This window comes from Corvus moneduloides, chromosome W, assembly GCF_009650955.1.
Source record: "Corvus moneduloides isolate bCorMon1 chromosome W, bCorMon1.pri, whole genome shotgun sequence".
Lineage (NCBI taxonomy): Eukaryota > Metazoa > Chordata > Aves > Passeriformes > Corvidae > Corvus > Corvus moneduloides.
In genome coordinates this window covers 799,984-1,088,341 of record NC_045510.1, presented here as the reverse complement: position 1 = coordinate 1,088,341, position 288,358 = coordinate 799,984, and the positions used below count along the sequence as shown (strand labels likewise).

The 288,358-nt window shown below is 44.8% G+C and overlaps 1 protein-coding gene and 1 long non-coding RNA gene across 2 annotated transcripts; both read left to right on the top strand.

Annotated features, from left to right (window-relative positions):
* The first annotated feature begins 125,696 nt into the window (after positions 1-125,696).
* On the top strand, positions 125,697-128,861 carry LOC116437409. Its single transcript, XR_004237284.1, has 3 exons — positions 125,697-125,784; positions 127,152-127,157; positions 128,848-128,861. It is a non-coding gene; the product is annotated as an uncharacterized LOC116437409 (long non-coding RNA).
* A 24,413-nt stretch (positions 128,862-153,274) lies between these two features.
* Positions 153,275-277,304, top strand: LOC116437453 (ras GTPase-activating protein 1-like). The gene is made up of 25 exons (XM_032095098.1): positions 153,275-153,732; positions 170,201-170,350; positions 173,847-173,982; positions 174,818-174,888; positions 182,109-182,226; positions 183,261-183,292; positions 187,654-187,706; positions 188,560-188,710; positions 227,557-227,635; positions 230,006-230,126; positions 231,075-231,231; positions 233,512-233,599; positions 235,744-235,821; positions 238,298-238,455; positions 238,740-238,816; positions 244,361-244,533; positions 244,671-244,830; positions 245,006-245,148; positions 245,886-246,001; positions 254,652-254,738; positions 258,775-258,842; positions 269,551-269,639; positions 272,877-272,954; positions 274,281-274,415; positions 277,221-277,304. Exons 1-25 carry the CDS (start codon positions 153,278-153,280, stop codon positions 277,302-277,304), a joined length of 3,057 nt encoding a protein of 1,018 aa, XP_031950989.1. The 5' UTR covers positions 153,275-153,277.
* The last annotated feature ends 11,054 nt before the right edge of the window (positions 277,305-288,358 follow it).

The following is a 288,358-nucleotide window of genomic DNA, read 5'->3' as shown; positions in this document are numbered from 1 at the left end:
GTTTTTTTCCCAGCTGGGGCAGGGGAGCGAGGAAGCACCCGGCTTGCGGCTTTTCCAGTCAGCTTTTGGCCAGTTTTTCCAGTTTCTTGTTTTCCAGAGAGAGACTGAGAGTTGAACTTTTCCTTCTCTGGAATTTCGGATTTTCTCCCTTTTCTACTGGACTGCTTGATTGCTGTAACATCAGAGCACATCGGGAGGACTTTCCACCGGGCACAGAGGGCCTGGCCCTGGGCCAAGGCCCAGCTCCGAGGAGACCAAAGGGAGGACTCGAACACTTTCCCAGGTTTTTCCTCTACAGCGAAAGATTTTACCATTTAACATTATTTTCCTTTCCCGTGTGTTTGTTAAATAAATAGTTTTATCTTCTTCACTTTCCTTCAAGGAAAATTTATTCTTTCCCGAACCTCGTGGGGGGAGGGGTGGTTGTGCCTTCTCTCAGAGGATATATATTTCTAAATTTGGCCAAACCAGAACAAATTTAGTGGCGCCCAACTGTGGCTCGAAGGAAAGTGAAAAAACTTGTGCTAATTACATTTTGGTTTGAATTTACTTATTCTGTGTTGGGGTAAAGTAGTCACCATGCTGGTTGAGTTCATAATGTCTCTCTGGCTCAATGTACTCATGTCTTTCTGGTCCTTAGGCTTCATTGAGGTACTAGTGCTTTTTTGGTCCCTAGGGTTGTTTGCCTATCCACAACTTGCTCCAATCTTGTCCCTGATATGTAAATTTTACAGAGAAGGGAGACGAATCAGGATTTCTATTTTGCTGTGCTCGGTGATAATGATTTATAAGAAGTTGATAGAGGTACAGGCAGCTGTTCGAAGCGTGTATGATAAATGGCTTCTCCGTCCTAACCCCAGTCCTTGCTTCAGTAGCCTGTTTTGGGAATTTATTAGTAATTGCACCCAGATTGTTAGAGGAGGAGGAGACGGGGTTTCCCTTCCCTTAAAATTTGATAGGTTATCTTTTGAGAATGTTCAGTCTCCCCTGGATGTTAAAGAGACCACCTTCCTGGTATTTTATCTGGTAATCTTCCTCTATGTGCTCTGTATGTCTCGCAGCTTGCCTAGAATAAGAGCTCAGATTTCCAGGGTGACTGCTGAGACACCTGACCCAGAGGTGGAAAATCCTGAGTGGTGTGGGGAATGGGAGGACATCGGCCAAACCCTAAAGAAATTCTCTGACCCGATAGTTTGGGATTTCCCATCTGAACAAATTCAGAAACCAGCTGAGGTGGGAAAATATCTGAAAGAGAGATACAATGACAATTCTAATGAGAACAAGCTCCTTGCAATATGTTGGGCTTTGGCATATGCCTATCGCACACTGCAGCAGGTAAAGGTAGAGAGGCAAGAAGATCAATCAGCAAAGCCTGCATATACCCCGGTCACTCAGACTGCAGATAAACCAGACAGCAAGCCCAAACCAGATGGAGAGTCTAAGCCACTGACAGTGGCTCCTGTCACGAGGAAAAAGCACACAACCAAAACTGATCGCCCAGTGAAAGATGATGATGATGCAGGGGAAGGAACCTCAAAGGATGCAGGGGAAGGAACCTCAAAACCACCAACTGACTCAGGCACAGAAACCATTACTGAGTCCATGTCCATAAAGGACCTTCACAGCCTAAGAAAGGATTACACCCAACGGTCCGATGAATCCATAATAAGTTGGATGGTCCGTATTTGGGATGCGGCAGGTGATGATGTGATGCTGGACGGTGCTGAAGCGAGGCATTTGGGATCCCTGGCACATGATCCAGTGATCGACCAAGAGATGAAAAGGGAGGCTGACTCTACCAGTCTCTGGAGACGAGTTTTGACAGGCATGACTGAAAGATATATATGTGCGGAGATGATCTCTACATGCAGCAAACCCCGTGGAAGACCATAGAACAAGGGATCCAACACCTGAGAGAACTAGGGGTGGTAGAGGTTGTCTTCACACATGACCCAGGATTGAGGAGTCCAGACCGGGCCAGAGTTATTCCATACATGTGGCGAAAACTCATACAGCTTGGGCCACCAGAATACGCTTCTGCTTTAGCAATAATGAAACCAGACTACGGTGCGAATGAGACTGTGAAGGATATGGCAGTGAAGCTCCGAGCATATGCAGACTCTGTGCATGGCCCAACACATGCAAGAATTGCAGCTGTGGAAACACGTATGCAGAAAATGGAAGATAAGATAGAAAAGAATCACCAGGAGATTAAAGAGTGCCTTGTCCGCGGACGTTCCCCAGAGAGAAGGTACATCCCACGAAGTGAGCTGTGGAATTTCCTGTGTGACAGTGGGGAAAACATGAGGAAGTGGGGTGGGCAACCCACTTCTGCTCTGGCAGCACGAGTGAGTGAATTGAAGGAACGCAAGTCTCAGAAAGGAGGATCTACCAAAAAGGAAGTAGCTCCAGTTGCCTGTAGCCAAACTGCCGGAAATGATGGAAAAGACGATGGCATGTCCAATTCCCATGAAGGAACCTCTAAGATACAGGCCCAGGGAAAGAAGGATAACCAGGCATAGAGGGGCCCTGCCTCTAGCCAGGTAGAGGTCAGGGAAAACCGTGTTTTTTGGACTGTGTGGATTCGTTGGCCTGGTACATCAGAACCACAAAAATATGATGCCTTGGTCGACACTGGTGCACAGTGTACAATAATTCCATCGCAGCATGTGGGGGTAGAATCTGTTTCTATTTCTGGTGTAACAGGTGGATCACAAAATTTGACCTTGGTGGAAGCTGAGGTGAGCCTGACTGGAAATGAGTGGAAGAAACATCTCATTGTGACTGGCCCAGAGGCCCCGTGCATTTTGGGCATAGACTTCCTCCGGAACGGGTATTTTAGAGACCCAAAGGGACTCAGGTGGGCTTTTGGAATAGCTGCTGTGGAGACAGAGGGCATTAAGCAATTGAACGCTTTGCCTGGGCTATCAGAGAACCCGTCTGCAGTCGGCCTTCTGAAGGTGGAAGAACAAAGAGTACCAATTGCTACCTCGACAGCGCATCACCAACAGTACCGGACAACTCGAGATGCTGCGATTCCCATCCACAAGATGATCCGTGAGCTGGAGAGCCAAGGGGTGGTCAGCAAGGCCCACTCACCCTTCAACAGCCCCATCTGGCCTGTGTGCAAATCTGAAGGAGAATGGAGATTGACTGTGGACTATCGTGCCTTGAATGAAGTGACTCCACCATTGAGCGCTGCTGTGCCGGACATGTTGGAGCTCCAGTATGAGCTGGAGTCCAAAGCAGCGAAGTGGTATGCCACTATTGACATTGCCAATGCATTTTTCTCCATTCCTCTGGCAGCAGAGTGCAGGCCTTAGTTTGCTTCCACCTGGAGGGGCGTGCAGTACACCTGGAACCGACTGCCCCAGGGGTGGAAGCACAGTCCTACCATCTGCCATGGACTGATCCAGACTGCACTAGAAAAGGGTGAGGCTCCAGAACATTTGCAGTACATTGATGACATCATTGTGTGGGGGAACACTGCAACAGAAGTGTTTGAGAAAGGAGAGAAAGTTATCTGGATTCTCCTGGAAGCTGGTTTCGCCATCAAGAAGAGCAAAGTCAAGGGACCTGCCCGAGAGATCCAGTTCCTGGGAGTGAAATGGCAAGATGGACGGCGTCAGATTCCCACTGAGGTCATCAATAAGATCACAGCAATGTCTCCACCAACCAACAAGAAGGAAACACAAGCTTTCCTAGGTGCCATAGGCTTTTGGAGGATGCATATTCCTGAGTACAGCCAGATAGTGAGTCCTCTCTACCTGGTTACCCGCAAGAAGAATGATTTCCATTGGGGCCCTGAACAGCAACAAGCTTTTGCCCAGATCAAGCAGGAAATTGCTCATGCGGTAGCCCTTGGCCCAGTCAGGACAGGACCAGAAGTGAAGAACATGCTCTATTCTGCAGCCGGAAGCCATGGCCTGTCCTGGAGCCTCTGGCAGAAGGTGCCTGGTGAGACTCGAGGTCGACCACTGGGATTCTGGAGCTACAGAGGGTCTGAAGCCAACTACACCCCAACAGAAAAGGAGATCTTGGCAGCCTATGAAGGAATCCAAGCCGTCTCAGAGGTAATTGGCACTGAGGCACAACTCCTCCTGGCACCCCGACTATCAGTGCTGGGGTGGATGTTCAAAGCAGAGGCTCTCTCTACCCACCATGCCACCAATGCCACATGGAGCAAATGGATTGCTCTCAGCACACAGCGCGCCCGAATCGGAAAACTGAATCGCCCTGGGATTTTGGAAATAATTACAAACTGGCCTGAAGGTGAAAACTTTGGTCTCGCTGATGAAGAACACGTGACACGCGCTGAAGAAGCTCCACCGTACAACCAACTGCCATCAGAAGACACACACTACGCTCTTTTTACCGACGGTTCTTGTCGCATCATAGGGATGAAACCAAAGTGGAAAGCAGCCGTATGGAGTCCCACACGACGGGTTGCAGAAGCTACTGAAGGAGAAGGTGGATCAAGCCAACTCGCTGAACTCAAAGCTGTTCAACTAGCCCTGGACATTGCTGAAAGGGAGAAGTGGCCAAAGCTCTACCTCTACACTGATTCATGGATGGTAGCCAATGCTCTGTGGGGATGGTTAGAAAAATGGGAAAAAGCGAATTGGCAGCGTAGGGGAAAACCAATCTGGGCTGCGGAAGAGTGGAAAAACATCGCTGTCCGAGTAAGAAAGCTGGTTGTCAGAGTCCGCCATGTAGATGCCCATGTCCCCAAGAGTAGGGCTAATGAAGAACATCGTAACAACAAACAGGTAGATCAGGCTGCAAAGATAGAAGTGTCACAGGTAGACTTGGACTGGAAACACAAGGGAGAGTTGTTCCTAGCTCGATGGGCCCATGATGCCTCAGGCCATCAGGGCAGAGATGCCACCTATAAGTGGGCACGAGATCGAGGGGTGGATCTGACCATGGACAGTATCTCCCAGGTGATCCATGACTGTGAGACATGCGCTGCGATCAAGCAGGCCAAGCGGGTGAAGCCCCTGTGGTACGGTGGGCGATGGTCCAAATACAAGTATGGGGAGGCCTGGCAGATTGATTACATCACACTGCCTCAAACCTGCCAAGGCAAGCGCTATGTGCTCACAATGGTAGAAGCCACCACAGGATGGCTGGAGACCTACCCTGTGCCTCACGCTACGGCCCGGAACACCATCCTGGGCCTTGAAAAGCAAGTCCTTTGGAGGCATGGCACCCCTGAGGGAATTGAATCTGACAATGGGACTCATTTTAAGAATAGCCTTATTAATACCTGGGCTAGAGAACATGGCATTGAGTGGGTGTACCACATCCCTTACCATGCACTAGCTGCAGGCAAAGTGGAACGGTGTAATGGACTTCTTGAAAACCACTTTGAAGGCACTGGGTGGGGGAACTTTCAAAAATTGGGAACAGAATCTAGCAAAGGCTACCTGGTTAGTTAACACCCAAGGTTCCACTAATAGAGCTGGTCCAGCCCAATCTGAATCCCTGCATACAACAGATGGAGATAAGGTCCCAGTAGTGCATGTCAGAGGTCTGTTAGGAAAATCTGTGTGGATAAATCCTGCCTCGAGTACAGACAAACCCATCCGTGGGGTTGTCTTTGCTCAGGGACCTGGTTGCACATGGTGGGTAATGCAGAAAGATGGAACAACACGTTGTGTACCACAGGGAGATCTGATTGTTGGGTGAAAACCACCTGTAGTGTGAAATGCCTGTATACCCCTGCTTGCTGATTGTCACTGTCACTGCTCGTATATAGCTGTATATATATATTTACATATGTATTAATTTTAGTGTAGAATTAGAATATTTTAGTTTGGGCATTGAGCCAACAATATGGGAAAAGGGGTGGAATGTCTTGGGGTGACCTTATGATGTGTATCCCATATCGCTGCCTATGCCCAGAAATTAATTATTGGCCTTTCTATGCCTCTGAACTGAGCCTGAGAGGGGGAAGAAAAAAACTGAGCAAAACTTTTTCAAAGCAGTTTGAAACTTGTTCAAGGTCACATAAAGATAGCAGGTTTTTTTCCCAGCTGGGGCAGGGGAGCAAGGAAGCACCCAGCTTGCCGCTTTTCCAGTCAGCTTTTGGCCAGTTTTTCCAGTTTCTTGTTTTCCAGAGAGAGACTGAGAGTTGAACTTTTCCTTCTCTGGAATTTCGGATTTTCTCCCTTTTCTACTGAACTGCTTGATTGCTGTAACATCAGAGCACATCGGGAGGACTTTCCACCGGGCACAGAGGGCCTGGCCCTGGGCCAAGGCCCAGCTCCGAGGAGACCAAAGGGAGGACTCGAACACTTTCCCAGGTTTTTCCTCTACAGCGAAAGATTTTACCATTGTACTAGTTTGAAAACAATCCAGTGGGAGGCACCAAGTCAGAATAACAATTTAATGGGGAAGTTAAAGAAAAGGAAAGAAAAAACTAAAAGAAAACACTGGTTCAAACTGACAGAGTCAAGATACAACCTGAGTCCCTGTTAGGCAGGGTGGTGGTAGCAGTCTGGTAGAATGGTGGCTGCAGTCCTCTGAAGCGGTGATCCTGTAGAAAAAAGGGTCTGCTCTTCCTCAGAAGGTCCAGTGGTGGCTGTGTAGCTCCTGTCCTCTGGAAATCCAGTGGAAAGGGTGAGTCTGGTGTTCAGCCTCAGCTTATATCCACGATGGGATGCTTGGTTCCTCCCTCTGGGTGGAGCATCTCACAATGGGGTAATGAGTCATGAGGCCAAGTGTTGATTAGGCTCATTAACAGAAGATAGTCCGGAGGGAGTTATCTCTGAGTCAGGCAGCAGGACAATGATGGGCCATTAACAGCAAGATAGTCTGGGGGGAGGAGGCAAGGAAACACTGCCCCACCTGATTTCAACACCTCATGAGGATGGTGATAGAATACACTGCAACCCAGGACAACCATTTAACATTATTTTCCTTTCCCGTGTGTTTGTTAAATAAATAGTTTTATCTTCTTCACTTTCCTTCGAGGAAAATTTATTTTTTCCCGAACCTCGTGGGGGGAGGGGTGGTTGTGCCTTCTCTCAGAGGATATATATTTCTAAATTTGGCCAAACCGGAACAAGCTGTTTAAGAAGTTTAAAACGTACAGCGCTTTATTCAAGCACATTTGAGGCGTAGCCTCTGCCTCCCCCCTTTTTTGTTTATCCAAAAGGGATTTTAAAGTGTGGTGTATTCTTTCAATGATTGCTTGCCCTGTAGGAGAATGAGGAATACCAAAGGAGTGACGTACACCCCAAGTCATTAAGAATTTATGTAGCTCTTTTGCTATGTAAGCTGGACCATTGTCTGTTTTTATTTCTTGGGGTACACCTAATGATGCAAATGCTTGCAGAAAATGCTGACGTGCATGTTTTGCTGTTTGTCCTGTGTGCAAGGAAGCAAAGACTGCACCTGAAAAGGTGTCTACTGATACATGAATATTCTTTAATTTTCCAAAAGATGGATATTTTGTGATATCAGTTTGCTATTTGAAATATGGAGAGCTTAAGCCACTGTCTTTAGTTGCTTGTCTCAAGTCTTTGATGATGTCGTGTGTCAGTGGAATCCATTTGGGAATTTGCATTTCTTCTACCATATCTTATTGGCATTGCAATGACTTTTGCTGTTGCCATATTAAAATCTCCTTCCTTCAGGGCATTTCTTCTAATCTCTGCCCAGTTGGTAAAGTTAGGCATATCTTCTGAAGAATTACCTGGATTGTTGTTTGAAAACATTGCTAACTCAGGAGGAAATATGGCTAATTCTCTATTTGCATTCTGTATATTGCTTGCATTTTGTATATTTGTGCCTTGTAAAGATGCTTTTTCCTCTGGCTTCGAAGCTGCATTCATATTTTCTTCCCTTGTGCAGAAATTCGATTGTTCTGATATTTGTCTGTTATATATATTTGAGGGTGTAATAATAGAAATGGCCGCAGGTGGCACTGTCGCTGGAGGATAAGCAGCTCTTTGATCACAACATGGCGGCGGTGGAAGTATGTAGGGATTGTTGATGGAAGTGTCTCGGGCGCCATTTTGTTGTACTGCAGTGTTACGCTGTGTGCCGCCGTCTTCTTGTACGGCAGGCAGAAGCTGCGTGCCGCCATTTTACCAGAGCACAAAGTCTCGTGCGTAGTCACGAATGTGCAATAGGAAGTCTCGGAACAAGTCCATAGGAAACACGTTAGCTTGAGCTATGCTGGAATTCAGCAAGGCTGCCGCGGGGCTTGCTACCATGGTGGGGGACCTCGCAGGACCCTGCACAAAAGCTGGCGGCCGAAAGGGATCCCGTGCCGCACCAATAGGTACTAAAGAGCTACAATTTATTTTTTCTGGGTCCATGTTTGAATCTGCCGTTCCGAAATCGTGCCCTGCTTTTGTTTTGCTCGTCTGTGGTGGCTCCCACTGCTCTGCCACCTCCCACTGCCCTGAGTTGGTCTGCTCCGCTGTTTGCGGACCAGGCAGGGGTGAGACCGCACTCCCCCCGCTCCTGGTGCTCCCCCCGCCTGTACTCCTGGGGTCTGCTGAGTTTATTTCTTCCTGGGGAGAAGCGGTGAGACCCCCTCCCTGCGCTCCCTCAGAGATCGGCTGTTTCGGTTTTACCACGGGTGCCGTGCCGGCCCATGTCTCGGCTGGCTCAGGATTTATTATAGATTCCTGCTGTTTCGTTTGATTCTGAGCTCCTGCTGCCTGAAAAACCTGAAAAGCAGGCGGGGCTCCCTCCCCCTTTACCGCAGGGAGCAATCCGGCGGTGCCGGTGTGAGAGGCTGCCGGCATTTCGCTACTTTGTGCTGTCTCAGTTTTATTTGCCATAACTTCATAAACAATCCTGCAAGTGGGTAAGAGTTTCACAGCTGGACCATTTCCTTTAGAGGCCTTATTATATAATCTGAGATGTATAGAGTCCCAGAGGAACGGTGTAAAAAGCAAATTTGGATCGGAATTTGGAAATTCCTGGTTAATCCAGATTACGAGGTCTATCAATTGTTCTTTTGGAACTGCAATAGGATGTTCCTTCACTATCAATTCTAGCTTATTAAATGCCTCTCTCTGCGATGTTGACATAACGCTTCCAATTTTTAAAATCTACAATTCTAGCATTGACCCTTGTCATAGGTTAGCAAGCATAGTCCCGGAAGTGATGTTCTTGCAAAGGGGTGCTTACAGCTTCCTCTGTGACCTGACAGAACCTATCAGATGGCCAGTTTGAATATGGACAATTCTTTAAGCCACTTAAAGTTGTGACCGCCTCTGTGATCCACACTTAAAAATAGAAAACCCCGAGACAGAGTCTCTGTCTCATTTCCGGTGCTGGGACAGGTGGCTGCGGGCCCCATGTGGGGGCCAGCGGGCCCGGCCCGGGCCCTGCTCAGCCCAGGTCGGGCCGGGACACAGCCATCCTGGAGCCGATGGGACCTGTTCCACCCGTGGACCCCCCCCCCCCCCCCCCCCCCCCCCCCCCCCCCCCCCCCCCCCCCCCCCCCCCCCCCCCCCAGCCCTGCTGTGGCCAGCTGGAGGGGTCCGGCTCCCCCTCTCCAGTGTAGCCAAGATTCAGCTGAAGCTGCACCACTGTCCGGCAAAAGAACATGTGACCAACAGCGATAAGCGACATTCCAGCTGCAAGGCCTAGGTGAGATTAACACTTTTAGTGCTGTGAAGAGCTGAAAACCTGAGGAAGAAGAAAGAGGAGATGCTTAAAGCTGAAATTCTGTTGTAAAGCTATGATGTATCAGAGTACCCATTGTAATTTCATGAAGGCATGGGGGGGTGGAGCGTTCAACTTGTACTTGTGAGCAAAAGCACCTCCGCTGAGATAGGCAGATGCTGACGCAGTTATAATTTGATGAGAAGTTTGAACCAGGAGAGATGGAAGCAATGAGGACTTTTGCTCCAAATGGAAAAGGAGAAAACCTCAGTTCCTAGAGATGCTCCCAGAGATAGTCCTAGAGATGAAGGTGAGGAGGACCCTTTGCTCCCAGGGAAGGAGAAGGGCCTCTGTTCTTAGAGATGAAATGCTCCCAGAGATGGGTGAAGAGAACTTTTGTTTCTGAATGGCTCAACCTTAAATTTATACCCCGATAATTCAAGAGTGGACCCTCGAAAGCAGTTGTGGGAAAAGCTGGAAGTCGGGAGAAGGGACTCAGATGTGAGCAGAGAACCAACCCGGGCGGCTGCCTCGTTGTGATAATGTTTTCATAGCATGGGCAAGAGAGACTCCTCTTCCTAAATGGACTGAACAAGGTTATTATGGAAGTGGTAGACTGAACATCTCAAGGGTTGTCTTTTTACATTGTCAGTGGGAGAAGGGAGGAAGGTGGGGGGAGGAGAAGAGTTCTGAAGGTGTGGTATAATTTTTTTTCTTCTTTTAGGTCTGTTAATAAACTTCTTTATATTCTTTCAAGTTTGGTGCCTGCTTTGCGTTTCTCCTAATTCTTATCTCACAGAAGGTAAACAGTAATGAGTATTTTAGACCAAACCACTATAACCCTGAAGAACAAAAATCATACCTGACTCACCGTCAGAAGCTTTCCTTAGGCACCTCTGTTCCGTGGCTGGCCAGCAGCTGCGGTTCTGGTTTTCTTTCACCAGTCTTTAGGGTCCTGAGCACCTGTTTCTTCTTTCCCCGGGGAATATATTTCTTCCTTTTCCTTTTCCAGCTCGAAGCTGCTTTCTCTTCTTTTCTCTCGTTTTCGTCAGGGAGGTTCAAACTCTGAGTTCCTCACATGCAGGCACCAAATATTACTTGTTCTTCTTTTACTTTTTACATCTCGAGTTCTTTTTACTCTGTTTGAATTGAGACGCAGAAGAGAGAGTATTCTTGTTCGGACTTAGTTGTTTATTATATCTTATCAGTAACACAGCTGCACAGAGTGTGCCTCTTTGTTGGAAGGGTGGAAAATGGCTGTGAGTTTTACTTTTCCAAGCTTTTTAAAGTCTAAACTAACCAATAATGAGATATGTTTTTACTTACAATCCAATTACTGACTTTTCATGTTCTTCAGTGTGGAACTTTTGACCCAATGACAGAACATTCAGGTTTGTGAAGAAGAAGGAGAAGGAAGAAGACACAAATCCACACCCCAAATCCTCCATGTTGTAACCTATTATTACTTATACGTTCTAAACCTAATTTTCTACATTTCGACATATTTCACCCAGTGACATAACTTTTAATTACACAGCAACAACCTCAGTGTTATCACACAATTTAGGAAACTTTTCCCAGGGTTTTGGATCGAATACAGTGTGTTTCTGAGGATCACTGCCTCTCAGCACTGAAAGGCTGAAACTCTCCAGGGTTCCAACACTTCGCCTAACAGCAAATCAGGGGAGAGAAAACTTCCACCACTGGGCTGCAAGGGGGAAAAATTTCCCTGACTAGCCAAAGGTCGATTGGACTATGGGAGGAGCCTTAGCACATAAAAGCAATTAACTGCCCCATAACTTGTTCCTGCCGTCTCGGTTTTTTTTTTTTTTTTTTTTGGGGGGGGGGGGGCGGAACTCGTCTGGAACTTCAGCTCGTTCGGCCCCCTGCTCGCTTTCTCCCTGCGGTCCTGTTTAGTCCTCGCCTGTCTTTCCTGTCCGCACCTGTTCCGTCTGCCCTGTTTCGCCGCTTCCCCGCAACAGCCTGATTTTCCCCCCACAGTCCCGCGGCGGCCTGCCCCGATCCTGCCCGGTGCCGCCTACAACAGCCTGTGACAGCCTGCACGCCGCCGGCAACAGCCCACCGCGCCTAGAGCCTGGCCCCCCGACGCTTTTCCTGCCGTTGCCCGGTAACAGCTCGTCGCCGCCTGCGATCCCGCCGCGACGCTGTCCACGGTTCTGACCGCCGCCGCGATTCCGCAGCCTGTCCTGCCTGCCGCTCCGCCCGAGCACCGACTCACGGGGCGTCCCGCCGACCGTCGATGCGGGAGATGCTGTCTGCCGACCATCGAAGCCGCGCCCTCGCGAGAGCCGCACAGGCTCCCCCAGACAGGGAGCGCACCTACGCCACCTGCCGAGCAGACGCCGACGGTGCACCCCGGGGTTCTGATGGTAACGTTCTGTCTCTTTCTGTTTCTCTCTCCATCTCTCTTCTCTCTCTACTTAATTTTCTATCCTTCTCCGGTCGGGACACATACCCTTCCTTATCAATAAACGGTTCTCACATATAATATTTGCCTCATTTGTGCTTTATTTCAACTTAGAAATCTGTTAAAACTAGAGGAACGCAACAGGAATTAAGGATCACTATCACTTCACTGATAGAAGGAAGTTTCTTTTTGCAAAAGTTTTCATCCACAACATTAAAAAATATATTTTACCTTATCAATCCCAGGTAAGAAAGAATCCTTGAAGAGCACAGACCTCTTTGTGACATCCAGACTAGAGATTCATGCTTTATACTTATATATATTTTTAACATTTTTAAATTCCTGCTATCACATCCCCTAAATATTTTTTAAATTATATTGATACAGATGAAATAAAAAGAAGTGGAAGTGTATCACAGTTATCTGTAACTTCAAAGTTGGATACTGTGTGGAGACAGGAAAGCTATGTTTGCACCTTTTCTAGAGTAACCTGTCTGTGCTTTATTCTTCATAAATGCTCAAAGTTTTTGGCTGCTGCATAAAACCAGCTCTGAGTGAGCCCTCTTCAACTTCTATAGAGACTTATAAGATACGGTCCTGCATTAAAGAACATATCTTCTAAATGAGTAAGACTCAAATCACAGGAAGAAATAGGATTAGAGGTGATGCCTTTTCCTGGTCTTAAAATCAAGAGTCATACACGGTTAGAAGGGGAAAAGGGATGTTACCTTGGTATTTAGAGATCCTTAGGTGCACACGTCCAGGTCATATGCACCGAAATGCACCCTGCAAAAGGCACACCCCAAAAGATCTGGTATAACATTATAGGTCTTAATAATTAGCATATCTATCAAAGATTCCCCAATGAGAGGCTCAAGTGAGCCCCCCTCCCCAAGGAGCCTTCTCCTGGATGGTTCTATCTCAGTTTACAGAATGTGTTCTGGAGAGGACCTTGGGGTCTAGGGCACACTGAACCTAGCTACAAAGCTTCTAAAATGTTTAGTCTCTCAGCTTGACAAACAAGTCCAAGAATGTAGGCAAAAAGCACTAAGAATACAGGAGTTGCAAAAAAGGTATAACGGGTATAAAAGAAAAGGCAAAAATCTTCACGGCATCATTTCCCCCCTTTTAGAGACTAACAAAACTCTACCTTGTCTAGTCTCTACTCTACTCTACTCTATTCTTTACCCGCAGAACCTGTTTACACAACTGGCTGCTCCACAGGCTATTACATAGATAATAACTACAATTACAGCTATTATGAATATTTCTTTTACCCAGGCCCAGTTTGGTAACCATGAGTTGAGGGTATCAAAAATATGATCAAATTTTAAGGTGTTATTTCTAGAAGCTACTTCATGTAGAATTTGAGTTCCCTTCCAAATTTCATCCAAATCTTTCTTAATTCTTCCATTTTGGTCCACATAAGAACAACAGGTGGTATTGACAATAGCACATACACCTCCTTGTGCAGCAAGTATGAAATTGAGAGGTATCCTGTTTTGCATAACTGCACAGGACAGACTGTCAACTTCTTCCTTTAAGGCAGAAATTGCATCTGCAGTATGCTGCTCAATACGTTCAATGACAACCGAGATGTTTACAATTGCTCTCTCCAGTTCAACCACTCCGTAAGAGGGTACGAGGGCTCTGATTATGCTATGGAAAATTGTGGGACGTTCAATGAGGGGATTAAGAGATCTTTTTCTCCTCTCATTTGGTTTTTCAAGATGGTCAAATATTGTTCTATTTGGGACCACAGCCCCAATAGCACAAGCCTGGTCCTTGTTCACGGGCACAACTTTCCAGGCCTTATCACCACATATCCAATACAACCCTGTCCCAAATGGCTGAGCCAGTCTCCACCCTGTCAATTTCATCTTTGCCGCAATTCGTGGGTCTATTATTTCCCTGAAATGGGTCTTAGGACAATATGAAGGAAGAACGGCTTTTCCTGTGGCGTTTACAATTGCACAAGGAACCTTATAGTTTGCACGCTCTACCAGGCCACTCAGGGTAATGGGGGGCAGAAGGGTGCTATTAATTGGTTCCCATGTTTCAGTGCGGTTCTCTTCCATTAAAATGCCAATCAATGGCCAGTGACCCCTCCCATCTAGGGGTGGTAACTGAGTACAGATCCAGCAATCGCTCTTATTAAGAACTTTGGACACATTTTGGACCACAGTCTTATGCAAATCATGGGGTCAACCCTGAACCATGGTTACCAGTTGGGCAAACAGCAAACATGTAAAAAACAATTTAGACTGCATCTTTCTGATTTGTATCAGTCTCTGTCTTCTTGGTAGTTTCGGGAGCAGAAGCTTTCTTCACCCTGGAGTAGTGAATCCACGGTCCCTTGCCAGCAACCTTGACTGCAGTAAAAGTGGTCAGCAAAACTTGGAATGGTCCCTTCCACTTGGCTTGCAAGGGGTCGCTGTCCCACCACTTGATGTAGACCCAGTCTCCAGGCTGGAATGGATGAGCAGGTGTGTCCAATCCTATTGGTTTGGATAGCAAAATGAATCTCTGGAGCTTCTTCAAAGTGGAACTCAAAGCCATTAAATATTTCTGCAAATCATTTTTACCTCCCATATGAATTTCCCCCAGGATATGTGGAACCTGGTATGGCCTGCCATATAATATTTCATAGGGACTGATGTTGCCCTGTTACAGTGCGGATACTGCAACACGTGTATCAAACAACGAGGCCCGTGGAAAAGAATATATATATGGACTGATTCTTGATAGATGTTTCAGAGAGATGTTTATTTCTCCAGCTGCATGGCCGGAGCTCTGCTGAGGAACTGCTCAATCACGGGACCAGAGGTTCCTTGCCCGTGCAGGGGAACACAAAATAACCAATCACGAACGAGGCTGACCAGGGGCTAGGGAAACCCTGTGCCTCCTCCCCAGGGCCCTTCTCCCAGGACCACATTGCCCCTTCGCCTTGGCTGTATGCATACTCTCAGCAAGGCTATAGTCAGGGCTTGAACCCATGTCATGGTGTCAGAGACTGAAATATTATATTTTATGACTTAAACATTTTCTTAAAGGACTTTTAAAACTGTATTACAAAAGCTGAAGAGAAGACTCCCACACCCTGAATGGGGCCCTGACTGAGGCCTGACACTGCTCGATGATGAAGATAAGATAAAGTAACAACTCAGGGCTGGGGACATTCACTGAGCACAGGCTTAACACCTCCAAGATGAGGACCACAGCCCCAGGGCTATCAGCTGCCAGGCTCGAACAGACCCTCACACCAAGGGGTGGAGGGAGGAGAGGCTCTGGGTATCTTGGAAAAGCCTCTGGTCAGAGGTGCAGTGACTGCCCATCCTCCAGCTGTGCAAAGGAGCCCAGCTGAGGGATCCTCACTGGGGGGAGAAGCTTATCCACAGCAGGAGGGGGTGACGTGGCCCATCACAGGGGCCCCCCTCAAAGCGGTCCCCAGACCCTGCACCACAGTGCCAGAGATGATGCAACAGACCCTCAGTGTTGCAAGGGACAGTGTCAAGCCAGCCCCTGCAAGAGAGGCACGTGGGCGTTCCCACCTGGCCCACAGTGTATATTAGTCCACGGAATTCTGTACTCTCCGGCGTGTGGCGGCGTGTGGCGGTGTGTGGCAGCATGTAGTGGCGTGGCCACAGCGGCAACGGGGGACCCTCACCACCAGCAGACCGGATGGAGGGGAGCAACGAGACGTCGTTGGGACCCTCGGATGGGTGATATGCTTCCATCTAACCCGTCACTTCTCCATGTTCCCCCACCCCCCACGCACACTTCTTTTTCTTTCTCTCTTTCTTTTTTCTTCCCTTCTCTTTGCCTCTTTTACTATTAAATAAAATACATCCATTTTTTTTGGCAACAACATCTAACCTTGTTTGGTTTTAATCTCATTCCTGAGGATACTTTGAACCTTCCTGGTTCTTTCCGGTTTATGCTCAGAAACTTAGCTTGCTTTGCTTTCCTGGGTCTAAACCGGATTGTAACACATGGATGTCTCTTGACAAATCTTGCAAATCTGGGTTTTGAGGGTCCCATTCATGCGTTCAACTTTGCCACTTGCCTGGGGCCTGTATGGTGTGTGCAGGTCCCAGGTAAGTCCCAGAATCCTGCTAACTTCCCCAACCACTGTTGCAACAAAATGTGGCCCCCTATCTGATGACATTCCCAAAGGAATCCCAAATCTTGGTATTATATGATTGACCAAAGCTTTCACTACTTCTTTTGCTGTGTTCGTGCGACAGGGGAAAGCCTCAGGCCATCCACTGAAGGTGTCAACCAGTACCAGTATATACCTGCATCCCTCTTTGCGTGGCATCTCAGCAAAATCTATTTACCAGTAATCTCCTGGGAGATCTCCTGTTTTTGTGACTCCTAACACAATTCTCTCGCTTCTGTCAGGGTTGTTTTTACAGCAGGTTTCACACTTGCTTGTTACAGATTGTACAGTATCCGTCACCCCTCTCCCTATCACTACTTTTCTCACGTTTTAAAAGATTTTCTGTTCCCCAGTGGGTACTTTCACACTCTCGTTGGGCTATTTCCCGAAGGATCAGGGGTGGAACTACGACTTGTCCTACCGGGGTAACAGCCCACCCATATACATTGATCTCAGCTTTAAGGAACTTAATTAATTTGTGATCCCTCTGATCATATTTTGGGGTAAATAATGACAAATCTATCTCTTTCTGTGGTACCACTGCAAAAATGCCTTTTTCTGCAATCCCCCTGGCTGTTTCGTCAGCAAAACAATTTCCCAGTTCGGGGGCTGTTTTCCCTTTTTGATGACCCTTGCACTGCATTATAGCCACTTTTGTAGGCTTCCAAATGCTCTGTAAAAGTGCAAGAATCTGTTTAGCATGCTTAACCTCATTACCTTGAGCAGTCAATAGGCCACATTCCTTCCAAATAGCTCCATGGCCATGAACAACACTGAAGGCATATTTGGAATCAGTCCATATGTTCACCTTCTTCCCCTCACTCAGTTCTAGAGCTCTCGTTAGTGCAATGAATTCAGCTTTCTGTGATGATACATCTGGAGGCAAGGCTTTTGCCTCAATGATTTTATCTGAGGTGGTTACGGTGTAACCGGTCATCTTCTTACCATTTCTCATGAAGCTGCTCCCATGAGTGTACAATTCCCAGTCCGGATCTTTCAAAGGAACATCTTTCAGGTCTGGTCTGCTGGAATAAGTTTCCTCTATTGTCTGCAAACAATCATGCTCAGGCACACTGTCAAGTAATGTGGATGATAAAAATATCGCAGGGTTTACCACAGAAGTTGTCTTTAGAGTAACATCATCCTGTTCTGACAACACAGATTGGTGTTTGTGCATCCTGCTGGGGTGTCATAGGTTAGCAAGCATAGTCCCGGAAGGGATGTCCTTGCTAAGGGGTGCTTACAGTTTCCTCTGGGAACTGATAGAACCTATCATCAGGCCAGTTTGAATATGGACAATTCTCTAAGCCACTTAAAGTTGTGACCACCTCTGTGATCCACATTTAAGAATAGGCAAACTCCCCTTCCAAGCTCTCTCTCGTTTCCGGTGCTGGGACAGGTGGCTGCGGGGCCCATGTAGGGGCCAGCGGGCCCGGCCGGGCCCTGCTCGGGCCAGGCCGGGCCAGGCCACGGCCATCCTGGAGCCAATGGACCTGTTCCAGCTGTGGATCCCCCCCCACTGCTTTGCCGTGGGCAGCTGGAGCAGCTCGGCTCTCCCCCCTCTCCACTGCAATAAGAAAAATTCAACATTCCAGCTGCAAAGCTGCAAGGCCGAGGTGAGATTAACCCTTTTTATTGCTGTGAAGAGCTGAAAACCTGAGGGAAGAGAGAGAGGAGATGCTTAAAGCTGAAATTCTGTTGTGAAGCTATGATATATCAGAGTATCCCGTTGTAATTTCATGAAGATATGGGGGGGGTGGAGTGTTCAGCTCGTAAACAAAAGCACCTGCACTGAGATAGGCAGATGCTGACGCAGCTGTGATTTCATGAGAAGTTTGGACAGGGAGAGATGGACCAGATGAGGACTTTTGCTCCAAATGGGAAAGGAGAAAACCTCAGTTCCTAGAGATCCTCCCAGAGATAGTCCTAACAATGAAGATGATGAAGACCCTTTGCTCCCAGGGAAGGAGAAGGGCCTCTGGTTTTGTTTCTGAACGGCTCAACCTTAAAATTGTACCCCAAAAAACTTCAAGAGTGCACCCTCGAAAGCAGTTGTGGGAAAAGCTGCAAGTCGGGGGAAGGGACTCACATGCAGGCAGAGAGACTCCTCTTCCTAAATGGACTGAACAATATTTGGAAGTGGGCGGCTGTCTCGTTGTGATACTGTTTTCATAGCATGAGCAAGAAGAGACTTCTCTTTCTAAATGGACTAAACAAGGTTATTATGGCAGTGGTAAACAGACCGAACATCTTAAGGGTTGTCTTTTCACATTGTCAGTGGGAAAAGGGAGGAAGGTGGGGGGAGGAGAAGTGTTCTGAAGGTGTGGTATAATTTTTTTCTTCTTTTAGGTCTGTTAATAAACTTCTTTATATTCTTTCAAGTTTGGTGCCTGCTTTGCATTTCTCCTAATTCTTATCTCACAGCAGATAAACAGTAATGAGTATTTTGGACCAAACCACTACATAGGGGAGAGCCAGTGTCCTCCCTTTTGCTCCAGCACATTTATCACTGCATGGGGTATATACACGACAATGTGCTGCCCAAGGGTGAATTTCCGGGCCTCCTGTATTAGACGGACAATTGCTGCCACAGCTTTCAAGCATCCTGGCCAACCCTGGGCTACATTGTCTAGTTGTTTTGAAAAATAGGCCACATCTCTTCGCTGGTCTCCAAGGTGCTGTGCCAGTACCCCCAGAGCAACATTCAGTCGCTCATGTGTAAAGAGTTCAAAAGGTTTAGTCAAGTCTGGAAGCCCAGAGCTGGGGCTGACATCAGGGAATGTTTCAGCTGTTTAAATGCAGCCCTGGCATTCTCTGTCCACATGATTGTCCCCTTTTCAGCTGCTTTAAGGACCTCATATAAAGGTCTCACCAGCAGACCGTAGTTTGATATCCATAGGCGACACCAGCCTACCATCCACAGGAAGGCCTGCATCTCCCTTACGGTATGGGGCTCTGGAAGTCGACAGATGGCTTCCTTCCGTTCTCTGCTGAGTTGGCGATGTCCATGGAAAATTTCCAGGCCCAGGCATACTACTGTTTCCCTGGCAACCTGTGCCTTCTCTTTCGAGACCCGATACCCACTTTGGCCTAAAAAGTTCAACAGACTTACAGTGAGCTTTATGCTGTCATCTTGCGTCTTGGCTGCTATCAAGATGTCATCAACATACTGGAGAACCGCTCCTCCTGGTTCTTGTTTCCTCCAGTCTTCAAGCTCCTTTGGCAGCTGGTTTCCGAATATGGTCGGGCTGGTTTTGAATCCTTGTGGTAAAACTGTCCAGGCGAGCTGGGTCTTTCTCCCTGTTTCAGGATTCTCCCACTCAAAAGCAAAGAGTTCTTGGCTATTCTTATGCACAGGAATGCAGAAAAAGGCATCCTTGAGATCTAAAACAGTGAACCACCCTAATTCATTTGTTAGTGTTGTCAAAAGTGTGTAAGGATTCGCTACCACTGGGTGTATGTCTTCTGTAGTCTTGTTAATTTCTCTCAAATCCTGCACCAACCTGTAGCTTTTACCATCAGCTTTCTTTACTGGCAAAATTGGTGTGTTGTACCTGGATTCACATTCCACTAACAACCCAAATTTGAGAAACTTTTCAATCACAGGTACTAATCCCTTGCGAGCTTCTAATTTCTGAGGATATTGTCTTTGCCTTACTGGTGTAGCCCCTGCTTTGAGTGTGATACTCACAGGTTCAGCTTTTTTGGATCTCCCAGGAGAATCATTGGCCCACACTATTTGAATGACAGCTTCTTCAACTTCTTTGGGAATTTTTCCATGGCATTCCTGTACAAGTATAGCTGCTGCTTTGATAATTTTAGAGTCTGGGATTATAACTTTCACTCCCCTCTCTTTGGAAAACTTAATTTCTGCTTCCAACTTTTCCAATAAATCTCTGCCTAACAATGGCATTGGGGAATTTGGCATATACAGGAACTGGTGAGTGACCCAGTGTTTTCCCAATTTAAATTTTAAAGGTTGGAAAAAAGGCCTTGTTTCACTTTCCCCTGTATCTCTGATCACATCCACAGTGTCTTGACTCAGTTTACCTTTTAAAGTATTTAACACAGAATACGTTGCCCCTGTATCAACCAGAAATTCAACATCATCATTCCCCAGCTTAGCTACAACCGAAGGCTCTGCTGGGGTAGTTACCTTCGGTCCCAGTCAGTCCGTATTTACGGTTAGTTCCAGAACTGGGGGCTTCTTTTCTCCTCGTGATGGACACTCATTTTTCCAGTGCCCCAGTTTTTTGGAAATTGCGCATTGGTCCTCAGCTAGGGGAAAAGGGGGACCCCTTTCTGATGTCTCAGATTACTTTCCCTTATCATACTTCTTCTTGTGATGGGGTTTATGATGTTTATCTTTGTCTGCTAAGTCTCTGTTCTGGTATACCTTCCAGGCTACATTCAACAATTTACTTATGTCCGGTGGCCCATCTACCTTTTGCGGCTCTTTCTTTATGTCATTAGCAGATTGGCCTATAAACAGGCAGGCCAGGTGGATCTGCTGCTCAGGTGAGTCAGGGTCTAAGGTAGTGTATTTTTGTGCAGCCTCTTTAAGCCTATTTAGAAACTCTGTGGGGGTCTCATTTGGATTTTGTTTGATCTCATATAACTTAGCCCAATTCACTGCTTTAGGAATGGCACATTTTAACCCAACAACCACCCATTTTTGGTATCGCTTCAGCTTTTCCATCTGTTCTGGGACATTGGGATCCCAGCCAGGGTTTGCTAGGGGATAGATGTCATTAACTGACCCTTGAAGACTCCCAGTTGCAATTTGAGTTTCTATAGCAGATATAGCAGCTTTGTTGACCATTTCTCTCTCTGTTTTATCCAATAATTCATCTAGCATAACATTTAGATCACCCCAATCTGGCTTTTGGGATTTTATGGCCATTTCTACACGCATAGCTACTCTCTCTGGGTTGTCCCTGTACTTCCCAATTGAGTTTTTTCACTGCTGTAGTTCTCCGCGGGAAAACGGTGTCTTTATATAAATGACTCCTTGATTTCCCACAGCCTGTCTCAGAGGTGCTTCTAATGCAAGTTCTTCCTCCCCCCCTTTACCTGCTTTGGACCTTGTGTGTTTGGCCATGGGACTGACTGCTTTCATAGCTTCTCGGGCTATCCTGCCCCTTCTTCTACCTCCCTCCCCGTGAGAACCATCTGTATCAAAATCATCCCATTTGCTTTTAATTGAAATTGGTTCATTGGTTTTAAAACTTGTTCCAGGCAAATGTTAATCAGGAACTGTCTCGCTTTTTGCGGCAGTGGAGGGGTAGGGAGGCAGGGGCTGCAAGCAGGTTCTCCCATCCCTAGCTCTGCAAGAGGCACCTGGGTCGGGGCCATCCTCTCTGCCCTCAGCTTTAACGTTGGCCACGCTGCAGGGTGGGGAGACCGAGCAGCTCCTCCTGTCTCTGGCTCGGAAACCTGCGGTTCTCCATACCGGGGAATGCCGCCACAATTGCCCGTGTGAAAAACGAGGTTCACTCTCCTGTTAGAATTTAAAGAGTTTAATATAAAGACAATAAGAGACACATAAAATAAAGCAAAGGGATAACGGCCGGGTGCCTTGGCGCTCTGCCAAGAGCACGCCTGATGCCCGAGGTGAGTCCTTTTTATACCATTTTTACTGTCTGTTCTCTATTCATATTAAAACTTTTCTAGGAATTGATCTGCATGGCCACTCCTTGGGTCCGCCTTTTTAGAACATGCGTAGTCTTCGGCCTTGTGGTTTTATTTCTTTTGATTCTTGGGGTTGGGCCCGCTAGGTAAGAGTCGATGGTAGGGTGGATCTCTTAATTCCTCAGACAGTCAGGGCTGATTGCAGCTTTGGGCCTCTTTGCCCCCCGGGCAGAGCGGTGATAAGGGCTCTCGGACCCGCCCGTTCTCCGGGCGGAGTAGCCTTTGGGCCCTTTTGTTCTCTGGACAAAGTGTTGATTAGCAGCTCCTTGGGCCTCATCTTCTGCTCGCTTGGAGGTTATCTTACTTGCTCACACTTGCTAACATTCTTGCTAAAACGAGAGAAAACTACATCCACACAGCAAAAAGCATTTCTAACATTATATAATATCTACCTTAATACTTTGCGAGAAGCCAATACTATAATACATGTTTATAACACCCGTGTCCATTTCTGCCTTCACTTTTGTGTTCGGGGTACTCGGGAAAAGGTGGCCAGCCCGCCCCTTCCCCTCCCCCTTCCCCGTCTCTGTCTCTGGAAAAGTCAGAGGGCAGTGGCCAGTCCACCCCTTCTCTGCCTCTGGGGCAGTCAGGGGGTGGTGGCATACCCGCATCTCTCCCACCTCCGTGCCCGCCCTCCACCCCTGACGAGGCTGGGGGGGGGGGAGGTGGGTAGGCTCCACGCCGCTCCTCTGGCTTGGAGCTGGCCGCTCGCTCCCTCCCCAGCCCCTGCTCGGAAAGTGGCGGAGGCGGCGGAGGCGGCGGCAGCGGCAGAGCCAACCCCCCCCCCCCCCCCCCCCCCCCCCCACTCCCCGCCCCCACCCCCACCTATGCAGGCTGCCCCATTCCTCTGTCCCGCACCTCCACCTGTGCGGACTACCCCAGCGGTTGAACAGGGTGGGGAGACCCCTCCCCAACGCACCCCACCATATCTAGATCTGTCATATCGATTTCTCTGTCCGTATTAGTATGTGAGCTATCTTGCTGCGGCTTTTTCTTTCCCTTTCTCCTCCTCAAAGTCATTTCCATATTACTTCTGTCTACTACATATGCTTCTTCCCTGTTCAGATACGTAGTAAAAAGTTCTGCATATCTTAGTTCATCAAACCTACGTAATGATCTGTAGTTGCTTGGTCCAAAATACTCATTACTGTTTACCTTCTGTGAGATAAGAATTAGGAAAAAAACAAAGCAGGCACAAAACTTGAAAGAATATAAAGAAGTTTATTAACAGACCTAAAAGAAGAAAGAGTGGAAAAAAAAATCATACCACACCTTCAGAACACTCCTCCTCCCCCCGATCTTTCTCCCTTCTCCCAGTGGCAATGTAAAAAGACAACCTTTGAGATGTTCAGTCTGTTTACCACTTCCATAATAACCTTGTCCAGTCCATTTAGGAAGAGGAGTCTTAACACAACCGGGGGCTTGTAACCACAAGCCCTGGCGTGCCCTCGGGCAGAGGGGACGCAGCGTTAGCCTCCACAAATCCTCGCTGGACGGCTCAGTGGAATCGGCGTGAGATGGGTGCGTGCGCTGGCTCCTCCTCAGAGGAAGCACGTCAGGCGGCCGATGGATTAGGCTCGGGTTAGCCCAGAGGCAAAGAAGGCGGGAGGGGCTTCTGGTGTGGGTTCCAACAGGTTTATTTGCAGGAGGGTCCAGGGACCAGAGAAGCCTCGAGGAAAAGCGGGCTCGCCCCTTTATGGAGGGGTGGAGCAAGGCAGGGAAAGAGAAAACAACCAATGGGGTACAAGCAGAGGGGAGGATACAATTTTTCAGAACAAATGGGGAAAACAGGGAGGCAGGAGTCATAACAGGGAACCAATTAATAACTAAAAAAGGGAGAACTTTCTGGAACAGGGGGAGGTAATTTAGGATTGGGAGCCACCCAGGGGGAGGTAACCTAGATCTCAGTGATCTCTTCTGGTGACTGACATTTGATGGTTTCAGCCCGAGAGCAGGCTGAGCCACCCCAACATCTCCCCCTTCTTTATTACATTGAAATGAGGGGAAAGGCTTAAGGGATTTCAAAACCAAACACTTAAAAATGGGAAGGGCTAATAAAATTAACAACTCCATAAAGAAACCCCATACAATGTCCTTGATAATGGAAGGAATCCGGCTACTGGAGCTCCCAGTGTACAGGAGGAGCTGCAGCAGCAGGTGGGACAGCAGCATGTAGGATGTCATCACGCAGTCATGGGAGATAACTTTCGGGACAGTGTAACATAAATAAAATTAATACAAATACAATTAACTTAAATAAAAATGGCTCCCTTGGACTGCCTCTCTTTCAAAACAAAGGGCCACTTTGGGGAAGGAAACACATTAGAGAAGGTGGGAAAGGGAATGTTTGTCTTTGCAGCCTGGGAGGAGAATTTCTTGTTTATTCAGGAGGTCTTGTTTCTCCTCCTTTTCCAGGCAGTTGCTACTGCGTTTTCAGGCTGTTTTGGTTTTGATGTCTTTATTAAAAAGGGTTTGATCCACTTTCCAGGGATCCATTTAGGTCCTTCTGGGGTTGATACACATCCATACCCCCTTCCCCAAGTGATTAAGGGGTATGGGCCGTGTATTTGCAGCGTGCCTGGGTCTTTTACCAAGACATCACGTCTTTCAGTTAGCTTAGCCTTGGTTGAATTTGTAAAGTGCCTTAAAATAGGGGGATTCGGTTCTTCATGGGAGCAGTTTAAAAAATTTAAAGTGAAGAGCACTTTGGCGAGTCTTAAAATGGGGGCATTAGTCTCATTGCCTTCTTTCTGCTGTTCAAGCAGTCTTTTTAATGTTTGGTGTTTGCGCTCAATGATTGACTGGCCTGTAGGAGAATGGGGGATGCCAGTGACATGTTCCACACCCCATTCATCAAAGAATCTTTTAAATTCTGCCAATGTATATGCTGGGCCATTGTCTGTTTTCATTTTTTTCAGTGTCCCCAGCACAGCAAAGGCTTGAACCAGGTGGTTGGTGACATCTTTTGCCCTTTCCCCACGATGGGCTGAGGCGAAGGTCGCACCAGAAAAGGTGTCTACTGATACATGTACATATTTTTGGCGACCGAATTGGGGGAAATGGGTAACATCCATCTGCCATACCTCACAACTGCCGAGGCCTCGAGGATTAACCCCTTGGCCTAATGATGGTAACTGGTATTTCTGGCAGCTAGGGCATGTCGCCACGATCGCCTTTGCCTGGTCTTTGGTGAGGTGGAACATCCAGACGAGGGCTGGAGCATTTTGATGGAATGTGGCATGGCTCAACTGGGCTTGCTGGACTCTATTAGACAAGTTTGCCACCTCAATAGGCATGGCTAGTGCATCAGCTCTCCGATTCCCCTCTGCGATGAACCCTGGCATGTCAGTGTGTGACCTCACATGCATGATGTAAAAGGATTGCTTTCGGTGGGAGACAATTTGGATTAGCTTCGAAAGCAATTTATAGATTTTTGGATTCGCCACCTGAGTGATGCTCTTTCTGCTCTGGACACCACTCCTGCTACATATGCAGAATCTGTTACCAAATTAAAAGGTTCGTTGAACCGCTCAAATGCTCTGACCACTGCGGCAAGCTCTGCAACCTGCGGTGATCCTTCGACCACCTGCACATCAGACTCCCACGTCTGAGTGCAAGGATTCCTCCAAGCGATGACAGACTTGTGAGATGCCCCAGAACCATCCGTAAAGATTGTCAGGGCATTGAGGGGTTCACGACTGTGAGAAATGAGACAACTCTTAAAAAGATTAATTTATTGAAAACAGAAAAATTGAAAAATTACAGAAATCAGAAAAATATAAAAATTTGGGATCCTATGGCTCAGTAGATGGTATGCCCCAGGAGCGCAGGGATTTGAGATCTTCTGGCTGAGACAGCACTAGACCTCAGGTAGAGAAAAAGAACTTGCAGTGCTGGGCTGACTTTAAAAAAATTACTAAAAGCCCCTTAAAAGGGGTAAGGCTTTGAATGCCCCAGCACCGATGTCTCCCACAGCTAGCCTGGAGAGAGCAAGAGGGGAAAAGAGAAGAGAGCCCGCCTCTCGGCTTCGTCCTTTTTATAGTTTTTGCTCCGCCCCCAGTCCGCCCACAGCCCGCCCACAGCCCGCCCCTTCGGTCCAAAGCGATTGGTGCTTTCCCTTTGATGGATCATCTCTGTCCACCAATGGCTCATCGTTGTCGGGGGGGGTGGTATCAGTTTGAGATAAGGGAATACAATTCTTTCATTAAAATTCAGGTATTCAGGTTGCCATGGAACTTGCCTGCAGAGTAATGGCTCTGTAGCTAAAAATAGCTGCTGGCTATTAAGACTGGGTGGGGGTTTTGGCCTTGGAATCAAAATGCAAGTGAAACACCTACAAAAAGTATTAAAATACATCCAACACACCTCAAAACACTTGTAAAAGTATACAGTAAACACAGGAAAGGTAACTCTTATGGTGTATAGGTGGTTTGAAGTTTGAGAAGGGGCAAGTTTGTGATTTTTAACTGGGAAAATTTTAACTGGGAAGGGTGCAACTCTATTAATAAACCACTTTAAACAAATGAAAACACTGATAATGGAACTGGATTTTTGTACCTGGGCTGATGGGTTAATTGTAACATTCAATTTAAAAATAATTAACTCAAAATTAATTAATTAAAGCACTTAATATGCAAAGACCAAGCACAAATAGGGATTTCATGTATGACAACGACTCTGAATTTCTTTTGGAATTAATTTAAAGGCCGAATTGAACAATTTGTGTTTCGGGTTGTGAGCCGATATTTGTCCCGAATAACTATCAAAGGCAAATTGGAGATGATTGTTGTTTTGAAGGAGATGGTCCAGTGCATTGGTTGTTAGTGGCAGGTAAACACATGTGAAATCACACCCTGCAAGGGTACGGAGGCGAGACCTAGCCTTTATCACCAACTGAGCCATGAGCTCCTGTGGCGTGGTAATACTTTTGGACGGCTGGTGCGAGAGGAAAACCCATTCAATAATCAGAAGGGGATCCCTCTGCACCTTGTCCCACTGGAAAACCAGCCCATGGAGGTATGGCATTTTCCCCAACACTATAAATTGAAAGGGCAGACCTGGGGCATAACGATGGGCTTGGCGAGATGACAGCGCCTCGTGGACTTTGATGAGGGAGTTTCTTGTCTCTTCTGTCAACTGCCTCGGGGATTTGAGATCCTCGTTCCCACAAAGCAGGTTGAACAGAGGGGAAAGGTCCTCAGATGTCAGTCCCAGGAGCTGCCTCACCCAGTTGATGGATCCGCAGAGTTGATGGAGTTCCTGCAGAGTCTTGGGGTTATCGTTGATTTTCAATGGTTGGGGCACCACCGTCTGCTCCTCTATTTTTAGTCCTAGATATTTAAAAGGTGAGGTCTTCTGGACCTTTTCGGGATGGATTTCAAATCCATCAGCCTCTAAAGCCCTGATTACCTCCCCCAGAGTCCAGTCCAGGTACTGCTGCGTGGGCGCACACACCAAAACATCGTCCATGTAGTGTAGGATCACAGTTCTAACTGCCTTTTTCTGGACAGGGGACAGAATGCAAGCGACGTACCACTGGCAGATGGTGGGCGAGTTTTTCATGCCTTGCGGCAGAACTCGCCAGTGGTAGCGCTGCATGGGAGCCTCTCGGTTGAGGGAAGGCACCGAGAAGGCAAACCGGGGCGCGTCGTCCGGATGCAGGGGGATCTGGAAGAAGCAGTCCTTGATGTCTATGACTGCTAGCTTCCACTGCCTAGGGAGCATAGAGGGTGATGGCATTCCGGGCTGCAGGGGTCCCATGTCCTCAATGACCTCATTAATTTTCCGCAGGTCGTGAAGGAGTCTCCACTTGTCTGTCCCCGGCTTCCGGATCGCAAAGACCGGGGAGTTCCAAGCGCTGTTGGAAGGCTCAATGTTCCCCTTCCCCAGCTGCTCCTCCACGAGTGCAGTGAGCGCTCTCAATTGGTGTGTTTTTAAAGGCCACTGATCCACCCAGACCCTTTTATCGGTGAGCCAATTCAATTTCTGGGTGGGGCGCTCCGCAGTGGCCCCTACTAAAAATCCCGGGGTTGAGATGGGATCTCAACCCGGGCTCCCCACTGGGACATGAGATCCCTGCCCCACAATGTAAACCCAGAGTCAATAACAAATGGACGGACTGTTGCAATCCGCCCCTCTGGACCCTCAATCTGGACAAGAGTCCTGCTTCTCTGGGCAGCCACGGATCCTCCCACACCCGTAACAATATCTTCTGCCGGTTGCAACCCCCAATGTGACGGCCAGTTGTTGGAGGCGATGACCATCATGTCTGCCCCTGTGTCCATCATCCCTGCTAGGCTGATGTCCGAGCCCTGGCATGAAATCTTGCAGCTTAGCATCGGCTTATCCTCCCCTACCACGTCAGCCCAGAAGACAGATGGGTTGTAGTTTTCTGGTGAACTTCTGGGCATGAGGATGGCCTGGGCGAGAACCTGGCCAGCTGCAAGGAAGAAAGGCAGGTTAATACACTGTATGTTTACTGTGGAGAGTCCTTGTGATCCTACTTGGACGATCTCTGGTGTTATTGAGATCTCTGGTGGTGTACACGTGGTGTCTCCTATTATAAACAAGCAGCAGTCTTTCGGTCCTTTGCAGCTCACGAGGACCCGTTGAGGTGTGATAGAGTCCATCGTGGTTGCAGTAGTGGTAGTCACAGTTTTTCTGGTTGCGGCTTCTTTATTTATGTCATCACGCGGGGCCGCAGATCCACGCTGGGTCCTCAGTTTCCCAGCTGTACCTCCACGGGAGTGGGCGATGATACTTGCCCTGGGGAAACAGCTTGGGAACTTTGATTAATTGGGGCTGGAGCTCTGCAGTTCCGGGCCACATGTCCTGGTTTGCCACATCTATGACAAGTCCAGGTTCTGTTTGTCATCCTCTTGTCCTGAGGTGCCGTTACCTCAGCGGCACCCGCACCTCCTACCACATTCCCCCTCGTTTTTAAATTTGGTTGGCCAATTGGAACTAAGGCTGTGCAGTGTCGAATCATCTGCTTTAACGTTGGTGGAGGATCAAGTGGAAGGGTCATAATCACTCTCTTACAAGGTTCATTTGCATTAGCTTTTGCTATTTGAGTGATTATGCTTTCTCTAATTCTTGTATCTTCCACTTGCTTCTCCACCACTAATTTTAATTTGTCAATAAAGTCAATAAATGGTTCATTTGGGAGTTGCCGAATTTCAGTAAAATTTAGTAGAGGCGCCGATTTAGGGGGCATCATTAAAAATGCTTGCTCTGCCGCATGTTTAACAGCATTTAAGACTGGCTCTGGGGTGTTTCGGGCCTGGTCTTGTGGCTTGGCAAGCAACCCCTCACCGGTAAGGTGGTCCATGGAAACTCCTGCATTATTAGGGTCTTGCAATAGGATTGGGAGGACCTCTCTTAGTTGCTTTCTCCACCTGTCATCCCACAACTTGAATTCGGCTGGAGAAAGCAAGCGGACTCTCCCTCCCAAACTCCTTCTGGGCTTTACAAAGTTCTTTGAGCCCAGCAGGGTCAAAGGGTTTCCAGGTGGGGTTGCCGCCAGCTCGGTTATAAGTAACCGGAGCGGCGAAGGGACCAGAGGAGGCTCCCGGTTCCAGGTTCAAGATGGCGTCGGTTCCGGTTTCCACAGCGTGGGAACTGGAAGACGAGGCGTGGGAACCAGAAGGCTCCTCCCGGTAGGCGGGGGCTGAGGACAAAGAGGAGTGGCCACGGGAAAGGCGGGGACTCCCGATGCAGGGGGAGGGACCCGGCGCAAAGGAGGGGCTCACAGATGTCACGTTAGGAGGGGGCGGGGCCAGGAAAGGGCAAGGAGGAGGGGGGAGAAGAGGATTTTGGGAAGAAGAAGGAAAAAAGGCGGGCTGTGCCATGCAGTCTCCTCCATTTTGGGGGAGTGCAGGAACAGCAGGGAAAGGGGCCAAAACGGTGGACGAAGAAAAGCCTTCGCCGTCATTTTCAGGGCAATAAAACTGGGAACTGCTTTTTGGGCGAACAACCGGGGAAGAGGGCATAGGAGAGAGGGTTTGGGCAGAAGCCGAAACAGCTTGGCCAGAACTACTTCAGCAGGGTGGCTGAGAGGATCGAGGAGAGTCAGGAGGACGGTGGCAGCCCTGTGCCTCTGGGCATTTTACACCTCCCGGTCTTCTCAGCGAAGGGGTAGTGGGATGAGGAATGCGAGGGGGGGAAGGAGGAACTTGGGAAGAACTGGGGAGAACTCGGGGCTTTTCTTTTATTTTCCGATTAGCTTTGTGTATATCTCTCAAAGCCCAGACCTTGTAGAGAAACCTCTCTCCAGAGGGATCTCCCCTTTGGTTTAATTCTAATATTTTGTCCCCCACAAATTGCCAAAACATGGCCGACTTCAAATTAACAAGGGACATCTGGGGAAAATAAAAGAACAGCCACTTAACAAACCTTTTCAAAAACCCCTTTGATAACTTTAACCCACAATTCTTCAGGGACTCCCCAACTTGGAGATAAACCTCCCGCTGAGGCTGGGAAAGCTTAGCTCCCATCTTAACCTCAGCCTCAACTTCACCCACCACCGGCAAAAAGGAGAAATTAAAAATAATTTCACAGGGGCCGGGAATCACAAGAATACTTACACACAAGAGAAGAAGACACAGGCATCCGGTCCTGGAAGCAAAAAGGCACGGTGGGGTCCTCCGGGACAGGCTGCTCTCCTGGCAGGAGTTGGCACCCTCCTCTCGGAGCGTGGCTTTTAAAACAGAGCGCACTGCCGCGAGAGGGGTCAGCGGCTCCGAATCACTCACACTCGCAGCCCCCTGGCAGCGAGGACGATGCAGGAATGCACGTGTGTGTCGTCCCTGTTCGGGGCGCCAACCTAACGCAACTAGGGGCTTGTAACCACAAGCCCCGGCGTGCCCTCGGGCAGAGGGGACGCAGCGTTAGCCTCCACAAATCCTCGCTGGACGGCTCAGTGGAATCGGCGTGAGATGGGTGCGTGCGCTGGCTCCTCCTCAGAGGAAGCACGTCAGGCGGCCGATGGATTAGGCTCGGGTTAGCCCAGAGGCAAAGAAGGCGGGAGGGGCTTCTGGTGTGAGTTCCAACAGGTTTATTTGCAGGAGGGTCCAGGGACCAGAGAAGCCTCGAGGAAAAGCGGGCTCGCCCCTTTATGGAGGGGTGGAGCAAGGCAGGGAAAGAGAAAACAACCAATGGGGTACAAGCAGAGGGGAGGATACAATTTTTCAGAACAAATGGGGAAAACAGGGAGGCAGGAGTCATAACAGGGAACCAATTAATAACTAAAAAAGGGAGAACTTTCTGGAACAGGGGGAGGTAATTTAGGATTGGAAGCCACCCAGGGGGAGGTAACCTAGATCTCAGTGATCTCTTCTGGTGACTGACATTTGATGGTTTCAGCCCAAGAGCACGCTGAGCCACCACAACAGAGTCTCTCTTGCCCATGCTATGAAAACATTATCACAACGAGACAGCCGCCTGGGTTGGTTCTCTGCTTGCATGTGAGTCCCTTCCCCCAACTTGCAGCTTTTCCCACAACTGCTTTCGAGGGTCCAATCTTGAAGTTTTGGAGTGCAATTTTAAGGTTGAGCAGTTCAGAAACAAAAGTTCTCTTCACCCATCTCTGGGAGCATTTCATCTCTAAGAACAGAGGCCCTTCTCCTTCCCTGGGAGCAAAGGGTCCTCCTCATCATCATCTCTAGGACTATCTCCGAGAGCATCTCGAGGAACAGAGGTCTTCCCCTTTCCATGTGGAGTAAGAGTCCTCATCGCTTCCATCACTCCCTGTTCAAACTTCTCATCAAATTACAGCTGCTTCAGCATCTGCCTATCTCAACGCAGGTGCTTTTGCTCACAAGTACAAGTTGAACGCTCCCCCCCCCATGCCTTCATGAAATTAAAACAGGTACTCTGATATATCATAGCTTCACAACAGAATTTCAGCTTTAAGCATCTCCTCTTTCTTCTTCCTCAGGTTTTCAGCTCTTCACAGCACTAAAAGGGTATATCTCACCCAGGCCTTGCAGCTGGAATGTCGCTTATCGCTGTTGGTCACATGATCTTTGCCGGGCAGCGGTGGACAGCTTTCGGTTGAATTTTGGTCGCACTGGAGAGGACGAGCCAGACTGCTCTGTCTGCACAGAGCAGGGCTGGAGGGGAGGGGGGGGCGCAGGTGGAACAGGGCCCATCGGCTGCAGGATGGTTGTGTCCCTGCCCAGCCTGGCCCGAGCAGGGCCTGGGCCAGGCCCGACGGCCCCCGCCCGGGGCCCACAGCCACCTGTCCCAGCGCCGGAAACTAGAGCGAGCTCTGCCCAGGGTTCGTCAGTTCTTAAATGTGGACCACAGAGGCGGTCACAAGTTTAAGTGGCTGAAAAAATTGTCCATATTCAAACTAGCCAGCTGATAGGTTCTGTCAGGTCATAGAGGTGCTGTAAGCACCCCTTTGCAAGAACATCACTTCCGGGACTATGCTTTGCTAACCCATGACATGATCTCAGTTCTACCATCAGGTCAGTAATGATGTTACTTTCCAAACTCCCATAGCGAGGCCAATTTCCTTGACTCACTTTTAAAGTCGGCCAAACTCGTGTGGTCAGTCTGATCAATCCTCGGGTGTCCAAAGTGAATCGTGCCACAACTGGGCCAGGAGACACTTCAGAGACAGAGTCAGAGAAGTGGGTATTTGCTTTATTCGGCGCGCCGGGTGTGTGGGGATTGCTCCTCCAAACACACACACCGGTGCTCTCTACAACACAGTATTAAGGGTTAAATTATGAATATTCGTCACATTCCTTGGGACAGGTGTGGTTATACAAATTATTTCTCGGAAGCCATTAGCATATGGGCCACGCATGCGCTGTGTGTCCTGGTGGTCGTGCTGAGGAAGACCTCTCCTCTTCCTCAGGCGTCTTTCTGATGAAGACCAGTAGTCATCCTCCCAGTGAACTTTTCACCTTTCTCCCTGGGCATGCATAGTCCTTTGAGGAATGATTCAACAGTCTCTGAGATGATCCTTGTCCCCTCTATCTTGACAAGATTAGGGTGAATTCGGCTTCTCAGGCTTTGTAATTAACATCTTCTGTCTGAACTAACATTTGCTGTCTCCCAATAGTTAACTTGTGCTTACATGAGTTAGTTATTGACTGCCCCTTCTTCAAAAGTAGTTTTTCGCCCTGTCAGCCATTTCCAGTGTTTTATTATCAATTCCAATGGGCTGTTAGGAGGGATTTTTTCATTTTCATCTGAAAAAGCACAACCCATGTTTGCTCACAGACAGAAAAACTCTGCCAGAGGGAAGCTTTTAACTCCAGAATTCAGCCTGCAATCTTGCCTCGGAATTCTGACTTCCCGGGCAGTTTATCTAGGTTACTACACAAACACTTCAAAACAGCACTTTAATATACTAAAAAGCAACTAGTTTTAGCAAGCAGTAAATGCAGAAGCACGCAAAATCTGGTCTCAACAGGATTCGAACCCACAGCCTCCCAACGACCCAACCAACCAACCTCTGAGCCACTCCTGCGGCTGCGTAGGTTGCAGCCTCTGGGCTCTTGTGGACTCCACGGAGGGCGTCACCTCCTTTCCACAGTTTGCAGGGAAAAGTTTAAGCTTTCCCCTTTTGTGGGCTTCTCTGCCCCCAACCTTTCCAACACCCTCGGAGATCTCCTTCCCTAGTGCTAGCACAGTCTCGGTAATATCGATCCCCTTTTCACTCACCTCCCTTTCCGTGCTTCTGCCTTTCTGTGCTGGGTCCTAAAGTCCTGGTCGCAGTCTTAGATTGTGTTTCCGGCCCCTCTGTAATTTGCCAGCAAAGAGAGAGGCAAAGCAAGGTGTGTTCCAACCCAAGACTGTGAGTTTCAAGGTCTTGAGGGTCTCTTCATGGTCGCCAGCAACTGATGCCTTTTCCTGGTCTTAAAATCAAGAGTCATACACGGTTAGAAGGGGAAAAGGGATTTTACCTTGGTATTTATTTTAAGGATCCTTAGGTACACACATCCAGGTCATATGCACCGAAATGCACCTCGCAAAATGCACACCCCAAAAGATCTGGTATAACATTATAGGTCTTACTAATTAGCATATCTATCAAAGATTCGCCAATGAGAAGCTCGAGTGAGCCCTCCTCCCCAAGGAACCTTCTCCTGGATGGTTCTATCTTAGTTTACAGAATGTGTTCTGGAGAGGACCTTCGGGTCTGGGGCACACTGATCCCTAGCTACGAAGCTTCTAAAATGTTTAGTCTCTCAGCTTGACAAACAAGTCCAAGAATGTAGGCAAAAAGCACTAAGAATACAGAAGTTGTAAAAAGGTATAACAGGGGAATAAAAGAAAAGGCAAAAAATCTACATGGCATCAGAGGAAGTCACTTAATGGGTCTCTTTTTGTGAATATCATGCTGAGATACACTTCTCTCAAGTCACTTCTTCGGAGCACCTGATTTAGGAATGTGGATTAAATTTCAGAAGTTATTAAAACAAAAGTTCAGTACAGCTGCTCAGAACACAGAGATTACAAAGTCCCTTTTGGATCTCAGCTTAGAAATATGTGAATAAAATAGACCATAGAAAAATTAGCTATAATTAATAGCAGTCCAATCATTAATAGCAGTCCATTTATTTATTTTATTTTATTCATTTGTATTGTACTAACTCAATTCTTTTAAACAAGCACGTGCTCAAATTCTGAAACTAATTTTGCCCCTTTAATTTAGTCCACCTTTCAGCCTGAGTCTAATTTATTCCAAGTAACCTTAAACTCGTAACTGAGATTTCCACTTGACTGAGATTCTTTACAGTGAGAAAAAAGTAGTATTATCTACCCTAAATAGTTAATGGATACAGGCTAAATACTGATTTTACTTAAGTGCAGTGAATATATACATCTGTTTTGTCCATTAACACTGAGAATAGAAAATGCTGACATTTACATGCAAACTCCTTCCCCATAAAAACAGTCCATCATGCTCTAAACTCTTTTTCCATCATAAAGATATGTAGATTCATGGATTTTAAGGTAAAAAGAATTCACAGAATCACATTAAAAGTTAGGCTTGAAGTAATCTGAGGACCATCCAACCATCTGCTGAACACAGAAAGATCTGCAAAGCTAGATATAGTTGCTCAGCTTCTTTTAGATGTTTTGAAGATGTCCAAGGATGAAGACCTTACTCATCTCTCTTAGCAACCTGTTCTAGTGCTTAACCGTTTTTATCATGATAGTTGGTTTTTTTCCCTATAGCAAATGAAAATTTCCCTTGCTGCATTTTAGGCCCATGGCCTCCTCTTTTTTCTCTGTATATCTCTCAGAGGAGTCTAGTTCTATCATCTCTATCATGGCTGTAGCTTAAGACTGGAATAATACTCCCCCTAAGCCTTGTTGTGGTTTAGGAATGGTACTCCCCAGCTCAGTGCCCCCACTGAGACACTCCAAGCCATATGCTACTCTCTCAATCTCCTGCTTCCCCCTTCCCCCCTGTGGCAGAATGGAGAGGAGAATTGGAGGCACAAAAGGCAAAGATCACAGGTTGAGATAAGAACAATTTAATGGAAACAGCAATGAGATAAGAAAACAAACAGTAACAGCAACAATACTAATGACAGGGTGCAAGGAAAGAAATTCACATGGAAAACCTCTCCAGACAATAGAGGATACCAGATGGGTCCCTCCTCCACATTTACTCTGGAACCCCTTCTCCTTGCAATGATGTCAGGTGGTATAGAATAACCTCTGTGTCCAAGCCATGCAGTCTCCTGGCTACTGCAAAAATTAACCCTGTCCTGGCCAGAACCAGTGCAGCCTTCTCTTTTCCAGACTAATGCACACATAATATACTCCAGCCTTCTGTTTTGGTCATCCTCTTCTGAATTTACTCTTTTTTTTGTACTGGAAGGCCAGAATTGGACACAAGATTCTAGAAGGCACACCATGAATTTGCCAGATAGAAGGTAATAGTCGCTTCCTAGAACTTGCTGGTTACAATTTTGTTAATGCAGCTCATTATGTGGTTAGCCTGGGTTGTCGAGAGGATACACTGCTAACTCGCATCAGCAAGAGTCTCGGTCCTTTTTCTGCAGAGCTGTTACCTAGGAAGCCATTCCCTACTGTGTACTGGTGCATGCAGTTATTTTGCTTTGATGAGGGGACTGCTTATATAGTGCAGACTGCTGACAAAGATGTTAAACTGTTGTCACGATCCGCTAATGCAAGCGGGGGTCATGATGGTTCGTTTATCGATCTCAGAGTGTAAAAGGACACAAGAGATTTCAGTTTTAATCAAAACAGTGCACCTTTATTAAGTGCCCACAACACAGTAATGCAATAGAAGAGAGTAAGAGAGAGAGAGAGAGAGAGAAACAAAGTAGAGAGGGGGAAAAAGAGGGGCAATAGCTACCAACGGATGAGACGAAGTCCTCGTGGTCTTCCGCCAATAGATTCGTCTTCTTTCCGTGGGGAGATCTCGGACTCGGTTATTTCAGAAGGTCCCTTTATAGTCCTTTTCAGAAGCGAGGGGCAACTGGCCAAGAGGTTGGGAAATCTACAGCCATTGTTATGGGGTCCGTTGCTTTGGGAAACAGGTACAGGACAGACGTACAAGACAGGTGTACCGGAGAGGTGTACAGGACAGGTCGTTCCTTTCCGCTTCAGCGCAGTCCTTCCCGCCTGGGCAGCAAGAACGGCACAGTCCATTGTGACCTGCACTAATTTTCCTCAGGAATGCGTACCAGTTCCCAGTGGGCACACCCGTAGGCAACACTTGGCAGACATCCCACCTCAGCAGGGCCAGGACTCCTGTGTTCAGTCTCTGTCCTCGGCGATGATCGTGAGGCAGATGAGGGATCTTCGGACCGTCTCTTACAACTGTCAATACCAATTCTAGAGAAAGCTCATCACTAGCCATCTCCCTTTCAGTCTTCAGACTACTGACTACCAGTCTTCGACTCCCATATCTCTGCCAGTTTTACACTCACTTTTTAATCAAGACATGCAACCCATATTTCTGTAATTTGGCTAGAAGGAAACTCTTTAAAAGGGAAATGTTATAAATAAAGTATGTAATTCGTGCTATTATGTATAAAACTGGAATGTAATCAGACCATGTAGAGACAGAGTTTCAAAATCCCTCCACCAGCCTGGCTGAGAGAAAAATTTCACAACACTAAAAGAAGTTCTCTCACAATAAGTGAGGATTCCACCTAGGTGGGGTTGGATCTTATCACCGGGACATTTGCACCATGATGACTTGATCACCAAACTCTGATATCTACATCTCATCTGATAAGGAATCGGACATTCCGGGAACTAAAAATAGCTGTTCCAGGAACCAGAGATGGCCCATCCATCATAAGAGATGGCCCTTCCATCACCAGAAATGGCCCACTCATCACCCAGGATGGACGATTCATCAGACCCAGGAAAGGCTTTGTGCAGCCCAACTCCGGGACAAGAAAACTTCATGAATATGCAAAAATTAGGAGAAGAATAGAATTAATTCGGACTCTACCCAAAAACTGTATAAAAAGGGACCAGCCGAAGCAGCATTCGTGAACTTGGGAGGTCTGGTGCGATAGAGATCAGATCTATGAGTGTTCACCCAGCTCCGACCCCGGGCTCGGTGCTGCTTTTCTCGATCGTGGCTTTTGAAACCGATATTTCAGTCCCATAATAAATGTTACTTCTTTATAAATTTTGATTGGGCAATGTTATTTATCCCAGAAACTATTTCAAAAGCCTTGTTATAAGGTAAATAGCATTCTCTGCTCTCCTCTTGACCAAGGAGACAGTAATTTCATCATAAAAAGCAATCAAGTTGGTCAAGCACAATTTGCACATCATAGATATGTGCTAGCTGTTCCCTCATCCTTCAAATGACTGGCAGTAGCTTCTGTGAGGGTTTAGCTCCATAATTTTCCCTCTGCTGGAGAAGAAGCTGTAGTTCCCTGAATCCCAGCCGAATCGGCTGCGCTCGCGGCTTGGCTAAGATCTCAGCTGCTTTTGCTCGCCGGACACCTGGGGCAGCCCCCTCAGTGCGGGCCGGGCTGACCAGGAGACAGCCACTCTGGAGCCGAGTGGCCTTGTTCCATCTACCGCCCTGCTCCGTGCAGGCCGGCCCCTCCCCCACCATAGCCCTGCTCCATGCAGGCGGGCCAGCAGCGCGGCTCGGCCAGGCCGGCCCTCACCCAGTGCAGCCGAAATTCATCTGAGGCCACTGCCTGGCAAAGACCATGTGACCAACAGTGATAAGCAAACTCCAGCTGCAAGGCCTGGGTGAGATTAACCCTTTTAGTGTTGTAAGTTTCCTCCAGAACAGATGAAGCCTGCAGACATCAATCCTCTCCCGAGTCAGAGGAAGAGGAAAGGTGAAGGCACATGAAGAAAACACCATAAAGACACCAAAGTCAGTGAAGAAGGAAGAGCTGAAACTCTGAGGGAGGAGAAAGAGGAGATGCTTCAAGCTTAGAAGCTGAAATTCTGTTGTAAAGCTATGGTGATGGACTATGATACATCAGAGTAGGCGTTGTAATTTCATGAAAGCATGGGGGGTGGAGCATTCAAACTGCAACTGTGAGCAAAAGTACCTGTGCTGAAATAAGCAAATGTTGAAGTAGCTGTGATTTGATGAGAAGCTTGAACAGAGAGAGATGAAAGTGATGAAGACCCTTGCTCCCAGTGAAGAAGATCTCTGTTCCTAGAGATGAAGATGCTCCCAGAGATAGGTGAAGAGAACCTTTGTTTCTGAACAGCTCAACCTTAAAATGGTACCCCAGTAGCTCAAGATTGGACCCTCAAAAACAGTTGTGGGAAAAGCTGTAAGATGAGGGAAGGGACTTTCACATGCGAGCAGAGAACCAACCTGGGCGGTAGTCTCGCTGTGACATTGAAGCCATGAGAGAACTGTTTCTTGTGGAGATGTCTCCATAGCATGAGCAAGAGAGACTCCTCTCCCTAAGTGAACTGAAAAAAAGATTATTATAGAGGTGGTAAACTGACTGAAAATCTCAGGGGTTGTCTTTTTTATGTTGTCAGTGGGAGAAGAGAGAAAGGTGGGGGGAGGAGAAGTGTTCTGAAGGTTTAGTCTGACTTTTTTTTCTTTCTTTCTTTTAGGTCTGTTAATAAACTTCTTTATATTCTTTTAAGTTTTGTGCCTGCTTTGCTTTCTCCTAATTCTTTTCTCACAGAAGGAAAATAAGTAAGTAATGGATATTTTGAACCAAACCACTACACTTAACTGGTGTTTCGGCCCGGTTTACGAACTGAACCCGCTACAGTCATTCTGGTTCTTTCAAGATTTTGTCCTTCAGGGCAGCCTCCTAGTGTTCCCACATACCAATTCCCCAAACAAGTCAAAATCTACTCCCATGAAGCACAGGATTTTTACATTGCCATTACCTTCTTTGTTTCCCTCAGTGCTACCTCATGGTCACTGCAGATGAGGCTGCTACTTTCAAGTTCCTGACCAGTTCTGCTTTATCTAAATAGTCTAATGTAGTGGTTTAGTCCAAAATACTCATTACTGTTTACCTTCTGTGAGATAAGAATTTGAAGAAAGCAAAGCAGGCACCAAACTTGAAAGAATATAAAGAAGTTTATTAACAGACCTAAAAGAAGAAAAAAAAATCATACCACACCTTCAGAACTCTTCTCCTCCCCCCACCTTTCCTCCTTCTCCCACTGTAAAAAGACAACCCTTGAGATGTTCAGTCTGTTTATCACTGCCATAATAACCTCGTTCAGTTCACTTAGGGAGAGGAGTCTCTCTTGCTCATGCTATGGAGACATCTCCACAAGAAACAGTTCTCTCATGGCTTCAATGTCACAGTGAGACAGACACTCAGGTTGGTTCTCTGCTCGCATGTGAAAGTCCCTTCCCTCATCTTACGGCTTTTCCCACAACTGTTTTTGAGGGTCCAATCTTGAGCTACTGGGGTACCATTTTAAGGTTGAGCTGTTCAGAAACAAAAGTTCTCTTCACCCATCTCTGGGAGCATCTTCATCTCTAAGAATAGAGGCCCTCCCCTTTTCCTGGGAGACAAGGGTCCTCATCATCTCTAGGACTATCTCTGGGAGTATATCTAGTGTGAAAACCGAGGTTCACTCTTAGTAAAATTTTAAGAAAAGATTAATAAAAGGGACAATTAGGAGACAATAGCAAAAAGGGTATTACGGCCGGGTGCTTTGGCAGAGATCCAAAGGCACACCTCTACATCCAAAAGATCATCTTTAAAAGTACATCTCTTATTGCATATTCATCACAGTAATGCATGATTCATAAATTCTTTGGAGTTCCTGTGTATGATCCCATCAGCCTTATCTTCCTCCTTGGCTCCATTCCATCTCTGCTCCCTCCATAAATTCTTCTCTCTCTGGTTTCTGGTTTTTCTTCTTCTCTGATAAGATACTCCAGGAATGTGAAGACTTTCTCTGCCTATCTTTTCTAAATTGACTACATAAACAATAGACATTCTATATCATGTATTACATTACAGAACCTAGGTAAAGTTTTTCTAACATTAAGGAACATGCAAAAAGCCAACATCACAATACATTCATAACAATTATGTAACATGCGAAAAGCCAACATCACAATACCATTTATAACAATACCTCCCTTTTCCTTTTTTTACAGATCATTTGGCTTGAGCAGTATCCCTTGTTTTCTAGCCTTTATTATTTGCTCGTTCTTTTCACAAATCAGTCTTGCTTCTTCAAAGGGGTCTTTGATACCATTTTGCTTCTTTAACATCATGATCTTTTGTGCCATTCCAGATGTAGCCAATTTTGGTTCCACAGGCATTGGTACTATTTGCATGCCTTGGACCACGGTAGATATTAATTGAATAAAACAGGGGATCAGGCAAGGGACAAATATCAAGCCTGCAGTGGCACATAAAAGGAAGAAACCTAGCTTCTTCTACCATTCTATTCCAAATACATTATCCCACCAGCTAAGTTTTAGTGTGGATTCCCACTTTTGGACCAGTACATGGGCTATTTTTCTGATTTTTTTTGCTATATCTAGGATGGCATCCCCATGGTCATCTATCTTCAAACAACAGTCTGATGTATTAAATTCTCCACAAACACTTCCTTCTTCAGCCAATAGATAGTCTAAAGCCAACCTATTCTGATACACCGCAGCTCTTGTTTGGCTTTGTTGGCTAGCTAGTAATTCCAATGCCTGACCGGTTTAGTTCGTTATTATTTCGACAACTGCTTGGAGTCTTGTATTCCGATTCAGCATGTAAATTGGAGTTCGATACCCCCAACTCCCATCTTGTGCCCAGGTGGCTGGCCCATATGTTTCAATTATGCGCTCAGCGGGCCATTCCTCATCTCTCCATTTTTGAGATCCTCCAATCAATTCTCTTTTATTTCTTTTCAGATCCTCATACACTGGTATTCCTAGTTGATCTCCATCTGGCTCTGGTAAAAGAAAGAATCCTGGGTGTATGATTCCCAGGGTACAACTCCCTTTCCACCAAGAGGGGAGCTTTGCATATGCATATGCCCTTTTCCCACATATTCAAAATAGGCCATCTGGTACCTTCCAGTAGTCAACTTTTTGTTGATTTATATTTTCCCAAAATTCTGAAATGTCTGGGATCCCAAAATAAGGATTTTTGTTTGTATCATTGCACTGAAAGAGTTTGACCTTATTATTGTACTTACAATTCTTTTCCTTTGTTTTTTCCTGAGTCCAATACAGAGCTGGTTTCTGGGGGACCCACCATGTAAAAGTTCTATTACTGACCTTACATCTCTTACAGGGAGTATTTCCGACTTCGTTGAGGAAATTGTTCCCGGTACGCTAGAGACACTCCTCTCCTATCACCGTTGAACTCAGTACCCACCCTTCTGGTCTGTTTTCTCCCCTTATCCTTGTCCGATTCCACTTAAGGAGTTCTATTGGGCTTAAGCTACTGCCTTTCCATGGCCATTCCTCTGCATTCAGAGGCCCTCCACAGACCCAACAGTTGGTTACATTAAGCTCTTTACCTATCCTTTCCCCTAATTCCACAAACAGATTTTTTCCAAATTTTGAGATTTCCTTTTCATTTTCTAATTGTTGTTTGAGTTTCACATACATGTCTTGAATTGGGGTCGATATAGAGTTAGATTGTTGTGCTGGCTTTGCCTTCTTATTTACCAGTTGTTCTTTTACTAAGTCTGAGACTTTACTCCCAACAATATATGTGAAACAATTCCATCTTTCTCCTTTTGGACATTTACTTCCCAACCTGCTACCACTTGTTCCTAGGTTTTCTGCAATCCAGTACTTTTTCCCATTTTGCATACAGTTTTCTACTTTGGACGGATTATAACAGAGACTGTTGACATGGGTATGCGCAATGAAAAAGGAACCTCGGTGTTTTTCCATATACAGCTTTCGGTAACACCTATGGCATGGCTTTGTCGGTATCCCCAGAGGGAAGAGACAAAAGAGGAGTGACAGATAAAGGAATAACAGAGGTCCGATATGGCTTATACTTCCACCTCCCATGCCTATGGGGTTGCTACCCACAGCAGGGGTATATGATCTTCTTGGTGGCAAGTACAGTGGTCAATTCAGTCTTGCCTTCTATTTCCTCATCACTTCCTCTTTGCTAATTTCCAGGCAAATTGCTTTTGACACTTCTTAATTGTAGCTTCCCACCGTTCCTCAGGTATCTCCCATTCAACAGGCACTAGTAATTCCTATTCACAAAGCAAGGTTACTATTTCAGCTGTTCTTTGCTCTACCTGGATGGGGAATAGATTTGGCGTTCGACACTTCATGCAATGAGAGTGTCGTTTTTGTGAACTACAATACCAATAATTTTTACAGTCTAGACATTTACATTTAACCCAGCTAGCATGTCCAGTATTGGGATGAATCAGACAGGGTATATGGTATGGCGCTGTTGGAAGTAGCAATCCCTCCTCCTTTTTGAATAAATCACAGGATAAGGCCAGAATATGAGAACCCTCAGCCCGAAATAGTCCTGATCCTCCTGTTTGGAGTGGAAGTATTCCTCCCCAAGGAGTGTATCGGAGGTGTCTCAGGACTTGTCCAGGCAATACTTGAAACCACTGATATAAGCTTGGCCTTATTTCCCAATCAGGTGTGATTCTTGGTGTATCTCTTGAATCATTTGGGTTTTCCCAGTGCATTACCCCCCAGTTCCCGCTTAAGAGTTAACTTGGTATCACCAGGTGTAGATGTTATAGTCCACTCTTTAGGTTCTTCCACGGGTCCTTTGATTCTGCTGGTGTGGATCCACCCTCGCTCCTTAGTCCAGATTGCTGCCTCAGTCGTCAGTAGCACCTGAAAAGGACCTTCCCATTGTGGAGCTAAAGATTGCTCTTTCCACGTTTTTACTAGTACTCACTCCCCTGGATGGATGTTATGGATTTTAAAGTCTAAAGGTGTGGTTTGAGGGATTATCCCTTTTAACCGCAAATCTTCAAGAGTCCTTACAATTGTGTTGACATATTCTTTAACACTCATTTCCCCTACTTCATAGGTAGCAGTTTCATGTTGGGTGGTCAGAAAGGGTAACCCAAACATCATTTCATAAGGTGACACTCCCAGGTCTGACCTGGGTTGCATCCGAACCCTCAATAAAGCCAGAGGTAGGCATTTTACCAACAACATTTGAGTTTCAATTATTAGTTTAGTTAAAGTTCTCTTTAAAGTTTGGTTCATTCTCTCTACCCATCCTGAACTCTGTGGGTGCCATGGGGTATGTAGTTCCCATTTTATTCCCAAGGCTTGAGTTAGTTGCTGCAGAACTTTTGACGTAAAGTGTGTCCCTCTATCTATCCTATTGATCATTCCATACCTAGGAATAATTTGTTCTAAGAGGGTTTTACATACTACGTTGGCTGTGGCTCTGACAGTGAGAACAGCTTTCACCCAATGGGTAAGATGGTCTGTTACTACTAACAAGAATTTCCACCTCTGCACTTAGGGGAGTTCAGTAAAGTCCACTTGGATACTTTGAAATGGTCGGAGAGCTAACTCACGACCTCCTGGAGTTGTTTTTCTCATCACCTTTTTATTTACTTTTTGGTAAACCATACATCTTTCAGTTATTTGTTTAGCCAACCCATAAATTCCAATGCACCCATAATTCCTTAGAAAGCGATCACACAAAGCCTTGGTACACCAATGAGTTTTTTGATGCATGTTTTCTAATATTTTCCTGGTGAGTGATTTATTAAGTAACTGCCTTCCATCCGGAAGTTTCCATTTTCCACATTGGTCTGGCTTTCCCCCTATCTTACTTAATTCTTTTTCCACTGTTTCACTGAATCTTGGAGTCTCCAATTTTTCGTTCTTTGAGGTCAAAATTAGCATAACTCTTTTGTCATAGGTTAGCAAGCATAGTCCCGGAAGGGATGTCCTTGCTAAGGGGTGCTTACAGTTTCCTCTGGGACCTGATAGAACCTATCAGATGGCCAGGTTTGAATATGGACAATTCTTTAAGCCACTTAAAGTTGTGACCGCCTCTGTGATACACACTTAAAAATAGACAAACTCCCCCCCCCCAAGCTCTCTCTCATTTCCGGTGCTGGGACAGGTGGCTGCGGGGCCCGAGTGGGGCCCAGTGGGCCAGGCCCAGGCCCTGCTCGGGCCAGGCCAGGCCGGGCCACGGCTCCAGGATGACCCCCCCCAGCAGGGCTGTGGGCAGCCAGAGCGGCTCGGAACCTCTCCCCTCCCCCCCCCCCCCCCCCCCCCACCCTCCACTGCAGCCAAGATTTCAGCAAAGCGGCACCTCTGTCCGGCAGAGGTGAGGTGACCAACAGCGATAAGCCACACAGCTGCAAGGCTGAGGTGAGATTAACCCTTTTATTGCTGTGAAGAGCTGAAAACCTGAGGGAAGAGAGAGAGGAGATGCTTAAAGCTGAAATTCTGTTGTGAAGCTATGATATATCAGAGTATCCCGTTGTAATTTCATGAAGATATGGGGGGTGGAGTGTTCAGCTCGTAAACAAAAGCACCTGCACTGAGATAGGCAGATGCTGACGCAGCTGTGATTTCATGAGAAGTTTGGACCGGGAGAGATGGACCAGATGAGGACTTTTGCTCCAAATGGGAAAGGAGAAAACCTCAGTCCCTAGAGATGAACCAGATGAGGACTTTTGCTCGAAATGGGAAAGGAGAAACCTCAGTCCCTAGAGATGCTCCCAGAGATAGTCCTAACAATGAAGATGAGGAAGACCCTTTGCTCCCAGGGAAGGAGAAGGGCCTCTGTTTTTTGTTTCTGAACGGCTCAACCTTAAAATTGTACCCCAAAAAACTTCAAGAGTGCACCCTCGAAAGCAGTTGTGGGAAAAGCTGCAAGTCGGGGGAAGGGACTCACATACAAACAGGGAGACCTCTTCCTATATGGACTGAACTATTACCGCAGGCCTGGTTCCTACGGTATATGACCGTGTCCCACAGCCATAGGGAGGATGAGGAGAGATGATCCAGCAGGCAGGAATTGTGCATCAAGATTGATTTATTTAATTATTTTACAAACTCTTTTATAGACTTTTTTCTTCATAGTCTAATTGGACAAAGGACCAGCCACCCCTTGGGGTGATTGGCTAAAATCCTAAAACATCCATTATCAAAATATTTTTCTACTATACCATAAACAAGACTTTTCAAGGTTGCAGGTGGCTTGGTTGTTTATATTCCCTGCTACCTCTTCTGTGAGAGAGAAAAGTCTCTCATGGACTTAGAAAATAGCAAGAAAATCCTCGCTAGCAGCATTTTTGTACCTACTTCTCTTTCTAAATGAACTGAACAAGGTTATTATGGAAGTGGTAAACAGACTGAACATTTGAAGGGTTGTCTTTTCACATTGTCAGTGGGAGAAGGGAGGAAGGTGGGGGGGAGGAGGAGAGTTCTGAAGGTGGTGTAATTTTTTTTCCTTCTTTTAGGTCGGTTAATAAACTTCTTTATATTCTTTCAAGTTTGGTGCCTGCTTTGCGTTTCTCCTAACTCTTATCTCACAGCAGATAAGCAGTAATGAGTATTTTGGACCAAACCACTGCACTAAATTGGTGTTTCCACCCGATTACAAACCCAACCCGCGACACCCTGTTACCTTTACAGTATCTTTACTTATACTACAACCTTTTGGAGTATTCACTAGGCAGGTTCTTTCAGCCCCTGTATCAACCACAAATTCTTACTCCTCCTCCTGGGGACCGACTTTTAACGTTATCACAGGCTCTAGATGGTATTTGTCCTCCAGAAAATAGAGCCAGTGGCATCCCCATTCCTCATCTGGATTTATTTCTTGGAAGATTTTTACATCCTTCTTTAAATGAAGGCATTCTCTTCTAAAATGCCCTTCCTCTCCACAGTAATAGCAAGCAGTTCTAGAATGCTCCTGAGTTTTTGTTTGTAATGAGTTCCCGTTTTTCCCTTTTTCCCCTTTTCTAAAGTCTGAATTCCTAGGAGTGGTATTCGGAGACCTCAGATTCCTTTGAAAGTTACTTTCTCTCATAGTGGCTACCATAATTTTGGCTTCTACTTTGGCTTTTTGTTCATCCCTCCTGACATAAACTTTCTGAACCTCTGTCTTGGGGTGACTTTATGATGTGTATCCCATATCGCTGCCCTATGCCTAGAGATTAAACCTTGTGCCTTTCTATGCCTCTAAACTGAGCCTGAGAGAGGGAAGGAAAAACTGAGCAAAACTTTCTCAAAGCAGTTTGCAGCTTGTTCAAGGTCACATAGAGATAGCGACTTTTTTTTCAGCTGCGGCAGGGAAGCGAGGAAGCACCCGGCTTGCTGCTTTCCAGTCAGCTTTTGGCCAGTTGTTCAGTTTCTTGTTCTCCGGAGAGAGACTGAGAGTTGAACTTTGTTTTTCCTTCCCTGGAATTTCAGATTTTCTCCCTTTTCTACTGGACTGCTTCAACATCAGAGCACATCAAGAGGATTTTCCACCGGGCACAGAGGGCCTGGCCCTGGGCCAAGCCCCAGCTCCGAGGAGACCAAAGGGAGGACTCTAACACTTTCCCAGGTTTTTCCTCCACAGCGAAAGATTTTATTATTTAGCATTATTTTCCTTTTCCTGTGTGTTTGTTAAATAAATAGTTTTTATCTCCTTCACTTTCCTTTGAGGAAAATTTATTTTCCCTGAACCTGGTGGGGGAGGGGTGGTGACCTGCCTTCTCTCAGAGGATATATTTCTAAATTTGGCCAAACCAGAACAGCCTCTTTTAATAAGTCGTTTAATGATCTTTCGTGCCAGTCTTCCAATTTTTCTAGTTTTTTCCTAATATCAGGCCAAGCATGAGTGACAAAATTGACTCTTAATAAAGCCTGCCCAGCTACTGTTTCGGTATCTATCCCAGAAAATTGTTTCATATTTCTCCTAAGTCTCTCTAACCATTCAGTTGGAGACTCTTCCTTTCCCTGTTGTCCTTCAAATGCCCTTTTTAAATTCTGCCCCTGAGGTGCTGCCTCTTTTATTCCTTTGATTATTAAATTACAGTAGTCATTCATATTCCTTCGCCCAACCTCTTCATTGTGATTCCAGGCAGGAGGTGTCAATGGCATCTTCTGGTCTTCTGGCAGTCCCTGTTGGTTCTCTCTTTCCCAAATTCTCATACCTGCAACTCTAATCATTTCTCGTTCCTCTTGAGAAAATAATATTTTCATTATTGCTTGCATCTCTTCCCAAGTGAAAATGTTTGGGCCTAAAAATTGATCTAATTGTTCAGCTGTTCCCATGGGATCATCTAATAATCCTTTAATCTCCTTTTAAAAATTTCTGACTTCTGAAGAAGTGAGGGGGAAGTTTACGAATCCTGTTCCCCCAGCTCCCATTGGAACTTCCCTTAAAGGGAACAAACGAACCTCCCCATCCCAGTTCTTGTGTCCTTTTTCTCTTATGATACTTCTTTCCTGTCTTGGGGGGGGTGTCGGGAGAGGGCTGTTCTGTAACTGAGCTCCCCGTACTTTGGTGTTTTGCTTCTCCTTTAAGATGAACAGCAGAAGCGGTCATTGCCAGGGGAACGGTGCAGGCGAGGGAGGGGGGGTAGGAGGTAGGAGTCCTCTCTGAGGCTGATTCCTCCAGGAGTGGGGGGGCATAGGCAGGGACTGCCACTGGAACCGACAAGGGGACAAGTTCTTCCAGCGGATACCAGAGTCTGGCGTGGACTCTCTGCACGCGGTCCACAGCAGCCACGGTGGCTGGACTCTGAGCTGCCGGCTGGCCCAGCGCAGCCCGTGGGGCCGAAGCCGGGTTCAATGGAGCCATGGCAGACAATGCAGTGGGGGCAGGGGCTGGTGGAACGGCCACAGACATCGGAACCGGGGCCGGAGCCAGGACTGGGGCCGCCACCAGGGCTGGGGCAGGGGCGGGGTGGGCCCCAAAAGCAGCAGGCTGGGCTGCCGCGGAGCAGATACCCAGGCTAGGCATGGGTGGGACACTGTAAGGGGGGGGCTGGAGAGGGTGGCGGGAATGCCAGGGCTACCGGCGGAGCCGTGGCAGGCAAAGCAGCGGTGGTAGGGGCTGATGGAACGGCCACGGACATCGGGACTGGGGTCGGAGCCGGGGTAGGGGCGGGAGCAACCCCAAAAGCGGTAGGCTGGGCTCCCACAGGGGCTGGAGGGGACGGTGGGAACACCGGGGCTACCAGCGCAACCGCCACCGCTGGGACAAGTGGTGGAGCCGTGGGTGGTGCCATGAGAGCCAGGACGGGTGGGACCTCGGGCTCCAGGACCAGCGGTGCAGCTGCAAGTGGCGCAACAGGAGCCTGGGCTTGGAGGGGGCAGGCAGGAATGGAGGGGGCAATGCTTCCAGGGGGTCCCAGCCCTTCTCTTTCTTGTTTTCCCTTTTCTCCTTTTCTTGGGTCTCTGACAACTTAAAAATTCTTATCCCCTTAGGCTCTATGTTTCCCACCCAGCATGAAGCATACTTGCCTTCTTCTGTGTTAAAGGGTTCTTTTGAATTTACAAATACTTGTAAAGCCTGACACATCCAAACTTCAAAAGAGCCATATCTGGGCCAGAAAACATGGTCGGATCTTATTTCCTTCTCGGCCCAATCAAACATACAAAACTGTATCATTTTGACTTTGCTCTTTTCCTTTGTACTTGGGTTAGTATTCCAGTTAGCTAACATAACTCCCAAAGGGCTTTCCTGGCCTCCATTGGCACGCCTCTATTCCCTTTTTTATTCCCTGACTCTTGCTTACTAGTTTTATATCCCATTTTCTCAGAATCTTATCTATCCTTCCCAGGCCTTTGTTTCCCACTTTTTAAATAAAAACCAACAAAACAAACAACTATTCGAACTCTACCACCTCTTTCCCCTTTCTTCTCCTAGAATACAAAAGTTCCCTCCTCTTAATAAAATATGCCTCCCTCCAGAAAATAAAGTTATATTTCAGGGTTTAACATTTCTATCACTGTAGTGGTTTGGCAAGAGAGAGCACTTCCCACGGTTTTTCCATTCTTAAATGTGGACCACGGAGGCGGTTAAAATTCTAAGTGGCTTAAAAAATTGTTAGTATTCAAACTAGCCAGTTGATTGGTTCTGTCAGGTCATAGAGGAAGCTGTAAGCACCTCTTTGCAAAAGACTCACTTCCAGGGCTATGCTTGCTAACCCATGACATCTACACAGATAAAATCTCTCTTAGTTGGCCCATTCAGCATCTGCAACAAAAAATAATTACAGCTGTCTAGCTGTTGGGGTTTTAGGAGTTCTTCTGTTTTCTTTTTCTCTTAAAGAATTTTCCCCATACATGTTGCCAGGGGACAAATTACTGGGTGCTTAAGAAAAACAAAAGACCTGGCGAAAGGGGGAGGGGTCCAACTGGGTACTCTCTTTCACCTGGGCTTGTGGGTGTTTGGACGGAGAGAGAGGCTGGAAGGAATTTTTCAGCATGGCAGGCTTCTGCTTTTTCAGCTGCCTTCCTTCTACCGGAGAAACCCCAGGATTCCCAAGCCCGCCTTTCCCTGCCCCGCTGGGAGCCGGGCTGCGGCCACTCTGCCCCCGCCGTTGCTTCGTGCCTTTGCTACTCTGTAGCCCCGCCACATGCCCTGCCTACTGAGACCTCCGGGGTTCCCACTGCAGCTCCGGAGTTTGGATACATCTCGTCTGCCACCCAGGATTTGTGCTCGTCCCTGCTGTTCTAGCCTGCTGTTCCTGAGGGCCCGGCCGGACAGCGAGATTGGCTGCCCAGGGGTGTTTGTGAAGCCTTTGTTCCATCTCTTCCCGGGATCCCAGGCCACCATTGCCGCATGCTCCCCTGCAGCCATGGGAGAACCATCGCACCTGCCCTGCTCACTGGGAGCTGCCAGCGCCCCTGCCGGCTGTGACAGTAACTGCACCCAAGGGGAAAGGGCCTGACAGCCGAGAAAGCTGTCACTGGGTTTGTGGTTCTGTTTGCTGTTACTGCCATAGTTATTGTTGTTTGTTTGACTTGTTATACACATATATATATATAATTGTAAAGAACTGTTATTCCTATTCCTCATATCTTTGCCTGAAAGCCTCTTGATTTCAAAATTATAATAATTCAGAGGGAAGGGGGTTGCATTTTTTTTTTCATTTCAAGGGAGACTCCTGCCTTCCTTGGCAGACACCTGTCTTTCAAACCAAGACACTAGCTTAACTTTCTCTGTAGCACCAGCCAGAGAATTTTGCCCTTGACTCCAGTGTTGAGCCTTGTAACTTGTCTTTGATTAGAGCATCTTTTTCAGAAAGGCATTCAGTATTGATCTGAGGGCCAAAAAGTGGTGAACAAGACCCTTTTGTACATAGCTTCCCTTTATTAAAAATATATGCTTATTTTTTATTTGAATTCACCTGACTTTTTCTTTCAAATTCAGATAATCTAGTCTTTTCTACTAAGCTAAAGAATCCTCTGGCATTTTTTCTTATGAAGGTGCTTACATAGAAAAATCACGATAGTGCAGAAATATATGGATGATCAAGTTTTCAAGCTGGGAGAACATCTTTAAGTATTTTCTACTTTCTGAAACTTGGAAATGTAAAAGTTTCAGTAAGGAGAAAGAGCATTGACTCACAATCTATCTAAAAGTTTCTCTAAAGGCTTGAGCTAGTTTATTCAGGTAAGCTGGATAGATCAGAGTGGCAGGGTATGGCGGATTGTATGGGCAAGTAGATAGGGCAGTGGGCACCTCCAGTGTGTTTGCACCTTACCCCCAAACAAGTGCAGAATCCAGAAAAACTAGTAAAATATTTTAAAAAGATGTGCTGGCACCCTGGCAATTCCAGAGGGACACAAATCCCTGCAATGTGCTCGGGCCTGGCCCAGGCCTATCGAGCCATGTATAACACAGCTCAGTGTTCCCACATGAAAAATCGTTTGCATCTGGTGTGCTAATACAATGCTTATTCTTCAAAGCCCACCAGCCCATGGACCTGCACAATCCTTATTCAGTAGGAAGATAAACTGGAAAGCAACCAGCCCAGTTATGCCAGTGTGGCGGTTTGACACCATGAAAGCTATTTATTTATTTCCCCCTGCTACAACTAAGCAGAGAAGGGGAAATTAAAACTTCATTTTTATGAGATGAAATAAGGATTATTTAGGAAAACAGAAAAACTTCAAGGCAAAACAGGCTCAAACTTACAGTAGAATAAAAAAAATTTATTACTAACAGAACTAAAAGTAAAAGGAATAATAAGAAACTGAAGCAAACTTCCAGAACACTTTTCTCTTCTAGTCCCTTCCTGTGGGAGACAGAGGAGTAAAAACTCCTGCAATTAAAGGAGGCTTTGATTTACAACCCTGGAAGAGACTAGGTCTGGCTTAATTGACAGAGATTTGTGGACTTTAAGCAAAAGGATTACAAACTTGTGTTCCTATCATTATAAGTAAAATAGTACACTGGGTGTTTTGGTGAAGGGTTTTAAAATATAATAGTGTGGTTTTATATAGTTTAAGTTAAGAATGTAGATGGTATAAGAGAGACATCTGTGTGTACGTGACATGAGAAGTTATTGGTCAAGACATAGCTGCATTGCAGTGAGAAGTGCCACAGGTGATAGGTCATTAATCTAAAACAAAGTGTCGTTTTAAGTATCTATTGGATTAGAAAGTTATAAATTACGATGTAACCCTAAATCTTGTGACTAGTCGCCATTACTCGGAGGCGTTGTAAAATCTCACGCCTCGACTGATGCGTTTGTTATTTTAAACAATAAATTCGCGTAATTGCATAGTCCCATCCCTTAAAGTTATTTTCCTCCGACACGTGAAGGGCGGGAAACGGACAAGTGGTGCCCAGTGTGGGGCGGATTTACAGCGCAGAGGTCGGAGTAGAATGAAGAGGATTCCCCCGGTCGACGTGAGTTAGCCGAACCCTGAAACGAAGGGTGATCCGGCGAGAGCTGAAGCTGAAAGGAAGCTTAAACGGAGGGTCGCGGGCCGATTTCTCAAAAGCACGCCGGTGGGAGAACTGTCTTCAACGTTGAGTGGAGGCAGGGGCCGGGGAGGTTAAGAGATGGGTGAGAATATTTCAAAAGAACAAAGGGATGTTTATAATAAGTTAGATGCCTTGCTGAAGTTACATTCTGAGCCTCTTCCCAGCAAAGAAGTGAAAGATTTATTGCTTTGTGTTTTCCGTAATTGCCCTGATGTTGATTTTGACCTTCTTCTTACTAAATCAGTTTGGGATGATATTGGAACTAGACTTTACGATCTCGCTTCAAAACGCGATAAGGCGGCGGCTATGTTAATCCCTGCTTGCCGGGTGGTGATAGAATTGTTGAACAGCTCAGTGATTAATGGCGGCTCTGAAATTTTAACTGCGCCACGGGCTCCCTTGCAGTCGCCCCCTCCGGCCGCTTGTGATATTGCACCCAAAAGGGGGGGTGGTGAAGAAAAGAGGGGGGAGCCCTCGGAAGTGACGTATGGTGCCGGAGGGCGGGAGGCCCCGGAAATTACATCTCAGGAAATGACATCTTCGGAAGTGATGAAAGCAAAGATGGATGCCCCCATGACAGCTCGGAGGGTTGCCGGTAGCACAGCAGATGTGCAAACTCAGGATGAGTGTTTACCATCAGTGGATGAATCTAATTTAAGCCTTCAAGATATGAATAGGCTTTCCTCTGCCAATAAGCAGAGAGAAATAAATCTAAGAGAAAAGCCTGTTTTAACAAATTGGAATGTTATACATCGGGAGGTATCTAAAGAGGATGATCTTGTCCCAGCTCATAAATCGTTGTTAGCATTGCCGGTGAGATATGAGAGAAGAGGAGCAAACCCGAGATGGAGGAAGCTCGTGACAGTGTTGTAACAGAGATTAAAAGGGCTGGACTTGAGATTTCTACGTCAAAAATACAGGAAACTCCACCGTGGAAATATTTGGGATGGAAAATGACTGAACAGTCAATAAGGCCAAAGAAAATACAGCTTCAAATTAAAGTTCATACTTTACAAGATTTGCAGCAGCTTTTGCGAGAGATAAATTGGATTAGAGTTACTTTAGGGATTACTAATGATGAACTTGCTCCAGTTTTTGATTTGTTAAAGGGAGATTGTGACATTACATCCCCAAGAACCCTCACACCTGAAGCTCTAAAGGCACTTGACAGAGTAACAGAGGCTTTTCAGAAAAGACAAGCACATCGTTGTGTAGATTCACAACCATTCTTCCTTGCAGTACTGGGGGAAAAAATGCAATTGTATGGTCTTATATTTCAATGGGATGCTTCTGCCAAGGATCCCTTATTGATAATAGAATGGGTCTTTTTGCCTTACAGATCTCCAAAAACAATCTTCACAACGATGGAAATGTTAGCTCAGATTATAATCAGAGGCAGGTCAAGGTTGTTAACTATGGCAGGCAAAGAGTTTGCAATAATTTATTTGCCTCTGAAGAAGCAATATTTTCATTGGGCATTATTAAATTCAGAAGAACTTCAGATAGCATTATTGAATTATCCAGGCACTTGTTCTATTCATTTCCCTAGTCATAAATTATTTCAGGTAAAATTAAGCTTTAGAGAAAGACCACTGTTAAGTCAAGTGCCTTTGGATGCTGTGACAATTTTTAGTGATGGATCAGGAAAGACACATCGTTCGGTGGTAACGCAGCAAGACCCAGAAACTAAAACATGGAAACAGAATATTCAAATAGTAGAGGGTTCAACCCAGGTAGTAGAACTTGCAGCAGTAGTTAGAGCATTTCAGCTTTTCCCGGAGCCTTTTAATTTGATTACAGATTCTGCTTATGTTGCTAATATAGTTAAGAGAATAGAAGGATCAGTTTTGAAGGATGTTAGCAATAATGCTCTGTATCGTTATCTTAAATGTCTTTATACACTCGTGCAAGATAGAACTAATCAATACTTTGTCTCCCATATTAGGGCTCATTCTTCACTCCCAGGATTCCTGGCAGAGGGCAACTCCAGGGCTGATAAGTTAACAGTTGCCATAGTGAACACCTTGCCAAATATTTTTGAACAAGCAAAGTTGAGTCATGCCTTTTTTCATCAGAATGCACAAGCTCTTATGAGAATGTTTCGTCTTTCCAGAGATCAGGCTAGAGCAATTGTAAATACCTGCCCAGATTGCCAACTGGTGCAGCCTCCTGTTTCCATGGGAGCAGTAAACCCTCGAGGGCTACAGAGTTTGCAATTGTGGCAAACGGATATAACTAAGTATCCGTGTTTTGGAAAATATAAAAATATCCATCTGTCAGTGGATACATTTTCCAATGCAGTTTTTGCTTCTGTACACACAGGAGAGACAGCAAATCATGTGTGTCAGCATTTTTTGCAAGCTTTCGCTTCCTTGGGGGTACCTCAAGAAATAAAAACAGATAATGGTCCTGCTTATACAGCCCAGAAGGTAGCCACATTTTTGATGAATTGGGGTGTTCGCCATACTTTTGGCATTCCTTATTCGCCCACGAGTCAGGCAATTGTAGAAAGGACACATCATTCCTTGAAGCGTATTTTAGATCAGCAAAAGGGAGATCTAGCACAAGCAACACCACAGATGCGATTAAGTAAAGCTTTGTATGTTTATAACTTTTTGAATAGTTCTTCTGCAGAGCCCGATCCTCCAATATTTAGGCATTTCTCTAATAGCACACATGCAAAATTGAGAGAAAATCCTTTGGTTCTGATTAGAAATCCAGAAACAGGACAAATAGAAGGTCCATTCCCATTAATAACCTGGGGCAAAGGGTTTGCTTGTGTTTCTACAGGTACGGGACCTAGGTGGCTTCCTGCGAAGAATGTGAAACCATATCACACGCAGAAAGAAGCTGACAACTCTACAAGTAGAGAAGAGAGTATGCAGACGTGAACTTTGCAGAGACTACAGCCCATACCTGCAATCTTTTGTTTTATTGTTAAAGCTGTAAATTTTAGGTTTTAGATTGATGTAAGAGTGCATAAGCAAATGTGTTGTAAAGATCTTTTGGCAAATAATCCTCATTTTTTATTTAAAGAAGGTATAAAATATTTTTGTGCTTCATCATTAGATGAAGTGAAAGTGAAATTGGGAAATACAAAAATATTCTTACAAATTAGTTTAGAGATTGAAATTTGAGAAGGAGTCTTTTGCCAAGAGAACTTTCAAGAAACATGAAATTTAATCAAATGTCAAGTTTGTTTTTTGCTTTGTTTGTCTTGTTTGTTTTCGGTGGGACAGCTTTGCCGGTTGATCAACCTAAGACCAATGTTTGGGTGACTTTAGCTAATGCTTCAGGGTTGGATACTCTATGTCTGTCTACCACAACTCCAGAAAATCCATTTTCAACTTGTCTAGTCAATGTTCCAATAGAGAATTGGCCAATCCCAGAGAAAATTGACAGGGCCTTATGAGGTACCTTTGCAGGATCAAAAGTTTGGGAACACTATACTCCAGTAAATACATGGGAATGGTGGACTCCCTATCTTCCTAAAAGCTCTGATGAACCTGAAGAATTGGAGATCCTTGGTTCTGTAAAAGTGAAATTCTGTGTTGAGTTCCATTCTACAAACACTAATCAATCACTGATGAGAGATGTTTCTCCATATCACCCTGTGTATAAGAACCACTCCTTTTGGTGTAATAGTACTTTTGTAGTTTCATCTGCATCTAGCTCTATTCCTCTGCAATTACCAAGAGGAATATTTTTTGTATGTGGAGACAGAGCATGGCCAGCTATCCCTTCAAACATTAAGGGTGGTCCGTGTACTTTGGGAGAGCTTACATTATTTACTCCTAATATGAAGACAATTGCCAATGTGAGACACAGACAAAAAAGATCTACTCCACATCAATATGGACCAGATTGCAAAGATGATTTTACCCCATGGGGCTATGGAAAAAGGCTTGTAACATCTCTTCTTATGCCACCAGTTGCCTCAGTAGTTGCGTTAAAGCAGCTGGATCGGTTGGGATGTTGGCTGAGTAAACAATCTAATGCCACATCCCTTGCATTAAGTGGCCTTTTAGCAGATGTCAAAAATGTGAGGCATGCAACTTTGCAAAATAGAGCAGCCATTGATTTTCTTTTACTAGCCCATGGACATGGATGCAAAGACTTTGAGAGGATGTGCTGTATGAATTTGTCTGACCACTCAGAGTCTATTTATAAGAGCATACAACAACTTAAAGAGGGTGTGTCAAAAATAAGAATCGATGATGGAACTTGGCTGGATAATTTGTTTAGTGGATGGGGTTTAGCATCGTGGGTAAAGAAATGTCTTACAACAGGCCTATACATTTTGGCAGTTATAGTAATAGTTCTCATAATGGTGCCATGTCTGTTTCAATGTGTACAGCGAATGATTGATAAATCCATCAAAGGAGTTTTTTTGGTGCAGAAAGGAGGGGGAGATGTGGGAGACAGAGGAGTAAAAACTCCTGCAATTAAAGGAGGCTTTGATTTACAACCCTGGAAGAGACTAGGTCTGGCTTAATTGACAGAGATTTGTGGACTTTAAGCAAAAGGATTACAAACTTGTGTTCCTATCATTATAAGTAAAATTGTACACTGGGTGTTTTGGCGAAGGGTTTTAAAATATAATAGTGTGGTTTTATATAGTTTAAGTTAAGAATGTAGATGGTATAAGAGAGACATCTGTGTGTACGTGACATGAGAAGTTATTGGTCAAGACATAGCTGCATTGCAGTGAGAAGTGCCACAGGTGATAGGTCATTAATCTAAAACAAAGTGTCGTTTTAAGTATCTATTGGATTAGAAAGTTATAAATTACGATGTAACCCTAAATCTTGTGACTAGTCGCCATTACTCGGAGGCGTTGTAAAATCTCACGCCTCGACTGATGCGTTTGTTATTTTAAACAATAAATTCGTGTAATTGCATAGTCCCATCCCTTAAAGTTATTTTCCTCCGACACGTGAAGCGCAGGAAACGGACACCTTCCTCTTTCCACTGAGATCTATTTTGGCTGCACGGTCCTGGCTCAGTTGGGGGTTTTCCAGACTCTCTGCTGCTCCTGGCTCCGCGGTGGCTTTCCCAGCTGCCCGGCCCTGTGCTGCCATGCTGGGGGGGGGGGGGGGGGGAGCCAAGGCCCCCTCCGTGACTGGGACCAGGGCCCTCTCTCCCACCCCCACTTGGCGGGGATGCAGGAACCAAAGGAACTTCTCTCGGTCTCTTCTTTCTTAAATATGTACCACATGGAGGCATTACCAGCTTGTTTTACTGGTTTAGCAACCTGTCTATCAACTATAAGCTCTGTGCCAGCCACAGAAGTCGAGCAGCTATTTTCCTTTCTGTCGGGGTCCCTTCCCCCCGCCATGTAGCCCTGGGAGAGGGGCCCTGGGAGAGAGACAGGGTTTCCCTGGCCCCTGGTAAGCCTCGTTCCCGACTGGTTGTTCTGTGTTCCCCTGCGCGGGCAAGGACCCTCGGGTCCCGTGATTGTAACAGTTCCTCAGCAGAGCCCGGCCATGCAGCTGAAGAAATAAACATCTCTGAAACATCTATCAAGAATCAGTCCATATATATTTCTTTCTACGGGCCTCGTTGTTTAATACACACATGTTACAGAATCCCCACTGCAACATAATGGTGGCGAATTGTGAGCAGAACGATTCCCGATCCCTAAGCGACTGATTTGTGAGTAAAGAAACTTTGGGTTCCTCTTCTTGTTTTTGTTTTGCTATTCCATATCTAAACTATGGAAGAACAGTGGGAAGACTCTTGGCTCTCAGAGCCGCATGGGGACATTTATCTTAAAAAGATACTTGAACAATGATTTATAAATTTTAGCTTAATTCAAGCTCGAAAGGAACTGAAACACTTCCTGGCATGGTTGTTTAAGAACTTTTTCTATGTTTCTTGGGATTTAATTCTTACCAAAGACTTTTGGAAGACCGTTTGGACACAGTTAATTTTTGAGTCAAAATATATGCTGATGGAAGAATATTTTCATGAATATTATTTAATTACCAAGACTGTTGAGCAATGTCAGCTGTGTCTTGGCGAAGGGAAGCCTGGCTCAGGGACCGTGCGACCCAGGCCATGTGGACCGAGCCCTCTGCGAGCAGCAGCGAGGCAATTCCCACGCGCCGGCGGAGCGATGTGAGCTGCAGTGTCAGCGGCGGAGCGAGGCGTGGCGGGAGCAGCGCGACCCAGCAGTGTCCGCCTGGCCCCGCGCAGCGCGTGGTGGAGCGAGCCCCGTGAGAGCCTGACAGAGAAGGGCGGCGTGCGGGCGGCGGCCGGCAGCAGTGGCAGTGGAGCGGAGCCGCGCCCAGCCGAAATGCGCGCTGGGGCAGGGCGCGGGTGGGTCATCGCTTCGGGGCCCGGCCGAGACGTGGATGCACCGCCTGGCAGCAGCAGTGAAGCTGCGACCAGAGGAGGGAACACACAGAGAAACAAGCGGCGTGGCCCGGCCCGGCCCGCACAGCCCCAAATGAGACCCCGGGAAGAGCGCGCAGGCACAAGCAGCTCCGGCAATTCCAACATGGGAGCGAGCGAAAGAGAAAGCAAGAACGCAGCGAGACAGAAAACAGCAGCCACTTGGAAAAAGGAAAAGATCACCGTAGCTAAGGTTTTAGGAATAGTAAAATGGTATCATGTTAAACAAAATTATGGTTTTATAACAAGATGTCACAACCAGCAAGACATATTAATTCATAGAACTGCTATTAAAAAGAACAACCCTGAAAAACGCATCCCAAGCTTGGGAGATGGAGACGTGGTGGAATTCAAAATTGTGCAAGGTAGGAAAGGGTTACAAGCAGCAGAGGTCACTGGGCCTGATGGTGTTCCTGTAAAAGGCAGTATATATGCTAAAAATCGTAGTCATGTTAGACAATATCTCCATTGTAAGCCCCCCCTACAGTCTCCCTTTCCTAATCCCACCTTTCCCTTTTACCTTATATCCTATTACCCCCAGTGTATTCCCAATCTGTTTTCCACCCATGGTTTCCTTCACAAAACCATGCCTTTGCCAATTGTTTCCCCAAAAATCCCTTTCCAATGACGAGTGGGGGATGAAAAGGGTTAGGGAAGAAATTAAACCCTCTCCTGCCTCAGTTTCCCCACAACGCATGGCCAGAGAGTCCTGTCTCCCTTCTGTCAGCCTTAAGATTTTCCAGAGAATCTGTTTGGACATTTAAAGACTCAGGAGGGTGGCTTGAATTGTTTTAAAACTGTTCTTGTTATGTTTATCCAGTTGTTTTCAATGTTAAATTTTAAATCTCTTTTTTTTAAAAATAAACGGCTGAAATGTCGGGGTCTCTTCCCCCCGCCATGTAGCGCTGGGAGATAGGCCCTGGGAGAGAGACGGGGTTTCCCTGGCCCCTGGTCAGCCTCGTTCCCCATTGGTTGTTTTGTGTTCCCCTGCGCAGGCAAAGACCCTCGGGTCCCGTGATTGTAACAGTTCCTCGGCAGAGCCCGGCCATGCGGCTGGAGAAATAAACATCTCTGAAACATCTATCAAGAATCGGTCCATATATATTTCTTTTTACTGGCTTCGTTGTTTAATACACGCATGTTACAGAATCCCCACTGCAACACCTTTCCTCTTTTTCTTTCCTCTCCCCTACAAACCAAGGTCCTAAGTTTTGCTAAACCACCACAGCCAGCTTTTACCAGTTCATCAAGCAGTCAGGTATGACTTTGGGGTCGCCAACCACCATGGACCACCAAAGACACCCCCAGGACAGAAGAACACGTGTAAAGGGGAGGGAACAAATGTTAATGATTTTGGGGAAATGAATATCATATGTATGTTTATTCTGGAAAATAGATGAATATGTATGCAAAATATAATATATAAACAGAAGCTTTTTCTGTACTCAGCATGCACAATATTTCAGAGAAGATATCCCCTCGTGCATCCAGCTGAATAAAGAATGCCTGCTTCTTAATGCTACATTAGTGTTAAGGAGTTTTTATTTTTACCATTTTTTGGTAACATCAGTAACCTCAGGAGAAAAAGAAGGTCTCTGAATATGACGATGACAGGCCCTGTGGCTGCTCCAACCCCAGTGACACTGATACTACTTCAACCCATCACAGGCTCTGCAACTACTCCAACCACCATGACAGACACTGTGGCTACTCTAATGCTGGCAGCAGGCACTGCCACTGAACCAGAGGATCAACATATGCCAGTGTCAGTTTCCCCTGTACACAAGCAGAAGAAATGTTCACAAAAGTTACCTTGGAAAAGAGCTTTAGCAAAGACGGTCAAGGAGGACAAGAGTCTTGGAGAAGGTGGAGAGGATGAAGAAGTAGGACAATCACAAGGGCCATTTAGGATATAGAAGGTGCACACCACAGGGTACCCTGTGGTTTTACCTGTGGGACTATAGAGATGACATGAGGAAGTGGGATGAAAAACCTACCTTGATCCTTGATGGACAGTGTGGAAATTGCAGGGAAAAAACAACCACAAATGGTTTTTTTCCAGGAAAGTTGTTGCTCTAGTCTCTAGTGGACAGTCCTCCAGACAAAATGAAAGGGTCGATCATACTATTGACTCTATGGAGAGAAATTCTAGTCCATTTCCACAAGAAGTTAGTGGAGAATCTTGTGATCAGTATTAGAGGGGCCTTGCCTCCAGCCAGGTGGAGGAGAGGGATAATTGGGTTTACTGGACTTTGTGGATTTGATGGCCTGGTACAGCAGCCTCACAGCAATACAAGTATCTAGTAGACACCAGTGCAGTGTACCCTAATGCCATTAAGCTATGCAGGGAGAGAATCCATGTAGCAGGGGGGGGGGTCCCGGGAGCAGGGGAATCCAGCCAGAGTCATGATACGAACACCGATACGATTTGAGCATCATGCTCCAGTTTTATTATTCGGTTACACCAAGTTATACTTTTTTCCCAAGTTCACGCCCCTTTCCCATGAGAAAGCCTCTAAGCAGCGGGGGAGCTGACCAGTGTATACCTTTTCCCAAGGCTGTTCAAGGCTGCCAGCTAGCAGGTGCCTTGCAAGCCTGTTTTCAGCCTGAGGCCCCGTCAGGGGTACTTCTGCAACAGCCCTGGGATGCCCAAGCCCTCCTGGGGTATCCTATATTCCACAAGGAATCCCTCTACACATCCCCCGTTTTCCTTTTGGGCAACCCAGGTCTGCTCGATGATTTTTCGCAGCCCTGCTTTAAGGCAAAAAAATACACCCAAGTACTATTAAACCTAATATAACTACAAATAGCAATCGGCAGCCTTCTACTACCAAGGTACACAGCCATCCGGTGATACCCAGACCCTTAAGCCAATCTCCAATAGGGTCGTTTGTCTCCTGAAAGATGTGTAGGCCCCTCTGGAGGTCAGAGAGGTGCTTGTGAATTGGGACAGAGTGGTCAGAAAGATTCATACAGCACATACTCTGGAACTCTTTGCAGCCGTGGCCGTGAGCTAGTAGTAGAAAATCAATGGCTGCTCGATTTTGTAATACTGTATGTCTAACACTAGTAACATCTGTGCTTCACTCATCAAGCATCTGCGAAGTTATGTTTAACTTATCCCTCTCCCAGCAAGCAAGTTTATGCAAAATAGCGTGAGCCCTGGCTGCTGAAACACCAGGTAAAAACATAGATGCTAGCCAAATTGACTGCCTTCACTCGATCTAAATGGGCAGACAGCTGATTGAAAATGTCCGCTAATGCTCCTGTCTCAAGACAGTCAAAAAACAATTTCTCACTTTACCTCTGTTTTTGGTGCTGTACCCAAAAATTTATGCAACTCGCCTTCTTGGTTTTGCCTTTGGAGAGGGTTCCCTGACACCCACCACAAGTCACTAGCAACCACCCAGGGCAGCTGTTAGATTCACCCCAGAGTCTCGCTATTTCTCCTGCTAGTGAGAGTGGTGGATCTGGCAAGTCCTCAGCTCCTTCACTCAACCACGTCTGCAGCCTCTCCCAAGGCTTCTCGGGACGGAGGTCCCAGAGTTCCAGCTGTTGAAGTAGTGGTGTCACTTTCCTCAGGAGCTGATGCTGACTGCGCCTTCTCTGTTGTAAAGATTGACTGCAAAATGCTTTGTGTAGATAAGTCAGCAAGCTTTTGATTACTTTTTGCATTATTTGTTGGTACTTCTCCTTCTTTTGGGGCTGCTTCCGGGCCGCCCCGGCCGGCTTTGGCTTTGCAGGAGACGAAACTGCAGAAGCCGCGCTGCTGCCGGACGTCCCGCTGTTCGGTGGGGGGGGGGTGGTTTACTCTCTGCCGCTTTTGGCCGGGTTTTAGGACCTCTGCGTTGCTCCACCGCTTTCGGCAGGACAGCAGGACTGCCTGTGTCTCCTTGGCCCGCCTGCGCCCCGCCCCCTGGGTCTGGTGTCTCTGCTTCCGCGTTTGCAGCCATTTCTCCCTCGGCCATCGGAGGGGTAACATCCGGCTCTGCCGAGTTTAGCAGCTCCTGCAGTGAGCGGACGGGTGCTGCTGTGTTCTTAATCGGTTTTCTCGCGGCCAGCCCGAAGGACCGCGCTACCCCGGACTCCGCTCCGGTCTCTGGCCGCCGCTCCATAAGACCCCTGTCTGTTCCTTTCCCGGAGCTGCTACTCTCTAAAGCCTCTATGGCAGCTACAGCAACTGTCTTTTCTGTTTTTATTTATGTGAGAGTGCTAGTTACTGCCCTCCAGGTTAAGCCGAGGGCTTTAACTTCTTTAGCTGCCTTTCCTCCCTCAATCATGGACAGCCACAATTTATATCCAACTTCCCCCCACGCTTCGGTTGAAAACAAAAGCGAAGTGTAACTCAATAATCCATGTTCCCGGGCCCACGTAACGAGGGCATTCAGATCTCGGTCTTTTACGATCTCGCCTCTCATAGAGAGAATATTAGCTAGGAGTCAAGGTCCTGCCTCGTAGTCCATAGCTTCTGTGCTGCGGGTATTCGCTCGGCCGCGCGAAAATACGGTCTCCGGCCACTCAGCTCTGAGGTTCAGCCCCCGGCTTTACTCGGCTTTGGGACTTATCCTCCGGCTTTCCATTCTGCTTTGAGACCGGGCCCCCGGCTTTACTCAGCTTTGGGGCCACCCGCTCTGGTTCCCCTGGCTCCGCCGCACCGATACGATGAAATACGGAGTCTTACCGCATTGAAGCGAACCTGCCTGAAGCAAAACTCACTCGGGTCCCTGCCATTCGGGCGCCACGTGTAGCAGGGGGGGGTCCCGGGAGCAGGGGAATCCAGCCAGAGTCACGATACGAACACCGATACGATTTGAGCATCGTGCTCCAGTTTTATTATTCGGTTACACCAAGTTATACTTTTTTCCCAAGTTCACACCCCTTTCCCATGAGAAAGCCTCTAAGCAGCGGGGGAGCTGACCAGTGTATACCTTTTCCCAAGGCTGTTCAAGGCTGCCAGCTAGCAGGTGCCTTGCAAGCCTGTTTTCAGCCTGAGGCCCCGTCAGGGGTACTTCTGCAATAGCCCTGGGATGCCCAAGCCCTCCTGGGGTATCCTATATTCCACAAGGAATTCCTCTACAAATCCATTTGTATTTCTGGAGTGACATGGGGATCCCAACAGCCGACTGTATTGGAGGCTGAGATTAGCATGACTGGGAATGAGTGGCAAAAGCACCCCATTGGGACTGGCCCAGAGGGTTTGTGTATCCTTGGCAAAGACTATCTCAAGAGAGGGTTTTTCAAGGACCCAAAAGGGTATCGGTGGGCTTTCGGTATAGCTGCCTTGGAGACAGAGGAAATTAAACAGTTGTCTACTTTCCCCGGTCTCTCAGGCGACTCTTTTGTTGTGGGGTTGCTGAAGGTTGAAGAACAACAGGTACCAATTGCTACCACAACAGTGCACCAGAGGCAATATTGCACCAACCAAGACTCCCTAATTCCCATCCATAAACTAATTCATTGACTGGAGAGCCAAGGAATAATCAGCAGGACCCTCTCACCCTTTAACAGTCCCGTATAGCCAGTGTAAAAATCTAATGGAGAATGGAGACTAACAATAGAATACTGTGGCCTAAATGAAGTTGTGCCGACTCTGACTGCTGCAGTACCAGACATGTTGGAAGTTCAGTAGGAGCTGGAGTCAAAGGCAGACAAGTGGTGCAACAATTGAAATTGCCAATTTGTTTTTCTCAATCCCTCTGGCAGCATAGTGCAAGCCACAGTTTGCTTTCACTTGGAGGGGTGTCCAGTATACCTGGAATCGACTGCCTCAGGGGTAAAAATATGGCCCTACCACCTGCCATGGACTGATCCAGACTGCACTGAAACAGGGTGAAACTCCAGAACACCTGCAATGCATTGTTGATATCATTGTGTGGGGAAATACAGCAGAAGTTGTTTTTGAGAGAGGAAAGAAAATAATCTGAATCCTTCTGAGAGCAGGTTTTGCCATAAAACAGAGTAAGGTAAAGGGACCTGCACAGGAAATCCAGTTTTAAGGAATAAAATGGCAAGATAGTGTTGGAGGTTAGGATTTTTCCTTTTTTTTTTTCCGTTTCTTTCTTTCAGGGAATTTTCTCCCATTTCTTGCCTAAGAGATGATAATTACGATACTTAAGAAACAAAAGATATTGCTGGGAGGAGGAGGAGGGGGAAGGGTGCAGCTGGCTGCACTCTCTTAGCTGGGGGTCTTTCTCATGGGAAGGGCAGAGATTTTGGCTGGGGGGTGAGGGGCTGGGTTCAGCTCCTCGCTCTTGCTCTTGGATGGGAGGTGAGACAGGCTGCGGTTACTGTGGGAAGAATTCGCAGCCACTGAAGAGTTCCGTCTCTTACTGCTTCTCCTACTGTGAGAGAGGCTTTGCTCATAAGAGCGGCCATTGAACTGGGACCTTATCAACACCCGACCTCACTGGAAAGGACCCTCACCACCTACTCAGGTACTTCAGGGAAAACCCAGCACCCCAACCCCCATCCCCCTCCAAGGGAGCGTCTCCTGTCTCTGTGGGAGCCCAGCTTCCACTGCCCAGCCCTGCTGTTTTTCTGCCGCTGCATCGGGTTTTTTTGCTACACTTTAACTCGACGCCTCGTGTCCGCCCAACCTCCCACAGCTCCTGCTACAGCTGTGGAGTTTCTGCTACACTTTGTTTGTCACCCCCGGTGTGCCTGCCTCTGCCGTTCCAGCTGCAGCTCTGAGGTTCCTGCTACAGTCCATTTTGCCATCTGGAGGGGCACTGGGACCTGCTACACCTGTGGGTTTATAAAGGAAGCCCCTTTTCTATCTCTTCTGCTGGCTCACCTGCCATTACCATGTGGAGAGAGGTGGCTGAGCTCGTGCCACAGCACCTCCTGCAGCCACGGGGGAATAATCGCAGCTGCCCTGCCCAGCCGGGAGCCACCAGCGCCCCCTTCTGGCTGTGACCATAACTACACCAAAGGGGAAAGTACTTGACAGCCGAGAGAAGGCTGTTATTGGGTTTGTGGTTTTGTTTGTTGTTGCTGCCGTTGTGGTTGTTTGCTTGTCTTGTTATACATATGTATATACTGATGCCTGATGATTTTTTGCCTTTTTTTATATATACCATTTTATATAGCTTTTATGTATCCCCAGTGCTTTTAGCATGCATATTTGTAATTCCTTAAGTCTGATAACTTAGCTTAGACCCAATATTCCGTTAAGCCAGGAGACCAAACATCCTGGAGGCCTCGCAGTTGGAGGCCAGGAAGCCCTATGCTATCCTGAGAAACGAAGGTGTTCCCTAGAACATCCTGTAAACTAAGATTAGGCCCATCTAGGGGGGGATTCCTCGGAATGGGGGGGGTTCATTCAAGCCTCTCTTTGGGGAATCTTTGATAGATATGCTAATTTGCAACGCCTATAAATTGTATATGCGATCTATTGTGTGTGTGCATTTTGGTGTGCATTTTGGCACATTTCACCTGGATGAAGTTGTGCACCTTAAGGATCCTTAAATAAATGCCGAGGTAAAAACCCTTTTTCCTTTAAACTGTGTTTGGCTCTTAATTTTAAGACCAGGGAAAGGCAACAATACTAGTAAGGAGCTGTTATTCCTTTTCCCATATCTTTGCCTGAAAGCCCCTTAATTTCAAAGTTTTAATAATTTGGAGGGAAGGGGACCATTCCAAGGGAGATTCCCGCCTTCCTTGGCAGGCACCTGTCCTTTAAACCAGGACAGATGGACATCATCAGATCCCAATGGATGTTATTAATAAGATAACAGCAACGTGTCCACCAACTAACAGGAAAGGAACACAAGCTTTTTCAGGTGCTGTGGGATTTTGGAGAATGCACATTCCAAATTACAGTCTGATTGCCAGCCCTTTCTTTCAAGTAACCCAGAAGAAGAATGATTTCAAAGGAAGCGACTTGTTGGGAAACTAAATATTAGTAGGATTATGGAAGACAGACCAAAATGTATTGTCAGTGCGATTTTTGCTAAGTTTATTTTGTCTTTTTACTGGAAAAAAAATGTTGTGGGAAAAGCTTTTACTTTTATCTTATAGATGTATAACTTTGTCTCACGCAATTAGAATATTTTGCATGAGAACTTTCTGTGCATAGAATAGCCTAGTTGAAGGTACAAGTAATCACACTAATTTTTGTTTGTAACTTTGTTAATATTAAGAAATGTGATTTTAACTATTCAGATCCTGTTAGATCCCATCAATTGTTTCAATCTAATCACACCCTTTGACTATTCACCTGATGCTTAATGTTTTACTTTTCATTTTGGTAATTGCATTGTATTGGATGATTTGTACTATCTCTCTTCTTCCTCTTCTTACTTTTATCCTTTTGACTTTGTAGCGGGTTGACCCTGGCTGGGTGCTAGGTGTCCACTAAGTTGCTCTATTACTCCCTTTCCCACTGGGACAGGGGAGAGAATAAGACGGAGCACAACCAGCAAGGTGAGATAAGGCAGTTTTATTACAGTAAAAGGAAGAAATAAGCAGAGATCTGCACGTGCAAAAGGTAAAGAGGAAAAAAAGGTCAGTCTCTACTTCCCATCAGCAGCAATGTTTGGACAGTTCCTGGGAAGCAGGGCTTCAGCACGCATAACGGTTCCTCCAGAAGGCAAACATTGAAAATTCACAAATGCCCTCCCTCCTCTCTCCCTTAGCTTATATATCTGAGCTGACGTCATATGGTATGGAATATCCCTTTGGCTAATTTGGGTCAGCTGGCCTGGTTGTGTCCCCTCCCAGGATCTTGCCCACTCCCATCCCCTTTGATGGGGGAAGGAATGTCAGAAGGACAGCGCTGCTTGGCAGTAGCCAAAACACTGGTCTGTTATCAACACCCTTCCAGCTACCAATGCAAAGCACAGCACTGTAAAGGCTGTGAACTTTACCTCGGTCAGACCCAATACACCGTTATGCGAACAATCACCACCATCAAAGAAGGTTTGAACTGAGCAGCAGAAGGAGAGAAATTATGGAATATTTGAGTCACGGGGTGGTGTAAGAAACTGAGATGTTAATGGTTAATGACTTAAACACTCAACCATTTGTAAAAACACCAGGGTGCTTTGCTGAAAATGTTCAAGGTAACCTCTCAGGTGCAGAGGTGGTGAGCACCCACCATCGGAAGGTATAGGTTGGGTTTTGAGCCACAAAAGGAGGAGGCCAATAAGAAGTAAATCCTGGGATAATGCTGGGATAATGCTTTTTATCATGCCAATGCCCTCCCTTACACACCTGGCTCAGGTGTGAAAACTCCCCTCTGGGAAATATGGGGACATCCACACATAAACCGGAAGATATTTATCCCTTCTGATGGGGCATAACTGGCTCAACTACGCTGACATGAGAGTCAGCTTTCATGTCCTAGAAGGTGTCATAAATCATCAAAGACCTTCAGAAGTGCCCCCAGACTAATTTCTAGGGCCTTCAACTAGAGGAGTGCACACGATCCACAATGTTACATCAGATAGCATAAAACTCCCCCCCACCCCCAGGGGAGGTACCTGGGCGTTCCCACCAGAACTGAAGTGTATATTAACCCACTGAACTTTGTGTTTCATGGGCTTCCCCCACCCTTGACAGATCAAGACTGCAACCATCACTTTGACCAATGGACATCTAATTTGCAACAACCAAGACTCATTGTTACAGTGGGGATTCTGTAACACGATGTATCAAACCAGGAGGCCCGTGGAAAAGAAATATATATGGACAGATTCTTGGTAGATGTTTCAGAGAGGTTTATTTCTCCAGCCGCATGGCTGGGGCTCTCCCGAGGAACCCCTACAGTCACGGGACCCGAGGGTCCTTGCCCGCGCAGTGAAACACAAATCAACCAATGGCGAACGAGGCTGACCAGGGGCTAGGAAACCCCGTGCCTCCCCTCAGGGCCCCTCTCCCAGGGCTACATGGTGGGGGGAGGAAACCCCAACATTTCACGCATTTATTTTTAACAAAAGAGATGGAAAACTTAACATTGAAAACAACAAGGACAGTTTTAAAACAATTCAAGCCACCCTCCTGAGTCTTTAAATGTCCAAACAGATTCTCTGGAACACCTTAAGGCTGACAGAAGGGAGACAGAACTCTCTGAGCATGCTTTGTGGGGAAACTGAGGCAGGAGAGGGTTTAATTTCTTCCCTAACCCTTTTCATCCCCCACTCGGCATTGCAAATGGATTTTTGGGGAAACAATTGGCAAAGGCATGGTTTTGTGAGGGAAACCATGGATGAAAAAACGGATTGGGAATACACTGGGGGTAATAGGATATAGGGTAAAAGGGAAAGGTGGGATTAGGAAAGGGAGACTGTAGGGGGGGCTTACAATGGAGATATTGTCTAACATGACTATGATTTTTAGCATATATACTGCCTTTTACAGAAACACCATCAGGCCCAGTGACCTGCGATGCTTGTAACCCTTTTCTACCTTGTATAATTTTGAATTCCACCACGTCTCCATCTCCCAAGCTTGGGAAGCATTTTTCAGGGTTATTCTTTTTAATAGAAGTTCTATGAACCAATATGTCTTGCTGGTTGTGACATCTTGTTATAAAACCATAATTTTGTTTAACATTATACCACTTTACTATTCCTAAAACCTTCTTCCTTTTTCAGAGTGGCTGCTGTTTTCTGTCTCGCTGCGTGTTGGAATTGCCGGAGCTGCTTGTGCCTGCGCGCTCTTCCCGGGGTCGCGCAGGCCGGGCCAGGCCACGGCACTCAGTTCTCGGTGCGTCGCCTCCTCTGGTCACAGCTTCACTGCCGATGCCAGGCGCTGCATCCACGTCTCGGCCGGGCTCCCGAGCGATGACTCCCCCGCGCACTGCTTCAGCACGGGTTTTGGCTGGGCGCGGCTCCTCTCCGCCACCACCAGCCGCCGCCCGCGCGCTGCCCCTCTCGGTCGGGTGTTCACGGGGCTCACTCCTCCACGCACTGCGCGGGGCCGGGCGGGAACCGCTGGGTCACACCGTTCCCACCGCGCCTCACTCCCCCACCGACACTGTGACTCGCGTGGCTCTGCCTGCGAGAGGGAACTGCCTCGCTGCTGCTCGCAGAGCACTCGGCGCACGTGGCCAAGGCCGCACGGTCCCTGAGCCAGGCTTCCCTTCGCCAGGACACAGCTGACATTGCTCAACAGTCTCGGTAATTAAATAATATTCACGAAAATATTCTTCCATCGGCATATATTTTGATTCAAAAATTAATTGTGTCCAAACGGTCTTCCAAAAGTCTTTGGTAAGAATTAAATCCCAAGAAACATAGAAAAAGTTCTTAAACAACCATGCCAGGAAGTGTTTCAGTTCTTTTTGAGCTTGAATTAAGCTAAAATTTACAAATCATTTTTCAAGAATCATTTTGAGTTTAAGATAAATGTCCCCATGCGGCTCTGAAAGCCAAGAGTCTTCCCACGGTTCCTCCATGGTTTAGATATGGAATAGCAAAACAAAACCAAGAAGAGGAATCCAAAGTTTCTAGGGTTTACTCACACAAATCAGTGGCTTAGGGATCGGGGATCATTCTGCTCACAATTCGCCATCATTTGTGGCAGTGGGGATACTGCAACACGTGTGTATCAAACCAGGAGGCCCGTGGAAAAGAAATATATATGGACAAATTCTTGGTAGATGTTTCAGAGAGGTTTATTTCTCCAGCCGCATGGCCGGGGCTCTCCCGAGGAACCCCTACAGGCACGGGACCGAGGGCCCTTGCCCGCTCAGTGAAACGCAAACCAACCAATGGCGAACGAGGCTGACCAGGGGCTAGGAAACCCCGTGCCTCCCCTCAGGGCCCCTCTCCCAGGGCTACATGGCGGGGGGAGGGACCCCGACAACTCATCACTGGATTCATGGGTGGTGATATCTTTCTACTCTTATCCTTTCTTTATCTTTCTTTCTTTTCCTTCTACATTTCCTTAAGTGTTATTTTTATGTTCTTGTAGTGGTTTGGTTCAAAATATCCATTACTTACTTATTTTCCTTCTGTGAGAAAAGAATTAGGAGAAAGCAAAGCAGGCACAAAACTTAAAAGAATATAAAGAAGTTTATTAACAGACCTAAAAGAAAGAAAGAAAAAAAAGTCAGACTAAACCTTCAGAACACTTCTCCTCCCCCCACCTTTCTCTCTTCTCCCACTGACAACATAAAAAAGACAACCCTCGAGATTTTCAGTTTACCACCTCTATAATAATCTTTTTTTCAGTTCACTTAGGGAGAGGAGTCTCTCTTGCTCATGCTATGGAGACATCTCCACAAGAAACAGTTCTCTCATGGCTTCAATGTCACAGCGAGACTACCGCCCAGGTTGGTTCTCTGCTCACATGTGAAAGTCCCTTCCCTCATCTTACAGCTTTTCCCACAACTGTTTTTGAGGGTCCAATCTTGAGCTACTGGGGTACCATTTTAAGGTTGAGCTGTTCAGAAACAAAGGTTCTCTTCACCTATCTCTGGGAGCATCTTCATCTCTAGGAACAGAGATCTTCTTCACTGGGAGCAAGGGTCTTCATCACTTTCATCTCTCTCTGTTCAAGCTTCTCATCAAATCACAGCTACTTCAACATTTGCTTATTTCAGCACAGGTACTTTTGCTCACAGTTGCAGTTTGAATGCTCCACCCCCCATGCTTTCATGAAATTACAACGCCTACTCTGATGTATCATAGTCCATCACCATAGCTTTACAACAGAATTTCAGCTTCTAAGCTTGAAGCATCTCCTCTTTCTCCTCCCTCAGAGTTTCAGCTCTTCCTTCTTCACTGACTTTGGTGTCTTTATGGTGTTTTCTTCATGTGCCTTCACCTTTCCTCTTCCTCTGACTCGGGAGAGGATTGATGTCTGCAGGCTTCATCTGTTCTGGAGGAAACTTACAACACTAAAAGGGTTAATCTCACCCAGGCCTTGCAGCTGGAGTTTGCTTATCACTGTTGGTCACATGGTCTTTGCCAGGCAGTGGCCTCAGATGAATTTCGGCTGCACTAGGTGAGGGCCGGCCTGGCCGAGCCACGCTGCTGGCCCGCCTGCATGGAGCAGGGCTGTGGGGGCCGGCCCACACGGAGCAGGGCTGCGCATGGAACGGGGCCACATGGCTCCGGGGTGGCAGTCTCCCGGATGGCCCGGCTCGCAATGAGGGGGCTCTGCCGGGTGTCCAACGAGCAGAAGCAGCTGAGATCTCAGCCAAACCGCACCACGGCCGACCTGGCCAGGCCACTCTGGCCCGGCCCTGAGTTACCTGTCCGAAAGCTGGAAGCCAGAGAGCTTTCCCAGGGTTTGTTAGTCCTTAAATGTGGATCACAGAGGCGTGTCAAGCTTTTTAAGTGGCTTTAAAAATTGCCAATATTCAAACTAGCCAGTTCATTGGTTCTATTGCGCCTAGAGAAAGCTGTAAGCACCTCTTTGCAAAGAATCACTTCTGTGGCTGATGGAGCCCTCTTTAACTAAAAACCCAAATTATGCTAAACCATGACAGCTCTTATATTGCTTTGAGGCCTTTTCCTGGTCAAAATCAAGAATCAAACACGGTTAGAAGAAAAAAAAGGATTTTACCTCTTTATTTATTTTAAGGATCCTCAGGTGCACTATGTCCTGGTCGAATGCACCCAAATGCACACTGCAATGCACACCCACAAAAGATCTGATATAACATTATAGGTCTTACTAATTAGCATATCTATCAAAGATTTCCAAATGAGAGGCTCGAGTGAGCCCCCCTCCCCAAGGAACCTTCCCCTGGATGGTTCTATCCGAGTTTACAAAATGCGTTCTGGAAAGGACATTGGTGTCTGGGGCATTCTGATCCCTAACTACGAAGCTTCTAAGATGTTTAGTCTCATAGCTTGAAAAATAAGTGGAAGAATGTAGGCTAAAAGCCACTAAGAATACAAAAGTTATTAAAAGGTATATAAAAGGGATATAAAAGAAAACGCAAAAAATCATCATGGCATCATTTCCCCCCTTTTAGAGACTAACAAATCTCTACCTTGTCTAGTCTCTACTCTACTCTACTCTACTCTACCCACAGAACCGGTTTACACAACTGGCTGCTCCACCGGCTATTACACAGATGATAACGACAATTACAGTTATTATAAATGCTTCTTTTACCCAGGCCTAATTTGATACCCAGGAGGTGAGGGTGTTAAAAATATGATCAAATTTTAAGGTATTATTTCAGGAAGCTACTTCATATAGAATTTGAGTTCCTTTCCAAATTTCATCCAAATCTTTCTTAATTCTTCCATTTTGGTCCACATAAGAACAACAGGTGTGTCATGGGTTAGCTAGCATAGTCTCAGAAGCGATGTTCTCGCAAAGGAGTGCTTACAGCTTCCCCCGTGACCTGACAGAACCTATCAGCTGGCCAGTTTGAATATGGACAATTCTTCAAGCCGCTTAAAATTGTGACTGCCTCTGTGATACACACTTAAGAATAGACAACCCCCCCCCCCCCCAGGTCTCTCTCGTTTCCGGTGCTGGGACAGGTGGCTGCGAGCCCCGTGTGGGGGCCAGCAGGCCCGGCCCAGGCCCTGCTCGGGCCAGGCCAGGCCGGGCTATGGCCATCCTGGAGCCTATGGGCCCTGTTCCACCCGCGGAACACCCCCCACAGCCTTGCTGTGGGCAGCCGGAGCAGCTCGGCTTCCCCCCCTCTCCACTGTGATAAGCCACATTCCAGCTGCAAGGCCTAGGTGAGATTAACCCTTTTAGTGCTGTGAAGAGCTGAAAACCTGAGGGAAGAGAAAGAGGAGATGCTTAAAGCTGAAATTCTGTTGTGAAGCTATGATATATCAGAGTACCCGTTGTAATTTCATGAAGATATGGGGGGTGGAGTGTTCAATTCAACTTGTAAGCAAAAGCACCTGTCCTGAGATAGGCAGATGCTGACGCAGCCATAATATCATGAGAAGTTTGGACAGGGAGAGATGGAAGCAATGAGGACTTTTGCTCCAAATGGGAAAGGAGAAAACCTCAGTTCCTAGTGATGCTCCCAGAGATAGTCCTAAAGACGAAGATGAGGAAGACCCTTTGCTCCCAGGGAAGGAGAAGGGCCTCTGTTCTTAGAAATGAAATGCTCTCAGAGATGGGTGAAGAGAACTTTTGTTTCTGAACGGCTCAACCTTAAAATTGTATCCCAAGAAACTTCAAGAGTGGACCCTCGAAAGCAGTTGTGGGAAAAGCTGCAAGTTGGGGGAAGGGACTCACATGTGAGCAGAGAGACTCCTCTTCCTAAATGGACTGAACAAAGTTATTTGGAAGTGGGCAGCTGTCTCGTTGTGATAATGTTTTCATAGCATGAGCAAGAAGAGACTTCTCTTCCTAAATGGACTGAACAAGGTTATTATGGAAGTGATAAACAGATTGAACATCTCAAGCGTTGTCTTTTTACATCGTCAGTGGGAGAAAGGAGGAAGGTGGGGGGAGGAGAAGTGTTCTGAATGTGTGGTATGATTTTATTTTTTTCTTCTTTCTTCTTGTAGGTCTGTTAATAACCTTCTTTATATTCTTTCAAGTTTGGTGCCTTCTTTGCGTTTCTCCTAATTCTTATCTCACAGAAGGTAAACAGTAATGAGTATCTTGGACCAAACCACTACAAGGTGGTATTGACAATAGCACATACACCGCCTTGTGTGGCAAGTATGAAATTGAGAGCTATCCTGTTTTGCATAACTGCACGGGACAGACTGTCAAATTCCCCCTGTAAGGCTGAAATTGCATCTGCAGTATGCTGCTCAATACGTTCAATGACAGCCGAGATGTTTACAATTGCTTTCTCTAGTTCAACTACTCCATAAGAGGGTACGAGGGCTCTGATTCTGCTATGGAAAAGTGTGGGACGTTCAATGAGGGGATTAAGAGATCGTTTCTTCCTCTCATTTGGTTTTTCAAGATGGTCAAATATTGTTATATTTGGGACCACAGCCCCAATAGCACAAGCCTGGTTTTTGTTCACGGGTATAACTTTCCAGGCCTTATCACCACATATCCAATACAACCCCGCCCCAAATAGCTGAGCCAGTCTCCACCCTGCCAATTTAATCTTTGCAGCAATTCTTGGGTCTATTATTTCCCTGAAATGAGTCTTATGACAATATGAAGGAAGAACAGCTTTTCTTGTGGCGTTTACAATTGCACAAGGAACCTTATAGTTAGCACGCTCTACCAGGCCACTCAGGCTAATGGGGGCCAGAAGGGTGCTATTAATTGGTTCTCACGTTTCAGTGCGGTTCTCTTCTATTAAAATGCCAATCAATGGCCAGTGACCCTTCCCATCTAGGGGTGGTAACTGAGTACAGATCCAGCAATCGCTCTTATTAAGAATTTTGGACACATTTTGGACCACAGTCTTATGCAAATCATGGGGTGAACCCTGAACCATGGTTACCAGTTGGGCAAACAGCAAACATGTAAAAAACAGTTTAGACTGCATCTTTTTGATTTGTATCAGTCTCTGTCTTCTTGGTAGTTTCGGGAGCAGAAGCTTTCTTCACCCTGGAGTAGTGAATCCACGGTCCCTTGCCAGCAACCTTGACGGAAGTAAAAGTGGTCAGCAAAACTTGGAACGGTCCCTTCCACTTGGCTTGCAAGGGGTCGCTGTCCCACCACTTGATGTAGACCCAGACTCCAGGCTGGAATGGATGAGCAGCTGTGTCCAATCCTATTGGTTTGGATGACACGACGAATCTCTGGAGCTTCTGCAAAGTGGAACTCAGAGCCATTAAATATTTCTGCAAATCATTTTTACCTCCCATATGAATTTCCCCTGGGATATGTGCGGAACCTGGTATGGCCTGCCATATAATATTTCATAGGGACTTATGTTGTCCCTTCTCTTTGGCTGTATGTGGACTCTCAGCAAGGCTATAGGAAGGGCTTGAACCCATGTCATGGATGTCTCTTGACAAATCTTGCAAATCTGGGTTTTGAGGGTCCCATTCATGCATTCAACTTTGCCACTTGCCTGGGGCCTGTATGGTGTGTGCAGGTCTGTTGGGGTTTTAGTTTAGTCCTAGTTTTTTTCCTGTTAAAGGAATTTTTTCCCATATGCATGTTGCTAGGGGACAAATGGCTGTACTTAAGAGAAGACAAAAGACCTGGCTACTCTTTTGTTTTCACCTGGGTGTGGAGTCAGTTCGCTCTCGGCGTTCTCGGGGAGAGGAGCCTGGTTCTTTTCGGCCATTTTTCTGTCTGCGGAGAAAGATCCCAGGACCCCCGGCCCACCTTCCCTGTCCAGCTGGAGGCCGGGCTATGGCTGCCCTGCCCCGCCGCTGATTGGAGCCTTCGCTGTGTTGTAGCCGTGCTCGCCCTGCCTGCCTGGACCTCCAGGGGGTTCCCCGCTTGGATACATCGCGTTTGCCACCCGGGATCTGTCCTCATCCCTGCCGCTTCAGCTTGCCGCTCCAGTCTGCCATTCCAGCCTGCCACTCCAGCCTGCTGTTCCCGAGGCTCCAGCCGGACACCGGGGCCAGCCGTCTGGGGTTTGTGAAGCCTTTGTTCCATCCCTTCCCGGGATCCCAGGGCACCAGTGCTGCGTGCTCCCCGAGCTCGCTCTGGAGCGCCCCCTGCAGCCGCGGGGAAACCATCGCACCTGCCCTGCTCACCGGGAGCCGCCAGCGCCCCTGCCGGCTGTGAGCGGAACTGCACCCGAGGGGAAAGGGCCTGACAGCCGAGAAGGCTGGGACTGGGTTTGTGATTGTTTGCTGTTACTGCCATAGTTATTGTTGTTTGTTTGACTGGTTATATATATATAATAGTAAAGAACTGTTATTCCTATTTCCCACATCTTTGCCTAAATACCCTTGATTTAAAAATTATAATAACTCGGAGGGAAAGGGGTTACATCTGCCACTTCAAGGGAGGCTTCTGCCTTCCTTAGCAGACACCTGTCTTTCAAACCAAGACAGATCTTGGTGCCCTACTGTGGGGCCTGAGGGCATTAAGAGAGAGAGGTGAAAAAGGAATAACAGTTCCTGGATAACTTAATTTTGTGTGCTAGCTATAGGAACCTTGCTAGGCAGCACTATGTGGTCTATTTTACCCCGGTTCGGGTGGTACACGGTCGTGGCTATATTCTTCCCCTTTGCAGCTCCTTACCTAAACATGGGTCCTCTGACTAAGGCTACCATTGCTGTTATCCAGCTTGTGCTATGGGTCGAGAAGGTGAGAAATTCATGGGTTTTTAATTTCCTCCGCAATGTGGGCACATGGATAAATGGCTATCACACACTGAGCGCATATTTTTGGGGTTATGTTAAAAATGGTACCTTCTGTGAGGACATGACACCAGGGGAAGTTTTCCCCCAACCCCTCAACCAGTTCTTTGGGCCCACCCCACCAATTTTCGAAGGGTTTAGATTCCCTCTGAATACTAACCACCTGCTGCTGGTAGGCCTACTCTATTTAGCACTCAAGGATAAGTTGAGATTGGCTTGGATAACTACCCAGACACCAGCCCCAGAGACTAGAGATCCTACCCCAGAGCCTGATCCTGCCCCAGAACCTGACATGTCCCCAGAGAGTAGAGTTCCTACCCCAGAGCCTGATCCTGCCCCAGAACCGGACACGGCCCCAGACACTAGAGATCCTACCCCAGAGCCTGATTCAGCCCCAGAGCCTGACACAGCCCCAGATACTAGAGACCCTGCCCCACAGCCTGATACCGCCCAACCGCCCACCTCAGAAATGGACTACCTGAACTGGGTGGGGGTACTGGTGAAGGGGATGCAGGAGATGCACCAGGAGATATGCCAGGAGATGGGTCAGGTGCGCCAGGGTATATGCCAGGAGATGGGCCAGGTGCGCCAGGGAATATGCCAATTGCTAAGGGAATACACCTCCTCAGCTAGTGAAAAACCCTCTCCCTGCCCCAAAGAGGGTGAGTCCGATGGTGCAGCAGTGGAACCCACAGATGTTACAACCGTCCAGGTTTCAGCTGAACCACAAGGACAACCACAGCCAGCAGCAGTCGCCCCTGTGCAGAGGAGGAAGTATAAGACCAAATCAGTATGACCAGTTAATGATGATGGGGAACTAGGGCCCTCAAACCAGCAGGAGAGCCAGAGCCAGAAATCATCACTGAGTCCCTGTCGTACGACAGTCTCTGTGGTATGCGAAAAGACATTGTGCGAAGGGGGCGAGAGCCTTATACAACCTGGCTGCTTCGGGTTTGGGACCTTATGGGCACAAGTGTGAAATTGGATAGTGGCGAGGCAAGGTATCTGGGATCGTTGACCCAGGACCCAGGTGTGGACCAGATATTTGTGAGGGAGCCAGGGCCGCTTTCTCTCTGGGAGCAGCTCTTAATGAGTGTGAGAGAAAGGTTCATTCACAAAGAAAGAATGCAGGAGTACCATCATAGAATGCAGTGGAAGACACTCAAGGAAGGGATCCAGCAGCTAAGAGAGGTGGCAGTATTAGAGGTACTCTTTGGGAAGGATGGACAACATGATAATGACCCCAATAAGGTCAAGTGCACAGGACAGATGATGTGGAACCTGGCAAAGCTAGGGCCACAGCAATACACCACCTTCATTGCAACGATTGATGCTGACAATAACCGAGAAACAGTGGGCTCTGTTGCCAACAAGCTCAGGAATTATGACAGTATGGTCAATGGCCCGCTGAAAGCTCATGTCTCTGCTGTGGTCCAGGACCTCAAAGAGGAGATGAAGGTGATCAGGGAGGAGATGAGGGAGGAGATGAGGAAGGAGATGAGGAAGGTCAGTGTGGCACCAGTGCGAGTCACTGGCCCCCAAGGCAGAGCCCGTCGTCCCCCAGCTAGAGAGAGAGGGTACACCCCACGAGCTGAGCTGTGTTTTTTCCTGTGTGAGCATGGGGAAGACATGAGAAGGTGAGATGGGAAACCCACTTCTGTCCTGTTATTCCTATTTCCCACATCTTTGCCTAAAGGCCCTTGATTTCAAAATTATAATAACTCGGAGGGAAAGGGGTTACATCTGCCACTTCAAGGGAGGCTTCTGCCTTCCTTAGCAGACACCTGTCTTTCAAAACAAGACAAGGTCCCAGTTAAGTCCCAGAATCCTGCTAACTTCCCCACCCATTGTTGCAACGAAATGTGGCCCCCTATCTGATGACATTCCCAAAGGAACCCTAAATCTTGGTATTATATGACTGAGCAAAGCTTTCACTACTTCTTTTGCTGTGTTGGTGCGACAGGGGAAAGCCTCAGGCCATCCACTGAAGGTGTCAACCAGTACCAGTATATACCTGCATCCTTCTTTGCATGGCATTTCAGCAAAATCTATTTGCCAATAATTTCCTGCGCGATCTCCTGGTTTTGTCACTCCTAACACAACTCTCTTGCTTGTGTCAGGGTTGATTTACAGCAGGTTTCACACTTGCTTGTTACAGATTGTACAATGTCAGTCATCCTTCTCCCTATCACTACTTTCCTCAGATGATTTAAAAGATTTTCTGTTCCCCAATGGGTACTTTCATGTTCTCGTTGGGCTATTTCCCAGAGGATATGGGGTGGAACTACCACTTGTCCTACTGGGGTAACAGCCCACCCACCTTCTTTGATCTCAGCTTTAAGGAACTTAATTAATTTGTGATCCCTCTGATCATATTTTGGGGTAAATGATGGCAAATCTATCTCTTTCTGTGGTACCACTGCAAAAATGCCTTTTTCTGCAATCCCCCTGGCTATTTCGTCAGCAAAGTGATTTCCCAGTTCAGGGGCTGTTTTCCTTTTTTGATGACCCTTGCACTGCATGATAGCCACTTCCGTAGGCTTCCAAATGCTCTGTAAAAGTGCAAGAATCTGTTTAGCATGCTCAACTGCATTACCTTGAGCAGTCAGCAGGCCATGTTCTGTGGTGATCTGTTTACCTATTGCTTTTTTGATCCCATATTGGTTCCCCCCCCCCCCGCCACTTTTCCTTGCTCCTAGCCCTGGCCACTCCCTCAGGTTCTCCCTATTGGTTCCTGTACCCCAACTCCGCCCACGTACCGCCACTGAGCCCCTGAGAAAAAGCCCCTGCGCCCAGATCACGAGGTCTCTCTGCCTCTGGGGGTCGCCGGGACAAGATGTAACCATTAAAGGCCCTCTGAAACCCCCGATGGGGAGACACTTCTTGCCTCTTTTGCCGTCAATGTGTTGTAGAGCTGATAGCTGTCGCAGCAAGTGTGCGGAGCCATCCGAAAAGGACTACGGGAGGACAGAATGGCTGTCCTGCCCTGCTGAGATCCCAGGGAAAGCTGCAGCTTGCTAAACTAAACCTAGCACTACAACAACGTTCCTTCCAAATAGTTCCGTGGGCATGAACAACACTGAAGGCATATTTGGAATCAGTCCATATGTTCACCTTCCTCCCCCCACTCAGTTCTAGAGCTCTCGTTAGTGCAATGAGTTCAGCTTTCTGTGATGATACATCTGGAGGCAAGGCTTTTGCCTCAATGATTTTATCTGAGGTGGTTACGGTGTAACCGGTCATCCTCCTACCATTTCTCATGAAGCTTCCTTCCGTTCTCTGCTGAGTTGTCGATATCCACGGAAAATTTCCAGGCCCAGGTATGCTACTGTTTCCTTGGAAACCTGTGTCTTCTCTTTCGAGACCTGATATCCACTTTGGCTTAAAAAGTTCCACAGACTTACAGTGAGCTTTATGTAGTCATCTCGCGTCTTGGCTGCTGTCCGTTTCTTGCGCTTTCACGTGTCGGAGGAAAGTAACTTTAAGGGATGGGACTATGCAATTACACGAATTTATTGTTTAAAATAACAAATGCATCAGTCAAGGCGTGAGATTTTACAATACCTCCGAATAATGGCAACTAGTCACAAGATTTAGGGTTACATCGTAATTTATAACTTTCTAATCCAATAGATACTTAAAACGACACTTTGTTTTAGATTTATGACCTATCACCTGTGGCACTTCTCACTGCAATGCAGCTATGTCTTGACCAATAACTTCTCATGTCACGTACACACAGATGTCTCTCTTATACCATCTACATTCTTAACTTAAACTATATAAAATCACACTATTATATTTTAAAACCCTCCACCAGAACACCCAGTGCACAATTTTGCTTATAATTATAGGAATACAAGCTTGTAATCCTTTTGCTTAAAGTCTATAAATCTCTGTCAATTAAGCCAGACCTAGTCTCTTCCAGGGTTGTAAATCAAAGCCTCCTTTAATTGCAGGAGTTTCTACTCCTCTGTCTCCCACAAGCTGCTATCAAGATGTAATCAACATACTGGAGAACCGCTCCTCCTGGTTCTTGTTTCCTCCAGTCCTCAAGCTCCTTTGCCAGCTGGTTTCTGAATATGGTCGGGCTGTTTTTGAATCCTTGTGGTAAAACTGCCCAGGTGAGCTGGGTCTTTCTCCCTGTTTCTGGATTCTCCCACTCAAAAGCAAAGAGTTCTTGGCTAATCTTATGCACAGGACTGCAGAAAAAGGCATCCTTGAGATCTAAAACAGTGAACCACCCTAATTCATTTGTTAGCGTTGTCAAGAGTGTGTAGGGATTCGCTACCACTGGGTGTATGTCCTCTGTTTTCTTGTTGATTTCCCTCAAATCCTGTACCAACCTGTAGCTTTTACCATCAGCTTTCTTCACTGGCAAGATTGGTGTGTTGTACCTGGATTCATATTCCACTAACAACCCAAATTTGAGAAACTTTTCAATCACAGGTACTAATCCCTTGCGAGCTTCTAATTTCAGAGGATATTGTCTTTGCCTTACTGGTGCAGCCCCTGCTTTGAGTGTGATACTCACAGGTTCAGCTTTTTTGGATCTCCCAGGAGAATCATTGGCCCACACAATTTGAATGACAGACTCTTCAACTTCTTTGGGAATTTTTCCATGGCATTCTTGTACGAGTATAGCAGCTGCTTCGATAATTTTAGATTCTGGGATTATAACTTTCACTCCCCTCTCTTTGGAAAACTTAATTTCTGCTTCCAATTTTTCCAATAAATCTCTGCCCAATAATGGCATTGGGGAATTTGGCATATACAGGAACTGGTGAGTGACCCAGTGTTTTCCCAATTTAAATTTTAATGGTTGGAGAAAAGGCCTTGTTTCACTTACCCCTGTATCTCTGATCACATCCACAGTGTCTTGACTCAGTTTACCTTTTAAAGTATTTAACACAGAATATGTTATTAACTCCACAACCGCACATTTCTGGTATCGCTTCAGCTTTTCCATGTGTTCTGGGACATTGGGATCCCAGCCAGGGTTTACTAGGGGATAGATGTCATTAACTGACCCTTGGAGACTCCCAGTTGCAATTTGAGTTTCTATAGCAGATATAGCAACTTTGTTGACTATTTTTTTCTCTGTGTTATCTACTCCAATCAAGTTTTTTCACTGCTGTAGTTCTCTGAGGGAGAATGGTGTCTATATAAATCACTCCCTGATTTCCCACAGCCTGTCTCAGAGTCACTTCTAATACAGGTCTTTCCCTTTCCCCTTTATCTGCTTTTGACCTTGTGTGTTTAGCGATGGGACTGACTGCTTTCATGGCTTTTTGGGCTATCTTCTCCCTTTTTCTACCACCCTCTCCGCGGGAACCATCTGTATCGGAATCATCCCATTTGCTTTTAATTGAAACTGCTTCATTGGTATTAGAGATTGTCTCAGCCAAATACTGATCAGGGACTGCCTTGATTTTTACGGTGCTGGAGGCGCAGGGAGGCTGGGGCTGTAAGCAGCTTATTCCATCCCTAGCTACGCAAGAGGCACCTGGGTCGGGGCTATTCCGTCCGCCCCCAGCTTTAACACTGGCTTTGCCGCAGAGTGGGGAATGTGAGCGGCAATGACTATCTTTAGCTCTGAAGCTTGTGGTTTGCTGTACTGGGGAACCTGGCCGAAACCGCCCGTGTCCATTTCCACCTTCACTTTCGTGTTCAGGGAACTCAGGGAGCAGCGGCCAGCCCGCCCCTTCCCCGCCTTCGTGCCCGCCTATGGAAAGATCAGGGGGCAGTGGCTCGTCCGCCCCTTCTCTGCCTCTGGAGCGATCGGGGGGCAGTGGCAAGCTCGTCTCCACTCCAGACAAGGAAGAGGGAGGCAGGGAGGCTCGGTGCCGAGCCCCCGGCTAGCTGCATCTGGCTTTGAAACCACTGCCCGCTTGTCACTTTTCTTGGACTGCGGGGGCGGCGGCAGCAGCGGTGGCGGTGCTGCTTTTCCAACCCCTACTCCCCACCCCCACTGGTGGTCTCGCTCCTCTATCCCCTACCCCCACCTGTGCGGGTGATGCCATGAAGATTTTTTGCCTTTTCTTTTATACCCGTTATACTTTTTTACAACTTCTGTATTCCTAGTGCTTTTTGCCTAGATTCTTGGACTTGTTTGTCAAGCTAGAGACTAAACATTTTAGAAGCTTCGTATCTATGTGCTACAGCGGGGATTACTGTAACACGCATATATCAAACCAGGAGTCCCGTGGAAAGGAAATATATATGGACAGATTCTTGGTAGATGTTTCAGAGATGTTTATTTCTCCAGCCGCATGGCCGGGGCTCTGCCGAGGAACTGTTACAGTCACGGGACCCGAGGGTCCTTGCCCACACAGGGGAACACAAACCAACCAATGGGGAATGAGGCTGACCAGGGGCAGGGAAACCCCGTGCCTCCCCTCAGGGCCCCTCTCCCAGGGCTACATGGCAGGGGGAGGAGACCCCAACATCTAGGGATCCGTGTGCCCCCGACCCCAAGGTCCTCTCCAGAACACATTCTGTAAACCAAGATAGAACCATCCAGGGGAAGGTTCCTTGGGGAGGGGGGCTCACTTGAGCCTCTCATTGGGGAATCCTTGATAGATATGCTAATTAGTAAAACCTATAATGTTATACCCGATCTTCGGGGATATACTCTCTCCGTGGGGTGCATCTCGATGCATATGACCTGGACGTGTGTACCTAAGGATCCTTAAAATAAATACCAAGGTAAAATCCCTTTTCCCCTTCTAACCGTGTATGACTCTTGATTTTAAGACCAGGAAAAGGCATCAGTTGCTGGTGACCCAGATGGGACCCTAAAGACCTTGAAACTCTCAGTCTTGGGTTGGAACACATCTTGCTTTGCCCTTCTCTTTGCCGGCAAATTATAGAGGGGCCAGAGCAACAGTCTAAGACTGTGACCAGGACTTTAAGACCCAGCACGGGAAGGCAGAAGCACGGAAAGAGGTGAGTGAAAAGGGGATCGATATTACCGAGACTGTGCTAGCACTAGGGAAGGAGATCTCCGAGGGGGTTGGAAAGGTTGGGGGCAGAGAAGCCCACAAAACGGGAAAGCTTAAACTTTTCCCTGCAAACTGTGGAAAGGAGGTGACGCCCTCCGTGGAGTCCCCAGGAGCCCAGGGGCTGCACCCTACGCAGCCGCAGGAGTGGCTCAGAGGTTGGTTGGTTGGTTGGTTGGGACGTCGGGAAGTTGAGGGTTCGAATCCTTTTGAGACCAGATTTTTGCGTCCGCGCATTTACTGCTTGCTAAAACTAGTTGCTTTTTAGTATTTTAAAGTGCTGTTTTGAAGTGTTTGTGTAGTAACCTAGATAAACTGCCTGGGAAATCGGAATTCCGAGGCAAGATTGCAGGCTGAATTCCAGAGTTAAAAGCTTCCCTCTGGCAGAGTTTTTCTGTCTGTGAGCAAACATGGGTAGTGTGAATGAAAAAATCCCTCCTAACAGCCCATTAGAGCTGATAATAAAACACTGGAAATGGCTGACAGGGCGAAAAACTACTTTGGACACCCCAGAATTGATCAGACTGTCCACACGGGTTTGGCCGACTTTAAAATTAAGTCAAGGAAATTGGCCTCACTATGGGAGTTTGGAAAGTAACATCATTACTGACCTGATGGTAGAATTGAGATCATTACATAGGTTTGATGAACTAAGATATGCAGAACTTTTTACTATGTATTTGAATAAGGAAGAAGCATATGTGTAGACAAAAGTAATATGGAAATGACTTTGAGGAAGAGAAAGGGAAAGAAAAAGCCGCAGCAAGCTAGCTCGTATAGTAATACGGACAGAGAAATCGATATGACAGATATGGTAGCGCCAGCTTTGCGCAATGGGGGGGGGGGGGGGGGGGGGGTCTCCCCACCCCGTTCAACCGCCAGGGCGGCCCACACAGGTGGGGGCGGGGGATGGGGGAGCAGTGGCTCCGCCGCCGCCTCTGCCGCCGCAGCCACCGGGGCAGTCTGCACAAGTGGGGGTGGCTCCGCCGCCGCTGCTGCCGCCGTCGCCGCCACCGCCGCTGTCCGAGTTTCTCAAATTTGGGTTGTTAGTGGAATATGAATCCAGGTACAACACACCAATCTTGCCAGTGAAGAAAGCTGATGGTAAAAGCTACAGGTTGGTACAGGATTTGAGGGAAATCAACAAGAAAACAGAGGACATACACCCAGTGGTAGCGAATCCCTACACACTCTTGACAACGCTAACAAATGAATTAGGGTGGTTCACTGTTTTAGATCTCAAGGATGCCTTTTTCTGCAGTCCTGTGCATAAGATTAGCCAAGAACTCTTTGCTTTTGAGTGGGAGAATCCTGAAACAGGGAGAAAGACCCAGCTCACCTGGACAGTTTTACCACAAGGATTCAAAAACAGCCCGACCATATTCGGAAACCAGCTGGCAAAGGAGCTTGAGGACAGGAGGAAACAAGAACCAGGAGGAGCGGTTCTCCAGTATGTTGATGACATCTTGATAGCAGCCAAGACACGAGATGACTGCATAAAGCTCACTGTAAGTCTGTTGAACTTTTTAGGCCAAAGTGGGTATCGGGTCTAGAAAGAGAAGGCACAGGTTGCCAGGGAAACAGTATGTCCTGGGTTGCAGTGTATTCTATTACCATCCTCATGAGCTGTTGAAATCAGGTGGGGGCAGTGTTTTCCTTGTCTCCTCCCCCAGACTATCTTGCTGTTTATGGCCCATGATGTCCTGCTGCATGACTCATAGATAACTCCCTCCGGACTATCTTCTGTTAATGAGCCTAATCAACACTTGGCCTCAAGACTCATTACCCCATTGTGAGATGCTCCACCCAGAGGGAGGAACCAAGCATTCCTTCCTGGATATAATCTGAGAGTCTGAACACCAGACTCACCCTTTCCACTGGATTTCCAGAGGACAGGAGCTACACAGCCACCACTGGACTTTCTGAGGAAGAGAACACCCTTTTTTCTACAGGATCACCGCTTCTGAGGACTGCAGCCACCATTCTACCATACTGCTACCACCACCCTGCTTTATAGGGACTCAGATTCTCAGGTTGTATCTTGACTCTGTCAGCTTGAAACAGTGTTTTCTTTTATGTTTTTTTTTTCCTTTTCTTTAATTTCCCCATTAAATTGTTATTCTGACTTGGTGCCTCCCACTGGTTTGTTTTCAAACTAGTACACAGTAGTATACCTGGGCATGGAAATTTTCTGTGGACATCGACAACTCAGCAGAGAGCTGAAGGAACCCATCTGTCGAATTCCAGAGCCCCATACCGTAAGGGAGATGCAGGCCTTCCTGGGAATGGTAGGTTGGTGTTGCCTGTGGATATCAAACTACGGTCTACTGGTGAGACCTTTATATGAGGTCCTTAAAGCAGCTGAAAAGGGGACAATTATATGGACAGAGGATGCCAGGGCTGCATTTAAACAGCTGAAACATTCCTTGATGTCAGCCCCAGCTCTGGGGCTTCCGGACTTGACTAAACCTTTTGAACTCTTTACACATGAGTGACTGAATGTTGCTCTGGGGGTACTGGCACAGCACCTTGGAGACCAGCGAAGAGATGTGGCCTATTTTTCAAAACAACTAGACAATGTAGCCCAGGGTTGGCCAGGATGCTTGAAAGCTGTGGCAGCAACAGTCCTTCGGATACAGGAGGCCTGGAAATTCACCCTTGGGCAGCACATTGTCGTATATTTACCCCATGCAGTGATAAATGTGCTGGAGCAAAAGGGAGGACACTGGCTCTCCCCTAGCAGAATGCTCAAATACCAATCTGTGTTGTTAGAACAGGATGATGTTACTCTAAAGACAACTTCTGTGGTAAACCCTGCAATGCTTTTATCATCTACCTTACTTGACAGTGTGCCTGTTCATGATTGTTTGCAGACAATAGAGGAAACTTATTCCAGCAGACCAGACCTGAAAGATGTTCCTTTGAAGGATCCAGACTGGGAATTGTACACTGATGGAAGCAGCTTCATGAGAAATGGTAAGAAGATGACTGGTTATGCCGTAACCACCTCAGATAAAATCATTGAGGCAAAAGCCTTGCCTCCAGATGTATCAATACAGAAAGCTGAACTCATTGCACTAACGAGAGCTCTAGAACTGAGCGAGGGGAAGAAGGTGAACATATGGACTGATTCCAAATATGCCTTCAGTGTTGTTCATGCCCACGGAGCTATTTGGAAGGAACGTGGCCTGCTGACTGCTCAAGGTAATGAGGTTAAGCATGCTAAACAGATTCTTGCACTTTTACAGAGCATTTGGAAGCCTACAAAAGTGGCTATTATGCATTGCAAGAGTCATCAAAAAGGGAAAACAGCCCCCGATCTGGGAAATCGTTTTGCTGACAAAACAGCCAGGGGGATTGCAGAAAAAGGCATTTTTGCAGTGGTACCACAGAAAGAGATAGATTTGTCATCATTTACCCCAAAATACGATCAGAGGGATCACAAATTAATTAAGGTCCTTAAGGCTGAAATCAAAGAAGGTGGGTGGGCCGTTACCCCAGTAGGAAAAGTCGTAGTTCCACCCCTGATTCTTCGGGAAATAGTGCAACGAGAACATGAAAGTACCCATTGGGGAACAGAAAATCTTTTAAAACATTTGAGGAAAGTAGTGATAGGGAGAGGAGTGACTGATATTGTACAATCTGTAACAAGCAAGTGTGAAACCTGCTGTAAAAACAACCCTGACACAAGCAAGAGAGAATTGTGTTAGGAGTGACAAAACCAGGAAATCTCCCGGGAGATTATTGACAGATAGATTTTGCTGAGATGCCACGCAAAGAGGGATGCAGGTATATACTGGTACTGGTTGACACCTCCAGTGGATGGCCTGAGGCTTTCCCCTGTCGCACGAACACAGCAAAAGAAGTAGTGAAAGCTTTGCTCAATCATATAATACCAAGATTTGGGGTTCCTTTTGGACCACATTTCGTTGCAACAGTGGTTGGGGAAGTTAGCAGGATTCTGGGACTTACCTGGGACCTGCACACACCATACAGGCCCCAGGCAAGTGGCAAAGTTGAACGCATGAACGGGACTCTCAAAACGCAGATTTGCAAGATTTGTCAAGAGACATCCATGACATGGGTTCAAACCCTGCCTATAGCCTTGCTGAGAGTCCACATACAGCCAAAGAGAAGGGACAACATAAGTCCCTATGAAATATTATATGGCAGGCCATACCAGGTTCTGCACATATCCCAGGGGAAATTCATATGAGAGGTAAAAATGATTTGCAGAAGTATTTAATGGCTCTGAGTTCCACTTTGCAGAAGCTCCAGAGATTCGTCGTGTCATCCAAACCAATAGGATTGGACACGCCTGCTCATCCATTCCAGCCTGGAGACTGGGTCTGCATCAAGTGGTGGGACAGCGACCCCTTGCAAGCCAAGTGGAAGGGACCATTCCAAGTTTTGCTGACCACTTTTACTTCCGTCAAGGTTGCTGGCAAGGGACCGTGGATTCACTACTCCAGGGTGAAGAAAGCTTCTGCTCCCGAAAGTACCAAGAAGAGAGAGACTGATACAAATCAAAAAGATGCAGTCTAAACTGTTTTTTACATGTTTGCTGTTTGCCCAACTGGTAACCATGGTTCAGGGTTGACCCCATGATTTGCATAAGACTGTGGTCCAAAATGTGTCCAAAGTTCTTAATAAGAGCGATTGCTGGATCTGTACTCAGTTACCACCCCTAGATGGGAAGGGTCACTGGCCATTGATTGGCATTTTAATGGAAGAATTATGAAAGATTTGGATGAAATTCAGTAAAGAACTCAAATTCTACATTAAGTAGCTTCTAGAAATAACACCTTAAAATTTGATCATATTTTTGATACCCTCACTTCATGGTTACCAAACTGGGCCCGTGTAAAAGAAATATTCATAATATCTGTAATTGTAATTATTATCTGTGTAATTGCCTGTGGAGCAGCTGGTTGTGTAAACCGGTTCTGTGGGTAAAGAATAGAGTAGAGACTAGACAAGATAGAGTTTTGTTAGTCTCTAAAAGGGGGGAAATGATGCCATGAAGATTTTTGCCTTTTCTTTTATACCCCTGTTATACCTTTTTACAACTTCTGTATTCCTAGTGCTTTTTGCCTACATTCTTGGACTTGTTTTTCAAGCTAAGAGACTAAACATTTTAGAAGCTTCGTTTCTAGGGATCAGTGTGCTCTAGACCCCAAGGTCCTTTCCAGAACACATTCTGTAAACCAAGATAGAACCATCCAGGGGAAGGTTCCTTGGGGAGGGGGGCTCACTTGAGCCTCTCATCGGGGAATCTTTGATAGATATGCTAATTAGTAAAACCTGAAATGTCATACCCGAGCTTTGGGGATATACTCTCTCAGTGGGATGCATCTCGATGCATATGACCTGGACGTGTGCACCTAAGGATCCTTAAAATAAATACCAAGGTAAAATCCCTTTTCCCCTTCTAACCGTGTATGACTTGATTTTAAGACCAGGAAAAGGCATCACGGGCTGCCCCGGTGGCTGAACAGGGGGGGAAGAACCCCCCCGCCTCCGTCGCACAAAGCTGGGGCTACCATGTTGTCATAGGTTAACAAGCATAGTCCCCGAAGGGATGTCCTTGCTAAGGGGTGCTTACAGCTTCCTCTGGGACCTGACAGAACCTATCAGCTGGCCAGTTTGAATATGGACAATTCTCTAAGCCACTTAAAGTTGTGACCGCCTCTGTGATGCACACTTAAGAATAGACAAACCCCCCACAGCTCTCTCTCTCTCTCGTTTCCGGTGCTGGGACAGGTGGCTGGGGGCCCTGTGTGGGGGCCAGAGGGTCCGGCCCAGGCCCTGCTCGGGCCAGGCTGGGCCGGGCCACGGCCATCCTGGAGTCGATGGACCTGTTCCATCTGTGGAACCACCCCCCCCCCCCCCCCCCCACTGCTTTGCCATGGGCAGCCGGAGCGGCTTGGCTCTCCCCACTCTCCACTTCGATAAGCCACATTCCATCTGCAAGGCTGAGGTGAGATTAACCCTTTTATTGCTGTGAAGAGCTGGAAACCTGAAGGAAGAGAGAGAGGAGATGCTTAAAGCTGAAATTCTGTTGTGAAGCTATGATATATCAGAGTATCCCATTGTAATTTCATGAAGATATGGGGGGTGGAGTGTTCAATTCAACTTGTAAGCAAAAGCACCTGCGCTGAGATAGGCAGATGCTGATGCAGCTGTAATTTCATGAGAAGTTTGGACAGGGAGAGATGGACCAGATGAGGACTTTGTCTCCAAATGAGAAAGGAGAAAACCTCAGTTCCTAGAGATGCTCCCAGAGATAGTCCTAACAATGAAGACGGGGAAGACCCTTTGCTCCCAGGGAAGAAGGGCCTCTGTTTTTGTTTCCGAACAGCTCAACCTTAAAATTGTACCCCAAAAAACTTCAAGAGTGGACCCTCGAAAGCAGTTGCGGGAAAAGCTGCAAGTCGGGGGAAGGGACTTGCATGTGAGCAGAGAGATTCCTCTTCCTAAATGGACTGAACAATATTTGGAAGTGGGCGGATGTCTCATTGTGATAATGTTTTCATAGCATGAGCAAGAAGAGACTTCCCTTTCTAAATGGACTGAACAAGGTTATTATGGAAGTGGTAAACAGACTGAACATCTTAAGGGTTGTCTTTTTACATTGTCAGTGGAAGAAGGGAGGAAGGTGGAGGGAGGAGGAGAGTTCTGAAGGTGGTATAATTTTTTTCCTTCTTTTAGGTCTGTTAATAACCTTCTTTATATTCTTTCAAGTTTGGTGCCTGCCTTGCATTTCTCCTAATTCTTATCTCACAGCAGATAAACAGTAATGAGTATTTTGGACCAAACCACTAGACATGTCTACATCTGTCATATCGATTTCTCTGGTTGTATGCACCAAGCTAGCTTGCGGCAGCCTTGCCTTCCTTCTCTTCCTCTTTCTCAAAGTCATTTACAAACTGTTTTTCTCTATTGCATATGCTTCTTCTCTGTTCAGATACATAGTAAAAAGCTCTGCATATTTTAATTCATCAAATCTGTGTAATGATCTCAGTTCTACCATCAGGTGAGTAATGATATAATTTTCCAAGCTACCAAAGCGAGGCCAACTTCCCTGACTTAACATTAAAGTCGACTAAACCCGTGTCGACAACCTGATCAATTCTCGGGTGTTCAAAGTAGTTCCCCGCCCTGTCCGCTATCTCCAGTGTTTTATTATCAACTCTAAAGGACTATTATGGGGAATTTTCACGTTTTCATCTGAAAAAACACCACCCATGCTTACTCACAAACAGGAAAACTCTGCCGGAGAAAAGCTTTTAACTCCGGAATTCAGCCTGCAATCCGGCTTCGAAATTCCCACTTCCCAGGCAATTTATCTAGCCTACTACACAAACTACAGCACTTTAAAATACTAAAAAGCAACTAATTTTTGCAAGCAGTAAATGCACGTGCGTGAAAATGTGGTCTCAGCAGAATTCAAACCCGCAGCCTTCCGACTTCCCAACCAACCAACCTCTCAAGCTTCTGAGCCACTCCCGCGGCTGTGTGGAATATAGCCTCTGGGTTGTTGTGGATTCAACGGAGGGTGTCCCCTCTTCTCCACAGATTTGTAGGGGAAGGGTTTAAGCTTTCCCCTTTCACGGGCTTCTCTGCTCACTTTGAAACCCCAACCTTTCCCTAGTGCTAGCACAATACCGGTCTCTCTTAACTTACTTTGTTTTCCGTGCTTCTGCCTTTTCGTGCTGGGTCCTATAGTTTTAGTTACATTCCCAGTCCTGGATTGTCGCTTCGGCCTCTGTTCTTCGCTGGCAGAGAGAGAGAGGCAAAGCGAGATGTGTTTCAACCCAAGACTGCAAGTTTCAAGGTTTCTAGGGTCCCACCAGAATCACCAGCAACTGATGCCTTTTCCTGGTCTTAAAATCAAGACTCAAACACGGTTAGAAGGGAAAAAGGGATTTTACCTTGGTATTTATTTTAAGGATCCTTAGGTGCACTATGTCCAGATGGAATGCCCCGAAATGCACACCGCAAGGTACACACACTCTCAATCGGGCATAACATTATAGGTCTTACTAATTAGCATATCTATCAAAGATTCCCCAATGAGAGGCTCAAGTGAGCCCCCCTCCCCAAGGAACCTTCCCCTGGATGGTTCTATCTTGGTTTACAGAATGTGTTCTGGAAAGGACCTTGGGGTCTGGGGCATTCTGATCCCTAACTATGAAGCTTCTAAAATGTTTAGTCTCCTGGCTTGATAAATAAGTCTAAGAATGTAGGCTAAGAAACACTAAGAATACAAAAGCTATAAAAAGGCATATAAAGGGGTGTAAAAGAAAAGGCAAAAAATCATAATGGCATCAAAATGAGTCCCATTCTCTGACACGATTCCCTCAGAGGTGCTGTGTCTCCACAGGAGTTGCTTTTCAAGGCCCAAGACAGTGTTCTGGGCAGTGGAGCAAGGCACAGGGTATGTCTTCAGCCAGCCAGTGGTTGCTTCTACCATTGTAAGCACCCAACAATTGCCTTGGTGGGTTTGTGTCGCTGTTGGGGCGGTCACGACACACATGGACAGTGCCTCTTTCAAGGGCCAAAAAGCCATTTATTAAACAAAGCAGCCTCTTTTATACACCTTTTGTATGTTATCATTCGTGTTACAGATTCATTGGCTGCTAAACTACTACAATAGACTCATTGGCTATTACTAACTACAACATACTACCATTGGTTACCTATAGCATAAGCATTCAAGCATTCAGAAAAATAACAGGTGCAGATATGTTGCTATTTTCTCCTTCTACTGTTTAACTTTCTTGCTTCTGTTGATACTACATTCTCATGGGTAAAAACTAATTGTTTTTCTTCTTACGGACTATTCTCACAGTCCTTCTCTAGCCGAAGTAACAGGCCTGAGCCATAATTTTACAAAGGCAACAAGGCCTTCATTTTATAAGGTTTTACTTAAATGCCACAGTGTGATACAATCAATCTGCCAGGCCTCCCCATACTGATATTTAGACCATCGCCCTCCATACCACAGGGGCTTTACCCACTTGGCCAGCTTGATTGCAGCACACATTTCATAATCATGGATAACTTGGGATATAGAGTTTGTGGTCAAGTCCACCCCTCAGTCATGAGCCCATTGGTATGTTGCATCTCTTCCCTGATGACCTGAGGCATCGGTCAGAGACCGAAATGTTATAATTCATGGCTTAAACATTGTCATAAAGATTTTTGCCTTTTATGGCAAAACTGCATAACAAAGCTGCACAGAAGACCACCGAAGCCCACCCTGAATGGGCCCCTTGGGCTGAGGCCCTGAACTGTGGGATAGAGATAAGAAAAAGTGACACTATTGTTCAAAGCATCTCAGGTCGGGGAAGTAATGGATAAGTCTGGGAGAGCATTCATGGAGACCCAAGCCCCGCAGTTTAGGGGTGGAGGCCATAGCCCCAGGCTTATTTGTTGCCAGGTTTGCACAGACTCTCCCTGTCTTGGGGTGACCTTATGATGTGCATCCCATATCGCTGCCTATGCCCAGAAATTAATTTTTGTGCCTTTCTATGCCTCTAAACTGAGCCTGAGAGGGTGTACTAGTTTGAAAACAAACCAGTGGGAGGCACCAAGTCAGAATAACAATTTACTGGAAATTAAAGAAAAGGGGAAAAAAGGTAAAAGAAAACACTGTCAAACTGACAGAGTCAAGGTACAACCTGACACCCTGTTAGGCAGGGTGGTTGTAGCAGTCTGGTAGAATGGTGGCTGCAGTCCTCCGAAGCAGTGATCCTGTAGTAAAGGGGTCTGCTCTTCCTCAGAAAGTCCAGTGGTGGCTGTGTAGCTCCTGTCCTCTGGAAATCCAGTGGGAAGGGTTGTCTCTGGTGGTCAGAGTCCCAGATTATATCCACGATGGGATGCTTGGTTCCTCCCTCTGGGTGGAGCATCTCACAATGGGGTAATGAGTCATGAGGCCAAGTGTTGATTAGGCTCATTAACAGAAGATAGTCCGGAGGGAGTTATCTCTGAGTCAGGCAGCAGGACAATGATGGGCAATTAACAGAAAGATAGTCTGGGGGGAGGAGGCAAGGAAACACTGCCCCACCTGATTTCAACAGCTGATGGGGATGGTAATAGAATACACTGCAACCCAGGACAGAGGGGGAAGGAAAAACTGAACAAAACTTTCTCAAAGCAGTTTGCAGCTTGTTCAAGGTCACACACAGATAGCAATTAGTTTTCCCAGCTGTGGCAGGGGAGGGAGGAAGCACCTGGCTTGCTGTTTCCCGAGGACAGTTTTTTTGGCCAGTGGTTCAGCTGCTTTTTCTCCGGAGAGAGACTGAGTTGAATTTTTCCTTCCCTGGAATTTCGTATTTTCTCCCTTTTCTACTGGACTGCTTGATTGCTTTAACATCAGAGCACATCGGGAGGACTTTCCACTGGGCACAAAGGGCCTGGCCCTGGGCCAAGCCCCAGCTCCGAGGAGACCAAAGGGAGGACTCGAACACTTTCCCAGGTTTTCCCTCCACAGCAAGAGATTTTATTATTTAGCATTATTATCCTTTTCCCGTGTGTTCGTTAAATAAATAATTTTTATCTCTTTCCTTTGAGGAAAATTATTGCAGCAGGGATTACTGCAACAAGCATATTTCAAACCAGGAGTCCCGTGGAAACGAAGTATATATGGACAGATTCGTGGTAGATGTTTCAGAGGTGTTTATTTCTCCAGCCGCATGGCCGGGGCTCTGCTCAGGAACTCCCCCAGTCACGGGACCCGAGGGTCCTTTTCCACACCGGGGAACACAAACCAACCAATGGGGAATGAAGCTGACCAGGGGCAGGGGAACCCTGTGTCTCCCCCCCAGGGCCCATCTCCCAGGGCTCCATGGCAGGGGAGGAGACCCCAACATCTCACCCATTTTATTTTAATAAAAGGAGAATGAAAACAACTGGATAACAAGAACAGTTTCAAGACAAAACAAGCTACCCTCCTGAGTCTTTAAATGTCCAAACAGATTCTCTGGAACATCTTAGGGCTGACAGAAGGGAGACAGAACTCTCTGGACATGCTTTGTGGGGAAACTGAGGCAGGAGAGGGTTTAATTTCTTCCCTTACCCTTTTCATCCCCCTTGGCATCGGAGAGGAATTGTAGGGAAATGGAATTGTATAGGGAAGCCATGGGGTGAAAAACGGATTAGGAATAAACTGGGGATAGGGTAAACTTAGGAAAGGGTACATATTGGGTATAGGGTAAAAGGGGGAAGTAGGCTGTGGGTAGGGAAATTGCTGGGATGGATATTGTTTATAATTTTGTGCATAACGGCTGCCTTTGACTGGAATACCCCCAGGCCCAGTAACATTTGCTGCTTGTAAACCCTTCTTTCCTTGCACTATATCAAATTGTACAACTTCCCCATCTCCTACACTTTGCAGGTAATTTTTAGGGTTATTCCTTTTAATGGCAGTTCTATGGATGAATAGATCTTCCCCTGTATCATCTCGTGTTATAAATCCATAGCTGTTTTTTACATTGTACCATTTCACAGTTCCTGTGACTTTTGTTGCTACAACTCCTCCTATCACGTGCTTGCGTGTTTGTCGTGGCTGCTGGTCCCGCGTGGCTGCCGCCTCGCCAACTCCGACGTCTTGGCCGGGCCCCCGCGTTGCGGCTGCTGCGCACCCTCCGAGTGGCGCTGCTCCGGTGCATGTCTGGGCTCTGCGTGGCCCCACGTTGCCATCGCCGCTGGCTCCGTGCCCTGTGAGCGGTTCCGCTCCGCAGACTCCACGCTGCTTTGAGTGCGGCCCTGTTTCGGCTCGGCTCGGCGCTGCGTGGCTTCTCGTGTCGCTGTGGAAACCGCCGCTTCTCCCTCCGCAGCGCTCTCCGAGCCAGTCACTCAGAGCGGCCTGCCACGCCGATGCCCGGTTCCTGGCTGCTCGTGGCCCACGACACCCGTGGCGCCTGCAGCATCGCTCCCTCACTCGCGGCCGCGTGGCCGGGGACCCCGAGACAGGGATGGGGTCCACGATAAGTCACAGGCTCCCGAGGGGGCAGGGCGCATCCAGCGCAGGCACCTCCGCCGGCACGGCTGCAGTCATGTGTTCCCAGGATGGCGGCCACGCGGCCTCGGCCACGGGATTAGTATGATCTTCTGCTTTAGGGGTAATGGGACAATACAAATGCTCCTCAAGAGCTTCCCTGATTATAAGGTATGCACGGAAAGCTTCTCTTTGATCTCCTACTTTATCCCAGATCTCGTCCCAGAAACACCCCTCACAAGATTCAGGAGGTTCGATATCAAAAAGTAAGAAATATAGGAGAACCTTTTGAAAAGCCAGATGAAGAAATGTTCTAGATCTTCCGGTTGCATTACTTTTTTCTTTTGTTGTTCAAGGATTCCTTTTACTTCTAGATACATTTTTTTCTGTGGCTCAGAGAGCCCCATTTCCCACGATTCTTCCATAGTCCAGAGAGAATATCCAAACCAAGATGAGAAGAGAGAGGTCTAGAGTGGTTACTTTACTCACGAATCTTCCTCAGGGATCGGTGTCTTGCCCCCATTCCTCCACCAGTTTGTTGCAGCGGGGATTACTGCAACAAGCATATTTCAAACCAGGAGTCCCGTGGAAACGAAGTATATATGGACAGATTCGTGGCAGATGTTTCAGAGATGTTTATTTCTCCAGCCGCATGGCCGGGGCTCTGCTCAGGAACTCCCCCAGTCACGGGACCCGAGGGTCCTTTTCCACACCGGGGAACACAAACCAACCAATGGGGAATGAAGCTGACCAGGGGCAGGGGAACCCCGTGTCTCCCCTCCAAGGCCCATCTCCCAGGGCTCCATGGCAGGGGAGGAGACCCCAACAGAAAATTTATATTTTCCCGAACCTGGTGGGGGGAGGGGTGGTTGTACCTTCTCTCAGAGTATATATTTCTAAATTTGGCCAAACCGGAACACTCCCCCAACCCAGGGGGCAAGAGGACAGTTTCGGGTGCATGGCAAAAAACCTCTGGTCAGAGGCAGTGAATGCCCATCCTCCACTACACAGACTACCTCAGCTGCAGGGCCCATCACCTCAGGAAAGCCACATCTACTGGACATTCCTGTGAGTGGCAGCTGAAGGGGTGTCATGGTCCATCAAAGGCCCCCTGAAGGGTTCCCCAGACCCTGCACCAGGGCACTGCATGTGATGCAAAGTGATGCAACTGACCCAGAGTCTTAGAAGAGACAGTGTTGAACTTGACCCCCCCCCCCCCCCCCCGGGGGGAGGCACCTGGCCCAAATCCCCAAATCTATATTAATCCATTGGATTCTATACTTTTTGGCCACGGACCCTCACCACCAAGAAGACCAGATGGAGGGGAACAATGAGACATTGTTGGCACCCACAGAGGGGTGATATGTTTCTACTTAATCTGTCTCTGTCACTCTTCCTGTCCCCCCCCACTGCTTTTTCTATTTCTTTCTTTCTTTCTCTTTCTTTCGCTTTGCCTCTTTTACTGTTAAATAAAATATATCCATTTTTTGGTATCAACATTTAACCTCGTTTGGTTTTAATCTTGATTCGGGAAATATTTTGAACCTCAGGATTCTATCCATAATACACAGAGAGCTCACTTTGCTCTTACGTGATTAGAACAGATCATAACAGCATCATGGACCCACCGAGCTAGAAATAACTCTCTTGTGTTGCCAGTCCAGATCTACCTGTGACACCTTAATCTTGGCAGCCCAATCCACCTGTTCGTTATTACAATGCTCCTCATTAGCCCAACTCTTAGGCACGTGATGGACTTTCACGGTCAGCTTTTCTACATGGGCAGTGCTGTCTTGCCACACTTCAGCAGCCCAGATGGGTTTCCTTCTGCACTGCCAATTGGCCTTTTTCCATCATTCCAGCCACCCCCCCAGGGTGTTTGCTACCATCCATGAGTCAGTGTAGAGTCAGTGTTGGCCACTTTTTCTCAGTCATATCCAAAGCCAGCTGGACAACTTTCAGCTCTGCAACCTGACTTGATCCACCTTGTCCCTTGGTAGCTTCTGCAACTTTCCACAAAGGGCTCCATATGGCTGATTTCCATTTCTGATTTGTCCCTATTAGGTGGCAGAAACCATCCATGAAGAAAGTGTATCACTTTCTGGTAGCTGGTTATGTGGTGGGACCTCCTCAGCACGTGTCACCTGCTCCTCTTCCTCTTCAGATGATAGTCCAAAACTCTCATCTTGAGCCCAGTTCGTGATGATTTCCAAGATCCCAGGACGATTAGGATTTCCTATCCGAGCTAGCTGTGTGATGAGAGCAATCCACTTACTCCAGGTACCATCGGTGACATGGTGTGTTTCAGGGACCTTTCCCTTTGAACATCCAGCCCAGCACTGGTAGTCAGGGTGCCAGAAAGAGCTGTACTTCAGTGCCAATCACTTCTGAGGCAGCTTGAGCCCCTTCATAATCTGCTAAAATCTCTTTTTCAGTTGGGGTGTAGCTGGCCTCAGATCCTTTGTATATGCTACTCCATAACCCCAGAGGTCTTCCTCAAGTCTCTCCAGGTCCCTTCTTCCAGGGGCTCTAGGAAGGACCATTCTCCCCAGCTGCAGTGTAGAGCACATTCTTCACATCCTGTCCTGTCCTGAATGGTTCAAGGGCTACTGCGTGAGCAATCTCTCATTTAATCTGTTCAAAGGCTTGTTGTTGTTGTTCAGGGCCCCACTTGAAACTGGTTTTCTTTGGCATCAAAAGGTCATACAATCTGACTGTACTCTGGAATATGCATCGTCCAAAAGCCCACGGTGCCAAGGAAAGCCTGTGTTTCCTTCTTGCTGGTTGGTGAGGACATAGCAGCTATCTTGTTAATCACTTCTGTTGGGATCTGTCAATGTCCATCTTGCCACTTCACTCGTAGGAACTGAATTTCCTGGGCCAGCCCCTTGACCTTGCTTTGTTTAATGGGAAAATGGTATAATGTTAAACAAAATTATGGTTTTATAACAAGATGTCACAACCAGCAAGACATTATAGTGCATAGAACTGCCATTAAAAAGAATAACCCTGAAAAATGCATCCCAAGCTTGGGAGATGGAGAGGTGGTGGAATTCAAAATTGTGCAAGGTAGAAAAGGGTTACAAGCAGCAGAGGTCACTGGGCCTGATGGTGTTTCTGTAAAAGGCAGTATATATGCTAAAAATCATAGACATGTTAGACAATATCTCCATTATAAGCCCCCCTACAGTCTCCCTTTCCTAATCCCACCTTTCCCTTTTACCCTATATCCTATTACCCCCAGTGTAATCCCAATCCATTTTTCCACCCATGGTTTCCCTCACAAAACCATGCCTTTGCCAATTGTTTCCCCAAAAATCCCTTTCCAATGCCGAGTGGGGGATGAAAAGGGGGAGGGAAGAAATTAAACCCTCTCCTGCCTCAGTTTCCCCACAAAGCATGCTCAGAGAGTTCTGTCTCCCTTCTGTCAGCCTTAAGATGTTCCAGAGAATCTGTTTGGACATTTAAAGACTCAGGAGGGTGGCTTGTTTTTTTTTGAAACTGTTCTTGTTATGTTTATCCAGTTGCTTTCAGTGTTAAGTTTTAAATCTCTTTTGTTAAAAATAAATGCGTGAAGTGTTGGGGTTTGTCCCCCCTGCCGTGTAGCCCTGGGGGAGGGGCCCTGGTGGGGAGGCACGGGGTTTCCCTGCCCCTGGTCAGCCTCATTACCCATTGGTTGTTTTGTGTTCCCCTGCGTGGGCAAGGACCCTCAGTCCCATGACTGTGGGAGTTCCTCAGCAGATCCTGGCCATGCGGCTGGAGAAATAAACATCTCTGAAACATCTATCATGAATCGGTCCATATATATTTCTTTTCCACGGGACTCCTGGTTTGATACATCGTGTTACAGTATCCCCACTGCCACAAATGGTGGTGAATTGCGAGCAGAACAATCCCTGATCCCTACAGTGACTGATTTGTGAGTAAATTCTAGAAACTGTGGATTCCTCTTCTTGTTTTTGTTTTGCTATTCCATATCTAAACTATGGAGGAACTGTGGAAAGACTGTTGGCACTCAGAGCCGCATATGGACATTTATCTTAAACTTGAAAAGATTCTTGAACAACGATTTGTAAATTTTAGCTTAATTCAAGCTCAAAAGGAACTGAAAAACTTCCTGGCATGGTTGTTTAAGAACTTTTTCTATGTTTCTTGGGATTTAATTCTTACCAAACACGTTTGGAGCACCGTTTGGACACAGTTAATATTGGAGTCAAAATATATGCCGATGGAAGAATATTTTCATGACTGATATTTAATTACTGAGACTGTTGAGCAATGTCAGCTGTGTCCTGGCTCAGGGAAGCCTGGCTCAGGGACCGCGTGACCCAGGCCACGTGGACCGAGCCCTCTGCGAGCAGCAGTGAGGCAATTCCCACACGCGGGTGGAGCCAGAGAATCTGTTTGGACATTTAAAGACTCAGGAGGGTGGCTTGTTTTGTTTTGAAACTGTTCTTGTTATGTTTATCCAGTTGTTTTCAGTGTTAAGTTTTAAATCTCTTTTGTTAAAAATAAATGCGTGAAGTGTTGGGGTTTGTCCCCCCTGCCATGTAGCCCTGGGGGAGGGGCACAGGGTTTCCCTAGCCCCTGGTCAGCCTCGTTCCCCATTGGTTGGTTTGTGTTCCCCTGCATGGGCAAGGACCCTCGGGTCCCGTGACTGTGAGGGTTCCTCGGCAGATCCCGGCCATGCGACTGGAGAAATAAACATCTCTGAAACATCTATCATGAATCGGTCCATATATATTTCTTTTCCACGGGACTCCGGGTTTGATACATTGTGTTACAGAATCCCCACTGTAACAGGAAAACCCTCTTTCAGGGCAATCTGGATTATCTTCTCCCCTTTCTCAAAAACCTCCTCTGCCATGTTCCCCCATACGATGATGTCATTGATGTTCTGTAGATGTTCTGGAGCCTCACCCTTTTCCAGTGCAGTCTGCATCAGTCCATGGCAAATGGTAGGGCTGTGCTTCTACCCCTGGGGCAGTCAATTCCAAGTTGTCCTGGGTTGCAGTGTATTCCATTACCATCCTCATGAGCTGTTGAAATCAGGTGGGGGCAGTGTTTCCTTGCCTCCTCCCCCCAGACTATCTTTCTGTTAATGGCTCATCTTTGTCCTGCTGCCTGACTCAGAGATAACTCCCTCCGGACTATCTTCTGTTAATGAGCCTTATCAACACTTGGCCTCATGACTCATTACCCCATTGTGAGATGCTCCACCCAGAGGGAGGAACCAAGCATCCCATCGTGGATATAATCTGGGACTCTGACCACCAGAGACAACCCTTTCCACTGGATTTCCAGAGGACAGGAGCTACACAGCCACCACTGGACTTTCTGAGGAAGAGCAGACCCCTTTACTACAGGATCACTGCTTCAGAGGACTGCAGCCACCATTCTACCAGACTGCTACAACCACCCTGCCTAACAGGGACTCAGGTTGTATCTTGACTGTCAGTTTGAACCAGTGTTTTCTTTTACTTTTTTTTCCTTTTCTTTAATTCCCATTAAATTGTTATTCTGACTTGGTGCCTCCCACTTATTACTGCAGGCCTGGTTCCTACGGTATATCATGGTGTCCCGCAGCCATAGGGAGGAGGAGGAGAAAAGATCCAGCAGGCAGGAATTGTGCAGCAAGATTGATTTATTTAATTATTTTACAAACTCTCTATAGACTTTTCTCTTCATAGTCTAATTGGACAAAGGACCAGCCACCCCTTGGGGGTGATTGGCCAGAATCCTAAAACATCCATTATCAAAATATTTTCTACTATACCATAAACAAGACTTTTCAAGGTTGCAGGTGGCTTGGTTGTTTACATTCCCTGCTACCTCTTCTGTGAGAGAGAAAAGTCTCTCATGGACTTAGAAAATAACAAGAAGATCCTCACTAACAGCATTTTTGTACCTACAATTCCCCCTTTTTGTTTTATAAGATAACAACCCTACTATTAATCCTAAATAGAAATCTACATCAGTTATTAATTCTAGATATGTCCTTAAGGCTTTAACTATCTGACTCCATAGCAAGAAAATTAAAGTTCAGTCTCTGCTTGTGGAAGGACCATCCCAGTCTCTGCTTGTAGAAGGACCATCCGCCTGATGGTTGACATCCTGGTCATCATCAGAAGAGTCATTAGGCTGATGATCTACATTCTGGTCGCCATTTGGATGGTTGGCGTTCTGGTCATCATTTGGAGGTTGCCTGTTCTGCCTCTGGTGCCATAGGTCAGGGCGAACGCATTTTGAAGGTAGCCACTGTATCCCAGTATCTGTGGAAACGCAAGCATACCCACGACCCCAAACGATAAGCTCATGTGGGCCTTCCCACTGGTTAATAAGTAAATTCCGTACCCAGACTTTTGCCCGGGGCAGTTGTATGTCGCCTGCAGACTGCAATGATAGAAAATGATTCAGAATAACAGGATTATTTGAATATTGTGGTACTGTAAGGTGATTAATTTTATACAAAGCTTTTGCTAGTCGGCTCTGTGGGTTTCTCCATGCATTCCCCTTTTCTGTTTTCCAAAACATGCTTCAAGGTACCATGAGCGTGTTCGACAATGGCTTGGCCAGTAGGAGAATGTGGGATACTAAAGGTATGGTCTACACCCCATAGGTGTAAAAACTGCCGCGTCTTCTCCGAGGCATAGGCCGGACCATTATTGGTTTTCACAGAAGCTGGCACGCCCAGGACTGAGAAAGCCAATTTCCAAAGGGCAATGACATCACGGCCCTTCTCTCCAGTGTGAGCAGTAGCCCACATAGCTGAGGAGAAAGTGTCAATAGACACGTGCACATATTTCAGCCGACCAAATTCTGGGATGTGAGTTACATCCGTTTGCCAAATCTGCAAGGCTTTTAGTCCTCTGGGATTTACCCCCAGTGGCAAAGGTGCAGCGAGTCCGTGACAGCACAAGCGCTGACAATGTCGCGCACCTCGGTTGGCGTTAAATGAAACTGCTTCTGCAGGGTATGTGCACTTTGATGGAAGAAACCGTGCGATGCCTTGGCTTGTGCAATTTTGTCAGGCTGAGGCCCTACCCACGCAGGGTTGTCCAGCATGTCAGCCCTGGCATTGCCTTCTGTTAGAAACCCTGGTAAATTGGTGTGGCTTCGAATGTGCAGAATGTAATACAGATGCACTCGAGCCTGAATTGCAGACCACAAGGTTTGCAACAGCAAAAACAGAGCCGCATTGTTCACCTCCTTCAGAAGTGAACAATCTAAGCGTTGGGTGATATCTGCTACATAAGCAGAGTCAGTAACCAAATTCAAAGTTTCCTGTGAGAATCGCTGAAAAGCCATGGTAACAGCCCTTAATTCAACTAACTGAGCAGAGTCTGACTCGGATTGGTGTGTTAATCAACCACCTCAAAGGCAGTGTAGGATCCTGTGCGCCCTTACACACAGTGACCCCTGCTAAAAATTTGTCCCAATCCGTACGCCCCAAGCTGCCAACACATCCCGCCCCCAAAGGTTAAGGGAAGTGGTAGCAACATAAGGCCTAATCGTAGCTGTGTGCCCCTCTGAGTCCTTCACCACCACAGGCCGTTCGCTTAAATAGCTCTGTGTGGTTCCTCCTAATCCTGCGATGGCTGATCCCACCAGGGCTAAAGGCCATGAGGGAGGCCACGCAGAGAAGGAGATGATAGTTACATCAGCACCCATATCAATCAAACCTCGAAGCTGAATCCGGGGAGGTTGGGCGTTCGGCAGGATCAGGGTACATGTCATCTGCGGCCTTTGGTCAGAAATGTCTGCAGTCCACAAGGCCTGCGGAAGTCCCGTAGATCCACTGCCATTATCTTCCTGAGTTTGTTCTATCCTGGGGACACAAGACTTAAAAGGCACTAATTTAGCAAGGCAGGTCTTTTCAGGAATAGTTACAGGGGGTTTTTGCGTGGAGACCATAGCGCAAATCTGACCTTTAAAGTCAGCGTCAATAACTCCTGAGTGCACTAAGATTCCTTGATGGGCAACATCAGGTTTTCCCACCAGCATCGCACTGGATCCCTGGGCTAAGGGTCCATATGCGTCCAAGGGAACCTTATAAATACTGCTAGAGTCTAAGATGACTGCGGCTGCAGTGTGGACGTCTGATCCCGGGGTGCCATCTGATCCCTGGGTGCTGTCTCCAGGGTGGCTGGGTAGGCCTGTGCCTGTACCTGTGCCACTCTCTGGGGGAGCGACTGCATTGGAGAGCAATTCCCCCTCCTTGCACCCCGGCGGAAGTTTCCCGACAAAGGCCGACCTTCGGCATGAGTCCGGGATCTACAGTAGCCCGAGCAATGCCCTGGCCTGCCACACCTCTTGCACTGGGGTATCGGTGTGTTTTCTTTTTGTCTCGCCTTAGGCCGCTTCCGTTTCTTCACCTGTTTTGGTTGCTTTGGTTCATGACCAGAAGATGTGTGAACAGGCTGCAGGAACGCAGCCAAAGCAGGCCTTTTCTGGTTCCCAGATCCCACCTTAGCACAGGCTTCGACCATTTCTGTTACCTCAGGATCCCCTGGTAAGGCATCTATGATTTTTCTGCACTCCTCGTTTGCGTTATCTCTCACTAACTGCCTTAATAACTGTCTTAACCCGTCATCCTCAACCTGTTTCTCGAGAGAAGCAGCGACTTTCTCTACAAAAGAGAGGATTGACTCTGATTTGCCTTGAACTATTTCAGTATATCGCTTTCTGGGTGCTGACAACTCTATGGTTTTCAACAGCGCAGCCATGCCGACCTGTTGCGCTTGCTGCAGGACGCTAGAGGACAAGTTACCCTGTAGACTGGGATCAGAGAAGGGACCAGTCCCCATCAAAGCATCCACTCCTCTTGTCTGTCTAGGATCAGCAGCAGGGAGCTGCATATTTGCTAATGCAGCCTTGTTGGCCAGCTTTCTCCAGATTTTCTCAAAACCTGTAAATTGTACAGGTTGAAATAGAATTTGACCTAAGTGTCTGATATCAAATGGAGAAAGCAAATCTGTATTTATCACCCTTATTATCTGCATAACCGCAGCAGAACCTAGCCCATATTGTGCCACCTTGGATTGGAGGTCCTGGGCAACTTTCCAAGCAATCACCTCATGCTTGTCATGCTCCCCTGAATCTGGGAGAGCCTTATACACTGGGAAAGCTTGGATCTCTTTTGGGGAACCACTACCATCCTGAACTTCTGATACAGCCGACGGATGGAGTGTAACAGCTCCCCGGTTACCCCCAGAATCCTCAGATCTATTTGGCATTCCAAGGATTTCTAATAACCTCCAGTCACCCTCCTCCAATGCTTGCATCTTAACTGACTCTAAGAAGCGATTGTAATGAGTCGGACGCACTGTTACCGTGCAGTCCTGAAAGGTCCAGGGGCGAGACCGGCGCAGCCTTTTCCTTCGCCGCGCGGCGACAGCCACCTGACGACCTGGGGCCAGAACCTCATCTGCCTCACTGCCTGACGATGAGTCATCAGGCGAAGGCAACTTTGGGGTGCTGGGAGTGAACAGAAATGGGCAGGGAGGAGGGGCACTTTGGCTAAGTTTGCTAGAGCCAGAACAGACAGCACAGACTGCAGCTGGCTGTGCGGCAGTTTTTACAGCAGTTTCTTTACGGGAGGCAGTCTCGGCCAGTCCCGACCAAGCCGGTATTGGAGCTGCAGCCGTCTCCGGGGCTACGGCTGCGCTCGGCGCCGCACTTGTGTCCCGCACAGCAGCCGCGTTCGGCGCGGTTGCCACTTCCGCTGCCGTTTTGCGCTCCCCGGGCGTGCTCGGCGCCGCTGTCTCTGGCCCGCACTCTGCAGACGTGCTCGGCTCCGCCGCTGCTTCCGGGTTTTCCCGCGGTGGCGCTGCCTCCGGTTTCGCCGCTGGCCGTGCCGTTTGCTGGCTCGGAGCCGCGTCTCCCGCGACTGGCGGGGGGGGCGACGCGGGCAGGGCGGGCCGCGCGGCCAGTGTGGGCTCGGGCATCCGCCGCTCTAACAGGCTGAGCAGGTCCTCCATCCTTCGGAATAAGTTCGGTAACTCTGTCAGCAAAGGCAGATGCTGCATTAAAAGGTCCATGGCTCGGTTCTGCGACTGCGCAGAACAGTCCAGCGCCAGGGAGGGCAGCGGAGCACAGCCAGGCACTCCCGGGGCAGGCACGCCCGGTGCTACGTCCGCTAAGAAGCCAGATCCAGGTGCATACGGAACCGAGCTAGGAGCCTCTCTGGGGGTCCATGTTGCTAACCCGCTGATTTGCGGCCCTGGATAAGCCGTGGCCGCCGTCCAGCCGAACGGCAAGGCAGGCTGTGCGCCCTGTCGCTGCCCTGAACCCCCCGACTCTGGCGGCGTGGGGTCCCTGGGGGCTGCGGAGTCCTGCGAGTGTGCAGGGTGAGCCGGCGCAGGCTCTGCCTGTGGAGCCGGGGGGGTTATTCCGAATCCACCATCATTTGCCCCAGAAGCCCAGTCAGCGGGGCCCCCCTCGGACATTCCTCCGTCACTCATCACCGAAATAGGCGAGCCAGCCCTGCTGTCACAGTCAAGGGCTGTCAGCAGAATAAATAACGACCGCCAGGTTTTGTATAATTCTAACGCTGCCGGTTCCCCAGTCGGGAGCTCGTGTCGGACAGTACAGCCGAGTTCCTGCCATAAGGCAAAGTCCAGGGCAGAATCTCTGTCCATTGAAATCCCTTTTAAAGTAGCCCAGTCTAATAATTCCCGAACTGAGTTTTCAGGAATGGAGGTGTGCAGTATGCTAAACACACCTTTCCAGACCAGTACCACAGCCTCAGTTTGTGAGCCGCTGTACACCATTTCTCAGTTCTGTCGGACCTCCCGGTCCCGGGGGGGAAGGGGAACAGCGTACCTCTAGAGAAATTCGGCTTGGCTCGCAGCGTGCAGGACGCGTCAGAGAGTGCCGATCACGTCGGGGTCACCAAATATTACCGCAGGCCTGGTTCCTACGGTATATCATCGTGTCCCGCAGCCATAGGGAGGAGGAGGAGAAAAGATCCAGCAGGCAGGAATTGTGCAGCAAGATTGATTTATTTAATTATTTTACAAACTCTTTATAGACTTTTCTCTTCATAGTCTAATTGGACAAAGGACCAGCCACCCCTTGGGGGTGATTGGCCAGAATCCTAAAACATCCATTGTCAAAATATTTTCTACTATACCATAAACAAGACTTTTCAAGGTTGCAGGTGGCTTGGTTGTTTACATTCCCTACTACCTCTTCTGTGAGAGAGAAAAGTCTCTCACGGACTTAGAAAATAACAAAAAAATCCTCACTAACAGCATTTTTGTACCTACACCCACTGGTTTGTTTTCAAACTAGTACATAATTTGGCGCCCAATGTGGGGCTTGCTCTGAGAAAAAGTCAGAATTACAATTTTGTATAAACAGAAACCTATTCACCATGGTGCTCAGCTTGTCTGCATGGGTACTGTATCTTGCTCTCTATATTTTTCCTCACATGGGGAACTACCTGCCTGTTGTATTACTCCTGTTAAAACCAGGGAATGGTATGAGAATTGCTTTATTGGTTTATGTCTATAGCATAATAACCTGCGAGGCGATGAATACCATTCGGAATATATACTCAATTCTGTTTGGCTGTCCTAGTCTGGGCTCCTATGTCTGGGACCTCTTCAACAATCACACCCAGCCCCTGGTGGGAGGAGTAGAGAGTGGTTTCTTCCAGCCTTTCAGGCCAGGCACAGAAGTTTTTGAAAAAATTGAGTTCCCTCTGGATGTTAAGGATGGTATAATCCTCTTGTCAGTTCTCTTCTCTTTTTTCTCTATGGCCTGCATTGTGTACACCGTGCTTAGAAACAAAACACTACTTAGTGTGGTGCAACGTCTGCTTGAGGAGGAGGTAAAAAGGAGCAAAGCAGCAAATACCATGTCTACACAGACTGTCACACAGAAAGGAACCAAAAGCAAAGCAACTGCATCCATTTCTACGCAGATCGTCACAGAGGAGAAAGGAACCAAAAGCAAAGCAACCGCATCCATCTCTACGCAGACTGTCACAGAGGAGAAAGAAACCAAACACAAAGCAACAGTGTCCATCTCTACGCAGACTGACACAGAGGAGAAAGAAACCAAACAGAAAGCAACAGTGTCCATCTCTACACAGACTGTCACAGAGGAGAAAGGAACCAAATGCAAAACAACAGCGTCCATATCTACGCAGACTGACTCAGAGGAGAAAGGAACCAAAAGCACTGTCAGCATCCCCATGCAAACCATCACTGAACCAGAACAGTCCAAACCGATTGCAGTTGCCCCCATCCAGAAGAAGAAATCAAAAAGCAAATCAGTCGGCATAGTGACTGACGAGGATGCAGCAGGACCTTCGCACCCAGCAGAAGAGGCAGAGCCAGAAATCATCACTCGGTCGCTATCCCTGGGTGAGCTGCGTGACCTGCGGAGGGAATTCACCCGCCAGACGAACGAGTCTATCCTGACCTGGCTGCTCCGCATTTGGGACGCTGCAGCCAATGACACCATTCTGGACGGAAGTGAGGCCAGGCAACTGGGATCTCTGTCCCGGGATGTGGTCATTGACCAGGGGATCGGGAGAACCCAAGAAACCCTCAGCCTCTGGCGGCAACTGCTTACAAGTGTAAGGGACAGGTACCTTTGTAAAGAAGACCTCCAGGTGCACCAAGGAAAATGGAGCACAATGGAACAAGGTATCCGATGCCTGAGGGAATTGGCTGTGCTGGAGATCATTTTCTCAGAAGACGAGAGATTTCCTAAGAGCCCAGATGGTGTCCAGTGCACGTCACAGATGTGGTTGAGGTTTGCACGCCTTGGACCAGAGATATACTCCCGTTACCTGGCAACGCTGCAATGGAGGGAAGGCGAGGACAGGGTGGGCGTCTTGGTGAACAAACTGAGGATTTATGAGGACACCATCACAGCCCCGTTTCGCACCCATGTCTCATCCGTGGAAACAAGTCTTTTGGCTGAGCAAGTCCGGAGCTTGATTGAAGAAGGCCATCAGAAATTGAAAAAGGAACTTAAGGAAGAGATTTACCCGATCTCGCCAGAACCAACAAGAGTCTCTGCCATTAGGAGCCGGCGACCCCCAACCAGGGAGAGAGGATACACTCCACGAGATAACCTCTGGTTTTTCCTTCAGGAACATGGAGATGACATGAGTAAGTGGCATGGAAAACCCACCTCCTCCTTAGCAGCTCAGGTACATGAACTAAAAAGAGGGACAACTACCACAAGAAGTGCATCTAGAGTCAGCATTGCTCCGGTCTCTCGCACACAGAACTCCAGACGGTACCGGAATGATAATATGACCGATCCTCTTGAAGGGACCTCAGGAACGTATTCACCGGAAGGGAGCAACATGCAACATGACCAGGAATAGAGGGGCCCTGCCTCTAGCCAGGTAGAGGAAAGGGACAATCGGGTCTTTTGGACTGTGTGGGTCCGATGGCCTGGCACATCTGACCCACAAAAATACACGGCTTTGGTTGACACAGGCGCTCAATGTACTCTGATGCCATCAAGGTATGTGGGAGCAGAACCCATTTCTATTTCTGGGGTGACAGGAAGATCCCAGCAGCTGACTGTACCGGAAGCTGAAGTGAGTTTAACTGGGAATGAGTGGCAGAAACACCCCATCGTGACTGGCCCGGAGGCCCCGTGCATTCTCGGCATAGACTATCTCAGAAATGGGTATTTCAAGGACCCAAAAGGACATCGTTGGGCTTTTGGGATAGCTGCTATGGAGACAGAAGATATCAGACAACTGAGTACATTGCCTGGCCTCTCAGATGACCCCTCTGCCATGGGACTGCTAAGAGTTGCAGAACAACAGGTGCCAATCGCCACAGCAACAGTGCACCATCGGCAATACCACACCGACAGAGACTCTGTGGTTCCCATCCATGAGATGATTCGCAAACTGGAGAGCCAAGGGGTGGTCAGCAAGGCCCATTCACCTTTCAACAGCCCTATATGGCCAGTGCGTAAGTCCAGCGGAGAATGGAGACTGACAGTGGACTACCGTGGCCTGAATGAGGTCACGCCACCATTGAGCGCCGCTGTGCCGGACATGTTGGAACTTCAGTACGAGCTGGAGTCCAAAGCAGCGAAGTGGTACTCCATTATTGACATTGCCAATGCCTTCTTCTCCATTCCTTTGGCAGCAGAATGCAGGCCCCAGTTTGCTTTTACCTGGAAGGCTGTGCAATACACCTGGAACCGACTGCCCCAGGGGTGGAAGCACAGTCCCACCATTTGCCACGGACTGATCCAGACTGCATTGGAAAAGGGTGAGGCTCCAGAACACCTGCAATACATCGATGACATCATCGTGTGGGGAAACACAGAAAAGGAAGTGTTTGAGAAAGGAGAGAAAATCATCCAGATTCTCCTGGAAGCTGGCTTTGCCATCAAAAGGAGCAAAGTCAAGGGATCTGCCCAAGAGATCCAGTTCCTGGGAGTAAAGTGGCAAGATGGACGACGTCAGATTCCCACCGAGGTCATCAATAAGATCACTGCAATGTGTCCGCCGACCAACAAGAAGGAAACACAAGCTTTCCTAGGCGCCATAGGTTTCTGGAGGATGCACATTCCCGAGTACAGCCAGATCGTGAGCCCTCTCTACCTGGTTACCCACAAAAAGAACGATTTCCACTGGGGCCCAGAACAGCAGCAAGCCTTCACCCAGATCAAGCAGGAAATTGATCATGCGGTAGCCCTTGGCCCAGTCAAGACAGGACAGGACCAGAGGTGAAGAACGTGCTCTACTCTGCAGCCGGGAACAATGGTCTGTCCTGGAGCCTCTGGCAGAAGGTATCTGGTGAGACTCGGGGCCAACCACTGGGATTCTGGAGCCGAAGCTACAGAGGATCTGAAGCCAACTACACTCCCACAGAGAAGGAAATCTTGGCAGACTATTAAGGAGTCCAAGCTGCCTCAGAGGTAATCGGCACTGAAGCACAGTTGCTTCTGGCACCCCGACTACCAGTGCTGGGTTGGATGTTCAAGGGAAAGGTTCCTTCCATGCATCACGCCACCGACACCACATGGAGCAAATGGATCGCTCTCATCACACAGCGTGCCCATATTGGAAACCCGAATCGCCCTGGGATTCTAGAAATTATAACAAACTGGCCTGAAGGTGAGACTTTTGGATTATCCTCTGAAGAAGAGGAAGAGCAAGTGACTCGTGCTGAGGAAGCCCCACCATATAATGAGCTACCGGAGACTGAAAGACGTTATGCCCTCTTCACTGATGGTTCCTGCCGAATTGTAGGCGCTAACCGAAAGTGGAAAGCTGCAGTATAGAGCCCCACATGACGAGTTGCACAAGCTACCGAGGGACAAGGTGGATCGAGTCAGGTTGCAGAGCTTAAAGCCGTCCAGCTGGCTTTGGATATTGCTGAACAAGAGAAGTTGCTGAGACTCTATCTCTATACCAACTCGTGGATGGTAGCTAATGCTCTGTGGGGATGGCTGGATCGCTGGAGAAAGGCCAACTGGCAGCGCAGAGGGAAACCCATCTGGACCGCTGAGATTTGGCAGGACATCGCTGCCCGAGTAGAGAAGCTGACCGTGAAGATTCGACATGTGGATGCGCATGTACCCAAGAGTCGGGCTAATGAAGAACATCGCAACAACGAGCAGGTGGACCGAGCTGCCAAGGTGAAAGTATCACAGGTGGATCTGGACTGGCAGCACAAGGGAGAATTATTCCTAGCTCGTTGGGCCCATGATACCTCTGGTCATCAGGGGAGAGATGCAACATACCGATGGGCCCGTGACCGAGGGGTGGACCTTTCCATGGACAGCATCTCACAGGTCATCCACAGTTGTGAGACCTGTGCTGCAATCAAACAGGCCAAGCGGGTGAAGCCTCTGTGCTATGGTGGACGATGGTCAAAGTACAGGTATGGGGAAGCCTGGCAAGTTGATTACATCACTGTAGTGGTTTGGTCCAAAATACTCATTACTGTTTATCTGCTGTGAGATAAGAATTAGGAGAAATGCAAAACAGGCACCAAACTTGAAAGAATATAAAGAAGTTTATTAACAGACCTAAAAGAGGAAAAAAAAAATTATACCACCTTCAGAACTCTCCTCCTCCCCCCACCTTCCTCCCTTCTCCCACTGACAATGTGAAAAGACAACCCTTAAGATGTTCAGTCTGTTTACCACTTCCATAATAACCTTGTTCAGTCCATATAGAAAGAGAAGTCTCTTCTTGCTCATGCTATGAAAACATTATCACAACGAGACAGCCGCCCACTTCCAAATATTGTTCAGTCCATTTAGGAAGAGGAGTCTCTCTGCCTGCGTGTGAGTCCTTTCCCCCGACTTGCAGCTTTTCCCGCAACTGCTTTCGAGGGTCCACTCTTGAAGTTTTTTGGGGTACAATTTTAAGGTTGAGCCGTTCAGAAACAAAAACAGAGGCCCTTCTCCTTCCCTGGGAGCAAAGGGTCTTCATCATCTTCATCTTTAGGACTATCTCTGGGAGCATCTCTAGGAACTGAGGTTTTCTCCTTTCCCATTTGGAGCAAAGGGTCTTCATCATCTTCATCTTTAGGACTGAGGTTTTCTCCTTTCCCGTTTGGAGCAAAAGTCCTCATCTGGTTCATCTCTCCCTGTCCAAACTTCTCATGAAATTACAGCTGCGTCAGCATCTGCCTATCTCAGCGCAGGTGCTTCTGCTCATGAGTTGAACACTCCACCCCCCATATCTTCATGAAATTACAACAGGATACTCTGATATATCATAGCTTCACAAAAGAATTTCAGCTTTAAGCATCTCCTCTCTCTCTTCCTTCAGGTTTTCAGCTCTTCACAGCAATAAAAAGGGTTAATCTCACCTCGGTCTTGCAGCTTTGCAGCTGGAATGTTGAATTTTTCTTATCGCAGTGGAGAGGGGGGAGAGCCGAGCCGCTCCGGCTGCCCACGGCAAGGCAGTGGGGGAGGTTCCACGGGTGGAACAGGTCCATGGCTTCAGGACGGCCGTGGCCCGGCCCGGCCTGGCCCAAGCAGGGCCTGGCCGGGCCCGCTGGCCCCCACTCGGGGCCTGCAGTCACCTGTGCCAGCGCCGGAAACGAGAGAGAGCTTGGAGGGGGAGTTTGCCTATTCTTAAATGTGGATAACAGAGGTGATCACAACTTTAAGTGGCTTAGAGAATTGTCCATATTCAAACTGGCCAGCTGATAGGTTCTATCAGTTCCCAGAGGAAACTGTAAGCACCCCTTAGCAAGGACGTCCCTTCCGGGACTATGCTTGCTAACCCATGACATTCTCCACCCCTCACCTCTGTGAAGACACATTTAAGAATTATTATCAAAATTACATTCAACTTCTACTATATTCCACCCCTAGATAGTTCAATACAATTGCAATATAAGTTTCTCACTATCATGCTACTTAACTTATGACTTAATACTTGCTTTGCCCAGTATTCCTCCTAATCAATCTTTATCTCACAGTTCTCATCAATCCCCAGCATCTCCACCATTTTGTCGCGGGTTCAGTTTGTAACCGGGCGGAAACACCAATTTAGTGTAGTGGTTTGGTCCAAAATACTCATTACTGTTTATCTGCTGTGAGATAAGAATTAGGAGAAATGCAAAACAGGCACCAAACTTGAAAGAATATAAAGAAGTTTATTAACAGACCTAAAAGAGGAAAAAAAAAATTATACCACCTTCAGAACTCTCCTCCTCCCCCCACCTTCCTCCCTTCTCCCACTGACAATGTGAAAAGACAACCCTTAAGATGTTCAGTCTGTTTACCACTTCCATAATAACCTTGTTCAGTCCATATAGAAAGAGAAGTCTCTTCTTGCTCATGCTATGAAAACATTATCACAACGAGACAGCCGCCCACTTCCAAATATTGTTCAGTCCATTTAGGAAGAGGAGTCTCTCTGCCTGCGTGTGAGTCCTTTCCCCCGACTTGCAGCTTTTCCCGCAACTGCTTTCGAGGGTCCACTCTTGAAGTTTTTTGGGGTACAATTTTAAGGTTGAGCCGTTCAGAAACAAAAACAGAGGCCCTTCTCCTTCCCTGGGAGCAAAGGGTCTTCATCATCTTCATCTTTAGGACTATCTCTGGGAGCATCTCTAGGAACTGAGGTTTTCTCCTTTCCCATTTGGAGCAAAGGGTCTTCATCATCTTCATCTTTAGGACTGAGGTTTTCTCCTTTCCCGTTTGGAGCAAAAGTCCTCATCTGGTTCATCTCTCCCTGTCCAAACTTCTCATGAAATTACAGCTGCGTCAGCATCTGCCTATCTCAGCGCAGGTGCTTCTGCTCATGAGTTGAACACTCCACCCCCCATATCTTCATGAAATTACAACAGGATACTCTGATATATCATAGCTTCACAAAAGAATTTCAGCTTTAAGCATCTCCTCTCTCTCTTCCTTCAGGTTTTCAGCTCTTCACAGCAATAAAAAGGGTTAATCTCACCTCGGTCTTGCAGCTTTGCAGCTGGAATGTTGAATTTTTCTTATCGCAGTGGAGAGGGGGGAGAGCCGAGCCGCTCCGGCTGCCCACGGCAAGGCAGTGGGGGAGGTTCCACGGGTGGAACAGGTCCATGGCTTCAGGACGGCCGTGGCCCGGCCCGGCCTGGCCCAAGCAGGGCCTGGCCGGGCCCGCTGGCCCCCACTCGGGGCCTGCAGTCACCTGTGCCAGCGCCGGAAACGAGAGAGAGCTTGGAGGGGGAGTTTGCCTATTCTTAAATGTGGATAACAGAGGTGATCACAACTTTAAGTGGCTTAGAGAATTGTCCATATTCAAACTGGCCAGCTGATAGGTTCTATCAGTTCCCAGAGGAAACTGTAAGCACCCCTTAGCAAGGACGTCCCTTCCGGGACTATGCTTGCTAACCCATGACAATCACCCTTCCCCAAACCCGCCAAGGCAAGCGCTACGTGTTGACCATGGTTGAAGCAACCACTGGATGGCTGGAGACCTACCCTGTGCCTCATGCTACAGCCCGGAACACCATCTTGGGCCTGGAAAAGCAAGTCCTGTGGAGACATGGCACCCCTGACAGGATCGAGTCAGACAACAGGACTCATTTTAAGAACAGCCTCATCAACACCTGGGCCAGAGAACACGGTATCGAATGGATATATCATATTCCTTATCATGCACCAGCTGCTGGAAAAGTTGAACCAGCGTTCAATGGACTACTTAAAACCACCCTAAAGGCACTTGGTGGGGGGACCTTCAAAAATTGGGAAGTGAACTTAGCAAAGGCCACCTGGATGGTCAATACCCGAGGGTCCATCAATCGAGCTGGTCCCGCCGAGTCTGAACCCTTGCACACAGTGGATGAAGATAGAGTCCCTGTGGTACACCTGAGAGGTATTTTAGGAAAGACTGTTTGGATTAATCCCACCTCAGGCAAAGACAAACCCATCCGTGGGATTGTCTTTGCTCAAGGACCTGGTTGCACTTGGTGGGTAGTGCAGAAAGATGGGGAAATCCGTTGTGTACCACAAGGAGACCTAATCTTAGGTGAGAACGGTGTGTAGGGTTTCATTGTATATATATGTATGTATGTATGTGTGTTTAGAGTTTAAGAAGGTATTGATTTGGGATGATGTAGATGGTAATAGAATAAGGGGTGGATAATGTCCTGGGTTGCAGTGTATTCCATTACCATCCCCATCAGCTGTTGAAATCAGGTGGGGCAGTGTTTCCTTGCCTCCTCCCCCCAGACTATCTTTCTGTTAATGGCTCATCATTGTCCTGCTGAATGACTCAGAGATAACTCCCTCTGGACTATCTTCTGTTAATGAGCCTAATCAACACTTGGCCTCATGACTCATTACCCCATTGTGAGATGCTCCACCCAGAGGGAGGAACCAAGCATCCCATCGTGGATATAATCTGGGACTCTGACCACCAGAGACAACCCTTCCCACTGGATTTCCAGAGGACAGGAGCTACACAGCCACCACTGGACTTTCTGAGGAAGAGCAGACCCCTTTACTACAGGATCACTGCTTCAGAGGACTGCAGCCACCATTCTACTGGACTGCTACCACCACCCTGCCTAACAGGGACTCAGGTTGTATCTTTACTCTGTCAGTTTGAACCAGTGTTTTCTTTTACTTTTTTTTCCTTTTCTTTAATTTCCATTAAATTGTTATTCTGACTTGGTGCCTCCCACTGGTTTGTTTTCAAACTAGTACACGAGTGTACTGCACACCCCTCCAGGTAAAAGCAAACTGTGTCCTGAAGTCTGCTGCTAAAGGGATAGAGAAAAACGTGTTAGCAATATCAATAGTGGCACCACTTTGCTGCCTTGGACTCCAGTTCATACTGAAGTTCCAGCATGTCCGGCACAGCAGCACTCAGTGATGGTGTAACTTCATTCAGGCCATGAGAATTCACTGTTAGTCTCCACTCTCCATTAGACTTACGCACAGGCCATATGGGGCTATTGGAGGATGAGCAAGTCTTGCTGACCGCTCCCTGGCTCTCCAGATCATCTTATGGATGGGAATCAGGGAGTCTCAGTTCATGCTGTATTGCTGATGATGCACTATTGCAGTAGCAATTGGTACCTGTTGTTTTTCAACCCTCAGGAGTCCTACAGCAGAAGGGTCTTCTGAGGAACCAGGCAAGGTGTTCAGCCTTCTGTCTCCAGAGCAGCTATCCCAAAAACCCACCGATATCCTTTTGGGTCTTTGAAATACCCACTCCTGAGTTAATCTATGCCAAGAATACACAGGGCCTCTGGACCAGTCACAATAGGGTGTTTTTTCCACTCCTTCCCAGTCAGGCTTACTTCAGCTTCCAGTAGAGTCAACTGATAAGACCCCCCTGTCACCCCAGAAATGGAAACGTTCTGCCCCCATATGTCCCAATGGCATCAGAGTACATTGCACACCAGTGACAACCAAAGCTTTATATTCTTGCGGGTCTGATATGCCAGGTCATTGGATCCACACAGTCCAATACGCCTGATTTTCCCTGGCCTCTACCTGGCTAAAGGCAGGGCCCCTCTAGTTCTGGTCATTGTAGTCATTGCTTCCTCCCTGTGCATACACCCTGGAGGTCCCTTCAAAGAGAACAGACATGTCATCCTCCCTTTTGTTATACCTAGGAGCTCACCCATGGGAAATTGGAGCTACATTCATCCTCGATGAATTTCCTTTGTTAGTCATTTCTTCTTTTAGTTTACATACCTGTGCTGCTAGGACAGAGGTGGGTTTTCCGTCCCACCACCTCGTGTCTTCCCCATGCTCGTGTAAGAAAAACCACAGATGGCCTTGAGGGGTGTACTCCCTCTCCATAGTCAGAGGAGCCTCTTTCTAATAGCAGAGACTTTGGTCTGCACTGGCAAGGCATGGAAAAGGTCCTCTCTAAACTCCTCCCTGAGTTTCTGGTGGTCTTCTTTCATTTTCTCTTCCAGGCTCTGGCCTTGCTTGGCTTGGTTTTCCATGGCCAAGATTTGGGCTCATACTGGGGCATGGACAGTGTCTTCATATGTCTGGAGATTTCTCATCATAGTGCCCACTGTCTCATGTTCCTCATTCCATTGTAGCATTGCTAAGAAGTGGGAATATGCTTGTAGCCTGAGTTCTGTGAGTTTCAACCATATCTGTGATGTACATTTAGCAAGGTCCAGACTTTTAGTGGGTTGCTCGTTATTTGAGAAAAGGATCTCTAGCACAGCCAGTTCTCACAAGTGTTGGATTCTTTGCTCTGTGGTTTTCCAAGGGCCCTGCTGCAGCTGGAGGTCTTCCTGGCAAAGGTATCTCTCCTTCACACTTGTAAGGAGTCGTGTCCAGAGGCTGAGAGGTTCTGGCTTCCTCACGATGCCATGGTCAATACCCACATCCCAGGACAAGCATCCTAAGTACCTCACTTCAGTACTGTCTAAAATTGTACCATCGCCTGCAGTGTCTCAGACGCAGATCAACCAGCTCAATATGGACTCGTCTGTTCATCAGGTGAGGCCTTTCCAGAGATTGTGTAGATTTTCCAAAGATAGAGATTCAGTGATTATTTCCAGCTCTGATTCCTCTGCTGGCTGTGAAGGTCCTGCCTCCCCATCATCATCCACCGGGCCAATGTATTTGGTCTTGTATTTCCTCCTCTGGACAGGGGCAACTGCTATTGGCTTAGGCTGGTGACACTGTACCGTGCCGTAAATCAAGTCCCTCCGGATGGGAGAGAATTTGCTGAAAGTCCTTGCAAGGAGTTTCAAAGATAAACCGAGACTTTTCCTTGAGTTTCAATGCTCCCAGATAGTTGTTTATTAAGTCTTATCAGAGGAACAGAGCCACTAGCCTGACCCAGGTACAGCATAGAGCACAGAAAACCAGGAGTGAGAGCCAATTATCAAGATTTACACAGCCTTTTAAAGATATTTTAACCAATAGTTACTAAAAACGTACATTATTTTCACTTTCCTACCAATTATTCAGTAACACGACTAGGAACTGAGGAATTCTCTATCCAATCATTCCAAACTACTTTTACTGCAGAATATGGAGTAGTAGAAGAAGGAGAAGAAGGTTTAGAGAACAACAACAAGCTTCTATTTTGATATTTTTTACTCTTATCTATTTACTACAAAGAGAAGCCCAAAACCTCTAAATTTTTCACCCTGTGACAATCTTACATAGTAGTCTATCACCTAATTCACACCACTGTATTTTCTAGTTCTTGTCTGATCGTTGGTAATTTTTTCCAAGGTTGGAGGTTAAAACAGTGTTGTTCAGGGGGGTAAGAACCCTTAAAAACAGGCATAGAAATATTCTCGGCACTCTGGGTTCCTACAGGCTGGCCGCCTGATTTAACTGCAGCCTGAGTGACTGTGGCATCTGCTGATTGGTTCTCCTTCCCTTTCAGCTGTAGCTGCTGCTGTACAGTAACAAGTAGTGTGATAAGCATTAGCCAGGACCCAGCACAATGCAATAAGTTGCCCCTCTCTGGAACTGCCACTGCAATCTTCTTTCAAATATTCTGCTACCTTAGCAGGGTTCTATATTTGTTCAGGAGGGAACTTCCAAACCATTGGAGCAGAATATTTCTTCAAAATCTGGCCCATATCCTCCCACATTCCATGTCACTCAGGATTTTCCACCCCTGGGGCAGGTCTCTGGACAACCTCCCTAGAAATCTCTGCCCTGAAGCTAAATGTGTTGTAGACTGTACAGAGGAGACAGCAGAACTAGCAACAAAATTATGCTATCCTTAACATTCGGAGGGAATTTAATATTCTCAAAAAGTAATGTGTCAGACCTGAAGGGGGAGAAGGAGGTGAAAGGCTGGGAAAAATCATCCTCTCCTGTTCCTCCAACAGGCTGGGTGTGATTTGGAGGGGTTTTCAGCCACTGGGAGCTGGCAGAAGGGGGTTTTACCCCTCGCGTGCCAACACAAAGAAACCCGGAGGTCAACGCTGAAACCCCTCTGGAAGATGGCACTCAGTGCCCATCACACAATGAAAATGGGGTAGAGCTCCTCACCCAAAAGGGGCTGTATCTTCCTGTCGCTGTTAAGCAGGCACACAGGCAAAGGCAAAGAAGTAAAGAGAGGGGACTCTCCGTATGTGTTCCACACAGGTTTATTCCGGTGAAAAGACAGGGATGAAGAGGCAAATTGGTGGGAGGGTCCAGGGATCTTATACTGGGTACAAGATAGGTGGGGAAAGGGATCTCAGCCAATGGGATAGAGACAAGCAGGTGGGATTGACAGAAAGGGAACCAATGGGAACAACACATGGGCGGGACTTAGGGAAGGATCCAATGGGGCGTCGAGGAACAAAGAACTTTCTAGAACTGATACATATTAAAGAAGGAAAACGAATATACATAATTTCATACATAAAACAGGAAGGACAAAATATTAACCAATCAGGGGAAAACATGCAAAAGGCAGAACAAGGGAATCATGGGTTCTCACCATGACTGTAAAGTTACATGCTAAACTTGGGTTGCTGACCACCACAGCTGGTTGTCTGAGTTCTCCTCAGGAGACAGAGTGGCTGGAGCCATCTGCACTGCTACAGTGATTATTAATAAACCCCCAGAAGTAGCAGCTGAGACCAGGACAGGCAAACAACAATGAATACAGATCCCAAATGATCTTCATTACCTTTGATGTTATCTTTACATAAGCTGATATCACAGAGTATATAAACAAAGCAATCTTAGTTCCTCTCTGATCTGAAAAAGAGCACCATCATGGGCAAATGGTTCCACATATACAGACACGTGTACAAGGTTAGGTGCCACACCCCCATGACTAGATGGAGCAACATGGTGACTAGGGAGTTGTGTACCCAACATACAAATGTTTCAGTCAAAATTGTTTTTTCACTTTGTCTCTCGAGCCCCTTTTAGTTGGACACCAAATATGTCTCAAGGCAGTTATGCAGGGCAGAGACTCTGAAATAAGTTACCTCCCCTTAGTTTTAACCTCTCCCCTTTCTACTTATAAGCAAAGACAAATGCGAAGTGATATAAATGAAAAAATAGCAGTTTACTAAGAGAAAAACAGCAATAACCAAAAAATACAAAGGTGCTAAGCCACACAATTCCCCTCCCCCCCCCACTCCATTCCAATAACAAAGGAAACAACATGGCAAAAAAATTAACTCTATCCCAGATGAAACCAAGACAGTGTGAATTTGACTTTGTCTGGATCTGTGGCTAACTGCGCATTGCTCAGATCATACAAATCATCTCTAGAACAGCTAATTCCCTCAGGTACTGGATACCTTTCTCTACTGTGGTCCACTTGCCTGGGCAATACATCTTCTGTGAAGGAATACACTCAAGGTTAGAGACTGGAGGTTTTCCTCTGGGGCTGGTGAGACAACCTGAAGTAAATCAAAAGCTATTTTCTCTCAAGAGAACAAAGGGTTCTAGCTTGGGGCTAAATTCATGTAGGTTGATAGTCAGCAACTAGAACCCTAATAGGTTGGCAAGTTTCAGACAAGGCTTAAGTTAACTATTTGATTTAGAGCTGGCAGTGGGGATGGAACTTTACTAGTGCATACCTATTTAGGCTTTTGAGCTTACTGCTGCTTTATTTAAAATCTGTTTTTCGTATAAAACTGATGAGAGGTTAGGTCATCTCATGTCTGCACAAGAAAACAGAATTGTCCCTTCTTCCTAACAAAGGGTGCTTCTTAACATTCATGCTTCTGAGTTTTTGTGTATGAATAGGGAAATTCTGCACTACCACATCATCTCCTACCCTTAATTGTATTGCCATTTAATGTATGGTGATTTCATGCCTCAAGATAAAGTGGATGTTAATTTAAAAAGTTAGGGGTTTGTGTATATGAGAGGTTTACAGTACTGACCATAATGCTGTTCCAGACTACAACTTAAATTTAACTCACATTTCTGTAACTAATAATTCCTCTGGATAATTTATTCTTGTGGGAATGAAGAGTGTTTTGTATTAAAATAAATTTATTTAGTTGCTTCTGTGACAAACTTTTGAGCAATTCTCCATTTCCCTGCCTGTTCTGATTACTAACCCTTCCAACTATTTCACTTCTAACTAGGTTAGAACAGTGTTCTAACCAGGTCTACCTATTTGTATGATCTCTCTTTCCCAGGGAATAAACCCCCTGGACATCACCACTGCCTGATAAGATCTCTGTTTGAATGCTAGGGCTTGGCCATATCATGCCTTTTTCTATGCTACACTTTTGATATCAGCATAGCTAGCAAACATGCTTTTTTAGATAGACCTGTGCCATGGCTACTCACCTGAGCTAAGATCAGAGTCTAGGAAAAAGTAAAAGCAAATCCTAGTGATTCCATGAAGATTTTTTGCCTTTTTTCATACCCCTGTTATACCTTTGTAGTGGTTTGGCCCAAAATACTCATTACTGTTTATCTTCTGTGAGATAAGAATTAGGAGAAACGCAAAGCAGGCACCAAACTTGAAAGAATATAAAGAAGGTTATTAACAGACCTACAAGAAGAAAGAAGAAAAAATAAAATCATACCACACATTCAGAACACTTCTCCTCCCCCCACCTTCCTCCTTTCTCCCACTGACGATGTAAAAAGACAACCCTTGAGATGTTCAGTCTGTTTACCACTTCCATAATAACCTTGTTCAGTTCATTTAGGAAGAGGAGTCTCTCTTGCCCATGCTATGAAAACATCACAACAAGACAGCTGCCCACTTCCAAATAATTTTGTTCAGTCCATTTAGGAAGAGGAGTCTCTCTGCTCGCATGTGAGTCCCTTCCCCCAACTTGCAGCTTTTCCACAACTGCTTTCGAGGGTCCACTCTTGAAGTTTCTTGGGGTACAATGTTAAGGTTGAGCTGTTCAGAAACAAAGGTTCTCTTCACCCATCTCTGGGAGCATTTCATCTCTAAGAACAGAGGCCCTTCTCCTTCCCTGGGAGCAAAGGGTCTTCCTCATCTTCATCTTTAGGACTATGTCTGGGAGCATCTCTAGGAACTGAGGTTTTCTCCTTTCCCATTTGGAGCAAAAGTCTTCATCGCTTCCATCTCTCCCTGTCCAAACTTCTCATGAAATTACAGCTGCATCAGCATCTGCCTATGTCAGCGCAGGTGCTTTTGCTTACAAGTTGAACTGAATACTCCACCCCCCATATCTTCATGAAATTACAACGGGATACTCTGATATATCATAGCTTCACAACAGAATTTCAGCTTTAAGCATCTCCTCTTTCTCTTCCCTCAGGTTTTCAGCTCTTCACAGCACTAAAAGGGTTAATCTCACCTAGACCTTGCAGCTGGAATGTGGCTTATCACAATGGAGAGGGGGGGGAAGCCGAGCCGCTCCGGCTGCCCATAGCAGAGCTGTGGGGAGGGTTCCACAGGTGTAACAGGGCCCATCGGCTCCAGGATGGCCATAGCCCGGCCCAGCCTGGCCAGAGCAGGGCCTGGGCCGGGCCCACTGGCCCCCACACGGGGCCCGCAGCCACCTGTCCCAGCACCGGAAACGAGTGAGAGAGACTCTGCCTCGGGGTTTACTATTCTTAAGTGTGTATCACAGAGGCGGTCACAATTTTAAGTGGCTTAAAGAACTGTCCATATTCAAACTCGCCAGCTGATAGGTTCTGTCAGGTCATGGGGGAAGCTGTAAGCACTCCTTTGCGAGAACATCACTTCCGAGACTATGCTACCTAACCCATGGCATTCCCCCAACTTCTATTGCTGAATGCGATGCCATATGGTATGGATTATCATTTTGGTTAGTTGGGGTCAGCTGCCCCAGCTGTGTCCCTGTTGCAGTGAATCATGACCAACCCCAGGGCCAGCCCCAAAAGCCCTGAGCATTCATAAGGCTGTGAAATCCATGCCTTACCTTTAGCTGCGTATCTCCCTTCCCCCATATCCGGCCGCTTACCCACAGCCCGGGGCCCCTGAAGTGTCTGGGAGACCCCGGAGGCTGTGCTGATTGGTCTCTGTTACCTCTCCCCGCCTACCCCTTCCTCCACTGGCTGTAACCTCTCTCCCCGCCCCGGTAACACCCCCAGTCAGATGTGCTATTGGTTACTGTGTGTCTTCCACGCCCGTTTGGCTGGGGTACAAACCGCAGTCCCTGGCCGCGGGGAGATTGCTCTGGCACTCTCCACGTGGACCCTGGAATAAACTTTTTTTCCTCCCGCGTGGAGCTTCTCCATTTTATCCTTCCTCCTTGCATGCAGCAGCCACTGGGAGCCATGGCAAACCCAGGCTGGTGCTTCGCCCGCCTCCCTGCATGCCCGGGAATGGACTCCTCTGTCCGGCTCGGAGCAAGCAGCAGTCTTGCACAGTCTCCAGGACACCGCTAGTCGGCACAGGATCCTGCATGTCCCCTCCCAGCTTCTTGTGCAACCCCAGCTTACTTGCTGACCGGGGAGTGTGAAAAGCAGAAAAGGCCTTGAATCTGTGCAAGCATTGATCAGTCATAATTAAAACATCCCTGTGTTATCAACACTGTTTTCATCACAAATACAAAGCAAAGTACCATGCAATCTCCTATGAAGAACATTATCCCAGTGTCATGGGTTGGCAAAGCATATTCCCAGAAGTGCAAAGGGGTGCTTACAGCTTCCTCTGTGACCTGACAGAACCTATCAGCTGGCCAGTTTGAATATGGACAATTCTTTAAGCCACTTAAAGTTGTGACTGCCTCTGTGATGCACACTTAAGAATAGAAACCCTGAGGCAGACGTCCTCTCTCGTTTCCGGTGCTGGGACAGGTGGCTGCGGGCCCCGTGCGGGGGCCAGTGGGCCCGACCCAGGCCCTGCTCTGGCCAGGCTGGGCCGGGCCACGGCCATCCTGGAGCCGATGGGCCCTGTTCCACCTGCAGAACCGCTCCCCCCCTCCCCTCCCCAGCCTTGCTATGGGCAGCCGGAGTGGCTTGGCTTCCCCCCCCCTCCACTTCGATAAGCCACATTCCAGCTGCAAGGCCTAGGTGAGATTAACCCTTTTAGTGCTGTGAAGAGCTGAAAACCTGAGGGAAGAGAAAGAGGAGATGCTTAAAGCTGAAAGTCTGTTGTGAAGCTATGATATATCAGAGTACCCATTGTAATTTCATGAAGATATGGGGGGTGGAGTGTTCAACTTGTAAGCAAAAGCACCTGTGCTGAGATAGGCAGATGCTGACGCAGCTGTAATTTCATGAGAAGTTTGGACAGGGAGAGATGGACCAGATGAAGACTTTTGCTCCAAATGGGAAAGGAGAAAACCTCAGTTCCTAGAGATGCTCCTAAAGATTTCTTAGAGATGAAATGCTCCCAGAGATGGGTGAAGAGAACTTTTGTTTCTGAACGGCTCAACCTTAAAATTGTACCCCAAAAAACTTCAAGAGTGGACCCTCGAAAGCAGTTGTGGAAAAGCTGCAAGTTCGGGGAAGGGACTCGCATGCGAGCAGAGAGACTCCTCTTCCTAAATGGACTGAGCAAAGTTATTTGGAAGTGGGTGGCTGTCTCGTTGTGATAATGTTTTCATAGCATGAGCAAGAGACACTCCTCTTCCTAAATGGACTGAACAAGGTTATTATGGAAGTGGTAAACAGACTGAACATCTCAAGGGTTGTCTTTTCACATTGTCCATGGGAGAAGGGAGAAAGGTGGGGGGAGGAGGAGAGTTCTGAAGGTGTGGTATAAATTTCTTTCCTCTTCTTGTAGGTCTGTTAATAACCTTCTTTATATTCTTTCAAGTTTGGTGCCTGCTTTGCGTTTCTCCTAATTCTTATCTCACAGAAGATAAACAGTAATGAGTATTTTGGACCAAACCACTACACCCAGACAAAACTAGTAAAAGAAAATATGGGATATTTAATAATTGTACCTTGACAGCAGAGAAGCAAGATCTCTCTTGGTTTGAAAGACAGGTGTCTGCCAAGGAAGGCAGGAGCCTCCCTTGAAATGAAAAATGCAACCCCCTTCCTTCCAAATTATTATAATTTTGAAATTAGGGGGCTTTCAGGCAAAGATATGAGGAACAGGAGTAACAGTTCTTTACTATTTTATATATATATATATATAACAAGGCAAACAAACAACAATAGCTATGGCAGTAACAGCAAACAGAACCACAAACCCAGTCCCAGCCTTCTCGGCTGTCAGGGCCTTTCCCCTTGGGTGCACTTCTGGTCGCAGCCGGCAGGGGCGCTGGCAGCTCCCAGTGAGCAGGGCAGGTGCGATGGTTCCCCTGCGGCTGCAGGGGGCGCTCCGGAGTGAGCTCGGGGAGCACGCTGCAATGGCAGCTTGGAGTCCTGGGAAGGGATGGACAAAAAGCTTCACAAACCCCCTGGGCAGCTGATCCTGGTGCCCAGCCGGACCCTCAGGAATAGCAGGCTAGAACAGCAAGGATTAGCAGAAATCCCGGGTGGCAGATGAGATGTATCAAACTCTGGAGCTCACAGCGGGAGCCCCGGGAGGTCTCAGCAGGCAGGGCATGTGGGGCTACAGAGTAGCGAAGGCTTGAAGCAACAGCGGGGGCAGGGCGGCCGCAGCCCGGCTCCCAGCAGGGTAGGGTGAGGAAAGGGCAGTCAATAACTAACTCATGTAAGTACAAGTTAACTATTGGGAGACAGCAAATGTTAGTTCAGACAGCAGATGTTAATTACAAAACCTAAGAAGCCAAATTCACCCTAATCTTGTCAAGATAGAGGGGACAAGGATCATCTCAGAGACTGCTGAATCATTCTTCAAAGGACTACGCATTCCCAGGGAGAATGGTGAAAAGTTCAGGGGGAAGATGACTACTGGCCTTCATCAGAAAGACCCCTGAGGAAGAAGAGGAGCCTTCCTCAGTGTGACCACCAGGACATACAGCGCATGTGTGGCCCATATGCTAATGGCTTCCGAGAAATAATTTGTATAACCACACCTGTCCCAAGGAATGTGATGAATATTCATAATTTAACCCTTAATACTGTGTTGTAGGGAGCACCGGTGTGTGTTTTGGAGGAGTGATCCCCACACTCCCGGCGCACTGAATAAAGCAAATACCCACTTCTCTGACTCTGTCTCTGAAGTGTCTCCTGGCCCGGTTTCGGTGCGATTCTATCTGGCACCCCAGATGGGACCCTCTCTGCCCGGCTGCCGGATCCAGGGGTAAGCAGACCTCCCAGTTGCAACCCTGAATTTTCAGGGGGAGCTCAGCTGTCCTTTGGCTCACGGCAGGAGTAGACAAGGACCATCTGCACCAAATTAAGGTATTTCCTATTCCTTTTAAACACAGAAATACCTGCAGGTCCAGGGTTCGAGTCCCTGAGGGTGGGTTGAAAGTCCCAAGGAAGACTGGGTCTCCCAAAATTAGTCCTGGGCAAGAGGAAAAGTACTTTTTAAGGGGTTGGACCCCTGGTGGTTGGACCCCACTGTGAAAGGTACCTTTAAGGGGTTGGACCCCGCTGTCATGTGCTATTGTACTGCTATTTTTGTTTTGTCTGTTGCTCTTCTGCTGCTGTGTGAGTGAGAGTGGATGAGACGTGCTGTCAAAGTGCGAAGCGAATGAAGAGCTCTATCCACAGTTCCGTACCCCCGGTGATGGGCTTGGCCAGAGAAAAGAGAAGCGTTTGGCAAAGAGCGAATGAGTATAAATCATATAAACCGTTGGTTTGGAATTCAACCTTACTGTCCAAAGGGGGGTGGATTTTAGAGGAGAAAGATTTTAGTTACTGAATTGAGAACACCCAGGCCCCAACACTTTTCTAATATAGCCCCAGCTAATTTCCCTTTTGAAATCCCGTGCCTAGTGTGGAAACAGTTGTGAAGCTTGGGTTTTGTGTACATGTATTAGAAAGTGGTATTGTCTATTAGAAAGAGTGGACAGTGTCCAAGTTGCTGGAGGAGAGAGCTTGGTATTAGACAAGAGTGGCAGAGTATGGCTTTGTGGAAGGAAGGAGTTGGTTCTCTGGTTTTGGGGGTTTTTGGCCGTGGAAGAGAGAAAAGAGGGGGAGAAAGGACAAAAGAGGCAATGGGATCATCAGAAAGTAAGGAAATAACCCGGAAAAGTCCCCTAGGATCCGTGCTGGCACATTAGAAAGAGCTGGGGTAGTCCCTGGAGGGAATATGAAAAAGAGCACCCTAATTAAATATTGTAATCAGTGGTGGCCACTCTACAGATTGGATGATGGTGAAAAATGGCCAGAGAATGGCTCTTTAAGATATAACACTCTATTGTAATTAATGTTATTTTTAAGGAGGGAGAATAAATGGGATGAGACCTCCTATGCAGATTGTTTTTTTACCTTAAGACGCAGACCAGAGTGGCAGAAACAATGTGGCATCAATCTGGCACCACAGGACTATGGTCCTCCTCTTAGAAAAGGAGGCAAAAGGGAAAAACTGCATGAAGAGGTGTTGCTCATCATGCAGTATTGGGCAAAGATGTTTAAAGCTCAAAGCTGAGAGACACCAGGATCCCTTGGAAACCCAGGAGCTAATCGGGCGCAGTGGTGGCACCCTAACATCAGGAACAATGTCCCCAGTGCCCCAAACATCCTCAGAGGATAGTGGGGATGAAAGAACAAGTGAGACTGGCTCAGGAATATCATCCAGAACTAGGAGCAAGGCCCCTGTAGAAAAGAAGCTCATAGCACCACTTGTCTAAGTGGTGGGGCCAGACAGGGGAATAACAAAAGTTCAAACACCATTTACAGCTTTGGATTTAGATACCTGGAGGGAGGCAGCCAGAATGTATAGCGAAGACCCTGAAAAGGTAGCAAAGAAGTTTGAATTGGTTGTTAGAAATCAAGATAATAATTGGGAGGATATAGACCTAATGCTATCAGAATTAACTGAGACAGAAAAAGCTGCTTTAGTATCCACAGCAAGAACACATGTGCAGGGACAGATAGCTGCTGGGACATTGCATGGAAATGTAGATAACATTTTTCCTACAGGAGATCCACACTGGGACCCCAATTGTCAGGGTCTCCTCCCCCTGCCATGTAGCCCTGGGAGAGGGGCCCTGAGGGGACAGAGACGGGGTTTCCCTAGCCCCTAGTCAGCCTCGTTCGCCATTGGTTGTTTTGTGTTCCCCTGCATGGGCAAGGACCCTCTGGTCCCGTGACTGTGGGAGTTCCTCAGCAGAGCCCGGCCATGCAGCTGGAGAAATAAACATCTCTGAAACATCTATCAAGAATCTGTCCATATATATTTCTTTTCCATGGGCCTCCTTGTTTGGTACATCGTGTTACAGTATCCCCACTGCAACACCCAATGGTCCACAAACATATCCATTCTTAGTTAGATACAGGAAATTAGTACACTGGGGGCTCCTAAATGCTATACCTAAAACAGTTAACTGGTCATTGTTATTCAGTATTCACCAAGAAACCACTGAATCCCCAGGCGCATTTATAGAAAAATTAAGGGATAATATGAGAACACACTACACTAGACCCAGCTTCTGAAATTGGGCAGCAACAGTTAATATCCTTATTGATGGGGCAATCAGCACCACCTATACATAGAAAACTGCAAAAGATTAAGGAACCAGATAACCAAAACTTAGAGAAACTTGTAGCAATGGCATGGGAAGTTTATAAAAACAGGGCACAGCCCCACACAGTCGCAGTGGCCCAGGTCAGGGGATTGGGATTCCCCAGGGGCGGGAGAAGGCCCCCACCTAGAGGACAAAGGCAGCAATACCCAGGCTCAGATCGATGTCTGTTATGCAGTCAGCCTGGGCACTGGAAACGAGATTGTCCTATGAACCATGCCGCGACCCCAGTGACACAATCATCAGTGCCGCCGGGACCAGTGACTGAAGCACAGCTATACCATGAGTGACGGGGACCAGCGGGTCCCTCCCTAGGGGAATGGGAAGTGGAGTTTTTGGTGGATACTAGAGCCACATTCTCAGTCCTGAATCAGACTTTAAGTCCTGTAAGTAATGATTATGTCCAAGTTGTTTGGGCTACAGGGAAAACTGAGAAAGCCTATTTTTTGAGACCCTTAAAATTTACATTACGCAAAAAGATAGGAATACACCAATTTCTATATCTTCCAAACTTGCCTAAACCCCTGCTAGGCAGAGATCTATTAACCTGGTTAGAAGCAAACATGGAATTCACAGAACAAGGAATGAGACTACAGGTTCCTGAAGAAAAATTAATTTTAGCCTTAAGTTTAGCAAATATCCCTGAAAAAGGAGGAATACCCATAGATGATGAGATAATAGATCAAGTGATCCCACTAGTATGGGATGTCAAAATCCCAGGAAGACTAAAATGAGCTTCTCCAGTGGTGATTGAATTATTAGAAGGGGCACAGCCGGTGTCAGTCAAACAATATCCACTAAGGCATGAAGCACGAGTGGGTATAGAACCAATAATTGCCAAATTTATCGATCAAGGGTTGCTGAGAGAGTGTAGGTCCCCCTACAACACCCCAATTCTACCAGTACAAAAGCCAAATGGAAGTTATCGGTTAGTCCAGGACCTGAGGGCAATAAATGCAATAACAAAAACACTGCATCCCATAGTAGCCAATCCTTACACTTTACTTAAAAAATTACAAAGTGATTGGGTGTGGTTTTCTGTTTTAGATTTAAAAGATGCTTTCTTTTGTCTGCCATTAGCTAAAAAGAATCAGGAAATTTTTGCCTTTGAATAGGAAAACCCCAAAACAGGGAGAAAGAGTCAGCTCACATGGACTGTATTGCCATAAGGATTCAAAAATAGCCCCACGATATTTGGAGGTCAATTATCCCAAGAACCGGAAGCCTGGACACCACCACTTGGGGAAGGTACATTTCTGCAGTACGCTGATGACCTACTAATAGCGACAAGGACCCATGAAGACTGCAAGAACTAGACTGTAAGTCTTTTAAATTTTCTGGGACTAAGTGGATATAGAGTCTCTCCTGAAAAGGCTCAGCTAGTCCTCCAGAAAGTTACATATCTGGGGTATGAACTGGCAGGAGGGGAGAGAGCCTTGGGAGACAACAGGAAGGAGGCAATTTGTCAAATGCCCCGGCCAACTACAACCAAAGAACTGAGAACTTTTCTGAGAATGACAGGATGGTGTAGATTATGGATCTACAACTACGGACTCATTGTGAAACCTTTATACCAACTCCTAAAAGAGACTGGGGGAACTCACCTATGCTGGACACCAGAAACTAATAATGCATTTGTAACTCTGAAACGTGAGTTGATGCAAGCTCCAGCACTGGGCATACCGGATGTCACTAAACCTTTTCTGTTGTTCTCACATGAGAGACAAGGACTGGTGCTGGAACTTTTGGCACAGAAGCTGGGACCGTACAGAAGGCCAGTGGCTTATTTCTCCAAGCAGCTGGACGTGATCAGCCAAGGATGGCCCCCCTGCCTGCGTGCAGTGGCAGCTGTGATCCTGAACATAGAAGCAGCTCGCAAGTTCACACTGGGCCAGCAGATAACTGTTTTTGTCTCTCACACAGTGTCAGCAGTGCTCACACAGAAAGGAAATCACTGGTTAACCCCATCTCGCTTTCTCAAATACCAGGCTGTCCTAGCAGAATCGGAGGATGTGAGTATCCAAGTAACTAACGTTTTAAACCCAGCAGCTTACCTCTAGGGCAAGGCTGCTGAGGAGCCTGTACAGCATGACTGCATCGAAACCATGGAGGCAGTTTACTCCAGCCGTCCGGACCTGAAGGACTCTCTGCTAGAAAATGTGGAAAACTGGTTCACCGATGGGAGCAGTTATGTCAAGAATGGTAAGCGGCTCGCTGGGTATGCAGTTACAACCACAGATGCTGTCAGTGAGGAAAAACCGCTACCTGTGGGGACGTCAGCTCGAAAGGCTGAAATAATAGCCCGAACTCGAGCCTTGGCGTTGGCTGAAGGAAAACCTATCAACATTTGGACTGATTCAAGGTATGCTTTTGGGGTGGTACATGCTCATGGGGCTATCTGGAAAGAAAAGGGTTTATTAACCTCACAGAAGAAAGAAATCAAGCATGCTACTGAAATCGTACAGTTACTGGAAGCAGTGGTAAAACCTTCAAAAGTGGCTATAATGCATTGTAAAGGACACTCCCGGGTAACACTATCCCTGAACTGGGAAATGCTATGGCAGACAAAACAGCAAAGGCAGTGACTAGCGGGGATCAAATTCAAGCCCTTGCTCTAATCCCTTCTAACATCCTTATGGGTGAAAAACCCCTACCATACGACACTGATGATTTAAATTGGATACAAGAAGGGAAGGGACAAATAGGATCTGATGGGTGGGCTAGAATAAAGGATCTCATTGTAATAACCAGAAAACTGCTAAAATTATTCATCCAAAGCGAACATTCTAAGTGATGCCTTTTCTTGGTCTTAAAATCAAGAGTCATACACGGTTAGAAGGGGAAAAGGGATTTTACCTTGGTATTTATTTTAAGGATCCTTAGGTGCACACGTCCAGGTCATATGCATCCAAATGCGCCCTGCAAAATGCCCACTCCAAAAGAACGGGTATAACATTATAGGTTTTATTAATTAGCATATCTATCAAAGATTCCCCAATGAGAGGCTCAAGTGAGTCCCCCTCCCCAAGGAGCCTTCCCCTGGATGGTTCTATCTTAGTTTACAGAATGTGTTCTGGAGAGGACCTTGGGGTCTGGGGCACACTGATCCCTAGCTACGAAGCTTCTAAAATGTTTAGTCTCTTAGCTTGACAAGTCTAAGAATGTAGGCAAAAAGCACTAAGAATACAGAAGTTGTAAAAAAGGTATAACGGGTGTTGGAAAAGTTCGACGAACTCAGCAGGGGGAGACATTTGCAGACAACCAATATGATTGATAGAAGCAAGCTCCGTTTATTAGCAATCCAAAGGCACTTATATAGTATACCAGCTTGTTAACTCTTAAGTGGCTTAAAGCTTATCAAAGTGAATTTCTACTTCTACATAATTGGACTTACATTGGCAAGCTTCTACAGTTATGTTATGATTAAAAGAATTCAGTGTTCACCCTCCTCCCTCCGGGTCTTATCTCCACAGCTGTACCTTTTCAAAACTCCCTCTTTGTTCCCAGCCCTGCTTGTTTTCTTCACACAAGAATTTTCTCATGGAGAGTTTTTTCTCACACACAGGCCTTTTGCTTCCAGGCCTATTGCTTGTACAGTTCTTCTATTGATCCCATAATTCTATCAATGATCCATGCCCCGGATCCTTTAATAATTGCAACAAACGGGTATAAAAGAAAAGGCAAAAATCTGCATGGCCTCATTTCCCCCCTTTTAGAGACTAACAAAACTCTACCTTGTCTAGTCTCTACTCTATTCTTTACCTGCAGAACCGGTTTACACAACGGGCTGCTCCACAGGCTATTACATAGAAAATAACGACAATTACAGCTATTATGAATATTTCTTTTACCCAGGCCCAGTTTGGTAACCATGAGGTGAGGGTATCAAAAATATGATCAAATTTTAAGGTGTTATTTCTAGAAGCTACTTCATGTAGAATTTGAGTTCCCTTCCAAATTTCATCCAAATCTTTCTTAATTCTTCTATTTTGGTCCACATAAGAACAACAGGTGGTATTGACAATAGCACATACACCTCCTTGTGCAGCAAGTATGAAATTGAGAGGTATCCTGTTTTGCATAACTGCACAGGAAAAACTGTCAACTTCTCCCTGTAAGGCTGAAATTGCATCTGCAGTATGCTGCTCAATACGTTCAATGACAGCCGAGATGTTTACAATTGTTCTCTCCAGTTCAACTACTCCGTAAGCGGGTACGAGGGCTCTGATTATGCTATGGAAAAGTGTGGGATGTTCAATGAGGGGATTAAGAGATCTTGTTCTCCTCTCATTTGGTTTTTCAAGATGGTCAAATATTGTTATATTTGGGACCACATCCCCAATGGCACAGGCCTGGTCTTTGTTCATGGGCATAACTTTCCAGGCCTTATCACCACATATCCAATACAACCCCGCCCCAAATGGCTGAGCCAGTCTCCACCCTGTCAATTTCATCTTTGCTGCAATTCTTGGGTCTATTATTTCCCCGAAATGGGTCTGATAACAATATGAAGGAAGAACGGCTTTTCCTGTGGATTTTACAATGGCACAAGGAACCTTATAGTTAGCACGCTCTACCAGGCCACTCAGGGTAATGGGGGCCAGAAGGGTGCTATTCATTGGTTCCCACGTTTCAGTGCAGTTCTCTTCCATTAAAATGCCAATCAATGGCCAGTGACCCCTCCCATCTAGGGGTGGTAACTGAGTACAGATCCAGCAATCGCTCTTATTAAGAATTTTGGACACATTTTGGACCACAGTCTTATGCAAATCATGGGGTGAACCCTGAACCATGGTTACCAGTTGGGCAAACAGCAAACATGTAAAAAACAGTTTAGACTGCATCTTTCTGATTTGTATCAGTCTCTGTCTTCTTGGTAGTTTCGGGAGCAGAAGCTTTCTTCACCCTGGAGTAGTGAATCCACGGTCCCTTGCCAGCAACCTTGACCGCAGTAAAAGTGGTCAGCAAAACTTGGAATGGTCCCTTCCACTTGGCTTGCAAGGGGTCGCTGTCCCACCACTTGATGTAGACCCAGTCTCCAGGCTGGAATGGATGAGCAGCTGTGTCCAATCCTATTGGTTTGGATAACACGACAAATCTCTGGAGCTTCTGCAAAGTGGAACTCAGAGCCATTAAATACTTCTACAAATCATTTTTACCTCCCATATGAATTTCCCCTGGGATATGTGCGGAACCTGGTATGGCCTGCCATATAATATTTCATAGGGACTTATGTTGTCCCTTCTCCTTGGTTATATGTGGACTCTCAGCAAGGCTATAGGCAGGGTTTGAACCCATGTCATGGATGTCTCTTGACAAATCTTGCAAATCTGGGTTTTGAGAGTCCCGTTCATACGTTCAACTTTGCCACTTGCCTGGGGCCTGTATGGTGTGTGCAGGTCCCAGGTAAGTCCCAGAATCCTGCTAACTTCCCCAACCACTGTTGCAACGAAATGTGGTCCCCTATCTGATGACATTCCCAAAGGAACCCCAAATCTTGGTATTATATGATTGAGCAAAGCTTTCACTACTTCTTTTGCTGTGTTGGTGCGACAGGGGAAAGCCTCAGGCCATCCACTGGAGGTGTCAACCAGTACCAGTATATACCTGCATCCTTCTTTGTGTGGCATCTCAGCAAAATCTCTCTGTCAATAATCTCCCGGGAGATTTCCTGGTTTTGTCACTCTTAACACAACTCTCTTGCTGGTGTCAGGGTACATACACGAGAATGTGCTGCCCCAGGGTGAATTTCCGGGCCTCCTGTATCAGAAGGACTGTGTCTGCCACAGCTTTCAAGCATCCTGGCTAACCCTGGGCTACATTGTCTAGTTGTTTTGAAAAATAGGCCACAGCTCTTCGCTGGTCTCCAAGGTGCTGTGCCAGTACCCCCAGAGAAATATTCAGTCGCTCATGTGTAAAGATTTTAAAAGGTTTAGTAAAGTCCGGCAGCCCCAGAGCTGGGGCTGACATCAAGGAATGTTTCAGCTGTTTAAATGCAGCCCTGGCATTCTCTGTCCACATGATTGTCCCCTTTTCAGCTGCTTTAAGGACCTCATATAAAGGTCTCACCTGTATACCATAGTTTGATATCCACAGGCGACACCAACCTACCATTCCCAGGAAGGCCTGCATCTCCCTTACGGTATGGGGCTCTGGAAGTCGACAGATGGGTTCCTTCAGCTCTCTGCCGAGTTGTCGATGTCCACGGAAAATTTCCGGGCCCAGGTATACTACTGTTTCCCTGGCAACCTGTGCCTTCTCTTTCGAGACCCGATACCCACTTTGGCCTAAAAAGTTCAACAGACTTACAGTGAGCTCTATGCAGTCATCTCGTGTCTTGGCTGCTATCAAGATGTCATCAACATACTGGAGAACCGCTCCTCCTGGTTTTTGTTTCCTCCAGTCCTCAAGCTCCTTTGCCCGCTGGTTTCCAAATATGGTCGGGCTGGTTTTGAATCCTTGTGGTAAAACTGCCCAGGTGAGCTGGGTCTTCCTCCCTGTTTCTGGATTTTCCCACTCAAAAGCAAAGAGTTCTTGGCTATTCTTGTGCACAGGAATGCAGAAAAAGGCATCCTTGAGATCTAAAACAGTGAACCACCCTAATTCATTTGTTAGTGTTGTCAAGAGTGTGTATGGATTCGCTACCGCTGGGTGTATGTCCTGTTATCTTGTTGATTTCTCTCAAATCCTGTACCAACCTGTAGCTTTTACCATCAGCTTTCTTCACTGGCAAGATTGGTGTGTTGTACCTGGATTCACATTCCACTAAGAACTCAAATTTGAGAAACTTTTCAATCACAGGTACTGATCCCTTGCGAGCTTCTAATTTCTGAGGATATTGTCTTTGTCTTACTGATGTAGCCCCTGCTTTGAGTGTAATACTCACAGGTTCAGCTTTTTTGGATCTCCCAGGAGAATCATTGGCCCACAAAATTTGAATGACAGCTTCTTCAACTTCTTTGGGAATTTTTTCATGGCATTCCTGTACAAACATAGCAGCTGCTTCGATAATTTTAGATTCTGGAATTATAACTTTCACTCCCCTCTCTTTGGAAAACTTAATTTCTGCTTCCAATTTTTCCAAGAAATCTCTGCCTAACAATGGTTTATATTTTAAAGTGTTTAACACAGAATACGTTGCCCCTGTATCAACCAGAAATTCAACATCATCATTCCCCAGCTTAGCTACAACCGAAGGCTCTGCTGGGGTAGTTACCTTCGGTCCCAGTCAGTCCGTATTTACAGTTAGTTCCAGAACCGGGGGCTTCTTTTCTGCTTGTGATGGACACTCATTTTTCCAGTGCCCTCGCTTTTTGCAAACTGCGCATTGGTCCTCAGCTAGGGGAAAAGGGGGACCCCTTTTTGATGTCTCAGATGACTTTCCCTTATCATTCTTCTTCTTGTGGTGGGGTTTATTATGTTTATCTTTGTCTGCTAAGTCTCTGTTCTGGTATACCTTCCAGGCTACATTCAACAATTTACTTGTGTCCGGTGGCCCACCTATTTTTGCGGCTTTTTCTTTATGTCATTAGCAGATTGACCTATAAACAGGTAAGCCAGGTGGATCTGCTGCTCAGGTGAGTCAGGGTCTAAGGTAGTGTATTTTTGTGCAGCCTCTTTAAGCCTATTTAGAAACTCTGTGGGGGTCTCATTTGGATTTTGTTTGATCTCAATTCTACCATCGGGTCAGTAATAATGTTACTTTTCAAACTCCCATAGCAAGGCCAATTTCCTTGACTCAATTTTAAAGTCGGCCAAACTCGTGTGGACAGTCTGATCAAGTCTCGGGTGTCCAAAGTAGTTTTTCGCCCTGTCAGCCATTTCCAGTGTTTTATTATTACCGCAGGCCTGGTTCCTACGGTATATCACTGTGTTCCGCAGCCATAGGGAGGAGGAGGAGAAAAGATCCAGCAGGCAGGAATTGTGCAGCAAGATTGATTTATTTAATTATTTTACAAACTCTTTATAGACTTTTCTCTTCATAGTCTAATTGGACAAAGGACCAGCCACCCCTTGGGGGTGATTGGCCAAAATCCTAAAACATCCATTGTCAAAATATTTTCTACTATACCATAAACAAGAGTTTTCAAGGTTGCAGGTGGCTTGGTTGTTTACATTCCCTGCTACCTCTTCTGTGAGAGAGAAAAGTCTCTCTCGGACTTAGAAAATAACAAGAAGATCCTCACTAACAGCATTTTTGTATCTACAATTCCCCCTTTTTCTTTTATAAGATAACAACTCAACTATTAATCCTAAATAGAAATTTACATCAGTTATTAATTCTAAATATGTCCTTAAGGCTTTAACTATCTGACTCCATAACAAGAAATTTAAAGTTCAGTCTCTGCTTGTGGAAGGACCATCCCAGTCTCTGCCTGATGGTCGACATCCTGGTCATCATCAGAAGAGTCATTAGGCTGATGATCTACATTCTGGTTGCCATTTGGATGGTTGGCGTTCTGGTCATCATTTGGAGGTTGCCTGTTCTGCCTCTGGTGCCGTAGGTCAGGGCGAACGCATTTTGAAGGTAGCCACTGTATCCCAGTATCTGTGGAAACGCAAGCATACCCACGACCCCAAACGATAAGCTCATGAGGGCCTTCCCACTGGTCAGTGAGTAAATTCCGTACCCAGACTTTTGCCCGGGGCAGTTGTATGTCGCCTGCAGACTGCAATGAGAGAAAATGATTCAGAATAACAGGATTATTTGAATATTGTGGTACTGTAAGGTGATTAATTGTACACAAAGCTTTTGCTAGTCGGCTCTGTGGGTTTCTCCATGCATTCCCCTTTTCTGTTTGTCCAAAACACGCTTCAAGGTACCATGAGCGTGTTCGACAATGGCTTGGCCAGTAGGAGAATGTGGGATACCAAAGGTATGGTCTACACCCCATAAGTGTAAAAACTGCCACGTCTTCTCCGAGGCGTAGGCAGGACCATTATCGGTTTTCACAGAAGCTGGCACGCCCAGGACTGAGAAAGCCAATTTCCAATGGGCAATGACATCACGGCCCTTCTCTCCAGTGTGAGCAGTAGCCCACATAGCCGAGGAGAAAGTGTCAATAGACACGTGCACATATTTCAGCCGACCAAATTCTGGGATGTGAGTTACATCCGTTTGCCAAATCTGCAAGGCTTTTAGCCCTCTGGGGTTTACCCCCGCTGGCAAAGGCGCAGCGAGTCCGTGACAGCACAAGCGCTGACAATGTCGCGCACCTTGGTTGGCGTTAAATGAAACTGCTTCTGCAGGGTATGTGCACTTGGATGGAAGAAACCGTGCGATGCCTTGGCTTGTGCAATTTTGTCAGGCTGAGGCCCTACCCACGCAGGGTTGGCCAGCATGTCAGCCCTGGCGTTGCCTTCTGTTAGAAACCCTGGTAAATTGGTGTGGCTTCGAATGTGCAGAATGTAATACAGATGCACTCGAGCCTGAATTGCAGACCACAAGGTTTGCAACAGCGAAAACAGAGCCGCATTGTTCACCTCCTTCAGAACTGAACAATCTAAGCGTTGGGTGATATCTGCTACATAAGCAGAGTCAGTAACCAAATTCAAAGGTTCCTGTGAGAATCGCTGAAAAGCCATGGTAACAGCCCTTAATTCAACTAACTGAGCAGAGTCTGACTCGGATTGGTGTGTTAATCAACCACCGCAAAGGCAGTGTAGGATACTGTGCGCCCTTACACACAGTGACCCCTGGTAAAAATTTGTCCCAATCCGTATGCCCCAAGCTGCTAACACATCCTGCCCCTAAAGGTTAAGGGAAGTGGTAGCAACATAAGGCCTAATCGTAGCTGTGTGCCCCTCTGAATCCTTCACCACCACAAGCCGTTCGCTTAAATAGCTCTGTGTGGTTCCTCCTAATCCTGCGATGGCCGATCCCACCGGGGCTAAAGGCCATGAGGGAGGCCATGCAGAGAAGGAGATGATAGTTACATCAGCACCCGTATCAATCAAACCTCGAAGCTGAATCCGGGGAGGTTGGGCGTTCGGCAGGATCAGGGTACATGTCATCTGTGGCCTTTGGTCAGAAATGTCTGCAGTCCAGAAGGCCTGTGGAAGTCCCGTAGATCCACTGCCATTATCTTCCTGAGTTTGTTCTATCCTGGGGACACAAGACTTAAAAGGCACTAATTTAGCAAGGCAGGTCTTTTCAGGAATAGTTACAGGGGGTTTTTGTGTGGAGACCATAGCGCAAATCTGACCTTTAAAGTCAGCATCAATAACTCCTGAGTGCACTAAGATTCCTTGATGGGCAACATCAGGTTTTCCCACCAGCATCGCACTGGATCCCTGGGCTAAGGGTCCATATGCATCCAAGGGAACCTTATAAATACCGCTAGAGTCTAAGACGACTGCGTCTGCGGTGTGGACGTCAAAACCATCTGATCCCTGGGTGCCGTCTGATCCCTGGGTGCCATCTCTAGGGTGGCTGGGTAGGCCTGTGTCTGTACCTGTGCCACTCTCTGGGGGAGCGACTGCATGGGAGAGCAATTCCCCCTCCTTGCACCCTGGAGGAAGTTTCCCGGCAACGGCCGACCTTTGGCATGAGTCTGGGATCTACAATAGTCCGAGCAATGCCCTGGCCTGCCACACGTCTTGCACTGGGGGATCGGTGTGTTCTCTTTTTGGCTCGGCTTAGGCTGCTTCCGTTTCTTCACCTGTTTTGGTTGCTTTGGTTCACGACCAGAAGATGTGTGAACAGGCTGCAGGAACGCAGCCAAAGCAGGCCTTTTCTGGTTCCCAGATCCCACCTTAGCACAGGCTTCGACCATGTCTGTTACCTCAGGATCCCCTGGCAAAGCATCTATGATTTTTCTGCACTCTTCGCTTGCGTTATCTCTCACTAACTGCCTTAACAACAACTGTCTTAACCCGTCATCCTCAACCTGTTTCTCGAGAGAAGCAGCGACTTTCTCTACAAAAGAGAGGAATGACTCTGATTTCCCTTGAACTATTTCAGTATATCGCTTTCTGGGCGCAGATAACTCTATTGTTTTCAACAGGGCAGCCATGCCGACCTGTTGAGCTTGCTGCAGGACGCTAGAGGACAAGTTACTCTGTAGACTGGGATCAGAGAAGGGACCAGTACCCATCAAAGCATCCATTCCTGCTGTCTGTCTAGGATCAGCAGCAGGGAGCTGCATATTTGCTAATGCAGCCTTGTTGGCCAGCTTTCTCCACGTTTTCTCAAAAACTGTAAATTGTACAGGTTGAAATAGAATTTGACCTAAGTGTCTGATATCAAATGGAGAAAGCAAATCTGTATTTATCACCCTTATTATCTGCATAACCTCAGCAGAACCTAGCCCATATTGTGCCTCCTTGGATTGCAGGTCCTGGGCAACTTTCCAAGCAATCACCTCATGCTTGTCATGTTCCCCTGAATCTGGGAGAACCTTATACACTGGGAAAGCTTGGATCTCTTTTGGGGAACCACTACCATCCTGAACTTCTGGCACAGCCTGCGGATGGAGTGTAACAGCTCCCTGGTTACCCCCAGATTCCTCAGATCTATTTGGCATTCCAAGGGTTTCTAATAACCTCCAGTCACCCTCCTCCAATGCTCGCATCTTAACAGACTCTAAGAAGCGATTGTAATTGGTCGGACGCACTGTTCCCGTGCAGTCCTGAAAGGTCCAGGGGTGAGACCGGCGCAGCCTTTTTCTTCGCCGCGCGGCTACAGCCGCCTGATGACCTGGGGCCAGAACCTCATCTGCCTCACTGCCTGACGAGGAATCATCAGGCAAAGGCAACTTTGGGGTGCTGGGAGTGAACAGAAATGGACGGAGAGGGACACTTTGGCTAAGTTCGCTAGAGGCAGAACAGACAGCACAGACTGCAGTTGGCTGTGCGGCAGTTTTTACAGCAGTTTCTTTAGGGAAGGCCGTCTTGGCCAGTCCCGACCGAACTGGTACTGAAGCTGCAGCCGCCGTCTCTGGGGCTACGGCCGCGCTCGGCGCCGCCGCCTCTGGCCGCATCTCTGCAGCCGCCGCCGCTTTCGGGTTTTCCCGCGGCCGCGCTGCTTCCGGTTTCGCCGCTGGCCGTGCCGTTTCCTCGCTCGGAGCCGCATCTCCCGTGGCCGGCACGGGCGGTGCTGGCGGCACGGCCGGTGCTGGCGGTGCGGCCGGCACGGGCTTGGGCATCCGCCGCTCTAGCAGGCTGAGCAGGTCCTCCATACTTCGGGATAGTTTCAGTAACTCTGTCAGCAAAGGCAGATGCTGTATTAAAAGGTCAATGGCTCGGTTCTGCGACTGCGGAGAACAGTCCAGCGCCAAGGAGGGCAGCGGACCACACCCAGGCAGGCTAGGGGCAGGCACGCCCGGCGCTACGCCGGCTAAGAAGTTAGATCCAGCTGCATACGCAACCGAGCTAGGAGCCGCTCTGGGGGTCCAGGTTGCTAAGCCACTGATTTGCGGCCCTGGATAAGCCGTGGCCGCCACGCAGCCGAACGGCAAGGCAGGCTGTGCGTCCTCTCGCTGCCTCGACCCCCCCGCCTCTGGCGGCGCGGGGTCCCTGGGGGCTGCGGAGTCCTGAGACTGTGCAGGGTGAGCCGGCGCAGGCTCTGCCTGTGGAGCCGGGGGGGTTATTCCGAATCCACCATCATTTGCCCCAGAAGCCCAGTCAGCGGGGCCCCCCTCAGACATTCCTCCGTCACTCATCACCGAAATAGGCGAGCCAGCCCTGCTGTCACAGTCAAGGGCTGTCAGCAGAATAAATAACGACCGCCAGGTTTTGTATAATTCTAACGCTGCCGGCTCCCCAGTCGGGAGCTCGTGTCGGACAGTACAGCCGAGTTCCTGCCATAAGGCAAAGTCCAGGGCAGTATCTCTGTCCATGGAAATCCCTTTTAAAGTAGCCCAGTCTAATAATTCCCGAACTGAGTTTTCAGGAAGGGAGGTTTGCAATATGCTAAACACACCTTTCCAGACCAGTACGACAGCGTCAGTTTGTGAGCCGCTGTTCGCCATTTCTCAGTTCTGTCAGACCTCCCGGTCCCGGGGGGAAGGGGAACAGCGTACCTCTAGAGAAATTTGGCTTGGCTTGCAGCGTGCAGCACACGTCAGAGAGCGCAGATCACGTCAGGCAGCACCAAATATTACCGCAGGCCTGGTTCCTACGGTATATGACCGTGTCCCGCAGCCATAGGGAGGAGGAGGAGAGATGATCCAGCAGGCAGGAATTGTGCAGCAAGATTGATTTATTTAATTATTTTACAAACTCTTTATAGACTTTTTTCTTCATAGTCTTATTGGACAAAGGACCAGCCACCCCTTGGGGGTGATTGGCCAAAATCCTAAAACATCCATTGTCAAAATATTTTCTACTATACCATAAACAAGACTTTTCAAGGTTGCAGGTGGCTTGGTTGTTTACATTCCCTGCTACCTCTTCTGTGAGAGAGAAAAGTCTCTCACAGACTTAGAAAATAACAAGAAAATCCTCACTAACAGCATTTTTGTACCTACATTTTATTATCAATTCCAATGGGCTGTTAGGAGGGATTTTTTCATTTTCATCTGAAAAAACACCACCCATGTTTGCTGACAGACAGAAAAACTCTGCCAGAGGGAAGCTTTTAACTCTGGAATTCAGCCTGCAATCCGGCCTCGGAATTCCGACTTCCTGGGCAGTTTATCTAGCTTACTACACAAACACTTCAAAGCAGCACTTTAAAATACTAAAAAGCAACTAGTTTTAGCAAACAGTAAATGCACACGCACGAAAATCTGGTCTCAATAGGATTCGAACCCACAGCCTCCCGACGTCCCAACCAACCAACCTCTGAGCCACTCCTGCGGCTGTGTAGGGTGCACCCTCTGGGCTCCTGGGGACTCCATGGAGGGCATCCTCTCCTTTCCACAGTTTGCAGGGAAAAGTTTAAGCTTTCCCCTTTTGTGGGCTTCTCTGCTCCCAACCTTTCCAACCCCCTCGGAGATCTCCTTCCCTAGTGCTAGCACAATCTCGGTAATATCGATCCCCTTTTCACTCACCTCTTTCCATGCTTCTGCCTTTCCATGCTGGGTCCTAATGTCCTGGTCACAGTCTTAGACTGTGGCTCCTGCCCCTCTGTAATTTGCCGGCAAAGAGAGGGGCAAAGCAAGATGTGTTCCAACCCAAGACTGCGAGTTTCAAGGTCTTTAGGGTCCCTTCATGGTCGCCAGCAACTGATGCCTTTTCCTGGTCTTAAAATCAAGAGTCATACACAGTTAGAAGGGGAAAAGGGATTTTACCTTGGTATTTATTTTAAGGATCCTTAGGTACACACATCCAGACCATATGCATCGAAATGCACCCCACAAAATGCCCACTCCAAAAGATCGGGTATAACATTATAGGTTTTATTAATTAGCATATCTATCAAAGATTCCCCAATGAGAGGCTCAAGTGAGCCCCCCTCCCCAAGGAGCCTTCCCCTGGATGGTTCTATCTTAGTTTATAGAATGTGTTCTGGAGAGGACCTTGGGGTCTGGGGCACACTGATCCCTAGCTACGAAGCTTCTAAAATGTTTAGTCTCTTAGCTCGACAAACAAGTCTAAGAATGTAGGTGTTGGGGTTTTAGGAGCTCTCCTGGTTTTTTATTCTGTTAAAGGAATTTTCCCCATACATGTTGCTAGGGGGACAAATGGCTGGGTACTTCAGAAAAACAAAAGAGCTGGCGACTCTTTTTTTTCACCTGGGTGTGTGGGCAGTCGGTCTCCGGCATTTGGACAGAGAGGGAGGCTGCTTTCTTCGGCTGCTTTTCCTTCTGCTGGAGAAGCCCCGGGATCCCAAAACCCGCCTTCCGCACCCCGCTGGGAGCCGGGCTGTGGCCGCCCTGCCCCGCCGTTGCTTTGAGCCTTCACTACGGTGTAGCTGTGCTCGACCTGCCTGCCCAGACCTCCGGGGGGTTCCCCATTTGGATACACCTTGTCTGCCACCTGGGATTTGTGCTCGTCCCTGCTGTTCCAGCCTGCCGTTCCAGCCTGCTGTTCCTGAGGGTCCATCTGGACACCGGGATCGGCTGCCCAGGGGTTTGTGAAGCTTTTTTGTTCCATCCCTTCCTGGGATCCCAGGGCACCAGTGCCGCGTGCTCCCCGAGCTTGCTCTGGAGCGCCCCCTGCAGCCGCGGGGGAACCATCGCACCTGCCCTGTTCACCGGGAGCTGCCAGCGCCCCTGCCGGCTGCGAGCGGAACTGCACCCAAGGGGAAAGGGTCTGACAGCCGAGAAGGCTGGGACTGGGTTTGTGATTGTTTGCTGTTATTGCCATAGTTATCGTTGTTAGTTTGACTGGTTATACACACAGATATATAATAGTAAAGAACTGTTATTCCTATTTCCCACATCTTTGCCTAAAAGCCCCTTGATTTCAAAATTATAATAACTCGGAGGGAAGGGGAGTTGCATCTGCCATTCCAAGGGGGGCTCCTGCCTTCCTTAGCAGACACCTGTCTTTCAAACCAAGACAGTAGGGAAAAAGCACTAGGAATACAGAAGTTGTAAAAAAGGTATAACAGGGGTATAAAAGAAAAGGAAAAAAATCTTCATGGCATCATAAGACACATTGGAGAGTTGATGCTTTATATAACCATTTGAAGGACAAAGTGACAGCATCAAAATTAAAGGAAAAAATTGAGGACATAACTTCCTCTTGTGAAATCTGTCTTAAAAACAACCCTAATACCACTGTTAGGCTAAGCACAGGAACTATCACTAAAGGAGTTTTACCAGGGGATGTGTGGCAAATTGACTTTTCTGAATTACCTAGGAGGGGGGAATAAAAGTACCTTCTAGTCCTCACAGACACTTTCTTAGGTTGGCCAGAAGCTTTCCCTTGTAGAACAAATAAAGCTAGAGAAGTTGTTAAAGCTTTAATACAAAAAATTATTCCACGATTTGGGGTACCCAGAGAAATTAAATCTGACAGAGGATCACACTTTGTAGCCCAGGTGGTGCAGGGAGTGAGTCATCTACTGGGCATACACTGGCAGTTACATACACCATACAGGCCTCAGGCAAGTGGACAAGTAGAAAAGATTAATCACTTCATGAAGCAACAATTAGCCAAAATTTGTCAAGAAACTAATTTATATTGGTATTAGGCTCTGCCCATGGCTTTGCTAAGAATTAGGGTAAAACCACGGCTCAAAGAAAAATTAAGTCCCTTTGAAATTCTATATGGAAGGCCCTATGGAACAAACGTGATTGACAGTGTGGCTCTGGTAGGGCAAAGCTACCTAATAGATTATGTAAAGCATTTAGGTCAAAAATTACAATCAATACACACTACAGTTGTTAATTGTCAACCACCGCCACCTGATAAAGCCTTTCATAATATGAAACCAGGGGATTGGGTTTATGTTAAGTCTCTTTCAGGGGATCTCCTCCAGGAGAAATGGGAAAGACCTTATCAGACACTGCTGACTACTCATACAGCAATTAAAGTACAAGGAAAACCTACCTGGATCCATTACACCAGGACCAAACCTGCGCCAAAGCCAGAGTGGGAGGCAAGAAGAACAGGACTCCTGCGCCTTCAACTACGAAAAATCAACACAACATGATTTGGACCATACTAGTAACGTTGGTAATTGGGGCAGGCGCATGGGGCCAGAATACATACCTTCGATTGCTCAAAGGTGTTGTTGAGAACTTTAATCTAACTGATTGCTGGATATGTTCCCAGCTGCCTGAGAATTCTGCTAGAGGCTTTCCTTTGGTTGGGGCAACATTCCCTAATACAACAACAATCTATGCTGCACTTAGTACTAACAGGCTTTCACATTATGTCAACATATCCCTAGATCAACTTCAGTGGAAATTAGTTTGAAAAGCCAATAATTGGGTCCTCACCAGTGTCCTGTGTGCAGCAGTGCTGGGAAGAATCTGTACCTAAAAACTCAGGAGAGACTAAGACAGACTCCAAATGCGGAAACTTAACATTTATAGGCAGCTACCCCAACTGCTCAGAATTCTAGACCTATGGGGGGGCTAACATGTAGAATAAGAATCAAACAAGACAAGGACCAAAGCCCAAGGGTTGGCTGTCGGGGTCCCTTCCCCCCTGCCATGTAGCCCTGGGAGAGGGGCCCTGAGGGGACAGAGACGGGGTTTCCCTCGCCCCTGGTCAGCCTCGTTCCCCATTGGTTGTTCTGTGTTTCCCTGCGCGGGCAAGGACCCTCGGTCCCGTGACTGTGGGAGTTCCTTGGCAGAGCCCCGGCCATGCAGCTGGAGAAATAAACATCTCCGAAACATCTATCAAGAATCTGTCCATATATATTTCTTTTCCACGGCCTCCTTGTTTGGTACATCGTGTTACAGTATCCCCACTGCAACAGTTGTCCGGTGCCCACAGGGCAAGGTTGGTACTGGATATGTGGTCACAACGCCTATAAAGTTTTACCCTTGGGATGGCAAGGCCGCTGTGCCATAGGACCGGTATTTCCCCACATTACTGTTGTTTCTCAACTACAAGGCTTGCTCCGGACTTTTATACGGAGGACCAAAAGGATGTCAACCCCCTTAATAGATAGTCCCACTAGATTTCACAGCTTTGCCAGATGGTTTATACCGGGACTCGGAGTAAGCGAACTAGAGAAAGCAATAGTGAACCTTTCTGCTACTGTAGAAACCATAATGAATGCCAGTGCAGATGCCATAAGAGCGCAGCAAATTGAGATTAAGAGCATCTCACAATTAGCCATACAGAATAGACTTGCATTAGATTTGCTGTATGCCAAGGAAGGAGGAGTATGTACAGTTATAAATACAAGCTGTTGTAGCTATGTTGATTTAGACAAACGAATAGAAACAGATTTGCAGACAATTCTGGAAAAAACACGGACACTACATCAGATCACCTTGGATGACACTTCTTGGGGGTTTAAAGAGGTATGGGACAAACTTACATCATGGTTACCCAACTTATCCTGGCTCAAACAATTGTTTGTAATAGCTATTTGTGTTATTGCATTGTTACTTAGTGTTTGTATTAGTAGTTACTGTTGTATGATATTATGCACTTGGAATCATGATGCTTATACTCAATGGCACAAGCACAAACTTAGAAATAAGATAGAGAAGGGTACTTACTTTAAAGACATGCGAGATTTGTAAAGAATTACAAATAACCAAAGGAAAGGGGGGATTGAGGAAAGGGCAGTCAATAACTAATTCATGTAAGCACAAGTTAACTATTGGGAGGCAGCAAATGTTAGTTCAGACAGCAGATGTTAATTACAAAACCTAAGAAGCCGAATTCACCCTAATCTTGTCAAGATAGAGGGGACAAGGATTATCTCAGAGACTGCTGAATCATTCCTCAAAGGACTACGCATGCCCAGGGAGAAAGGTGAAAAGTGCATTGTGAGGAAGACTACTGGTCTTCATCAGAAAGACCCCCGAGGAAGAGGAGAGGCCTTCCTCAGCGCGACCACCAGGACACACAGCACATGCATGACACATATGCTAATGATATTAATGACTTCTGAGAAATAATTTGTATAACCACGCCTGTCCCAAGGAATGTGATGAATATTCATATTTTAACCCTTAATACTGTGTTGTAGGGAGCACCGGTGTGTGTTTTGGAGGAGCGATCCCCACACACCCGGCGCGCCGAATAAAGCAAATACCCACTTCTCTGTCTCTGAAGTGTCTCCTGGCCCGGTTTCAGCGTGATTCAAGGGAAAGGTGGGCTTAGGAATCCCACGGTTTCTCCCTGAGGCACCTGAGCAGATGGTGAAAAGGTCCCTCTTTTATTAAGGTGGGGTGTTAGGGTCCCAGTGCAACAGCCACTCCAGTAAGCAAGCTCCACTCACGGTAGAAGGAAGGCAGCCGAAAAGCAGAAGCCTGCAGCACTGACGAATTCCCTCCACAATGATGGCAGGCTCTCTCCCTTCTGAACGCTGAGAACACCAGCAGAGCCGGGGTGTACCCAGCCCCCAGATGAAAGAGAGTAGCCAGTTAGACCCCTCCCTCTGTGGCCAGGTCTTTTGTTTTTCTTAAGCACCCAGTAATTTGTTGCCCTGGCAACATATATGGGAAAAAAATCTTTAACAGAAAAAGAAAACTGAAGAACTCCTTAAAACCCCAACAAAGTCTCATCTGAGTCTGCAAGAAGGTTAAACCAATTCCACAAGAAGTTTCTTATGTATTTGTGCCACAACAATTCCTATGCATTCCTTCTTCCTGCATCTTCCCACATTATCACCTTTTCTTCCCTAAATACTGCCTGAGGAAGAGACAGCATAAGTGCAGTTGCTTTTGAACTCCATTGTTGGGGTGGCTCAGCCTGCTCTCGGGCTGAAACCATCAAACGTCAGTCACCAGAAGAGATCACTGAGGTCTAGGTTACCTCCCCCTGGGTGGCTCCCAATCCTAAATTACCTCCCCCTGTTCCAGAAAGTTCTCCCTTTTGTAGTTATTAATTGGTTCCCTGTTATGACTCCTGCCTCCCTGTTTTCCCCATTTGTTCTGAAAAATTGTATCCTCCCCTCTGCTTGTACCCCATTGGTTGTTTTCTCTTTCTCTGCCTTGCTCCACCCCCCCATAAAGGGGGCTAGCCCGCGTCTCCTCGGCGCTTTTTGCTGGTCCCTGATCCCTCCTGCAAATAAACCTGTTGGAACTCACACCAGAAGCCCCTCCCGCCTTCTTTGCCTCCGGGCTAACCCGAGCCTGATCATCGGCTGCCCGACGACGTGCTTCCTCTGAGGAGGAGCCAGCGCACGCACCCATCTCACGCTGATTCCACTGAGCCGTCCAGCGAGGACGCTGTGGAGGCTAACGCTGCGTCCCCTCTGCCCGAGGGCACGCCGGGGCTTGTGGTGACAAGCCCCCGGTTGCGTTACTCCATGTGGACTATTTGGTTAAAAGCCACATGCAGACTAGTGGCACACCAAACCACGAGCTCACACAGAGGCCTTTCTCTCTGTGGGGCATAAATTGCTTTTGGGATTCTTGTCACCTTACTCCTGGGTGCTTGGCTACTGGCTGGGGTCAACCACCATGTGGTGGGTTGTTTTGCCAATCGACAGGGACAACAGAATGGACACAGACACCAATAGGAAGAATGTTCTTAATTTGCTATTAATATTGAGGCAAAACAGAAGTAAAAGGATACATTTGGTAAAACAATAAGCTTGTTAGCCACTTGGCTTTAGCAGCAAATAAAAATAAGCAAGGTAATGCATCTAATCATTACTATATGAGAGAGAGAATAGTGATTGAGAAAGATACATCACCAATTGCCTAAGTACTTTACTATCATCCAGAGTCTGCAATTGCTGGGGAGCCCCGTTTCATAACGAAGATCTAGAGAACCCTTCCTGGCAATTGGAAAAATCCTATGTGGTGCATCCACCTGTAGGTGAGGTCTCCAGTTTGCTCAAAAAAGGGGTCCAGCTTTTATAGGCCCAAATGGACAAGTCCAAATGACTTGTTTACCTTTTTGTGCAGAAAACATCTGGTTCTGATAGCCCACTTCCCAACCAGCTGGGGCCACGGCTTGGCCAGAGCCCAGGCCATGGCTGGGAGGGTTTTGCCTAAAACATTCTATTAACATGTCTCTAGGGATATCTGTTAGGAGGATTTCTTGATATATCCTACACAAGGTTATACAAATGTCTCTACAACAGCCCGTTTGGCATTAAGAACAACTAATATAAATGTTTTAATAATCTATTTTTAACTAAAGAACCTTGATGGTATTAATAGCATCATGCTCAAGATTCATCTTGTAAGTCAACTCAGGCTTAGGCCTGCTGTTCAGGCCATAGCATATCATGGGTTGACCTTGTCTGGCTGCCAGGTGCCCAGGCTTTCTCACTCCTACTCCCCAGGGGGATGGGGAGAAAATAAGATGAAAAATTCCTGGGTCAAGATAAAGGCAGTTTAATAAAGAAAAGCAAAGGCTGAATGCAGAAACAAAGCAAAGCAAAAAGATTTATTCTCTACTTTCCATCAGCGGGTAATGTCTAGCCACTTATTGGGAAATAATAGGGCCTCAGTATGTGTAGTGGGAGCTTCAGAAGACAAATGCCATAATAACAAATGCCCCCTCTCCTCCTGCTTTCTCTTAGCTTTTATTGCTCTTGCCCACTCCCAGTCTGTTGGCATGTATTAGGTTTGCATGTCAAGCTTTTGGTTCCTTTATTCAAATATAGTAATGCAAATAAAGCCCCATGAAAGCTTGTATAATGGAAGCCAACTTTTATGTCTTAACAGTGCTCTGCCTGTAAAATGAAGACAAATGGTGTGTCGGGGCAGAGATGCAACAATTCAACTGATCTTACAAGAAGCTCTCTCTCTGTGGAATCCTTGTTGAATTTAAAACCGTTCTCCCTAAAACAAATCTCATAAAGGAGGGCTGCAGTTACATTACCCTCTCCTGCAAGGAATTCTTAGCACAGCTGTCCTTCTAGTTCCCACATACCTATTGTGCTGGTTTTAGCTTGGGTAGAGTTAATTTTCTTCATAGCACCTAGTATGCGGCTGTGTTTTGGATTTGTGCTGAACACAGTGTTGATAATATAGAGATACTTTGTTTTCTTGCTTTTACCCTTCTGATTCTCTCCCTGATCCCACTGGGGGAGGGTAAGTGAATGGCTGTATGGTATTTAGTTGCCATCTAGGGTTAAACTACGACACCTGTACACATGCTGCTGCCCTTGAAGGCACTTAGAAAAGACTGTCTCATAAAGGGAATCTTATAAATATTTACACTGCATTTCTAGATTTCAGAATACCACTTCTACAAAAGCAACAAGATTGTGCTAAAATCATTTTATTTGAAAATCTCAGAGGAACAGCAAACAGCACTAAATACAAACCCATAGAGACAGTAAATGACAAGATTATTTGACGTTACAAATATAATGCTGAAACATGGTAATACAGAAATCAAAGTCATAAGAGATTGCTATTGAAGCTGCAATTTCTTAAACAGAAAAACAGCAGGGTACAAATGTGTTAGAATCCTGTAAACTGAGGACTTGAGCTTGATTCTGCTTTCATTGACACTGGCACAAATCCAGCATAATTCCACAGATAGTGGTGTAACTAGAAATAATTTTTGCCTTTAGTAGGCATGATATGAAACTTCATTTCAGCAGATAAAAGGATGTTGACTGGAAAGCTTTGAAAGTGGGAGTATTAGTTTGTTTTAGTGGCCTCAGGAGAAATTCACTTAATACTTTTGGGTAATACAAAGCTTTAAAAACCTGAATGTCTAGATGCCTTCTGAAAACTCTTGAGAGACATGCAAGTGTTAATGTGCTATTTTTTGTTAGCTCTTTTAATAATGTAAAAAAAGATACCTACATGTTATATTTCCTGGTAATGTGTCACACAATGTCTTGATCATGGAGGTACTTACATATGAGATGAACCTAATGTATTCAAGTAAACCCACTGAAGTTACCAGAATTAATTAATGACAAAGATAAGCTTGGGTGTGAAAGCTCATGGGCTTGGGTAACAAGAAAAAAAACCCCTATAATTTCAGGAAAGTGCAGATTAAATACATTTTTAGTAGCAATGTAGCAGCCCATGGAGGACCCCATGCCAGAGCAGGTGGATGTGACCTGAAGGAAGCAGCAGCCCATGGAGAGTCCATGCTGGAGCAAGCTCCTGGCAGGAACTGCAGCTTGTGGAGAGGAGCCCACGCAGGATCACGTTTTCTGGCAGGAACTATGGCCTTGTGGAGGACCCATTCTGGAGCAGTCTGTTTCTGACAGACTGCAGCCTGTGGGAAGGACCCACATTGGAGAAGTTTGCGAAGGACTGTCTCCCATTGGAGGGACCCCACAGTGGAGCAGGGAAAGTGTGAGGAGGAAGGAGCAGCAGAGACAATGCATGATGAACTGATCGAAACTTCCATTCCGCATATCCCTCCACCACTTGGAGGGGGGAGGAGGTAGAGGAGTTGGGAATGAAGCTGAGCCTGGGATGAAGGGAGGGATGGGGGGAAGATTTGTTCTTATTTCTTATTGTATTACTATCTGTTTAATGGGCAATAGGTTAAATTAATTTCCCCACATCAAGTCTGTTTTGCATGTGAAAGTAATGGCTGAGTGATCTCTCTGGCCTTATCTCAACCGACAAGTTCTTCTTGTGTTTTCTTTCTGTCTTGTTGATAGATGGGGAGTGAATAGAGCATCTTGGTGGACATCTAGCAGTCAAGGTCAAACCACTACACTATACAAAACTTAATCTCATTGAGCAGTGCTGTCATTCTATGTGAAGACAGGCCCAGAAGTGGTCAATTAACACTAGATCTTTTGAATCATTCTGGGGTTTTTGCATCTAGGCTTTTAGGAGGTATTTTTAAAACACTGTACAAGCACCGCAACTTCCACTGTGCTGAGAAAGTCTGGATCCAAGTACCAGAGCATCAAGAAAAACTACCCCATACTGCAATCCTGTCAGAATATTCCCCAATTTTACCTAGAAACTAACCCACCGCTAAGGCCCTACTTGCAGCTTGAAGCACAGCACCGTCTGAATAAGCACGTGAGTACCCAGCGAGACCTTCATCACTGTGTATTTGGTGGCTGGACACGAAAACGGATTTCTTCTCGATCCCCTGCTTCCTCCGCCCCTAATGGCTAGAGCCTGTGGCATCGCCCCTCGCCCGGATCTGCTCCCCTCTCCCCCGCACTTGCAGCATCCGCGCTAGGGTGCCTCACTAGAGCTGTTCTCCCTGTAGGCAGCAGCATAGCACTGAGCAAATTCCTGCTTTTGTATATTTGTTTGTTTGGTTTTGTTTTCTCGCACTGAAATGACCCGCGAACCACCCTGCTTTCCCTATAGACCTACGCGTGTATTTATTGCTTCACGCTTTGGTAGTGCAAGAGACTCGCACAGTTGTTCTCAACTTCGATGCCGTAATTCGGGAGAAGAATAAACTTCGGCACGATCTGGGGAGATCTGCCTTTTTCTGTTTGGTTGTTGTGGCGTTATTTGGTGTGGGGTTTGGTTTTTTGTTTGTTTGTTTTCTCCGAGGCAGGAATGGTGGGGGACTCCCTATTCTTTTCTTCACTCCCTGTATCCCTTACACTCAAGAGGGAGCAGGGAACCCCCCATCTTCTTTATCAGCTACCTTACGCTCCGCGATCTGCTGCCTACTCCCTACATGAGAATGAGATAGTAAATGCGCAAGTGCAGCTCACCAAGCTACTCTTTTCTCTGTCGCTAGCTAACTAGCTTCCTCCCTCTTTTTTTCTTTGCCCCGCCCATGCAGTCGCGCGCCCTCGCTGGCTTTTGGGGGAGGGGTGGGGTGAGAGCGTAGAGTTGTGTCTCCGCAAGAGTTGTTCCCCTCGCGGCCGTAGGGGATTAAAGCAGCAGTGCTGGGGTCTTGTGGAATTACTCTAGGCGCTCAGACGGTTATTGTTCAGAGCCTGTCTGCTGGAGAAATCTTCTCCTAGTACTCGTTCCACTCGTTGCAGGCGGAGGCGCGGGGAGGAGGAAGTCGTCGCCACCTCCCCGGAGTGCTGCGTTCGGCGGGGGAGGTGGAAGTAGGAGGGAGTGAGGCTCAACATGATGGCGGCCGAGGCCGGGGCTGAGGAGGGCGGCTTGGTTACCTCTGCCGGGATGGTGGGAGCCGTTGGCGGAGCTGAGTCGGAGCACTACCCCACGTTATGCCGGGGCAAGGAGCTGGGGTCGCAGGGCCCCTTCCCGGTGGGCTCTGGCGGGGACAGCCTGGGCGCTGGCGGTCCGGCTTTGTGCTCGGCGCTCCTGGCGCTAAGCTCCGGGCCTGCCTCTCTGGCGTCCAGAGACGCACTGTCGGCAACTGGACAAAGGCCGGAGGTGTCCGGAGGAGTGCTGCTCCCACCCAAACCCAGCACTGTCGCCTTTCCCCCGCTGCCGCCGCCGCCACAGCCACCTTCCTTGGCAGGGGGGCTGGGGATTGTGGATGAAGGCGACTCGTTGGATGGGCCCGAGTATGAAGAGGAGGAGGTGGCCATCCCGCTCAACGCTCCCCCCACAAACCAGTGAGTAGCAGCGTTTCTGGACCCTGTCGGGTGTCCGCCACCCCTGGACGTTTCCCCCGCGGGGAAGGGGGGCGCCGCAGTGGGCAGCGCGGCGTCAGGCCCACACACTTTCTCAAACTCCTGCGGAAGTGTCATAGAAGTTTTTCATTAGGTTATGTTTGGAAAGAAGAAGCAATTGAAAAAATTAACTGTAAGTTTTCGTTAATATTTTTATTATACTTATCCTTCCATGAGCTTGATCGAGATTCCTACAATGCTAGTTATATAAAGAATCTTGCACTAGAGACAGAGCAGTTCTCCATTTATATTTTGCGAAATTAAAAAAAAAATCAGATAATGTTATATAGCGTTCATGTAACTAGCGAGTGCGCTAAACACAACCTTTGGATTTAACAATGAACTACTTCCAGGAAGTCTGCAGATTTGCATAAAAAGGTTGCAAGGCTTGTGTCCTGTTTTCACTGGGATAGAGTTAATTTTCTTCCCAGTAGCTGGTATAACGCTGCATTTTGGATTTAGAATGAGAATAAGGTTGATAAGACATAGATGTTTTTAGTTGTTTCTAAGCAGTGTTTACACTAAGTCAAGGACTCTTCAGCTTTTCACATCACCCCAGCAGCGAGTAGGCTGGGAGGGAACAGCCAGGACAGGTGACCCAAACTGGCCAAAGGGGTATTCCATACCATATGGTATTATGCTCAGTATATAAACTAAAGGGAAAGTTGTCTGGGGGCTACTGCTCAGGAGCTGGTCGGCAAGTGGTGAGCAACTGCATTGTGCATCACTTGTTTTGTATATTCTATCTTATTACTGGGGGGAGGAGCAAGCGAGCGAGTGGCTGTGTGGTGTTTAGCTACCCGCCAGGTTAAACCACAACAGCTTGTATTGGAACAGCCCTCAAGTAGGTACCTTATTCTCCCCAAAATGAAACCGTTTCAAAGGCTTAAATTGCTTATGTTGGCATATAGAAATATGTTATTTCTGAAGTTTAAGTATAGAGAATAACATGGTTTCAAGGTACAGGATGGCAGATATGTTCAAGGTATAGTTCAAAGTTCATCTGAAAACCCATCTGAATTTGGGTTCATTTTTACCATCTCTCATAACTCTGGTGTTGGAGAGTTCATTTCTATAATATTAAATGTTTGGGTTTTTTTAAAATAATTTCTAACCATGGCAGGCTTTCTACTAATCCTTTCCTCTTTTGATTTCTTGACTTTTTGTGAAAGGTAATAAAGAATAAGACCTTGTTTTGTGAAGACAGTGTTTGAATAGCCTTAAAGTTTTACACTTCCATAAAGAGCTAGCAATACAATCAGGCAGTTTAAGATAAAGACTGAGGAGGGAAATAGAAGTGCATAAAGGTGAAGTTACTTCTTCAGTATTGTGTATTATGTCAGAGAGATACAGTATCCTGTTCTTCTCTCTGAAAGATCAGACTGCTTCTTCTGTTAGAACTGGTTATTATGTATCTCAGAAAGTAAGGTTGTGCTTTTTTTCAAATATTTTTTAGAAAGAGAGGTAATTCTTGGTGAATGATCATGTATTTGATACTAAGTAATCATTACTACTTTCACAATTATAAGTGGATTTTGCTGTCAGAGTATTGTAACTTGTATGATAGCATGAAGGTTAACTTTCATGAGAGAGGATACAAAATTTCTGACAAAAAGCATGACTGTGAAGGCCCTGATTTTCTGTGTTGGTCGATGAGGCTACTTAGCTTGTTAAGAGAAAAGCGATATTCAAGTCTTTGCAGGACCAGCATAACTGTGTAGTTGAGTATTTGCTCTTGCAGATCCTTCAATATAAAAACATTTAGGCAGCAAAATAGATTTTGAAAAATCGATTCAGAAACTTATACCTCCATCTACTTACCTGTTTTTTTCTTTGTAACACATAATTTTTGTGACTTTTTTTTTAAGTTGTTGGCTAATTAAAAATAATCAGTTTCTTTTCTCTTTCATACATCTATTTTAATACTAAGTCATTTTTTTACCATTATTAGGTCATTTAAATTAGCTGCATGTTGAGAGTAAGTTTTATTCTTTCAGTCCTGATGTTTTATTTTGGAAGCGTACTTTCTTTGTAGTCATACCATCTGTTTTTATAGAATTGAACAAAGATGTCACTTTAATATTATAAGCAAACACCTAATACATTTCCTCTATTCCAAGTACCTCAGGAAAATGGGAATAAATTTTAATATGATTAATTTTGTAGCAGTGAGAGAAGCTTGTCAATATGTAACAAATTCTGCTAATTAAAATACTCAAAGTCCCAAAGTATGATTGACTGATATTTATCTTTGATCATTGTAACAGCCTAAGGAGGCACTGCCAAGCTATAGGTTCAGGATACAATAAGACATGCTAGACCCAACAGCTTTAGGGATAAACAAGCTATTGCTAAATAGAGATCAGTAGTACAATTATCTGTGTTGTTACAACACATTCAGTAATTGACTAGTACAATTATCCAGGTCAAAACAACAGCAAATCCAATCATTTACCAGTACTGGGCTAAACTTAACATCCATGAGTGAAAGGCTTACATAACCATGGTTATTGGGCAGGGTGGCAAGAAGCAGGGCATGGCTTCTTTGGATGAATGACACAGACCAGCTGATGCACTCAGGGAATTCAGAATTCCCTGACTGGGCTGACCTCTTTAATTGTTGTATTGTAGAAGCACTATATGGACATGTTAACCAATCATCACACATCCTACCTCTGTTTCAGTTCTGTCCTTAGTGTGCAGAGGGCATGCAAATACTGTGCAAGGCAATGCACCACAATCCTGAATGAGAGTGATTTAATGATTGTCTGTTCAGTATGTACTTTTTCATTTGAGTATAGAAATAGTATGTTTATGCTGTAGCTTAATGGTAGGTGGGAGGCACAGGATGCTAGGTAATAGAATGGACAATTCCCTTTGTGTGTTGAGTGTTTTTCTCTGCACTATCTACCCCATCTGCAAAGCTTACTGCCAGAGGTTGATGGCAGTCTGAAATGGTGTTACAGAAATGCCTACAAAGTTAAGGAATGAATGATACTTAATTTAGTAGTAAACTGGTGATATGTGAAATAGTTTAGTTGTTTATGTATTTGAATAAAAATCTTAAAGTTGACAAGATATATCTTAGTGTTGCATTAAGATGGCAGAAGCAGTTCCAGTATATTCCAACACAATTCATATTTTCATATGGTATTTCTTTAAGTGGTGATTATCAAGTTGAAATGAAAATCCTTTGAAATCCTTTGATAACAAAAATCCTTTCCATGGTAGATGCATTGTTACAGTCACTCTTGGTATCTGTTGAGACAACATTAGTGAGAAAAAAAGAGAGCGAGCTGGATAGAGAAGTCTTTAACAAACATGGTTTGAGTAAAAGGAAAAAATGTTTTGTCTCAATGAAGTGTGAAGTTATAGTTTCTTCAGCTGAATTTGTCAGAGGTAGCAAGTCAAGAGTTCTGCAACATTTTTTATTTCAGTAGCTAATAAAATGTTTTTCTGAAAGTGCATAGCTTTACAATAATTATTGAAGGCTATACTCCATACCAAAGAATAAATTTGTGTTGCATCGAAAACTATGGGGAAATACTATTGGCATGTTTGGACTCTACAACTTCTCTAAGCAGCCTGTGTCCAGTGCTCAGTCACCTTCACAGTAAAAAAAAGTGTTTCCTCATGTTCAGACCGAACTTCCTGTGCTTCAGATATAGCCCATTGCATCTTGTCCTGTCACTGGGCATGACTGACAATAACCACTCTGTTGTTTTTGCACTCTCCCTTCAGGTATTTGTATATGTTGATGAGATCTCCTCTGAGCTCTTGGCTAGACAGCCTTTCCTCATAGGAGAGATGCTTCAGTCCCTTCATGGCCCTTTCCTGGACTCACATCAGTATGTCTGCATCTCTCCTGTACTGGGGAACCCAAAACTGGACATGGGACTCCAGATATAGCCTCACTAGTGCTGAGTAGAGGGGAAGAATCACCTCCCCCAACCTGCTGGCAACATTCCTTCTAGTGCAGCCCAGGATACCATTTGCCTTCTTTGCAGCAAGGGCACATTGCTGGCTCATGTTCAACTTGGTGTCCACCAGGACTTCCCAGGTCCTTTTCTGCAAAGGTACTTTCCAACTGGTAAGCCCCTAGTATATGTACTAGTGCCTGGGCTTATTCTTCCTCAGGTGCAGGATTTTGCACTTCCTGTCATTGAACTGCATGAGATTCTGGTCAGACCATTTCTCCAGCCTGTCAAGGTTCCTCTGGATGGCAGCATGACCCCTTGGTGTATTAGCTGCTCCTCCTGGTTCTGCAAACTTGCTATGGATATGCTCTGCCTCATTGTCCAGATCGTTAATGAAGATGTTAAACAGGACTAGACCCCGTATAGACCCCTGGGGTACATACTGGCCTCCAACTAGACTTTGTGCTGCTGACCACCACCCTCTTGGCCTTGATGTTCAGCCAGTTTTTGGTCCACCTCACTGTTTGCTCATCCTACCCATATATCAACAGCTTCTCTATGAGGACCATATGAGGGTGTCTCGGTTTGAAAGACAGGTGTCTGCCAAGGAAGGCCGGAACCTCTCTTGGAATGGAGAATATGACCCTCCTCCCTCCAAATTATTATAACTTTGAAATTAAGGGGCTTTCAGGCAAAGATATGGGAAAAGGAATAATAGTTCTTTACTAGTATGTATAACAAGGCAAACAAACAACAACGGCAGCAACAACAAACAGAACCAGAAACCTAGTAATAGCCTTCTCTCGGCTGCACTTTCTCCTTTGGTGTAGTTACGGTCGCAGCCGGCAGGGGCGCTGGTGGCTCCCCAGCCGGGCAGGGCAGAAGCGATGATTCTCCCACGGCTGCAGGGGGCACTGTGGAGCAAGTTCGGCCATCTCTTTCACGTGGACAATGGCGGATGCAGCCAGCAGAAGGGATGAAAAAGGGGCTTCTGTTACAAACCCCCAGGGGCAGCCGATCCCGGTGCCCCCTCTGGATAGCAAAAGGAGCTGTAGCAGGAACCTTGGAAGGAGCAAGCTGGAACGCCAGGGACGAGCAAAAAAAAAAAATCCCGGAGTGGTAGACGAGATGTATCAGAAACTCCGCAGCTGTAGCTGGAACCACAGGATGTCTTGGCAGGCAGGGGCTGCGAGGCTACAGTGTAACAAAAACCCGGAGCAGTGGCAAAGAAACGGCGGGGGCTGGGCTGATGCCTTGAAGTGGCTACCTGAAAACTGAGGCTAGACAAGATTAAGAGAATAAAAGCGGGTATTTATTGAGGGCCCTTCAATAGGTACACCTTGGAAGTCAAAAGCCTCCGAGGGGCTCTACCGAAGATGGACGTCGGGTCACGGGTTTTTCACGCTTTTGTAAGTTTGGTCCATTTGCATATCAGGGTTAATTCTCCAATTACAATTTCAGGTAATGATGTAATTACCCCAAGTTTGTTCCCCCTCCCCAGAGGCTTAGTTTACATGTTTTGGGGCCTGGGACAACAAGGTATCTATGAGTCCAGGCCCAGAGAGGGTTTGTTATGTCTAACCAGAATGTGAGAACAGTAGCTAACAGGCTATGGAGTTTTAGAGCTACAAACTAAAGCAGTACAGGATCTGAAAAATATAAAAGCTAAATCCTAAGGCATCAGGGCAGTGGCAGCCCAGCTCCCGAACACAGCCGGGAGAGGCTCCCTTGGAGGGGGAAGGGGCTCGGGAATCCCGGGGTTTCCCCTGAGGCACCTGAGCAGATGGTGAAGGGTCCTTTGTTTGGTTCGGTAGGGTGTTAATAAGGTCCCAGTGCAACGGCCGCTCTTATTAGCAGAGCTCCACTCACGGTAGAAGAAAGGCAGCAGGAGACGGAACTCTGGAGTGGTGGCGAATTCTTCCCACAGCGACCGCAGTCTGTTTCCCCTCCGAAAGCCGAGAAAGCAAGAGAGAGCTAGGAGCTGCACCCAACCCCTTCCCCTAGCCCAAATCTCGGGTAATCTCTGTCCTTCCCATAGAAACTCCTCAGCTATGATAGTAAAGCCAGCTGCACTCCTCCCACTTCTCTGTGGTTACTTCTTTTGTTTCTCTTAAGTACCGATCGTTATTGTTTCTTAGCAACAAAATGGGAGAAAATCCCCTAAGAGAAAGAAAACAAAAAGGAAAAATCCTAACCTCCAACAGAGAGATAATGTCAAAAGTTTTCCGGAAGTCCACGTAGACAATATCCACTGCTCTCCGCTCATCTACCAAGCCCGGCATTTCATCATAGAAAGTTATCAGGTTGGTCAAGAAAGACTTCCCCTTTGTGAAGCCATGCTGACTACTCCTTGTAACTTTTCTTGTCCTTCACCTCTGTGGAAGTGGTTTTCAGGATCAGGTGCTCCATCACCTTCCCCAGGGATCATTATGAGGCTGACTGGCCTGTAGTTCCCTGGGTCCCCTTTCTTTAAGATACGGGTGACATTTGCTTTCTTCCACTATTTGGGCACCTCTTCCAATTGCCACGACCATTCAAATATCCTCTAGAGTGGCCTCACAATATCAGCCAGCTCCCTCGGTGCTCATGGGTGTATCTCATCAAGGCATGTGATCTTACATATGTCCAGTTTGCTGAAGTATTCCCTGACCTGATCTTCTTCCACCAAGAGTACATCTTTCTTGCTCCAGCCTTTCTTCTGGTCTCTGGGACTCAGGATTTTTGAAGGCTGGTGTTATGATCTGGTTATTAAAATTATTAGAAATGCCTCTGCCCAAATTAAGGTGCAAACAAGACCATATGCCAAAGTCAACAGTATGGGTTTTATTTAATAGTAAATATGAGAGAGAAAGAAAGATAAAAAAAGAGAGAGAAATAGAAAATAGGTGGGGGGGACAGAAAGAGAGTGACAGAGACAGAATAAAGAAAATATCACCATCCATGGATCCCAACAATGTTCCGTTGATCCTCTCCAGCTGGTCTTCTTGGTGGTGAAGGTCCCCCAAAAAGCATAGAATCCGATGGGTTAATATACATTCAAGCTAGGTAGGAAAACCCAGGCACCTTCCTGGGGGGGTTTGTCATTATCTCTTACAACAGACTCCGGATTTGTTGCATCACGTGCAGTCCTGTGGTGCAAGGCCTCATGAACGACTCTGGGGGGCACTTCGGGGAGTCTTTGATGGATTAAGGCAGCCACTCAGTTGTTTCTCACATGAATGTCCCGTGGATGTAACCTTCCCAGGGTTGGGGGTTCCATAGCCAGTTTGCGTAAGGGAGGATGGGTTCACTGCCCCTGAGCAGAGGTTACGACACACCGAAACTTTTCCCCCCACCTTGGTTGGGGGGGTAAACCTGTGCAAACCTGCTCCCAGCAAATGGGTCTGTGGGCTATGGCCTCCACCTCCCCAAAACAAGCCAGAGATGATTCTTAGCATGGCTGCTGGGTTTGGCTCTCATTCTTTTCCTTGTTTACTTGTTTACTTCTCCCCGGGCCTGAGATGATTGAAGAATGGGTTTCCCTTTATCTAATCTCAGCAGTTTGACTTTCAGTTCAAAGTTCCAGTAATGCATCTTTAGGGAGGGGTGGGCTTTGGTGGCTTCTTTATACAGTTTTGCTATAATGGGCAACATTATTTTATAACAATGTTTAAGGCATTAATCATTTCCGTCCCTGACAGCTGGTCTTGCCAGTAAAGACTGAGGTGAAGAAGGCATTCAGTACCTCAGCCTTTTTCCATGTCCTGTATCACCAGGGCCCCTGCCCCATTCAGCAGTGGGCCCATGTTTTCCCTAGTCTTCCTTTTGTCATTTGTGTACTTATAGAAGCCCTTCTTGCCTTTGGTTGAGGTGATCCTTGAATATTAATCAGCTTTCTTGGGCTCCCCTTCTCTCCAGGGCATTATCCCATGGGACTCTTCCAAGCAGATCCCTGAAGAGGCCAATACTGCTCTCCTGTAGTTCAGTATTGTCATTTTGCTTTTTGCCCCCCTGAACTCTGCCATTTCATGGTCACTGTAGCCAAGGTTGCCTTTGGCCTTCACATTCCCAATGAGCCTCTCCAGGAACGTCCTTGATTGCTTATGTCTTGATATGTTGTTCTTCCAGCAGATATTGGGGTGGTTAAACTCCCCTTGTGGATGTAAGTCTAATTCTAACTGTCTGCAGCTGTGATGTAACTTGATTTTAGTGTATGAGATTTTTCTTCCGTTTTGCAATTAAGGTAGTTAGCAGGTAACCTTTTTTCATCAGTTAACGAGTGTTTCTTACTAATGCCTGTTTTTGAATTGTAGAGGGACGATAAACACCTTAATTTTTTTTTTAAGTTGATGGGTAGTTTGCTGATTTGTCCAGATTTTATAATTTGTGTACTTGCAGAATAGAATTGTATATAAATCTGGTTTTATTTCGATCTGAATAGATGATGTCAGAAATACTATTTTAAAACAATGGTTAGGAGCAGCAGAACAAAATTGTATTTTAACCTTATGTTGGAAGTGAAACAGTAAGTAAAGTGAACATAAGTACATATATAAATGGAAGCTTCAACTTTGGAAAAACAAAAGCGGAACAACATTTGATGCAGGAAAAAAGTTAATAGAGGAATTTTATGGTGCTTTTTGTTGTTTTTTTTTTTTCTTTTAGTCAGAACTTCTAATTAACATCAAAGGTTATTTTATCTAAATAGTAAGTAGAGACTCTTAACCTGTACTTTATCAAACTTTTTTGTTGTATATTTTCTGCCACAACTTCAATGTGGGACTTATGCACTTCACCTACTAGCATACCTTATTGAGAAGCATACTATCATGCCATATTTCTTTACCTTTTGTTTTCCTTTTTCTTCTTTTTTATGCTGGAAGAACACTAATTCTACTGTTAGATCTTTTCATCATAGGACTGTGCCTGTTGTTTCAGTCATAAATTCTTAGGAATTCTGCAGTAGTTTTCCCATTTACCCCATATATTCTTTTTTCCTTTAAAAAACCAACCAAACAAAAACCCCTATTGGTATTTAGGCACAATAAGAGGGCAGAGAAAGCATCTTATGTCAACATTGTGTTTGTATTGCATAGAAGTATTCCAATTAAACAAGAATGGCACCAATAAAATTTTACGGGTTCTTGACAAGTTCCCTCTACTGTTTTAAACTCTCAGGCAGTCCTAATTATTTTTTTTTAATGTATAACGCTTGATGACTGTGGAATAGAAAAAAAAGTGTGGTTTTTGTTTTGTTGTTTTGGTTTTTTTTTTGCATAGGTCTATCATTAAATTATGTTTTGTATATTTATAAATATACTGTTTGGAGATGAGGACTGTTATTAGGTTACCTGCTTAATGAAACATTATTTGAAATAGTCTGGGATTATGTCAGTGGGAATAGCTATTGGCAATGCCTTTGTAAAAAATACAAGAAAAGCTGAGGTGGATAAACAGTATTATTTTTTATATAGACAACTTTCCTCCTAATTTCTTCTGTAGAAGCTCAAGAATTTGTTTTGTCTTTTTTTAAGTTCTTTTGAAGGTAGCTAGCAGTGTTGCTTAACTTTAAAAAGGTACACATTGCAAAATGATTAATATTTATCTTCCTATTTATTAATGTATAGAAACTAATGTCACTAAATAAACTTTTAAGCTGTGTTAACATTTGAGGAAAGGTGTAGCCAGCTTGCTAGGGCACTCAGTGTACCCATTCAGTGTTCTGATAAGTTAGTTAGAAGTCCGATCATTGTAATGATTGAGTTCTAAAGTCATCCTCATCTCTATTTTAACAACTATTTGGGACCAATTTCACATAGAATTTTTTTTTTAAATGAACAATTGGTTGTTTCATTTTGCTAACGCTGAAGTTGTAATACTTGTCCATCCTTAAGTGGGATTTGAGTTTAAATAAGTATAAAGTTTCCTTGGATTGGAATAAGTATGTTAATGTTAGGCATTTTAGCTATATGTAATTGTATTTCAAGAAGTTGAGTATGTAACTATATCAAAATATTTAAAATCTTATTTGCTGTTAAGGAATCCTGTCATTGGTTCAACAGAGGTGGGTATGTGATTTTTTTCTTGTTAATACCTACTTATAGATATTTGGAAAAGGGTTTTTTTTAATGAATTTTCCCATGCAGAGTACATTGCTCTATATTTCTGGGATAGTTTCCAGAAACTGAAAATAATGGTATGCTTAGATTTAGCTAACATTAGATAATCAGATTGTGAAGCTATGGTGATTCTGTGTAGTTTGTATAAGCAGTTTTTCTAAAATAATTTAAAAATTAGTCATAGAATCACAGAGTTGGAAGGGGTGCACAAGGATCATTGAAGTCCAACTCCTGGCCCTGCACAGGACAGCCCCAAGAATCACCATGTGCCCAAGAACATTGTCCAAATGCTTCTTAAACTTTGTCAGGCTTGGTGCTGTGACTGCTTCCCTGGGGAGCCTGTTCCAGTGCCCAACCACCCTCTGGGGGAAGAACCTTTTCCTAATATCCAACTTAACCTCCCCTAACACAGCTCCAGCCATTCCATCAGGTCCTGTCACTGGTCACGAGAGTGAAGAGATTGGCACCTGCCCCTTCACTTCCCCTCATGAGAATGTTGAGGACTGCAATGAGGTTTTGCCTCAGTCTCCTCTCCTCCAGGCTGAACAAACCAAGTGACCTCAGCTGCTCCTCATATGGCTTCCCCTCTAGGCCCTTCACCATGTTTGTAGCCCTCCTTTGAGTGCTCTCTAATAACTTTATATCCTTCTTATATTGTGGTGCCGAAAACTGCACAAAGGACTCAAGATGAGTCTGCACCAGTGCAGAGCAGAGCAGGACAATTACCTCTCTCGACCACATGGCAATGCCGTGCCTGATGCACCCAGGACATGGTTGGTCCTCCTGGCTTCCAGGGCACTGGTGATTCATGTTCAACTTGCCATCAACCAGGTCCCTTTTTGTGGTGCTGTTCTCCAGCCTCTCATTCCCTAGTCTCACTTCAGTGCCTCGTAAAATCATGAAAATATTATTCTGGGAGGTATTGAAAAACACATGGAGGACAATGCAGTCATCGGTCATAGCCAGCACGGCTTCATGTGGGGAAAGTGCTGCTTGTCAAACTTGATTTACTTCTATGACAGAGTAACCCACCTAGCTGATCAAGGGAAACCAGTTGATGTCATCTTTTTGGACTTCAGCAAAGCTTTTGATACTATCTCTCACAGTATTCTTCTGGACAAAATGTCCAGCACACAGCTGGATCATCATGTTACGTGATGGGTGAGCAACAGGCTCGCAGGTTGGGCACAAAGGATTATAGTGAATGGGGTTACATAAGACTGGTGTCTGGTCACTAGTGGGGTTCCACAGGGCTCCATCCTCAGCCCAGTTCTTTTCAACACCTTCATTAACAACCTAAATGCAGGACTCAAAGGAATACTAAGTAAGTTTGCTGATGACACTAAATTGAGAGGCACTATTGACTATCTTGAGGGCAGAGAAGCCTTGCAGAGAGTCCTTGACAAATTAAAGGGCTGGGCAATCACTAATTGTATGAAATTTAACAAGGCCAAGTGCCAGATTCTGCACCTGGGACAGGGAAACACTGGTTGTGCGTATAGACTGGGGAACAAGAGGCTGGAGAACAGCACTGCAGAAAGGGACCTGAGGGTCCTGGTCCATGGCAAGTTGAACATGAGTCAGCAGTGCCCTGGAAGCCAGGAGGGCCAACCGTGCATTGCTGTGTGGTCGAGAGAGGTGATTGTCCTGCTCTGCTCTGCACTGGTGCAGACTCATCTTGAGTCCTTTGTGCAGTTTTCGGCACCACAATATAAGAAGGATATAAAGTCATTAGAGAGCACCCAAAGGAGGGCTACAAACATGGTGAAGGGACTAGAGGGGAAGCCATATGAGGAGCAGCTGAGGTCACTCGGTTTGTTCAGCCTGGAGGAGAGGAGACTGAGGCGAAACCTCATTGCAGTCCTCAACATTCTCATGAGGGGGAAGTGAAGGGGCAGGTGCCAATCTCTTCACTCTCGTGACCAGTGACAGGACCTGATGGAATGGCTGGAGCTGTGTTAGGGGAGGTTAAGTTGGATATTAGGAAAAGGTTCTTCCCCCAGAGGGTGGTTGGGCACTGGAACAGGTTCCCCAGGGAAGCAGTCACAGCACCAAGCCTGACAGAGTTTAAGAAGCATTTGGACAATGTTCTTGGGCACATGGTGATTCTTGGGGCTGTCCTGTGCAGGGCCAGGAGTTGGACTTCAATGATCCTTGTGCACCCCTTCCAACTCAGCATAGTCTATGAGTCTATGAACTGTTGTCACTTGTCATGGTTTGAAGGACAGGTGTCTGCCAAGGAAGGCAGGAACCTCCCTCGGAATGGGAAATGTGACCCCCTTTCCTCCAAATTATTATAACTTTGAAATTATGGGGCTTTCAGGAAAATATTTGGGAAAAGGCATAACAGTTCTTTACATGTGTGTGTATATATATATATATATATATAATATATATATAACAAGACAAACAAGCAGCAACAGCAAACAAAACCAGAAACCCAATAACAGCCTTCTCTCGGCTGTCAAGCACATTCCCTTTTGGTGTAGTTATGATCACAGCTGGCAGGAGCGCTGTTGGATCCCGTCTGGGCAGGGCAGGTGCGATGATACTCCCGCGGCTGCAGGGGGCGCTGTGGCGCGAGCTCAGCTGCCTCTCCACGTGGGTAATGGCGACTCAGCTGGCAGGAGAGAGAGAGAAGGGGCTTTCCTTTGCAAACTAACGGGGGCAGCCGGTCTCAGTGCCACTCAGGAAGCTGAATGGACTGCAGCAGGAAAACTTCGGAGCAGCAGTCTGGAACAGCAGAGGCGGGCACACCCGGGGTGGCAAACAAAGTGTAGCAAAGACTCTGGAGCCATGCCGGAAGCCGCGGGGTGTCCGGGCAGGCACGGGGTGACAGGTTAAAGTGTAGCAAAAAGTCCTGAAGCAGTGGCAGAAAACAGTGGGGCTGGGCGGCAGCAGATGGGCTGCCGCAGGCAGCTGCCGCAAGCAGCTGGGAGACACTCCCTTCAGAGGGGGTTTGGGTTCCGGGTTTTCCCCTGAGGCACCCGAGTAGATGGTGAAGGTCCTTCTCAATGAGTTCGGGTATTGAAAAGGTCCCAGTTCAACGGCCGCTCTTACGAGCAAAGGCTCACCCACATCAGGAGAAGCAGTAAAGGGTTGAACTTCCCAGTGGCAGCGAATTCTCCCCCGCAATTACACCAGCCCGACTGTTCCCCTCCGGTCCCGAGAGCGAGGGACGAGCCCAGCCCCTCACCCCCCAGCCAAAATCTCGTGGTATCTCTGCGCTTTCCAAGAGAAAGCCCCCCCAGCTAAGAGACTGCAGCCAGCTGCACCCCCTCCCCCATCTTGGCCGCATCCTTTGTCTCTCATCGTTCTAGTCTGTTGGGCAACAAATGCGAGAAAAATTCCATAAGAGAAAGAAAAAAAACTCGAAGGAACAAATCCTAACCTCCAACATAATTTAAAACTTTAGAACTTACTGTTGAAAATAGAAAAGTCTTCCTTAGGTAGGACTAGGCAAGAAATTAAGAGGTGACTGGAAATTATAGGGATCTTGTCCTTGGCAATGATGAAAGTTTAAAATCTTAGTAATAGTGAGTTACTGTTTGAAATGAATACATTTGATAATAGTCATGGCCAGAGGGACAGCTTTCTTTTTATAAATAGCTAGGTAAGACACCATTTTGCATTTCTTTGGGGGAAAACCATATTTGGTGTGAAGTTGAGAGATGTTAAGCATTGCTTCTAACTGAATGCATTAAGCAATTGGCAGTTGGAACAGTATCAAATTTAAGTTATTGATCTTGACTTATAAAATTCTAAATGGTATAGAGCCATCTAAGGGTGTCCTGGTTCTGACTGGGCTTGAGTTAGCTTTCTTCATAGTAGCCCCTGTGGCATTTTGCTTTGGATTTGTGGCTAAAACAGTGTTGATAACACACTGATACCTTGACTGTTGCTGAAAAGTGTGTTCAGTGTTAAAACTTTCTCAATTTCTCACTGTTCACCCTGCCCTCCAGCAAGTAGGTTAGAGGTGGGCAAGAAGTTGAGAGGAGAGACAGCCAGGAAAGCTAACTTAAATTGGCCAAAGGGATTCCATACCATATCAGGTATCATTCTCAACAATAAAAAAAGAGGGTGTGTGTGTCTTCCAAGGTAGCCGTTGCTCAGAGACTGTCTGGACGTTGGTCTGCTTGTGGGAGGTAGTGAGTGATTGACTTTACTACCATCCCTGCCCAGCTCCCTGGGGTCCCGCATGCACCCACAGAGGCACGGGTGGGTTCAGTATTATAGTCGGTAGCAAAGAGTCGAGAAGGGCATTTGCGTGCGTTCCGGCAGGAGCATTTATTGCTGCTACACTGTCGAAGGTAGTAGAGGTAAATACGAACATGATCCCGAGGTTCACAGTTTTGTCCGGGGGCGGGGAAAAGGCAGGACTAGGGAACGGGGACCAATGGGGAACTCTGGGGGAGTGACGAGGGGTAGAGGCTGACAACCAACCGGGGAATCCAAACTGGGATAGATTAACATAACAGAACAAGCATCCCTCCCGGGAGAAGCCCTTCCGGCCACCCTAACATGAAGTGGTTCTTGTGGTACTAGGGACTTGTCTTACTGAGAACTCTCTGTCCCTTGTAATGTATGTTCACCGGCCACCACAGACTTTGCACTGCGTTGAGGTTTTTTTTCCTCTTTCCACCAGCCCCTTCTTATTTTTCCTTCACTTATTAAACTTTTTTTCAACACATGAATTTTCTTGCTTTTGTTCTTCCTGTTCTCTACCCTGTTCTGTTGAGAGTTGGGGGAGTGAGCAAGCAGCTGTATGTGTGGTTAGATGCTGTCTGGGGTCAACCCACCACAGACATGATCTTTCTAACCTTGCCTCAAGTGCAATACAGTGTATAGACAAAACAATTCTTTCACTGGTTTAACTTGTTTTACTCAGGATGAGGAGATGCAAAGGAGAGTGCTATACTAACAAGACTGCAGCTTTGCCAATGAAAACAGTTGGCACTTGTACTACTTCTGTTATATGTAATCTGTATAATTTATTTATTTGACTTTCATTCTGATGGAAGTGAAAGTTGGCTTTGAGAATTTCTATTTTATAGAAAAAATGTTTTTTGCAAGATTTTTATTACCAGATAAGCTGTTTTGTTGGGTATTTTTACTCTAAACTGCAATTTTTTCATTTTTTTTCTTATGTATGTTAAGCCAGAAGATTACTTTCATATCACTTCTAAAATGCTTTTCTTGCAGCTCTTGCAAGACATGCAAATTGGTAGAATCAATAGGTGAATGGTTTGAAATAGTTGATAATTTAAATAGTATAAAACATTAGCTGTATAAAAGATTTCCTTTTTAAAAGGTTTTGAGAGCAACGCTTGGCTTTGTTTTGATTGCTTCCTCCACTGCTGCTTCCCCCTATTTGATTGTTTGGGGTAGAAAGAGGTCAAAATTGAGGAAAGGGTAAGGAATGTTTTAATGAGTTTAGCCTTTGACTTAAACTAAAGTGTTCTTTTGTCACATTATGAAGTCTGTGAGTTGCTGTGCATTTGTATTTGCTTTTAATAGGCTAGTGTTGTGTTTGGGTATTAATGCAGTAAATATTACCGTATCCCGCAGCCGTAGGGAGGAGGAGAGAATCTAGCAGGCAGGAATTGTGCAGCAAGATTGATCTATTTAATTATTTTACAAACTCCTTTATAGACTTTTTTCTTCATAGTCTAATTGGACAAAGGATCAGCCACCCCTTGGGGGTGATTGGCTAAAATCCTAAAACATCCATTATCAAAATATTTTCCTACTGTACTATAAACAAAGCTCAGCAAGGTCGCAGGTGTTCATGGTTTATAAACTCTGTGAATATCTTCTGTGAGAGAGAAAAGTATCCCACGGTTTAGAAGAAGCAGGAAAATTCCTTGCTAACAGCATTTTTTTATCCACATTTGGGGAAGACATTTTGGCTGAAATATACTCTGGTGTAAATGCTGTAATTTTTTTTAAGTGCAGATTTTGATACTGTGATCTGTGTTTGTTGTTTGAGAAACAGGTTGTATTGTAGCCTGAATGGAAGCCTGAGTAAGCTTAAAATACAGCAGATCAGTTACCTCTGGTTCTACTTGTTTTCTGAAAATGAACAAATTGGGGAATAAAAAAAGATGGTTATAGAGAGCCTTTGTCCCCTTTGGATGGTTCAGAGTGCTTTTCTCCAGTGTGAGTTATTTGGGAAAACGGGTTATCTGAACCTGTGAAGCTTTCCAAATTCTGTGTGTTGGAAATAAGTAATTTGAAAGAGGTTGCACATGTAAACATCTGATAATTTTATTTGAAATAAAGGTTTGGGATTTTATCAGTTTCAACTGAGATCTTTCATTAGTTTCATAGCTCTGTTCTGTGAGAATAAACAGAAGCCTTAACTTTTAAGGACACCCATTGTTACATGTTTTTTAGGTGGTATCATGGAAAACTCGACAGAGCAATTGCAGAAGAACGTCTTTGGCAAGCAGGAAAACCTGGAAGTTACCTCATTCGAGAGAGTGATCGGAGACCAGGTTCATTTGTGCTTTCATTCCTTAGTAAAACAAGTGTCAATCATTTTAGGTGAGAAGTAAATGTTTTCTTTTAAAACACTGTAACCTATTTATTTGTGGGTTTAGAACTTAGTACGGTATAGAAAACAATTGTATTATAAATTGAATATTTTTTACTTTTCTTTTTATCCATGTATGGTATAGCTCTTTGCTAGAGTTTAATTGTTTTAAACCATGCTACAAAAATTCCTTTACAGGCTGAAGAATGAAAATGTGAGGAAACCAGCATTATCAGGATAGAGAAGCTTGTCTAAAGTTGTTGTGACTAAATTTACAGTAACATGCAGGCTTCTTAGTAGTAATCAGATTGTTTTAAGTCTATTCCTCAGATATTGCAGCTTACAGAACATATTTGAATGTCAAAGTCATAGCAAATCTGGGTGTTTATAAGATAGCTATAACAAGGAGAAACAAAGAGGTTGTGTTTAATAATATGAGGATTTGCTGGAATCAGCTTTCAGTCTATGTTAGAATTAGTTGTTCTAAATACAAGTGTCAATTTATCTGAAATTGTAACTGTGGTTATTTTACCATTAGCAAGTTATAGACATTAATTTAGTCTCATTTAGTGTAAATGAGATGCTCTGGGAAGCACTTGAATGTTAGCATGTAGTGTGCTGCAGTGTAATGTTCATCTTCACAAAATAGGATATCAAGTGCATTTTCAGCACTAGAAAAAACCTTTGTCAGCTATCTAGATAACAAGAAATAGAAACCGAATTTTCTTGCAAAGCAAACAAATAGCACGTGCATGTTTGCATCATGCCTGAGCTAACGATTCATGCTTCTCAGCTATACTGATTCTTGTTAGGGAACTGATTACTATGTAGCAGTAGTAGAAAATGAAGTTATGTTAATGCTTGTTTTTTAAGTTTTCAAGAGTCTCATTTTTAATAACTTCTGCTTATTGTAGCCAATATCAGGTGTTGAATGTTAGTTTGTGTCCGCCATAAAATTTTCTGGCATCTCAGAAAATGGAAAACCATTAAATGCTACTTTCTAAGAAAGGAATCCTTATAATATTTTCAAATCTTAAAGAATCTTTTCTTCCTGGATCCATTAAATATATGAAGAGATAACTATTTGAAGGAAATTAATTTGTCTGCTGATACTGGTCTTCATAGAGCAGACCTGCTTTTGATTTCAGTTGTTGACTGCAGAGTGTATATGTTTTTGTTATTAGAAGGGCAGATGCCACATTCAAACATTTTTCCAGCCTCAAGATTAGCAGTCTTGAAGTTAATTCAGCCAAATATAGGGATGTGCCCACTGGGTCCCACAGACTGGAAGTATCACTTCCACCAAAGCTTGTTCTCTGCCAAAAATGGGTGAAATTTTCATTGCTTGGAAATCTCACTGATATTTGTTTCCTAAAAGTGATATTTCTTGGATTAAACTTTCCTTATATATTTGTTTGACTAAAATACCAGTATTGTAGGTGAAAGTTCTCCAAATCACCCTCCTCCAAGTTGGATATGGGCATATGTTCATGCAGCATATGATTGACAGATAGTGTATGAGTCCATCAAAACTAAATTCTTTTTGGCTGAAGTAATATATTTTTTTGGTGAGTTGCTGAGTGATATAAAATATTGGGGAGGAAAATCTTTATATTTTCATCCTACCCTTCAGAATTTTCTGTGATTGAATGGAGGTTAGCAAATGTGATGTCTATCTACAAGAATGTCCAGAAAGGATTTGGGGAACTACAGGCCTGTCAGCCTGACCTTGGTGCCAGGGAAGATTATGGAGCAGATCATCTTGAGTGCCATCACATGGCACATACAGAGAAAACAGGTGATCAGGCCTAGCCAGGATGGGTTTATAAAAGGCAGGTCCTGCTTGGATAAACTGATCTCCTTGTATGACAAGGGATGACCTGCTTAGTGAGGGAAAGGCTGTGCATGTTGTCTACCTAGACTTCAAGTCCAGTAAAGCCTTTGGGAGAGTTTTCCACAGCATTCTCCTGGAGAAACTGGCTGCTCATGTCTTGGACAGGTGCACTGTTCGCTGGGTAAAAAGCTGGCTGGATGGCTGGGTGCAGAGAGAGGTGGTGAATGGAGTTAAATCCAGTTGGTGGCTGGTCACCAGTGGTGTTCCCCAGGGCTCAGTACTGGAGCCAATCCTGTTTAATATCTTTATCGATGATCTGGAAGAGCAGATCAAGTGCACCCTCAGTAAGTTCACAGATGACACCAAGTTGGGTGGGAGTGTTGATGGGCTGGAAGGCTCTGCAGAGGGATCTGGACAGGCTGGATCAATGGGCTGAGGCCAGTTGTAGGAAGTTCAACAAGGCCAAGTGCTGGATCCTGCGCTTGGTTATGACAATCCCATGCAATGCTACAGGCTGGGGGAAGAGGGGCTGGAAAGTTGCCCAGTGGAAAAGGACCTGGAGGTGCTGGTCAACAGCTGGCTGAACATGAGCCAGTGTGTGCTCAGGTGGGCAAGAAGGCCAATGACATCCTGGCCTGTATCAGGAATAGTGTGGCCAGCAGGACTAGGGAAGTGATTGTCCCTTTTTACTAAGCACTGGTGAGGTTGCACCTCAAGTACTGTGTCCAGTTCAGGGCCCCTCACTACAAGAAAGACATTGAGGTGTTGGAATGTGTCCAAAGAAGGGCAATGAAGCTGGGGAAGGGTCTGGAACACAAGTATTATGGGGAGCAGCTGAGGGAGCTGGGGTTGTTTAGCCTGGAGCAAAAGAGGCTCAGGGAAGACCTTATTGCTCTCTAGGACTACCTGAAAGGAGGTTGTAGCCAGGTGGGTGTTCGTCTGTTTTTCCCAAGTAGCAAGTAATAGGATGAGGGGAAGAGACCTCAAGTTGCACCAGGGGAGGTTTAGATTGGATATAAGGAAATATTTCTTCACCGAAAGGGAAGCATTGGAACAGGCTGCTTAGGGAAGTGGTGGAGTCACCATCCCTGGAGTTATTTAAAAGATGTGTAGATGTTGTGCTTAGGGGCGTGGTTTAGTGGTGGATTTGGCAGTGCTGGGTTAATGTTTAAGTACCATTATCTTAAAAAACCCCATGATATTAAAGGGTTTTTTCCAACCTGATTCTATGATCCTAAAAATTATTGTTTTGACATCGCAACAAAGAGTTCTGGTGGAAAGTATGACATTTTTCCCATTTACGACATAATTTTTTGGAAACTGTTTTTAGCATTCTGCAAGCTTCATAAAACTGATAATTTCACAATTTTTACCAAAAAATGATAGTTTTTAAGTAGACTAAATGTCTTGTTCATTTTTTTTCTTATGTGTAACTAAAGGAATAGTTCAATCCCTCTGTCAGTATTTTCTCCCTTCTCAAAGTTGCTTTTCCAGGTAGCTCTTAACATTTTTAAAGAGTGAGTTTGTAATATTGCATTTTGAACATAGACAGCCTGCTTTAACAACTCAATGTCATCCTCATTTCCCTTAAAAAAAAAGAATCCCAAACTCAAACTGTCCCAGCAGTTTGTAGCAAAAGTTCTTCTGTCAAACTTCCTTTTCTTTATTGACAGGATTATTGCCATGTGTGGAGATTATTACATTGGTGGACGTCGCTTTGCTTCACTCTCAGACCTAATTGGTTATTACAGTCATGTGTCTTGTTTGCTGAAGGGGGAAAAACTATTCTTTCCAGTAGCACCTCCAGAGGCAAGTAGTAAAATTTTAAAATGTCATTTACTTAAATATTTATATCATTAATCTTGCATTCGATATTCATAGTTTTCTATGAAAAAAGCATTGTAGATGCCTTCCCCTAGTTCTAGACCTATCTCAGCATATGGTGAAGTATAATGAATATATAAACTAGGTTTTACTGATAGAAACTAATGATAAAAAATTGGTTTTTAATAAAAATCTGTAATGAGAAAGCTAGATGTCAGGTATTGCAGTTATCTCCGAATGGAGTAATAACATTGTACGTAAACTGAGATAAGAAAATGTGTGGGTTTTGGCTATTAAAGAGCACCATAATAATGTAGGGTTTTACACAGACTTAATAAAGTATATCAAAATAATATTACTGTTTTGTAGCAAAGATTTTGAAATACACATCCTTGAAATAACCAAAGCTCCTGAAAGCTGTTTCTTTCAAGTGACTCAGTAATTATCAGTATGAGTAATGCCCCCCCCCCGAATAAAGTTGTTTCTGAATATTAAATTTTCACAAATTTCCATTAAGAGGAAGTAAGTTGTAAAGTGCTCTTTCATGGGAATTACATTGTTGGTAATTTGATTTTTGGAGATAACATGACTGATAATGTTACAGGGCTAGAAGCAAAATGAAGGCTTTTGTAGATAACTTTAGGAATTGAGCATTTCCAGCTCTTACTATTTTTGACCCTTTAAAAACTTAAAACTAGCAAAGGGATACAAATTACTATTACCAGTCTTTTGCCTCAGAATAGCATAATGTTGGGGAGAGGAAGTTACACTAGAATGAAAGGGAAAATTAATATCTTTGAACTCTTCTCTAAAATTGTAGCCTGTGGAGGATAGAAGGAGAGTTCGAGCAATTCTACCTTACACCAAAGTGCCAGAAACTGATGAAATAAGGTATGTTTTAATAATAGGTAGAAGCACATGTGAAATTCTTGGAGTATTTATAAAACCTAATGACTTAGGTATATGTTCACTATGCAAATACTTTCCAATTGCATCTTATACTTAGCGCTCTGGGAGGTTAAAGGTATGATGCCTGCCTTTTTTTTTTTTTCTTCCACTATATATGTTATGTGGAAAGGATGCAAAACCAACAGTCCTATATCTAATGGAAGAACATATACTAGTTGCTTGGAATTAATACTGCTTTCCTGAGATATCAGTTTTCTTCCAGATGAAAAAAGAAAATCCAGATTTGAAAGATGTTTGTAGTAATTTCTGATGAGACTGTCTTGGTTTCACAAGTTGATAGAACATGCTGGTGTAATTGGGAATAAGGTTCTTGATAGGACTATTCACCTAAGATTATAGAGAAAAATATATGACAGCTTTATATCCTCATTGGGGTGAAAATTTATCCAGTCCATTCTGATCTCTATAAAAAACGTTTTGAGGATATTCATCTTTGAGAAGACCTTCTTCTAAGCATGCAACAAGGTAGTAAGACAGGAGGGAACTCCCTAATTGTATATTGAAAGTAGGGCTTCTTTTTATTCTTATGCATACCAACTTAAGAGGAAAAAGTATTTCATTATTCTGCTATGGTAACAAGAATTACAGGAAATTGTAAAGGTCTATGTGTCTGGCTAGGTTTCTGAGATCTGCATGGTAAAATAGTCTGTTCATAGCAAAACTGGCACAAAGTACACTGTTTTAGGTCAAATTAATGTATTATACTCTTGTAATGTACTCTTGAAGATGTTATGTATTTCAGGGAATCTTGACTTAGTTTTAATGTCATAATTAGTGTTTAGAAAGCTTGAAGTATTTCAAACAATAACGTGTGAACTTCTTTGTAATAGAACTGATATAGGATGGCCTTGCTGTCTATTATACATTGTTAAGATTTAGGTTCATTAGTAGCTGAATTCATTCTAAGTATTTTCACTAGACTTTTTTTATTCTTGTTTTTTACTTTGTGCTCAAGTTAATGCATTTTTTTGTTACTCTCTGTCGCAGATGAATTATTAAGAGAAGTCATCATTGTGGGGTTAACTAAAAGGGTTTTATTAATGATTAAACAATTATTAAATGGTAATTAATATTGTTCACTCAGAGTGGATGTATCCATCACACCCTCTCAAGAGATGTTCAGTAGAAAATTTCTATCTAACTTTGGTAGTTGATGAACTTCAGTACTGTGTAGCTATTGCCTGTATCCTTGATACATCATTTGACTTGATTGAGAAGTCCTCCTGTGCTCCAGTGAAAGGTTTTCATATGACCTGATGTTGTGGTTTAACCCTGGCCAGCAACTAAGCACCAACAGACACTGGGGCAGTAATTTTCCTGGATGGATGCCTTTTCGCTGCAGTTTGTTCTTGCACTTCTTGTACTTGAGCTTCTAGTCTCCAGGTAGGTTCACCATCCCACTTCCTTATGCCTGCCCGCTGGTCATGGCAGATAGAACCACAGGGTGGCATGTGGTGTGTGTCACTGGTAAACCTCTCCCCGAACACAAAATGGTTGACTCTTAATAGCCAAGATGTTGGTCACTATGGGTGAGGAAAACTTATCCTTCTTTAATTGCTGGGACAATTGTTGGAACAGTTTCTCCACAGCCAAGACGCAGGGAGGAAGTGAGATTCTCTGAATTCTCAAGTTGGCTGGCCAATCCAACCACAGTTGTTGCTTTTGTGTCTCTCCAGCTCATTACCATCAGGTTGTTGGTGTACAATGTTGGTGCACTTCATACAAACTTTCACCACATGGGCCATGTGCATGGGATTTCACACGGCTCGTTGGATACCTGGTTGTCATATACCTCTACCACAGTTAATTCCCTCAGATACTGGATAACTCCCCCAGTGGTGGTCACCTTGCTTTGGGAATTTGCAGGTCCTTCCTTGAAGGGATATCTGTCCTTCACACTCGATGGAAGCTGCCTCCAAAGACTGAAGATTCCTGCCCTTTTTACAATCCCTTTGTCAGTGACCTTATTCCTAACAAGGGATCCCAGCTGCTAGGTTTCCTTACCCTCTAATTCCTGCTGTTTGGCTCCAATATCCCAGCATCAGAATAACTAGCTGACAATTTGTTCACCTGGTTGATGGCTTCACATACCTCGCTGCTTGCTTAGGGATGGGGATATTATGGTATACCGCAGTGGTAGGGAGGAGAAGAGAGATCCAACAGGCAGGAATTGTGCAGCAAGATTGATTTATTTAATTGTTTTGCAAACTCTTTTATAGACTTTTTTCTTCACAGTCTAATTGGACAAAGGATCAGCCACCCCTTGGGGTGATTGGCTAAAATCCTAAAACATCCATTGTCAAAATATTTTTCTACTGTACCATAAACAAAGCTCTGCAAGGTCGCAGGTGTTCATAGTTTATAGAACTCTGCTACTATCTTCTGTGAGAGAGAAAAGTATCTCACAGCACTGGAAAGAAGCAAGCGAAATTCTTGCTAGCTGTATTTTTGTATCCACATAGGGATTGTATGGTTTCTGTCTCATTTATGATTTCATTCTTTCCCCTCCTGTTCTTGGGACTGCTCTGCTGCTCCCTCTTAGGAGACGCTTCTTCATCCCTTACCGAATGAGTTGACTTCCGCTCTCATTGTTTCTTTTTAATTATAGAGGTGACTGATATAGTTGAAGGCTGGGTCTCTGATTTAGCCACAGTGTCTATTGGTATGTTTTCAGATCCAGAAGACCCTCTCCTTGAGGGTGCTGAACAGTTCTAAGCAGTGTTGGTTGGTGCAGGCCAGGCCCCAATAAGAGTGTGATAAGTTGTGCATCTTTGGAATATCTTTTTCCAAACATTCTATCACTTCACCAGGATCTGGGAGTGAAATCCCAGACCACTGGAGGTGACAACCTTTCTAGATACCTGCCCATATTTTCCTACATGCCTTGTGTCCTGGGTAACCCAAAATGTTATTGTTTTCCATATCTATCTGTGCCCAAAAATTGTTACTGTCTCTTTAAGGCCTGGCGGCACAGCCAGAAAGAGAATCTAGAGGCCAGGGGGTGTCATGGGTTAGCCGGCATAGTCCTGGAAGTGATTTTCTTGCAAAGAGGTGCTTACAGCTTCCTCTGTGACCTGACAGAACCTATTGGCTGGCTAGTTTGAATATGGACAATTTTTTAAGCCACTTAGAATTTTGGCTGCCTCTGTGATTCACACTTAAGAATAGACAAACCCTGGGCAGAGCTCTGTCTCGTTTCCGGCACTGGGACAGGTAGCTGCGGTGCCCCGTATGGGGGCCCGGTAGGCCCAGCCCAGGCCCTACTCGGGCCAGGCCGGGCCGGGGCATAGCCATCCTGTAGCCGTGCAGCCATGTTCCACCCGCGGCCCCCCCACAGCCCTGCTATGTGCAGATGGAGTGGCCCGGCTCCCCCTCTCCAGTGCGGCCAAGAGTCAGCTGAAGCTGCCCTGCTGTCCGGTAAAGATCATGTGACCAACAGCGATAAGCGACATTCCAGCTGCAAGGCCTAGGTGAGATTAACCCTTTTAGTGCTGTGAAGAGCTGAAAACCTGAGGGAGAAGAAAGAGGAGATGCTTAAAGCTGAAATTCTGTTGTAAAGCTATGATGTATCAGAGTACCCATTGTAATTTCATGAAGGCATGGGGGGGTGGAGCATTCAACTTGTACTTGTGAGCAAAAGCACCTGCGCTGAGATAGGCAGATGCTGACGCAGCTGTAATTTGATGAGAAATTTGAACAGGGAGAGATGGAAGCGATGAGGACTTTTGCTCCAAATGGAAAAGGAGAAAACCTCAGTTCCTAGAGATGCTCCCAGAGATAGTCCTAGAGATGAAGATGAGGAGGACCCTTTGCTCCCAGGGAAGGAGAAGGGCCTCTGTTCTTAGAGATGAAATGTTCCCAGAGATGGGTGAAGAGAACTTTTGTTTCTGAACGGCTCAACCTTAAAATTGTACCCCAAGAAACTTCAAGAGTGGACCCTCGAAAGCAGTTGTGGGAAAAGCTGCAAGTCATGGGAGGGGGACTCTCACATGATGCGAGCAGAAAACCAATCCGGGCAGCTGTCTCGTTGTGATAATTTCTCCATAGCATGGGCAAGAGAGACTCCTCTTCCTAAATGAACTGAACAAGGCTATTATGGAAGTGGTAAACAGACTGAACATCTCAAGGGTTGTCTTTTTACGTTGTCAGTGGGAGAAGTGAGGAAGGGGGGGGAAGGAGAAGAGTTCTGAAGGTGTGGCATGATTTTATTTTTTTTTCTTTTCTTTTTCCTTATTTTAGGTCTATTAATAAACTTCTTTATATTCTTTCAAGTTTGGCGCCTGCTTTGCTTTTCTCCTAATTCTTATCTCACAGAAGGTAAACAGTAATGAGTATTTTGGACCAAACCATTACAGGAGGTTGCCAGGGCCATTTTAAAAAGTCAGAGTTGCCCAAGCAGAGCTCCCTCTTGCCTTTTGGCTCTACTCTCAACAGTAGCAATCTGAGAAGCTGCATTTCACAATCAAAAACTGTTTCAGAGTGAAATTTGCAACACCTATTGGCAGCATGAAGCTGGAGCCAGGCTGGGTTTGGGCCACTGCTCATCCATGCTTGAGAGTCCATTTTCTTCTCCTCCTCCCCATTGAAACAGGGACCCAAGACAGCAGCACCAACACCGGCACAGTCCAGTGGGGTAGCAGGAGGTGGCAGCAAGCGGCAGCACTGACCTCACACACGCCAGCAATTCCCATCTGCCACTAGAGCTGCTTCGTAAGCTCCTAGCTTCCCACTTTGTTTTCCAGGGGGAAGGTTGAGCCAAGCAGGGTTTGTCCACCATCTTTTCCCTTTGCCTCCTCACACATGGTTGCTTGCGGAGGGCGTAATCTTGGGAAAGGGGTTACTCTCCCATTTTGAGTTTCTCTTTGTTCCTGGGGTATGCGTGAGATTTCAGCAGCTTTGTAACTAGTGCCTATTACTGTTATTTTTTGCCTGTTGCTATTTTGGTTTTTTTTAGTAAACCGTTATTTTTTCACTTATATCTACTCATATTCATTTCTCCTTATTGGTGGAAAGGGATTGCTTAAAACTATAAGGGGAGGTAAGTCACTTTAGAGTGTCCATCTCTTAAATTGTCTTAAACCAAGACACCTTGCCACCCATAACCACACTGCTGTGGGGTCTGGGTGATATTCCTAAATTGCTTGTTAACCTTGGAAAAAGCCAAAACAATATTCTAAGAAATATCGTGGCCGGGTTGGGGTCTGTGGTGCAGACTCAGGAACCCGTGACTGACCCAGAGAGAGTGTCCCACAAGGGACAGTCTTCCAGAGGGCTACGGCATTCCCTCAGCCGCCGGGGTGCCTTTGTAGAAAGGTGCCTGTCTCAGCAGGCTGTCACCTCTTTAGTGATTTCAGTGAGAGTGACTTCAGCTCTTATTCTGCAAGGCAAACCCCAGGCTGGACCAGGAGGAGAGAGACGAGAGGCTCGTTTAGCAGTTCCGCATGAGGCAGTTTTATTAGTCCGCACCCTGCGAAGGGGAGGCCAGGGACAAGCTCTCTGAACTCAAAGGGGGAGAAGGGTAGATCTTATAGGGATACAAGGGTGGGTGTGAGAGGGTAGAAGCCAATGGGTTACAAAGAATCTACGTAGGGTCTCTCAGAGGATCATGGTTCTTGTTTTCTCTCACCCTCACCGAAAAGTGCTGCCTTTTCCAAGGGGATTCTGCTGGGAGGTTATGCAATCTCTTTACCTCAGCAGGCCTCTTTCCAGGGCAGGGGCTGGGCATACCCCACAACGAAATACCAAAAGGAGTATTTTCATTACCCAAGAATGTTTAAGATACTGAAGAGTTGTTATAACAAGGGAGAAAACATCACATAAGAAGGTGGTGAAGGTGCCATTCTCCATTTCCTCCATGAAAATCCTCTTGGAGGAAGTGTAATTGTTATTTGTCTCCATGAGACAGTTCCTGAAGTACAGTAATGGAATCAGTACAGAGCCCAAATAGCAGATTAAGCTCAAGGCTAGTGTTTTAGTAATAAATATCCCAGACAAAACACCATTAAGTGCTACAGAGCACAAAAAACGGCAAAAGGCAAAACCAGTCTTTAACATGTACAGTAAAAAAGGGAGCATGGCACAGATCAGATAAACTAATGTTTAGAAGGTAGATCAATATTGGGACCAGCAACTGTTAACAGATATAAGTTCCTTCTAATACCTTCTGGTAAAATCTCTTATCTCAAATCCTTTGAGGACCCTGTTGGGTACCAAAAAGGACTGTTGTGGTTTAACTCCAGATGGCAGCTAAGCATCACACAGCCTCTTGCTCCCTCCCTCCTGGTGGGATGGGGGAAGAATTAGAAGGGTAAAAATGAGACATCCATGGGTTGAGATAAAGACAGTTTTAATCATTAAAAATAAATTTTAAAAAATTGAAAAACGCCCACTCACCAACTGACAAAGAGAGAGGGAAATAAAACCCAAGAAAAACAAGTTACGCAAATGAAAACAATTGCATACCAGCCAGTCCCCAAGCACACTGTCTCCCCCCCCATAGGAGCTACTATGAAGAAATTTTATTCTAGTGAAAACTAGTATACCTGAGTTTGAGATTACACTTTAAGGAATAACTTATACTAACCTTCCAGCAATGAAACTCCTTTGAATGTTTTAATGCTTTGTATTTATACTCTTATTTGTAGTTATTTGCATGTCTTCTCAAGGAACTGTTCTGTATCTTCTTTTTAGCACTTATCTTCATATCCAAATACTTAAATAGTAGATATTCCATAGGCTTTATTATACAAAATTCGGTTTTGATAGAAATATTATTTTTTTTAGACTATTAAGGAAATCTTTGATTGTTTTTACTTGTGTTTAGTATTTGGTCCCTCTTGATAAAAGAATGTTACTATCTTCTAATGTTGTTGTGGTGTTTTTTGTTTTATGTGTCCCTAGCGTACTTTATCTATTAGACTCTGAATGTAAAATAAAGAAAGATAAACATTCATGTGATATTCATACCTACTTAAACTATGCGAAAAATGCACATGGTGTGCTTGGGATACCAATAAATGTATCTTTCATGGTCAGATTTTCTAAAATGTTTTTCTGAAACTATGCTCAAGAATTCACTGTGTTCATTAAACTTTGTATTATGATTGTACTTTTAACATACGTCTTACTGTAACTCTCTTCAGTTTCCTTAAAGGAGATATGTTTATTGTGCATAATGAATTGGAAGATGGCTGGATGTGGGTTACAAACCTACGGACAGATGAACAAGGTCTTATAGTAGAAGACCTGGTAGAAGAAGTGGTAAGTAATTTTATATTCAAATCTGTTGCAGAACTGAGATTTGATTTTTATTTTTTGTTAGTTGTGTGTGGAAGTTAACATTGAAATTAAACCAAACTACTGTCATTTAGTTGCCTGACTTTATGTACTTTCTAAACCTTCCTGCAGTATTTGAATCTGCCAGTTTACAAGTAGTTTAACAAACCATTAAGTCTAATTTAATATCCAAAGTACCTCTTCTCGTTATCCAAAAAAGCTCATGTGCAAATGAATGATACTGTGAACTTATTAAGCAGTTCCCTAAACTCACCAGTCCTGATAAATAACTTGCTAGTCATTCAGTTACATTCTTTTTGTTTGTTTGTTTGCTATGAAATATTCATAAATGTATAGACTCAAATTTTGCCGTATGTCTTTGTTTTCATTTTTTTTAAGGGCCAAGTGTGGATATCAAAATATTGATGAGTTAATTATACCTAGAAGGGCTTATGCAAGTCAGGAAGCTAATCAGGTGACAAAGATAATTGATTTACTACAGGACAAGAGATGATTTAATGGACAAAAACACCCACCCCACCTTCCCACATGCTTTTTTTTCAAAGAAGTTCACCACTGCTTTGGAGTCTTGATGATGTTTGCTTTGCAGCATACATATATTGCTATTAGTAGAGTTTGCTTCACCTCTTCTCACATCTATATCAGGATGTGAATGGCTAAATTGAAATGATAGTGTTAGAGTATCTAAGTATAAATTTCTACATTAGTGGCTGAAGTTCACGAAAGTTGAGATTTAAGTTACCACATGTAAAGAAGGACTTGAAGAGTGACAGAAACAATCTTTTGAAATAACATGTTATGGCTGAATTTCCACTGAATTCCAGTGAATGAAGTTGAAAACCTCTTTACATGAACTGTGCAATAAGCCATCTAGTTCAAAAATGTCTTGGACTTCTTAGTGTTGTTTATTTCTACAGAAGGTCTTAACCGATGAAGTTTACTTTTCTAAACTCAAGCATACTGTTGTCATGCACTTAATATGTTAATTCTCCTATTAGGGAAGAGAAGAAGATCCACATGAAGGCAAAATGTAAGGATTTTTTTTTTTTTTATTAAAAACAAATAATAAAACAACTGTTTGTAAACTTTAGTTATGAAATTGGGAAGGTGAACCAAAGTTGTATGTATTTGATTTTTAATCTTAAGACTTTTCTTCTATTCTAGCTGTTGAAGTTGCATAGGTCATTGACACGAAGTCTTGTATTAGTTATGCCTAATGTTAATGGGTTTTGCAGTGAAAATCTTGAATGAGTCTCTGTGATCACTTTACCTAGAATATATACAATGGAGGATGTGGTGTTTTCTGATTTATGGGGATTTTTTATACACATACAGTTTAGCTTAGAGGTAACCTTTTTTCAGGTCTGCTCAACTCTAAGTGCAGGAGAGGGATCAAAGTATCATTTAGAGGAATGATAGTGTAATAGTAACACTTGATATTAGCCTCGTGCTAGCACTTTAAATGAAAAACAGGAGACACTAGAGTAATCTGTTTGCAGTGAATTCCAACTTGTTAAATAATAATAAAAAAAAAAATACAATTTACAATGAACAGTGAATTGATACAGGAAACTTGATTGTTATATTATTTTCAGTTGTAAAGATGAGCAGCAAATGAAAGTTACAGAAAATTTCTAGTATCTGGATAACTTCATCTGTCCTCTATTTGCTTGCAATAATTGCAGCTTCTGCTTTCTGTATTTTTTGCCCAGTTTGCAGTCTCCAAAGGACTGATGTTAGAAGAAGGCATTTCTTCTGGTGGTGTTTTCTTGGTGGTTTGTTTTTGTTCCTAATAGGGGAAAGAAAATGATTGGTATGTGGCTTCAGTTTACAGGTTTTCAGTGTTGTGCTATGTTGCGATAAGAAGCAATGCAGAGTCCCCAGGCAGGTGCAAAGGAGAGCCCTTTATTGCAAAAATCTGGCCTTTTTAAGCAGTTAGCCGGTTATCAGTTTACATAGTTTTAAAGCATAACAAACATAATTCAACCAACCACCATACACTACGATGTGAGCACGCGATGGTCACGCAGCATGTTTTTCTACCCCTAATTCAGCTGTCTCTTTCCCACAGTCCTTTTCTACTTAGCCAAAGTAACAGGCCTGAGCCATGATTTTACAAAGGCAACAGTGCTAGTCAGTTTGGTATAGCAGCATAACAGTAATAGGGATGCCTTCAAATACAGGATTTTTTTTTTTTTAACAAAGTAGTTTGTAGTGGAATCTTAAAGCTTTGATACTCAATTCAGTTACTCATGCTGCTCAGAAGATTCCAGGGGAGGCGGGGATTTCTGTAAATATTCCAATAGACAGGGATTTTCCTGTAAAGGTAATATAGAAAGTAAGTTAGAACTAGAGCTCTTTTTTGATGTATAAGAGGCTTTCTTTTACACAAAATCACAGAATCATTAAGGTTGGAAAAGACCTCTAAGATCATCAAGTCCAACCATCAACCCAGCACCACCACCATATTCACCACTAAACCATGTCCTCAAGTGCCATATCCATACATTTTTTGAACACTTCCAGGGATGGTGACTCCTCCACTTCCTTGGGCAGCCTGTTCCAATGCCTGACCACTCTTTCCATAAAGAAATTTTTCCTAATACCTAATCTAAACCTCCCCTGGTGCAACTTTCCCTTTAAGGCCCTAGTTTGGTCCCATTTTGGGCTATTTCACAGAATCATTTGAGTTGGAAAAGACCTCTGAGATTGAATCCAGCCTTTGACTGATCACCATCTTGTCAACTAGACCAGAGCACTAAGTGCCACATCCAGTCTTTCTTGAACACCTCCAGGGAGGGTAACTCCACCACCTCCCTGGGCAGCCCATTCCAATGTATAACAACCCTTTCTGTGAAGAAATTCCTCCTGATGTCCAACCTGAACCTCCCCTGGCACAGCTTGAGGCTATGTCCTCTTGTCCTGTCACTAGTTACCTGGTAGAAGAGGCTGACCCCCATCTGGCTGCAACCTCCTTTCTGGTAGTTGTAGAGAGTGGTAAGGTCTCTCCTGAGCCTCCTCTTCTCCAGGCTAAACAACCCCAGTACACTCAGCCATTCCTCAGAGGATTTACTCTCTAGACCCTTCACCAGCTTTGTTGCCCTTCTCTAGACACACTCCAGCACATCAATGTCCTTCTTGCAGTGAGGGGCCCAGAACTAAACACAGTATTTGAGGTGTGGCTTCACCAGTGGTGAGTACAGGGAGGCAAATCACTACCCTAATCTTGCTGGCTACACTATTCTTGATACAGGCCAGGATGTCATTGGCCTTCTTGGCCACCTGGGCACACGCTGGCTCATGTTCAGCTAGATGTCAACCCAGGCTGTAGCGCTGCATGGAGTTGTTTTGACCCAAGTGCAGGACCTGGCACTTGGCATTGTTGAACCTCATACTGTTGGTCTTGGCCCGTTGATCCAGCATGTTCAGATCCCTCTGCAGAGCCTTCCTACCCTCCAGCAGATCAACACTCCCGCCCAACTTGGTGTCATCTGCAAACTTACTGAGGGTGCACTTTATCCTCACATCCAGATTATCAATAAAGATATTAAACAGGACTGGCCCCAACACTGAGCCTTGGGTAACACCACTAGTGACCAGATACAAACTCGCTGTAGCACCATTCACCATCACTCTCTGGGCCCGGCCATCCAGCCAGTTTTTTACCCATCAAAGAGTGCACCTGTCCAAGCCATGGGCTTCAGCTTCTCCAGGAGAATGCTGTGAGAGACAGTATCAAAGGCTTTGCTGAAGTCCAGGTAGACAACATCCACAGCCTTTCCCTCATCCACTAGGCAGGTCACCTGGTCAGAAAAGCAGATCACATTGGTCAAGCAGGACTTGCCTTTCCTAAACCCATGTTGGCTAGGCCTGATCACCTGTTTTTTCTGCATGTGCTGTGTGACGGCACTCAAGATGATCTGTTGGTCAGGCTGACAGGCCTGTAGTTCCCTGGATCCTCTTGTAGATGGTCATCACATTGGCCAACCTCCAGTCATCTGGGACCTCTGTGGTTCACCAGGACTGATGATAAATAATGGAGGGCAGCTTAGGAAGCTCTTCCACCAGCTCCCTCAGTACCCTCAGGTGAATCCCATCAGGCCCCATAGACTTGTGAGTATCTAAGTGGCTCAGCAGGTCACTAACTGCTTCCTTCTGGATTGCAGGGGATCTATTCTGCTCCATGTCCCTGTCTACCAGCTCAGGGGGCTGGGTACCCTGAGGATAACTGGTCTTTGTTAAGGACTGAGGCAAAGAAGGTATTAAGTACCTCAGCCTTTTCCTCATCCTTGAGGGCAATGTGTCCATCCCATCCTCCCCCTTCATCCAATAAAGGATGGAGATTTTCCTTGGCCCTCCTTTTGTTGTTAATGCATTTGTAAAAATACTTTTTATTTTCTTTTATGACAGTAGCCAGATTGAATTCCAACTGGGCTTTTGCCTTTCTAATTCCCTCTCTGCATGACCTAACAACATCCTTGTACTCTTCCTGAGTTGCCTGCCCCTTCTTCCAAAGGTCATAAACTCACTTTTATTTCCCCTGAGTTCCTGTGAAAGCTCCCTGTTCAACCAGGCCAGTTTTCTTCCCCGACAGGTTGTCTTTAGGCACACAGGGACAGCCTGCTCTTGCACCTTTACTATTTCCATCTTAAAGTATGTCTAGCCTTCCTGGACCCCTTTGTTACTAAGGACACACTTAAACACGCGTGCATGTGCATATACACTCTGCAATGAAAGGCCTTATTTATAGATTTCCTTTAAAAGACAGGATGCGCTCTTAAGATGTAGCATGTGGCATATCACATGTAAACCGAATAGCTATGCAACATCAAGCTGTTTCCTATAATCATAGGTATCAGGTTAAGACTGGATAGATTGCTGTATTTTTTTAGGATGATGCTCTGATGAAGGATTCTGGGAGATGCAAGGTGTGAAACTAAAGTGATTCTTATTCAGTAGTTAATAAAGCTGGAGTTTATTTCCTCAGCTTCTAGCAAAATTCAATTTTAGTTATTCTGTATAGTATTTAACTTTCATTAATGTCCTGGGGCTTTGTATTTCATGCTTCAAATAAATTGCTATCTGAGACTGGCTTCAAATATGCCTGTCATTATCTAGCATTTAAACAATGCCTTTAATCTCTAAACACACTTGGATTTGAACATCTACTTTGCATTGGACACCTGTACTCAAATAAGTTTATATAGATGTAGATATTTTTCATTCTGTTGGTAGAAAAGCAGAATTGCTGAATAACATAACAGTTGCTTATATAATCTATATTTACTAGATTTTTTAAACAAAGATGAATTCATAGATGTCTGAGCCTTAGATGTCACAACTCCTAAAAAAGAGAGCTGATAGTCTTGCTTTCTAATTTTTCTCTTTAAGATGGTTCCATGGGAAGATCTCCAAACAAGAAGCTTACAATTTACTGATGACAGGTACTTTTATTTCAGATGGAAATACAGTGGTAGGGGAATGAGACAATCCTTTGAGACTGCAGGAAAACCAGGTTTTTTTTCTGTATGAACATATGAGCATCAGATCTGTGGTTGCTACTACATTGGAAAAAACCTCATGGCTGAGCATTGAGGGGGTATTTTATGTTCTCAAGTAAAGTTAGTTTCAGAATTCTGATTGAAACAGCTAATTAAAAAAAATTGTAATATACATAAATATATCTTGGGCTTCATTAAAATGCTGAGGAGAAAATGCTGTTCACAGAATCACAGAATATTCTGGGTTGGCAGGGACCTACAAGGATCATTGAGTCCAACTCCTGGCCCTGCACAGAACCATCCCCCAAGAATCACCGTGTGCCTGAGAGTGTTGTCCAAACACTTCTTGAACTCTGGAAGGCTTGATGCTGTTATATACTTATGGGAGAATGTATTAAACTTTAGTCTCCTCATAGAGGAAATAATTTTTAAAATGAAAACATCAAGATTTCAGACTCATACTGTCAAATAACATACCTTAAATATGAGAACAAAATTCTTTAGGTTTTTTGAAAATATTGTCAAAACTCATATGCACACCATATGCTCTTGTAAAGAGGTGACAAAAGTTTGGGATAAGTTGTCACCTACAGCCAAATAATTTGACATTAACTTTGGCAGTTTAATACTATTTCATCCTATTTGGGGGAAGAATGGGGATCACTGTTGGAACTTAGATCAGACTTTCTCCTTTAAATGTGCAATTCTTGCTAATTTGTACAGAAAGAGCTTTGATAAGGGCTCATAAGTGACACTAAGTAACAGTTAATAATGCTGTATTATTATATCTTTTCAGTTGGTCAGGTGTGCAGTTTTCTTGTGAGGCCTTCAGATAATACACCTGGTGATTACTCACTTTATTTTCGGACCAGTGAAAATATTCAGCGTTTTAAAATATGTCCAACATCAAGCAATCAGTTTATGATGGGAGGCAGATATTATAATAGGTAAGTTTTAATAGTTGTGTGTATTTTACACTTCTGTAAAGAACTTGTATAACATATTGCTGATAACTTACTGATATGATCATAAAGTTTCAGTGTTTCTTAAGGATGTACTATGAGTTTTAACTAACTTGCTTAGTAGTTAGTTGTAAATAAGTACATTCTGAAAACCTTCAAAAGCTTAGGTGTAACTTGTTTCTTTTGAAGTATTTTTCTCCTGTAAATTATTTTCTTTACCCTATAAATTGGATTATGACATGTAATTAGGAGAATGCAGTGTTGTCTTGGAAACTACTATTTATAATAGGGAGTTCTGTGTATGAAAGGGGAAAATTAAAATGTTAGTTTTATTGGAGACATTCAGTAGGGATTTTAAGGTATTGTGCCGGTTTGGCCAAATTTAGAAATATATCCTCTGAGAGAAGGCAGGTCACTACCCCTCCCCCACCAGGTTCGGGGAAAATAAATTTTCCTCAAAGGAAAGTGAAAGAGATAAAAACTATTTATTTAACAAACACACGGGAAAAGGAAAATAATACTAAATAATAAAATCTCTCGCTATGGAGAAAAAACTTGGGAAAGCGTCAGAGTCCTCCCTTTGGTCTCCTCGGAGCTGGGGCTTGGCCCAGGGCCAGGCCCTCTGAGCTCAGTGGAAAGTCCTCCCGATGTGTTCTGATTTTGACGCAGTCCAGTAGAAAAGGGAGAAAATCTGAAATTCCAGGGAAGGAAAAAAATTCAACTCTCAGTCTCTCTCCGGAGAAAAAGAAGCTGAACCACTGGCCAAAAACTGACCCGGGAGCAGCAAGCCGGGTGCTTCCTCCCTCCCCTGCCGCAGCTGGAAAAAAAAGTTGCTATCTCTGTGTGACCTTGAACAAGCTGCAAACTGCTTTGAGAAAGTTTTGCTCAGTTTTTCCTTCCCCCTCCCAGGCTCAGTTTAGAGGCATAGAAAGGCACAAGAATTAATTTCTGGGCATAGGGCAGCAATATGGGATACACATCATAAAGTCACCCCAAGACAGGTATAAACAATAGAAATGGGTATTGACAACAAAGGGGAAAATTACCTTCATTGTTGAAAAGCCATTAAATCAATCACCTTAAAACATCTGAATATTTTGGTCAGAAGTGCAGATAGTGAAAACTCACCTTTCTCTCTTAATTGAGGCCATTGCCTGTCACATGATCAGAAATTTTCTGGACTTGTTCACCTAGAACCAGGGCATTCTTCATCCCAATAGAGAATTCCTCTCAATTCCAGCTTGGCTTCTGAGTGGGTAGAGATCCAGCAGCTGGTGTGTCTGAGAAAATGTTGAGGTCTCCTAACTAAGAAGTTCACTGGACTTCTTCATATGGTTTCAAATGGACAGTGGTTTGAGACTAAGCAATTGGAACCTTATTAACCTATATATATCCCACACACAGACTGCTTGAGTACCTTCTATGTTTATCAGTCTGGCCTCCAGACATCCTCATTGAAAATCAAGGTAGCTTCAGTGTCAGCCTTTGAAGGTAAATCCTCTTTTGCCCATTCTCTAGTTACATGGCATATTAGGAGAATGATAGACTTCAAACACCCTAGGTGATCTCAAACTAATTAGCAAATTAGTGGAAGTCTTATTAGTCTCAAATGGCTTTGCAGTATTAGATGGTATAGCTCCAGAAACTTACTGCAATAAGTTATTACTTCCCTCTGCTGGATTCACTAGAGAAGATTCTTTCCTTGACATTGGATGGAAAAGAAGATGAAAAGATTAAGCACTGCTAAGTTATGATAATATGCTTTAGAGGGCTTTTTGAATATTTTGGTACCTAGGTTGCAAAGATCTTCCTCAGTGAAAGAGAACTACTTGGCTTTGAAAGACTTCTAGTTTTAGTTGAATGTTTTGGAGAATTACTAATATACTCTTAGGCTCAAATTCTGTCCAATTCATATTTACTGAAAGTTGATAGACTTCTTGGAAGTTCAAACATGCAGGATAATGATGCAAAATGGAGGTGGTAACTGGCCCAAATTATTTTCCATAAGATCTACTGCAGAGGGCTGAGGGAAGTATCTTTTCAGCTTTTACCGGCTAGTGCTTGTAGTTCAATGCCTTAGAAAGCCTCGAGCAACCTAGAGAGGTAGCACGGGCAATCTAGCATTTTAGTAGTTCTAAAATCAGTAACTGTATCAGCTGCAAAGCAAATACCACCAGTAGAAGCAAAGAGGGAGAAATATAGCTCTTGACTCGCCTAATTTCCCACAGTTAGAAGCTTTCAAAAAGAAACAGACGACAAGAGATGTTCGAAGAAAGAGTTGCAAAGCCAGAGAGGCGGGGCCTCCCTTGATCTTCTCTTTTATTCAGAGAAAGGGAAAGGGGAGGACTGGGGGCGGACCTGGGGTGACCAGCCAATCAGACACTGCTAAAGAGTTTGAGTTGCATTTTGTTTTGCCCGCGCATGGAACAAAGGAGTTCAGAGCACATGGCAGAGGCAAGCATCTTGGGGAGGGGGAGGGGAAGCTCAGAACAGGCAGCAACAGAGGGCAATAAATGAGAAGCAGAAAGAAAAGGAATAGCTTTCTGTGGGCTTCTTAATTCTTGTACTGGTTTATTTGTTATGGACCCTGGAAGAAGGAAGTCTTTAAATATGTGAAGACGAAGGTGGATTGTTGTATGAAACAGAAGTGGATGAAAAACATCAAATGACATTAAATTCAGGACAGAAATATAGGAAGTATGAGTTTATGCAAGATAATGAAATTACTTATGAGCATTTCTTGGGGCAGAGAGAACATCTGTTTATTCTTTATCTAAAAATGTAGAGTTCATCTTCAAGGTGAAAAACTAGAGGTTGAAGATGTGCTGCTTCTTTAAATGCATATGTTAAACAATTTTCATTGATCTTTTTTATAAGCTATTTCTTTAAATGCTCTGAAGGTATCTGCTTTAAATCTGATACTAGTATTAGACTGGAACTTTAAAAAATCATCCTTGGTAGTAGTGTTGTTTCTCTTGAATATTCTTCTCTTGCTGCTTTAGTGATTCTAAGTGAGATTAAAAAATGGATAAAATAAAGCCCATCTTCTCTTTGCAGAGTATTGATTACAATTATAGTCACATAAATTATAGAAGAAAGTTTTCCATACAAAAGTAACAGCCTGAAGAATTGTACTAGTTTGAAAACAAACCAGTGGGAGGCACCAAGCCAGAATAACAATTTAATAGGGGAATTAAGAAAAAAAGAAAAAAAGGCAGAAAACACCGGTTTAAACTGACAGAGTCAGGCTACAACCTGACACCCTGTTAGTCAGGGTGGCGGTAGCAGTCTGATAAAATGGTGGGTGCAGTCCTCCTGAAGTGGTGATCCTGTAGAAAAGGGTCTGCTCTTCCTCAGAAGGTCCAGTGGTGGCTATGTAGCTCCTGTCCTCTGGAAATCCAGTGGAAAGGGATGTCTGTGGTGTTCAGAATCTCAGATTATATCTAGGATGGAATGCTTGGTTCCTCCTTCTGGGTGGAGCATCTCACAATGGGATGATGAGTCATGAGGCAAGGCGTTGATGGGCTCATTAAGCAGAAGATAGTCCAGAGGGAGGAGGCAATGAAACACTGCCCCACCTGGTTTCAACAGCTCATGAGGATGCAACCCAGGACAAGAATAGTTAAGAAACCAACTCAAAAGTTGACTGCTGTTTTATTTTCCAGGTAATGTAAATATCCAGACATGGGACTGGAAGGTCTGCAACCAATATAAGCAATGCTATGTATCAGACTATATTCCAAAAGCCAGCCAATGTTATTTTGGATGAACATGGCAAAAAATTCCTGGGTACATCTTGGGCATCTACTGTTCTGTGAGGCATAGGAAGACTACTTTTTCTACTAACCTTCTCCATTTGCATGTTTACCCACTATTCTGCATATAAATTGCTCAAAACTTCTATTGATGAGTATAACTAACAGATAATATTTGCACTTATATGGAGATTTGCTTTCATTATTTCTTATATCATCTGTACAAAACAGACAATCTGTAGTCTTTTAGTTGTCTATTTGAAGGTCCTAATATATAGGAAATGTGAAATACATATTGAGTGAATTATTTTGACTAGATATTGAAATAGTATTTTTCCATGGACCTCAGTAAAGCATGTAACTTTTGTGATCTTTATGTTTATTCCATGGACAAGATAGGTGACTACTGGGGTACTCATCACTAATGAGGCCACACCTTGGATACTGTGTTCAGTTCTGGGCCCCTCACTACAAGACACACATTGAGGTGCTGGAGCATGTCCAGAGAAGGGCAATGAAGCTGTAGAGGGGTCTGGAGCACAAGTCTTATGAGGAGTGGCTGAGGGAAAGGAGGTTTATCCCGAAGAAAAGGAGGATCAGGGGAGACCTTATTGCTCTCTACAACTCCTTGAAAGGAGATTTTAGCAAGGTAGGTGTTGGTCTCTTCCCCCAAGTAACAAGCAATAGGGAAAGAGGAAATTGCCTCAAGTTGTGCCAGAGGAGGTTTGGATTGGATATTAGGAAAATTTTCTTCACCAAAAGGGTTGTCAAGCATTGGAAAAGGCTGTCCAGGGCAATGGTGGAGTCACCATCCCTGGAGGGATTTAAAAGCTGTGTAGATGTGGTACTTAAGGACATGGTTTAGTGGTGGACTTGGCAGTGCTGGGTTAGTGGTTGGACTTGATTATCTTAGAAGTCTTTTCCAACCTGAATGATTCTATGAATATCTACTTTTTCATGTAAAAATTGGCAAAGTCAGTTGGGGGGGACAAGGGGCATGATGGTGGGACAGGAGGGGATGTGATTTTACTAACTGCATATCATGAAATCTCAAACAGAAAATATATGCTTACTAGCCTGTGGCCACACCATCCTGAACATACTCTGTTTCATTTCATTTTGGAAGCTAAGCAGCTTTGGGCCCAGTTAGTACTGAATGGGAGACTGCTTGAGAATACTGAGTCCAGGTGTTGTAGGCTTCTAGAAAAGGGCCATGAAGATGATGGATTAGAGTATCTGTCATTTGAGGACAAGTGGAGAGAGCTGGGACTGTTCAGCTTTGAGAAGACAAGGTGGTGATGGGGAATCTTATCACTCTGTATAAATACCTGATAGGGAGGGAGCAAAGAAGAGAGAGAGAAACTCTTTGTAGTGGTGGCCAGTATGATGGTGATCAAATACTGTAAGAGACTGCCCAAAGAGCTTGTAGAGTCTCCATCCTTAAAGATACTCAAAATATGGCTGAACAAGGTTCTAAGCAATCTGTTATACCTTCTTTGAGATGGGGACTTGAACTAGGTGATCTTGGAGGTTCCTTGCAACCTCAACTATTCTGTGAATAGCTTCCATGTTTTACAGATGGGTTTCTTTTGTTTGTTTTTGTTTATGATGTGGTTTTGTTATGCAAGGGTGTGGGATTTTTTAGTTTTGTTTTTTGTTTTGGAGTGGATTTTGGGGTTTGGGTTTTTCTGGGTGAGTGGGGTTTGTTGGATTTTTTTCTTTGTTTGTTCCAATTGGAAGGGACCTACAACGATTATCTAGTCCTGGACTGACCAAAAGTTAAAGCATATTATTAAGGGCATTGTCCACAGACAGGCATGGAACATCAACCACCTCTCTGGGAAAAGTCTGTTCCACTGTTTGACCACACTTTGGGTAAAGAAATGCTTCCTAATGTCAAGTCGGAACCTTCCCTGGCACAACTTTGAACCATTCCCACATGTCCTCTCACTGGATCCCAGAGAGAAGAGATCAGCACCTCCCTCTCCACTTCCACTTCCCCTCCTCAGGAAGCTGTAGAGAGCAATGAGGTCACCCCTCAGCCTCCTTGCCTCTAAACAAACCCAAAGTCTTCAGCCACCCCTCATAGGACATTCATTCCAGCCCTTTCACCAGCTTGGTTGCCCTTCTCTAGATGCATTCAAGGACCTTCACATCCTTCTTAAATCGTGGGGCCCAGAACTGCATGCAGTGCTCAAGGTGAGGCTGCTCCAGTGGTAAATACAGAGGGATAGTCACCTCTTTTACCTGGCTGGTTATGCTGTGCTTGATGCACCCCAGGATGTGGTTTGCCCTCTTGGCTGCCAGGGCTCCAATTGAGCCTGCTGTCAACCAGCACCCCCAGATCCCTTTCTGCAGGGCTGCTCTCCAGACAGTTTACACACTAGTTGAGCTTTGGCCTTCTATGTCTTCTCCCTTCATATCCAAACAAGGGCTCTGTAATCTTTTGGTAAAGCTTGACCTCAATTCCAGAGATCATACAATTTTTTCCCTCTGAGTTTGACAAGGAGTTCCCTGTTCAGCCAAGCTGGTCTTCTGCCCCACTTGCTTGACTTGTGACACACTGGAGTTCCCTGCTCTTGTGCTTCTAGAAGGTGGTTCTTAAAGACTGACCAGTACTCATGGATCCCTAAGCCCTCAAAAGCAGATTCCCAGGGGGCACTGCTAAGTAGCTCCCTGAATAGCTTAAAGTTTTCTCTTTTGAAGTACAGGGTAGCAACTCTGCTGTCCTTTTTTCTCATTACACTGAAAAGTTTAAACTCAACCATTTCAAGATCACTTGTGGCCATGACAGCCACCTACCATCATATCTCCCATGAGTCCTTCTCTATTTGCAAACAATAAGTCTAGGACAGCATCTTTCCTAGTTGGCTCACTGAGTACCTGCGACAAGAAGTTATCTACAAACTTTAGGAATTTCCTAGAGTTAATTGTCACAGCAATGATATTCCCAGTTGATGTCAGGGAAGTAGAAAACTCCCATAAGGACAAGGGCTACTGATCCAGAGATTTCTCTCAATTGCCTATAGAATAACTCATCAGTGCTATCATCCTGGCTGGGAGATCAATAGTAGACACCTACTCTGACAGCTGCTTTGTTTTCCATCCCCCAAATCCTCACCCAGAGTCTCTCAGCCACATTATTGTTAACTGTAAGGACTGTACAGTCACATCTCTCCCTTACATACAATGCAACTCCTCCACCTTGCCTGCCCTGCCTATCCCTCCTGAACAGCCTGTAGCCCATCGTCCCAGCAGTCCAACTGTGGGACTCATTCCACCAAGTCTCACGAATACCTATGATATTATCACTCTGGGAACCGACCAACACTTCCAGTTCATCCTATTTGTTTCTCATACTGCATATGTTGGTGCACAAGCATTTTAGATGTGCTCCTAAGCCCTCAGTGCTCCCTGGAACAGCATAAATGTTCCCATTAGCATTGCCACCCTCAGATGATGCAATGACAACCCTTGTCTTACCTTCAGCTCTCCTGTTGGTATCCCCTTCCTACACTGATTCTAGTTTAAAGCCCTCTCAATCAGTCCTGTGAGTTTATGAACAAGGAAGCATTTCCCCTATCAGGACAGATGGATCATGTCAGGTCTCAGCATACCTTGTGTCTCAGACTTTTCCATGGGTATAAAAAGCAATGTTCTGGTAGAGGCACCAGTCCTGGAGTCAGATATTGATGTCTTGAGTTCACCTGTTTCTTCTAAAGCCTCTCCCCTTTACTGGGAAGATTGAGGAAAATGCTGCCTGTGCTTGCTTTTGGAGTATAGGCAGAAATGTAGTATTGCTTATATAGGTTGTGAACTTCCAGTCCCATGTCTGGATATGCAAACTACCTGGGAAGTAAAACGATATTTGAATGTAAGGTAGCACTTAGTAATATTTCACTTCTGTTTTTAGAAGGTGGAGTAGGATAGGCATACCTATCCTACCACATATCTCATGCCACTTTGTCCTCTCATTCTGTTTTCTTTCTGAAATCTCACCTTCCTAAGAGAGAGTTTTCCAAAAACTTGAAAAATTTAGAAGGGAGGCAGCAGCACAAGGTGGTGTATCTGTTGATTCCATGTCAAAGTAGAATATAAGAAATATTGACCCAACAGTTATACATTGAACAAACTTTCAAATTATCTTTAATTTGAGAGATGAGACAGTTTTCAGACTAGATGAGGATTTGAGTTGTTGGAAGCCTTTTTTATCTTAATTGATAGATTAATCTGTGTTTTGATAGGCTCAATGATATGGACTTAACATGTTAATTCTTTTTCCTTATAATTTAATGATGTAGTATTCTGTTTTCTGGATTCTTCACTATTTGAAATGTCAGTGATTCCAAAATCGGCCAGATAGAAACTTTCTAACACAGTTTTGAGTATTAGAAAGTAGGCATTCTTTATTGCAGCATGCTGGTCACTCGGAGGATCGTTCCTCTAATCGAGCGCACTGAGCGTTGGGTAAACAGAGTTTTTATCATACACAGTGATTACATATTCATTAGCTATCCCCACTTCCTTGACTTTATTTTACATAGTCACACCCCTTATCAGAAGTCCTTATATGGTTCTTTGAGGTCTGTCTTCAGAGTCCGGTGTCCTTTTTTAGGTGGCTGTTCCTCAAGCCCTGCTTTTGAGTAAGTGCAATATTGTTGTTTTGCATAACTTCTGCTTTGTCAGCCTTGCAGAGCTGAGCTGGCATCCTGCTTGCATTTTCCATGACTTTTGTTTGCATAAGTTACACCTTTTATCTGTTTCTCCAAGACTGTTCTGTTCTACTGTCCTTATCAGAGTAAAATGCTGTTCTGTTCCACTGTCCTTATCAAGTCCCTCCTTTTCCTGAGACTAAACTCCTTATGGGAACTAGTCTCTAATATCTATATTTCATTTTATAGCGTAAGGCATTACAACAGCTATAACACTGAATCATGATACAAGCTAAAACACATAGAGCAATTATTATGGTGACAATTATAAACCAAGTCCAGCTGGGTAACCATGAAGTAAGTTTGGTCCAGATTTCTTCAAATCCCCAGGAGGTGTTGTCTTGAGCTGTAAGTTGTAAAATTTGGGTTTGTTTCCAGATTTCCTGGACATCTGTAGGCACTCTACCACTTTGATAGCAAAACAAGACTTAAACATCTTGTCTTTTCTCAGACAACTGTTCAATTACCTGAGGGGCTTTGGCCCTTTTAATTCTGGAATAATGTATCCATGATTTTACTTCATCCAGTTTCAATGCAGTAAAAGTTGTCAGTAGTACTTGGAAAGGTCCCTTCCACTTTGGCTGGAGCAGAGCAGTTCCCCAGTCTTACAAGTAGACCCAATCTCCTGGTTGGAACTCATATGCTGGTGTGTCCAATCCCATCAGTCTGGAGATTACTACTGCTCACTGCAAATCCTGTAAAATTTTACTAAGAGAAATGAGGCAATTATTCAAATTGACCCCTCCTTTTATGTGTGTGTTTCCTGGAATGTGTGGTACTTGGTAGGGTCGACCATATAGCAGCTCATAGGGGCTTATTTTGCTGGTGCCCTGTGGTTGAATTCTAATTCAGAGTAGAGCAAGATGTAAGGCTGGGACCCATGTCAAGGAGGCTTCCTGACATATTTTACCCAATTGCAATTTGATTATATAATTAATTAGCTCTATTTTGCTACTAGCTTGGGGCCTATAAGGAGTATGAAGATCCCAAGCTATTCCCAAGGCTTTCCTAACCTGTTGTACCACTTCTGCAATAAAGTAGGAACCTCTGTCTGATGACATTCCCAAAGGTACCCCAAATCTAGATATTATTTGATTCAACAGTATTTTAATCACTTCCCTAGCCTGATTGGTGCGACAAGGGAAGGCTTTTGGCCACCCAGAAAAGGTATCCACCAAAACTAGGAGGTATTTAGATCCCTCTTTTCTGGGGAATTCAGTAAAATCAATCTGCCAATATTCACCTGGAACATTTCCTGATTTTATGGCTCCTAGCACTGTTGTAACCGCTGGACTCTGTCTAGCAGGCTGCTGCGGCCTGAAAGCTCAGCAAGGATTTCCTAGGGCCATGCGATTAATCGCATCCCGGAGTCCATTTTGGACAGCCCTGCGATCTGGCTCCGGCAGCTAGCAGCGTTACAATGCAGTGGATGGTAAAGAAGGTAGAGAAGGGTCTCTCATGAGGGTTTGAGATGGCTTTAATCACATCTTGTCCCTGCGATGTTCAGAGGTGGAGAGACAGCGTGGTCTGAGTGCGGGGTGGTTTTGTCAGGGGCCCAGGGGCGGTCCCTGGGCGGGGTTGGGGTACAAGAACAAATAGGGAGAAACTGAGGGAGTGGCCAAGGCTAGGGAGGGAACAAGGGGAACATCACAGAATCACGGGGTTAACAGGCCACCACATAGCACCACTTTGTTAGCTGTGTTAGGGTTGTTTCTTTTAAAAGTTATATATTTTTGGATTCTTGATTGTACAATCAGAGCTATTTTAGACCCAATTACAGATTTTTGCAAATGTTTCAAAAGTTGTTCAGTACTCCAATGAGTGGCTTTTTGTTTGCGATCCACTATTTCACATAAGATTGGTTGAGGGACTACTATTTCCCCGGTTGGGGTAACTGCCCAGCCTCACAGATCAAATTTTGCTTCTAAGGATTCAATTACTTGACAGCCCCTAGCACTATACTCTGGTTTTTCTACTGGGAGAGGTATCTCTGGCAGGGATATTAAGGATAAGACTTTTTTTTCTAACGTGCATTTTTCTACAGCCTCTTTGGCAGCCTTATCAGGTAAATGATTCTGCAATTCTGGTTTGGTCTTACCTGCTTGGTGTGCTCTGCAATGTATGATGGCAACTTCTGTTGGTTTCTGGATACTTTTGAGTAAATCCAAGATTTGTTTTCCATTTTTGATTGACGTGCCTTGAGATGTCAAAAGGCCTTTTTCTTTCCAGATGGCTCTGTGTGCATGTACTACTCCAAAGGCATATTTTGAATCAGTCCAAATGTTAACTCATTTTCCTTTACTCAATTCCAAAGCTCGAGTGAGTGCAATTAGTTCTGCTATCTGGGCTGAAACAGTGGAGGGGAGCGTCTCTGATTCGATTACCTCATGGTGTGTAGTCACTGCATATCCAGATAGTAGTTTTCCATTCCGGACAAAGCTGCTCCCATCGGTAAACAATTCCCAATCACGTCTTTCCAAGGGTCTGTCTCCTAAGCCAGGTCTGCTGGAATACACTTCTTCTATAGTCTGTAAGCAAACATGCTTGGGGGTTCCTTCTACTTGTTGGGCAGATAAGAACATAGCAGGGTTAACAATAGAAGTTGTTTTGAGTGTCACATCATCTTGCTCCAGCAAGACTATCTGGTATTTTAACATCTGGCTAGGAGATTGCCAGTGGCCCCCTTTTTGCTCAAGTACTGACTGCACCATATGTGGTACATAAATGACAATGCTTTGTCCCAATGTCAGTTTTCAAGCTTCCTGGATCAAGAGAACAGTAGCTGCTACTGCCCTCAAACAACTAGGCCAGCCTTGGCTGACATTATCTAGTTGCTTTGAAAAGTAAGCCACCACCCTTCTCTGGTCCCCGAGGAACTGCGACAGCACTCCCAGTGCTATGTTTTGTCTTTCATAGGTAAATAGTTCAAATGGATGCATGGGGTCTGGGAGCCCCAAAGCAGGGGCCTGTATAAGGGCTCACTTGAGTTGTAGAAAGGCAGCCCATGGATCATCAGTCCAGACTATAAAGTCCTTCTGAGCTGTGTTATGAATGGAGAGGAGAGAGCTTGGACAAGTCCCTGCCTCTGCCCAGGCCTCTGGCAGTAGACAGTAGCTTTATTGAGGCAGCCAGCACCCCAAAACCACTCTTGCTCGCAAGTTCTTAATAATGGCCCATTAGGTCTATTACAAAATGAATTATGTATTTAATAGACACAAATTTAACAGACATAAGACTTTAACAGATTACTTACTACAGAGGATAAACAAAAGAACTAGTAGATAAACAATATAGCGCGAGAGTGAGGTACCTATGTTACAGGTAGCGAAGAAATTGTATAGATTAGGATTCAATGTATCTTACCATACAATTTCTGATGGGGCACACATAGGATCCTTTGCTCTCAATTTCCGGAAAAGTAACAATGAACATGCTTCCAAGCTTCGGGGAGGAGCCCTACACATTTCCAGGGAGTGTGTAGGAGACTTCTGCCTCCGTGAAAATTTGTGTAGCATTTATAGTTGTGAAGTAGTGTCTTTTCAGTCAAGGATTCCTGGATTCTCTCTCTACATCTCGCTCTCAAGGCGAGGGATGTTCATTGTCAGCTGGGGGTCTCACCTCCTTGATGCCAGAGATAACTCATTGCTGGACATCTGTCCGGCCTGTGTTATCTCACCCATTCATTGGGGGGGGGGGGGGGGGGGGAGAATGTCCGGAGCTATGCACCAGCTGATGGACAGAGTAGATAAGCTTTCTGTGGTAGAGGGGGGGATGTCCTGCCACAAGCTGTCTTCAAGAGCTCATACAGTGGCTTTACTAACAACACATAATTGCTGATCCACAGGCAACACCATCCAACCATCCCGAGAAATACACACAACTCTCTTACGGTCTGCGGCTATGGGAGTTGGCAAATTGCTTTTTTTCCTTCCTGTCCCAGCCTCCTTTGTCCTTAGAAAATTTCAAACCCCAAGTAGATTACTGTGGTCTGGACTATTTGTGCTTTGTCTTTGGATACTCTTTATCCACTTAGTCCCAGAAAATTGAACAATGCCACAGTCTGATCCCAACATTGCTGTTTAGTTTCAGTGGCTATCAGAATGTCATCTGCATACTGTAACAAGACTCCAAGAGGGTTCTGATTTTTCCATTCCTCCAGTTCTTTTGCCAATTGATTTCTGAATATGGTAGGGCTATTTTTAAACCCCTGTGGTAGAACCATCCAAGTCAGTTGGGTTCTTCTCCCTGTGTTTGGATTTTCCCATTCAAAAGCAAAAAGCTCTTGACTTTCAGTACTCAGAGATAGAGAAAAAGGCATCTTTCAAATTTAATACCGTAAACCATTTTAATTTTTCACTCAAGGCTGTTAGCAAGGTATAAGATTTGCTACTACTGGGTGTAGATCTTCTACTATCTTATTTATGGCACTAAGGTCCTGTACCAGCTGGTAATCCTTTCCATTTGCCTTCTTAAATGGCAAAATAGGGGTATTAAATATGGATTCACATTTCTTCAATAGGCCATATTTTATAAATGTTTTCCACAAGGGGTAATAACCCCTTAAAACTTTCTATTTTCAAAGGGCATTGCTTTTACCTTACTGGTCCTGCTCCAGGTTTCAATTTAATTCTTACAGGATCTACTCTTTTGGATTTCCTGGGCACCTCTCCATGCCCGGGTACCTCTCCAGCCCAGACTATTGGAATCACTGCATCCTCAAGTGATACTGGCAGATGGATCGCATCCAATTTTGAAGACCGTAGTGCAAAAATAGAGGCTTCTGCATAATTAGGTTCTTGAATAATAACCTGTATTTTGCCATTTTAAAGTTTGATTTCAGCATTTAATTTTTTCAATAAATCTCTCCCAAGGAGGGGCTTTGGCGAATTGGGTAGATACAAAAACTGGTGAGTCATCCATTGCTTTTCTATTTTGAAATCAATGGGTTTGAAAAATGGCCCAGTTTCACAATTCCCTGTTGCACCAAGGATTGTTATAGAATCATTACTCAAGTTTTCTTTTACTGTATTTAGCACAGAGTAGCTAGCTCCTTTATCTACTAAAAATTCTACCTCCTCATTTCCTTCCCCATTCCCCAGCTTAGCTGTAACCAGGGGTTCTGGTGGGTGAGAATCCTCCAGTCCCTCTCAGTCATCTAGATGATGGCCATGAGATGGGGGCCTTTATGTTTCAACTGCAGACAATCCTTTTTCCAATGCCCATTTTTCTTACAGTATGCGCATTGATTAATACCAAGTCTCCTGCAGGGACTTTGAGGTTGTCTTGGTTTGAAAGACAGGTGTCTGCTAAGGAAGGCAGAAGCCTCCCTTGGAATGGCAGATGCAACCCCCTTCCCTCCAAGTTATTATAATTTTGAAATCAAGGGGGCTTTTAGGCAAAGATGTGGGAAATAGGAATAACAGTTCTTTACTATTATATAACCAGTCAAACAAACAACAATAACTATGGCAGTAACAGCAAACAATCACAAACCCAGTCCCAGCCTTCTCAGCCGTCGGGCCCTTATCCCTTTGGTGCAGTTCTGCTTGCAGCTGGCAGGGGCGCTGGTGGCTCCCGGTGAGCAGGGCAGGTGCGATGGTTCCCCCGCGGCTGCAGGGGGCGCTCCGGAGCGAGCTCGGGGAGCACGTGGCACCGGTGGTCTGGGGTCCCGGGGAAGGATGGAACAAAGGCTTCACAAACCCCTGGGCAGCTGGCCCCGGTGTCCGGCCGGACCCTCGGGAACAGCAGGCTGGAATGGCAGGCTGGAACAGCAGGCTGGAGTGGCAGGGACGAGCACAAATCCCGGGTGGCAGATGCGATGTATCCAAGCGGGGAACCCCCCGGAGGTCTGGGCTGGCGGCTTTGGGATCCTAGGGCTTTCCAGCACAAGGAAAAGCAGCCGAAGCAAGCCGACTCCTCTCTGTCCGAATGGGAATGCCAGAGAATGAACTGACCACACACCCAGGTGAAACAAAAGGAGCAGCCAGGTCTTTTGTCTCTCTTAAGCACCCAGCGATTTGTTGTCTTAGTAACAGTATGGGGGAAAAATTCCTTTAACAGAAAAAAAACTAGACCTCTTAAAACCCCAACATTATCCACCCCGAATTTTTTCCCATACTAACATGTTACATGAAGCTTAACCCTTTTAACGATATAAATACATGCATCACCTGAATTATATACATATATACATGCTGATACTGATACAAGTACAGAGCCATGGGTAGTTCACCCTCAAACAAGGTCCCCTTGAGGTATGCATCAGGTCTCTCCATCCCTTTGCATCACCTACCAGGTGCAACCTGGTCCCTGGGCAAAAACAACCCCACAGATGGGTTTGTCTTTGCTCAAGGCAGACTTAACCCAAACAGTTTTTCCAAGCATACCTCTCATGTGCACCACTGGAACCTTATCCCCGTCTGTTGTTTGTAGGGGTTCGGATTGGGCAGAGCCTGCTCGGCTGGTGGAGCCTCGGGTGTTAACTAACCAGGTGGCCCTTGCTAGATGCTGTTCCCAATTTTTGTAAGTTCCCCCACCGAGTGGCTTCAGGGTAGTTTTCAACAATCCATTGCACCATTCCACTTTGCCTGCAGCTGGTGCATGGTAAGGGATATGGTACATCCACTCAATGCCATGTTCTCTAGCCCAGGTATTAATAAGGCTATTCTTAAAATGAGTCCCATTGTCAGATTCACTTCTCTCAGGGGTGCCATGCCTCCAAAGGACTTGCTTCTCAAGGCCCAGAATGGTGCTCTGGGCTGTAGCGTGAGGCACAGGGTAGGTCTCCAGCCATCCAGTGGTGGCTTCTACCATTGTGAGCACATAGCGCTTGCCTTGGCATATTTGAGGCAGTGTGATGTAATCAATCTGCCAGGCCTCCCCATACTTGTATTTGGACCATCGCCCACCATACCACAGGGGCTTCACCTGCTTGTCCTGCTTGATTGCAGCGCATGTCTCACAATCATGGATCACCTGGGAGATACTGTCCATGGTTAGATCCACCCCTCGATCTCGTGCCCACTTATAGGTAGCATCTCTGCCCTCATGGCCTGAGGCATCATGGGCCCATCGAGCTAGGAACAACTCTCCTTTATGTTGCCAATCCAAGTCTATCTGGGACACCTCTATTTTCGCAGCCTGATCTACCTGTTTGTTGTTACGATGTTCTTTATTAGCCTGGCTCTTGGGGACGTGAGCATCTACATGACGGACCTTCACGGATAGCTTCTCTCCCTGAGTGGCAATGTCTTTCCATTCCTCAGCAGCCCAGATTGGTTTTCCTCTGCGCTGCCAGTTTGCCTTCTTCCACCTTTCCAGCCAACCCCACAGAGCGTTGGCTACCATCCATGAATCAGTGTAGAGGTAGAGCTTTGGCCACTTCTCCCTTTCAGCTATGTCCAGAGCTAATTGAACAGCTTTGAGTTCAGCAAATTGGCTCGATCCACCTTCTCCTTCAGTAGTCTTTGCAACTTGTCGTGTGGGGCTCCATACAGCGGCTTTCCATTTCCGGCTAGCGCCTACAATTCGGCAGGAACCATCAGTGAAGAGGGCATATTGTCTTTCACTCTCTGGTAGCTCGTTATATGGTGGGGCTTCTTCGGCACGCATCACCTGCTCCTCTTCTTCTTCAGAAGATAACCCAAAAGTCTCACGTTCTGGCCAGCTCGTAATTATTTCCAAGATCCCAGGGCGACTTGGGTTTCCAATTCAGGCGCGCTGCATGATGAGGGTGATCCATTTGCTTCAAGTAGCGTCAGTGGCGTGATGTGTGGAAGGAACCTTTCCTTTGAACATCCACCCCAACAGTGGTAGTCGGGGTGCCAGGAGGAGTTGTGCCTCTGTGCTGATTACTTCTGAGGCAGCTTGGACTCCTTCATAAGCTGCCAAGATTTCCTTCTCTGTGGGAGTGTAGTTGGCTTCAGACCCTCTGTAGCTTTGGCTCCAGAATCCCAGTGGTCGGCCCCGAGTCTCACCAGGCACCTTCTGTCAGAGGCTCCAGGACAGACCATTGTTTCCGGCTGCAGAGTAGAGCACGTTCTTCACCTCTGGTCCTGTCCTGACTGGGCCAAGGGCTACGGCGTGAGCGATTTCCTGCTTGATCTGGGTGAAGGCTTGCTGCTGTTCAGGGCCCCAGTGGAAATCGTTCTTCTTGCGGGTAACCAGGTAGAGAGGGTTCACGATCTGGCTGTGCTCGGGAATGTGCATTCTCTAGAAACCTATGGCACCTAGGAAAGCTTGTGTTTCCTTCTTGTTGGTTGGTGGAGACATTGCTGTGATCCTATTGATGACCTCGGTGGGAATCTGACGTCGTCCATCTTGCCACTTTACTCCCAGGAACTGGATCTCTCGGGCAGGTCCCTTGACTTTGCTCTTCTTGATGGCAAAGCCGGCTTCATGAAGAATTTGGATGATTTTCTCTCCTTTCTCAAACACTTCTGTTGCGGTGTTCCCCCCACACAATGATGTCATCAATGTACTGCAAATGTTCTGGGGCCTCACCCGTTTCCAGTGCAGCCTGGATCAGTCCATGGCAGATGGTGGGACTGTGCTTCCACCCCTGGGGCAGTCGGTTCCAGGTATACTGCACACCCCTCCAGATGAAGGCAAACTGAGGCCTGCACTCTGCTGCCAGAGGAATGGAGAAAAATGCATTGGCAATGTCAATAGTGGCATACCACTTCTCTGCTTTGGACTCCAGCTTGTACTGGAGCTCCAACATGTCCGGCACAGCAGCGCTTAATGGTGGAGTCACTTCATTGAAGGCACGATAGTCCACAGTCAATCTCCATTCTCCTTCCGATTTGCATGCAGGCCAGATGGGGCTGTTGAAGGGTGAGTGGGCCTTGCTGACCACCCCTTGGCTCTCCAGCTCACGGATCATCTTGTGGATGGGGATTACAGCATCTTGATTGGTCCGATACTGCTGGCGGTGCACTGTCGAGGTGGCAATTGGCACTCGTTGCTCTTCCACTTTCAGGAGCCCAACTGCCGAAGGATTCTCTGATAGTCCAGGCAGGGTGTTCAATTGCCTAATGCCCTCTGCATCCACAGCAGCAATCCCAAATGCCCACCTGAGTCCTTTCGTGTCTTTGTAATAGCCGTTCCGGAGGACGTCTATGCCCAGAATACACAAGGCCTCTGGGCCACTCACAATCGGATGCTTTTGCCACTCCTTCCCAGTCAGGCTCACCTCAGCTTCTAAAATGGTCAACTGCTGTGATCCCCCGGTCACCCCAGCGATGGATACAGGTTCTGCCCCCACATGTCCTGATGGCATTAAAGTACACTGTGCCCCAGTATCAACCAATGCATCATATTTTTGTGGCTCTGATGTGCCAGGCCATCGAATCCACACTGTCCAGAAAACCCAGTTCTCCCATGCCTCTTCCTGGCTAGAGGCAGGGCCCCTCTAGCCCTGGTTATCATTCTTTCCCTGGGCATACATGCTCGAGGTACCTTCAAGGGGATCCGACATATCATCCTCCCTTTTGTAATACCTGGCAGCTCGGTCACCGGAGGCTGACTCTACTTTCACTTTAGTGGAACCCCATCGGTTAGTGCCTCCCTCCTTGAGTTCACGCACCCGCGCTGCCAGGGCAGAGGTGGGTTTCCCATCCCACCTTCTCATGTCTTCCCCATGCTCACACAGGCAAAACCACAGCTCAGCTCGTGGGGTGTACCCTCTCTCTCTAGCAGGGGGATGACGGGCTCTGACTTGGGGGCCTGTGACTCGCACTGGTGCCACACTGATCTCCCTCATCTCCTCCCTCATCTCCTTCATCTCCTCTTTGAGGTCCTGGACCACAGCAGAGACATGAGCTTTCAGCGGGCCATTAACCATACTGTCATAATTCCTGAGCTTGTTGGCCACAGAGCCCACTGTTTCTCGGTTATTGTCAGCATCAATCCTTGAAATGAAGGTGGTGTATTGCTGTGGCCCTAGCTTTGCCAGGTTCCACATCATCTGTCCTGTGCACTTGACCTTATTGGGGTCATTATCATGCTGTCCATCCTTCCCAAAGAGTACCTCTAATACTGCCACCTCTCTTAGCTGCTGGATCCCTTCCTTGAGTGTCTTCCACTGCATTCTATGATGGTACTCCTGCATTCTCTCTTTGTGAACGAACCTTTCTCTCACACCTGTTAAGAGCCGCTCCCAGAGAGGAAGGGTTCCTGGCTCCCTCACAAATATCTGGTCCACACCTGGGTCCTGGGTCAACGATCCCAGATACCTTGCCTCACCACTATCCAGTTGCATACCTGTGCCCATAAGGCCCCAAACCCGAAGCAGCCAGGTTGTATAAGGCTCTCGCCCCCTTCGCACAATGTCTTTTCGCATACCACAGAGACTGTCGTACGACAGGGACTCAGTGATGATTTCTGGCTCTGGCTCTCCTGCTGGTTGTGAGGGCCCTGGTTCCCCATCATCATTAACTGGTCGTACTGATTTGGTCTTATACTTCCTCCTTTGCACGGGGGCGACTGCTGCTGGCTGTGGTTGTCCTTGTGGTTCAGCTGAAACCTGGACGGTTGTAACATCCGTGGGTTCCACTGCTGCACCATCGGACTCATCCTCTTTGGGGCAGGGAGAGGGTTTTTCACTAGCTGAGGAGGTGTATTCCCTTAGCAATTGGCATACCCCTTGGCGCACCTGGCCCATCTCCTGGCACATCTCCTGCATTCCCTTCAACAGTAACCCCACCCAGTTTGGGTAGTCCATTTCTGAGGTGGACTGTTCGGCGGTATCAGGCTGTGGGGCAGGGTCTCTAGTATCTGTGGCTGTGTCAGGTTCTGGGGCTGGGTCAGGCTATGGGGTAGGATCTCTGGTGTCTGGGGCCGTGTCAGGCTCTGGGGCTGGGTCAGGCTCTGGGGTAGGATCTCTGGTGTCTGGGGCCGTGTCAGGTTCTGGGGCAGGATCAGGCTCTGGGGTAGGTTCTCTAGTCTCTGGGGCCGGTTTCTGGGTAGTTATCCAAGCCAATAACTTATCTCTGAGTGCTAAATAGAGTAGGCCTACCAGCACCAGTCGGTTAGTACTCAGAGGGAATCTAAACCCTTTGAAAATTGGTGGGGTGGGCCCAAAGAACTGGTTGAGGGGTTGGGAGAAAACTTCCCCTGGTGTCATGTCCTCACAGAAGGTACCATTTTTAACATAACCCCAAAAACATGCACTCAGTGTGTGATAGCCGTTTATCCACGTGCCCACATTCCAGCGGAAGTTAAAAACCCATGAATTCCTCACCTTCTTGACCCATAGCGCAAACTGGATAACAGCAATGGTAGCCTTAGTCAGAGGACCCATGTTTAGGTAAGGAGCTGCAAAGGGGAAGAATATAGCCACAACCACCTTCCACCCGAACCAGGGTAAAATAGACCACATAGTGCTGCCTAGCAAGGTTCCTATATCTAGCACACAAAATTAAGTTATCCAGGAACTGTTATTCCTTTTTCACCTCTGTTCCGGTTTGGCCAAATTTAGAAATATATCCTCTGAGAGAAGGCGCAACCACCCCTCCCCCACCAGGTTTGGGAAAAAATAAATTTTCCTCGAAGGAAAGTGAAGAAGATAAAACTGTTTATTTAACAAACACACGGGAAAGGAAAATAATGTTAAATGGTAAAATCTTTCACTGTAGAGGAAAAACCTGGCAAAGTGTTCGAGTCCTCCCTTTGGTCTCCTCCGAGCTGGGGCTTGGGCCGGGGCCAGGCCCTCTGTGCCCAGTGGAAAGTCCTCCCGATGTGCTCTGATGTTACAGCAATCAAGCAGTCCAGTAGAAAAGGGAGAAAATCTGAAATTCCAGAGAAAGAAAAGTTCAACTCTCAGCCTCTCTCCGGAGAACAAGAAACTGGAAAAAAACTAGCCAAAAGCGGACTGGAAAGCCGTAAGCCGGGTGCTTCCTTGCTCGCCTGCGCCAGCTGGGGAAAAAAAAACCTGCTATATTTTTGTGTCCTTGAACAAGCTGCAAACTGCTTTGAGAAAGTTTTGCTCGGGTTTTTTTCCTTCCCCCTCTCAGGCTCAGTTTAGAGGCATAGAAAGGCCCAAAAATTAATTTCTGGGCATAGGCAGCGATATGGGATACACATCATAAGGTCACCCCAAGACATTCCACCCCTTATCCCATATTGTTGGCTCAATGCCCAAACTAAGATATTCTAATTCTACATACACATTACTACATATATATATATATACACACAGCTATATACGAACAGTGACAGTGACAATCAGCAAGCAGAGGTATACTGGCATTTCACACTACAGGTGGTTTTCACCCAACAATCAGATCTCCCTGTGGTACACAACGTGTTGTTCCATCTTTCTGCATTACCCACCATGTGCAACCAGGTCCCTGAGCAAAGACAACCCCACAGATGAGTTTGTCTGTACTCGAGGCAGAATTTATCCACACAGTCTTTCCTAACAGACCTCTGACATGCACTACTGGGACCTTATCTCCATCTGTTGTATGCAGGGATTCAGATTGGGCTGGACCAGCTCTATTGATGGAAGCTCGGGTGTTAACTAACCAGGTGGCCTTTGCTAGATTCTGTTCCCAATTTTTGAAGGTCCCTCCACCCAGTGCCTTTAAAGTGGTTTTCAACAATCCATTACACCGTTCCACTTTGCCTGCAGCTGGTGCATGGTAAGGGATATGGTACACCCACTCAATGCCATGTTCTCTAGCCCAGGTGTTAATCAGGGTATTCTTAAAATGAGTCCCATTGTCAGACTCGATTCTCTCAGGGGTGCCATGCCTCCAAAGGACTTGCTTTTCAAGGCCCAGGATGGTGTTCCGGGCCGTAGCGTGAGGCACAGGGTAGGTCTCCAGCCATCCTGTGGTGGCTTCTACCATTGTGAGCACATAGCGCTTGCCTTGGGTTTGAGGCAGTGTGATGTAATCAACCTGCCAGGCCTCTCCATACTCTTATTTGGACCATCGCTCACCATACCACAGGGGCTTCACCCGCTTGGCCTGCTTGATCGCAGCGCATGTCTCACAATCATGGATCACCTGGGAGATACTGTCCATGGTCAGATCCACCCCTCGATCTCGTGCCCACTTATAGGTGGCATCTCTGTCCTGATGGCCTAGGCATCATGGGCCCATCGAGCTAGGAACAACTCTCCCTTGTGTTTCCAGTCCAAGTCTACCTGTGACACTTCTATCTTTGCAGCCTGATCTACCTGCTTGTTGTTTTGGTGTTCTTCATTAGCCCTACTCTTGGGAACATGGGCATCTACATGGCGGACTTTCACAGCCAGCTTTCTTACTCGGGCAGCGATGTTTTTCCACTCTTCCGCAGCCCAGATTGGTTTTCCCCTACGCTGCCAATTAGCTTTTTCCCACTTTTCTAACCATCCCCACAGAGCATTGGCTACCATCCATGAATCAGTGTAGAGGTAGAGCTTTGGCCACTTCTCTCTTTCAGCAATGTCCAGGGCTAGTTGAACAGCTTTGAGTTCAGCGAGTTGGCTTGATCCACCTTCTCCTTCAGTAGCTTCTGCAACCTGTCGTGTGGGACTCCATACGGCTGCTTTCCACTTTCGTTTCATCCCTACGATGCGACAAGAACCGTCGGTGAAAAGAGCGTAGAGTGTGTCTTCTGATGGCAGTTGTTTGTACGGTGGAGCTTCTTCAGCGCGTGTCACTTTTTATTCTCCATCAGCGAGACCAAAGTTTTCACCTTCAGGCCAGTTTGTGATTATTTCCAAAATCCCAGGGTGATTCAGTTTTCCGATACGGGCGCGCTGTGTGATGAGAGCAATCCATTTGCTCCATGTGGCATTGGTGGCGTGGTGGGTAGAGGGAACCTCCGCTTTGAACATCCACCCCAGCACTGGTAGTCAGGGTGCCAGGAGGAGTTGTGCCTCAGTGCCAATTATCTCTTAGACGGCTTGGATTCCTTCATAGGCTGCCAAGATTTCCTTCTCTGTTGGGGTGTAGTTGGCTTCAGACCCTCTGTAGCTTCGGCTCCAAAATCCCAGTGGTCGACCTTGAGTCTCACCAGACACCTTCTGCCAAAGGCTCCAGGACAGGCCATGGCTCCCGGCTGCAGAGTAGAGCACGTTCTTCACTTTGGGTCCTGTCCTAACTGGGCCAAGGGCTACCGCATGAGTGATTTCCTGCTTGATTTGGGCAAAAGCTTGTTGCTGTTCGGGGCCCCAATGGAAATCGTTCTTCTTGCGGGTAACCCGGTAAAGAGGACTCGCAATCTGGCTGTACTCAGGAATGTGCATCCTTCAAAAGCCTATGGCACCTAGGAAAGCTTGTGTTTCCTTCTTGTTGGTTGGTGGAGACATTGCTGTGATCTTATTGATGACCTCCGTGGGAATCTGACGCCGTCCATCTTGCCATTTCACTCCCAGGAACTGGATCTCTTGAGCAGGTCCCTTGACTTTGCTCTTCTTGATGGCGAAACCAGTTTCCAGGAGAATCTGGATAACTTTCTCTCCTTTCTCAAACACTTCTGTTGCGGTGTTCCCCCACACAATGATGTCATCAATGTACTGCAAATGTTCTGGAGCCTCACACTTTTCTAGTGCAGTCTGGATCAGTCCATTGGCAGATGGTGGGACTGTGCTTCCACCCCTGGGGTAGTCGGTTCCAGGTATACTGCACACCCCTCCAGGTGAAATCAAACTGGGGCCTGCACTCTGCTGCCAGAGGAATGGAGAAAAATGCATTAGCAATGTCAGTAGTGGCATACCACTTCGCTGCTTTGGACTCCAGCTCGTACTGGAGCTCCAACATGTCTGGCACAGCAGCGCTCAGTGGTGGAGTCACTTCATTCAAGGCACGATAGTCCACAGTCAATCTCCATCCTCCTTCAGACTTGCGCACAGGCCAGATGGGGCTGTTGACGGGTGGCTTGGGGTGACCTTATGATGTGTATTCCATATCGCTGCCTATGCCCAGAAATTAAGTTTTGGGCCTTTCTATGCCTCTAAACTGAGCCTGAGAGGGGGAAGGACAAAAACCCGAGCAAAACTTTCTCGAAGCAGTTTGCAGCTTGTTCAAGGACACAAAAAGATAGCAGGGTTTTTTTTCCCCAGCTGGGGCAGGGGAGCGAGGAAGCACCCGGCTTGCTGCTTTCCAGTCAGCTTTTGGCTAGTTTTTTTCCAGTTCCTTGTTCTCTGGAGAGAGGCTGAGAGTTGAACTTTTCTTTCTCTGGAATTTCAGATTTTCTTCCTTTTCTACTTGACTGCTTGACTGCTGTAACATCAGAGCACATCGGGAGGACTTTCCACTGGGCACAGAGGGCCTGGCCCTGGGCCAAGCCCCAGCTCGGAGGAGACCAAAGGGAGGACTCTGACACTTTGCCAGGTTTTTCCTCTACAGTGAAAGATTTTACCATTTAACATTATTTTCCTTTCCCGTGTGTTTGTTAAATAAATAGTTTTATCTTCTTCACTTTCCTTCGAGGAGAATTTATTTTTTCCCGATCCTGGTGGGGGGAGGGGTGGTTGTGCCTTCTCTCAGAGGATATATTTCTAAATTTGGCCAAACCGGAACAAATTTAGTGGCGCCCAACTGTGTGGCTCGAAGGAAAGTGAAAAAAAACCTGTGCTAATTACATTTTGGTTTGAATTTACTTATTCTGTGTTGGGGTAAAGTAGTCACCATGCCGGTTGAGTTCATAATGTCTCTCTGGCTCGATGTACTCATGTCTTTCTGGTCCGTCGGCTTCACTGAGGTACTAGTGCTTTTTTGGTCCCTAGGGTTGTTTGCCTATCCACAACTTGCTCCAATCTTGTCCTTGATATGTAAATTTTACAGAGAAGGGAGACGAATCAGGATTTCTATTTTGCTGTGCTCGGTGATAATGATTTATAAGAAGTTGATAGAGGTACAGGCAGCTGGTCGAGGTGTGTATGATAAGTGGTTTCTCTGTCCTAACCCCAGTCCTAGCTTCAGTAGCCTGTTTTGGGAATTTATTAGTAATTGCACCCAGATTGTTAGAGGAGGAGAAGACGGGGTTTCCCTTCCCTTAAAATTTGATAGGTTATCTTTTGAGAATGTTCAGTCTCCCCTGGATGTTAAAGAGACCACCCTCCTGGTATTTAATCTGGTAATCTTCCTCTATATGATTCACAGCTTCTCTAGAATAAGAGCTCAGATTTCCAGGGTGACTGCTGAGACACCTGACCCAGAGGTGGAAAATCCTGAGTGGTGTGGGGAATGGGAGGACATTGGCCAAACCCTAAAGAAATTCTCTGACCCGATAGTTTGGGATTTCCCATCTGAAAAAATTCAGAAACCAGCTGAGATGGGAAAATACCTGAAAGAGAAACACAATGACAATTCTAATGAGAACAAGCTCCTTGCAATATGTTGGGCTTTGGCCTATGCCTATCGCACACTGCAGCAGGTAATGGTAGAGAGGCAGGATGATCAATCAGCAAAGCCTGCAGATACCCCAGTCACTCAGACTGCAGCCAAACCAGACAGCAAGCCCAAACCAGATGGAGAGTCTAAGCCACTGACAGTGGCTCCTGTCACGAGGAAAAAGCACACAACCAAAACTGATCGCCCAGTGAAAGATGATGATGATGCAGGGGAAGGAACCTCAAAACCACCAACGGACTCAGGCACAGAAAACATTACTGAGTCCATGTCCATAAAGGACCTTCACAGCCTAAGAAAGGATTACACCCGACGGTCCGATGAATCCATAATAAGTTGGATGGTCCGTATTTGGGATGCGGCAGGTGATGATGTGATGCTGGACGGTGCTGAAGCGAGGCATTTGGGATCCCTGTCACATGATCCAGTGATCGACCAAGAGATGAAAAGGGAGGCTAACTCTACCAGTGTCTGGAGACGGGTTTTGACAGGCGTGATTGAAAGATATATGTGTGGAGATGATCTCTACATGCAGCAAACCCAGTGGAAGACCATAGAACAAGGGATCCAACGCCTGAGAGAACTAGGGGTGGTAGAGGTTGTCTTCATACATGACCCAGGATTGAGGAGTCCAGATCGGGCCAGAGTTATTCCATACATGTGGCGAAAACTCATACAGCTTGGGCCACCAGAATACGCTTCTGCTTTAGCAATAATGAAACCGGACTACGGTGCGAAGGAGACCATGCGGGATATGGCAGTGAAGCTCAGAGCATATGCAGACTCTGTGCATGGCCTAACACATGCAAGAATCGCAGCTGTGGAAACACGTATGCAGAAAATGGAAGATAAGGTTGAGAAGAATCACCAGGAGATTAAAGAGTGCCTTGTCCGCGGACGTTCCCCAGAGAGAAGGTACATCCCACGAAGTGAGCTGTGGGATTTCCTGTGTGACAGTGGGGAAAACATGAGGAAGTGGGGTGGACAACCCACTTCTGCTCTGGCAGCACGAGTGAGTGAATTGAAGGAGCGCAAGTCTCAGAAAGGAAGTTCTACCAAAAAGGAAGTAGCTCCAGTTGCCTGTAGCCAAACTGCTGGAAATGATGGAAAAGACGATGGCATGTCCAATTCCCATGAAGGAACCTCTAAGATACAGGCCCAGGGAAAGAAGGATAACCAGGCATAGAGGGGCCCTTCCTCTAGCCAGGTAGAGGTCAGGGAAAACCATGTTTTTTGGACTGTGTGGATTCATTGGCCTGGTACATCAGAACCACAAAAATATGATGCCTTGGTTGACACTGGTGCGCAGTGTACAATAATTCCATCGCAGCATGTGGGGGTAGAATCTGTTTCTATTTCTGGTGTAACAGGTGGATCACAAAATTTGACCTTGGTGGAAGCCGAGGTGAGCCTGACTGGAAATGAGTGGAAGAGACATCTCATTGTGACTGGCCCAGAGGCCCCGTGCATTTTGGGCATAGACTTCCTCCGGAACGGGTATTTTAGAGACCCAAAGGGACTCAGGTGGGCTTTTGGAATAGCTGCTGTGGAGACAGAGGGCATTAAGCAATTGAACACTTTGCCTGGACTATCAGAGAACCCATCTGCACTAGGCCTTCTGAAGCTGGAGGAACAAAGAGTACCAATTGCTACCTCGACAGCGCATCGCCAAGAGTACCGGACAACTCGAGATGCTGTGATTCCCATCCACAAGATGATCCGTAAGCTGGAGAGCCAAGGGGTGATCAGCAAGACCCACTCACTCTTCAACAGCCCCATTTGGCCTGTGCGCAAATCGGAAGGAGAATGGAGATTGACTGTGGACTATTGTGCCTTGAATGAAGTGACTCCACCATTGAGCGCTGCTGTGCCGGACATGTTGGAGCTCCAGTACGAGCGGGAGTCCAAAGCAGAGAAGTGGTATGCCACTATTGATATTGCTAATGCATTTTTCTCCATTCCTCTGGCAGCAGAGTGCAGGCCCCAGTTTGATTTCACCTGGAGGGGTGTGCAGTACACCTGGAACCGACTGCCCCAGGGGTGGAAGCACAGTCCCACCATCTGCCAATGGACTGATCCAGACTGCACTAGAAAAGTGTGAGGCTCCAGAACATTTGCAGTACATTGATGACATCATTGTGTGGGGGAACACTGCAACAGAAGTGTTTGAGAAAGGAGAAAAAGTTATCCGGATTCTCCTGGAAGCTGGTTTCGCCATCAAGAAGAGCAAAGTCAAGGGACCTGCTGGAGAGATCCAGTTCCTGGGAGTGAAATGGCAAGATGGACGGCGTCAGATTCCCACAGAGGTCATCAATAAGATCACAGCAATGTCTCCACCAACCAACAAGAAGGAAACACAAGCTTTCCTAGGTGCCATAGGCTTTTGGAGGATGCACATTCCTGAGTACAGCCAGATTGCGAGTCCTCTTTACCGGGTTACCCGCAAGAAGAACGATTTCCATTGGGGCCCCGAACAGCAACAAGCTTTTGCCCAAATCAAGCAGGAAATCACTCATGCGGTAGCCCTTGGCCCAGTTAGGACAGGACCCAAAGTGAAGAACGTGCTCTACTCTGCAGCCGGGAGCCATGGCCTGTCCTGGAGCCTTTGGCAGAAGATGTCTGGTGAGACTCAAGGTCGACCACTGGGGTTTTGGAGCCGAAGCTACAGAGGGTCTGAAGCCAACTACACCCCAACAGAGAAGGAAATCTTGGCAGCCTATGAAGGAATCCAAGCCGTCTCAGAGGTAATTGGCACTGAGGCACAACTCCTCCTGGCACCCCGACTACCAGTGCTAGGGTGGATGTTCAAAGCAGAGGTTCCCTCTACCCACCACGCCACCAATGCCACATGGAGCAAATGGATTGCTCTCATCACACAGCGCGCCCGTATCGGAAAACTGAATCACCCTGGGATTTTGGAAATAATCACAAACTGGCCTGAAGGTGAAAACTTTGGTCTCGCTGATGGAGAATAAAAAGTGACACGCGCTGAAGAAGCTCCACCGTACAAACAACTGCCATCAGAAGACACACACTACGCTCTTTTCACCGACGGTTCTTGTCGCATCGTAGGGATGAAACGAAAGTGGAAAGCAGCCGTATGGAGTCCCACACGACAGGTTGCAGAAGCTACTGAAGGAGAAGGTGGATCAAGCCAACTCGCTGAACTCAAAGCTGTTCAACTAGCCCTGGACATTGCTGAAAGAGAGAAGTGGCCAAAGCTCTACCTCTACACTGATTCATGGATGGTAGCCAATGCTCTGTGGGGATGGTTAGAAAAGTGGGAAAAAGTGAATTGGCAGCGTAGGGGAAAACCAATCTGGGCTGCTGAAGAGTGGAAAAACATCGCTGCTCGAGTAAGACAGCTGGTTGTGAGAGTCCGCCATGTAGATGCCCATGTTCCCAAGAGTAGGGCTAATGAAGAACACCAAAACAACAAGCAGGTAGATCAGGCTGCAAAGATAGAAGTGTCACAGGTAGACTTGGACTGGAAACACAAGGGAGAGTTGTTCCTAGCTCGATGGGCCCATGATGCCTCTGGCCATCAGGGCAGGGATGCCACCTATAAGTGGGCACGAGATCGAGGGGTGGATCTGACCATGGACAGTATCTCCCAGGTGATCCATGATTGTGAGACATGCGCTGCGATCAAGCAGGCCAAGCGGGTGAAGCCCCTGTGGTATGGTGGGCGGTGGTCCAAATACAAGTATGGGGAGGCCTGGCAGGTTGATTACATCACACTGCCTCAAACTCGCCCAGGCAAGCGCTATGTGCTCACAATGGTAGAAGCCACCACAGGATGGCTGGAGACCTACCCTGTGCCTCACGCTACGGCCCGGAACACCATCCTGGGCCTGGGAAAGCAAGTCCTTTGGAGGCATGGCACCCCTGAGTGAATTGAATCTGACAATGGGACTCATTTTAAGAATACCCTGATTAACACCTGGGCTAGAGAACATGGCATTGAGTGGGTGTACCATATCCCTTACCATGCACCAGCTGCAGGCAAAGTGGAACGGTGTAATGGATTGTTGAAAACCACTTTAAAGGCACTGGGTGGAGGGACCTTCAAAAATTGGGAACAGAATCTAGCAAAGGCCACCTGGTTAGTTAACACCCGAGCTTCCATCAATAGAGCTGGTCCAGCCCAATCTGAATCCCTGCATACAACAGATGGAGATAAGGTCCCAGTAGTGCATGTCAGAGGTCTGTTAGGAAAGACTGTGTGGATAAATTCTGCCTCGAGTACAGACAAACCCATCTGTGGGGTTGTCTTTGCTCAGGGACCTGGTTGCACATGGTGGGTAATGCAGAAAGATGGAACAACACGTTGTGTACCACAGGGAGATCTGATTGTTGGGTGAAAACCACCTGTAGTGTGAAATGCCAGTATACCTCTGCTTGCTGATTGTCACTGTCACTGTTCGTATATAGCTGTGTGTATATATATATATATGTAGTAATGTGTATGTAGAATTAGAATATCTTAGTTTGGGCATTGAGCCAACAATATGGGATAAGGGGTGGAATGTCTTGGGGTGACCTTATGATGTGTATCCCATATCGCTGCCTATGCCCAGAAATTAATTTTTGGGCCTTTCTATGCCTCTAAACTGAGCCTGAGAGGGGGAAGGAAAAAAACCCGAGCAAAACTTTCTCAAAGCAGTTTGCAGCTTGTTCAAGGACACAAAAATATAGCAGGTTTTTTTTTCCCCAGCTGGCGCAGGCGAGCAAGGAAGCACCCGGCTTACGGCTTTCCAGTCCGCTTTTGGCTAGTTTTTTTCCAGTTTCTTGTTCTCTGGAGAGAGGCTGAGAGTTGAACTTTTCTTTCTCTGGAATTTCAGATTTTCTTCCTTTTCTACTTGACTGCTTGACTGCTGTAACATCAGAGCACATCGGGAGGACTTTCCACTGGGCACAGAGGGCCTGGCCCTGGGCCAAGCCCCAGCTCGGAGGAGACCAAAGGGAGGACTCTGACACTTTGCCAGGTTTTTCCTCTACAGTGAAAGATTTTACCATTTAACATTATTTTCCTTTCCCGTGTGTTTGTTAAATAAATAGTTTTATCTTCTTCACTTTCCTTCGAGGAGAATTTATTTTTTCCCGAACCTGGTGGGGGGAGGGGTGGTTGTGCCTTCTCTCAGAGGATATATTTCTAAATTTGGCCAAACCGGAACAACGGGTGAGTGGGTCTTGCTGACCACCCCTTGGCTCTCCAGCTCACGGATCATCTTGTGGTTGGGAATCACAGCATCTCAAGTTGTCCGGTACTCTCGGCGATGCGCTGTCGAGGTAGCAATTGGTACTCTTTGTTCTTCCACCTTCAGAAGGCCGACTGCAGACGGGTTTTCTGATAGTCCAGGCAAAGTGTTCAATTGCCTAATGCCCTCTGTCTCCACAGCAGCTATTCCAAAAGCCCACCTGAGTCCCTTTGGGTCTCTAAAATACCCGTTCCGGAGGAAGTCTATGCCCAAAATGCACGGGGCCTCTGGGCCAGTCACAATGAGATGTCTCTTCCACTCATTTCCAGTCAGGCTCACCTCGGCTTCCACCAAGGTCAAATTTTGTGATCCACCTGTTACACCAGAAATAGAAACAGATTCTACCCCCACATGCTGCGATGGAATTATTGTACACTGCGCACCAGTGTCAACCAAGGCATCATATTTTTGTGGTTCTGATGTACCAGGCCAATGAATCCACACAGTCCAAAAAACACGTTTTTCCCTGACCTCTACCTGGCTAGAGTCAGGGCCCCTCTATGCCTGGTTATCCTTCTTTCCCTGGGCCTGTATCTTAGAGGCTCCTTCATGGGAATTGGACATGCCATCATCTTTTCCATCATTTCCAGCAGTTTGGCTACAGGCAACTGGAGCTACTTCCTTTTTGGTAGATCCTCCTTTCTGAGACTTGCGCTCCTTCAATTCACTCACTCGTGCTGCCAGAGCAGAAGTGGGTTGTCCACCCCACTTCCTCATGTTTTCCCCACTGTCACACAGGAAATCCCACAGCTCACTTTGTGGGATGTACCTTCTCTCTGGGGAACGTCCGCGGACAAGGCACTCTTTAATCTCCTGGTGATTCTTCTCAACCTTATCTTCCATTTTCTACATACGTGTTTCCACAGCTGCGATTCTTGCATGTGTTGGGCCATGCACAGAGTCTGCATATGCTCTGAGCTTCACTGCCATATCCTTCACAGTCTTATTTGCACCGTAGTCCGGTTTCATTATTGCTAAAGCAGAAGCGTATTCTGGTGGCCCAAGTTGTATGAGTTTTCGCCGCATGTATGGAATAACTCTGGCCCGGTCTGGACTCCTCAATCCTGGGTCATTTGCGAAAACAACCTCTACCACCCCTAGTTCTCTCAGGCGTTGGATCCCTTGTTCTATTGTCTTCCACGAGGTTTGCTGCATGTAGAGATCATCTCCACACATATATCTTTCAGTCACGCCTGTCAAAACTCGTCTCCAGACACTGGTAGAGTCAGCCTCCCTTTTCATCTCTTGGTTGATCACTGGATCATGTGACAGGGATCCCAAATGCCTCGCTTCAGCACCGTCCAGCATCACATCATCACCTACCGCATCCCAAATACGGACCATCCAACTTATTATGGATTCATCGGACCGTCGGGTGTAATCCTTTCTTAGGCTGTGAAGGTCCTTTATGGACATGGACTCAGTAATGTTTTCTGTGCCTGAGTCCGTTGGTGGTTTTGAGGTTCCTTCCCCTGCATCATCATCATCTTTCACTGGGCGATCAGTTTTGGTTGTGTGCTTTTTCCTCGTGACAGGAGCCACTGTCAGTGGCTTAGACTCTCCATCTGGTTTGGGCTTGCTGTCTGGTTTGGCTGCAGTCTGAGTGACTGGGGTATCTGCAGGCTTTGCTGATTGATCATCCTGCCTCTCTACCATTACCTGCTGCAGTGTGCGATAGGCATAGGCCAAAGCCCAACATATTGCAAGGAGCTTGTTCTCATTAGAATTGTCATTGTGTTTCTCTTTCAGGTATTTTCCCATCTCAGCTGGTTTCTGAATTTTTTCAGATGGGAAATCCCAAACTATCGGGTCAGAGAATTTCTTTAGGGTTTGGCCAATGTCCTCCCATTCCCCACACCACTCAGGATTTTCCACCTCTGGGTCAGGTGTCTCAGCAGTCACCCTGGAAATCTGAGCTCTTATTCTAGAGAAGCTGTGAATCATATAGAGGAAGATTACCAGATTAAATACCAGGAGGGTGGTCTCTTTAATATCCAGGGGATACTGAACATTCTCAAAAGATAACCTATCAAATTTTAAGGGAAGGGAAACCCCGTCTCCTCCTCCTCTAACAATCTGGGTGCAATTACTAATAAATTCCCAAAACAGGCTACTGAAGCTAGGACTGGGGTTAGGACGGAGAAACCACTTATCATACGCACCTCGACCAGCTGCCTGTACCTCTATCAACTTCTTATAAATCATTATCACCGAGCACAGCAAAATAGAAATCCTGATTCGTCTCCCTTCTCTGTAAAATTTACATATCAAGGACAAGATTGGAGCAAGTTGTGGATAGGCAAACAACCCTAGGGACCAAAAAAGCACTAGTACCTCAATGAAGCTGACGGACCAGAAAGACATGAGTACATCGAGCCAGAGAGACATTATGAACTCAACCAGCATGGTGACTACTTTACCCCAACACAGAATAAGTAAATTCAAACCAAAATGTAATTAGCACAGGTTTTTTTCACTTTCCTTCGAGCCACACAGTTGGGCGCCACTAAATTTGTTCCGGTTTGGCCAAATTTAGAAATATATCCTCTGAGAGAAGGCACAACCACCCCTCCCCCCACCAGGTTTGGGAAAGAATAAATTTTCCTTGAAGGAAAGTGAAGAAGATAAAACTATTTATTTAACAAACACACGTGAACGGAAAATAATGTTAAATGGTAAAATCTTTCACTGTAGAGGAAAAACCTGGGAAAGTGTCAGAGTCCTCCCTTTGGTCTCCTCGGAGCTGGGGCTTGGGCCAGGGCCAGGACCTCTGTGCCCAGTGGAAAGTCCTCTCGATGTGCTCTGATGTTACAGCAATCAAGCAGTCCAGTAGAAAAGGGAGAAAATCTGAAATTCCAGAGAAGGAAAAGTTCAACTCTCAGTCTCTCTCCGGAGAGCAAGAAACTGGAAAAACTGGCCAAAAGCTGACTGGAAAGCCGCAAGCCGGGTGCTTCCTCGCTCCCCTGCCGCAGCTGGGGAAAAAAAGCCCTGCTATCTTTATGTGACTTTGAACAAGCTGCAAACTGCTTTGAGAAAGTTTTGCTCGGGTTTTTTTCCTTCCCCCTCTCAGGCTCAGTTTAGAGGCATAGAAAGGCCCAAAAATTAATTTCTGGGCATAGGCAGCGATATGGGATACACATCATAAGGTCACCCCAAGACAACCTCTCTCTCTTAATGTCCTCCGGCCTCGCATTGGGCGCCAAGATCTGTCTTGGTTTGAAAGACAGGTGTCTCCTAAGGTAGGCAGAAGCCTCCCTTGGAACGGCAGATGCAACCCTCTTCCCTCCGAGTTATTATAATTTTGAAATCAAGGGGGCTTTTAGGCAAAGATGTGGGAAATAGGAATAACAGTTCTTTACTGTTATATATATAACCAGTCAAACAAACAACAATAACTATGGCAGTAACAGCAAACAATCACAAACCCAGTCCCAGCCTTCTCAGATGTCGGGCCCTTTCCCCTTGGGTGCAGTTTTGCTCACAGCCGGCAGGGGCGCTGGCGGCTTCCGGTGAGCAGGGCAGGTGTGATGGTTTCCCCGCGGCTGCAGGGGGCACTCCGGAGCGAGCTCGGGGAGCACGTGGCACCGGTGGTCTGGCATCCCGGGGAAGGATGGAACAAAGGCTTCACAAACCCCTGGGCAGCTGGCCCCGGTGTCCAGCCGGACCCTTGGGAACAGCAGGCTGGAACAGCAGGCTGGAGCGGCAGGGACGAGCACAAATCCCGGGTGGTAGATGCGATGTATCCAAGCGGGGAACCCCCCGGAGGTCTGGGCTTGCAGGGCAAGCACGGCTACAACATAGCGAAGGCTCAAAGCAGCGGCAGGGCAGGGCAGCCACAGCCTGGCGTCCAGCGGGGCAGGGAAGGCGGCTTTGGGATCCCGGGGCTTTCCAGCACAAGGAAAAGCACCCGAAACAAGCCGACTCCTCTCTGTCTGAATGCTGAAGAATGAACTGACCACACACCCAGGTGAAACAAAAGGAGCAGCCAGGTCTTTTGTCTCTCTTAAGCACCCAGCGATTTGTTGTCTTCGTATGGGGGAAAAATTCCTTTAACAGAAAAAAAACTAGACTTTTTAAAACCCCAACAGAGGTATGGTTGCCCACATTCTCATCCTCTTCCTTTCTCCAGGGAAACCATTCCTTTGAAAATTCCTTCCATAACTGCAACTGTTTTATAAAAAATTTTTTTTTTTTTGAGTATTTAAAGGTAGGTGCCAGCCATCGACTTCCAATTATTAAGGTCTGTTACTTGAAAATGGCACTTTTATTGTGATTGGACTGTCTGCACCTACCGCCTGATGGAGGGGAGCTACTATCACATCTGTGTTTAGCTCTAGTTCTCCCTGCAATCGGACTAAAACCCTCTGCTCCTCGATACATCTTCCCTATCCTCTCAATCCTCTCCTCTAGTTGTGCTAAATCCGCCTCTTTATGCACCAGTTCCCTCATAACTTCAGTCTTGGCAGCCTGATTATCTGTTCCCCCATCCAACCTGCAATTAGGACTGACCATAAGATCTAAATCGTCTTCCTTATCAGGGAGATGTTTAGAACAAATTTGTTCTATGCTGCACATAGGGTAATGTTTTAACCATTTTCCTTGATTCTCCTTTTCAAGAGCCAGCACAAAAGGGTCTGAGGGGGCTGTATTCAAGCCACAATCTTTCTGCCATTCCGGATGATTCTGCAAAGTGAAAAACATATCAGCATACCTAACCTCATCCCATTTCTGTTCCCATCCTAAAAAACAATATTAAGTGGAACAATGTATTCAAGGTTCCATTTTGTGGCCACTTTTCTCCAGAGTCTAGTTTGTACAATGGCCACCATTGATTACAATACTTAATCAAATTCTCCCTGGTTGTTGTTCCCCATGGGGGCCTGCCAATCTTTCTCCAGTGTCACAAAATGCAACCAAGTGAGGATTTTTTCAGAATGCCCCCTTTAGATTGTCCACTACCCATTTCCAGGTAGTAGACCCAAAATGTTATAATACAAATACAAGACAATTATCAATCGATAAAACAAAGTCAAATACCAAATTCTGGAATACCAAATAACTTACCCACTGTGCTGGAAGATCCACACATCTTGTATGGGCAGGATTCCCAAAAGAATGCCTTATTATTGAATGGGATCTTACTTGTGTCCCAGACTGGTTGAAGTGTCTGTGGTCTTCTCCAGGAAAGTCCTCTTCCAGCATGAAGATCCAAAGACCCCTCAGATCCATGGGAGATCAGGCAGAGTGTCCCATCTGGAGTTGCCAAAAAATGATACCAAAATGAGCCCGATAGAAACTTTCTAACACAGTTTTGAGTTTTAGAAAGCAGGCATTCTTTATTGCAGCATGCTCATGACGTGGAGGATCGTTCCTCTAATCAAGCGTGCTGAGCATTGGGTAAACAGAGTTTTTATCATACACACTGATTACATATTCATTAGCTATCCCCACTTCCTTGACTTTATTTTACATAGTTGCACCCCTTATCAGAAGTCCTTATATGTTTCTTCAGTAGTCTTCAATGTCCCGTGTCCTTTTTAGGTGGCTGTTCCTTGAGCCCCACTTTTGAGTAAGCGCAATATCGTTGTTTTGCATAACTTCTGCTTTCTCAGCCTTGCAGAGCTTAGCTGGCATCCTGCTTGCATTTTGCATGAGTTTTGTTTGCCTAAGTTACATCCTTTATCTATTTCTCCAAGGCTATGCTGTTCTATTCTATTTTCCTTATCAGAGTAAAATGCTGTTCTGTTCTAATGTCCTTATCAGCTGTTGGAATAACTCTTAATTCACCCATTAAGTAATAAAAAACTGATACTACTCATTATGATGAGATGCTTTTAAAATTATCCAAGTAGCTAGGATCTGGGCAGCCTAATAAACTCTATGCTAAGCATTTTACAATTACTAATGTAACTGTAGTATAGTATTGAGACTCATTTATTTTTCCATAACAAACCAAGTTTAACCATTCATTTTTTAAATTCATGCTTATTTATACTTTCCTTGATGTATTTTGTGTAAGTAGGATTTTGTTGCTGTCAGATGCTGAAAAATTTTATAAATAATTTTTTCCTGTCATTTGATTCTTTTTGTGGTCTGTTTAATCTCATGCTTTGTATTTTACGTGTTAGATAACTTAGATGACTTGCAAATTCATTCTCAAGTGCATTTGATTATATGTAGTATCTTTCTGTTTGTAATGTTTGGTTTGTTCAGTCATTTGGACTGCTTTAGTGGTAAGACAGATGACTATCTGAGTTGAGTTTGTGTGGGGGAGAAGAGGGCTAAAGAAATTGTATAAAACTGCTTTATTATTGATTGCCCTCATGTTGGCAATAGCTGTTCAACATGCAAAATACAGTGAGCAATTCTTTTATGCATGTTCCAGTTTGGCCAAATTTAGAAATATATCCTCTGAGGGAAGGCACAACCACCCCTCCCCCACCAGGTTCGGGAAAAAATAAATTCTCCTCGAAGGAAAGTGAAGGAGATAAAACTATTTATTTAACAAACACACGAGAAAAGGAAAATAATGCTAAATAATAAAATCTCTCGCTGTGGAGAAAAAAAACCTGGGAAAGTGTTAGAGTCCTCCCTTTGGTCTCCTTGGAGCTGGGGCTTGGCCCAGGGCCAGGCCCTCTGCGCTCCGTGGAAAGTTCTCCTGATGTGTTCTAATATTGAAGCAGTCCAGCAGAAAAGGGAGAAAATCTGAAATTCCAGGGAAGGAAAAAAAATTCAACTCTCAGTGTCTCTCCGGAGAAAAAGAAGCTGAACCACTGGCCAAAAGCTGACTGGAAAACAGCAAGCCAGGTGCCTCCTCCCTCCTCTGCTGCAGCTGGAAAAAAAACCTATCTCTGTGTGACCTTGAACAAGCTGCAAACTGCTTTGAAAAAGTTTTGCTCAGTTTTTTTCCTTCCCCCTCTCAGGCTCAGTTTAGAGGCATAGAAAGGCACAAAGTTAATTTCTGGGCATAGGGCAGCGATATGGGATACACATCATAAAGTCACCCCAAGACAATGCAGTGTAGTGAAGCTTAAATTTTCATGGTGAAAATGGCATATGCATGTTGCATATCAATAAAAATTTAAATTTTTTTGGGTTTTAGTAATACTGAGAAATTCAAGTCATTACAAACATGAAAAAATAACTAATCTTCCTGTGTACATTTTTAACTTAATGAGTATACACTAGTTCATAGCTTTAGAAGAATGAAATCGAGAAAAAGCAAATAGATTCATTTCTATTGTTTTAGTTACATGTATTTTATGATTGTTTTTATGATCATTTTTATAGTATCCTATATTTTTCCTTTTGATAAAATTTTATCCAATTGTAATAGGCCAAAGATCTATCATGTGTGCCTTTTTGATTACATTTGCACATACAACTAACAGTCTATATGAAATGAGAAAACACATCATGTATGTTTTTGTTCTCTTCTGAATTACTTCTTTATCATCAGGTTTATATTTCATATATGAATGTTTCATCTGTGTTGATGTTAACTTCTCTTTATTATAATGTAACTTTCAATAACTGCAAAAATAAGAGCAATTCAAAGATATGTTGAATTTTAGATTGTCACTACTTCTTTCCTGATCCTTCAAAATAGAATTTAAACCTGACTTTGGTAATTAGAATGTAAGCTTACTCATAGAGGCATGTTACTGACTGGGTATTTAATTTAACATGATGGTTCAGTGATTTGAAGTACAATCTGCATAATCCATGTTACAAAACTTTTTTTATTTCCCATTCCTGTCTTCCTAGAAAGAACTTGATTTCCACAGTTTGAAATATCTTCCATTCCCCTTCCCTAGTTACTCTAGGACTTTGAAAATTATTATTAATAAAATAGCAATTTTCAGCCTGGTTGGAGAGCTGAGAAATGCACATGTGTTACTTGAATGTGGAAAAGGTAGTGTACTCATTTGGCATTGTGGTGGGTTGACCGTGTCTGGTTGCCATGTGCTCACCAAGACCCCTTCTCACCCCCCAGCCCCCTCAGTGGGAATGGGAGAAAAATAAGGTGAAAAACTTGTGGGTCAAGATAAAGGCAGTTTAACAAAGAAAAGTAAAGGCTGCACATGGAAGCAAAGGAAAAACAAGATTTTTTTTCTCTTCTTCCCATGAGCAAGTGATGTCCATATACTTGCTGGGAAGTAGGGCCTCAGTATGCATAGTGGTTGCTTTGGAAGACAAATGCCTTAATAGTGAATGCCCTCCCCCCTCCCCCCCTTCTCTTAGCTTTTATTGCTGAGCACATCATAGAGTATGGGATATCCTTTTGGTCACGTTGGGTCAGCTCTCCTGGCTATGTCCCCTCCCAAGCTCTTGCCCACCCCCAGCCTCCTGGCTTTTGAGGAATGGGGTTGGAGAGACAGCCTTGATGCTGTGGGAGCACTGCTCAACAGTAGCCAAAACTGGTTGTTTATCAACACCTTTCTAGCTAAAAATACAAAGCACAGCACTGTGAGGACTGCTGTGGGGAAAGTTAACTCCATCCTAGACACTCAATACATGCATTTCCAACAACTGATTGAAAATATTCTGTGAAGTTTAGAATAAATAAATACAGTTCTGTGAATTTTCTTGACTTCAATGTATTAGTAGATTGTCATTGCTGCAAATGAGATTATGATGTTTAACACTTGATTTTTATTATAAATTTGTGAGGAAATGTAGTGTGATTGCATGTCTAATACAGAGGAAAAACTAATTGACTTAACATTTTAAATCTTATTTTTCATATTTGAACAGTATTGCTGAGATCATTGAACATTATAGAAAAGAACAGATTGTTGAAGGATATTACCTTAAAGATCCTGTTCCAATGCAGGTAAAACTTCATCTCTGAGCGCTTGTTATTGAAGGTATTGACTTAATCCTCAAACATTTAAAATATAGGAACTGAATTACTGCAGAGGTATCCATTGTAGTTAAACAGTATCATCCCCTCCTGAATTTTTGTTTTGAGTTTGTGTGTTACTTTCATTTTATTTTCATATGCATTTGTTTATCTAAGGTTGGCTTGTAGTAAACAGAAGTTATGATAAGCTTTGTCTGTGCTCTGGGGTGTAAATGCTCCATCTTGTGCCCCTAACTCTGGTCCCTGAACTAGGCTGCTCTCTATTCTTCTGTGTCTAGTATCTTTCTTCCCTCAGAGAAAATCTATATGAACAGAAGAGCTTCAGAGATGATCAAGGGGCCGGGATTACAGGGTGTGTTCAAGAACATTGTTGCCCTGTAGCATAAATTCATCCTAAGAGACCACTGATAATAAACAAACCATATTGTCTAGTTTTTCATAAAGTTATAACTAGTTCAAAAGTATATTTTTATCCTTTCTCCCTATCTATTCTTCAGCTTTCTTGTTTTGATGGTTAGAAATTTGGTTTTAATTTCTAACCTAAATAGCTACCCCTTTGTTAGATCTATTATAGAAATTCAATGGCATTTCTTGTATTCTTCTTTAGTCAGCTCACTAAGATGAGCATACCAAAATCTGGTTTTTGTCTCTTCATAAGATCCTTGTAGTTGCCCTACTACCACCAGTTCCAGTGTGAGTTTGTGTTTCTTGAATGTAATGGACCAGAACAGCTCAGAATGCGATGTCATTTGTAATTCCTTTTTTCTGTGAGAGTGTTTACCAGATTGCTGAAGGTTATCTGTGTCATATCCTAGAAAGTTATCTGTGTCATTACCGTACCCACATTGTATTATATTGTTTACTATTGGTAAGTATCAACAAGAGCAAATTTTATTGTGTATTATTAGACTTATACCTTATTATTCTGATTGTTTTTTGGGGTTTTTTTTGCTGATTGACTTGTCATCAATGCTTCCCAGTTTTCTGCTACTATTAACTCATGCTCTTCAATGTGTTTGAGACAAATGTGAGGAAACTTGAATTCAGAGACATCCTTGAAAAGCTTCACCCAATAACTTTCTATGTTCTCCATCATTCTTTTTGGATTATGGCAATCATCTTCCTTTTGGCACTTTGTCTATCCAATTATGGTTCCTGTATAAATAACTTTCTCTGTGTTGACTAATTTGCCATGTGAGACTGCATCAAATTATTTTAAGTTATTCAGATATATTTGTGATTTTGTTTAAAAAAAAAAAGATATTGGTGGTGTAATTACCACATACTGTCATGCTCTGTTTTTGAAGAAAAAAAAATCAAAAGTCTTGCATGCTGTTTGCTTCAATCTAATAGACTTCCTGGTTTTAATTTTGAAATTTACTTTAAAACATTTTTCACTAGATGTGTTGTTTTGTATGTTATTTCTTTCATAGATATGTTATGGAGATCATATGGAGTTAGTAAAAACTTGGATATTGCTTCTATTGTCAGCCCTGTAATTCCTATTACTGAAATGTTTTTCATCTTGCCTTTGTCATGTTCAAAACCATGATTCTTATAGAATAGAGGAGAGAAAAGTAAAGTATTTAGTATGGAGCTAGTGCATATCACTTCATCTTGATACTGTTCTCACTGCTTGATAGTCTCGCTTTTCATGTTTTCTTATGGCTAAAGAACTTTTGCTGATCAGCTGACTTGGTAAGGTCAAACTTGCCTTGGCTTTTGGCCATTCTAGCTGAGTAACTACATTTCCAGATCTTTGTTTTATATGTGAATTTATCCTTTTTTGATGTCCTGTTTCTATTTTTTCCTATTGCTTTTTGTTACAATGATAGTCATTTAGGATATGAGTGCTAATAAGATTAGTGAGGAACTGTGCATTAGCTGTGTGTTAATAATTCAGTTTTTATTGTGATCTATAACATTCTTGTTGATTCAGAGTTAATCCTTAATTACTCAGTCCCAAAATCTGTGGTAGAAGACAGTTAGAAGCTAAATAACCTTTAAAGATTTGTGTAAATTTTGCATAAATCGCTGAAAGATGCTGCTTTCTATTTAGTATTAAGCAAATAAATAGATGTTACTTTTTGAAAGTTGGTCTGTATTTAAACCTTGTTTTTCTTCTCATATTACAATTGCGGCCTAATCATTCCACAAGAAATAGTTATATTATATTTCTGCCAAAGATATTGTATTAAATTATATTGATTTGTTAAGATACATGAGAGAATAAAGAATTGGTAGCATTCAATAAAAGTTCGATTGCAGCTGGATAGTATGCAATTGTTTCACAGTGATCTCTGAGCTTAAAAAAATGTTGATTTCTTCCTTGTTTACCAGCATCAAGAACAAGTGCTTAATGATACAGTGGATGGAAAAGAAATCTACAATACAATTCGTCGCAAAACAAAGGATGCTTTTTATAAAAATATTGTCAAAAAAGGATATCTTCTGAAAAAAAGTGAGTTCTGTTTAATTTTTAAAATGTTTTTTTTTCTAAAAAATGCAGATATGTATGCATATTTTGTGTAGTAGTGGTACTAGTGGAGGCAAAATTGAAGTGAGCAAAAGGTTGTTTATGAAGGGCTGTGGTGGCTCTATAATGATCAAGATGAAAATTAAGGCCGAATGTTTTTCCAAAATGTACTGTGGTTTATGTATGAATTAGCTGCAGAACCTTATCAGTTTTATTCAGTGGACATTAAACAATGAGTGATTTATTTTTGTTTTAGTCAGTGCCTAAATCCACATTTTACTGGTACATCTAATTTGTCTTCCAACAAATCTCGACATATAAATCTCCAGGTATTAACATTTTTCTTATTAATGCCTTTTTTTTTTTTTTTTCCTGAAATGTGAAACTGGTCAATTTTTTTATATATGTGTGTTTGGGGTACGGTTCTGATCCAGATTTGCATATACTGTATTCCCATTTGTGGTTTTTAGTAATTTTGATTTAAGATCTTGTGATGCAATTTGTTATGCTGATCAGTTGGTAAGAGTTTAGGAATCATTTTCTCATATAAAGAGAACTCTGTTTCTTACTTAAAATAGCCATAATAAATTAGATTGCTTACAGCATCATACATTATTTGCAAACTGTATAGATGTAGTCTTCTCACTGATATGAACAGAGCTCACACACACTGGTTTAATCCTGTTGAGATTAATGAAAATGTGTAGTGAACCATCTAAAATTGTACTTTAATCTGTGAAGAGGGTCTAGTTTTAGCTACATGCTGAAAAAATTGAGTATGTATACTGATATTATTGCTTAAACATAATTCACTGTACGTTGTTCTTCTGTTTGCATTTTGACAAAAACCTTACTGTTCTCTTTTTTCTTCATTTACAAAATTTACATTTTCTTTAAAACAATATTGTAATTTCTTACTTGCTTTCCTTACAGGCAAAGGAAAGAGATGGAAAAACTTGTACTTTATACTGGAGGGAAATGATGCCCACCTTATTTATTTTGAAAGTGAAAAACGAGCCACAAAACCTAAAGGATTAATAGACCTTAGTGTGTGCTCGGTCTATGGAGTACATGACAGTTTATTTGGCAGGTAAGGCACTGGCTTTTAATTCTTGTACATGCAGCAGGACAGTTAACTACTAGTTTGAGGCATATACAAGATACAAACAATTTGTCACTAATGAGCAAGTTGGCCTGGCACAATAAACTTGGGTTTTGACACCTGACCCTTGTTACTGTCCACGTGTGGGGGTTTTTTTTGGTTGGTTGTTGTTTTGGGGTTTTTTTTTAGCTTTTGCTGATTGTGAAATGCAAGTACTGTGACTCTTGGTTCATATTGCATTTTATTCCATAATTGGTGTAGATTGCAAGTGCATATGTAGACAAATTTAACTGATTAATGGAAACTTAAGCCATGGCAACTTGATTGCTAGTAACTGTTCATAAACAGCTTCTAGTAAGAAATTTTAGAATTTAAGATTTTCTCATGTAATAGGATGTGATAATGATTTGGCCTTTTGTACTGTCATTTTTCAATATTGTGTATGAATTGTTCTACATGTATTAAAAAGATTGTGAAGCAACTGTATTGAGTGTTTTAATCCTATTGAACCAAGAATTGATAAGATCAAGAATTTTGTCAGTTCCAAAAGATCTACATTCTTTTGTTGATAGGTATTAGAATGCTAAATTAGGTAGATAATGTGTCAGTGCTTTTCTATTTAGGAATCAATAAGAATCAGATTAGACCAACCAACGTTAGAGGAACAAGTTAGTTCATATAAGCAAATATTTTAAAAATTATTTTTGCAAAAGAGCATTTTCAGAGTTTCATTTACTGTACTAAATATGTCAACTGCAAGTGATTTGATTATTGGCAAAGACATTGAGAATCAAACCACTTCCTGATATCACTGGTAACTAAGATAAAAGAGATCACACTTTTTTTCATTGTTAATTACAAAAAAATATGCAGTCCTGTCCGATATAGAAGAAAAAGATGCATTTACTCCTGCAAATGTTGTTATTTTTTCATAACAGATAGAAAAACACATTAAACAGCAGCTCTGGTTATTCCATGCATCTTAATATTTATTAAGAGTATTTAATCAACTTTAAGTCTTTTCACATAGATAATGTGAAGATGTTTAAAATTAGTTGCATTTCTTAAGCTGCAAAGATCTGGTGTTCTTGCAGCATCTGATTTTTATACATTTCTTAATCATTTTGAAAAATCTGCACAACTATTGCAATGAGGAGCCATAGATATGAGAGTACAATTTTAAAAAGTACTGAAATATTCCTCATGAAAGTTGGCAATTATACATGAAACTTTGGTGGAGACTGTAAACAAGGAGTGTTTTGGTTAATAGTGACTGTTGAGCAGCTTCTAAGAAACACTGTACTGTGGGTTAAAATATATTCGGATAATAAGTAACACTGAAAGTGTGAGTAGGAGATGTATGGTTGCACCTGCTTGGGAAAGCTGTTGATGAAGAACTGTAGTTGAGACAAAATTCCTCTTATTTTTACCACCTACTTAAAATATCTTTCCCCTTTTCTCAGAAGTACAGTGAGAGCTGTAGCTTTGCATGTCTTTGACAATAACTTAAGTAGCCCCTGACCAAGCTACTTTTTGTCCCCCTCCTCAATCCTCCTGTGTGCATAGCCACAAAATGCCATGCCAGTATTTACCTAAACAATGGATGGGGGGAAGGGAATACTGAAATATCATATGCAAGTGAAGTAAGATCCTTCATGTAACTGTGTTTGGGAGAGCCAAATTACCTTGAAGGTAATGTGGAAGACTCAGTGTACTTGTAGCGTTCAACTTTTAATGTAACAGTACAAAATATTTTTGATATTTCTTGACAAATGAGTGTACATACATAAAATGGAGAAGATGTTATAGTCACATTTAAAGCTTTAAAAGTTTCTATGACACATATTTGATCATGATCCAGTACACATTTTATTGGTTGTGAGAGCTGTGGAACACATTCAGATAAAGAATTCCTTATGTTAATATAGTTTCCTGAACTCCTAAAACAACAAATCCATAATGCATGGTTAAGTGCCTGGGATGTAATGCTGAACCTGTGCATGATTTAAAATGTTCGTGGTGAATAGTCCTCATAAAAGACTTGTTAATGCTATCAGATGCATTTTGCCTCAAGTGTAAGTCAGTGTACATGTATATTCAATACAAACGGTTCCAAGTTTCTTAAATATTCTGAAACAAACTAGTTGAACTAGAGTGCAGTTTTCTTGAAATTACATCATTTATTCCAACCAAAATGCACTTTTGAAGCATGTAGAGACTTTTCTTGTTGGGTTTTCTTCCGACATTTTTGTTTTGTTTGATTTTAAGGTCAAACTGTTTTCAGATTGTAGTTCAGCACTTCAGTGAAGAGCATTACATCTTTTACTTTGCAGGAGAAACTCAAGAGCAAGTACAGGTGAGAGCTTTTGTTGGTAAATATAATTTTAAAAGCAATTTTTTGTTTTGTAGTGTTTAATGATATTATCCTTCTCTAATAGAAAGCATGTGTACAATGTATGGTGGCTATGTCTACATTAGCAAATATTACCATGCAATAATAGCAGATATGTAAGGGATATAGTTGGTGATGATAATCCAGCACCTACATTACCTATGCTTTAGGGATTCTGCTTTAGAGGAGTTCTAGTCTGGTCCCATGGACTGAACTTCCATTAGTGTCCATTAGATATTTCTGGAGAATATATTTTGGAGTTGTTCAGTGCAAAAAAAAAAGTTTGCTTTCCAACACTCTTCCAACTAATGAACCAGAGCATGGTAAGTGGGAGTTTTGTTTCAAGAGCACATTCCTGATAAGAACTAAAATGCTAATGCAGGTATGCCCACCAATCAAAATCTGTCAAGCCATTTGCAGTTATTTGTCCTGTCTTAGGCCCTGATCTTGCACAAAATAAAGGGGTTTTTGTGTTTTACATTGGTATCATTTAGTTATTAGCTCTCTAACAGTTAATGTTTGCTGATTAAGAAATGTAGGAATGGAATTTAATTCTCTAAAAGTCACTCACTAATAGGAGAGCATATGGAGGATGTGACAATGTTCTTATTTATCAAGTTGTTTTGGTATTCCAGAGCTCAGAAATAGACATTTTGTCTCAGAAGTTAAGCTATGCATTTGATTTTATTTAAGAATGTGTAGTAGGCAGAATATCCTGTCAGGACATGCAGAATATCCTGTCCTATTTTCTGAACATTTGGTATAATCTGCTTTTGGTTTAGATTTGCTTAACACTTAAGATGTTCACTGCATTTATACAGAATACTGGGATTTCTTTTATAAAATGATTCTGGTTCAGGTAAGTCAGATGTTTTACTGATGCTTGTGTTCTCAGAAGTTACAGCTGTCTGTACTTTGTAACATTTCACAGAAGAATAGTTTTATTGGCATACTAAGGAAAATTTGATGGTTTTTATATAATGTGGTAAATATCAAAGCAGCTGTCCAATGGATTGCATGTTGTCTGAGGTTTGTACAAATCATTAAGTGAATGTAATGTAGTGTTAGCCTCATATACATTACATATGCTAGCCTCATGACATAGCTAGTGTCATTGTGCATACTATAGTGCATTGTTCCTACCTGCTGTTGTAAACTGTGATGTTTAAGGGGATAGATTTTCCCATTAGAAGGGAGAATAAAGATGACTGTATCTAGGAAATATTTAGATTATTTTAGAGTGTTTAGTAAGTTCTCTGGTTCTTTATTTGCTTTTTCTTATTTGAATAAGAAAGCAAGCCCAAGACACGAGCTAATAAAAATTTGATGCATAGTTGACAGTTCCTTGTTTTGTGGAAGGTTTTGAAAGCTTAAACTTCACTCCCAAAGTGGTTTACTTGAGAATAGCTGCAATATTGAATGGACCTGTATTTTAAAAATTATTAAATTGCACTTTGAGAGTAGCTAGCAGATCTTTGACCTACACCTTTATGAATGTTAGTCAAAACCTAAATTTTGTGCTTCACGAGAACTTACAAAATTTGAGGGCATGGGATGTGAAAACATGAGAAATGAGGCTATAGCATGTCTTCCACCTTCCCAAGTATCTACTCTGCTTTACGTATTTGTGAGCAGAGAGAATGGGGGTGAAGGTTATACTTTTCAGTGTTTTTCTGTTAATGCTGCTTTTTGTTTGAAGCGCATAGAGTAAATACAACTGCATATAAAAATAGAGGAGAGAATGATCAGAACAATTTGACTTATCTGTTATTTTCTCAGAAGCAATCAAGTCTTGCCTCAATTTATATACCATTTTCTATTTAATTAAGTATGACTAATCTGGAAAATTGATAAAGGTCACACTGTATATCCATTAGTAATGCTTGATATTTCTAAAAGAGAAACTCAAATTTGCAAATGTCTTTTTAGATTTACTGAGAAATATATGAATTTTGCTTTACTATTCAAATTTTCATACTCTGAGTTGTATACAAGTTGGCTCTTTTTAAGATAAAGAAACAACTTCAGATACTTTTTGATATGTCAGTTCTATTGCAAGAAGCTGTATCTGACTTTTTGTTACACTGTTTTGTGCCTTTATCTTTTAGGACTGGATGAAGGCTCTGCAGATGTTTTGCAGTTTAAGGAAAAACAGTCCAGGGACATCAAATAAACGTCTACGTCAGGTAAAGCTACATAGATGGGGGGGGAGAGGGGGAGAGGTTGCCTCCTTGTTGCAAAATGATGATATATGTCAGAACTTTCCTTTCAACAATAGTAAATCCTGCATGTACTTTCTTTTTCTTTGAGTTATACAGTACCTTTGTTAAGCCAATGGGAATGACTTCCACTCTATTATAATATCTATATACACAAAAATCTAAATGGTGTTTAGGCAATTGGCAGATGCTTTGGTAGGTATTAATTTCTGATCACATTCAAGTAAAAGTGTCAACAATTCAGCGTTTGTATTGTCTTTACTCTTACAGTTCACCAGATTTGACAGACTTATGTCACATGTAACCAAAATAATAGTATAATTAATATTATTCATTTTTCAGTGACAAATACATGCTTAACTGTGATTATGGTGTATATTCTTTTGGTTTCATGAGAGTACTGTTGTGGCCAGAATTTCTTTCAGAGGTAGAGCACAGATAATCATAAATGACTACATAAGTGATGATTGAAGAATAATGGGAATCAAGAATCCCTGGTATCTTTGAATGCTATGAATATTGGAAGTAGCTGTTTTACCAGTCTATAGGAAAAGGAATACATTTTATGGGTGTTTTTTTTTTTTAGGAAATGCAGAATTATTCTCTGGTCAACATTAAAGATGATTGAATACTTATGAAGAAGTAGACTAAATTAGGTCAATTGATATATGAAGTGGCAGAAGAAATTTGGAGTCAAAAAAGCAAAGCACCTACAGTGTGATCATCTGAAATAATTCTGTACTTGCAAACACAAAGCAAATGTTAGGCTGCATGTAGGAATAATATGGAAGATAGATACCATTTAATATTTATGGTATTCTCATTTAGGATACAGTTAGTTTTGATCATCTTATATCAAATGTATAAAGAAAATGAGAAAACTATAGGCTGGAATGAATAAAAGAATTTCCACGTAAATAAGTGTGGGAAGTATTGGACTATTTAGAGAGCTGAAAAGTATAAAAAGCATGAATGATCAAGGTAGATGAACTGTATAAAGATCAAAAATCATACTTCCATGACTGCCTTACAGAAGTTATATCAGTTTCAGGGTTTCTCGAACTGTCCTTTGAAATTTCTGGTACTGAATATTTGCATTTAAATGAAATTTTGACCTGATCAAGTATGATATTTCCTCTATTTGACTAAATTGACTTCAGTTGATATCAGTAGATATTTGATTAAGCTATGAATTGCATGCAATTCAGAAGTTTGTAAAATAGTAGAGTGTTTAAAATGTATTTAATGTAAATTAGTTCAGTGTTCACTTCTCATTTTTTGGAAATTGAGTTTCCGAGTGCTCTTATTTTGAGAATCTATGGTACAGACTAATATCTTCCTTATAACTGGGAGAAAAGAGTGTAGTGTGTTAAGGGAATTTTATATAATCTACTGGTTTTTAGAATAGAATAGAATATTTCAGTTGAAAGGAACCTACAGCAATCACCTAGTCCAACACCATGATCAATTCAGGGCTGACCAAAAGTTAAATCATAGTATTAAGTAAGGGCATCATCCAAGTACCTCTTAAACACTGATGGGTTTGGGACATCAACCACCTCTCTGGGAAAAGCCTGTTCCACTGTTTGACCACACTGTGGGTAAAGAAATGCTTCCTAATGTCAAGTCTAAACCTCCCCTGGTGCAGCTTTGAACCATTCCCACACATCCTGTCAGTGGATACCAGGGAGAAGAGATCAGCACCTCCCTCTCCACTTCCCCTCCTCAGGAAGCTGTATGTAGAGAACAATGAGGTCACCCCTCAGCCTCCTTCCCTCCAAACTAGACAAACCCAGTGTCCTCAGCTGTTCCTCATAGGACATTCATTCCAACTCCTTCACCAGCTTGGTTGCCCTTCTCTAGATGCATTCAAGGACCTTCACATCCTTTTTAAATGGTGGGGCCCAGAATTACACACAGTACTTAAGGTGAGGCTGCTCCAATGCTAAATACAGCAGGATCATCATCCCTTTTGACTGGCTGGTTATGCTGTGCTTGATGCACCCCAGGATATGGTTTGCCCTCTTGGCTGCCAGGGTTCGCTGCTGACTCCAATTGAGCCTAATCTGTAAGGAAATCACAAAATGCAGCATTGTGTTTGGATTTGTCCATGGTTCTTACTGAAGATACAAGTCTTTAGCTTCAGCAGAATTTTCTATGCATTGAAAAGTTAGTAATTGTAAATCTTATAGTGATGGTTTTAAAAGTAAAAAATGAGTTAAAGCTATGGTGCTAGAGGTTTATTTTCAAGTTGTTGCTCTTACTTTGTCCCTGGTGCCTCTTAAAATCTTCTTTCATTATTCCTCTTCCCTGCTCTTTCTATTAGGAAATTATATTTTGTATTTAATATTTATTCCTTAACATTAAGCCTCCACATGGGGGAGGGAGGAGAGAATTCCATTCTTTCTTAAATAAATAAATAAACTTTGTGTATTTTCTTTAGGTCAGCAGTCTTATCTTGCATGTAGAAGAAGCTCATACGCTCCCAGTAAAACATTTTACTAATCCATATTGTAACATCTACCTGAACAGTGTCCAGGTAGCAAAAACACATATCAGGGAAGGGCAGAACCCTGTATGGTCAGAAGAATTTGTCTTTGAGTAAGTCTTAATCTTATTGAATTACTGAATTTCACTTGAAAGTTGCATTGCATTTAAGATTCTTTGCACTGTACTGTTTTGTATCTGCTTTTTAAAAATACTGTATGCATGGTTATACAGGATCCACAAATGGATGGATAGAATTTTATGTATGAATCTAAGTATCTTTGTTAATATGATTGTCTTTGGCTGGTCATAAGAACTCAGGATTGAAATAACTTTAGAATAAATTTAAATGTTGGCCAAGTATAGTATTAATTGAGGCTTTTTGTCTTTTCCCCCAGCGATCTTTCATCTGATATTAATAGATTTGAGATAAGTCTTAGTAACAAAACAAAGAAAAGTAAAGATCCAGATATATGTAAGTATTTTTATGTAAAGGATGCATATATATTGAAACAATGGATAGAGTTTGCATTGCTCTTGTCAAACATTGTCACAAGAGAATGAAGTATATTCTGTGACTATCATATAGCTGTATTGGTATGTTTTAGATGTCTGTTACTGATTTTACATTAATGTTTTTACAATAAGAACCTGCATGTTTTTTAGTAGTAAAATGCACAGTAATCCAATACTATATATCTGATGGCTTTTCTAGCTCTATTCCAGTATACCTATTGTGTTATACTGTGACCATGTTTACAAAAAAAAAGAAAAGCATTCAGAATTAATCTCCTTTCATAAAATGTTAAGTTTCATTAAGTTAATTTGTTTAATTTTTTTAAGCTCAACTGTGTGGAATTATTTGTCCTTCTCTGGCTTTTTTGTTGCTCCCAGTGAGAAAGAGGGAGAAACAGTAGTACTTTCCTCACTTGAAAATAAATTAAAAAACCCTCCAACTTGACAGTCTGCAGAACAAAATTTGCCTCAGTCCTTGTAGCATCTTGTTCTTCCCCCATTCTATCTCATCTATGTTCCCAAGAATGTACTTTCCTCCTGTTATTTACACAGCTTCTTCAGATGTTTTGTTTCTATTTTTCTATTCCAGAAAACTACTAACAAGATGGTAAGATTTATCAGCTTTCAAAAAACAAAACAAAACAAAAAATCCCAAACCCAACCCACCAAAATGAACCCTCCCCAAAAAATCCACATTTGAATTCTGAGCCATAAAATGTGATTTTTTGGCTTTCAAGGTATTTTGTTTCCCACCATAATTCTTGTAACTTCATCCCTTTGCTTTCTCTCTGTTGCTTGCAGAGCAGACACCCTCTCACCCAACAGTTGTTCCAAGTACTTTTCTGTTGTGTTCAGACCTGTCCCAAAGCCTAGCACAGTCCTGATAATCTGTTGCTGTTGGTTTTGATTTGCATGGTATTGTGTTACTGGCCTGTTATGTTTGCCTCTGTGTCAATTTATTTCTCTTTTTTTCCTCTCAAAGAAGAGATTTGTAGGGAAACTTTGACCAAAGTAGAAGAATTACTTTGAAGACTGAATGCTCTTGCCAAACCTAATTAAATTTCAAAACTGTTGCCCTTTCCTTTAACTACAAAATTTTCTGCATAGCAGAAGGAGAAAAAAGATGTATTTCATTTGACGGACAAAAGGACTTTCTGATTGTAGTTGTGACCTTGTTATTGCATGGTTCTATGCATTTGAGCTTTATCTTGGCCAAAGCTTTGGTTAGTAAAAGACCCTTTCAAAGGATAATTCATGAATGGGAGACTTCGGTAACTTTTTGTAGTTTCCTTCTCTCTGTCCAGATTAAGGAGATTGTGCTGCTTTTAGATGTATCCAACTGGTGGAAGGTTTTAGATCCTTTTCTTACCTAGGTCAAGAGGATTTGCAATGTTTTTTGATCATGGTTAGGTAGACTCTTAGAGCATAACCTAACAGTCCTTTCATTTTGGGATAAGAATTAGACCATATCAACTTGAATTAACAAGCATCTCTGCTTACATCCCCATCCCTATTAAATATTTGAAGTATATGGGGAGAAAAACTGAGCTAAAAGAGACCATATCAAACTTGCCTGTGTGCAATGTTGCCTAAACCTCCAAAAGCAAGAAAATGGGTTGATTACCTTTCTGAACATTTGTCCTTTGTAGCCACAGTTTTTAAAAGTGGATTACTCTGAATTAGGAGTAATGTGAGGGCTATATTTTTTCAATATTTGTGGTGAGTTGACCTTGTCCGGCTACCAGGTACCCACCAAGCAGCTCTCTCACTCCCCCTCTGTTACAGCGGGGATACTGTAACACGATGCACCAAACCAGGAGGCCGTGGAAAAGAAATATATATATATATAGACAGATTCTTGGTTGATGTTTCAGAGATGTTTATTTCTCCAGCCGCATGGCCAGACCTCTGCCGAGGAACTCTCACAATCCGGACCCGAGGGTCCTTGCCCGCGCAGGGAAACACAGAACAACCAATCAGAAACGAGGCTGACCAGGGGCTAGGGAAACCCCGTCTCTGTCCCCTCAGGGCCCCTCTCCCAGGGCTACATGGCAGGGGGGGGGAGACCCCGACACCCCTCCTCAGGGAGACAGGAGAAAATAAGATGAAAAACTCATGGGTCAAGATAAAGGTAGTTTAACAAAGAAAAGCAAAGGCTGCACATGGAAGCAAAGAAAAAGATTTATTCTCTACTTCCCATCAGTAAGTCATGTCCAGCCACTTGCTGAGAAGTAGGGCCTCAGTATGCATAGTGGTTGCTTTGGAAGACAAATGCCTTAATAATGAATGCCCCCCTCCTTTTTCTTAGCTTAGTATTCTTCTTAGTATTGCTGAGCACAACACCATGTGTTATGGGATATCCCTTTGGTCAGGTTGGGTCAGCTGTCCTGGCTATGTCATAGAATCATAAAATGGCTTGGCTTGGGACTTTAAAGATCATCTAGTTCCAACCTGCTGCCATGGGCAGGGGCACCTTCTGCTAGACCAGATTGCTCCAAGCCCCATCCAACCTGACCTTGAACACTTGCAGGGATGGAGCAGCCACAGCTTCTCTGGGTAACCTGTTCCAGTGCCTCACCACCCTCACAGTAAAGAATTTTTTCCCCAATATCTAATCCAAACCCACTCTTTTTCAGTTTAAAGCTATTACCCCTTGTCCTATCACTACACTTCCTGATAAAGTCCCTCCTCATTATTCCTGTAGGCTCCCTTTAGGTACTGGAAGGATGCTATAAGGTCTTTACAGAGCCTTCTCTAGGTTAAACAACCCCAACTCTCTCAACCTTTCCTCGTAGAGTAGCTGCTCCAGCGCCCTGATCATCTTGGTGGCCCTCCTCTGGACCTGCTCAAGCAGGTCCACTTCCTTCTTATGCTTGGGGCCCCAGAGCTGAACACAGTACTTAGTGTGGAGTCTCATGAGAGCAGAGTGGGAGAATCATCTCCCTCACCTGCTGCCCACGCTGCTTTTGGTGCAGCCCAGGATACAGTTGGCTTTCTGGGCTGCAAGCACACATTGCTTGTCTCTCCTTTCAGCCAATTTGTATTTGCAGTAGTGCCATAGCTTGGTTTTGAAGTTGAGAATATGCAGCTGGCGGACAAAACATGTCATTGTGATACACATGTATCACTTCTGTGGCACTGGGAAATAAGCCTACTATGGCAGGCTATATACTTGGCTCCTTCCCTCCCATATTCTTCACTAAATATGTGCTAAACGTTTTAAGTAGTGTATGTAAGCACTCTTGCATTGACATGGGTGGACTTAGAACAAGGGGGAGAAACTATGGAGCCTATCAGGTACTTGTTAAAGGTAGTAACAACATATTGTCTACCAACACTACATACCAAAAATAAGACATTTGCAGCCCCTTCTTTGAAGAACATAGTGTAAGAGGTTCAAGTCCTTAACAGCTCCTCACTGCCTTGTAAATGGATTGTGCTAACATATGAATGAGCTGTGGGTGGGAAAGCCAGCATTTAATATGTCCATTATTGAGCAATTTATTCTTTGTCAAGATTTAGATAAGCTTTTATTCTGATTCAGTAACTGTAAATGGTTTTAGGGGGTTTGGTTGGCTCTGGTTGGGTTCAACAAAGGCTTCACAAAGGCTTCACTGTAAACTTAAGTTCATTTCCATTCTGAAAAAAACCATAAGTTTAAACCACTTTAAGTTTGATTTCCAGATTATAATTATTAATCATCAAAATATAAACTTGTTACTAAATATTAATCCCTAAGCTTTATTTGCAAATAAACCATTAAGAAACCTCAGTTTTACCTTTTATTTTTGCTAACGTTCATCACGTAAAACATTCTTGGTTCAAGGTTGTTGTATATAGTTTTTGACTGTGCTTGCAAAGAATGGATCAACTTGTGGGGTTTTTTCTGTATATTTGTTATTCTATCATAATGTGCTAGACTGCAAAGTTTAAACATCCTTAAATTCTTAACTAATGGCAGTCTCTTATTGAACATAGCCTAAATAGTTCAATATACTTTTCAAAGTAGCAGAAAGTGTTCCTTTAAAGTTTTTTAATATAAATTATAACAAGTATTCTGCAGTCCATATGTTGCTATTTCTGTTTCAATCTTTTAAGATCAAAATAAGATTATAATATTTATATGATCACTAGGAAGTGCTACTGTATAGCCATGGGAAAAATTAAATCATCAGGTTATTCTGAATCCTGTATCTCACTGTTCCTGTCAATGAGATACATGCCTTATATGCACAAGCAAAACAAGAAGAAAGCATGTTGCTCAGTTGAGGACATGAGAGCTTTGCTCAGAAGAAATATTTTGGGAAATTCAATTGATTATCTGGTGTAAAGACAGTCCAGTCCCCACGTGATAAGTAGCAGATGATGGTGAATTGGTTTATCCATTACCTGACTTAAATGTGTTATCTTATCAATTCATCAACTCCAAAGAATATGAGATATTAAATCTATATTAGAAATATGATGTCATTCTGTTCCATTATCTGATTATGCAAATAATGTCCCAACATACTGCTGAATTGGGACAGTGGAAAGTCTGCTAGAACTGTTCATAGGCTTTGTAGAAAAGTGAAAAAGAAGTGTGTGGTAGTGTTTTTGATTGTTTTGATTTTGGGGGGGATGGTTGGGGTTTTTTTGTTTGGGGAGTTGTTTTGTTTAAATGTGAAGAACTTGATTAAAAGTAGATTTTATCAAGAGATGCAGAAAAAGAGTGTTTGCTTGGAAGTTCCAGACAGTCTGTTCAGGAGTGCACGTGCTTAATTTGGAATGGTCAGTGGTCTGACTGCTGCAGCTTACTAGTCAGCTGTCAGACCAGACTTTCAATTATGGTTGAATAGGCTGGTGCAGGTCATTACTTAGCAATTTTAAGGTACCAACACCACCAAAAAAAGTGAATTAAAGTTTTTGTCATATGTGGTTGACTTGTCATTATTTGGGCAGTAACCTGCCTGGGAAGGACTTTTTTATATGTTTTGCATAAAATGTTACAGCCTTAAACTTGGGAGTTTCAAAGTATTAAAGAAATACATCTGACAACAATTGGGAAAGATGTAGTAAAGCTAAAAATAAATACTAAAAATGGTAACAAAGACGTTCAAGAGCAGACCTGATAAAAGTATGAGCCCAGGGCTTCAAAAGAGCACAGTGAATTCTAATCATTTTACCTGTTTTAATTTTCTGATTGCTGCCTAGGTTTGATAGGTAGCTGAGGGAACAGAGGGGCTTTTTCCCCTATTTGGGCATTAAAAAGAAAACTTTTTTAATATCTCTGGGTATACATTATTTACAGCATGCTTTATATTTCAACTTCAGTTTTCAGGAGTCTGTTAAACCATCTAAGAGATAATCTGTCCATATATTTGATGACACAAATTTTGATCATTTTCATTAATACTCTTTTGCTGAAGCAAGGTGATGTGCTGAAAAAAAATCTTTTTTTTTTATTCAATGCTAGTACTGTTTTGCTGGAGATAACTTATTTAACAATGCTTTTTTCTTAAAGTGTTTATGCGTTGCCAATTAAGCCGATTACAAAAAGGACATGCAACAGATGAGTGGTTTCAACTCAGTTCCCATATACCACTGAAAGGTATTGAGCCAGGATCTTTGCGTGTTCGAGCACGATATTCTATGGAGAAGATCATGCCAGAAGAGGAGTACAGTGAGTTTAAAGAGGTATTGTTTCCTCATTTTTTCTGTCAAAATTCACTTTCTCTGTTGTTTGAGAGAAATTTCAATAACACTTACAGTTGTATTTGTGGCGACTGTTATTTTAGCACAAATTTCTGAACATTGTTTTGGTTTTCTTTCAGCTCATACTCCAGAAAGAGATGCATGTAGTCTATGCCTTATCACATGTTTGTGGCCAGGATAGAACACTGTTGGCTGGCATTTTATTGAAGATTTTTCTTCATGAAAAGCTTGAGTCACTATTGTTGCGAACACTAAATGACAGAGAAATAAGCATGGAAGGTACTGTACTAATTACACTAACATTAGCTGAAACTCTGGGGAGGGAATGACTCCCATGTCTTCATTTCTGTCTCCTCCCTTAATTGCATCATATATCAAACGGAGAACACAGCTTATTTTTCCCCTCTGCTTTTTGTTGTCTCATTTTCCCAACTTTACACTTTATTTTTTTCAGATGAAGCTACTACTTTGTTTCGTGCCACCACTTTAGCAAGTACACTTATGGAGCAATATATGAAAGCCACAGCAACACGTTTTGTTCACCATGCACTAAAAGACAGTATATTAAAGATAATGGAGAGCAAGCAGTCCTGTGAGGTGATAACTTGAACTATGGGTTTTTTTAATTTTGATTTGTTGAAATGATGATCTGCTGGTTATTTGCTTTAGAAGCATTTATTAATCCTTCAGAAATAATTTCAGTACTGGAACTGAACTGATTATGATGTCTTTTTCTAAATGTTAGCTTGAACAATGTTCATAGCATCGCTTTTAAATAAGCTTTTAAACTCAAATTTCTTTAAATTATGTATTTATTCTTTAGCAGTTGTATGTTCTGTTGTAGTAGTTACTGAATGGCCTACCCTAAATAACTTTTTTTAAGCTCCAGATATACTCGAAGTCAATGTCTGAACTTAGTTTCATTTTTAAACTCCCTTACATTAACTGCTTGTGTTAGATCCTATCTTTATTTCTAAAACAACCCTCCTAACTTCTGTTTAACTTGAACTTAATTATGGAAAGGGGAGGGCTGTGTCCTCAGAATACTGGATTAAAAGATGAAAATATACAGAGTTAGAAAAAGGTGGGTACTTATGGATAGTGTTAAATGTCTGTGCTGTTAAAAGCATAGTGCACTAGAACTTAAGAACTTTGCTTTTTCACATTAGTTTTCTGGCTAGCTCCTGAAACAGATTTGTAAGTTCTGTACAAGTACGAGATTTGTACAGCAGTAGAATATTTATTTTGAAATAGTATTCAATGTGTAATATCAAATTATATATGTAGTTCTATTCAAGAGACAAAACTTATGTCTTTTTCCTTGTTGGTTTTAGTTAAATCCTTCGAAGTTAGAAAAAAATGAAGATGTAAACACTAATTTGGCACATCTACTCAGTATACTTTCAGAATTGGTAGAGAAAATATTCATGGCTGCAGAGATACTGCCTCCGTAAGTTTTCACTCTTCTGTTCGAACTTGTAGTTGGAAATTCCTGTTTGTGGTTTACATTGTACCATAAAATGATGTTTTATTGGTTTATCTTATACTAATCAGTACTAAGACTAAATTCTTTAGGGCTGTGTTGTGGGTTAGGTTTCTCAGGGAATTTCTTCCCATCTGTCATCTGTAAAAGACCCTGGGAGAAGAAGGGAGCGGCACCTGGGGGATGAATAGAACGGGATTGAGTTAACAAAAGAGTGGCTGATGACCCTGGCATTCCAGTGAAGCCTTTAGGAAGTTTTGCCTGGGGGGCGGACTCTCCCACTGGGGGATTTTATTTAGGAATTTCGGCATAGAATTGCTGTGAGAGGTGTTGGGGCTGGCCTGAGACTTGCTGGGGGGTGGGGGCTACCTGCCTTCCTTCCGGTGTGGGATCAGAGAGAGTGGTCGCATGCTGCGGGAGTTGTGCATTTGGCTAAGGGACTTTTGCTACGCTGCGATTTGGACTACGACCGAATCTGCCTGTTTTTCCCTGCTTCTGCCAGCTGCTACTTGGCAGTGCTGAGATCGAACACTGACTGTGAGTTTGCAAAAGGAGTAATTTCCTTCCTTCCTTCCTGGCGCCAGCTGGAGGAAGCGTTGCACCCTTTTTCTGCCTTGACAGAGCCCGCTAGCACCCCCTGCCGGCTGCAAGTGAATCACTGCAGCTTTTGCCTCACTGGCGCTGCCACCGCCCCCTGCTGGTTGTCATCGTAACTACACCAAAGGGATCCCTAGTGCTTGGTGGGTGGGAAACTTCTGTTATTGTGTTGTTGTTTGGTCTCTTCTTGTTTTTTAAATTATATATAGTCTAGTAAAGAACTGTTATTTCTTTTCCTCCTTTTTTTTTTGCCTGAAAGCCCTATAAGTTTTGGAGTTATAATAAATTGGAGGATGGGGTCTTCTTTTCCATTCTAGGAAGGTTTCCGCCTTCCTTGGCAGACATTTGTCTTTTAAACCAAGACAGGCTGTTACATGTACAGTGAAAAAAAAACAACCATGAATTGTGGTTTTTTGCAAATGTGGTGGGTGTACCTTGGCTGGATGTCAGGTACCCACCAAGCCACTCTATGATTCCTCTTCCTTAGTTGGACAGGGGAGAGAAAACATAACGAAAGATTGAGATAAGGACCGTTGAGAGATCACTCACCAATTACTGTCACCGGCAAAACCGACTCCAAGGGGTCAGGGAAAAAGAAAAAAAATAAAATATTGATATATTGTTTCTACAAAGAGCTAGATGACAGTACTAGTTAGCAGACAATTGTATATATTTAAGTCAGTTGCCAATTCTTTCTGGTCCTCCTACTCTGAAAAAGAGATGGACTTATTAAAAGTATTAACACTATAAATGGGTGGCAGTAGAATTACACCCTGCTTTGATTACTTCTATTAGGGAAATGCACAGGTTATTTTTTTCTTTTTTTTAAAAAAGGTAAAATAACTTCTTTAGTCTGAGACCATGGAATAAAAAGTGTTTAGTGATAACAGTTTTCTTTCACTTTTTTATCGTTAGCTTTTAATATAAACAATGATAAATTTTGCATTGTGCACTGGTTTTGTCTGGGATGGAATTAGTTTTCTTCATAGTAGCTGGAATGGTGCTGTGTTTTGGATTTGTGACTGAAATAGCACTGTTAACATGCTCGTATTTTGGCTACTGTTAAACAGTATTTTCAGTGTAGAGGTTTCCTTTTTTTTTTTTATTCAGCTGCTGCCTGCTGTCCCTTCCACCTCTGAAAAAAGGTGAGTAGGGAGGGCATGCAAGCAGGAAAGCTGACCCAACTGACCAAAGGGATATTTCCCAAGTAACTCATGCATGATGAGGCCCTGTTTTACTGGAAGTGGCTGGACATCTGCCTGCTAATGGGAAGTCATGAATGAATTCCTTATTTTGTTTTGCTTGTGTACACAACTTCACCTATTAAACTGTCTTTATGATGGTCTATGAGTTTTTCTTGATTTTGCCCTTCAGATTCTCTTCCCTATGCTGCTCAGGAGGAGTGAACAGGCAACTTGGTGGGGGCTTAGATGCTGGCTGGAGTCAACCCATGACAATCATTTCTGGAGCCCGATGTGGGGCTTGAGAGGTTCTAGATAACAGATTTGATCTGAGCATGCTAGACTACATTTGTAGTTCTTAAAACTGTTTAGTTATTACTTGGCAAGTTGTTACTTGCTCTTGCTGGTCACAATGTTGCCTTTTTTCCTTGATACTGGTTTATTTGTTACATCATCTGCTTCATGACATGCTCTATCTCTTGCTCTGCCTCAAACTCTAGTGCTTGTTAATAGCTGCTTTTGAAGTTTGCTGTGTTGTTTATCACTTTGTTGTTGTACTAGTTTGAAAACAAACCAGTGGGAGGCGCCATGTCAGAATAACAATTTAATGGGGAAATTAAAGAAAATGAAAAAAAAATAAGAGAACACTGATTCAAACTGACAGAGTCAAGATACAACCTGACTCCCTGTTGTAGCAGTCTGGTAGAATGTTGGCTGCAGTCCTCTGAAGTGGTGATCCTGTAGAAAAGGGTCTGCTCTTCCTCAGGAGGTCCAGTGGTGGCTATGTAGCTCCTGTCCTCTGGAAATCCAGTGGAAGGGTTGTCTCTGGTGTTCAGCATCTCAGATTATATCCACGATGGGATGCTTGGTTCCTCCCTCTGGGTGGAGCATCTCACAATGGGGTAATGAGTCATGAGTCCAAGTGTTGATTAGGCTCATTAACAGAAGATAGTCCGGAGGGAGTTATCTCTGAGTCATGTGGCAGGACAATGATGGGCCATTAACAGAAAGATAGTCTGGGGGGAGGAGGCAAGGAAACACTGCCCCCACCTGATTTCAACAGCTCATGAGGATGGTAATGGAATACACTGCAACCCAGGACAATTGTGCTTGTGTCTGGGAGAGCTATGGTAAAAGCACTGGCCTCAAGCCTAATCTGTTGTTTGTGCCATGCATTGCTATTGTCCCAGTACTCTGGAAAACAACTCTGAGGCAATTAACAATTGCACCTTTTTCCTCTTATCTGGGAGCCATTTTGTGGGGGAAATGAAGAATGGCACCTTCTTTTCTCCTCGGTGGTAGATGCTTCCTGCCTTGTTACGATGACTCTGGTTTCTGGAATATCCTTGTGTAACCTGAATGCTTATATTGGTATGTATTGTGAAGAGAATTCTGGCTTTTCAAAAAGGTAGTCAGCTAATTTGAAATGCCACACAGGGATGTGCTCTGAGGCACATAGGTCATGGGTGGCAAGGTGTATAGAACTTGGGCAGGTACCTAGAGTGTTCCCCCCTACAATGACATAGGACTTGAAACCTGAACAAGAAGGGAATGCTATTGAAGCAACAGAACACTTGATAAAATTATGCCTTGTCTATATCAGACACAACTTCTAGCACTGTGCTGGGGCCTGGTCTACCCCTACTGAACCTATGTTAAGCACTTGAAGGGCTCAAGAGGGTCTCTGGATGTTAGAACATACAAACAGACACTGTAGCTAAGCCAGAGATCTAACTCTCAACTATAACAGTTGTTCCTATAGTCAAGAAAAAACATTGGAAGCAGAGGTCCACTTGTCTAGTAAGGGAGGAACAAACTTCTCCTGAGGGGAGAGCCGGAAGAAGAATCAGAAGAGGCAGCCTGTTCTGCAGCAGAGTAGTCACAAGAACAGGAGAGGGAAGAGACTGAAATCATAAATGAATCAGAAATCACATGGTTTCTATCCTTGAGTGAACTGAGAGATATGTGGAAAGATTATGGTCACCAGCCAGATGAGCAAATTATGACCTAGTTGCTCCAATGCTGGAATATTGGGTCCAACAATCAGGAATTATAGAAGGTAGACAAGACCAGCAACTGGGATCGCTAGCAAGGGACCATGAAATCAACAAAGGGACAGAAAGATGGGCAGCAATCCACAGCCTCTGGAAGTGGCTCCTGTCAAGTGTGAAGACAAGGTATTCCCTCAAAGAAAGTCTTGTAAACTACTGAGGCAAGTGGACCATGTTTGAGGAGGGTATTCGGTATCTGAGGAATTTAGTGATGGTGGTGACCTACAGCAATCTGAACAATAAGCAGGCCTCCAAAGATCTGGATGAAGTCCTGTATTTCCAGTCCATGTGGCAGAAGCTTGTATGGAACACACCAATGTTGTGCACCAGCACCCTGGTGATAATAGACAGACATCGATGCACCAACTGTGGAAAAATTGATCTGCCAGCTCTGGTGCTCTTAAGAGAATATCCCTTTCTCCTTACCCTTACAGTTTGGTGTCTCGGCTATCAAGAGTGCCATATGAAATCAGCTTTTCTCTGCTCAAGGGAAAGGGAAACTGTGGGTCCACACTATATGCCACCCTGTGATTCTAGCTCTGCAACCACAGGGAAGACATGAACTGGGGCATTGCACCTACCTCAAACCTAGACCATATATGTGAATTGCAAGGAAAAGCACCAGCCAGAAAAGCTCCATTCAGAAATGATTACTGCTCCAGTTGCTGTTGAGCAATTCCCCAGACAGAGTAGAAGGGTTGATCCTCCTTCTGATCCTAATGAAGGGACTTCTGGTCCTAATGAAGGGACTTCTGGTTTACAATTACAGGAGTTGGGTAATGAATGCTCCAACCAAGAAGAGAGGGGTCAAGCAGAGGAAAGGGTCAACTGGTTTTATTGGACTGTGTGGATTCGATGACCTGGCACATCAGACCCATGAGAGTATAAGGTTTTGGTGGACATGGGTACACAGTGTACCCTAATGCCATTAGGGTCCAAGGGGATGAAACCCATCTGGATTTCTAGAATAACAAGGGGATCCCAACAATTTGTGTTTGAAGCTGTGGTGAGCCTCACAGGGAATAAGTGACTGAAGTATCCTATTGTGACTGACCTGGAGAGTCCATGTATCCTTGGTACAGACTATTTCAGGAGAGGATATTTCAAAGATCTAAAAGGGTAGTGGTGGGCCTATTACCGCAGGCCTGGTTCCTACGGTATATCACCGTGTCCCGCAGCCATAGGGAGGAGGAGGAGGAGAAGATCCAGCAGGCAGGAATTGTGCAGCAAGATTGATTGATTTAATTATTTTACAAACTCTTTTATAGACTTTTTTCTTCATAGTCTAATTGGACAAAGGACCAGCCACCCCTTGGGGGTGATTGGCTAAAATCTTAAAACATCCATTATCAAACTATTTTTCTACTATACCATAAACAAGACTTTTCAAGGTTGCAGGTGGCTTGGTTGTTTACATTCCCTGCTACCTCTTCTGTGAGAGAGAAAAGTCTCTCACGGACTTAGAAAATAGCAAGAAAATCCTCACTAACAGCATTTTTGTACCTACAGTGGGCCTTTGGTGTAGCTGCTGTGGATGCAAAGAAGGTTAAACTGTGGATACAAAAATGCTGCTAGCACGGATTTTCTTGCTATTTTCTAAGTCCGTGAGAGACTTTTTCTCTCTCACAGAGATAGTAGCAGAGTTCTGTAAACAACCAAACACCTGCAACCTTGAGAAGTCTTGTTTATAGTACAGTAGAAAAATATTTTGACAATAGTTGTTTTAGGATTCTAGCCTATCACCCCCAAGGGGTGGCTGATCTTTGTCCAATTAGACTATGAAGAAAAAAGTCTATAAAAGAGTTTGTAAAATAATTCAATAAATCAATCTTGCTGCACAATTCCTGCCTGCTAGATCTTCTCTCCTCCTCCCTATGGCTGCAGGACATGGTGATATACCCTAGGGCATTTTTTAATGTTAAACAGCTGTCTACTTTGCCCAGCCACTTGCAGGACCTTCTGTTATGGGTTTTCTCTGTGTTGAAGAGCAGCAGGTGCAGACTGCTACCATGATATTGAGCTAGTGGCAATATTGCACCAACCAAGACTCTGTGGTTCCCCTTCATAAGCTGATTCATCAATTGGAGAGCCAAGGATTAATCAGTAAGACTCAATCACTCTTGAATAGTTCCATATGGCCTGCAAAAGTTTGGCGGAGGGTGGAGACTAACAGTGGACTATCATGGCCTGAATGAAGTCATGCCATGGTTTAGTGCTGCCATACTGGACATGGAGGAACTCCAGTATGAGCTGAAGTGTCTGGTCTGTGGATAAGTGTATGATAGAACAGGTATGCCTCCAAAGGGACTGCAGCCCATGGAGAATCCATGCTGGAGCAGGGGCAAGGCATGGAGTTCATTGTGATGCAAAACTCTATAGCCTGGTCCAAAAGGACCAGGGGTGGAGATTGTAATGGATATGTGATTAAACTGTTGTAACCCATGATTTGAGTTGCATGCTAGAAGTAGTACTATAAATGGGACCACCTGAAGTAGTGGTGGATGAGCTTTGCAAACAGCAGTGCAAGTGCAGCAGTGACACAATCTGAGCTGCCTTTGGTGCCAAATGACTCCACACAACGCACCACTTCTGTTCCAAGTGACCACCATAAACAGAGGCCAGGTTACAGACAAAGTGAACTGAATGGACATTTTATGGACACTTTGGGTGGGGGGCTATAGACTAAGGAAATGATATCTGTATGCATACTAAAGGATGGGGAGGAGGGGTGGTGGTTAATGAAGATGTACTGGATAGTGTACGACCCAAGCATATTATGCAAATGGCATGGAAAAAAAGAGATGGAGATTATTTTCTTTATAGCAGCCTGAATGGTGTTCTCTTTTGGATTTGTGACTAACAAAACTGTGTTGATAACACATCCATGTTTTGGCTGGACAGTGCTTGCACAGTGTTGAGGGTTGTATTTTCTCTCTCCATTCTGCCCTACCCCCAGCAAGCAGGCTGGAGATGGGTAAGAAGTTGGGAGGGGAAACAGCTGGGATGGCTGACCCCAACTGACCAAATGGATATTCCATATGATATGAAGTTCTGCTTGGCAATAAAGCTGCAGAGAAAGAAGGATGAAGGAGACACATTTTGGAGTTACTGCATTTGTCTTCCCAAGTAACCATTATGTACGATGGAGCCCTGCTTTACTGCAGATGGCTGAACACCTGCCTGCCAATGGGAAGTAGTGAATTAATTTATTTTGCTTTCCTTGCATGCACAGCTTTTACTTTGCCTATTAAACTGTCTTTATGTCAGCTCGTGAGTTTTTCTTGCTTTTGCCCTTCTGTACATTTGAAGATGGAACCAAGTTGGGTGGAACTGTTGATGTGCTTGAGGGTAGGAAGGCTCTGCAGAGGGATCCGGACAGGCTGGATAGATGGGCTGAGGCCAACTGTATGAGATTTAACAAGTCCAAGTGCCAGGTCCTGCACTTGGGTCGCAACAACCCCAAGCAGTGCTACAGGCTTGGAGTGGCTGGAAAGCTTCCCAGTGGAAAAGGACCTGGGGGTGCTGGTTGACAGCCAGCTGAACATGAGCCAGCATGTGCCCAGGTGGCCAAGAATGCCAATGGCATCCTGGCTTGTAGCAAAAATAGTGTGGCCAGCAGGACCAGGGAAGTGATTGTTCCTCTTGTACTTGGCACTGGTAAGGCCACACCTTGAATCATGGGGTCCATTTTTGGCCCCTCACTACAAGAAAGACATTGAGGTGCTGGAGCATGTCCAGAGGAGGGCAACAGAGCCGAGGAAGAGGCTGGAGAATAAGTCCTATGAGGAATGGCTGAGGGAGCTCGAGTTGTTTAGCCTGGAGAAAAGGAGGCTCAGGAGAGACCTTATCACTCTCTACAACTACCTGAAAGGTGGTTGTAGCCAGGTGGGGGTCGGTCTCTTCTCAAGTAGCAAGTGATGAGAGGAAATGGCCTCAAGTTGTGACAGTGGAGATTTAGATTGGATATTAGGAAAAATTTCTTCACTGAAAGGGTTGTAAAGCATCGGAACAGGCTGCCCAAGGAAGTGGTGGAATCACCATCCCTAGAGGTATTTAAAGGCATGTAGATGTGTCACTTAAGGATGTGGTTTAATGGTGGACTTGGCAGTGTTAGGTTACTGGTTGGACTTGATCTTGGAGTTCTTTTCTAACCTAAATGATTCTGTGATTTTTTTATTTTTTTCCCTATTCTGCTGAGGGGAAGTGATCATGTGACTGAGTGGGGGCTTAGCTGCTGGCCATGGTCAACCCACCGCAGAACAGCACAGAAAGTTCTTTTGTGTCAGTGATAGCAAGGTTAGTTTTAAAAGCTTCATCCTGTTAAGTATATAGTGCATCTCAACATTTTCTGAAATAAACCAGAGGGCTCCTGTTTTTTTAATAGGAGAGGACTATTGCGTAACTATTTTTAAACACCTGACCTCTAGTGATGGATGCACAAATTATTATTCATTCAGGTAAAAAGTGGAAAAAAAGAAATCAAGGAAAAAAGCCACCAAACCAAACCTTTTTTTTTAAAAAGGAAATGTTACCTAGGGAAATAGGAAAAAAGGTATTATAAAACATTTAATGCATACATGATTTATCAGAATTTTACCTTCACAAATAGAGTAGTGCATTAGTCAAGGACTTTATTTGCCATTTGTAAATGGGCTGTTATAGCAGATTTTAAATTAATTTACAGCTTATGTCTGAATTGGAGGAGATTGGACTAGATGCTTTCTGACCACCTATTTTTACTCATTAAAATTTTTAAATGAAATTATTCATTAGTTATTTTTTTTACAGGACGTTGAGATATATTTATGGATGCTTGCAGAAGTCTGTTCAAAACAAGTGGCCAGCTAATACCACAATGAGAACAAGAGTTGTTAGGTAAGTTACTTGTCATTTTATGCTGAAAATAATATTTTATTATCTTATTACTGTCATGCTTCAGTGTGCTTATCAATTTTTTCTTTTAGTGACAAAAGTTTTTAGTATTTATATAGATTAAAGGATATTTAATATTATTGTGGCACTGGGGCATGATATCTCAATTAAGGATCTGCTAGATTCTTAGTCATGTTGGAGACTTGCTAACAGTCTAGTATAGAGGTCAGTATAGCTATATTTAATAGCTTTGAATTTACTTGTATTTTGTTAATTTATTTAATCTAAGATCTTGGGGAAAAGTTCTCTCAAAGTGATAGCTAACCTTTTATATCCTCTAATGATTATGTTCCTGTCATGTCATCTGGGAGGACTGTGCCTTATCCAGGGACTCCTATGTAGTGTGTGTTAATTACTGGAAAAACCTTACACATGCTGAGATAAACATCCTTTAAAGTGCAGACATAACATGTTAAGGAAACTAATACCTTCTCAGAAAGGTGAGTGGACTGTCATTAGATTTCACTGAGGTACTTTCTGCATTGGAATATATAGTTTTCTGCATCAATGAAGGCTCCCTGTGCTGATTACTTGGAATCAGCATTAATTTTGGAAAATATGTACTTTTATGCTGTCCCAGTTTTGTTTTATTTCTCTGCTCCATCCCAATCATGTTGAAACATTCCAGAGCCTCTGTAAAAATGTTGCAGGCTACTGAACCTGACTCCTTTGAACTGGCACTGAGTACAAAAACTCCAGTCTGCATTCATAAATCAATTTAATAAATAGTTCTTCCTTTAACACTATCAGTTGCTAGTGCAGGTCAAAAAAACCTTTGACAAAAATGAGGTCTTGACACTTGTTCTAAATGTCACTGGGGATTTAAAGGTTTCAAAGCTACATCTCTTCTACATTTGCATTACCATTTTTTTGCAAACCTAGCTTTCTAGTAGACCAATATCTGGTACTGACCTGATTTGCTGAGGTTAATCTCCCATGGAACAGTGGAACAGTGTCTTCCAGATCATTTGTCATTGGGTCTTGTTTATCATTTTGGCTGGAGACAGAAATGAAGATATGGGAGCCCTTCCTTCCCCAGAGTTTCACTTAGTGTACTTAGTACAGTACCTTCCATGCTTATTTCTCTGTCATTTAGTGTTCATAACAATAGTGACTCAAGATCTTAATGAAGAAAAATCTTCAATAAAATGCCTGCCAACAGTGTTCTGCAGGAGTTTAGCCTTCAAATTGAGGCTGCTTTTATCAGAGGTGTTGGGCCTAGTCTATTGCAAGCATGTAGAACTTAGAAGCAAATACCACGTCTCTTCCCGTCTTCAGAGAGCACCATGTGGCTTTCCTTAAGTGATACAGCTTACACTGAGAATTTTTCTGGGGTCTCTGCTGGATACTATAAATATTGGGTCCCTTTCTCTCTTCATAAGTGGATACTTGTGACTTATCTCTAGAGTACAGTTTTGTGGGGTTTTTTTGCAGCCTCCAGTGAAGAATATTCTTTTATTGCACTGGTTTTTGTCCAGGAATAATTACATATTCAAAGATAGGTGGATAATTTTTAAGTGCCTGGGTAGCTTGTCTTCTATAAAATTCAGAAAGTTCTGCCATTTCTGTTTCTTTGTAAAGGATCATACATAGGTATTGACTCATTCCTAATTTAGTCAGCTTGACCAGTGTAAGAAGCAGCAAATCTTCTGTGTCTGCAAGGTCCATCTTGGGTTCATACCCCAGTTGTCTTCAGGCCATCTATAGGAGAAATTGATGTACATGCCATGACTTCAAAATTATTTACTTCCTCATAGCTTTAAATTCATCTCATAGAAAATATTTTTGTTTCACGCTGGGCCAGGAGTGTTTTATCAACCCATAATCCATGGTTCTTGGACAAATAGGAAACTTCTATAACAGTATATATTGGAATTCAAGTGTGTTGGACATATGAAAGGTGTGTTAACCTCACTGCTACATGCGTCACTTCCAATTAATAATGGACAATGCCGTCACTGTATACTTAAAAGCAAGGTAGTGCAAGGTCCACTTCCACTCTTTTGTAAGAGGTCAGACTTTGGTATTGCTGTAGCGAAAAACCAGTCTGCTGGTAGTGTCCATGCACTCTAAACAAAATGAGAGGTGAGTTAGATTGCTTTAATTGATCCATATATCAGTTCATTTTAAAGCAGTCTTCCAGAATTATGGTTAACCTGAAATGGATATTTTATTTTTCTTTTACTTTAGCTGTCAACAGAAAGTTAGATTTTTCTCATGCTAAACTGAAGGAAAATTGTCATGATTTGGCACTGTCTGGACACCAGGCACCCATGAAAGCTGCTCACTCACCCTCCCCTGCAACTGGACAGAGGAGAGAAAATATTACGAGGGGTTCATGAGTTGAGATAAGGACCGGGAGAAAACACTCATCAATTATCATCAAGGGCAAAACAGGCTCAACTTAGAGATATAAAGTGAATTTATTACTAACAAAATCAGGGCAGGATAATGAGAAGTAAAATAAGCCCTTAAAAACACCTTTCCCTCCCCCCCAACCCCTCCCTCCTTCCCACTGACAGCACAGGGAGACGGACTGGGGGTTTTGAGCAGTTTATCACCCATGGTTTCTCTCACTGCTCAGGGGGAGGAGTCGTTCCCCTGCTGCACCGTGGGGTCCCTCCCACAGGAGACAGTTCTCCATGAACTTTTTTGACATGGCTCCATCTCACGAGTAACAGTCCTCCCAAAATGGCTGCAACGAGTCCATCCCACGGACAGCAGTACACCTCAAACTGCTGCGGCGTGGGTCACTCTTCCACGGAGTGCAGTCCTTCAAGGACAGGCTGCTCCAGTCTGGGAGCAGGGCCCCTCTCTCCACAGGTCTCACACAGGCTCACAGCCTCCTCTAGGCATCCACCCACTCCAGTGTGAGCACCTCCCCCAGAGGCTGCAAGTGGATCTCTGCATCCCCTGTGGACCCCCATGTGCTGCAGGGGGACAACCTGCTTCACCATGGTCATCACCACGGTCATCACCACGGCCTGCAGAGGAATTTCGGCTCCAGCGCCTGGATCACCTCCTCCCCCTCCTTCTTCACTGACCTTGGTGTCTGCAGAGTTGTTCTTCTCACATGTTCTCACCTCCTCCTCTTCTTGGCTAGAATTAAAACTGCACCACAAACTTTGTTTTGATTTCTTTTTAAATATGTTATCACAGAGGCATTACCACCATTTCTAATTGGCCCAGCCTTGGCCAGCAGCATGTCCATCTTTGGAGCCATCAGGGATTGGCTCTGCCGGACATGGTAGAAGCTTCCAGCAGCTTCTCACAGAAGCCACCTCTGTGGCCCCCCCACTCCCAAGAACCAGATCGTGCAAAACCAACACAACAATTTAGGTTTCTGTTTAATAAGTTCCTAGTTCTGCAGTCAAATGGAGTACTTTTCCCTAGCTTTCTAGATTGTCTGGGTGGCAGCAATTACTTCTGTGAAGAAAGTAGCTGATCCAGTATTATTCTTCTAGGATACTGGCATACTGTTATTCGGAGATGGATTGGTTCAAGCTGAACTAAGGCCATGTTGCTGCCAAAAGAGAGGTTCCATTGTTACTGTGCACTCTTGCTCTCCTTATGTTGGCTTGGGGAAATGAGTGTCTGCAGGATGAATTACTTGTGGTAGTAGACAGTGCAACACTTGTAGGAGGCAGGAGATGAAGTGCTCCCCCTTTTTAAAGCCAGTGTGGTCTTAGACTGCAGACTTCAGTATGGCTTTACAGTTAAGCTTTTCCCAGGTAGTTTTGGAAGTTCACCTTAATTAGGAAATCAATATGTCTGGTTTTATTTTGTTTTTTATCATAGTTGAAATCATAACAAGACATTTTTAATTAACAAACATGAAGCACAGGCTGGTTGGTTGTCATCTCACAAAGATTTCCACCCACACTGACTTAAATGCCTAAAGACTACATAAGTTTACATTAATTTTATGATAGCTTTATTATTGAACAAAATACAATTTCTTTTTTTTTTTCCATTTCAGTGGCTTTGTTTTTCTTCGACTGATTTGTCCTGCTATCCTGAACCCGAGGATGTTTAATATCATCTCAGGTGACTATGCTTCAGACTGAATTCATACTTTATGTAGTAATAGGCATGAACTTACTTTAGTGCCTAATTTAGGAAAATATTAAGTCATTTGAACACTGTGCAAAATCATGTTAATCATATCAATGGATTGACTTTCTCCCTAAGGCAGCCAGCATACACTTCTCACTCTTAAAGATTAGACAATGTTTATGCCCAAAGTCTTGTTTTAAAGTTAAAAAAAAAAAGACAGAGAAAGTGAATGTTAAAGTGATTCATAAAGAAAACTGTTGTGGGTTAATCCTGTTTGGCAGATAAAGCATCACAGTCACTTGCTCACTTTTTCTCCACCCTCAGTGGGATGGGGGAAGAGGAAAGAAAGAATAAAAACAAGAAAATTTGGGGGTCAAGATAAAACAAACAAAAAATATATAAATGTTTAATAAGTAAAGGATAAATGTAATAGAACTAAACAAGTGATGCAAAGGCAATCATACTACCTCCCATGTGTAGACCAATGCCCAGCCAATTCCTAAACAAAAGATGGCTGATACCCATAAAACCCCCCTCTTTCCCCTTTTATTGCTGAGCATGATGTTATATGTTATGGAATATCTCTTTGGTTAGTTCAGATCATCTGCCCTGTTCTGTCTAATCCCAGCCTATTGCTCACCCCCAGTCTATTCATTGGAGGGGCAGAGTGAAAAACAGAGGCAGCCTTGATGCTGTATAAACATCGTTCAGCAAAAGCTATAATGTTAGTCTGCTATCAGTACTGTTTTGGTCAAAAATCTAAAACTGCTCCATATGAGCTGCCCTGAAGAAAATTAACTCTGTCCTAGCCAGGCCCAGTACAAAAGCATTATCCTGGGTTTTGATGCTCTCTTTGTAAAGTGCATCTCTATCAGTAAATAAAGCAGTGACAGGGACTATTCCTGTTTGCTAGAACAGGACTGCAAAATTGCAATTCTGATCTGCAGTACAGTTCTGGGTGATAACAGATAGCATTCTCCTAAACGGTTCTTAGGTGTGCTTTGGATGTTGACATACATCAGGGATCATATCTGAAAGTTGGCATGGAGCTTTGTTGTGAACGGTGAGGGCATAGATTATTCCATTGCAGTTGGCTTAAATACCTAGAATTGTTTTTGAGCATTTTAACTTATGAATGTAGTTGAGGTCTTACAGATGCAACAGCTAGTATGTGTGTTACTGTTGTACCAGGCATACGGCTGTGTTGATGGAATTCCAGGTTTTAAGTTTTGCTGCATTCCTTTGTGGTGGGTAGACCTTGGCTGGATGCCAGGCACCCACCAAAGCCTTTCTATCTCTCATTAGCTGGACAGGGGAGAGAAAATATAACAAAAGTTATAGCTGAGATAAGGATAGGGAGATCACTCAGCAATTACTGTCATGGGCAAAACAGACTCATCTTAGGGAAATTGAATTAATATATTACCAATCAAATCAGAGTAGGGCAATGAGAAATAAAACCAAATCCTCAAACACCTTCCCTCTACCCCTTCCTTCTTCCCAGGCTCAACTTCACTCCTGTGCTGGTTTTGGACGGGGTAGAGTTTGTTTTCTTCCCAGTGGCTGGTATGGGGCTTTTTGAATTTGTGATGAACACAGGGTTAATAATATAGAGATATTTTTGCTATTGCTGAGCAGTGCTTACACAGAGCCGAGGCCTTTTCTGCTTTTCATACTGCCACACTGGTGAGGAAGTTGGGGGTGCATGGGAGGTTGGAAAGAGACACAGTTGGGACAGGTGACCCAAACTGACCAAAGGGATATTCCAGACCATATGACATCATGCTCAGTATATAAAGCTGAGGGAAGAAGGAAGAAGGGAGGGGACGTTTGGAGTGATGGCATTTGTCTTTCCAAGTAACCGTTGCACATGATAGGGTCCTGCTCTCTGGAGATGGCTGAACACCTGCCTGCCCATGGGAAAGGATGAATGAATTCCTTGTTTTGCTTTGCTTGTATGCATGGCTTTGGCTTTCCCTATTAAACTGCCTTTATTTCAACTCACAAGTTTTCACACTTTTTATCCTTCTGATTCTCTCCACAATCCCACTGGTGGGCAGAGTGAGCGAGGATGTGTGGGGCTTAGCTGCTGGCTGGGGTGAAACCACGACAACTCCCTATTTTCTCTTCCCCCTGCCTCCCAGTGGCACAGGGGGATGGAGGTTGTGGTCAGTCCATCACGTTGTCTCTGCCATTCCATGGCATGGGAGACAGTCCTTCAGAAACTTCTCCAATGTGGGTCCTTCCCATAGGCTGCAGTCCTTCAGGCACAGCCTGCTCCAGCATGGGTCCCCCAAAGGGTCACAAGTCCTGCCAGCAAACCTGCTCCAGCATGGGCTCTTCTCTCCAAGGGTTCACAGGTCCAGAAAGGAGCCTGCTCTAGCACAGGCTCTCCATGGGGTCACAATATCCTTTGGGCACATCCAGCTGCTCTGGCATGGGTCTCCTCCATGGGCTGCAAGTGGATCTCTGCTCCACCATGGACCTCCCTGGGCTGCAGGAGCACAGCTGCCTCACCATGGTCTGCACCATGGGCTACAGGGGAACCTCAGCTCCAGCATCTGGAGTACCTCCTGCCCCTCCTTCACTAACCTTATTGTCTGCAGAGTTGTTCCTCTCACATATTCTCACTCCTCTGCTCTATCAGCTCTTCTGCAGAAAGGTTTGGTTTTCTTTCCCCCTTCTTAAGTATATTATCACAGATGTGCTACCACAGCCTTGGCAAGTGGTGGGTCTGTCTTGGAGCCAACTGGAACTGGCTATAACGGACATGGGGGACACTTCCAGCAGATTCTCAAATAAGTCACCTCTGTAGCCGCCCACTACCAAAACCTTAATACATCCTTGTGGGAGGAAGAAAGGAAAGGTATAAACTACTGATGGGAAAAATGTAGCACTAAAATATGGGGATATCTGAGTTACATAGTTTTAAAAAGTTTGCATATGTTATACTTCATCTTTGTGTCATCTTTTCCCCTGGTTTATTTTTTTTTTTTTTTTTTTTTTTTTTTGGCAAAGTTGTCCCAACCTAGAAGGCATTTGGTTCCCACTAGCCATTGTTTCTCCTCCTTCCCTCCCTAATGCCTTCTCAATTTTACCTGTAAAATGCTGGTTTGAAAATAGGAAGAAATCAGAAATCACTTGTGTCAGAAAGCCTTTGGGGAAAATTCTTTTCCTTTTTTGCCTTTAGAGGCAGCTTTTCAGACATAGCAAGTTTTCTGTCCTCTCTCTTTAAGCTACACTAAATGAGAAGGCTTGAGTCAGTCTGAAAGTTCCTTTCTCCCTTTAATAGTTTTCATACACACTTTGGGGAACGCATTTAAGAACCATGGCCTTGTATATGGTGATTCTTTCTGTATGGAAAATCACGCTATGAAAAGCCAGTGTCCATAAAGGAGACAGAGGAGTCCTGCAATTTTATTCGAATTAAGGGAGAGAGTCCACTGGGGCACATGCCAGCAGGGTTTTCTCTCTTGAGGTTTTGGAGGATGCAGCCTCCTTTTATCCTAAACTCCCGGCCACATGTTGCCCTCTTCCTTTCCCCATTGGCTGAGGTACTAGGAAAGTCCAGCCTCCCAAACCGCCTATCACATATCCCCCCTTGAACCTGTCATTTTCCCCCAAAGTTCAGAAACTCAGGCTTGTGCAGACCCACTTGTCTCTTTCAGAAGCCAAGCTGTCTGGGCTCTGCAACAAACCTGCATGTTGAAGTTAGTAGAGACATTAAGATCCATTTCAAAAACGTTAACACCCATACCTTCACCCATGGAATTGTTTGTAAAGACATTAGCACACATCTGTCCTATCAATCCCTCCTCTTCTTATTTCTCAATTTGTCTTTACAAACTGAGGAGGTATACTTTCAGCTTTTTACCGGCTAGGCTCATGGTTCAATGCCTTAGAAAGCCTCGGGCAGCCTAGAGAGGTAGCACAGGCAATCTAGCATTTCAGTAGCTCTAAAAGCGGTAAATGTATTAGCTGCAAAGCTGATATCACCAGCAGAAGCAAAGAGGGAGAAATATAGCTCTCAGCTTGCCTAATTTCCCGCAATTAGAAGCTTTCAAAAAGAAACAGACGACAAGATGTTCGCAGAAAGAGTTGCAAAGCCAAAGAGGGCGGGCCCCCGCCTTGGTCCTTTCTTTTATTCGGAGAAGGGGAAAGGGGAGGACTGGGGGCAGACCCGGGGTGACTGGCCAATCAGACACTGCTAAAGATTTTGAGTTACATTTGGTTTTGCCCGCGTTTGGAACAAGGGGGTTCAGAGCACATGACAGAAAAGCTCGGAACAGGCAGCAACAACAAACCCTAGTTATTATTAAGTTAACCTCTTTTAACAACGTGGCATGGTATAAAGATTAACATTTGAAACACCCCCTCCCTTTTCCACATCTGGCCCCTGCACCAGGTGGGGCAAGCAAATACAGAGAAACAGCATAAAGTAGACAATGACAGTTCATATTAGCCCACTAATCGCTAGAGGTCCTTGTAGATGATCTGTGGCTACTGATAGCCAAGGTCTCCCATCCTTTTCCTCCTGCTGAGAAGTCAAAATCTCTGGGGTTTTAGAGACCTTGACTCGAGTGGGATGGGTCCACCTGTGTTCAGCTGTGCTGACTGCTGTTCCTGCAGTCCTGGTTGGATGTAATGAACAGCAAAGTCCAAAGGCAGCGTCTTCAGAGATTTCACTACACACAGTATTCTGGCCACATACTGGTTTAAATATACATCTTCACCTCCCTGCCACATTGAAAATTAACAGGGTAAGAATCACAAACATTAAATGAATTGGAAATAATTTAATATCTCCTTGGGGTTTGGCTCTCATTCTTGCCAAAGCTAATGGCAAAAGCTATAACCATGGCATCTTAGTTTCTGTCACCAGCTTCAAAAGGTGTTTCTTTATTTCTCCATTCATCCTATTTGACCTTAATTCTGAGGGTGCCAGGGGGTATGGAGGTCCCACTGAATTCTCAAAGGAGTCATAATCCCTTGAAGGATCCCCCTGCAAAATGAGTTCCTGTCTTGGTTTGAAAGACAGGTGTCTGCTAAGGAAGGCAGGAGCCCCCCTTGGAATGGCAGATGCAACCCCCCTTCCCTCCGAGTTATTATAATTTTGAAATCAGGGGGCTTTTAGGCAAAGATGTGGAAAATAGGAATAACAGTTCTTTACTATTATATATCTATATGTGTATAACAAGTCAAACAAACAACAATAACTCTGGCAGTAACAGCAATCACAAACCCAGTCCCAGCCTTCTCGGCTGTCAGGCCCTTTCCCCTTTGGTGCAGTTCCGCTTGCAGCCGGCAGGGGCGCTGGCGGCTCCCGGTGAGCAGGGCAGGTGCGATGGTTCCCCCGCCGCTGCAGGGGGTGTTCCGGAGCGAGCTCGGGGAACACGCGACACTGGTGGCCTGGGATCCCAGGAAGGGATGGAACAAAAAAGCTTCACAAACCCCTGGGCAGCCGATCCCGGTGTCCGGCCGGACCCTCGGGAACAGCAAGCTGGAACGGCAGGCTGGAGTGGCAGGGATGAGCACAAATCCCGGATGGCAGACGAGATGTATCCAAACGGAGAACCCCCCGGAGGTCTGGGCAGGGCGAGCAGGGCTACAACGCAGGGAAGGCTCAAAGCAGCGGCGGGGCAGGGGGCCACAGCCCGGCTCCCAGCGGGGCGGGGAAGGTGGGCTTTGGGATCCCGGGGCTGCTCCAGCAGAAGGAAAAGCAGCCGAAGAAAGCAGCCTCCCTCTCTGCTGGAGACCGACTGCCCACACATCCAGGTGAAACAAAAGAGTAGCCAGCTCTTTTGTTTTTCTGAAGTACCCAGCCATTTGTCCCCCTAGCAACATGTATGGGGAAAATTCCTTTAACAGAAAAAAAAAACAACAAGGAGAGCTCCTAATACCCCAACAGTTCCCCTGTCCAAGTCCACTGTCTTCACAATCCCATATGTCAGGAAAATTAATCCACAAGCACCAGAGGTTTATGTCCAAAAAGGAGACAGAGGAGTCCTGTAACTTTATTTGAATAAAGGAAGAGGCCATGGGGCATTCCCCTGGGGTCTCTCAAATTGTTACAGGACGCAGCCTCCTATTTATCCTAGTTTCCCGACTGCATTTCCCTCTCTCTTTCCCCATTGGCTGAGGTACTTGAGAGGTACAGACTTCCCGAAATGCCTAAGAGTCCCTTCTAATGTATAACCTCCCCCTTTATTTTAATTCTTATGGAATTTATGGTTCTTCCCATTGTTTCTTTCATCTCTCAATATCCAATTTCATTTATCAGCAGACCTATAGTTTATTTGTAAAGACAAATCTCTTTCTTTCCATTCATCAATCAGTGGAATGCTTCCCATTGTTTCTTTTATCTCTCAGTACTAGTTTTATCTACCAGCAGGCCCACAGCTTGTTTGTAAAGACAAGTCCCACATTCCTTTCACATATTCAGAAATCATTTGTTAACTGATCAAATAGTTGCTGAAACGACTAGAAACGCCTCTGGCCACCCTGTCAGCTGGCATACCACTATCAGAGGACAACTAAGCCCTCTTGCCCAGGGCATCTCAGCAAAATACACCCAGCATGGCATCCTTGGAAAGGACGTACAGCCCAGGGTTACTCCCCTGCCTTGCAATCTCCTTTGTAATCTGGCTATTAACTTTAGCCAGGCACCCCTCAATAGCTCGTTTTGCTAAAACAAAAAGACTCAAAGCAGTATATCTTGAGGAAGGTCTCTGCCAATCCTCGAGAGCCCAAATGATTCCCCCCATGGAGTTGTTTTAATATTTGCAGGGTCAAAGTTCCTGGCATCCACTGTTTACTGTCCATTGTAAATCAATTCTCCCCTCCTTCTTCTGCCCCACCACTTTTAATTATCTCCTGCTCCTCTGGTGGAAAAGACACCACCACCACTCCCCCATCCCCCCATCAACGGCTGAGCCACAGGGAGCAAAGGGAGGATCCCGGAGACCTCTGGCAGAAGTGCTGCTTTCTGAACCTCTCCATTGGCCAGTTTTTTACCTATTGTCTCTTCTGAGTACCCTGCCTGATGTCCCCTAACGTATTATTTCTATCTCTTTTGGTAAAATCACCACCTCCAACAGGCGAGTAATTGAGCTCTTATGAGCAAACATTTTCCCCCTGCAGGTTAACAAACCTCTTTCCTCCCAGTTTTCCAAATGCATGTACCATCCCACATGCATATTTTGAATCTGTAAATATATTCACCACCTTTCCTTGATACAATTTGCCGGCTTTTATTAAGGCATACAGTTCTGTGATCTGTGCTGACCATGTGCATGGTAGCTTCCCCTTGCAATTCCCTTCCTTTTGCTATAGCATATCCCGTAACTCGTTTTCCTCCTACTGATATGGGGAAAAGACTCCACTACTGGAATAAGTAGTAAAGTAGGTATGTTTATTCCAGCGCTGGGACACATGGGGGATAGTTCCTCCAAAGTCATGTGTGCCAACAGCTGCATTCAGCTTGATATATATCGGGTTACAAACTCCATATTCATTGTTTCCTAATACGCTTATACATATTCATTACTTAGCCCCGCCTAGCCTCACCTCGTATTCTAATGAGCTAAAGTCATTTACATCTGCGTTGTTCTTGCACAGTGTCGTCTGGTGGTCGTGGGCATGGGTCTTCGGGATGAAGTAAGGGTCATCCTCAAATGAAGTAAAGGGTCTTCCTCATTCTGAACTTTTTACTTTGCTTCCCTGCGCATGCTCTTTATGTCCCTGGCCCAAGTCTAAACTTCAAGGCTGGTTTAAGTTAGTTTTAGGTTTGAAAACAGGATCTTTGGTCAAGATTCCTTCCCTTTATCAATAGTCTTATATCTTCTCATCCTGCCTTGATAGGCACAATAAGTGTTGAGCAAGTTGTAGGCATTGCTTTTAACAAACAATTTCTTGGCAAATCATTTAACCTCTGCTTCCCCCCCCTCCCCCTGCTTCACTAGTACTCTTGAAGATCTATCAATAAATACCTTTCCCTCATTTGGCCAAGGGGTATCCTGTAAATCTTCCCTAGCTTGGGTCTGGAGATCTGTTACCTGGATACAGTCACAAGTTTCCTTTAGGTCTCCTTCCTCAGTACCAGTTAAACAGGAGGCTGGATTAAACCCTTCCCCGCTTCTCAATTCTAAACCCTCCTGTTCCATTAAACAGGTTTCATACTTAACAATCTAGTGCTGGTCATCCATTTAGAACATGATGTCAGACTTTAACAATCCTGCCATCAGTGAATCGTGCCGAAACCGGGCCAGGAGACACTTCAGAGACAGAGTCAGAGAAGTGGGTATTTGCTTTATTCGGTGCGCCGGGTGTGTGGGGATCGCTCCTCCAAAACACATACCGGTGCTCCCTACAACATAGTATTAAGGGTTAAATTATGAATATTCATCACATTCCTTGGGACAGGTGTGGTTATACAAATTATTTCTCAGAAGTCATTAATATCACTAACATATGGGTCACGCATGCGCTGTGTGTCCTGGTGGTCGCGCTGAGGAAGGCCTCTCCTCTTCCTCGGGGGTCTTTCTGATGAAGACCAGTAGTCTTCCTCACAGTGCACTTTTCACCTTTCTCCCTGGGCATTCGTAGTCCTTTGAGGAATGATTCAGCAGTCTCTGAGATAATCCTTGTCCCCTCTATCTTGACAAGATTAGGGTGAATTTGGCTTCTTAGGTTTTGTAATTAACATCTGTCTGAACTAACATTTGCTGTCTCCCAATAGTTAACTTGTGCTTACATGAGTTAGTTATTGACTGCCCTTTCCTCATCAGTTACCATCAAAGCTGTGGCTGCACAATTCTTCAGACAACAGAGCCACAGTTACCCTTAGAACAAACAATGGGGCCACCCCCTCGCTAATGGGTCAAACATTTTAGCACTAGAATTCCTTTGGCACAGCTCTGTTTAACATCCACATACAATTCAAATTCCTTTTCTGAGTCTGGCTAAAATTTTGCTGTCTTTCTGGTGTCCATACCACAACACTGGGGCTATCTGGGTTTAAAAAGTCACAGAAAAAAAGTCCTTAATCCAGGCCCTGCAATACCCTATTAATCCTAAAAATTGTCACAGCTCTCCTTCAGTCCTGGGTACCGGCATCTCCAAGATTCCCTGGACCCCCTCTGGGCCAACACACCGCAAGCCTTCAGTCAAAATAGGCCCCAAACATTCAATCTTACTCTCCATCACCTGTGCCTTCCCTTCAGGCACTTCAAGATCCCCTCCTCCAGCCAGAAAATTAAGTAATTTCTCAGTGGTTTCCCCTCCCACCTCCTCCCGTTCTCCTGATAGGAGAAAGTCCTTCATATACTGTGAATCTCCCCAAACCGGGGCAAGAGACACTTCAACGACAGAGTCCAAAAAGTGGGTATTTGCTTTATTCAGTGTGCCGGGTGTGGGGGATAGTTCCTCCGAACACACACACACAGCACTCTATACAGTTCAGTATTATGGGTAAAATTAATGAATATTCATCACATTTCTTGGGATAGGAGTGGTTATACAAATTACTTTTTGGAAGTCATTAATATCATTAGCATACGTGCTAGCATGCGCTGTGTACGCTGGTGGTCGCACTGAGGAAGGCTCCTCTTTTTCCTCGGGGGTCTTTCTGATGAAGATCAGTATCTTCATCACAATGAACTTTTCACCTTTCTTTCTGGAGCATGCGCAGTCCTTTGTAGAATGATTCAGTGGTTTCTGTGTTGGTTTCAAGTAAATTCTTGTTCCTCTTATCTTGACAAGATTAAGGTGAATCCTGCTTCTTAGATTTTGTGATCAACATTTGCTGTTTCTTAATAGTTAACTGTGCTTACATGAGTTAAGTATTGATCGGCCTTATCAATGGTTCCAGCTGTGCCATGCTGAGGAGGGGTCGGACCTGCAGATGCTGGGAATTTTCTTTCAGTATTTTGGCAGCATCAGAGCCTTTTGGACAAAAATAGTTTTTTCCAGGTTTTGTTTTGTCCCTGTTCCCTGTTGGTTGTTGTTTTGGGGGGACGGAGTGTTCTGGAACCACGGAGGCTCAGTTGCTATGTTGTTTTCCTTTTATCTCTCTCTCGGCTGTGTGGTCCACAGTAGGGGGCTTCTGCGCCATCTTGTCTTTGTCCTTTGGGCCACGTGGACTGCTACAGCGGCCACCATCTTAGGAGAAGGGGAGTTTCTCTGCAATCTTGTCTTTGTTCCCTGGGCCACATGGGCTGCCACGGTGGTCGCCATCTTAGGAGGAGGGCACTTCTCCACTACTTTGTTTTCTCTGTTCCCTGGGGGAGCACGTGACTCAGCACCTTTGTATCTAGTGGTTATCACTGTTACCTTGGTTGTTGCTGTTTTATTTTTAGTAAACTGTTATTTTTTCACTTATATCTTCTCGCATTCGTCGCTCCTTATTGATGAAAGGGGAGTGGTTAAAACTAAGGGGAGGTGACTCACTTTGGAGTCTCCGCCCTGTAAATTGTCCTAAACTAAAACAGTCGGATATGCATATTGATGTTTATTGTGGACATAATTACTAAAACACCAAAAGTTTCCTTGATCATGAGAAATTTTTCACATGCAGTTCTCTTACAGCATTTAAAGTATTCAATTCCATGATAAATAACAAATTGTGGAAGAGAATTTTCTTGTGACTACTGGAGGTTTTAAATTAAATGGTCGGTAACTTTCTACTTTCTATTCCTATCAGATTCTCCTTCCCCTACTGCTGCAAGAACGCTGACGCTGGTTGCCAAGTCCGTGCAGAATTTAGCAAATCTGGTTGAATTTGGAGCTAAGGTGAGTATAATTTTACACAGAACAGTCTAGAACACTTCAGTGTTCCTGTTAACAGAAACAGATTTTATCTGTATTATTCTTATGCAAATCCTGATTTTTGACCTCAGTGTCTTATCAGCAAGGAGGCTTTATTCCTGCAATTTTTTCTATCCTCTTTAGTTGGTGCTCAACAGGGTACTGATTTAACCTAGAGCAGTATCAAAAAGTATGGCTGATTTGGAAAGAGGAGTCAATAATTTCAGAATGGGTCATCTAGAAACTTATGTGAATTATTTGGTACTTGCCATAAAGATTTTCAATCTGGTAGTATGAACAACAGCAGTGACATGTTAAAATAACTGATAAAATAATGGCCATGCTAGTAGGCATTATAGAGTGATGTAACCATATTGTTATGCTATGAGAGCAGATAAACTCAGACATTCATTTCAAAGACAACAGTGGAAGTATGTGGACTCTTTTTTTCTGTCTGTCAATGACAAAAAGCATAATAGTCATACTCTAGTATTCATAGAATCATAGAATATCACAAGTTGGAAGGGATCCATAATGATCGTCAAGTCCAACTCCATTCTCCTCGCAGGACTACCTAAAAGTAAATCATATGACTAAGAGTATCACCTATATTGTCCTTGAACTGATAGGCTTGGTGCCATGACTGCTTCCTTGGGGAGGCTGTTCCAGTGACTGACCACCCTCTCAGTTAAGAATCTTTTCCTAATGTCCAGTCTGAACTACCTGTGATGCAGCTTCATTCCATTTTCTCATGTCCTATTGCTAGTCACCAGAGAGAAGAGATCAACATCTCCCTCTCCACTGCCCCCCCTTGAGGAAGTTGTGGGCTATGATGAGCACACCCCTCAGCCTTTTCTAAGCTGAACAAACCAAGTGACCTCAGGCACTCTTGCCCTCAAGGTCTTTCAATGTCTTGGTTACCCTCCTCTGGACATACTCTAATAGTCTGATGTCCTTTTTATATTGAGGCACCCAAAACTACACACAGTACTTGAGGTGGGACCACACCAGTGCAGAGCAGAGCAGGACAATCACCTCCCTTGACCGGCTCTTGATGCTCTGCCTGATGCACCCCAGGACATGGTTGGCCCTCCTGGCTGCCAGGGCACTGCTGACATATTCAACTTGCCATCAATTAGGACCATAGGTCCCTTTCTGTAGGACTTCTCTCCAGCTTTTTGTCTCCCAATTTGTATGTATAGCCAGGATTACCCCATCCCAGGTAGAAAATCCAGCACCTGCCCTTGTTAAATTTCATGTGGTTGGTGATTGCTCAGCTCTCCAGTCTATCCAGATTACTCTGTAAGGCCTCTCTACCCTTGATGGAGTCCATAGCTCCTCCTACTTTATCATCAGCAAACTTAATGTACATTCGATTCCTGTGTCTAGATCATTTATAAAAACATTAAAGACCACTGGCCCTAAAATTGAGCCCTGGGGAACCTCGCTGATGACTGACTGCCAGCCTGATTTTACTATAACCCCATTTACTATGATCCTTTGAGCCTGGCCCATTAGCTAATTGCTCACCTAATGTATTACAGACTTTTCTAGCTGTGTGCTGGACATTTTATCTAAACAGATACTGTGAGAGACAGTATCAAAAGCTTTGCTAAAATCCAAAACCACCACGTCTACTGGCTTCTCCTAGTCAAAGAGATGAGTGTTGGAGTTTGAAAAGTGGGAGAGGAGAGACAGGCAGCCATCCCTCCACAAAGAAAACATCTATGTGATGGTAAAATGAGTAAATTTTCTTTAGGAATATCCATATCAAAAAGACAACTGAGAAATGCTAGAGTAGAAATCTGTGATTTAGAAAGAAACTATTCAAGAAGTATGTATCATTTGCCTGAAGTAGATGATGGGAGCCTTTTTGCATTTCCACTGATTAATTAATGTCAAAATGGGGAGACATCTTTCGGTAATATTGGCATGTGTCTGTACAGAACCTTGAAATACATTCCACATCCATGTTTTTTTATATACTATTATGTAATAATTCACTTTCAAATTGAGACCAATTAGGACTAAACTTCCAGCCTGGATATAGAGTGTTGTAATGCTAGATTTAGTTTAGCAAGCTTCAGCTTTCCCTGAGAGCTCAGCGGAGCTGCTTAGGGCAGTGCGACCGTTGTCGCCCTCCCGTAGTCCATTTCGGATGGCTCTGCGGTTTTGTTCCAGCTAGCTATCAGCTTTACAACACAGTGATGGTGAAAGAGGCGAGAAGGGTCTCTCCATAAGGGTTTAAGAGGCTCTTTAACCTTACATTTTGTCCCAGCGATCCCCAGAGGCAGAGAGACCTCGTGATCTGGGTGCAGGGGCTTTTTCTCAGGGGCTCAGGGGCAGTACGTGGGCAGAGTTGGGGTACAGGAACCAATAGGGAGGACCCGAGGGAGTGGCCAGGACTAGGGGCAGGGGAAAGGAGGGGGGGGACAATGTGAAAGGCATTTAATAAATGAATCAGTGGGAAATACAACACCACAATAGAGTATTTTAATTTGGAAACATATTAACAACTACCAATTTCTGGCTCACACACACACGCACACACTTTTTCTTTACTTATTCTTTAGACTGGTGTTTTCTGTTGGTACAGCATTTTGAAACACCCCTTTTATTTGTATTTTTTTTCATACTGCTTGACATAATTTTGTAAATCAGTTTTACAAGTTGCCCTAAAAAGCCTCAGCTTTTACTAAACTTTTTATTGCATCACTAAAAGAATGCCAGCAACAATTGGCCTGTTCTGGTTCCCAAGTCACAACGTGGTTGAACAATAAAAATCTGTTGACTTAAGCATAATGAAAGAAAGAAATTTCAGGCTGCCATTATAATGCCATTTGTCTGAAACTCGCAACTTGGAATGTAAGCATTAATGAAAAAAAAGGAGGGCAGTTATGTCCTGATGTTGATGCCTCTGATGTGTTTATCTCTGGAAGTTTTTTCTTCCTTATATAGCTGCAATGAAAAAAGTCCATTTTCAGTATTTCAGAAATGTAAAATTTCATGTCACAATGCATATATAAACAATTTCAGAATCCATCTAGAGCACAAAAAAGTAATCTTTTAACTGATTGTACACCAGTCATCATAAATTCACTTGAAAAAGATGACACATTTGTTTTGCAGTGTCATTTGTCTCTGATTACAATATGTTCACTTCAGGTATGACTATAAAAATGGTATCAATTTGTTCTAATAAATACTTTTAAAAATTGCTAGGAGCCATATATGGAGGGGGTAAATCCATTCATCAAGAGTAACAAACATCGCATGATCATGTTCTTAGATGAACTTGGGGTAAGTGGTTTAAAAAGAAAAATTGCAAGTTGTACAGCAACATTGTGAGTTAAAATTCTTGATAGTCCTTGTTAACTAGTTAAAAAATGCATCAACTTCCTCACAATTTTGAATGCTTGTTATTGAAATATTTTTCTTGTGCATGTTTAGGAACTGCAGATTGCTGGCCTGTTGCAAAGAATTAAAACCAATCAAATGTCCTGTTAGAAAGTACTGTTGTAGACATGAGATCTATTTGAGCTGCTCCCCAATGATTAGAGCTTTCAGACAAAAATACCAATCTTCTAAAAAAATTTTAAAATAAAGAAAATCTTATGTGTAATTTGTCATATGATTTTGACCTGAGATTGAAAAAATTGAAGATTTAAAAAATATTGTGTTCTATTTTACTTATACATAACCAAATGTCTCACTGCATGAATTCTGGATATTGTAGTTTAAAAGAAAATAATAGTTGCAGTTCAATTTGAAACCATTACTATTTTGTGTATGATAGTTATAATGAGTTGGGAGCTCGTGTATATATATATGTATATGTTTAAACCAATAATTTGTTGAAAAAAAGAAGATGAAAGAAATATGCCTATCTTATTATTCCTGAATTAATCCATTAAAAGTGACCTAGAAAACATCTCAGACTATTTTAATTATCTATACGAATTACTGTTTTGAAGTGTGTCATTCAGATAGATTGCCATATGTCACCTTTTTATGGTTAAATGGCAACTTCTGCATATTATGATACACTGTTGTATTTCTTTAAATGGCAGATTATGCATGAGGACTTGGAAAATGGTTGGGTTTTAAAATAAGTGATTATTCTACTGTTTTAATTACATTATTTTATTAGTGAATTTACTGACTTGATAGTTTGGGGATTTTTTGGTGTCCATTTTTGCTGTTGCTATTGCCTGATTTAAATTTCAAAAAAAAAATAAAACAACAAATATCTAATGGATGGATCCCCCTCATTTGGGGGCAAGATATGATATGAATCTCTTTTTCTCAGTATCTTTCTAGACAGCTCAGAGACAGCATAGCAGCATCAAACCCTCCTAGTAGGAATAGGAATTGCTGTATATTTAGTAATCTCTCTATGTGAAATGTGTAACCATAATTTAATTGTCTTCATAAAATAGATGATTGTGGAGAGGAGGAAATCAATAATTTGTATTAGGTAACATGGACAGAAGTCTTAGTTGTGAAGAAAAATGTCATGCATGCAGTATCAAAACAACTGTTGGCGGGTGTGTAGAACTGTAATTTAATTTCTTTTATGCCTGGCTACTCACCATTCTAAGTCTGTTCTCATAATTTTTGTTAAAGAATGTTCCTGAGCTTCCAGACACTACAGATTACTCTAGAACTGACTTATCTCGTTATCTGGCAGCCTTGCATGAGATGTGTGTGGCACATTCAGATGAACTTCGGACACTTAGCAATGAGCGAGGTGTAATGCAGGTAAACTATAATGATTAACAAAAATCACACATACAGATAGCATGTCTAGAGTTATTGTTTAACATCGTGATTACTTTGTAATTTTTTCTCTCCAGCAGTATGAGTGATAAATATGTACATTTCACCAGGAGGTTGCTAGTTGTAAAGGTAAAGAAGCTCAAAAATATGAACTAAGTATTTATACAACAAATCCAAAGATGTTTTAAAGCAGTGGGTTGGGGATTTTTTTTGGTTGGTTTTTTTGGTGTTTTGGTTTGGTTTTTCTCTTTTGGGGTTTTTGGGGGTTTGTTTTGTTTGTTGGTTTTTGTGGGGGGTTTTTTGGTTTGTTTTTTTTTTGTTGTTTTTTGGTTTTTTGGTTTTTTGTGGGGTTTTTTTGTTTAGTTTCCAGGTGAAGTTTTTTTGTTTCTAGAGGAAGGAAGCCTAAACTCAAGAAATTATTGTCTCCTAGCGATCTCTATTTTTAGGATCTAGCTCATCTAATTGAGAACTAAACAGCTAAATTTACTTGCCTTAGCTTTCTATCACTACTTCATTTCTGCTTCCTGATTTATTATATTTGTAAACAATCATGGCAAACTTCTCTAGTAAATGCTATAAATGAGTGTTTTGTTCCAACTATGAAACTTATGTACAGCTTTTATGAAAACTTACTTTTAAGAGGAAAAAAATCTGCATGACTTCATACATTGTCTCAAAAAGTAATATACTTGCCTATGGTGTACTAATTATGATGAACTTCAAGTTGCCAATCCTACTTATTGCACAGTAATATGTTTTGGTATGCTTGACTAGTATACTGTGCTGTGCAGGAGATTATTTAAGTACTGTTCCGTTTTAATGCTAATGATTTGGGGACAGAGGCAGTTGTACTATAGAAAGCATTTTGGTTTAGAGATGGTCTTCCTTAAATTTAATCAGTGTCAGCTCAAACTATTTAATGACTCATGTTGAAGAGGTAGTGTCACTTTCCGCGCTTTCACGTGTCGGAGGAAAATAACTTTAAGGGATGCGACTATGCAATTACACGAATTTATTGTTTAAAATAACAAACACTTCAGTCGAGGCGTGAGATTTTACAACACCTCCGAGTAATGGCGACTAGTCACAAGATTTAGGGTTACATCGTAATTTATAACTTTCTAATCCAATAGATACTTAAAATGACACTTTGTTTTAGATTAATGACCTATCACCTGTGGCACTTCTCACTGCAATGCAGCTATGTCTTGACCAATAACTTCTCATGTCACGTACACACAGATGTCTCTCTTATACCATCTACATTCTTAACTATATAAAACCACACTATTATATTTTAAAACCCTTCGCCAAAACACCCAGTGTACAATTTTACTTATAATGATAGGAACACAAGTTTGTAATCCTTTTGCTTAAAGTCCACAAATCTCTGTCAATTAAGACAGACCTAGTCTCTTCCAGGGTTGTAAATCAAAGCCTCCTTTAAGTGCAGGAGTTTCTACTCCTCTGTCTCCCACAAGGTAGTTTTAAAAATAGTTCTTAATTTAATTGCTTCAAAATAACTTCTTGTAATCAGATTTCTTATTATTGTCATGGTTTGAAGACTGAGCTTCCTATATCCTGACTCTTTGAAGGCCTTAATTTAAACCCAAATAGATGATAAATCTATATTTCATCTCAGCAGATGTTACTCAAATAATGTATTTTTTGGCAGTAATGTTTTTTTAAAATAAGGGTATTACTGGGAACTCTTATGGCAATTTTGTGAATGGTGAAAATATATTTGTATTCAATTAGCTTTGGCAGAGGAAAGCTCAAGGAATTAAAAATGAGATAATGCTACATTATAGCAATTAAAAACTAATCTAGTTAATTACTACAATTTGCTTCTTCAGTGGCATGTGAGAGGAAAAAATCAATCGTTCAAGTTCATAATTCACAGCTACTTCTAGTCTTGACAAAGCAAAAATGATGGCTAGACTGGCAAGTCAGGATAGTAGAAGTTTTCAGTATTAAATATGTATTGCTTACAGATAAGGGATAGAATTTCTTTCACAAGGCTTGCATCTGAAGCACTTAATGGTCATAAACATGACACTGTTTTCTCAATGCACTTATATTTCTGCTTCAGAGGAGTAATTTTTCCTCATGGGTTTCCATAAAGAAAACTCTTGAATCTTTTTTCTTTTTTCTCCTATTAGTGCCCTAATGTTTATCATCAACCTGTTGTAGTTGAACACAGTTCTACTATAATGAAAAAATTACTGAACTCCTTACAGTGCATTAGCAATACATTTTCTCAGCCTGTTTTGTATGTTCAGTTTCATTTGTTCAAGTTTAATGCCCAGGTTTTTAGAAAGTTAGAGGGTGCTTCTGCTTGTGCAAAAGTGAATTGTATTATCACCTTTTTTTTTTTCCACTGGAGTTTTTTTCACGTTCTTGGCCCAGTTCTGCACTTTCACATGGGGAAAACATCCGAGAATAGATTTTTGGTTTACAGATTGTTTTTAACAGATAGAACTGTTTCATTTTCAAACTCTCAGGTTAAGTTGGCAAGACTTAATGGGTTTCCATGGCTGCAGATAAATTGCATATTGCTCTTTTACAGTTGCCTTTTGAAGTAAGTCTTAGTGACTGTGAAACTGGAGCTGGGGGGAGGGGGTGTGGGGGGATGTGAATTTAAATCTATTTTAAACTACCTAATTCTAAGTCTGGTAGGTTAATGTTGAAGATGCTTCTCAAGCAAGATGGGTGTTGGTTTTTTTCTAGTTGCTAATGTAGGGTTGTACTGGGGTTTTTCTTGTTTTTTTGTATTTTTTTCTACAGCATGTTCTTAAGAAGCTGTTGGCTATTACAGAACTGCTTCAACAAAAACAACATCAGTATTCACTGTCTAATAACATCAGGTAGCAGACTTCTACCTGAATTCTGCATGGATCCAGCATGTCTAACATGGCAACTCACACAAGTATCACTTTTTTTTGCTCTTGCCAAAAATAGCACACTCTGTCACATTCCCAGTGATGTGTGAACTATGCAAAAAAGAAAACAAAGATTCTGTTAGCAAATGATTGAACCAGCAGCTCTTTAAGCTATCTGTGCAGGATATTGGCACTTTTTTCCACTTGGAACCAGTTTTTACAGCCTCTGAGCCTTGGTGTACAGTTTACCTTCTGCAAAGAAAATGCTGTGACTGTCTTGAACTTTGAAAATTATTTTCAACGCCTGCAAATGCCAAAGTTTTTCTGTCTTGTTGGAAAAGAATTACCAACTGACAAGGAAAGATATGCATTGTTTTGACAGCTACATGTAACTGCATAACATTTATTACTGTAATTTCTGAGTGGTTACAATTATTATGACTTTGACTTTTTCAACCACTTGAACATGTATTTACAATTTCCAGAGTTTGACGGTTATGGTAAGAACAATCTTTCATGTATACTTTTTATACCATGCTGTTTCCCTTACTGGAATCATGTCAAAAGAATATGCAGAATGGATCTTATCAGCTTTATTCTTTCATGTGCCACTGATTCAGTCTAAATTATTCTTCCATCAAGGACTGTGTATCCATCCAGGTAAATCACAATGCTTTTGTAAAATGTTTACAAAAGTGAACAATTAGAATTTGGTAAATTTATTATCACTGTATCAGACATGCATGCATCCATTAAACCATTTTATAAAATATATATTAGTTGGTCTTGTGTGTAATGTAAGGCTACCATGAACGTTATTTTTAAACCTGAAAAATAAGTTTTTAAAATAATCAAGCTGCCGATAGGCTCTCTATAGAAACTAACTTTGTGTTCAAGTAATAGAACACTGTAAAAATGAAATTTGGATAACAGATATGGTTGGCTATTTATCTACTGCATATAAAATGCATTGATAAAACTGACTGTAGGTAAATCTCAAAGTTGCATTTAGGTATGTATATTTAAAAAATTGACACCACTACATATTTCCTAAAACAGTGTGTGAAAATAATGTTGTAGTTTACCCCTCACCAGCAGCTTAGGCACCACACAGGTACTTGCTCAAATGCCACACCACTCCCCCCCCCAAAAAAAAAAAGGCAGGATGGGAGAAAATAGGAAGAGCAAAAGCAAGAGAACTCAGGGGTTGAGAAAGGTGAAGGTGAAGAAAAGAAAACCAGAACAAGTGATGCAAAGGTAAAATTACTCATGACCTCCCAGAAGCAGACTGATGTTCAGCCAGTCTCTGAACAACAGCTCCCTCCCTCTCCCCCTGAAAAAATGAAACCCACATCCCTTCCCTCGAATGCTATTCCTGAGCATGACATTATATGGAATGGAATGGAATATACCTTTGGCCAGTTCAGGTCAGCTGTCCCATCTGCATCTGTCAGGGAAATTGGACTCATCTCACACTCAATCGAGGAGTTACATTCATACCACCTGAGGCTTTAACCACTAGGACTTTGCAGTCCATTCATGGTGTATGGCTCCACTGAACCAATGGGTACCCTGTATTGACTCCAGACATACACACACTCACAGACATTTTCCCTTTTGGTTTTACTCTAGGTTTCCCCAAGCAGAGTCTTGGGCAGAATCTAACAAATAAGGTTATTTGGTACAGTGGTGAGATACAGCTTGAGCTGGGTGCCTCAGGAGAGGGACCTTGAACAAAGAAATCCCTGGGCAATTATACCCTTACAATCCAAGTTCCCCACCCCTCATGTGACAGTTCAGTCCAATAGTAATATTATGGTATGCGGTAGTGTAGGAACCGACAGCTGGACTGAAAGTCTCACAGATTTCGACTTGGACACAATCACTTTGTACCCGTGAGAATTCGGTTTGTACCTATGAGAATTTTAGCATCAACAGAAGCAAGAAACCAAAACAACAGAAGAAGAATGCACAGCTGTTCCCGGGAGGCTGTTTTTGGGTTTAGAATGGGTGTTAGTTGTAGGTAACCAATAATTTGTAATGTAGTAACTTAGGAGCCAATGGATACACAGCATGAGTGCCAAGAAAGTGTACAAAAGAGGCTTTGTAGAATTAAAGATGCTTTTTGCCTGGAGTTGTTGGTGTGGTTTGTGCGTGTCGCATCTGTCTGAACAGCAACAGGGTAGTCTTGTTCTTCATTGGGTCTCTTCATTGACTCTAGGTGAGCCCGTTTCTTCTCTTACCTCTAAGATTGCATCTTATGCTGACAGGGGTAGTTGCCTTCCTTGCTTCCTTATCTTCCGGCCCAAACTGGCTCTGGGGCCTCCTTTTACTTAGGTAGGTAAAAGTTCAGCATATCTTGGTGAAAGTTCCCAGTTTGCAGCCTAAGGCTTCAGCACATCTAGTTACTAATGCTAAGTAAGTTACACTAAGCTACTAGTTTATTTCTTTACAGTGTCCTCTCCAAACTTCTTACTCACTCCCCACCCTATTCTCCAGTGGGGGGCAGTAGCCAAGAGGAAACAGAGCCTAGAGCTGTGTGGCTGTGTCTAGGTTGTTATTCTATACCATTCACATCATCATTGGGGGGCAGAAGTAAGGGACTCACTTCCAGGAAGGGAGGAGGGGCGTGGCTTTGGGTGGAAGAAAAAGGTGCCACATGGAGGGGTAGTCGACATTTTGTTCCTTTTTCCAGTGGAGTGAGTGGCGAACAGAGTGGTGGGGTATTACAGCTGGTGATGGGGTCCGAGGCTGTGACCCAGGAAGAAATGACCGGTCTGGGGAGATGGTCCCGAAAGGAATCGCCTTCCCGAGGTCCGGTGTCTTCCTCTCAGCTGCTGGCAGAGGGGCCCTTGCAGAGACTGTCAGCTCTTTAGTGATTATCAGCTCGTGATTTCAGCTCAGCTCTGCAGGGCAGCCTCCAGGCCAAACCAGACCAGAGAGAGACGAGAAGGCTCATGTGGCTGGTTCCGCACGGAGGTAGCTTTATTGTGTGTCCCCTCCGGCGAAGGGGGGAGCCAGGGACGGGAGCCCTCTCCCCGAGGGGCCCGAGGGAGCTTGCCTTTATAGTGATACAGGGGATCAGTAGGGGACCAATGGATTACAGAGGGTCTGGGACAGACCAATGGGTTACAGAATGATCTGCATAGTGTCTCCCAAAGGATTGTGGGTCTGCCTTTCCTCACCATGACCAAAGAAGTGGTTGCCTTTCCAGGGAGTCCTGCTGGGAGATTGCTCAATCTCCTTATCTCAGCAGAGATCCCTCCAGGGCAGTGGCTGGGCATACCCCACAGTGGGGTGGCTCCAGCTGTGGTCATGTCTCATTGGGACAGACTCAGTGAGCATTTTTGCATGTAATCACCCTCTGATACACTGTTGTTATTAGCATTGTAGCTGTTACTGTTTGTTTTCTTATCTCCTTGCTGTTTTCAGTAAATTGTTCTTATCTCAACTTGGAATCTCTGCCTTTTGTGTCTCTCTCCCCAGAGGGAGTGAGGGGAGGAGAGCAGCTGTGTGGGGCTGAATTTCCATCTATGCTTAAACCATGACAAGGAGGTAGAAGAGGCAAGAGTGAAGCTGTGCCTGGGAAGAAGGGGAGGGTGGGGGAAAGGTGGTTTTATTTCTGGTTTTTGTTTCTTTTTTTTAACTGGAAATAATTAAAGGCATATTTCCCAAGTTGAGTCTGTCTTGCCCGTGATGGTAATTGGTGAGTGACCTTTCTGTCCTTATCTCGACCCATGAGCTTTTTCATGTTATTTTCTTCCCCTGTCCTGCTGAGGAGGGGGGTGTAAGTGAGCTGTTTGGTAGGCACCTAGCAGCCAGACAAGATCAACCCACCACAGTTCTTACTTGTGGGTCAACCCTGGTAAGCAGCTGTCTTGGGGACGGTTTCTATCCCATATCCATTTTTTTGTTTATTTTTGTTTTGTGTCCAGAATGGTCACTGCTCCCCTCCCCCCCCCCCCTTCCCAGATCCAGGAGTATCATGATGGGTGAGAGCCAGCCTGGGATCCTCTGAGGGTTGGGGGGGTGAGGGGTTGTGGTTTCCTTCCGGTGGGACAATCGTCTCAGCAGCCACACAGCGCAATGCCTGACTGAATCACAGAATCACAGAATCACCAGGTTGGAAGAGACCTCTAAGATCATCGAGTCCAACCCATGCCCTAACACCTCAACTAAACCATGGCACCAAGTGTCACAGCCAATCTTTTTTTAAACACATCCAGGGATGGTGATTCCACCACCTCCCCGCGCAGACAATTCCAGTACTTCACCACTCTTTCCGTGAAAAACTTTTTCCTAATATCCAACCTATATTTCCCTTGGCACAGCTTAAGACTGTGTCCTCTCATTCTGTCAGTTGATGCCTGGAGAAAGAGACCAATCCCCACCTGACTACAACTACCTTTCAGGTAGTTGTAGAGAGTGATAAGGTCACCTCTGAGTCTCCTTTTCTCCAGGCTAAACAACCCCAGCTCCCTCAATTGTTCCTCATAGGGCTTGTGCTCCAAGCCCCTCACCAGCCTTGTTGCCCTCCTCTGGATGCGCTCAAGCATCTCAACATCCTTCCTGAACTGAGGCGCCCAGAACTGGACACAGTACTCAAGGCGTGGCCTCACCAGTGCCAAGTACAAGGGAAGAATGACTTCCCTGGTCCTGCTGGCCACACTATTTCTGATACAGGCCAAGATGCCATTGGCCTTCTTGGCCACCAGGGCACACTGCTAGGTCATGTTCAGTCAGCTGTCGACCAGTACCCCCAGGTCCCTTTCTGCCTGGGCACTGTCCAGCCACACCGCCCCCAGCCTATAACGTTGCAAGGCGTTATTGTGGCCAAAATGCAGGATTTGGCACTTGGACTTATTAAACTTCATCCTATTGGACTCTGCCCATCCATCCAACCATTCCAGGTCTCTCTGCAGAGCTCCCCTACCTTCCAACAGATCGACACAAGCTCCCAGCTTAGTGTCATCCGCAAATTTACTAATGAAAGACTCAATACCCTCATCCATGTCGTCAATAAAAATATTGAACAGAACTGGCCCCAGCACAGACCCCTGAGGGACACCATTAGTGACTGGCCACCAACTGGATGGAGCACCATTCACCACCACTCTCTGGGTTAGGCCATCCAGCCAGTTCTTAACCCAGCAAAGAGTGCTCCTGTCCAAGCCATGGGCTGCCAGCTTTTCCAGGAGTTTACTGTGGGGGACAGTGTCAAAGGCCTTGCTGAAGTCCAAAGGAGACTGGAGATACTGTTGCCTTGTGGTCTTTGCTGGTTTTTTTTCTTTTCCTTCGGCACTGACTGGGCTTGCCAGCTTGCTTCTCTGCTCCTCTGCTTGCTTGGGAGCCCAGAGGCAGTGTGTGCTGCGCCGGGAGCCTGCCATTCCCTGCCAGAGCTGCTACCTCTGTGCAGTCCGACCCCAGGACCAGCCATCCCCAGTGAGCTGTCCAGGGGAGCAATTTCCTTCCCAGCCTCCCGGTTTTCTGCCACTGCTTCAGGGCTTCTTGCTACACTTTAACTCAACACCCCATGTCGGCCCAACCCCCACGGATCCTGCTACGGCTACAGAGCTTCTGCTACATTTTGTTTGCCACTCCAGGGTGTGCTCACCTCTGCCATTCTAGCTGGCTGCTTTGAGGCTCCTGCTAGACCCCGTTTCGCCATCCAGAGGCGCACCGGGACCAGCTGCCCCTGTAAGTTTGTAAAGGAAGTCCCTTTTCTATCTCTTCTGCTGTTTTGCCTGCCATTACCCACGTGGAGAGAGGCTGCTGAGCTTGTGCCATAGCTCCCCCTTGCAGCCACAGGGGAATCATCACACCTGCCCTGCCTGGCTAGGAGCCAACAGCACCCCTGCTGGCTGTGACCATAACTACACCAAAGGGGAAAGTGCTTGACAGCTGAGAGAAGGCTGTTATTGGATTCTCTTTTTGTTTGTTGTTGCTGCCATTGTTGTTGTTTGTTTGCCTTGTTATACATATATATATACACTAGTAGAGAACTGTTATTCCTTTTCCCATATCTTTGCCTGAGAGCCCCATAATTTCAAAGTTATAATAATTTGGAGGGAAGGGGTCACATTTTCCATTCCCAGGGAGGTTCCCACCTTCCTTGGCAGACACCTGTCCTTCAAATCAAGACAGCAGCTAAGCATATTTCCCCCAGTGGGGTGGGGAAGAGAATTAGAAGGGAACAGGTGAGAAATCTTGTGGGTTGAAATAAAGACAGTTTAGTAGGTAAAGCAAAAGAATCAAAACAAAAGAAGGAATTCATTTACTGTTTCCCATCAGTAGCCAGATGTTTAGTACTCTCCAGGAAAGCAGGGCTCCATTGCTTGTAACAGTTACTTGGGAAGACAAATGCAGTAATTCCAAACATCCCCACTTCATTCTTCTTCCATCAGCTTTTATTGCTGTCATCATATGGTGTGGGATATCTCTTTGGTCATTTGAGGTCAGCTGTCCCAGCTGTGTCCCCTCCCAACCTCTTGGGCGCCTCCAGCCTACACTGTTGAGGCAGTGAGAGAAACAGAAAAGGCCTTGACCCTTGCTGTGAGTAAGCACTGCTCAGCAATAATTAAAACTTCCCTGTTCTCAACACTGTTTTGGTCACAGACCAAAACCAGCCCTATACAAGCTACTCTTACAAGAAATAACTATCCCAACCAAAATCAGTATAAGCTTTCTTTAGGGCATTTTCACTTGCTCTGGCGTGGAGTCCTCCATGAGCTGCAGAGGGACAACCTGTGTCTCCATGGTCTTTACCACGAGCTACAGGAGAATCTGCTCTGGTACCTGGAGCACCTCTTCCCCTTCCTTCTCCACTGACCTTGGTGTCTGCAGGGTTTTTTATCACACATTCTCACTCTCTCACAGCTGCTTCATAGTATTTTTTACATTTTCTTAAATATATCATGAAGGTGCCACCAGTGTCAGTGATTGGCTCAGCTTTGACCAGTGGTGGGTCTGTTGTGGAGCTGGCTGGAACGGGCTCTGATATTCTCACACAAGCCAGTCCTGCAGCCTCCTCTGCTACCAAAATTTGCCATATAAGCCAAATACATTTTACCTCTTGCCTCTGTGAAACACATATTTAAGAATTAACATTAAAATATACATTCATCACAGAATCTTCATTTACATTTAAAAAAGGGATTCTTCACACCAAAGTCATTATCTGTCGGGGTCTCCTCCCCCTGCCCATGTAGCCCTGGGAGAGGGGCCCTGGGACAGAGACGGGGTTTCCCTCGCCCCTGGTCAGCCTCGTTCCCCATTGGTTGTTCTGTGTTTCCCTGCGCAGGCAAGGACCCTCAGTCCCAGGACTAGAAGAGTTCCTCGGTAGAGCCCGGGCCAGGCGGCTGGAGAAATAAACATCTCTGAAACATCTACCAAGAATCTGTCCATATATATTTCTTTTCCACGGGACTCCTTGTTTGATATGCGTGTTACAGTATCCCCACTGTAACAATTATCCACCAACAAAGGTGCAGAATTTCCAGACACACTCCTCCCCTTTTTCTTTCTCCACATTACAACAACAAAAATTCTCCAGTTATTCCACTTTCTGGCAATGTCCAGTCCAAGGTTTGCCTGTTACCACTCCCAATTACTGTCCTCTAGTTCCTCGAGGCTTATGTTAGGACCAATAGTTTTGCAAAATAGCAGCCTACAGGTTCATACTTACTATGTGATTCTTCAATAGTATCTTACTCCCCCAAAATAATCAGTACATAAAAAATCAAGTCATGAAAGAAGCATAGCCTCTCTGCTTTGACAACCAAATTCTAAATAGTCCTGCACATGTATTTGAAGTGTGTGAGATAAATGTGAAACGTGTACGTATTTTCAGGGTCAGTAGTTAAAATAGTTTATCATGCTCTGAAATGTGGTGCTTTTCTAAATTACAAAGGAAATATTAGTCTCTGCATTGACAGAATCTATCACTTCTGCCCTGGTTTAAAGAACAAATGTCTGCCAAGGAAGGCGGGAACCTTCGTGGTATGGAAAGACGACCCCTTCCTCTAACTTACTGTAACTTTGCAATTATGGGGCTTCCAGGCTTAAAAAACATATAGGAAAGGGAAAAACAGTTGTTTACTAGAAAATATTTATATAGCAGAACAGAACAAAACAACAACACAATAACAGAAGTTTTTCCACCCGTGAAGTATTGTTTCCCCTTTGGTGTAGTTATGACCACAACTGGCAGGAGGCACTGGTGGCTCCAGTGAGGCAAAAGCTGCAGTAACTCTATCCCGACCGGCAGGGGGCACTCTGATGCGAGCCCGGGACCTCCCCAGGGTAATGGCAGTCTCGGCAAGAAAGAGGAGGTGGGGGGTTTGGTTCCTCTGAACACTCACCAGCGTGTATCTCCTAGCGCCAGCAGTTGCCGAAGTGTCAGTCAATGGGCAGCTGGGACCCTCCCTCTTGTAAGCAGCGGGCTTACAAGCAGGCAGAAGGGACAACTCCACCGTTTTGCCGAGCTGCTGAGCAGGAGCAGTCCTGCACCAAAACCGCCCCAACTGACCCCGCTCCAAGCACAGCCAGTGTTCACTCTCAGCTAAGAAAGTGCCCAACCCCTGTTTCCCTCCCTGAACAATTTCAGTGCAATGCTAGAGCGATTGACCAGTTCTTTTGTATCTTAATCATCGACTATTCATCTAGAAAGCTGCCCCCTTGTCTTGGGGTGACTTTATGATGTGTATCCCCTATCGCTGCTCTATGCCCAGAAATTAATTTTGTGCCTTTCTGTGCCTTTAAACTGAGCCTGAGAGAGGGGAGAGGGAAAAAAACCTGAGTAAACTCTTCAAAGCAGTTTGCTCAAGGACACAGAGATAGAGACTCCTCTGCTCCTAACAGCAGCAAGAGGGGAGGAAGCACCCTGCTTGCTTTTCAGCCAGGTTTTTCAGCTCTTTTCCTCCGTAGAGAGACGGAGAGTTGAACTTTGTTTTTTCCTGGGACTTTGGTTTTTTCCCGGGACTTTGGTTTTTTCCCTTCTCCTTTTTTGGACGTGTACCAGTTTGGCCAAATTTAGAAATATATCCTCTGAGAGAAGGCAGGTTACTACCCCTCCCCCACCAGGTTCGGGGAAAATAAATTTTCCTCAAAGGAAAGAGATAAAAATTATTTATTTAACAAACACACAGGAAAAGGAAAATAATGCTAAATAAGAAAATCTTTCGCTGTGGAGGAAAAACCTGGGAAAGTGTTAGAGTCCTCCCTTTGGTCTCCTCGGAGCTGGGGCTTGGCCCAGGGCCAGGCCCTCTGCGCTTGGTGGAAAGTCCTCCCGATGCGTTCTAATATTGAAGCAGTCCAGCAGAACAGGGAGAAAATCCGAAATTCCAGGGAAGGAAAAAAATTCAACTCTCAGTGTGTCTCCGGAGAAAAAGAAGCTGAACCACTGGCCAAAAGGTGACTGGAAAGCTTCAAGCCGGGTGCCTCCTCCCTCCCCTGCCGCAGATGGAAAAAAAAGGCGCTCTCTCTGTGTGACCTCGAACAAGCTGCAAACTGCTTTGAAAAACTTTTGCTCAGTTTTTCCTTCCGCCTCTCAGGCTCAGTTTAGAGGCATAGAAAGGCACAAAGTTAATTTCTGGGCATAGGGCAGTGACATGGGATACACATCATAAAGTCACCCCAAGACATTCCACCCCCTATCCCATATCGTTGGCTCAATGCCCAAACCAATATATTCTAATTCTACACACACACAGCAATACATATATATATACATAGCTATGTACAAACAGTGACCCTCAGCAAGCAGTGGTATACAGGCATTTCACATTACAGATGGTTTTCACCCAACAATCAGATCCCCCTGTGGTACACAACGTGTTGTTCCATCTTTCTGCATTACCCACCATGTGGAACCAGGTCCCTGAGCAAAGACAACCCCACGGATGGGTTTGTCTGTACTCGAGGCAGAATTTATCCACACAGTCTCTCCTAACAGACCTCTGACATGCACTACTGGGACCTTATCTCTGTCTACTGTATGCAGGGATTCAGACTGGGATGGACCAGCTCTATTGGTGGAACGTCGGGTGTTAACTAACCAGGTGGCCCTTGCTAGATGCTGTTCCCAATTTTTGTAAGTTCCCCCACCGAGTGGCTTCAGGGTAGTTTTCAACAATCCATTGCACCATTCCACTTTGCCTGCAGCTGGTGCATGGTAAGGGATATGGTACATCCACTCAATGCCATGTTCTCTAGCCCAGGTATTAATAAGGCTATTCTTAAAATGAGTCCCATTGTCAGATTCACTTCTCTCAGGGGTGCCATGCCTCCAAAGGACTTGCTTCTCAAGGCCCAGAATGGTGCTCTGGGCTGTAGCGTGAGGCACAGGGTAGGTCTCCAGCCATCCAGTGGTGGCTTCTACCATTGTGAGCACATAGCGCTTGCCTTGGCATATTTGAGGCAGTGTGATGTAATCAATCTGCCAGGCCTCCCCATACTTGTATTTGGACCATCGCCCACCATACCACAGGGGCTTCACCTGCTTGTCCTGCTTGATTGCAGCGCATGTCTCACAATCATGGATCACCTGGGAGATACTGTCCATGGTTAGATCCACCCCTCGATCTCGTGCCCACCTATAGGTGGCATCTTTGCCTTGATGACCTGAGGCATCATGGGCCCATCGAGCTAGGAACAATTCTCCCTTGTGTTTCCAGTCCAAGTCTATCTGTGACACTTCTATCTTTGCAGCCTGATCTACCTGCTTGTTGTTTTGGTGTTCCTCATTAGCCCTACTCTTGGCGACATGGGCATCTACATGGCTCACTGTCACAACCAGCTTTCTTACTTGGGCAGCCATGTCTTTCCACTCTTCAGCAGCCCAGATTGGTTTTCCCCTACGCTGCCAATTAGCTTTTTCCCACTTTTCCAGCCATCCCCACAGAGCATTGGCTACCATCCATGAATCAGTGTAGAGGTAGAGCTTTGGCCACTTCTCCCTTTCAGCAATGTCCAGGGCTAGTTGAACAGCTTTGAGTTCGGCGAGTTGGCTTGATCCACCTTCTCCTTCAGTAGCTTCTGCAACCC

Excerpts from the sequence above, each read along its gene's own strand:
- LOC116437453 (XM_032095098.1), top strand. The coding sequence starts at position 153,278 with ATGATGGCGGCCGAGGCCGGGGCTGAGGAGGGCGGCTTGGTTACCTCT. Across the intron at positions 153,733-170,200 it reads AACGCTCCCCCCACAAACCA|GTGGTATCATGGAAAACTCG; the intron begins GTGAGTAGCAGC and ends CATGTTTTTTAG. Across the intron at positions 244,534-244,670 it reads AGTACAGTGAGTTTAAAGAG|CTCATACTCCAGAAAGAGAT; the intron begins GTATTGTTTCCT and ends GTTTTCTTTCAG.